Source organism: Tursiops truncatus, chromosome 11 (genome assembly GCF_011762595.2).
Source record: "Tursiops truncatus isolate mTurTru1 chromosome 11, mTurTru1.mat.Y, whole genome shotgun sequence".
NCBI lineage: Eukaryota > Metazoa > Chordata > Mammalia > Artiodactyla > Delphinidae > Tursiops > Tursiops truncatus.
In genome coordinates, this window is record NC_047044.1 from 19,506,802 (window position 1) to 19,710,132 (window position 203,331).

At 40.7% G+C, this 203,331-nt stretch overlaps 2 protein-coding genes and 1 non-coding gene across 6 annotated transcripts; 2 read left to right on the forward strand and 1 right to left on the reverse strand.

Annotated features, from left to right (window-relative positions):
- The first annotated feature begins 8,939 nt into the window (after positions 1-8,939).
- On the forward strand, positions 8,940-146,285 carry WASHC3 (WASH complex subunit 3). Of its 3 annotated transcripts, XR_012324225.1 has the most exons (15): positions 8,940-9,092; positions 9,678-9,776; positions 20,905-20,970; positions 22,899-23,006; positions 26,748-26,858; positions 45,925-45,989; positions 60,352-60,383; positions 62,727-62,834; positions 65,664-65,729; positions 66,382-66,729; positions 88,590-88,699; positions 111,616-111,773; positions 129,769-129,904; positions 130,462-130,643; positions 132,932-146,285. XR_012324225.1 is itself a non-coding variant. In XM_004319055.4 (7 exons), the coding sequence occupies exons 1-7, from the start codon at positions 9,042-9,044 to the stop codon at positions 60,434-60,436; spliced, it is 585 nt and encodes a 194-aa protein (XP_004319103.1). In that variant the 5' UTR covers positions 8,940-9,041; the 3' UTR covers positions 60,437-60,604. The 3 variants fall into 3 exon arrangements, 2 of the variants coding, with proteins under 2 accessions (XP_004319103.1, XP_073644383.1); XM_004319055.4 differs by lacking the exons at positions 62,727-62,834; positions 65,664-65,729; positions 66,382-66,729; ... (3 more) ...; positions 130,462-130,643; positions 132,932-146,285 and having other exon boundaries at positions 60,352-60,604; XM_073788282.1 differs by lacking the exons at positions 60,352-60,383; positions 62,727-62,834; positions 65,664-65,729; ... (4 more) ...; positions 130,462-130,643; positions 132,932-146,285 and adding an exon at positions 50,556-52,596.
- On the reverse strand, positions 88,588-179,130 carry DRAM1 (DNA damage regulated autophagy modulator 1). 2 transcript variants are annotated; one of them, XM_019918286.3, is made up of 7 exons: positions 178,248-179,130; positions 155,410-155,477; positions 149,452-149,594; positions 145,070-145,247; positions 141,032-141,090; positions 136,997-137,089; positions 88,588-91,355 (listed from the first exon to the last, which is right to left on the reverse strand). In XM_019918286.3, the coding sequence occupies exons 1-7, from the start codon at positions 178,376-178,378 to the stop codon at positions 91,338-91,340; spliced, it is 690 nt and encodes a 229-aa protein (XP_019773845.1). In that variant the 5' UTR covers positions 178,379-179,130; the 3' UTR covers positions 88,588-91,337. The 2 variants fall into 2 exon arrangements, with proteins under 2 accessions (XP_019773845.1, XP_019773844.1); XM_019918285.3 differs by lacking the exon at positions 88,588-91,355 and adding an exon at positions 134,125-136,424 and having other exon boundaries at positions 178,248-179,128.
- A 19,210-nt stretch (positions 179,131-198,340) lies between these two features.
- TRNAE-UUC (transfer RNA glutamic acid (anticodon UUC)) lies at positions 198,341-198,413 on the forward strand. Its single transcript has one exon. It is a non-coding gene; the product is annotated as a tRNA-Glu (tRNA).
- The last annotated feature ends 4,918 nt before the right edge of the window (positions 198,414-203,331 follow it).

Consider the following 203,331-nt stretch of genomic DNA (forward strand, 5'->3'; position numbering starts at 1 on the left):
TACTCTGGAAATGGTTGAATGTATATGTGGGGATGAATGTATATGCATTTTTGTTAGCAACCTATGTATGTAGGGGTCTTATTAAAACTTCCTCAGTAATTATAAAGGATTATTATTCGATTTAATATAAGAAATGATTCTCAATTTCTTTAAAATGTGACTCATTATGTAACTCAACCCTATTTATTTACTGTATGCAAATTCCTTTTGACTGGACCTCTCAGCATTCTCAGAACATCTGGTATATGGGATAAAGCTTACCTTGAAAAATAACTTATGATTTAATCCCTTTAACAGCCTCCGCCTTTTATAAATCTTCACCATTCTTACCAAACTTAAACGTTTTTGAGATGGCACCTAGTGGCAGTAGAACTATATTCACCCTCCTCAAGATCATTGAAATAAATTGTGTAAGACAGCCATGTCACATCATGATCTAATCAGAAGAGTATAATAGAGCTAAATAAATTTCTACAAACTGCATTCCTGGAAGTTAATGCCCTCTCTGAAGTTGCATTTCATGCTGTAAAATGGAGATAGGAATCACTGCCTCATGAAGTTACTGTGAGGATTAAGTGAAGGTGAATGAAAATACCTAATATGTCTCCCACAGTTCAGGGATTTGTAGGTATTATTAATTTTTTCAGAGATGGATAGTTCTTGTTTTTGAAGAACTGGAAATTTATTTTCAATAATGCCAATAAATATTTTTTACTCAAGTTTTCTATTCATAAGATGTCTTAAATAAGTATTTTATGAAATCAAAATTATCTTTAAGAGCTACGGAATTGCTGCAGGTAATTTTTTTTTAATTTAGTAAAATTTTGTAATCATGTAGATGTTTGGTATAAACTGTTACGTGTGTTAAATTACAGATGAAATATTGTACAGCATAGCAATTCCCGAGTTAATTATTTAATACAGTAAAATACTATTACCAAATATTAAAAACATTTTCTTTTACCCCTTCATAAGCAGATTTTGAACTTAAGGCAAAGGTGAGGGGCTTTTGACGTGGTTCCCTTTAACAGTCTCTGTGATGGGACAGAGAACCCTAAAAGCATCAAGAAGGGGCAAAGAATTTGTAAGAATTTGTCATTTCAGGGTGTATTTCAAAAGTGACAAATTGGGCCAGTATATTTGAAAAAAAATTTTTTTTTTTGAAAATTGTCTTATACTTAGAAAAGTTGACTTAGGAATTGAGTGGGCTTAGGAATGGAGATTGGAGAAGGGAGTATGTTGGGGCTCGGGTATTTGGGTATCTAGGAAATCCTCTGGAAAAAGGTTTATAAAAGTTGTCTGATGAAATTACCCATTGGAGCTACTGTTAGGGGACAAACGGAGAAAAAAACTGTAAATACAATTATGCCAAAGAGAGGCAGGAAGTGTTACCCTCAAAGAGAGAAAATGGTGGTTACATTTGTAAATTAATGTGACTCTGAGATAAGACAGTCTCAAGAAATGAGAGGAATGTCTTTAGCTCTTAGTTTCAGGAGTGGTATACATTTTATACTGAGTAGGCATTGAGAATTCTAACCTTCCTTTCTTTAGATCTCACATATAGGCTATCTGATGATTTTCCAGCTTCCACTTTGTTGCTAAACTTTAGTGTGTTCAATTATTTTAAATGGTATAATGATATTCTTCTTCCTTAGTAAACTTTGTTCTTAGTTAACTATGTTTAAATTAGACTGAAACAGGAGGAAATGTTTAATGGGGAAGTAATTATTGGTCATCACTTCTAATTCCTGATAAATAATATGAGATCTGATTGTGTGTGTTTGTGTGTTGTAGTTTTTCCTTGTTTGTTTATAAATATGCCTAAGAGGTTTTTCTTCTGTTGAAATTGTTTTCCTCAGGATTGCTTCACTTACATTTTAGAAAGAAAAAAATGTTGTGCTTATGTTCTAAAATTGTGTTATTTAGGACTGTTGAAGCAAAAGTCAGGATATCACAAATCTGCAAGATGTCAGAACTAAATCTACTCTTTCAAAATGATGGGATCGTAAGTCTCATTTTATTTTTATGATTTGGCTTGTATGTTGTGAATATTTCAATGTCTCTCCCATGCCAAAAACACAAAATCGCACACCCATGCTCGCCAATTTGTTTTACTTTGGTAATTTGTGACTACATATTGACACTGACCTAGAAATGTTCCTGTTGCTGTTTTAAATCTCATGTCAGTGGAGAAGAAATTGAAATCTGGTTTGCACATTTGTGTCTGGTTTTTTGTAATTGTCCAAAATCTGACATTATCCCAGAAATGCTGATTGGGAAGTTATGAGACAGTATTGTGCCCAAGACTAATTTCTGAAGAGAGAAAAAGTTATTTGCTCCAGATTATTCCCCATATTTTTCTGTAGCTCAAAAAGTTAAACTCAGTTTAACCCAACTTTAGACCATACCAGTAATACCCTTAGTTCTGGGCCCAAATAAAATATTTTAAAGTAAAAATGACTATTATGATGGTCCATTTCCACATATTCCTGGTAAGAGCCTGGTCAGGTCCTCAGAAGCAGCATTCTGTTCCAGTATATCTTTATTAAGCTGTTGGTATGCGCAACAACAGGGACAGGAGAGAACACCCTGTTTCTTTAACACCTTGCTCATTCAAAAACATTTATTTTTAACAAGGCATTGGAAAAGAATTTCAAAACAGCTAACATTTGTTTCTAATTATACATTTAAAGAAATATGCCATATAAAACATAGGTAGAAGTTTTGTCGTTGTTATTAACGTGGCTTTAATTTATAGCAACCATTTGTTCACTAAGCACAGTAACACAACAAAATAATTAGGATATCAGCTTTGAGAATCTCATTTCACAAAAACAAAATCGAATACACATTTGATGACATATCCATTACTCAAACTCAACCAGTTTCTTTTGCATGCATGGACACAGACTTCATGGGAAATCAAAAGCATTGAATCTTCTTGCTGACCTTTTCAGCTGTTCTTTGAACTACCTTAGTAAAAACAATTGTTGCCCTTATGAGGATCGAGTTACGTTTGCCTGGAAATTTCTTTGGATGAGCTTATTTCTGTATAACTCATGTCTTTGTTATAAAGTTGTTTGCCTTCTCCACTAACTTTTAACACAATACACTACCTTGGGACCTGTAACACTTATATGAGCTTATAAAATCCATATGAACAATGGTAAGTGAAAGGGGAGGCCACCAGTTTTCTCAGCCTTTGCAAACAATTTGAGTAACCCAATAGATTTAAAGATGTATGAAATAAGCATTTCTACCAACTGCATTTTTTAGTGCTATATTGAGTTGAGTGCCTATTTCCTTCCTTTGTAGTAAAAGACAATAAATGCTGCTGGTCTCTTCACTTCTAAATGGTAGTTAAACACAAAACTTTGATCTTTCTTATAAACACAGCTGTTGTCTTATCACTGAGCCAAATCCAGACAAGATTAGACTTTGGCCAAAATTAAGGTTAATCTCTGCAACCATCTCAAGAAGAGCTTTCTAATCCTGTTTTAGGAAATCTCTGTTTTTGAGACAGTGTATAAATGAAATAAGCCCCAGACAACTAACTAACCTCTAAAATAAGCCAGAGGCAACTAATGATAAATTATACTGTGGTGATAAAGCAGGTAGAAACTGTCTAAACAAATTAGTTCATTTTGGTTCATTTTTACTTAAACTATAACTGTAAGAAATGAATTTCTTAGTTGACATTAAGTTTAAACCAGACCAATATAAGTTATTTTTTAAAGAACTTTCTACCATCTTTTCTTCCTTTAATGCTTCTTTGGTTAATTGGTGGTTCTTTCTTCTACTAGTACTAATGAAAACTAGATGTTTACTTATTACAGATAAAATAACTCAGGTATATTTTATCCTAATAATTGTATAATAGCTTAGTTCACTTTGGTTTCCAGCCTACAAAAAAGGGGGTGGGGGTTCCCATTAAGATTTAGACTCTCTGGAATTTTAAATACTTTGCTAAATATTCTGTAGGGCTGATTCTCCTGAGAGTTGGACACAAGTGCCTCAAGCTGTGTTGTGAACAGCTAATGTTGCATTTCTCTCCAAATTGATGTACCATAGAGGACATCTGTGCGAGCATCCCTCACTTGAAATCCATAGAGTTCTAGTAAAATTTCCCTGGCACGTAATTTTGAGCAAGTACGGGATCTGATCTTATATACAGCTACTTCAGAAGTCTCACCCCATCCTGGACCTCCCCACCAAATACATTAAACCCCAAATCCTTGGAGCAGTTCTGGAATTCTGTCAGTGTTTTTGACCTATTCCTTTCCCTATCATTCCACCCATCTACCACAGTAGCTGTGTTTACATGTGTGTATAATCTTTACAAAACCTGGGTCCCAACCTGTTGATGGCAAATAACTGGGAAGACATGAAATTATTGAAAGGGTTTCTCAATAGTTATATTACCACTATCATAATCCTCTTTTTTCCTTTGAAGCCATGAACTCCTGGGGTCCTGAGATAACATAGACTGCCCCCAAATTAAACTGCACACATAATTCTAGCAGACGTTGACTTAAGGTGTCCTGCTGTTCCCCACTTCCTCCCCCAAAACACCCATTAACAGGTAGTAGGAGGAATCAACCTGCCAATGAACCCTTCCCTCCAGTTCAAAGAGAGTGGCTTTTGAAGATCTTGGTCAGAATCTTGAGAGGGTTAAAAAGTTCCTTCATGTCAAGGTGTGCCTGTCATCTCATCTATTTTGTGACCCCAGGTTTGACTCTAGTTCAGATGAAAGCCAGAATACTTTAATTATTCCTGCCTATGTAAAAAGTAAAAGGCAAGATTTTCTAAAGCAATATATTATAGGAAAACTAATAGAACCTGGCCTGGAAAATAAAAAGGAGTGAAATACTATCTTTGAATGAAAATTTGGGATTTTAAGATGAATTTCCCAATATAGTTAACCGATTTCCATTTACTATTCCCATTTCAAATTCTCAACAATGCGTATGTATTTGATCAATGATATTAAATATCGAGCCACAATCGTCTGGGGTTCCTCAAATTTTTTTCTATTAAAAAGGGCTTATCATACTGGAAAATATTGTGAACCACCTTCCTAGACTAATTGGCTCACACCCTCCGGCCCACTCATTTTTAAAAAGGTAATAGCAAAGGTTCTAACATGATCATTTTGAATTCTAGAAACAAGGCTACAGGAAGAAATGTTTATATTGAACCTACAGAGTAGCCTTAAGTGATTTTATGAGGTTGTGATTCAAAATAACCTGACCTCTTTAAGGAGTCCAGGTGCTGAGTCATTTACCGAAACTGCCAGAGGAGGTTAATTGGAAGCAGCTGATAGTGGCATCATTTGCTTTTTTTTTTTTTTTTAATAAATGGAGAAGGTTATTCTATGAAAAGGACAGAGTACTAGAGAAGATGTACAAAGCAAATGACTGAGGCCCACCTCATTAATACCCCCACCAATGGGGAAAAAATCTGACCGTGAATTCAAGATAAAATACCCTGGCTCCATAAAAATAGTAAACGTTAGTTCCAAGAAGAGTGATTATGGGTGACCTTTTTCCTTCCTATGCTTTTTTCTTTATGTTTTCCTTAAATAAATATTTCACTCTTATAATAGATTCTTTTTTTTTTTTTTTTTGGCCACACTGCTAGGCTCGCAGGATCTTAGTTCCCCGACCCTAGGGAATCCAACCTGGGCCCCAGCAGTGAAAGCGGTGAGTCCTAACCACTGGATCACTGGATTGCCAGGGAATTCCCTATAATAAATTCTTAACTTAAAAATAAGCAGATACTTCTATCTATCATGTGCATGGCTCTGTAATAGGTATAAGGGAATATAAAGAAATGGAAATTGGCCTCTGATCTCAAAGAAATTACAAATAGGTTGGCAGTACCACATGGTCACAAGGTACTAGGTATCAAATGAGGGATGAAAGCAAGGAGCTTTATATGGATTAAAAGAAGTGGCTGTTTAGAAGACACTTGGATTTGGGAGGGGCACCAGTTCCCTCTAAAGCAGGACACCATGTTTTAGGGATTATTAAAACAAGAGGTTTGATTGAGAGTCTGGATGAGGAATGATTATGAGGTAGGCGATAGATGGGCCTCTGGGCCAGACAGCTGGTGGTTGTCAAGTGGAGTAAAATTGAAGCTTTGTTCTCACCCAGAAACTCCAAGGACAAAGCTAGTGGCAGAAGCTGAGCTCTGCTAAAGTAAAGAGAAAAGGTGTCCGCTCCTGAGGTCAAGGAAAACTTCCCTGTCTACACATGTGCAGGAAGGCTCCTTGGGGGTCAAAAAGGGAGGGGTGCCACCCCATAATATTTGTGGACATGCACCCACAGGCCTCTGCAGTGGGATCCATCTTAGCAAAAAGTTGTGCAGACATCTTGGAGAGGGTCCTAAGACCAGTCGCGTGTGAAAAAAGAAACACTAACTGGCCAAAGATAAACAAAGACCCGGAAGGACTGTCCTATATAAGTGATTTAAATCACCTCTTTACTGCACTCCTCCTCATTAGGGGGGGACACCCACACTCTTTCTGGGTGCGTATTTCTCCCTTGCTTCTGAGTTAAATAGTTTCTCTGTGTGTTGTGTCTCTAATAATAAACTTTGTACCTGTTTTGCAGTTTTTGCCTCCTTGAAACATTTTTGCTTTCCAAAGGGGTAAGAATAAGGGAACTATGCTTCTAGCCTCTAGCCCCTGGTGGACTGGCGGCTAGGTTCAATCCCTGGACAGGGAAATAAGATCCTTCTTTAAGACTACTGTCCCTCCTAGAACAATTAGCCTCTCCCTCCCAAATACCTTCCCCCCTGGTTTGCATAGCCAGGCAGCTACTCCTTCCCCTCTGATCCCTTCTTGAGAAACTGAATGAGACTCTACACCTAGGAGTGAGGTGCCTTGCTGAAACTGTTACCTGTAAGGTCACATACTGGAGGGTGAGTGTTCTGTGTTTTCTTGGATTCTGTAATTGTCTTTTTAGCATCTGTTCATCACAGGAACAGTTATATTAACTATATTTTCTTAATTTCTGTATCCCTGAAGCTCTGGCATTTGTGGACTTACAGACCCTGGGAAAGACTGCCTCTCCCAGGGCTAGCTAATTCCCAAAGATAGTCAAACAATTTACTTGGAAGCATGTTTTTCTTATGCAAACCAACCAATCCAGCCCATTACCCCCAACCACCTCCTTATCTAAACTCTTCTACATCAAGCCAATATTTCCACTGCCCTAAATCAACCCAGGGCCAGGTACAGACAACAGGGACAACTCCTATGCCCCAAAGCCCACTGGAATCATTCATACCAGCCAATTTTCACCTGTTTCTCCTGCCCCGACTTGCCTTTCCCAAAGAAATTCCAGTAAAGGATCTGGCCTAGGCTTTCCCCTGGTTCCTGCTTCTGTCTGCCTCCTAACCAAAATCTGGTGTTTCCCCTATGGCCTTGTGTGGCATGGTAGGTCCCCTTCTCTTGGGAAATGTGAGTAACACATTCTTTCAATGGCAATTACCTCTCTGTCATCACTCAGTCATCTCCATAAATTAAAGTCCCTGGGTACAACGCAGCAGAAGGACATTTCCCCACCCCACCCTTAAAGAAAGCAGGCTTCCTTAGTCATTAGGTTATATGCTGTTTTATTGGGGACCCTCTAACTGTAGATATCTTCAGATCTCTTGAGGTAGTCCACTTTTTAGGGAGGAATCCTGTCTGCTGCCTAGAGGACATAAGCCTACAACCCAACTTTGAGAGTGAAGTTAGGAAAGGCACAATTAAAAGAAGGAGCCTAAAACAATGGATTTTTAACTAGGCTAGATTATAAATAGCCTAGAATGAATAACTAGGCTAGAATTCCTTTACTTAACCAAGTCCCAATCGATGATTTGTATCACTCCTGAGGGATGGGTGTAGCAGGGATAGGGGACATTTAAATTTATTTTCCCACTATTATGAACCAACACTATACCCCTCTAACTGTTCATCCTGAAGCAGAGCAGGAAAAAACCCATAAGAAGCCAATGATCATCATTCCCCACCCCCCCACCCCCAAGAACTGATTCATGATAAAATTAGTGATTTTCTAGTTATCTGCTATGAAAAGAAAGATAACTATTAAAAAATTCTCAAAACTTTTAAAATTTAATGGATATTTGCAGGTGGCATTTAAAGTCTCTGCCCTTTGAAATCAGTATTCATTACAATTTACTTGTTTTGTCTCCAAAATTCACTATTGTAAGTGAAATCCAATGAGAGAGAGCCTGGAGGAAAGGAGTATATATTTCAGAGGATTTCTGGCAGTTGACCAAGACTTCTAGCTATAGAATTGTTTTTAACAGCCCTGGAAATTCAGTTAAGTTGTGAGTGGCGCTGCTGTCAGGAGCTATGGATGACTGATGAACAGTAATGATCAAGGCTCCTAGGAGGCAGAGAGACACTCCCACTTTTCTATTAACTAGAAATTACATCTTATAGCATTGCATTTGTCTTTTTTTTTTAAGAACCTAAACCACTTAGAAAAAACACTTTTGTCAATTGTCCGACTGAGGATAATGTTTCTGTAGCTCTTTAGATAGATACATATGCTCAATCTGATTCAGTCTATTCACCACAGGGACTAGCAGAGTATCTGGCACTTAATCGGTTAAAATATATATACATATATATATACTTCTTTTGATTAACGAATGAATTAGTTGCGTATATAGTAGAAGAGACTAAGCAGGTATAACTTCAAACAGACGCGATGCCTTACTTTTTTGGGGGGGTGGCAGGGGGAGAGGTTTTTTAAGATATTGCTAGAATTGCACCCTTGCTACACCCGACGCCCCTCGTTCGACGTCACAATCCGGAGCTAGAACTATCAATCCCAGACTGCCGTGCGAAGGGGCGGGCTCCCCGGGAGCCGCCGAGTGATTGGCTGGGGGAGGCGTTTCCTTCCGGCGGGAAGGGCCCGGGAGGCGGGGACTAGGGGAGGCTTTCGGATGCTATTACCGGGTTGGGCGGGCCGGGTCGGGGAGGGGTTTGTGGGTGAGCCCTGGGTCCCCCGCCCGCTGAGGAGATGGATGAGGATGGGCTTCCTCTCATGGGGTCAGGCATAGACCTGACTAAGGTTTGTAAAAGAAGGAGTTGGACTTCGGCGACCTGGGAGGAGGATGGGGAAGGGACGCCGAGTTTCCAGAGAGACACCCCTCACCCCCACGCCGTGTCTCTTTTTGCTCAACCCTGGCCTGGGCCTGTCTTCTACCTCTCTCGGGAGGGAGAATCCCACAGTCCACATTAAAAAGGGTCCCTCCCGAGCTGTCTAAGGGGGGCGGGGGTAATTTGCCTCTCCCAGCCTACGCTTCCCGGGTCACAAGTCCCTATCGTCAAGGGTGAAGCGCTGGCGACACGGGCCGGTTCCGATCTCTAACCCTACCTCTTTTATTCGGCCCTTGAGTTTTTCGTGTGTTTCTGTGTGTTGCCTTTACCTGCGAAAGTTCACACCTGTGAATCCAGAGCCCATTCTCAAACTTTGCAGCCTCTGTCACCTTCGGACACCCCACCCCTGCAGTTTAGGAAAACAAGTTAATGACTCTTGGCAGTACTTTCAGTAACTCATCTCACACAGCAAAACGCCCCGTTATTATTAATATCCAGGGGATAGCACGGTGTACGTTCCTCCTGTATGGATCATGTTTATTTTTACGTGACACAGGTGCCAGCTATTCAACAGAAAAGAACGGTGGCATTTCTAAACCAGTTTGTGGTGCATACTGTACAGTTCCTCAACCGATTTTCTACAGTTTGTGAGGAGGTAGGTCCTGTGATACTCGTTTAATGAGTAGCCCAGATGTCACCTTGCACTTCTGAAGGTAACAAATGAGCAAAACAAGAATTACAGTCTATGTATTCATGTACCATAACCTCTTGTCAACCAGTTATTATGTTAACATTACGTTAAATCCTCTTTGATTCTCTTACCATCATTTCTACAGCCCATCTCTGCTGAATTAATTTTCTAGAAGCTTTGTGAAATAGTTCAGGAAGGTTTATTGTGGTTAAAGCAAAAGGAATTCCAAGATTTCACACTTAAAGACATTTTTTATTTTGAAATTGGTTATGTTTCTCTTACCCCAAAGATTACATTTTAAGTATACATTGTTTCAGTTTATATCAAAATTATTTTACATTGCTTGATCCAAAAGATGATGGGGAGGTAGCCTAGAAACATAACTGAGGCATCAAATATCATTATGAAAATTTTAAAAAAAATACTTTCTGCAAATGACTTGTGAAGTAAGGATTAAGTAACCCAGTTACAGGTGAGGTACAAGATCCAGGGACTCCTGTCTTATAAAAAGCTAAAAAAGAGAGTGAGGAGGAAAATGGGAAGCATGGGTTGAAATTGGGTTTAAGAAAGGAGAAGGGGGACAAGGAAATAGAACAACAGTCGTCTGAAACCAAAAGGTGTTGTTCTTTATCAGTCTTCTTTACCACTTGAGGATCATGTTAAACCTTAGGGCTCCATTTTGTCGTGAACTTCCTGAGTGCTGAAGTTACTGTTTGCCATGTGACTGAGTATCCTCCACAATCAAGTCCTTGAATAGAGACTGTTCATAGAGGGGTGGTTGCTGCCTAAAAAGTGTGGGAGTCAAGATTGTTGTCATTGGGGACATTATTGTGTTCTAGGAACAGGATACATATAAATGCTTGAATACTAAAGAAGACCATTGACTGTGCTCTGTCCATAGACTAAAGAAAAGCCCCACACTGGTATGATAGTGACCACTTAAAGCTAAATACACTTTCAAGGATGCTTTATACAGAAATTAAAATGATTTCACTCAGAAGTCAAGGCCTGCTACAGGAAATACCCAGAGAATACCCAGAGACTTCCCAGTCCTAGCCAGTCTCCTACTTTTTTGTACAATGTATGATGTATCTCCATTCCAGATGCATTTTGATTGGCACAATATAGGAATGTTCCCAAGAAGTTAACTAGTGAATACCAATTTTTGTCAGTTTAATTATTGTTAACTTATGCTTGTTAAAGCTACTATAAAAGTCCTGTGATTAATTTTTTTTATATGTATACCTTTTATTTCCTTTTTTTGTCTTTTTTTTTAAACATCTTTATTGGAGTATAATTGCTTTACAATGGTGTGTTAGTTTCTGCTTTATAACAAAGTGAATTAGTTATACATATACATATGTTCCCATATCTCTTTCCTCTTGCATCTCCCTCCCTCCCACCCTCCCTACCCCACCTCTCTAGGTGGTCACAAAGCACGGAGCTGATCTCCTTGTGCTATGCGGCTGCTTCCCAGTAGCTATCTATTTTATGTTTGGTAGTGTGTATATGTCCATGCCAATCTCTCACTTTGTCCCAGCTTACCCTTCCCCCTCCCCATGTCCTCAAGTCCATTCTCTAGTAGGTCTGTGTCTTTATTCCCATCTTACCCCTAGGTTCTTCATGACCTTTTTTTTTTCCTTAGATTCCATATATATGTCGTAGCATACAGTATTTGTTTTTCTCTTTCTGACTTACTTCACTCTGTATGACAGACTCTAGGTCCATCCACCTCACTACAAATAACTCAGTCTCGTTTCTTTTCATGGCTGAGTAATATTCCATTGTATAGATGTGCCACATCTTCTTTATCCATTCATCTGTTGATGGACACTTATGTTGCTTCCATGTCCTAGCTATTGTAAATAGAGCTGCAATGAACATTTTGGTACGTGACTCTTTTTTTTTTTTTTTTTTTTGTGGTACACGGGCGTCTCACTGTGGTGGCCTCTCCTGTTGCAGAGCACAGGCTCCGGATGCGCAGGCTCAGCGGCCACGGCTCACGGGCCCAGCCACTCCGCGGCATGTGGGATCTTCCCGGACCGGGGCACGAACCCGTGTCCCCTGCATCGGCAGGCGGACTCTCAACCACTGTGCCACCAGGGAAGCCCTGTACGTGACTCTTTTTGAATTATGGTTTTCTCAGGGTATATGCCCAATAGTGGGATTGCTGGGTCGTATGCTAGTTCTATCTTTAGTTTTTTAAGGAACCTCCATACTGTTTTCCATAGTGGCTGTATCAATTTACATTCCCACCAACAGTGCAAGAGTGTTCCCTTTTCTCCACACCCTCTCCAGCATTTATTGTTTCTAGAATTTTAGATGATGGCCTGTGATTAATTTTTTAAAACGAAGCAAATAGGACTTCCCTGGTGGCACAGTGGTTAAGAATCCTGCCAATGCAGGGGACATGGGTTCCATCCCTTGTCCGGGAAGATCCCACATGCTGCGGAGCAGCTAAGCCCGTGCGCCACAACTACTGAGCCTGTGCTCTAAAGCCCGCGAGCCACAACTACTGAAGCCCACGCGCCTAGAGCCTGTGCTCCACAACAAGAGAAGCCACCTCAACGAGAAGCCCGTGCACCGCAACGAAGAGTAGACCCTGCTCGCCACAACTAGAGAAAGCCTGCGCACAGCAACGAAGACCCAGTGCAGCCAAAAGTGAATAAATAAAATAAATTTATAATAAAATAAAATAAAGCAAATAACACACACCCCCCAAAAATAGGGAGAATGGGGGAAAATGAGATAATTCACAATTGAGTCAAACAATATTCAGTTCATTCTGTCTTATAAATAATATGAGGTAGAGCCTTAGCGTATAGTTTTTGTTAGATATATTAATAAAAACTGCATGGAGACAGGAAAACTATTTTAACTTGTATAAGGTTCCAGCTGTTGTTTTTGTTTAGTTATCAAAATAACTTCTGCCTTCTCATTAAGACAAAAGAAATTGAAATGTGATATGATGATTGATAGAGTAAGGGGCTCAAGTCAATATTTTTTATCTAACAGGCTCAGAGTCTAGGTGCTTGCTTCCCTGAGTTTTATCTTGGACTGCTGCCTCTATAAATGGCATAAAGAATTGACTGACTGAAAAGCAGTAAGCCAAGGATTTAGCCCGTCACTTTGTATACCACGGTAGGGTGGAGAAGTATCTGGAGAAAGACTGTTCCAGGATTGTTAGCAGAGAAGGGCGAATACTCCATCCCCATACTTCTCATCTCCAGTTTAAAAAGTAAGCAACAACAAAACAACCAACAAACACATCTGTGAAAGCAGCTTCATAGAGCTGCCCTAAGGTAGGGATAGACCCGCACCTTTGTAGGGCCTAACAGTTTTCAGTGCCTGGGGAGTGAGTGTTATTTGCTGAAGACTAGATCAAATATAATAATTGTCTTTTGTTTATTGATTGCTTATGCATTATCAAAGCCTCATGATTCACTCTTTCCCTCCTTCTATTCCTCTCTCCACTACCCCCCAAAACGGTTGACTGTCTTGACTATATCACTATTTCCTATTTCTTCCTTGAACTCTAGAAAAAAATTTTTTGACCAGAAATTCATGGACTTTAAAGGTAGCTTATGCCTTTTTCTCCTTAATGGTTGATAATCTAGGGTTGACTGTAACTCATTATTTAGAATTCATATTGTAACAGTTTGGATGTTTATGTCAGTTGTAGACTTTTTATCAATACTTGGTGTGATGACAATAACTAATATTTATTGTGTGCTTATTCTGTGCTAGGCATTGTACTAAGTGCTTTACATGTATTTAATCATCACAGACCAGCTCTTTGAGAGAGGTCCAATTATCTCTTTTTTAGAAATACAGAAACTGAGATGTAGAGAGGCTTAAATCATTTGCTTAGTCGTTTATTCATTCACTCACCATGTATTTGAGTGTATAGTATTTATGGTTGCAGTAGCTGCTCTAACTTGCCCACAGTCACACAGCTAGAAATTAAAAGAGCTGGGATTCCAACTCTGATCTATTAACTGGTAAAAACAAAACTGTCTCAGTCTTCTGTTCTATTGCACCGTCTGATCTGAATATGATGCATATTTACATCATTTTCAAGGGAGAGACTGCAGCGTCTTTAAAGCTATTTTAAAATTTAGTTTTTAGATTTGTATTTTCTTCTTTACTATGCCATGTCTATTTGATATAATGTCTTTTTGATATGATAAATTCCAAGGATATAATATAGTTATTCAAGCACGAAGTGTCGTTTTCTCCCTAGTTAAGATCAATGTAGTTTTCCAAAATGGGTTGTTATTTGTTTATAGCACCTGTTAGACCTGTGGGCCTTGTTTAGTTAACGACTTAAACAAGAACCAAAACAACTCTTGTTTCCCTTAGTAAAAAATGAACCTCAGTTATTACTTTTTGAACTGGAAGTGAACTGGAGGAAAAAGAAAACCTGGTAGGTTTTGGTTTGTTTTGGGTGGGTTTGGGTTTTTTTTTGAGGGGGGGGGGGTTGATTTTGGAGGTTTTTGTTTGTTTGTTTGTTTTGGTTTTGTTTTTTTCACATAATCTGGTTTGAACCAAACCCAAACAGTAACTTCAGTCACAGCTAAACTCAAATGGGAATTAAATTTGAAACCAATTGCTAGGGCTCTTCATCACTAATACCGGTTTTAAAGTTCTCTGAGAAAGAGAAAAGTGAAGAACGTAGCTTTTTAAAAACTTTCTGGATACTGAGCCACTTTGTAACTCTTGTAATGACTAGAACCAAGGTAGGAGAAAAGTTAGAAGACGGAGAAAGGAAAGTAGTTGAATCAGACCCAATTGGCAGAGTTACTTAGAGTCATCTCTTCCTCCCTCACAAGTCTCCAGTAAGCATTTCTATTCTGGCCCTTATCAGCAAAATCTTGTGGAAGTCCACAGGGACTGCAAATTTTAAATGGAGGAAGGTGGAGGACGACACAAGGTCTATGCATAGCACAGGTAAGACTGAACAGAAGTTTAACCTTACTGTGAATCTTAAAAGTACTCAGTATCAATAAACAGGGCAGTCAGGTGTGTTACTTTGACTCAGACTTGTAACATGCCTAGAATACTGGGGTTTTAGTCATTTTTTAAATATTCTAAAATGTTTCTTTTTTAAAAAATCTTTAAGTACAGGCAAAAAGTGCTGAGAATTTTCATACGACCTAAAAGAAATCTACATCCAATTTTTTTTTTTCTTTTTTTTGCGGTACGCGGGCCTCTCACTGTGGTGGCCTCTCCCGTTTCGGAGCACAGGCTCCGGACGCACAGGCTCAGCGGCCATGGCTCACAGGCCCAGCGGCCATGGCTCACAGGCCCAGCCACTCCATGGCATGTGGGATCTTCCCGGACCGGGGCACGAACCCGTGTCCCCTGCATCGGCAGGCGGACTCTCAACCACTGCGCCACCAGGGAAGCCCTACATCCAATTTTTAAGCCCACCATCAGACTTAACCTTCAACCAAATAATGTTTTGCTTAAAACCCTATTTTCTGCTACAACTTTTACAACTGCTTTTATAAGTTTTACAACTGCTGGGTTTAAGTGTCAGATGAAGCTTAGTAAAACCGTGGATTGCTTCTCTCTCCGGTTTCCAGGACATATTCAACCGAAAGTGGTATACCAAGAGATCCATTAATTTAAAATAGTTTCTCTTTTAAAGAACTGGATATGCAAATTGGATATTTTACAAACCTGAAATACCACAGTGGTTTTTTGTTTTGTTTTGTTTTGTTTTGTTTTTTGCGGTACGCAGGCCTCCCACTGCCATGGCCTCTCCCGCTGCGGAGCACAGGCTCCGGACGCGCAGGCTCAGCAGCCATGGCTCACGGGCCCAGCCGCTCCACGGCTTGTGGGATCCTCCCGGACCGGGGCACGAACCCGTGTCCCCTGCATCGGCAGGTGGACTCTCAACCACTGTGCCACCGGGGAAGCCCAACAGTGTTTTTTTTTTCCCATGTTCAACTGTTAACTCCATATTTCTTCCTTTGTCTTCTTTTTTTCTCTTCAATAAAATGCACTGCCTTAGGAACAGGCGGGTGATGGATGCATCAAGAAGTTTTCAACTTATCTGACAAACTAGGTACCTTGTATTTTTCCCTCTTGTCCCAAATCAAGGTATTTCAGGTTTGCTTTAAACCCTTATAAAGAGGATGGATGGTTAAATGGATGGGAAAGATTGTTACCTTTCTATTTCTTCTCTGCTGAAACTTTCAGAGGTGGGGACAGTTACTGTTATTGATCATGTTACTTATAATATATCCGTAGTCATCTACACTTCAGAGTAGTAGTTCTCAACCAGGGGACATTTGGCAATGTCTAGAGATGTTTTTACTTGTCACAGTTGGGGAGTTTTTGTGGCATTTAGTGGGTAGAGGTCAGAGATTCTGCCAAACATCCTGTAGTGTACAGGATAGCCCTTCACAACAAAGAATTATCCAGCCCAAAACATCAATAGAGCCAAGGTTGAGAAACCTACCTTATGGTGGCCTAGTGGTTTAGAAGGAAAATGCAGAAAACATAAACATCTTAGAAATGAGCTTCAGCAGCCCATAAATGAAGCCAGGTGTATTTTGTCAAGTGACAGTGGCTTTCTAAAAAGTACATATTTATGTGTGTTATAGCAATAATTACATGGGGACAGACTCAGAAACATTTATTATGCTGAATAATCTTTGAAAAGCAGAGGTTCTTAAATGTGCCATGGATCCTTCGGCAGTCTAGTGAAATGAAATTAATGTTTTTAAATCCATAAAATAAAATGTGTAGATTACAAAAGATACCAATTACATACGTAAAAATTCAAAATCGTGATATAGTAATATATTTTTTATTAAAGTATTAAGTTGTATAACAGGTAGCATATTTAATATTTTAGACTCTCAAAAACCAGCTCTAGAGAAGATAGATAATACCTTTATGGATAATTTAAAAAACATGATTTATCCACAGCAAAGATCTTCCCTAGCCAAGAGGAAAAGCCTTTTGTTGATCTGATTTTCAGAAAATCATTTACATAGTGGTTCTGAATTTGGGGTACATGAACTTGGATGGGGGAAAAAAATCATGTATATATATTTTTTTACCTTTAACTTAAATTTCACATTTTCTTTAAATTTGGTCAACAGAAATCACAATAGTATTAGGACCTATGACTCACCAATAGAAAGCACAGATTTTTTTTTTATTAAATTACAGTTGTTTCAGATTTCTTTAGACTTCACAATTACCGTTGTTTCTAGATTAGATATCAAGAATATTCAGATAAATTATAACTAAAATATATTGATGCTTAGATCAGTGTCTTGCATGAATAAATCATTCATATAATCTTGTTTTATTAAAAAACCAGGTCATTTCATTTTGGTGAGGTTTTGATAATAGTAGATGAAAGTAGGTAAAATGAGTGCCAAAGCAAAAGATTGACATACCAGATGAATTTGCATCCAAAAAAAATTGGGAATTACTGCTCTGGAAAGTATAACTTTTTTCCCAAGCCTCTTTAATCTTCCTTATCAAGAAGTAGTTTTCTGAATAAACATTTTCATCCTTATTCCCTTATTTTCTAAGACTAGTATTTCAATCCTTAGCCTATCTTGTGTGAACATTTGAGTATCCATTTAAAGACAATTTATGATCTAATCCTGAAAAAAATGTTAATACCTATCTTTTTAAATAATTCCAGATAAACAGCATCTATTTTAGGAAATTTGATCAGAAAATTTTGATTCCCAGTATTCAGCACAATAGCATCTTAGTTTTAGTGAGAAGCAGGTTGATCATTTATTAGCTTTGAATAACAAAAATTATATCTATGCAATACTCAGGAATTTTCCATCTTTTTAAAAAAATTAATTAAACTTTATTTTTTAGAGCAATTTTAGGTTCACAGCAAAATTGAGCAGGAAGTATAGAGTTCCCATTTATTCCTTGACTCCCACTCCCAACCCTTGTGCACAACATTCCCCATTATCAGCATGCCCCACCAGCATGGTACATTTATTACACTCAGTTTGTTACAGTCTGCATTGACACATCAACACCCAGAGTCTATGGCATCATGCTTTAACAAGCTGAAACACTCAAAAATATTTAGTATCTGGAGTTCGAGTGTTTGAGTTCAGATTATTTTACTTGTATAAAGACTCAGTTTTCTCATCTTTAAAAGAGAAATGCACATCAGAACTACAATGAGGTATCACCTCATACTGGTCAGAATGGCCATCGTCAAAAAATCTGCAAACAATAAATGCTGGAGAGGGTGTGGAGAAAAGGGAACCCTCCTGCACTGTTGGTGGGAATGTAAATTGATACAGCCACTATGGAGAACAGTATGGAGGTTCCTTAAAAAACAAAATAGAACTACCATACAACCCAGCAATCCCACTACTGGGCATATACCCTGAGAAAACCATGATTCAAAAAGTCACTTGTACCCCAGTGTTCATTGCAGCACTATTTACAATGGCCAGGACATGGAAACAACCTAAATGTCCGTCGACAGATGAATGGATAAATAAAATGGAACATTACTCAGCCATAAAAACGAATGAAACTAGGTTTTTAGAGATGTGGATGGACCTAGAGTCTGTCATACAGAGTGAAGTAAGTCAGAAAGAAAAACAAATATCGTATATTAACACATATATGTGGAATCTAGAAAACTGGTACAGATGAACCTATTTGCAGGGCAGAAATAGAGATGCAGATGTAGAGAACAGATATGTGGACACGGGTGGGGGAAGGGGAGGGTGGGATGAATTGGAAGATTAGTTCTGACAAAAATACACTGCTATGTGTAAAATAGATAGCTAGTGAGAACCTGCTGTGTATTTCAGGGACCTCAGCTTGGTGCTCTGTGATGACCTAGGCAGGTGGGATGAGGGGGAAGGAGGGGATGTATATATATATATACATATAGCTGAGTCACTTTATTGTACAGCAGAAACTAACATAATATTGTAAAGAAATTATACTCCAATAAAAATTAATTAATTAATTAAAAAATAAAATTGGCATCATAGGGACTTCCCTGGAGGTCCAGTGGTTAAGACTTTGCCTTCCAGTGCAGGCGTGCAGGTTCAATCCCTGGTCGGGGGGCTAAGATTCCTAATGCCTCACAGCCAAAAAACAAAACAGAAGCAATATTGTAACAAGTTCAATAAAAGTGGTTCACAGGGACTTCCCTGGTGGCGCAGTGGTTAAGAATCTGCCTGCCAATGCAGGGGAAACGGGTTTGAGCCCCGGTCCGGGAATATCCCACATGCCGCTGAGCAACTAAGCCCATGCGCCACAACTACCGAGGCTGCACTCTAGAGCCCACAAGCCACAACCACTGAGCCTGCATGCTGCAACTACTGAAGCCCGCGTGCCTAGAGTCCGTGCTCTGTAACAAGAAAAGCCACCACAGTGAGAAGCCTAAGCACCGCACCAAAGAGTAGCCCCCGCTCAGCAACAAAGACCCAACGCAGCCAAAAATGAAATAAATAAATAAATTTATTTTTAAAAAATATGGTCCACATCAAAAAAAATTGGCATCATAATAGTTTCTACTTCATAGACTTGGTGTGAGATTTCAAATGATACTTGCATATACAGTGTAGCATACTAAGGTAAATGCTCAGATGTTTACAGTGATGATGATTATTGCTTAAAAGTACATATTTATATAAATATATTAAAACAAAAATGAATTTTTATTTCATTTTTTCTTTTTCTGTGTTCACTTATTTTAATCAAAACAATGTATGCATTTTAAAATAAGTTAGAAATTATTCACTTTACAAATTAACTTGCTGTGGGATTTCTGCAGTTACTAAGCTTCTGCAGTGAATTAAATGACTGATTTGTCAAAATTTAATTTCCGTGATTTTCAGGAAAATGTATAATTTGCAGAGGAATTTATCCATATGATGTTTTATAAGCCTGTGTTTATATTTGTATCAAAGCCTTATGTAAACAAATCCTAGAAATCAAGGTTAAACTTAACTTCAAATGCCATTAAAACTAGATTCTAATGTTTTATTTCTAAATTATATCTTTGTAGATATCAAGAATGCTCATCTAAAAAAATAAGTGTCTTGTGAAGAAGTACTAACTACTCTATGGTTGCTTTCAGTTTTCTCCCCCTCTAAATATGGGCAAAATGATCATTTCTTGGGGTGTTAAAATTCTGCTTATGAGTTAGTCAAGATCTTGATAATATCCCAGAAAGCAATCAGAATGCTGCACATCTGCCAACTAGTAAACTGGCCAACTGCTTGTAGGCTGTGTCACTAATAATGTTTAGGATGAGGGAGTTTTAAATAAATGTTCTTATGGATCATATTTTATGATGTTACTTTTATTTGTGTGGGAGTATATATATGGCTAATTTAATTGTACAGAATAACTAGAGCATGGTAAGTTCTTGGTTCTGGTTTATCTTAGATTTTGATGGTAGGTTGATTCCTTTTGCTTTTTTAGTATTCTTTCTTATTTTTTCTCTTTGTTTTAATTCTTTCCGACATTAACTACTCATCTTACAGTTTCATCCTTTTTTACTTTTCAAACTTGAAAAGTTTGTATTTGGGACTAATTGTATATATTTATGTGTTTAAGTAATTTATAAAGGCAGATACTGTTCCATTCTGTTTTGGACTAATTTTTATTCTTGTGTTCTGTGAAGAATTCCTTCATTCAACAACAAATAATTATTAGGCTTCTGTTAAGTGTCCAGTACTGTTCTGGCACTAGGGGTATAACAGTGAATAAAAACCTTTGTCCTCAGAGGAGTTTACATTCTGGTCCCAGTGATTGATTATGGCTCTGATAATGAGTTTGATAAGGCTGAAAATGTAACTTTTTCTTTTCTGTGAATACAGCTTTATAAAATAACCATGAAGCATGCTAATGAAGTTAATAGAATACTTGAGTTCCCATTCTTACTCATATAAATAAGAGAGTAGTATGTTAGAAAATCACAAATATTTAAACCATAGTTTTTATTATTTTCAAATCTGCTGTTTGTTATCCTTGTTAACAGTTTATTTTTAATCAGACTTTATTCTTTTTTTTTTTCCCTTTGGAGTTCATTCTTTTGTTTCTAATCTTTCTTTTCCAGAAACTGGCAGACCTTTCTCTTCGTATCCAGCAAATTGAAACAACTCTCAATATTTTAGATGCAAAGGTTTGTATTTCTGAATAATTTATAGGATAAACTTTGCTCTACATATACCAGCTTTCTCAGTCACACTTAACTTTAATTGCGTTTAAAGATGAATTCAATTTAGCTCCTGCATCCATGAAATGGTGCAGTGTTTTCTTTTGTTTAATTTATTATAATTGCAAAGGAAATGATCTTCATTATGAACCACTAACCGAGTCTGTTTAAATGTTTCTTTCATTATTTGAATCAAAAGCATAATGAGTAACATGTTAACAAATTGAACTGTTACATAGTTTACTTCATTTGATGGAAAACTCACAATTATCTTAATAGTAATCATTGATAACACAGGAAAAATTATGTAAAACTTTACATGTCTCCAGAGCAAAATTTGGAGAAAATATCACCTATTTTCCATTTGTAAATATATTAAATGCTAAAGAATACCAATTTTGATGTCAGAAATTACAAAAGATAACTTTTTATCTTATAACAGCAAAAATAGAAGCGTTGTTTGACTTGAAGCTTGCAGGTTTTGTGTCCTTTTCTATATAAAATAATGGAGATGCTAGTATATTTTTGTGACTTTGTCCTTTTTTTTCTTTAACATCTTTATTGGAGTATAATTGCTTTACAATGGTGTGTTAGTTTCTGCTTTATAACAGAGTGAATCAGCTATACATATGTGACTTTGTCCTTTTATCCAAAAGTTGATCTGAAAAAATATGTATTGAATGTTTATAAGGAAGTGAAATGACTAATATCTTTTAACATAAGGATCAGAATGTCTAGCTTGTACTTTCTACATCTTCCTGTGGACTTCAGCCACTGTATTTCCCTCAGAACATTTCTGTAGATTGTAATTTAGGATACTTGGCCTTGAACATGTTCAAGATAGTCTCTTAGTAGCCATACCAACTTGAAACTATTTGGGCCATAGCCACTGTGCTAAATACTGTCATCAGTCAACAGTTCTCAATGAATATTGCTTCTTCAGGTCTTATTACCATTGGTTTTTCATTATTCTTTATAATGAATATGTGTATTATTTTAATGTTTGTGGAATTCTTAAGTTAGAGTTCAAGGTCACAAGTTAAGTTGCCATATGGACAGATTAACCTTAATTTTTTCCATGGCCATAGAGTTAATCCTCAGAGTTAGCCAAACATTTGACAAATGTATATCATTGATATCAGGATGAAATCAGAAAAGAGGGTTTGCATGGATCTTGCAAATCCAACCTGAAATGCTTAACCACTGACAACATGCTCATTTTTTGTGTATGAAAAATAATGCATTTTAGTAACATTCAGTGATGTTACTAAAGAAAAAAAAAGGAATAAGCTATATCATACATTAAAATGTGGCAAGAGTTTTCTCATTTCCCAGATTATTCAAACTTAAAATGTGCTACAAAGCACATTTTGAGGGGAGGGGTAACAAAATATGTTTAATAAAAATCTTTTTGCAACTTTGTGAGCTAGATTTTCTTATCCCCACTTTACAGGTAAGAAAATTGAGGCCTAGGACAATTTACACAGCGTCACATATTTTGTGACTTAGACCTAGGCAATATGACTCCAAATCCCATGCTCTCATTCCTTACACTAGGATTCCTTAGATTTTAAAAATAATTCCTGAGAAAGAATGGTGATATGCTAAATTAGATTGGTGAGAAATTCTTCAAAAATATTTTATTTGTGAATGCCTTTCACTTTTAAGTAGTTTATGGCATGGAGAATTTCAACCAAAGATGAGATTTTATAAACCTATTTCTACAGGCTTAAAAACTTAAGACAGCTATTTAAAACACACACACACACACACACACACACACACACACACACACACACACACACACACACACACACACACACACACACTTAGAAACTTAGTGTTTAAGAACCTAATATTATCCTCATATACCAACATTAATTTTCTTTTCTCAGTTGTCATCTATCCCAGGGCTAGATGATGTCACATTTGAAGTATCTCCTGTAAGTGTCACTAGGATCACAAATGAAACACATTCTGAAACCACTTCAGAGCAATCACAGGTAAGTATTTAAGTTCCGGGAAACATGAGCAGATATCTTGGTTGAACCAAATAGACCTAATCAGCAGGTTTGAAGAAAGAAGTTAAATAAAAATGTAATACTTTGAATAGTAATATTTTAAACCTTAAGATAGAAAATGAAGTTTGAAAAAAAGTTATTAGCTTTTCATTTGTTATTTTGAAGGGCTTCCTAAAGTTAATATTTTTCTTGCCTATAAAAAAAAGAAAACCTATACAGAACTAGGAAAAATCTTGAATATAATTGTTTTCTTCAAGTTCACTATGGAAGTTTTTTTCTTAGTTCTTATAAGAAATGTATCTTTTAAATGTTTTATTATAAAAACTTTCAAACGTGAACAAAAATAGAATAGTACAATGAATACCCAAATGCCCATTACCTGGATTCACCAGTTAAGATTTTGTTGCAAATGCTTCATCTTTTTTTGTCACTTACTGAAGTGAATTCCAGGCATCATGTTATTTCACCCCTGTATAATTCCTTGTGAAAAGTTCTGAAATTTTCTTGTGTAACCACAATGCCTTTATCATATACAATATAATTAACAATAATTCCCTGGTAATATCTAACTCCTTGTTGCCTGAAGTCTGCTCCATGGGCCAGCAGCCTCAGAATCACCTGAGGGCCTGTTAGAAATGCGGGATTTCAGGTTCTACCCCACACTTAAGGAATCAGAATCTGCATTTTAACAAGATTCCTATGTGATTTGTAGACTTGAAATTTGAGAGATCCTGATCTAAGAAATACCAGTTTTGGGAGTTGATTTGTTTAAATCAACATCCTAGTAAGACCCATGCTTTGTGTTTGTTTCTTAATGTCTTAATGTTCATTTATGCTCTGTATAAATTTAAATTTTATGTGACTTTTTATTTCAAGAAATAAAAATTCTTTATTGTTTAAGAACAGATAATCTCTAGTGTATCTCAGTGAGGTATTAAAATCCAAAATAAAATAATCACTAAAATGGTGGTCTAACAAGTAGTACCAAGCAAGCAGACTTCCTATCTATATGGAATTCTGCATTTGTACCTGGAGGTACTTTTCACAGGATATTTTTTAGATCATGATGGTGTTGACCATGATGATAATAACTAAACATGTAAAGGTTTTTACTGTGTGAGGCGTGCTAAGTGCTTTTTATAAATCAAATCAATTCTCACAACAGCCCTATGTCTACAGATACGTCAAATGAGGTACACAGAGGTTAAGTAACTTGCTGAAGGTAAACTGTAAGAGCTGGAATTTTAACCCAGGCAATCTGGTGTCAAGAATCCTAGCTCTTATATGCTACACTGCACTGTCTCCAGCACCTGTGTTGAACTTGTTAAACATATTGAGTACATGTGGTACAAGGCCCTGTGGGATGAGCCATATATTTAGAGATATTATGTATTTGGGGAATGAATTAGATGACCATTTACTTAATAATTAGATATTAGAAAATTTAACATCCACTTAGTATAACAAATTCCATTATGATGGCCACTGGACTATATATAATATACAAGAGTAAATCCAGATGTTTAGAGGAGTTTAACTTCACAAGGTTTTTTCAGTTAAAGATGGACCATTCTTTCTCTAGAACAAGGCATGTGTAAAAAATATTAAATGTTTCCACCCTACCTAGTAATTATTCTTTGGAGGATACTAACTGTCATATGTTTCTATAAATTTCTAAAATGGTATCTAACTTTTAATATTAATTTTTCCAGGTGTTATTGTGCATGCCATCTATAATATGTATTTTAAAACTTATGCAGCTGTGTTGGTCTTGCCTATTTAAGGTCTCAAAAAACTGATTATGAGTAATCACAACTGAATTATCTAAAATTCAGAATGACCTGATATTCTGGCAGTTTTATTTAAAAATAGTATATTAATTCATTTGGAGAATTTATGAAGTGTTGTTGGCTTCCTGAGTTTTAAAAATGTCCTAAAATTGTGTCTTGATTGGATTAATAAAATCAGCATGTTCAGCATGTTCTTAATATTGAAATCAACTTTTTAATTTCTTCTCCATTGTTTTTAGTTGGTATATTTTATGTAAAATATTTTGAAATGGACTGAAGTATTGCTTAACACAGAATTTCCATTGACATTACAGTCAGCTCACTTATCAGATAAAGGATAATCGTGAACTTTTTTTTTAATCATCCATTCATTACAATCTCCAATCTATTGATATATATGAGTCAAAGACCCAAGGTTTGCATGCTGATTTTTCTGCAACTTTAATTTCATGGTTCAGATCTTATCATTACTCACAATAGAACATCCAATTGTGCAGATTGAGATTAATTTGAGAATAAAATGAAGGACAGTTGAGAAATATCAGAGAGGATTTGGGTCATTCAAATAGCAAAGGTGTAAGACCTGATATAATTAAACCTTGTTGAGGTCTTAGTTATTAGGCCAAAGTTAAAGGCTGAGTTTTAAAATCCATTGGTCTTATATGTAATTATCATTTGCTCCATTGTGCTACTCTATGAGTTTATTGTTCCTATTTTTTTAAAAGCATACTTGGGTCTTGTTTGAATTTTTTATTTAATTAAATGTTTTGGACAGTTTGTAATTATGTATTTTACAGATGAATGTGTATATATACATATATATACACACACATACACACACACGTGCATGCACACTTTTGTACACTTGACACTGTCATATAACAGGAGTAACCTAAAGAATTTTTGGATGTTTTATTTGCTTCAGCATTTAAAAGAGATTTAATTTATATTTGAATTATCTGAGGAAAAACCTTAACATATAATTCATATTCTAAAAACTATGAATACTTAAAGATTTTTTTGATTTATTTACAATTTAAGCATAGATAGGTAGACATAAAATTGATTTTATTCAGTTAAGGAACTTACTCTTAATGCTAACATACAGATAGTGAGTCAGAATTCACTAACTAGACTTACTCTAAATGTTTAGGTTGATAGAAAAATCAAGAACTGTATATAGACAGTCATAGCTTTGCACTAAAGTGAAGATAGGGTTCCAATATGGACAAGTTTCAGTTAACATTGTACCACGCAAAGTTGAGAACTGCCTATACGATAAAAACATTTTTGTCCATAAAGACCATTCCCCAGTATTCTTCATTATAAGTAGTAGTTTTTATAATGTTAATAATTTCATCAGTAGCTGAAATATATAAAAACATAATTTTGTCTGAGAAATGGGTTTCTCTTCCACAAGTTCTCCAGGCATTGCCTTTAAAGATGTTAGAATAGCCATATCCACTTAGAACAAGATTATTCGATGAATGAGGAATATAACTGTGTAGACGGTATAGATACCCAGAAAATCAATTTTCTGTCCGCTACAGTTGAACAATTGACAAATCAGATAGCATTATTAGCTTTATTAAAAGTTGTATTAAAATAATAGGTCCATCAATAATTCATGTTTTTTATCAGCACTTGGGACAAGTAAAGCAGAATTCTAATTTTTTAATGCCATGAATGTATTTACATCTTTACGGAACAATATAGTGTTGATATTAAGTGTAACTTCCTCTGAAATCATATTTAAGTATTTGTAAATATTTGGAAACATATATCCCATAATTAAATTATTGGTAAATTTAGAAATATGATTTTTTTCTGATATTGATTGCTTTAGAATTATAAAAAGAAACATCCCTTTTAAGTAACATGACAGACCCCTTTTGTGAATTGTCTAAAGTTTTATACGCAATACTCTCTACAGCTGAACAGTTTACAAGACTCTGGACCACAGGAAAGTGAAGTAACACCAGAAAATATCTTAACTGTAGCCAAGGATCCAAGATATGCCAGATATCTCAAAATGGTTCAAGTGGTAAGCTAATTTGGTCTGTCTTCTCTGTCTAGCAGCCTCCTCTGAAGTTCTTAACCCTGGAGGTTTCATTGTTATTTTTTCAATCTGAGAAAACTGCTAAACCGAGTGACCAAGTTTTCTACTCTCTTACTTCTTTTCTATGTTTAATGAATGCCCTGATAAAGAGTAAGCAGAAGTCGAATCTTCTAATTAAAACTGACCTCACACTTCAAATTAACATAGTTTAGTATAGATTTATGTAAATTTTTTGCTTTACGTAATCTTTGCAAATCTTGAATGTATCAGATAGAGGAATGAAAGTGGACTATTCACTTAGTAAATCGTATGGCTTTAGCTTAATTTCCTGTATGCTAACACAAATGGTTTTTTGTGTATTTTTATTCTGAATTTCACCTGTCAATAGTTTCGTTCATAGAAAAGAGCATAAGTCACTTGGCCATGTAAGGTAATGCTTTTCATATTATGACTTGAGAATGTGTATTTTTTCTAAGAAATCATTACATGGTATGCAAAAAAGTACAACACAATATTTGCTCTTCTATAACAGCAGAAGTTCATTTCATTCCTGTAGAAAGTCCTATTACAGTAGTTGAAGGAGCTAGCTGTCCATTTTTCAGTTGATCAGAAAATTAATCCTTCTGTAAAATTCTGTTATCAGGCAAAAGAAGGACTGATATTAAAGAAGAACAGTTTTGCTGTTCTTGGCATTATTTATCACCAAAATAATTTAAAAACTAAGACTGTCTGACAACCAGAAAGAATAGATTGGCTATTTAGAAGCTACATTGGTGACAATGGGGAGAAGAAAGTACATTCACTTTCTCTAGCTGTCAGAAGTAGCTGTGTCACTTTCAAAATTCTTAATTGACAGTCAAAGCTCTGGGCTTTAGGCTTTGGGGAAAAAAACAGACTTTGGGTTGAAAATATAAATTTTTTAAACTAATAAAAATAAAATAGAGCTAGTTTGAGTGTGAATCATGATAAATGAATTTTTAAAACTAAAACCCAGGAAAGCTTAAGCTAAGCTTAAAATATGGACTGTTAAAAAATATGTCTTTGACACTTTCAAACAAAAGATGAAAAGTTTCAGAGTAACTCTGAAAGGCTTTTTATTTAGTCTCTTCTTGCCTAACCTATATAAAATAGGAAATGGGAAAATCTACTTGATATCTATGACTGCCTTGAAATATTTGATAGAAGACCACATCTTAGGATAATTGTTATATTCTTAATACATTGCCTCTGACTTTACAAGAATTTGAAAAATCCTCATTTTTCTTTTCAGTATTAATCCACTGTCCTTTTATTCCACAAATATTAAACACTTACCCTAGGTACCATATTAGATATTGTCTAGATTTATTTAGCCAACTAAGGTTCACAGACACCACTTGACATTTTTATTTTTGTTATTAATTACTTAGACAAATTTCATTGCTTTTCAGAATTTCATATATAATATATATCATATGTTTGCATGTATATATGTAAATGATTCTTTACATATTTATTCTTCTAATCATGTAGCTTACCATCTCACTAGGAATAAAAGCCAAAGTCCTTCAGAGGCCCGTGAGATGCTATACAATTTAGTTCCCTAATTACCTTTCTAATCTCATATCTTCACTCACTCTGCTCCAGCTCTACTGTCCTCCTTGATGTTCCTTGAATAAATATATAGACAGTCGCGTGTCTCGGGGCCTTTGCATCAGTTCTCTCTGCCTGAAACACTTTTCCCAAATATCTTTATGGTTTTGCTCCCTCTCTTCCTTCAAATATTTGCAGAAATATTACCTTCTTTCTAGTCCCATTCCTTTTATTCCTTCCCTACTATATTTTTCTTCATATAACCATCTAATTATATGCAAAACACTACATATTTTATGTACATTGTTTGTGTGTCTACTGCTCCTAGAATATACACCTTTTTGTTTACTGCCCTATTCCCAGTTCCTAGAACCATACCTGGCACATAGTATTTACCTATGAATGAAAATGATGGTATTTTTCTCTATACTGTTTTAACTTTTGATAGGTTTTGGTGATAGATTTCTTTTTTACACTAGCTCAGTGGTTTTTAGAGTAAAAAACTTGTTCAAGATATAGGTTTCTAGTTCCCACCCTACTAAATGAGAATCTTTGCAGTTGGGACTCAGAGCCAGAGCATACATGCTTTGAGAAATGCTCTTCTGATTAAGAACTGTTTAAAAATATTTTACACTGTTTTGTTTTTTTTTTTAATAAATTTATTTACTTTACTTTTGGCTGCGTTGGGTCTCCGTTGCTGTGCGCAGATTTTCTCTAGTTGTGGCGAGCAGGGGCTACTCTTCATTGCGGTGCGCGGGCTTCTCATTGCAGTGGCTTCTCTTGTTGCAGAGCACAGGCTCTAGGCATGTGGGCTTCGGTAGTTGTGGCACGTGAGCTCAATAGTTGTGGCTCGCGGGCTCTAGAGTGCAGGCTCAGTAGTTGTGGTGCACGGACTTAGTTGCTCCGTGGCATGTGAGATCTTCCCAGACCAGGGCTCAAACCCATGTCCCCTGCATTGGCAAGCAGATTCTTAACCACTGCACCACCAGGAAAGCCCCTTTACACTGTTTTATAACACCAAATAATTTTTATCTCAAAACATTTAAAAAGTTGATAGTTTTATTTCTTATATTTTAAACTATCTAATTCTGTAGCAGTATCTGGCACTTAGCTTTAGCCCATCCTTTTTGCTTGGTGTCACCATGAGCAGGGGTTTAATTTTTTCTGCCTCAGACTTTTTGTTTTTAGCCCAATTTCCTTGATTTTAGTCCTTTGCCTCTCTTCTGCCTTTTGTACGGGTGTTTCTAATTCCTGAACATTTCCAGTGTTCTGGAAGTGCTGCTTCTTTGTGGTATCCTCTTCAGGCACATGGACTTGGCCTTCCTTTGCTATGCTAAGTCATCATTCTTTTATCTGCTTTTAATTTCCATGTATTGTGGTTCGTGTATGCCTCTTAGTCATTAAAATTGGAGTTCGTGTTATTTCTTTTTGCCTTATTGTTTGGGGGTAATAATTTTCAAGAAGAAAGCAGGGACCAACATCTTTGCTTTGAAATTATAAGTTCATCCAAGTTAAATTTAATTTTATTGTTTTTAGTTCATCGTGCCAACCTGTATCCCAGAATCTTATTACCCAACTTTTGTTTCGTACTGCTCCCTGTCCTACATTTCATTCTTCAAACAAAACCACAAAACTTTCTCAATATAAGCTCCATGCTTTCCCACCTCTGAATCTAGATTCCCCTTCTCTTGACCACTACATGTCCAAATTCTACTCATCTGACATGTTCCTATGAACACTTTCACTAAATTATCCCAGATTCTGAACCCACCAACACATAAAGCCAGAAGTGATATCTTCCTTCGTCTATCTGTCCAACCACTTTATCTGTATTTTTTCTCACTTCATATCTTGTCCTTTGATAATTTTAAAATATTTTTATCTACTTGTGTTGAAAAGGAAATGAGTGGAAGAACTATATCTTGATCGATCTTCGTATTCACTTTAACACCTTACCTAAAAAGGTGCTCAATCAATATTTGTTTTTTTATTGGTGGTTTTTTGTTTGTTTGTTTGTTTTTTGGTTGTTTGAGGGTTTTTTTGGCCGAGCTGTACGGCATGCAGGGATCTTACTTCCCTGACCAGGGATCAAACCGGTGCCCACTGCACTGGACTGCCAGGGAAGTCCCAATTTTAGAAGCCTACATTCTGGAATTTAGGGAATTGTTTGTATCAACAAAAGGAAAGATAGCATGGTCTCCAGAAAACCTGTCTTTCTGAAAAAATCACTATATACCAACAATATAAAAATCTACTCCTAAGATCCCCCAAATAACCATTCTGTATCCAGAAGGGAATTAACAGTGCCACAAGTTCTCTCCGCTACTAAGGACAGTAATAGGATTTCTTTCATTTTTAATTGCCTTTATATTTTTGTCATTTAAAAATATGAGTTGCTGCTCCATAAGCAGAGTCTTTCTTATACCTGTAATTCCGCATATGCTTAGTTTCTCATCTTTTTCCAAAATATAATATTCTTCCACTCAGCATCTTAATACTTACTAAGTCCTCAACCCTCTTGTAATCTTTTCTCTTCCTTCCTTCCTGAATTGTTATGTAGAACTATGTCATTCTCTCTCATAAGACAGTGAGTGTGTTTCTCAAGCACTTTCAGCTTCTCCACTTGTATAAAAGTTTGAATTTGCTGACTACCCATGTAGTGATCACTCACTTCAGACAGGAAGACATAGAAAGTCCTGTAACTTACAAACCCTGATGTTTAAAAAAAAAAAAAAAACTCGGGCTTTCTGGGTATCAGGATGAACTACAGTCTTTTTTGGCTTTCTTTGTAAGATGCCCTGAAAACTTCCTCTTCCTGGGTCCTAGATATCTCCTGGAATGTATTGCTTTTATATTTGCTTTTCCTCACTTGTCACATACCTGTAAATCTACTTTAGAGACTAGGTAATTAAAACTGCTTAATATAAACTCCTTTAAACAGAAGCCAACAAAATCTTTCAAATGTCACAAGTACCAATGCACAGAGAAATAAGCTGTGCCCTTCTTTTTGGTCTCTGTACCTTTTTCTGTGACCCCTGGATTACTACCTTCTGTGAGGTACAAAATGATTACAGTTCCAGGAAGTAGTTACCTATGAGACAATTTGAATGCCTCAGGGTACACACCAAGATCTTTACTTCGTACTTCTGGGATGCAACATGCTATATAGTTTCTTAGCTTTGTCATGCAATCCTGTGTGACCATATTCAGACCATATTGGCTCTTAAGGTCTCAGTCCCCTCAAACATAAAATGATATCTAAAGTTCTTTACATTTATGATCCATTAATTGATCTCCAAATTTGGATCTCATTATTAATGAATGTTCCTGGAACACCTGCTGGCATTTACTGGTTTTTTTTTTTTTTTTTTGTCCTTTTAAAGCAAGTTTTACAGAAGATTTTTCAGTGAGTAATAATGTTGTGTTCCAAATATGGCAGGTAATTGATTCTGATTTAATGTTTGTTGTCATAATAGTGCAGCACAAGTCTTTACTAAATTATATATTGCATTTATAACTTAACTGGAATTGTGTGCATAGATCACTTTTCCAACAATTCTCCCCTTTTTACTGGCAGAGCTTGGTGAATCCTTTGCCAGTAATAAATTGTGCATTGGGAAAATTCGACTTCCACATTAAGAAGCTAATGACTTGTATTTTTTGAAACCGTATTTGCCAAAACAGTCTCTTTGGACACTTAGTTTTTTTTAAAAGCTCTATTTTCTTTGGCTGCCTTAAAATGTGAATTGAATAATCTTGGTTCTGGTGGTTCTGATGCATCTGTTGCCAGCAATGGATGTTGGCCTGGGGAAATGTGAGTTCCATTACCTAAGGAAAGAATCTTCAACTGATTATTAAAGATGTTCATCAAGAAATTATATACCTTGGACCTGGGGAAACTAATCAAGTATGAAGTAGAGTACTCTTTAGATAGGTATAGTTTTTTAAGAGTAATTAAAGGCTTTAAAACCTTGTTTGGGACATGACCCACATGTGACTTCCCATGGAGTTCCAGGGTAGGTTCCTCATCAGTGATTGGCAGTATAGTCAAAAGGAGGAGCTACTGGTTCATATATAGTCAGAGCTATGGAAAACACTGGTGCAGATTTAGTTTAACAATTATATGCTATTTTTAATTTTTATTTTTAATTCTGTAGGTATTTTAATATGTGTTTTGTTTATAATAGCTAAAGTTTACTAACCAGTATCAAGGTCAGTATTTTTTGATTACATAAAGGTTTGGGGGCAGACAATTTCCTCTGGTATTTTAACATCACACTGTTCATTGAAGGTAAAAGCTAGCATGTACAATGATTGATTTCCCACACATACGAATGTAGATAAAGAAAAGATACAGGCGAACATATGTCTACTTAATTAGTTGTGTAATTTAGCCAGCTTTGAAAATTGAAAAGGGAAAATACTTTATCCTTCTCACTTCCATTTCCATTTGACTATAAAAGAGAGAAGCAAAGCTTAGCAGAATGGTAAACTGCATGAGTAGTAACTTTGAGTTGGCATAAGTGGAGCTCAAGTGACCACAGTTATCCTGCTTCCTCTACATTCTATCTTGCATCAAATGCAAGAAGGATTGGATAGAGATTTTCTGCCCTAAGGCAGAAAACAGTGACAGTTAGCTGCCAATTGAGAGCCCTTGAGGTAACAGCCTATGCTTTGCCATAGCCTGAGTATCTGGAAAACCTAGAAACGGGTACTTTTTGTTGTATCTTTGGCAAAAAACAAACAAAAAAAAAACAAAACAAAAACTACCCAAGTTACTTATTCTCTGCTAAAGTCAGTGTACTAACCTCTAAGGAAACCATGTGTAAAGAATTATTATGCCAGTTTTCCAGATTATGATTTTTCAGTATTATGGCTTCCTTTTGAATCCTTCCCAAGTTCCCTTGAAATTGAAAGTTAGGGAGGCCAGAACCAGTCATACCATGTACACATTTAAGGTTAAGAAGTATTGCTTTATGACGTACTTACCCTTTTGTTTATTCCTTATTTTATTTTTCTCATATATTTTTGTTAGAGAACAGTAAACAATAATATTGCTAAATTCAGGTTTTAAATTTCTTGCTTTCCTGGTGTATTTGTTTTCTTGATTTCTTGTTTTCCTTAGAACACTGAAGGGAAAACACGTAGTGGGCAGACCCTACAAAGTTAGATGGTTGTCAGTATCCATTTGGTAATATGATATGCACCTGCCTTGATGCTTATGTATTCCTTACATTTTCTTCACTAATACCACTTTTGCCATAATCATACAGCTCAGAATATTTTAATGCTTGCATATTTTCCATTATAGCTATCCTTGTGTGGCATTCAATTGCCATGAAAGTAATTTTTTTTGTTTCTTTGCACCTCTTTTATTATTTGGCTGCGTCGGGTCTTTGTTGCGGCGCATGGGCTCTTTGTTGCAGCGTGCAGGCTTCCCTCTAGTTGTGGTGCATGGGCTGTAGAGCACACGGGCTCAGTAGTTGTGGCATACGGGCTGCATGTGGCATGTGGGATCTTGGTTACCCGACCAGGGATCAAACCTGCGTCCCCTGCATTGGAAAGCGGATTCTTAACCACTGGACCGTAAGGGAAGTCCCGCCATGCAAGTATTGATTTGAATAATTTGTTTATAGGAACTAGTTGTTTAACCATAACTGTTTTTATTTATGGTGCTTATAACCTCTGGAAAATATATACATATTTTGAACTGTGAACTTCAGGAGGGTTTAGAATTCTCAGTCATATTTGATGAATGGTCATACATCAACAAGCCAGTGTACACAGATGCCAGTCTCTCTTGAGTTGTAGGGGGATATTTGGTTGCTGTATGAATTCTTTGATATTTAGTAATCTATCAGATCATTTAAATTAATTTAAATAAAACAAAATTTAAAGGAGGAGTAAGTGCAACATAAGAGAATTCAGGCACAAAATAATCTTCTTTTAAAAATAATTCATAAGGTAATAAATTTAGGTTGCTAAATTTGTCAAATCAGTTTTTCTTAAAACTGTGTATGAAGAGATTACATTTCTTTAGGAATTTATTCTCCATATCATATTTTTGAATCATCAGTATCATATATAAAGTAATTTAGATAAGGTGTGGGACAGTTTAACTGAAACAGTCCTTTCAAGCTGAAACATTTAATTATTTATTTCAGTTTATTTATTTTGCTAAGTGCCAAAAAAATTTACTTCATCTGCCTTAAATTCATTATAACATCATAACTCTATGCACTTCTCCCCACAAAAGAAAGAAAAAGGAGTAGAAGTAAGCAATCAAATACAGGGGAGAGAACTTTTAGAGGGCAAGCTTAAGGTAGTTTTGAATTTAATAGGAATTTCATTTAACTGATACATAAAATGGGAACCAATAAAGACCAGGGGATTTAGCAGAAAAATATTTTTATCTTTTGACTTCATATCTTTCATTCCAACTAATTTAAACAACTCCTTAACTCTTATGATAGAAGGTGTGACAAAAGGAACAGTACATCACTATTAAAGTTCATAAGGAAGCTTTTGAAGATTGCTAACAATGACAGTTTTTATACTTGCTGAAACGTGCGGTATAGTTCTTTTACTCTGAAACCGACTATAAAATTTTAGTTACCCAACTTTGATTTTTCAGTGCCCTTCTATTTTTTTTTCCTACTGACCACCTTTGCCAGAAATAAGGGCCCTCACATAAAAGTTTTACAGATTGGTGAGGAGGAATAATAGTAATGTAAATTAAGTAGTTACTTCATTAGATTTACTCTTTTTAGGAATATTGTGATTCTCACCTTAACTATAAATTAGTCTGTCTAAGATTGTGTAAATTAATGGGAGAAAAAGTAAAGACCAGAGAAGCAAATGAGCTATAGTAAGGAAGTGGGCTCACCTCAGGTGGGAGAGAAGTGTCTTAGAGGTTTTAAAGACCATCAACTTGAGGAAGACATTTTAGCACCATATTCTGACAAGGATCTCAGTGAAAGCATTCGTAATGGGGTGGAGGCCTGGTACAGAAGATAATTTGTTTTGAATGGATCACAACATCATTTGTAAGTTAATCTTTTGGTATTATTTTACAGTTTGGAGAAAATGCTAATATGTTAACTGTATGTTTAAAAAAAAGTACATTTCAAAATATTGAATTTTATTGGGAGAAAATGGATGAAAATTATCTATTCCTCTACCAGAGGATATCTACATCTTTTGTATTTATCTTAATACTGCAATTTAAAAAAAAATCTCCAGACGTAAATATATCTTACCAAAGTTTTTCATAATGTACGGCAGCATCCTAACTTTTCTTTTCTTGTTCTTTTCCTAGCCCAAGTTCACAAATGACTTTTATTCAGTTTATTGGTTAGACCATGTGCTGATGACCCATTCATTCATTGCCCTTCATTGTGGTTCTGAACCCACATGTAATGCCCAGTCTTGGTCATCTCTCTTTGAGTAGGTCCCTATGGATCCCTAAGAGCATTTAATGAAAGACTCATAACACACCAGTTCAAACACATTACCACTGTCAGAAGACTACTTCAAAAGTGAATATTCTGTGGTTTTGATCAGTAGAATCATCCTTATAGTTAAATACTAAGAATTCTATTATGTATAGCTTTTATTACCATATTTGCAGATATTTCATTAAGTCCTCTTTAATAGACACATATAATAATAATGTTTTCAAAAACTGAACAAGATTCCATCTGAATTTATTACATTGATACTTTTAATTTAAGTAGCAAATTCCAAAATGATTTGCTATAGAAATTCTTTTAAAGTTTTTATTCCTGGAAAGTAAAAGTATAATTAAATTTAGAAAATTCTGTTAATACATATTTCAGAGAACAAATATCATTTGAGTGAAATGAGGGATAGCAAAGCTATAGTGTAACTGACATGTTTATAATGGAGTTCTAGCATTAATTAACCTATCATAGCAAGACTTTAAATTTTAGATATTATCTTTGCTTTATAATGAAGAGAGGAAAATGGGTCTTCCACAGCACCAAATTACTCTGAAATTAACAAATATTTGAGTAGCTACAAAGAAAACACCATGCACTTTTTTGGTCATTACACCTAATATTTATCATGTTAAAGTAATATCCAGGGGAAAAATGACCACATGGGGAAATTGATACAGCTGTATTTTGAATTGTCTCATGACAATAGATCCCTCACTTATTTTTTTTTTTTTTTTGTGGTACGCGGGCCTCTCACTGTTGTGGCCTCTCCCGTTGCGGAGCACAGGCTCCGGACGCGCAGGCTCAGCGGCCATGGCTCACGGGCCCAGCCACTCTGCGGCATGTGGGATCTTCCCGGACCGGGGCACGAACCCGTGTTCCCTGCATCGGCAGGCGGACTCTCAATCACTGCGCCACCAGGGAAAGCCCGATCCCTCACTTTCTGAAATAATTTCTTTAAGGGTTTTTCTTGATAAGCATTTAGGTTAACTTTAGTTCCCATTTCTAAAAGGCACAGATGGAACTGCTAACATGTATTTATTTTATGAATAAAGTAATAGTAACTGCCTGGGCCCTGACCATCATGGCCAGTGTCATTTTTGTCCATTTTATCATGTGATTTGTTCTTACATCTTTAAAGATATCTGATGGGCAGTCAGTGAGAAATACTTTCTCACTGGGATACTAATCTCTTGAGATAATCATTGAAAAAGGAATAATTTACTATTAGCTCCATAGAAACCACTGTATATAGTGCTAGTCAAGATTTGTGAGCTTCTTTTTTGCCCACATATTTAGGTTCAAATTAATGACCTTGGTGGCAACAGTATCTGATATTGTAATATCAGAGTATAGCATTTTCTAAATCTGTACAAGTCATTAGAAATAAAGCTTCCCTTTTTTTTTAGGTAGCCATCATCCACTTTACAGTGATTAAGAGGTTTATTTAAATTAATTTTGTATCCCTTCATGTAAAGCTTCCAGGAGATAATTGAACATGTGATTGTTTTTGTTATGATTGTTCAGTAAACATTTATTATCTATTATATAGATTATTTCACCTGAAGATTTTATTCTAAATATAACACCTTACTAATATGATTCATAAAATGCAATATAGGTATTTTAAATATAGCACTGTTGAAAATCAGAAGGCAAAGAAATGGTTGAGTCCATGTCACTAAGTTAAAATGTAAACGAAGCCTGATGGGAGGACTGGCTGCTTTTTTCCAGCCCAGAACATCTTTTCAATTCCTACTTATTCTTTCTTCCTTCAAATAAAAAAAGTACTATCCACCTACCAACTCAATAGATCTTTTCTTTATTGTTTACCTAAGTAGGGAAAAAAACTTCATATTTTCCATCTTTCATAACTGTATTGTGATTCAAGCTCATAAACTGAGAGGAAAAAACTTGAACATATAAGGAGTATTATTTTTTTAACATCTTTATTGGAGTATAATTGCTTTACAATGGTGTGTTAGTTTCTGCTTTATAACAGAGTGAATCTGCTGTATGTGTACATATGTCCCCATATCCCCTCCCTCTTGCGCCTCCCTCCCACCCTCCCTATCCACCCCTCTAGGTGGTCACAAAGCCCAGAGCTGATCTCCCTGTGCTATGTGACTGCTTCCCACTAGCTATCTGTTTTACATTTGGTAGCATATATATGTCCATGCCACTCTCTCACTTCGTCCCAGCTTACCCTTCCCCCTCCCCATGTCCTCAAGTCCATTCTCTACATCTGTGTCTTTATTCCTGTCCTGCCCCTAGGTTCTTCAGAACCTTTTTTTTGTTTTTAGATCCATATATATGTGTTAGCATACGCTATTTGTTTTTCTCTTTCTGACTTACTTCACTCTGTATGACAGACTCTAGGTCCATCCACCTCACTACAAACAATTCAATTTCGTTTCTTTTTTTTTTTTAATAAATTTATTTTTTTTATTTTTATCTTTGGCTATGTTGGGTCTTCATTGCTGTGCACGGGCTTTCTCTAGTTGCCGCGAGCAGGGGCTGCTCTTCATTGTGGTGCGCGTGCTTCTCATCGTGGTGGCTTCTCTTGTTGTGGAGCACGGGCTCTAGGTGCGTGGGCTTCAGTAGTTGTGGCACGCAGGCTCAGTAGTTGTGGCTCACAGGCTCTAGAGCTCAGGCTCAGTAGTTGTGGCACACGGGCTTAGTTGCTCCGTGGCATGTGGGATCTTCCTGGACCAGGGCTCGAACCCGTGTCCCCTACATTGGCAGGCGGATTGTTAACCACTGCGCCACCAGGGAATCCCTTGTTTCTTTTTATGGCTGAGTAATATTCCATTGTATATATGTGCCACATCTTTTTTTTTTTAAAACGTCTTTATTGGAGTATAATTGCTTTACCATGGCGTGTTAGTTTCTGCTGTATAACAAAGTGAATCAGCTATACATATACATATGTCCCCATATCTCTTCCCTCTTGCATCTCCCTCCCTCCCACCCTCCCTATCCCACCCCTCTAGGTGGTCTCAAAGCACAGAGCTGATCTCCCTGTGCTATGTGGCTGCTTCCCACCAGCTATCGGTTTTACATTTGGTAGTGTATATATGTCCATGCCACTCTCTCACTTTGTCCCAGCTTACCCTTCCACCTCCTCGTGTCCTCAAGTCCATTCTCTAGTAGGTCTGCATCTTTATTCCCATCCTGCCCCTAGGTTCTTCAGAGCCATTATTTTTTTTTTAGATTCCATACATATGTGTTAAGGTACGGTATTTGTTTTTCTCTTTCTGACTTATTTCACTCTGTATGAGACCCTAGGTCCATCCACCTCACTGCAAGTAACTCAACTTTGTTTCCTTTTATGGCTGAGTAATATTCCATTGTATATATGTGCCACATCTTCTTTATCCATTCATCTGTCAATGGACACTTAGGTTGCTTCCATGTCCTGGCTATTGTAGGTAGAGCTGCAGTGAACATTGTGGTACATGACTCTTTTTGAATTACGGTTTTCTCAGGGTATATGCCCAGTAGTGGGATTGCTGGGTCGTATGGTGGTTCTATATTTAGTTTTTTAAGGAACCTCCGGAGTATTATTATTTTTAAAAAGGGAAGTCATTTCTATTAGATTGAGTAAGAGGGTTTTTTTCCCCTTCTAATCTAAAACTTTAGGAGAATTTCAACATGATTTATAAAGGAATTTAGTATCTTGGCTTTCATTAACATAATAACAAATAAATGTAAATATTGGCAGTCCTATAAGCCTCCAACAGTTTTTGTGATATAAGAAAGTAGTGTTTAACTATTAGTGTTGCCATCGTAATTTCTTTAGTGTGGCTTCTTTACACACTTTCTCCAGTGACGCAAATACAGACATGATTTTTTGGAACATCAGACTTACGGCTGCCTTCTCTCTTCTTCATTACTTATGTTGGACAAACTGCCATTATCACTTGCCAAAAATAATCCCACAGTTCAGTAGACTTCAGTTTTGAGGTCTCTCATGTCCTCCTTAGACCACCAGTAGCTTTGTCTCTTGGAGATCAGAAATTGGACACTTCTTTTTGATGTTTAACAAACCAGACTCCGTTTCTTAACCTCTAAGGAAGAATATAGCAAAACAACAAATTTTCTAAGCAACATCTCTGGAAACATAGCAGCAAATCTCTTTGGAATGTGTCCTTTGGAACATAGGCCAAATTATTTTTGTATTGAGCTTTTAATCAGATTTGTATTAAGGTGATGATAATAGTAAAGTCTTTAATAGGGTAAGATATTATAGTTATATGTATTTTCCTTTATCTGTATTCATATACAGAAATGACTAAAGACTCACCAAACTTTAGTAGTATCTGTATTCTTGTGATGTAACCAGCTTCAAGAAACTAAGGATAAAATATGGAGGTTACAGATTCAGGCTTCTCTTATTCTTATACTGTAACCAATTCCATGAAACTAATGATAAAATAGGAAGCTTATCAAATTTCACCAACTTCCCTGTTCCTCAGTTCTCCCTTCCCACCTACTGCCTCCCCCTCTCCAACCCCATACCACTTTCTCTGCTATATTTTAGGAAACTTTTTTCAATCCTCACTTCTCCTCCCTTCTGTTTTCTCGGCTTCATAACTTATTTATATAACCTTTCCAATGATATCCTGTGGATTATGCTAAAGCATAATAAATAAATCACATAGTTGAGTTTGTCGAAAGACCTTATACCATCAAACCATAGTTAATAAAAACTGAGAGGTCTTTTTTTTAGTGACCTCTCCCGTTGCGGAGCACAGGCTCCGGATGCGCAGGCTCAGTGGCCATGGCTCACGGGCCCAGCCGCTCCGCGGCATGTGGGATCTTCCCGGACCAGGGCACGAACCCGTGTCCCCTGCATTGCCAGGTGGACTCTCAACCACTGCACCACCAGGAAAGCCCTGAGAGGTCTTTTTAAAGTATGACCTTAACTCTGCTCTTTTTCCCATTTCTCCCTAGCACTTCAGAGTTTTTTTAATGAAATGTTTCAAACTCCTAACTTTCCCTGTTATACTAAAGAGTTGAGTGACGTTTAATTATCAAGTAAAAATTTCCAACCTTGTAGTTCAAGTAGTCAGCTTTCTCCTCTACTATTAAAATTAAATAATTTTTATTACAAAGTTATTATTAAGTACATTTTATTTCAAAATCTTTCAAGTCTTAGCTCCAGATAATATATTTTTAAAGTGGTGCAAATTGTGATCTTGTGCTTACTTTATTCCAAATGTAAGAGTCTGTTCATGCTGGATGCCCCAAAACAAGTAATTGCTTTTTTTCTATCTTTCATTTATCCTTACACCTCATAAGCTAACGAAAGATCCAAAGTTTTATCTTCTAGCTTCTCTGTCTTCTTAACCTACCATATTTCACTTTTCAGAATACATTAAAGATTGCCCCATGGAACAGTATTGCTTTCAGAAGTATGGTTTTCAAGAGAATTCTATGATGATGCATTTATTTTCATCCATCTAGTATTTAGGTTGCATTTAAAGTGTCTCTTGTTTGCAGACATAGAGAACGAACTTGAGGACACGGGGAGGGGGAAGGGTAAGCTGGAACAAAGTGAGAGAGTAGCATTGACATATAAACACTACCAAATGTAAAATATATAGCTAGTGGGAAGTAGCCGCATAGCACAGGGAGGGTGGGAGGCAGAAGCAAGAGGGAGGGGATATGGGGATATATGTATACATATAGCTGATTTACTTTCTTATACAGCAGAAACTAACACACCATTGTAAAGCAATTATACTCCAATAAAGATGTTAAAAATATAAAGTGTCTTATTATCGGAGTCTTAACATTATATTTTACCAATTTATAATATAAAACGTAACAGTTATGAAAATGAATGCATAGATGGGCCTGTAAATGACAGCCTTGCCTCTTTCAGGAGAGAGTCTTCCGGGTAACCTGTGAATTTGAAAAACAAAAAAGCCTTTGCTTTCCCAACCTCCTGTAACCTAGCAAGCTGTAGAGAACTTTGACTTTTTCTCCTCCATAGCCAAAATCAGAGATTATGGTTGTAGAAGGCATCTTATGACTTTCTACAACAGTCTTTCTGGGGCTTTTTTTTTGGTGAGGATTAAATTTTTAATACATTTTCTGATTTTTAAAATGAGGATTGTAGTTAATAATCTGAACTTAATTTGGCAAGATCTGTAACATTTCTATGAGAGATACATGGTCATTAATTTTGAAAGCTCTGCATATTGAATTTATAATCCATTTGACTCATATTTTTTACATATACTTGCCTGTATATCAACACAGATTTATTGGATGAAATGTAAGATAAAATCAGCATTTTGGAGGGAAATAGCTGGACAAGTATATATTTGTTCTTTAAAATATTTTTGAAACAAGTTTATGTATGGATAGATTATTTGAAAATTTATATGTATGTTTCTGAGCCTTTGTGGGGTTTGTTTGTTTGTTTTGCGGTACGCGAGCCTCTCACTGTTGTGGCCTCTCCCGTTGTGGAGCACAGGCTCCGGATACACAGGCTCAGCGGCCGTGGCTCACGGGCCCAGCCGCTCCGCGGCATGTGGGATCTTCCCAGACTGGGGCACGAACCCGTGTCCCCTGCATCGGCAGGCGGACTCTCAACCACTGCGCCACCAGGGAAGCCCTGTGGTTTTTATTTTAAATAAGCTCATATCCCCTCTTCAAAACTCACCTCAGCAAATTCTTTGCTGGTCCTCAGCTCAGTCTGCCTTTCCTTGGGTCTAACCTTGCCCATTATGCAGGTCTCTGTTATCAATTTTATGACTGTATTGTGATCATCTTTTTAACAGATCTATTAGACTGTACTCTCTGAGGGCAGGGGCTGATTATGTTGTTATTTTCTCAGCATAAAGCACTGTGCTGCCATTGTGGTGTTAAACATTGAGGTGTGGGATTGTTATGTCAGAATTCTACCGCTAACCCCAGTAAATTTATTTCTAACCCTGTAAGATCCCTGAGACCAGAAAACAGACAATGGACAACTGCAGAAGAAAGCAAGGGAACCTTAGCTGGGTTAGTGCAGAAACTTCATGGTAGGGCTCTGCGAAATTGGATGGGAGCATCAGAGCTCCTAAGGCCTCTTCTGTACCTTAGGTTCAAAACTGAATGTCACACCTGGCTAGTGACAAGGGAGGGCCAAAGAGAAGAGTATGCAACAGCGTAGAGAGGTGATTGAGCTTTTTCCCACGTGGACTCTGGCTCAGCTTACCCTTTCTGCACATGGGATGAAAAGATATGAGGGAGAGGGTCCCAATCATGTATACAGCCTTTTAAAGCATGGTGACCCCACTTACTTCTGAAGGTGGTATAATCAAGGTCCTCAAATTTAACACATCTGATTAGTGTTTCCTCATCTTTGGGGCAAGAGGAGGAGTTGACAGAGAGACTTGATTGCATCTTCTCCCCTTAAAGCTTTATAAGTGAGCTTTCAATAAATGTTTATTTGTACATCAAATTAGTCCCCTTTTCAAGTAAATTTGTATTTATTTCTGACATATCCTCTTCTTACTGTTTTGATGTTCTTATCCTGAACTTTGAAATTCACATGTTCTCAATGTTTTTGTGACTTATACACTTCTAGGATTATCATTACATGGTGTTTGTATTGGTATAGAGAAGATGTGTAATATAATCCCAAGAGAGTTCTTGAATTCTATTTGACCTTTTTGCATAATGTGTCCAAGTGAAATTGGACCATTTACTTATGAAAAGAACATTGACATAGCTATACTTAAGAGTAGAAAGCTCTGAAATCTTTATTTGAAAAGACATTTATTCATATTGTTAAGTATTCATGACACCATCCCAGCCAAGGCCTTAATCATTTGACTTATCAATGTTTTCTTTCTTTTGGTGATATAAGAAGAGTGAGAATATGATATCTGGCTTCTATCCAGCAGAATTAGTAATAGATAAGCTCAAATTATTTAATCTGGGCTTATGTGGTACTAGATAGCACTAATTCCATTAAGTCAGTTAAAATGTATCTTATTAGATTATTCAAGTGCTATGCACATACTAATATAAAAGCAAAATAGAGCTATTTTAAATAATGAACCATCTAAAAGGAGGCTTTTTTTCCTGGCTTCTATTTTTTATTTTTTTCCAGTTTTATTGAGAAATAATTGACATACATCACTGAAAAGTTTAAGGTGTACAGCATGATGGTTTGTTTCACGTATATTGTGAAATGATTACCACAGTAGGTTTAGTTAACATCCATCACCTCATATAGATACAATAAAAAGAAAAGAAAATAAATTCACCTGTGATGAGAACTCTCAGGATCTACTCTGTTAACACTGCCGTATGATATAAGGAAAAGTTATCTATAGTCATCATGTTGTATATTACATCCCCAGTACTTACTTATTTTATAACTAAGTTTGTACCTTTTGACCATCTTCCTCCTGTTCCTCCTACCCCCACCCTCTGCCTCTGGCAACCACAAGTCTGATCTCTTTTTCTATGAGTTTGTTTTGTTTTGTTTTTAGATTCCATATATAAGCGAGATCAAACAGTATTTGTCTTTCTCTGTCTGACTTATTTCACCTAGCATTATGCCTTCAAGATCCACCCATGTTGTCACAAACAGTAGGATTTTCCTGTTTTTTATGGCTGAATAATATTCCATTGTGTATATATACACTCTTTATCCATTCATCCTTCAGTGGACACCTAGGTTATTTCCATGTCTCGGCTATTGTAAATAGTGCTGCTATGAATATGGGAATGCAGACATCTTTTCAAGTTGGTGTTTCTGGGTTTTTTGGGTATACTCCCAGAACTGGAATTGCTGAATCATATGGTAGTTCTATTTTTAATTTTTTGAGAAAACTCCATACCGTTTTCCACAGTGGCTGTACCAATTTACAATCTCACAAACAATGCGCAGGGTTTTCTTTTCTCCACATCCATGCCAGTGTTTGTTATCTCTTGTCTTTTGATCATGGCCATTCTAACAGGCATGAGGTGATATCTCATTGTGATTTTAATTCACGTTTCCCTAGTGACTAGTGATGTTGAGCATCTTTTCATGTATCTCTTGGCCATTCATATATCGTCTTCGGAAAAATGTCTTTTCAGGTTCTTTGCCCATTTTTTAATTGAATTATTTGGTTTTTTGCTCGAGTTGTATGAATTCTTTATATATTTTGGATATTAACCTCTTACCAGATATATGGTTTGCAAATATTTTTTCCCATTTCGTAGGTTGTCTTCCCACTTTTTTTTTAATAAATTTTATTTATTTTTATTTTAATAAATTTTATTTATTTTAGTTTTGGCTGCATTGGGTCTTTGTTGCTGTGCACGGGCTTTCTCTGGTTGCGGCGAGTGGGGGCTACTCTTCGTTGCTGTGTGTGGGCTTCTGATCGCGGTGGCTTCTCTTGTTGCAGAGCACAGGCTCTAGGTGCACAGGCTCAGGAGTTGTGGCACATGGGCTTAGTTGCTCCACGGCATGTGGGATCTTCCATACCAGGGCTCGAACCCATGTCACCTGCACTGGCAGGCGGATTCTTAACCACTGCACCACCAGGGAAGCCCAGTTTTCCCACTCTCTTGATGGTTTCTTTTACTGTGTAGCTTTGTAGCTACATGTAGCTTGATGTAGTCTCACTTGTTTATTTTTTACTTTGTCTCTTATGCTTTAGGTATGATTTCCATAATATCATTACTAGACCCATGTCAAGGAGCTTTTTTTCTATGTTTTCTTCTAGGAGTTTCATAGTTTCAGGTCTTACATTTAAGTCTTTAATCCATTTCAAGTTAATTTTTATGAGTGGTACAAGATATAGGGGTCAAGTTTTACTCTTTTATGTGTGAATATCCAATTTTCCCAGCACCATTTATTGAAGAGACTGTTTTCTCCATTGAGTATTCTTGGCTCCCTTGTCAAATATTTGTTGCTTGGGTTTATTTCTGGGCTTTTGATTCTGTTCCATTGGTTTATTTGTCTGTTTTTATGAAGGAGGTATATTTAATAATTGAATTATTATCTTGTGTTCTTTGCTTAGGGTGTTCCAGTCATGGCAATAAGAAACAAAATGATATCAGAAGGACTAGACCCAGATCTTCTTGAGTAAGTAATTCTTCTAATATAATGATATTACTGCCAAGATGATGAGTTTATCAGTGATAATAAAAATATTTCAAGCTCTATATGTTTTTCCTATACAGTGTTTTATGGTTGAGGAGACCACCTTCATAGACAGTGTCTCTGCTATGTTTAAAAAGTGAAAAATCTATGCTATGCTACTAAAACTAGCCTTAAGACATTTTAGGAGTAGTTTCAATAGATTGATGATGAATCTGTATATGCAAAAGGGATAGAATTTGACGACAGTTTTGTTGCACAGCAGTAGTGTCTTCAAGAAGCAGTGCTCTTTTTCTTCCCATGCTTTTTTCCTCCCTCCCTCCCTCCTTCCCTCCATCTCTCTCTCTCTCTCTCTCTCTCTCTCTTGAATTATCTATAGTTTTTTATTTAAGACCTTAGTGTATAGGAAATTTACTCTACATGATCTAGGTTGAGCCAGATGGGGAAATAAATAGAGTAACTCTAAGTCCACAGTAATGGTTATTAGAAACTAGATATTGTTTTGTGTGAGTTTTATAAAAAAAATTTTGAGAAATGCTGAAAATTTGTGGCTCAGAAATTTGACAGTAATTTACTCCATCCAGACAAACCTGGCTACATAGCTCATCCTGAGTAAAATATATCATAATGGATTATTCAGAACTAGTCTCCTTTGCAAGTATCTAGACACTTATAAAGAGTCTTTCCAGTTTGGGATTTTAGTTCACCCCAATGTATTTAGCTATGGTAGCTATGCAGGCATTCATACTGTACTAGCAGTATACTTCGGAATTTTTCTTGGCTCTCAGCCCTTCAAGAAAATGTATGCAGTTTTCCCCTCATATATACAATCTTTTCCTCATATTTTATCTTTCAAAATATGAAATTTAAGAATTTTTTAGAAGTCTGCAGGAACAGATTTCCCACATGTATCTCCATTTAGTATGTATTTCAGTAGCAAACAGTTCAAGTACAATGGTATAATTGGTAATTTGAACTAAAGCATCTCCAGGATATTTGGCATTTGCTCTGGAAATTGTTTCTGACACACTTTAAAAGCAGATGGATTGTGACATATACTTTAATGTGAATTGAACATATGGGTCTAATCCATTTTGGTACTTATTGGAATATCTTTAACATTGACTGTGACCTCTTTTTTGCTTCTGGAAATACACAGTAGACCTTCTATACTAACAGAGAGCTACAATGACCTTTAAAATCATGATTTTTCTCTTTAGAGAAAATGTAATAAATGGAAAACTAACAGCCCTATAAGCTATAGGGCCTATAAGCAGCCTTATAAGTGCTATAATCCAGTCCCTTTACCCCCTACTGGCTTCACTTCATCCTCTGCCCAGCCTAAACCTACTTCATTATCCTTTACTTCAACCATCTACCCACACTAGCAACTTGAAAGTCACCCTTGATTCAGCCCTTCTCTCTACCCCTTAACATGTCAGTCACTGTGATTTTCTCTTTTTTAATCTCTCACATCTGATCACATGCCTCCATACCATTGCTGTTTAGTTCAAGCCCTCATCGTTTTTCACCTGAATTATTATAATAACTCCTGGTTGGTTTTCCTATTCTCTTTCAACCTGTCACTAAAAACTTAGTGGATCTCTTCATATAGTTCATCTGTTCATACATACAAATCTTTCTGTGATTCTCCACTGCCTTTAACATATAGCCTAACATCTTAGAATTGCAAATAAATGCTTTTATCATCAAGACTCAAGCTTCATTTCTTGCCATTCATCCATACTTCCCTATCTCCTGCAGCTGTAGCAAACTACTGGCATTTCTCTGAATGTATCATTATCCTGGTGTCTTTGAATGTTTGTATTCCTCCCCATGGCACTTCCTTCCCCCATCTTAAATGGCCAGGCTGACTTCATATTCTTAAAGAGTCCATTTAGGTATCGCCATCTTAAGAAGTCCATGGATGGGACTTCCTGGCGATCCAGTGGTTAAGAATCCGACTTCCAATGCAGGGGATGGGGGTTCGATCCCTGGTCAGGGAACTAATATCCCACATGCTGTGGGGCAGCTAAGCCCACATGCCACAACTACTGAGCCCAAGCACCACAACTAGAGAGCCTTGTGCCACAACTACAGAGCCCACATGCTCTGGAGCCTGCCACAACTACTGAGCCCATGCACCTCAACTGCTGAGCCTGCGCGCTCTGGAGCTTGCACGCCACAACTAGAGAGAAGCCTGCATGCTGCAACGAAAGATCCTGCGTGCCACAACTAAGACCCAACACAGCCAAAAATAAATAAATAAATATTAAAAAAGAAAAAAGAAGTCCATGGATGACAACCAAGGGGAGAATCCCCAGGACTCCCAATACTTCCTTGATGTATCTCACTTAGCAAGTTTGAGGGCATGTCATTAAAAATGGTCTGTAAACGTTGAGAAACATTCAGTTGCAAAGTGGTGCCAAGTTTTAGGGTGGAATTCCAGTAACAGTTAACGTTGTCTTAACAGAAAAACTCAGCCTCAACCACAGCCTGGAGCCTGAATTCTGACCCATTACCTCACAAGTACATGCCATTGGTCACAAGGGGCGCTGGTTGGAATAGGGTGACTCACTATAACCTATCACCACTACCACTAGAAAACCAGCTCCCACTACATTTAGCTAGATATAAGTGAAATCAATCACCTTGTTAAGGAGGAATTCTGGCACTTTGGGAATCATGTTCACATAAAAGTTAAGGAGCCTCGCTTTGAGGGGAAAGTCTGAGATGATAAAGGAGAAGAAAATGTGCCATCCAAGGAAAGAGTGTACTTTTATTTAGAATCTTATGTACATATTTAGCTCAGCCAAGAGCTTTCAGTAAAGACTGTTCTTTTGTCTTTTAAGTATAAACATACACTTCTTCTGTTAGCTTTAGGTAGTAAGACAGATTCTTATTACTGTAAGAAGAAATAGTCTAGATCTGTTTGCACTGAGCAAAGAGCAAAACTGAGGTTAATATAGAAATAAATACTGATCAGAAAATACATTGTTATTCAGTTGGCTTGTGTATATAACAGTTTGGAAGCTGACAGTACATAATTTTGCTATGTTGTTTTTGTTTATTTTTTAACATCTTTATTGGAGTATAATTGCTTTACAATGTTGTGTTAGTTTCTGCTTTATAACAAAGTGAATCAGCTATATGTATATATATATCCCCATATTCCCTCCCTCTTGTGTCTCCCTCCCACCCTCTCTATCCCACCCCTCTAGGTGGTCACAAAGCACCAAGCTGATCTCCCTGTGCTATGCAGCTGCTTCCCACTAGCTAGCTATTTTACATTTGGTAGTGTATATGTGTCCATGCCACTCTCTCACTTCGTCCCAGCTTACCCTTCCCCCTCCCCGTGTCCTCAAGTCCATTCTCTACATCTGCGTCTTGATTCCTGAGGTGGATGGACCTAGAGTCTGTCATACAGAGTGAAGTAAGTCAGAAAGAGAAAAACAAATAGCGTATGCTAACACATATATATGGGATTGAAAAAAAAATGGTTCTGATGAACCTAGGGAGAGTACGTAATTTTGAACCAAAACAGTTTACATGATAAGGGAGAAGAAACCCTGGCTATTTTCCTTCAAAAATGACTATCACTGAAATTTAGAAAGTCTATAAACCTGAAGAAAATCCCTGATAATTACCAAATAAATAGTATTTGTTTGCTACTTCTGATTATTTAATATTCTTACAAATCCAAGTTTTTGAAAATAACAGTAGTGCTTATATAACCAAGAATTCGTTCTTTTTAGCTTGTAAAAATTAGTAAAAAAAAAAATGCTGTAAAATCAAAAGATATGTGAAAGAGTCTCTTTTTCACCATCATACTCAAAAGAGTTTAAGGGGAAAGAAAATGGAAAATTTTAAGTTTTATCTGTTTTAGAAATATAGAACAGGTAAATCATGCCTTATAAATATTTTCAATCAATGCCTAGATTTTTCTTACCAGAAAAAAAAAATGTTTCTTCTTATCCTGTTCTATGCTTACATTTATGTCCCATAACTAAGGTTACTATTATTACCTAGTAATTACTACTTTTACTACTCCAACATAGACTAGCCTCTGGACCTGTCCATCAAGAGACGAAATTCATGATGGTTAAGGCTCAGGCTAAGGCAGACTTTAGAAATAGTCTACTTGCTGGGGTCCAGATTCTGCCCTGCCACTTTCTAGCTATATGATCTTGCACTAATTACCTAATCAATCTATTCATCAGTTTCCTCATCAGTAAATGGGAAATAGAAGAGTTCACCCTTTATAGAGTTGTTCAGACTGAGTAAGAGAATGATGTAAGCACTTAGCACAGCTCTGGACAAACAGTAAATGTTAGTTGTGATTTATGAATGTTTTAACGGAGAAATCTGTAGCAAGTTCTAAACAATTGTATTTACCAGGCTTTTGGATCCCAACTTGTTTAGAGTCCTGTTGTTGCCTGTGTACCACTGTGTTCTCCACAAAGACGTATTTAACGTACACAGAGTAATTATCCTTTTGAGTTATACTCTCTGTTTTCCCAAACTGAAAAATCTATATTTTAAACTTTGTAGTAAAGAACAGACTTCTGGGGCTTCCCTGGTGGAGCAGTGGTTAAGATTCCTCCTGCCAATGCAGGGGACACGGGTTCGAGCCCTGGTCCAGGAAGATCCCACATGCCGCGGAGCCACCAAGCCCATGCACCACAACTACTAAGGCTGCACTCTAGAGCCCGCGAGCCACAACTACTGACCCCGTGTGCCACAACTACTGAAGCCTGTGCACCTAGAGCCCGTGCTCTGCAGCAAGAGAAGCCACCACAATGAGAATCCCACGCACTGCAACAGAGTAGACCCCACTCACCGCAACTAGAGAAAGCCTGCACGCAGCAACAAAGACCCAACACAGCCAAAAATAAATAAATTAAATAAATACAAAAAACAAAAAAATAGAAATAAAGAACAAACTTCTGAAATTGAAATTTAACTGGTCACACTCTTAATAGGAGGGTGCAGTTTGTAGCATACTGATATGGCTAAAGAAAGCAAGTTACTTTGCAGGCTTTAAACAGAACCAGCTCAGCTGGCATTTGTCCTGGACTTATCTATTCAAAGTACATTTATACCTTCCTCCCAGCCTGTGGAATGACCATGACTATGGTTGCCAGAAATAGAAGTAACCACCTCAGCCTACTTGTCACTGAGACGAGAGGAGATTCATTAGTGTTAACCAAACAGATACTGGAAAGCAAGAAAACTTTATTTAATTATATTTAAGGCATATCCAGCAGATTTTCCTGCCCTCTAATGGAATACCTTATCTGCCAATGATCTTCGTCTGTCTCCTGCTACAGAACAATATAATGGATTAAAGGTTGGGTTTTGGCTGGTTACGGATAGAATTGATCTCAATTCCCCGACTGAACAATTCCAGAAATAGGGTTTTTTTGTTTTTTTTGTCTTTAATATTTATTTTATTTATTTATTTGGCTGTACCGGGTCTTAGTTGTGGCATGGGGTATGTTCTTTGCAGCGTGCAGGATCTTTAGCTGTGGCATGGAGGATCTTTATTTGCAGCATGCGGGATGTTTTAGTTGCAACATACGGGATCTAGTTCCCTGACCTGGGATTCAACCTGGGCCCCCTGCATTGGGAGTGTGGAGTCTTAACCACTGGACCACCAGGGAAGTCCCCCAAAATAGGTTTTTTTACTTGTTCCATTTTTTTAGTTTTTGCTGAGCTGGGATTCCATTCAGGGTAATTACCTTGACCACTGGCTGGCAGACTGACTAGAAAGTATAGGACAGAAAAAAAACAATGTCAGAAAATTGTGATTAGTCCACTGTTGGAGACCTTGATCACAAGAGTAAGAAATAATAAAAATATCAAAGAGGTGGTGTTAAAAAGCAGTTATGGGTCTTCCCTGGTGGCTCAGTGGTTAAGAACCTGCCTGCCAATGCAGGGGACACGGGTTCGAGCCCTGGTCTGGGAAGATCCCACATGCCACGGAGCAACTAAGCCCATGCACCACAACTACTGAGCCTGTGCTCTAGAGCCCACAAGCCACAACTACTGAGCCCGCGTGCCACAACTACTGAAGCCCACACGCCTAGAGCCCGTGCTCCACAACGAGAAGCCATCGCAATGAGAAGCCCGTGCACCACAACGAAGAGTAGCCCCTGCTTGCTGTAACTAGAGAAAAAGCCCGTGCGCAGCAACAAAAGACCCAACGCAGACAAAACTAAAATAAATAAATATATTTAAAAAAAGCAGTTGTGGTCTTCCAGTGTCTAGCAAGCAAGAGATAGAGAGTTGTTGGAAGTAAAGAACCCCAAGGTAAACAGCAGAAACCCATCTTACCTAGGACGGCTGGCTTTCTTTTTCTTTATGCTATTAGACATTACATTGTTTCTCTGGCTCTGGGAATCTGCCACAGATTCCCACAAAGGGCGGGACATACCTGTCTTGATGGGCATTCAGAAATGGAAAGACCAAAGTATGTGTAGTTTGAGTAAATGTAATGCTGAAGTAAGTCTTACTGGTTACTATGTAACATCAAAGTCAAAATTGTCTTTTTTTTTTTTTTTTAACTACCCCAAATGTCTTTATGTAGTCACTGCAATCTCAGTTCAGGAATTCAGTGTTTTGCTATTTCCTTAAGACCACTTATTGCCATTGCATAAAGCTCTGAGAACAACACTAATTGACAAGTATAATGTGACGTTAAAACTTTGTATGTGCTCTAGTTGATATTGAAAAGTGATTTGAATGATAACTATTGCACCCTCTCCCCACAATCCTCCTACTCAGCAGTAGTTTTACTAACAATGTTTTTGCCACTTAATCTGCTTTACATTCAACTGTTTTAAATTTAAAGAAAATTAAAAATATCTTTAAACTATTTACCTACATAAATAAATGTTTTTCCAAAGAATGTTTATGTTGTTTGGTGTCCTTAAAGTGGCTGTGGTTTTAAACACGAATATAAATATCTCTTTAATGAAAACAAATCAAAGCAATGATATTTGTATTTTAAGACTCAGTTTATGTACAGGATCAGAAAAACTAACTCAAACTAGCTTAAGCAAAAAGGAAAGTTATTGACTCACAAACCTAAGAAGTCTAAGTAGGACAGAATCAGGGGCGCAGCGCCATCAGTACTGGCTGGCTGGTGTTCTTTCTCACCTGGCACCTCTGTCCACCTTTACTCCTTGGCATAATCATCCACTTCTCTCCTACTGCTGATGAGCTTCCTTTCCTCCTGGAAAACAAGGAACTAGCAAATAATATTTGCTTTATATTGTAAATAGCTATAATATTGCTAGTTTTTGCCAACTGAAAGGAAAGAGAACCCCTTTTCCATAATCCAAGGCTCATTTCTGGGGACGCATTCTGATTGTCGTGCTTGGGTTATGAGCACTCCCTTGAATTGATCTCTTTCCAGGTAAAGAGATTCTTCTGACCTGCCAGGCCTGGATTATGTGACTGTAACAAAGAAAGAGTATAAGGAAGGGATGAGGGCAATAGGGATTGTGGTTGATAGTCTTATTTATTCCCATAAATGGGAGAAAGGTGACAAATAAAATGCACACAGCATCTGGTATGCTAAAAATTACTGATTTGTATTGTATATGGTTAGTACTTCCTTCTTTCCTTTCCTTTCTAAATTTTGGCTCACTTTTAGTTCAGGTCAACCTAGTAACTTCTTTGAAAATACTTCTTTTTAAACAAATTAAACTTAGTAAAGAGTTTAAAGTTAAACTTTAAAAAATTTTGCTTTTACTAAGACTTTTATTGATAATCTGGATGCCACAAATTATATAAATATGCTTATTAAAATGTAGCTACCAAGCTAGTGTTTTCTATTGTAACTACTAAAGGTTGAGATTTTAGAAAAATATACATGATAAATCATGAATATACTTATGACTTTATATATTTTTCTGCATTTTGCTGATGTACTCTTTTTTAGTGATTCACTTATATGTTTAAACTATTGAGAGGATTATGCAGTCTTCATTTCAGATTTTAGTAATGAAGTGTAGCCAGTAGTTTAAAGTAGCAACCTTTTTAAACATATCTTTAAAACTTTTCTATGAAGAAATTTACAACAAACATTTCATATATATATATATATATATATATATATATATGGTCAAGCAAGAGCAATTCTGATCATAACATAAAAAGCCAAATTTCTGTTCCCCCTAAGAATATGAATATCCAGTCTGGAAATGATGTTGTGAGTTCTATTATTATATTAACATTTGTAAAGCTTTTTTTTTTTTTTAATGTATTTATTTATGGCCGTGTTGGGTCTTCATTTCTGTGCAAGGGCTTTCTCTAGTTGTGGCAAGCGGGGGTCACTCTTCATCGCGGTGCGCAGGCCTCTCACTATCGCGGCCTCTGTTGTTGCGAATCACAGGCTCCAGACGCGCAGGCTCAGTAATTGTGGCTCACGGGCCCAGCCGCTCCGCGGCATGTGGGATCTTGCCAGACCAGGGCTCGAACCCATGTCCCCTGCATTGGCAGGCGGACTCTCAACCACTGCGCCACCAGGGAAGCCCTGTAAAGCTTTTATAAGTTATAAAATGCTTTCATGTATTACCTCATTTGAGTCTCATGATTTTTGAAGTTTTTCTCTTTTATGTACAAAAGGAACTCTAGTGTGTAGCTTTTCTTTTGTTTTCATAGCAATTCCAATTCAAAATAGCTTTAAATTTCTTTTCTTTTATTTATTTATTTTTGGCTGCTTTGGGTCTTCGTTGCTGTGCACGGGCTTTCTCTAGTTGCAGTGAGTGGGGGCTGCTCTTCGTTGTGGTGCATGGGCTTCTCATTGTGGTGGCTTCTCTTGTTGCAGAGCACGGACTCTAGGTGTGTGGACTTCAGTAGTTGCAGTGCACAGGCTCAGTAGTTGCGGTGCACAGGCTCAGTAGTTGTGGCACACGGGCTTAGTTGCTCCGCAGCATGTGGGATCTTCCCGGACCAGGGGTCGAACCCGTGTTCCCTGCATTGGCAGACGGATTCTTAACCGCTGCATCACCAGGGAAGCCCTAAATTTATTTTAAAATGAATGAGGGCAAACAAAAGTATTGGTGAGAATATGAACCTTGTGCACTGTGGGTGGGAGTGTAAAATGATGTAACTGCTATGGAAAGCAGTATGGCAATTTCTCCAAAAATTAAGCATAGAATTACCATATGATCCAACAATTCCACTTCTGGTTATATACCCAAAAGAAGTGAAAACAGGGACTCAAACAGATACTTGTATACTTGTGTTCATAGCAGCATTTTTCACAATTGCCCAAAGGTGGAAACAACCCAGATGTCCATCCACAAGTGAATGGGTAAACAAAACGTAGTATGTGCATACAATGGAGTATTAGTCATCCTTAAACTGGAAGGAAATTCTGATACATGCTGCAACATGGATGAATCTTAAAGACATGATAAATGAAATAAGCCAGTCACAAAAAGACAAATATTACATGATGCCACTTATATGAGGTACTCAGACAAATTCATAGAGACAGAAAGTAATGGAGTGGTTGTCAGGGGCTGGAAGGAAAGAGAAATGAGGAGTTATCATTTAATTGGTACAGAGTTTCAGTTTTGCAAGATGAAAAGAATTCTGTAGGTGGATAGTGGTCATGACTCACAACACTGTGAGTATACTCAACACTACTGAACTGTACACTTTAAAATGGTTAAGATGGTAAATTTTATGTTATGTCTGTCATACCACAATAAAAGAAAAAAATGAATGAGGACAGAGAATAACAAGTGTTGACAAGGATATGGAGAAATTTTAACCCTCATATTCTGCTGGTGGAAATGTAAAATGGTGCATCCACTGTGGTAAAAAGTTTGACTGTTCCTCCAAAAGTTATACATGGAGCTACCATATGACCCAGCAGTTCCACTCCTAGGTTTATACTTGAGTATTGAAAACATACATTCACACAAAAACTTGTACACAGGGCTTCCCTGGCGGCGCAGTGGTTGAGAGTCCGCCTGCCAATGCAGGAGACACGGATTCGTGCCCCGGTCCGGGAGGATCCCATATGCCATGGAGCGGCTGGGCCTGTGAGCCATGGCCGCTGAGCCTGCGCGTCCAGCACCTGCGCTCTGCAATGGGAGAGGCCACAGCAGTGAGAGGCCCGTGTACCGCCAAAAAAAAAAAAAAACTTGTACACGGATGTTCCTAGCAGCATTATTCATAACATCCAAAAAGTAGAAATAACCTAAATGTTCATCAACTGATGAATGGATAAGCAAAATGTGGTATATCCATGCAATGGAATAATATTCAGCCATAAAAAGGAATGAAGTACTGATAAATGCTACAACATGGGTGAACCTTGAAAACATTATGCTAAGTGAAAGAAGCCAGACACAAAGGCTGAATATCCTTGATCCTATTTATATGAAATGTCCTGAATAGGCAAATCCATAGACACAGAAAAGTTGATTCATGGTTGTCAGAGGATGAGGGTAAAAGGAAATGGAGAGTGTCTGCTAATTGGTTTTGGGTTTCTTTTTGGAGTAATGAAAATGTTCTGGAATTAGATAGTGGTAATGTTTTCACAACCTTGTGAATATACTAAGAAACACTAATTTGTACAGTTTTAAATGGCGAATTTTATGGTATGTGAATTATACCTCAATTAAAAAATAAATGACTACTTAAGTATCCATCAACAGATGAATGGTTAAAGAAGATGTGGTATATATGTCCAATGGAATACTACTAAGCCGTACAAAAGAATGAAATTTTGCCATTTAGATGGACTTGGAGGGTATTATGCTAAGTGAAATAAGTCAGGCAGAGAAAGACAAATACTGTATGATATCACTTATACCTGGAATCTAAAAAACACAACAAACTAGTGAGTATAACAATAAAGAAGCAAACACAGTTATAGAGAACAAACTAGTAGTTACCAGTGGAGAGAGAGAAGGGGAAGGGACAATATAGAGGTAGGGGATTGAAAGGTACAAACTATTACATATAACATAAATAAGCTACAAGGATATATTGTACAGCACAGGGTATATAGCCAATATTTTATAATAGCTATAAATGGAGTATAACCTTTAAAATTGTGCATCACTCCATTGTACACCTGTAACCTACATAATACTGTACATAAACTATACTTCAAAAAAAACGAGGGCTTCCCTGGTGGCGCAGTGGTTGAGAGTCCGCCTGCCGATGCAGGGAACACGGGTTCGTGCCCCGGTCCGGGAAGATCCCACATGCCGCGGAGCGGCTGGGCCCGTGCGCCATGGCCACTGAGCCTGCGCGTCCAGAGCCTGTGCTCCGCAACGGGAGAGGCCACAACAGTGAGAGGCCCACGTACTGCAAAACAAACAAACAAACAAAAAAAAACGAAATGACTACTTAAGATTCCTGAACTTAGTTGTGTAATTTCAGTGAAAGCTTACATTTCATATAACTTTTCCCCACCCTCCACCTATTGCCCCTGCATGACCTAATCTCATCTACTGTTGTACCCCAGTTACTTTACACCCTAGCTACTGAAAAACTTACAGGTCCCAAATGTACTGTGCTGCACCATTCCCATTTTTTTCTTTACTCAGGATACTCTCATCCCCACTTACTCCCACATTTTCTGTTTCTGCCAAATTCACACTCATCCCACACCCCTTCACAAGTGTCTCCACCTCTCTGGAGTCTTCTGTGACCAACCCTAGTAGAGTGAATTACCTTTTCTTTTCAAACAAGTGTAGTTAGTACAACTATATTTTTGTGTGTCACACTGTGTAACAATAATTTGTTTGCATTTCTGTCTCCCCCACTAAATTACCAGCTTCCTCAGAGCAGTAAGTGCTTGTTATTCATCTCTGTACCTCCAGCACCTAACACAGTTCTTGGCAAGTAGTAGGTGCATGATAGATGAGAATAATAATAATAGATAACCTTTATTTAATATACTTACTATGTGCCACATATTACTAGTATACTTTACATTTAATAATTCATCTTAACCATCACAACAATCCCATCAGTGAGTTGGGTACACAGTGTGGTTAAATAGCTTCCCCAAAGTTGCTCAACAAGTACGTAGTAAGGCTAGGATTTAAACCCAAGCAATCTAGCTCCAGAGTCTGGGTTCTTAACCACTATGCTATATAGCATCACATATATTAAAAAATGGTTACACACAAAAATTAATTTTATAATTTCACTCCATTCTAGGCCTAAGCTGCTTTTATCATTTTCTTAAGTAGCATTTATGTTAGGGGAGTTATGTACATTGTTTTATTTGTTTGAGTTGCCATAGATACTAATATAATTTTGAAGTAGTATTCAAATAATTTCCTCTGCTAATGTTTTCCTTTTTAATAAAATGAAAACAGTAAGGAATCATGTATATAGCAAAGAGAAGTTTACTGGGGACTATGTGCCCAGTATTTATGCCCACTACTTTCAGAGTTCTTGCTTCTATGGAGAATGATGAAGACTGTGGTTCTGTGTTAGTATTTTAGGCAGATGGAACATCAGTCAAAACCTATAAATGCTGGGACTTCCCTGGTGGTCCAGTGGGTACAACTCTGTGCTCCCAATGCAGGGGGCCCAGGTTCAATCCCTGGTGGGGGAACTAGATCCCGCATGCATGCTGCAACTAAGAGCCCACATGCCGGGGCTTCCCTGGTGGCGCAGTGGTTAAGAATCTGCCTGCCAATGCAGGGAACATGGGTTCGAGCCCTGGTCCGGGAAGATCCCACATGCCGCGGAGCAGCTAAGCCCGTGCGCCACAACTACTGAGCCTGTGCTCTAGAGCCCGTGAACCACAACTACTGAAGCCTGCGCGCCTAGAGCTGGTGCTCCGTAACAAGAGAAGCACTGAGATAAGAAGCCTGCACACCGCAACGAAGAGTAACCCCCACTCGCCGCAACTGAGAAAGCCCGCATACAGCACTGAAGACCCAACACAGCCAAAAATAAAATAATAAATAAATAAATAAATTTATAAAAAAAAAAAAGAGGAGTCCGCATGCCACAACTGAGAAATCCACGTGCTGCAACTAAGATCCCGTGTGCCACAACTAAGACCTGGTGCAGCCAAAATAAATAAATAAGTAAGTATGTACATACATACATACATACATACACACAAAACCTATAAATGCTGTACCCAGCTTTAAAGTTTTATTGTACTGAGTACATGTGACTTCCTCATAGGCATAATCTAAAATTGTGCAGCAGAGCAAACGGGGTTATGTTTGACCCATTGCTAGAGAGCAATGCCAGCATTTCTTCTGTTTTGTAGCATGACAGATATGATATTAAAAAGTATACATCAAAACTCAGCCATAATTTATAACTAAAGGTAAATAGGAGACTACATTTTCTTATTTTAGTAATAGTAATTATATTTTTGGCAAAGAAGAATTTTATTTGTTGGTATCCTAAATCTTTAATAAGAATCAAGGAGCCTGAGGGAGAAATAAGTCTTGTAGCTTTTTTATTAAAACAGAGCAGGTATATTATTCTTCCTTTCCCTCTTAGTTTCCTCAAGTATACTTTATTGGCTTAATTTACTTCCTTGGTTAGATTGAATAGGGCCTGAGTGTTAGTGCTGCCATACTGATTAAACGATTTACTGACAAACTCCATGGAGCCTATCTAGTTGACTGTTCTAATGACACCATTAAATTTCATGTAGTTTATTATAGCACATCTATGCAAAGCTGGAGTTTATTCTCACATTTTCTTGTTGTGCTTAGGGAACCTTCAAGACATTATTTTTACCAACTCATTCTTATATTCTTTCTCTGATGATAAAACATATAAGTGAAAACATTCAGCAGACATTAAGAACCTTCTTTGACAGGCACTCACTTCCCCTGCAAAATTTCCATATTGCCTGTGTTTCTTAATGGCCATTCTTGAACTCTCTTCCATTTTAAAACTGCTCCCTGCAGCTTTCCTGAACATGAAGATTTTCTTTTTCTTTCCACTTCTAGCTTTCCTTTCTCTGTACCTCGTGGACACTTGGAGCCTGCAAGGATTTAGCGCTGGTCATGCCAGCCTCTTCAGACGCATCTCTGTCTGTAGTTGGGTCTCCATGGTAATGAGAAGCAGAAAGTGCTGAAGTAGCACACTGTGTAAGGACTGGCAGGAGAAAACAGTGCCGTGGCCTGTACAGGAATAGCACTGAATCCCCATGGTGCTGGAGAAGCCAGCAAGAAGCACGCTGTGGCGGAGAGCAGGAGACTCTCAGTTAAGGACGCAGATTTGGCAGATTTATTAGCAGCAGTATTCTAAGATCAACCTAATTTACAGTTAGTGCTCTTTTTCAACTGGAAAAAACATTAAAATTTTTTTCCTTATCTTTTAGGAGGCCGGACGCTCCAGTGCCTGATGGCGAAGGTGAAAAAAATATAGAAGAAAGTTCAGACAGCGAATCTTCTTTTAGTGACTAAGCTTAATGTTGATAACAATTACATATACATGTGTTGGTGCATATTTACATTCTATAAGAAAGAGAACCTGAACTTTAACTCTTAGTCATAAAAGCATCAAATGGCTACATATCTACCACCAAGCTTCCTCTATGTTAAAAAATAAATAAATAAAGCATTTATAATAAGCTGGCAGTATGTCTTGTTACCAAAATAAAGGACCCTGAACTGAAAAGTAGAATAGCCTAAATAAAGTACTCAATATTTGAGGGATGCAGTGAGCATGTAAAATGAAGTCAATGTGAGTTTAGTGATCAAAAATAGACTCAATGCAAAACAAAAAAGTGAATTTGGCTAAATATTCAATTTTTGTGAACATTTTAGCATGAAAAGTATTATGTACATTTGTATCTTAAGAGTTGTTAAAGAAATTTCTGGCAGAAAGTAGTACTGGATTGAAATTTTCTGTGACAGCTGGAAGCTTATATATCATATTTATTGTGGATCTGGAACTTATTGGTAGTATTTATTAGCATGTAAAGCTTTTCACAACTTGGCCATTAGTTCATATACTATCAAAGTCAGATATTCTTATTATGTTTATCGTCAAATAGAAATTGAATTGAAAGTAGTTTCAGTGTGGTTCAGAGTGAGCTGATAGCAGAAGTTGACAAAGGGATGTGATGTGGGGCAAAAGAGGTGTTTGCTGCTGTCTACCCCTTGCCTATTCAGAATTGAGTCCAGTGTTAAGTCTACTCCATTGCCAGATCTTCAAAATGATGACCAGCCACAGTCTGTAGAAGACTGCACAGGAGGATTAGTGAGACAAGCTGTAGTTCCTTGTGCTACAACTGAACTCAAGACCAAAACTCATATCCATCATCTCTTTCCTGCATCACCCATTTGAGACTTTCCTTGCTCTTTTCCAGAAATTCAGCAGGTCTAGTTTGGTTCAGTGACCCAGACCTTCATCCCTTCAGAGATGGGCCTTGGCTACCTTGCCCCTTTTAGGCTGTGATTATCACATTTGTCTGTTTGCTGTTCACACCAGGCATAGAAGCATCAAGAATCACCCCAATGAATCGCCTGAGTTCCAGACACATCCTCCTTGTTTCATTTTGTAATTGTAATCCTAGCTCTCCATGTTAACCAACATATTAACTCCCTTTTCTTGCCTGTTGTCCCACAGACATGAGCAGCCCAACAGAATCAGTTTGGCAGCAGTAGCTTCAGTTCTGTAGAAATCTTACTGTGCTTCTTGATAGAAATGTTGTAGCTTTTTCCTCTTCCCCTGTCTAGGAAACAGGACCTCCAATTCAGCAGAGCCAAAGGTGGTAGGGGGGATGGGAAGCACAATTCTGCAAGTAGGTTACTGAGAATGGTGGTAGGAAGGGCCAGTCGTATTTCTATCCTCTTGGCTCCTAGACCCATAAATTCTAGCAGTTGGGGACATGGAATTACATACTGGCCTTTGGTATAGTGCATGTATCACTTCCTAGAAAATAGCACCCCAGCCCTGCAGGCTGTATCTCTCAGCTGGTGTCTAAGCAGATGCTGTAATAGTCCATTTCATTGTTGTGTTAGATTGACTGCTTCTGGATAATGCTGCATATGATAGGATCATGGATCCAGTAATTCACGTTGCTCTTCATTTACTACAAAATAGTTCCTCAATCTGAGGTAATATAATTCAAGATACCTTATTTGTAATAAGCATTTTTTTTTTTGGCATTCTGTAGACTATCAGATAGTAATGATGACTGAGGTACTGATGGAAGGGAAAACAAGCCTGAATTAAGAATACAGATTAATTACAATAGAAAAGAATTACTTCCTCCTCCAAGGTGGAAGGAAATTAATGTAAACAACTTGCTCCCATGTGGCTAATTTATCTCCTGAAGGAGTGTTACGAGTCATTGGTTTCTGCTGCTGACAGATCACGTGTTCAACAGTGACATAACTCCATCAGCCTTAGACAAAGCTCAAGCCCTCGGGTCTTTGCCTAGCCTCTATCTCTGCCACCATGATTACTTCACTTACGGGTTTGTTGTGTAAGCCTGGAGTGGTAAAGGGCAAGGCTGGTATAAATCTACTGAAGAATCATCCTGTCCACCTAATCTTTGCCTCCTCAGGTTAGTGCTCTTTTATTGACATTCCATGATACAAAAATCTACAAACTTTTCCATAATCAAGACTGTGTTTATCCTTAACTCAGGCCACATCTTTCTCCATCACTCTGAATGACCAAGTGTACTGTTTGAAGTTCTATCAGGAAGATTTTTCATTTTTCCCTTACCACTGATCCTTCCAGGCACCTCTGAGAGGAGACAGTGTGGAAGCCAGCCATTTCTGGCTCACACCGAGATAGCAAGCTGGTCTACCCATGAACAAGACCCACATTTTCCTTCTCTGTCATCTGGTATGTTAATATTGCAGAAATAGCCTTACTTCTTCACTTCTCCCTGTCTCCATGCCATTTCCCATAAGATTTTCACTGCCTTCCCACTCTGCGTGGAGTTATTCTGCCTCACCTTTGGACTCTGAACTTAGCCGTGTGATTTTCTTTGGGTCAATGGAATGTTAGCAAATTTGATCCAAGCAGAAGCTTGAAAAATACTTGGGTAATTGGTCTTGCCTTCTCTTGTGCCTCTGATATAGAAACATGACTGGGATAGTCTGATGGAGAATGAGAGGTGTGTGGAGCAGAGCTAAGCTGTTCTAGTCACATAGCAGCCAAACCCAAGATATGAGCGAGCCCAGCCAAGATCAGAAAATCTGCCTAACCAACTCCCAGCTGGCCCTAGATGCCTGAATAATAAATGCTCACTGTTGAGTCGCAAAGGTTTTTTGGTTATTTATTACATAGCATTATTGTAGCAATAAATACTGATAAAACTGACCATAGGGGATTCCCCGTGGATCATAGGAGTAGGTTGAAGGAGATGCATTAGTCCATGAGAGGTAAATGATATGGGAATCTAGTCTACTTGTCCATGTAACTTACGTGTGCCCTCTGGACTTGCTCAGGCTTGATCTCAAGTGTATCATTTCCATCAAAATAATGGATTGTTACTGTTACTGTCTGGCCCTATGATACGATGAACCTGATAACACCTAGCTCGTGACGGGCAGCTCCAATTAATAACTTGATGTCATATATAAGCAGATTCTCACTTTCTGCCAGGCACAGAGGCATGCCAAGGGTTGCTTTTCAAACAATGATGAGGCAGGCCTTTGTTCCAGAACCTAATGTCTGTACTGTTAATCTTCTGTTGGAGCTTGCCAGAGATGCTATACAATGTTCTACCACAGATATTTGTAGCATCAGTGGATAATCAGTCATATAGTCTGAGCAGGAGGGCAGCTCACATCACAGCCTGAGCCTGCTGCAGAGTCCTCTCTCTTGCCCTGGGCCCCACTTGAAACTAGCAGCCCTCTAACTCTCCCCATAAATGGGTGAGAGCAGCATTTAGCTTCAAAAGTCAAAGTCCCCAACACTGTACCTTTTTCTTAATGGTAGAGGGTGCAAGTTCAATAACTTGTCCTTCACTTGGAGGCATGTCCCAGCATCCTCCAGACCATTGGACCCCTAAAATCCACAGGGGTCCAAATCTTCCATCCTCCCACTTTAACTGAGGGACAGTGATGACATTTTAGATCACTCGATATCAAGTCTATTCAGTGCGCTCTTATCCAACTACCTTTGAAAGGATTGCATTGTACAGTTACTTTAATAAGTGGCTTATGGTACTTTAGAGAAAGAGTGGGCAGATATTTATTCTATATGCTTGTAGTGGCATAAGTAGCATTTTTCAAAGGGCATTGGTCCCCTTTTCAATTGATGAACATGAAATGATAGTTACAGGATAACACTTCTGCATTATAGCAGTTGACATCAACTTTTTGCTCTCTGGTTCTTCCTTTTTTGGATAAAACTGCACCCTAGTCTACTGCCTTCTACCTTGAACATGAGCTACACTGTGCTCCCTGAACACCAAGGAACCTTGGTTGCCACTTCAGCCTTGCTGCTACTTTGCCAGTGATGGTTGGAATACCACTACCTGCCTCGTGCCATTATAGAATTCTATCATCTCAATTAATATAAGAGAGCCCAATTCTGTGGCATCATTTCCTACTGTGAATCCTGGTCTAGATACCACTAATTTTCTCAAATATATTGTTGCCATTCTCATTAGTACGGTCTTTACTGCCTTAGTAAAGAGAGTGTTCTCCGGGCTCTTCCTGGGAAAATAATAGGTTGGTTCTCTTGACACATGACATAAATCCATTCTAACATTCCCACCTCTCTGAGTCACCGACCTCTTCTTCATTACTTCGACAAGGCAATTCCAGCGTCTCCATCTCATTTAGTGTAGGCCATGAAGATTCAAGAAGCCATCCCAACAGCCTATTAACACCAAGAGTCCTTGCCAGGATGTTAAATCTTGAGTCATAAGAGAGTGCTCCCATGTCAATAAACTCTCCTCTATCCAGTCTAATATTCTGCCACTCTGGTCCAGCACATTCAAGATCTATTCCCACACATATTCTTTAAATTCCTGCCAGTAATGATTAGCCAGTTCCTAAAATTCTTTCAGTAAAGCTATCTCTTCCCAGATCAAGAACTATATTTTCTCTCTCAGCTAAACTTGGCATTAGTTATTCTTCTCATGGCAATGGGAGGAAACAAGTTCAATCTTGAGGTAGTAAGTCATCTTACAAAACATCTACTTTAGGTGAACACTGTGTATGGTCTCCAGGTAAGGGGAGGCTGCTTTCCTCTAGAGAGGGAGAAAGAGCTGCTTTGGCTGGTGTGGAAGGTTCAGAGAAAACCAGGAATTCAAGCTCCTCAAGCGTATCCACCCAAATTTTCTCATCGCAAGTCTCCGTCTCTCTCCTCTGATACCAGGGCTGTGACACTAGCAAAGGAGCTTTGTGGAGGCTGCACATTTTATCTCCTTTGCAGCTCTGCCACCCTTACAGTTACACTCTGAGCCTGATTTTCACTACAGAAGTCCTACGGCTAAGGAGATAATGGTCTCTTTAAATACTGCCAAGGTGACCTTTTGGCTTTCAGTGTGCCCTAAGATGATAGTTGGCTGATCTGAGTTTGTTACTTACTTCCTTTTTTCAAGGCTTCCAAGGCAGATAACAAATGCTAACCAATTCCACAATCCTTTGCCCCCCAAACCATTCTAGTGACAGAACTACTGGATAACCCATTTCTTCTTGTCCCATTCCATCACAGGTGAGATTCCTAGGCATTGTGATGCAGACCAGGGATTACCACCATCCTGCTTATCCTAGCAATAAGGTAAGTGATCCCATTGCAGAATCCCATCCTAATGATCTGCTTTCAAGGATCACTCTCATACCAAAGTCATATGTTATATTCCTCCTAAAACAGACCTTGAGACAAACATTTGGGTGCAAGTAGATGATTTGTGAACTAATCCCAGGAAGCAGGAGTAAGAGAGCAGGAAGAATGAGAGAGGGAAGAAAATGTAACACGAGGATATTATCAAGATTGCCATTGTGAATGCTTGGGAGTTGATTCCAGGACCAGCACCTCTTTAGAAATGAGCAGGTGCTTCTCAGAACCGTCCACCAGAAGGACTAGAGGCTAGATCACATGTCCACTATCCCTGGACCCACTGGTTGAGGACATTTCTCGTCTACACTTAGGGGATACATTTGCATTTAGTCCTCGGGGGCTCCCATGGCCTAGAAAAGAACACTTTGTCAGTAAGTGGAGAGATGGGGCACTCATATGAGGTAAGTTATTGTCACTAAAAGGTGAGTCTGAGATTGAGGTGAACTGTCGACTACAGCTGTGGCTGAAATCCAAGATGGTTCTAGGAAAGAGTTGCAGGGCACCACTAGAAGCATCAGCTACAGGTTCCAAAACACCAAACTTACCTGAACTTACCTTTATTTAAAATGTATAATTTTCTTCTTGGATGTAGGGCGCGGTCAGCTAACTGCCACGCAGCAGGAAGCTGAAGTAAGCTGAATCATCCTTCCTGTGGCCACTGCGCTTGCGCTAAGTATACTAATGAGGTTTTAAAGTAGCGACCTATCCGATGCTGGCTCACAAGTCGCACCATCGGCGAAGGCCAATCACAGAGCGACACATGTTCTTAATCCCTATATAAGCAGACTGCTATAGGATTGCGGCGTCTTCCTTCCATCTTTTCTTTAACCAAGCTGTGCTCCAATAAAGTGTGATACGAGAAGAATCTTGCGTGTGGCGACTCGTCATTCTGCTGGTCGGAGGCGGCTCGCCGCACTTGGATATAAAGACAAAGTGGATGGTAAGCCAGACTCAAGATTTCCAGAACATTTTCATCAAAATTTTTAGTTTTAAAAGTCTTCCAAGAATGAGCAAAGGATAAACAATGGCTAAATCTATATCTTTATAGTATGTTGTAATTATAATATGATTTTTAAAGGTTTCCTTTTAAACATACCCCACAGAGTTCCTCTGTGAAACTTTTACATCTGAACTAGCGCATGGCTCCCATTAAAGAATAAATTGTGTCCGTGTGCTGGTGAAGAGTGCCCAGACAACGTAACGTTCAGTAAAACTGCTTTGTTTCTGATCAAGTTCTTCCCCAAAACAAGCTTGATTTCCAGAATTCGTGAAGAGCTTAAATTCCATAATTTAATGCTGTGCTTTAAACAGCTGCTGCAATGATGCCAAGGTGTCTTTTCAAAAACATTCAATTTTACCTTTCTTGTTAGTAAGATTAATAAACAGTAAGAATGATACTAAAGCAAGTGTCACTCTGACTTTGATTTCGGATAGATAGCTTTAAATAAAACATTTATCTTCCTTTGGAGCATGGAGTGTAAAGATTTTATCTGTGACTCCATTTCTTCGCTTCCCCAAACAGTATTATTTTCAATTGGCAGCTTACAAGTAAATAAATTTGGAAAAAACTCATTTTACAATATCTACAAATTATTTACTAGGCATCTGGGTATACTTATGTTTAAATTAATATAATTAGATTAAAGCACCTTAAAAGTAAATACTTTGTTTCACAGTTAACATCGCAAACTTTTTTTTCACAGTAAGTCCTAAGTATTGGAATGATAGCATTCTAGAAGAAATCTTAGCAAAATGTCTAGTCTGATTGCCTCATTTTTACCAGTGAATGAATTGAAGCCCAGAGGAGTCGAATGATTCCCTCAAATGTAAGAAAGAAAAGAGGTTTATTCATATAAACAAAAGTGCTTAATCTATCAGTAATATTCTTATCTTAAATATTAATACTATTAGTTATTCATACAAAAGCAAATTACTTAAAATTTCAGTAATCTTATTAAAATTTCACATTGTAATCTTCAAAATAGAGTTGTGAAACAAATTTTATACTTAAGGATATTCTAACATCAGTATTTCAGTTTTTTCACTTATATTAAAATATGTGACCCTGTGGCAATCAAATAAAGCTACTTCTACATTTTCTTAGGGACATCTTAACCATACTGGTTTATACATTGCTATACTGTCATTCTAGTTTTCCAAATCAAACCTTAGAAAATTCTAAGAACCTGGCAGTATAGTTTTCTTTTTTTTCATAAATTTATTTATTTTTGGCTGCATTGGGTCTTCATTGCTGTGTGCGGGCTTTCTCTAGTTGCGGTGAGCAGGGGCTACTCTTTGTTGCGGTGCACGGGCTTCTCATTGCGGTGGCTTCTCATTGCGGAGCACGGGCTCTAGGTGCACGGGCTTCAGTAATTGTGGCTTGTGGGCTCAGTAGTTGTGGCTCGCAGGCTCTAAAGCACAGGCTCAGTAGTTGTGGCGCATGGGCTTAGTGGCTCCGGGGCATGTGGGATCTTCCCAGACCAGGGATCGAACCCGTGACCCCTGCATTGGCAGGCAGACTCTCAACCACTGTGCCACCAGGGAAGTCCTGGCAGCATAGTTTTTAAATGGCCTATGTAAACACACAGTACCTAGATAGCAAAATTTTTAAAACCCCAAGGGTAAAATCTATAACAAAATTCCATGAAAGATACAAACTATCAAAAATCACTCCAAAAGAAATAAATAATTTGAACAGCCTTATATTTACAGAAGAAATTGAACTTACAGTTAAAAACATTCCCATAAAGAAAACTGGACACCCACATGGATTCATTGGTGAATCCTACCAAACATTTAAGGAAGAAATAATGCCAGTTCTACACAAACTCTTCCAGAACACTGAAAAGGGAAAACTACCTCTATGAGACCAACATTAATAGGATACCAAAAGCAGACAGACATGACAATAAAAGAAAATTATAGACTAATATCCTTCATGAAAACAGAGGTAAATATTCTTTAAAATGTCTTAACAAATTGAATCTGACATCATAGAAGATGTACAGATGTCCAATAAAAATATGAAAATTGCTCATCATCATGTATCATTAGGGAATTGCAAATTAAAACAACAATGTGATTATACCACATACCTATTAGAATGACTAAAATCCAAAATACTGATAATACTAAATTCCGGGAAGGATGCAGATTAACAGTAACCCTCATTCATTGCTGATGAGAATGCAATATAGTACAACCCCTTTGAAAAACAGCTTGGCATTTTCTTACAAAGCTAAACGTAGTTTTATCATACAGCAAGCATGCTCCTAGATATTTACCCATGAATGTTTATAGCAGCTTTATTCATAATTCCCCAAACTGGAAGTAACCAAGGTTTCTTTCAATAGGTAAATGAATAAACAAACTCTAATATATTTGTACAATGGAATATTGTTTGGCAGTAATAAGAAGTGAATTACCAAACCATGGAAAGACACAGAGGAACCTTAAATGTATGTTTCTAAGTGAAAGAAAGCCAGTCTAAAAACACTACATGTTATGTGATTTAAACTATATGACATTTTGGAGAAGGCAAAATTACAAAGATAGTAAAAGATCATTAGTTGTCAGGATATGAGGAGAGGGAAGGTAGGACTGAACAGGTGAAGCACAGGGCATTCTTAGGGTAATTAAACTATTCTGTATGAAACTGTGATGATGGACACATACCATTATTTATTTCTCAAAATCCATAGAACTATATAACATAGAGTGAACTTAATATAAACTATGGACTAGTTAATGATAATATATCAATACTGGTTCATTAATTGTAACAAAAAATTGTTTTGTTAATTATAACAAATTAGTCACTTTAATGCAAGATGTTAATAATAGGGGAAACCGAGAGGGTGGGTTGTGAAGTGGAGTGTGTATCTGAAATTTCTATACTGTTTGCTCAGGTATTCTATAAATGTAAAATTGTACTGAAAAAATATTTTTTAAAAAACAATACATTGGACTTCCCTGGGGGTGCAGTGGTTAAGAATCTGCCTGCCAACGTAGGGGACACAGGTTAGAACCCTGGTCCGGGAAGATCCCACATGCCGCGGAGCAACTAAGCCCGTGCACCACAACTACTGGGCCTGTGCTCTAGAGCCCACGAGCCACAACTGCTGAGCCTGCGTGCCACAACTACTGAAGCCCGTGTGCCTAGAGCCCGTGATCTGCAACAAGAGAAGCCCACGCACCGCAAGGAAGAGTAGCCCCCACTCGCAGCAACTAGAGAAAGCCCACATGCAGCAATGAAGACCCAACACAACCAAAATTAAATAAATTAAAACAAACAAACAAACAAAAACTATACATTATGTCCAAGTGGAATTTATCCCAGGAATGCAAGGTTGGATTAACACTAAAAAATCAATTAATGTAATTTATCATATTAAAAAACTAGAAGAAAAACCATATAATCATCTCAACAGAAAGCACATTTGACAAAATTCAACATCCATTCCTGATAAAAATTCTCAACATAATAAAAATGAACTTCCTCAACCTGATAAAAAGTGTCTACAAAAACCCGACAGCTAACATGACTTAATGGTGAAAGGCTGAATACTTTTCCCCTAAGATTAGAGAACAAGACAACAATGTCTACTCTTACCACCTCTATTCAACATGCCACTGGAGATTCTAATCAATAAGATAAGGCAAGAAAGGAAATAAAAGTCATACAGATTGTAAAGAAGTAAAACTATTTTTACTCACAGATGACATTATTATCTGTGTAGACAATCCATTGGAATATATCAAAACAGCTACCAGAACTAATAAGTGAGTTTAACAAGGTTGAAGGATACAAGATCAATATACAAAAATCAATTGTATTATTATATACTATCAATGAACAATTTTAAATTACCATTTACAATAGCATCAAAAACCATGAAATCCTTAGGGATAAATCTACCCAAATATATGAAATACAGGTATACTGAAAACTACAAAACATTGCTGAGAGAAACTAAAGAAGACCTAAATAAATAAAGTGATTTACTGTGTCCATGGATTGGAAGACTGTGTTGTTAAGATGTCAGGTCTTACCAAACTGATCAATATCTTAAAAGCAATCCCATAAAAAAATCCCCAAAAGCTTTCTTTTAAATAAAAATTGCCCAACTGATTCTAAAATTCATTTGGAAATGCACAAAACCTAGAATATCCAGACCAACTTTAAAGAGAACAAGGTTGAGGCTTCCCTGGTGGCACAGTGGTTGAGAGTCCGCCTGCCGATGCAGGGGACACGGGTTCGTGCCCCGGTCCGGGAAGATCCCACATGCCGCGGAGCAGCTGGGCCCGTGAGCCATGGCCGCTGGGCCTGCGCGTCCAGAGCCTGTGCTCCGCAATGGGAGAGGCCACAACAGTGAGAGGCCCGCATACCCGGAAAAAAAAAAAAAATCCAACTTAAAAAGATGAGCAAAAGATTTGATCAGATACTCCATCAAAAAAAAGGGTACAACAGAGTGAAGTAAGTCAGAAAGAGAAAGACAAATACCGTATGCTAACACATATATATGGAATTTAAGAAAAAATAAATGTCATGAAGAGCCTAGGGGTAAGACAGGAATAAAGACACAGACCTACTAGAGAATGGACTTGAGGACATAGGGAGGGGGAAGGGTAAGCTGTGACAAAGTGAGAGAGTGGCATGGACATATATACACTACCAAACGTAAAATAGATAGCTAGTGGGAAGCAGCCGCATAGCACAGGGCAATCAGCTCGGTGCTTTGTGACCACCTAGAGGGGTGGGATAGGGAGGGTAGGAGGGAGGGAGACGCAAGAGGGAAGAGATATGGGAACATATGTATATGTATAACTGATTCACTTTGTTATAAAGCAGAAACTAACACACCATTGTAAAGCAATTATACTCCAATAAAGATGTAAAAAAAACCCAAAAAACCAGGATACAGATGACGAAAGCACATGAAAAGATACACACAACATAAGTCATTAGGAAAATGCAAATTAAAACCACATCAAGATATTACTATACACCTATTAGAGTGGCTAAAATTTGAAATCCTGACAATACCAAGCATTGGTGAGGATGTGGAGGATTTGAGGGAAAGTTTATACATAAATAAATAAAATCAGTGAAGATTCTACATACATATAATAGGAGTTCAAGAAAGGAAAACCATGCAGTGTGACAAATTACAAAAAGTACAATTCAAGAAAACGTTCCTAAAATAAAAAGGATTGTATATTGAAATTGTATATTGAGAAGGCACACTATATGTATCTGAGAAAGTAGACCCAGAACAGCTAATAAATATCAAGATATATTTCATTAAACCTATTGGACAATAAAAAGAAAGAAGAAAATTCTTTGGGCTTCTAGCCAAAAATGACCAAGTCACTTCTATATGAAATAACATTAGATTGTCATAAACCTTTTTAATAGCAATAGTTTATGCTGAAAAACAATGGCATAATATATTTAAAATACCCAAAGAGGCTTCCTTGGTGCTCATCCACCTGCCGATGCAGGGGACACAGGTTCGAGCTCTGGTCTGGGAAGATCCCACATGCCATAGAGCAACTAAGCCCGTGCACCACAGCTGCTGAGCCTGCACTCTAGAGCCCGCGAGCCACAACTACTGAGCCCATGTGCCGCAACTACTGAAGCCCGCATGCCTAGAGCCCGTGCTCCGCAACAAGAGAAGTCACTGCAATAAGAAGCCCACGCACCACCATGAAGAGTAGTCCCCACCCTCCACAACTAGAGAAAGCCCGCGCACAGCAACGAAGACCCAAGCAGCCAAAAATAAATAAATAAAATAAATAAATGTATTTTAAAAATAAATAAAATACCCAAAGAAAGAAAATGTGAGCTAAAGATTTTACATCCAGGCAAACTGGATATAAATTTTTAAAAAATATTTTATTTTATTTTATTTGCTTCGTTGGGTCTTCATTTCTGTGCACGGACTTTCTCTAGTTGCAGCCAGCGGGGGCTTCTCTTCGTTGCGGTGTGTGGGCTTCTCATTGTGACAGCTTCTCTTGTTGCATAGCATGAGCTCTAGGCATGCGGGCTTCAGTAGTTGTGGCACATGGGCTCAGTAGTTGTGGCTCGTGGGCTCTAGAGCGCAGGCTCAGCAGCTGTGACACACGGGCTTAGTTGCTCTATGGCATGTGGGATCTTCCCAGACCAGGGCTCGGACCCGTGTCTCCTGCATTGACAGGAGGATTCTTAACCACAGCACCACAAGGGAAGTCCCAAACTGGATATAAATTTGAACTTCAAATATAAACATACAGTCAAACTCTTAATCCTGGAACTCAACAAAACAAACAACCCAGTTTTAAAAATTGGCATAGGACTTGAATATGTATCCTCCCCAAAGAAGATATACAAATGGCCAATAAGCACATGAAAAGATGCCCAACATCACTAATCATTAGGGAAATGCAAATAAAAACAACAATGAGGTAACACCTCACACCCATTAGGATGGCTATTATAAAACAAAATAACAGAAATAGCAAGTGTTGGTGAGGATGTGGAGAAATTGGAACCCTTCTATAATGCTGGTGGGAATGTAGAATTGTGCAGTTGCTGTGGAAAGCAGTATAGCAGTTCCTCAAAAAAAAATTAAGCATATAATTACCATATGATCCAGTGGTTCCACTCCTGGGCATATATCCAAAAGAAGTTAAAGCAAGGACTCAAACAGCATTATTCACAATAGCCCAAAGGTGGAAGCACCTCAATTGCCCATCCATAGATGAATGGATGAACAAAATGTAGTATATACATACAATGAAATATTATTCAGCCTTAAAGGAAATTCTGTTACAGACTACAACATTGGCAACCCTTGAAGATACGATAAATGAAACAAGCCAGACACAAGAGGACAAATATTGTATGATTCCATATGTATGAGTTACCTGGAGTAGTCAAACTCACAGAGACAGAAAGTATAATGGTAGTTACCATTGGCTTGAGGGAGAGGGGGAATAGGGAGTTATTGTTTAATGGGTACAGAGTTTCAGTTGAAGATGAAAAAGTTCTGGAGATGGATAGTGGCGATGTTTGCTCAACAGTGTGAATGTACCTAATGCCACTGAACTGTACACTTTAAAATGATTAAATGTTAAATTTTATGTATATTTTATCACAATAAAAAACACTATTATGATCATGCAAGAACCTAGGAACCTAATTAGGAAATATAGTTTCCACGAGACTGTCCTTAAAAATCTCATACCCCTCATAGGGGGCACAGATGAGTAAACAAGGTTGCAGTGGAATGTAACAACCAATACCATGTGCTAGATACTGGCTCTAAGTGCTCAGGGCAAAGATTTATTTGTTTGTATAACAAATGACTACTAAGTACTTTTGTTCTGTGCCAGTACTTTTCTAGGTGTCAAGGATATTGCACTGAATAAAACAGACAAATGTCCCCACCTTCATGTAGCTTACCTTCTTATTGGGGTAGAGAGAAACAAGTAAAATGTACTGTATGACAGATGGTAATAGGTGCTTGAAGAAAAATTAAGCAAGGAAAGAGGTTAGCTAGTAGAGAGTGTGGGGAGGGATTCACAATCTAGTGATGGGAAAGACATAAACAGATACTTCTTAAAAATCAAGATGAATGTTCCACAAAGAATATATATGGGACTTCCCTGGTGGCGTGGTGGTTAAGAATCTGCCTGCCAATGCAGGGGACACAGGTTCAAGCCCTGGTCCAGGAAGATCCCACATGCTGTGGAGCAGCTAAGCCCCTGCACCACAACTACCGAGCCTGTGCTCTAGAGCCCATGTGCCACAACTACTGAAGCCCACGTGCCTAGAGCCCATGCTACGCAGCAAGAGAAGCCACCGCAATGAGAAGCCTCGCACCGCAACAACGAGTAGCCCTCGCTCGCCACAACTAGAGAAAAACCCACATGCAGCAACAAAGACCAAACAACAGCCAAAAATAAACAAATAAAATTAATTTATTTAAAAAAATGAATATATATGGAATATTTTATGGATGGACCAAGGAGGGGCATCTAATCTCACCTTGGAGAAGGGGAATATCAGGGAAGTTGTTTAGATAGAGCAGTGTCTGATATGAGTATTAAAGAATGCCATGAAGAGGCATTAATAGAAAGGAGGGGGCAAGATTAGCAGAAGGAGCATCATGTATAAATACCAGGATGTTTGAGACACACTGTGGGGCATCCAAGGAACTGAGTAATTCAGTGTGAGGAGAGAGAGGAGGTGGGCAGATTGGGGCATTATGGGCCATGATGTGGAGTTTGAATTTTATCTGGAAGTCTATGGAGAACTATCAAAAGATATTAAACATGGGGCTTCCCTGGTGGTGCAGTGGTTGAGAGTCCGCCTGCCGATGCAGGGGACACGGGTTCGTCCCCTGGTCTGGGAAGATCCCACATGCCGCGGAGTGGCTGGGCCCGTGAGCCATGGCCGCTAAGCCTGCGCGTCCAGAGCCTGTGCTCCACAACGGGAGAGGCCACAACAGTGAGAAGCCCACGTATCACAAAAAGAAAAAGATATTAAACATGGAAGTGACACACTTGTGTTCTACTTTGGAAAGGTCACTTTTTGTTGCATGAGCCTGACTGGAAGAAACCAAGACCAGAATCAGGGAGGTATGACTAATGAATCCAAAAAGAAATTATAAGATTTAATTAAGGCACTGGCTGTAGGAATAGAGAGAAGACCCATCCGAGAAATGCCTAGGAGCAAATAAATAGTTTGGTGACCAACTGGATATGAGATTTTGAAGGACAGAGACATCAAGGATGATGCCAAGGTTTAAGGCTATGATGACTAGGTACCATTCACTAAATTAAGGAGTGCAAAGGAGAACAAATTTAGGGTAAATAATAATTCTATTTAAGATTTGTTTATTTTGGACCACTTGTGGACATCCAAGTGAAGCTGTCCAGTAGAGCACATCTGGAACTTAGAAAAAAACTCTGGGCTGAAGATGCAGATTTGGTAGTATCAGCCTATAGTAGATAGATGAAACCATGGACCTGGATGAGATCATGAAGGAAACTTGAGATTCAGAAGAAGAAGAAGACCAAGGAAGGAACCAGAGGGAAAACACCTAACTCATGGGACAGGTGGAGGAAGAGCAACCCAGTACAAAGGCTATTAAGACATAGTCAGAATTAGGAGACGAGGACCCAGAAAGGATGGCATCACAGAAGCCAATATCAAAGAGCTGTTCAAGTGGGAGGGAGCAGCCACCATCAACAAATGCCAGGTAGCACTTATCACACCTTGTTACTTACTTGACTTCCCTGCCAAACTTGAGCTCTGCGAGGGCATCTGTACTTCTTACCTTCATATTTCCAGCTCCGGGTGCACAGCAGATATTTAATAAATATTTTGTTGAATAAACAAAGATCAAAGCTAAAATAATTCATTGGATTTGGTAGCAAATAGGTAACGGGTGACCTTGATGAGAACAATTTTAGGAGAGTGGTGAGGGTGAAGCCATAAAGCAGTGGGTTGAGGTATAAATGGGATATGAGAAAAATAGAAGAATCTTTTCAGAGGTTTGGCTGAGAAGAGGAAAGGATAAAACAACAGCTAGGAGTCAAGTAGGGCAGAAGGGACATGGGAGGGTTTTAGCCATATGAACCTTTTATTTTTTTTTTAGCGGTGGTAGATACCTGAATAGAAAAAGAGGAGAATTGATGGAGGAAGTATGTTCTGAAAGTGGAAAAGACAGAATCTAGACCTTGGGTGGAAGAAAGACATAAACATGTAAATAGTTGAATAAAAGTAAAAGGCTACAAATAGAAACAACTATGCAAGAACTCCTGTTTTTTTGGAGACTGTGGGATTTGAGCTGGGTCTTAAAGTATGTGTTAGGTAGATGGAGAAGCAATGGGAGGGCATTCTACATGAAGGGACTGCCGAGGTAGTGCTTTGTAATAAAAAATAATTTAAAAAGAGCCGCTGGATCTTTTTTAAGCCATGCTTCAAATTTTTCAAACAGGGAAAATTTCAGCCATTGTTTCTTTTAAATATTTTGTCTGTCTCCACCTGCCTCTCCTTACCTTCTGGAACTCCAAGTACACATATGTTAGGCTGCTGGTTGTTGTCCCATAGCTCACTGATGGTCTGTTCATGTACTCCAGTCTTTTAGTCTTTGTGTTTCATTTTGGGTAGCTTCTATTGTGGTCTTCAAATTCACTGATCTTTTCTTCTTGCCATGTCTAATCTGCTGTTAATCTATGCCCCATCCAGTTCACTTTTTTTTTTTTGGTAAGCTTTTTTTTTTTTAATTAATTTATTTATTTTTTGGCTGCATTGGGTCTTCATTTCTGTGTGAGGGCTTTCTCTAGTTGCGGCAAGCAGGGGCCACTCTTCATCGTGGTGCGTGGACCTCTCACTATCGCAGCCTCTCTTGTTGCGGAGCGCAGGCTCAGTAGTTGCGGCTCACGGGCCTAGTTGCTCCGTGGCATGTGGGATCTTCCCAGACCAGGGCTCGAACCCGTGTCCCCTGCATTGACAGGTAGATTCTCAACCACTGTGCCACCAGGGAAGCCCCCAGTTCACTTTTCAACTGTAGAGGTTTTACTTGGGTCTTGTTCATACTCATGCTCATGCTTTCCTCCAACTCCTTGAACATATGGGATATATTTATAGCAGCTGTTTTATGTCTTTGTCTACTAACTCCACTATCTATATCATTTCTAAGTGTGTTTCTATTGATTTTGTCCTCATATTGGATCTTATATTCCTGCTTCTTTGCATGTCTGGTAATTTTTTATTTAATGTCAGACATTGGAAATTTAACTTTTGGAGGGTACTGGATATGTTTGGAATCCTTTAAATATTTTTGTACTTTGCAATAAGATGCAGTTAAATTACTTGGAAACAGTTTGATGTTTTCAAGACTTGCTCTTAAGCTTTGTTTGGTGGGTGCAGAACAGCTTTTAGGGCTAATTTGACCCTTCTATTGAGGCAATATGCTTCTGAAGTCTCCCTCAGTTTCTTATGTGTTTGGAAGCCTTCCTATTCTAGCTAGTGGAAACAAACTATTCCCAGATCTGTGTGTACTCCAAGGATTGATCCACCAGCTCCTTTCCAGTGGTTTCTTCTCCAGTCTTGGTAGTTTCCTAAAATCTATGTGCCAATTATTATTCAACTAAAGACTCAAGGAGAACCTCTGTGTATATCTGGAGCGCTCTCATTGCAGCTGTCTTCTCTCTAGTACTCTGCCCCATGAGGTCTAGCTGCCTTAGCATCCCTGAACTCTGAACTCTGTCGCTCAACTCAGGAAGATCACCAAACCTGCTGGGATCGCTTTCTCTGTGCAGTGGCCTGGGAACTCCTCAGGCAGTAAGCTGAAGCATTCATCAGGCTCATCTTGGGCATTTTTGCTCCTTTTTTCCAGAGATCTCTCTGTCCTGAACTGCCTATTTTCCAGTGTCTGAAAGCGAGTTTCATAGATTTTGACCAATTTTTTAGTTGTTTAAGGAAAAAGGGTACATGTGGTTCCTGTTATTCCACCACGACCATAAGTGGAAGGTCAATGTGTCAACTTTAGGCCCTTAAAGTTAATTATGTTAGCTCCTGGAAATTCAGCTAGCACCTAGAACAGTGCTTAGCACATAGTAGGCATTCAATAAATTTTTTTTAATGAATGAGATCCTGTTTCCTCCCAACATTGTCCTCAATGAACTTTTCCCTTTTAATTCAAACCATTTTCCTAGTATGCCAAAAACATTATTGATTCTCTCCTCCGAAATACAGACTATCCTTTTCTATATTCATCTTGGTATAGCTAACATTCATCCATATCATTTCTAAAATGTTTAGGAAAAAAATAAAAGATCCTAAGAGAGGGCCTACATAAACCATAAGTGCCTCTAGTTAACTTCACCTCCTGGTAACTCCTTGAGCAAAATTTCTAATCAGTTGTGTACCCACCAAATGGTGATCTAATCCAATGGAGTAAATTCTCCTCAGAGGAAATGCTTCATATGCCTCATCTGCCAAAATAATTTAGCCGGGCCCTGGTCTAGCTCTGTAATTTATGGCCCGAAGGGTAGGAAGTGCCAAAAAATGGCTAGTATTGGCACATTGACTCTGTTACTTCGAGGCTACCAGGCTAAGTGCTAAAAACAAATGTCTTGAGTGAAATCTTCTCCTAAACCAGGTCCTCTTTTAGAAGGAGAAAGTAAATTAAGTTCAAAGCTATTAACTGTATTAGTACGTAGTGGGCATTTGGGCTTCTTCCATCATCCCTACAGCTGGGCTTCTTTCATCTCTATTAGCCCATTTGCCCTTTGAAAAGTAGCATGACATGACAAGAGTGGAACTACATATAACATTCCAGCACTAAGAGGAAAAAAATCTTTTTTTCCCCCATTTTTTATAAATCAGATGTGGAATTAAATGGAAATACCTTTTTAAGTGAAAATAATTTTGGGGGGTAAAATATTCTCCCCAAATTAGAATGGAATATGGTGTCAGGTGAGAGTGCCACCTAACAAGCCACAGCGTATGTGACTTATTACTGCTGCTTTTAAAGGGAGCATTTCCCAACTTATTGCCCTTGTTCTACATCTGTTTTTCACTCTGGAATAATGAATATGGATCCTTTAAGTCCTAGAAGAAATTGGCACCACTTAAAGTAATTTTGCTGACAGTCCCAGACTCCTAGGGCTTATCACTAGCAAGATAGATTCATGCCTAGAAGAATGGTAAGTTTGAAAGGGTTTTGGATATTTCTTTTCGGATTTTGATGGAAAGAGCAATGGGTCTGTTTACTTAGGCTCACTGTTGAGTCAAAATTAAGCCACAGGGGCTTCCCTGGTGGCGCAGTGGTTAAGAATCTGCCTGCCAGTGCAGGGGACATGGGTTCGAGCCCTGGGCCAGGAAGATCCCACATGCCATGGAGCAACTAAGCCCGTGTGCCACAACTACTGAGCCTGCGCTCTAGAGCCCGTGAGCCACAGCTGCTGAGCCCTCATGCCACAGCTACTGAGCCCTCGTGCCACAACTACTGAAGCCCACGCACCTAGAGCCCATGCTCCGCAACAAAAGAAGCCACCACGATAAGAAGCCCGCGCACCGCAACAAAGAGTAGCCCCCACTCGCCACAACCAGAGAAAAGCCTGCGCACAGCAATGAAGCCCCAACGCAGCCAAAAATAAAAAAAAAAATTAATTAATTAGTTAAAAAAAAAATTAAGCCACAAATCTATTTCCTGATTTTTCTGGAGGATAATATGTTAATATTTGAAAAATTTCTTCTGTATGAGCTATCAAGTCAAAAAGTATTTCTCATATACACAAGCCTCATAATAGCCATACATTTCTAGAAGTCCATGCCTCTCTTCAAACTACTCCCTTTAGACATTAGAATCTGAATGGGAAAAAAAGTAATTTCATAGAGTTTCTTTCCTTTAAGTAAAAGAATTTAGGGCTTTCCCTGGCGGTCCAGTGGTTAGGACTCAGCACTTTCACTGCCATGGGTCTGGGTTCAATCCCCAGTTGGGGAACTGAGATCCCGAAAGCCATGTGGTGCAGCCAAAAAAAAAAAAAAAAAAAAGAATTATTTTAAAAATTATGGAATACTCTGCCCAAACAGGGCAATAAAGCAATGAAAGTAGTAGCAAAACAAAGCTCTTTAAAAATTAATTATTAGGTGGAAATATAGTTTCATTTTACAGATGAAAAGTTCTGAAACATTTTGACCACAGCTTGTGAGGTGAAGAAGGGGAGGTAACATGAGAATGAGAGGGCTGAGTTTAATTTATTTTCCCCTCATTTTGTTTGCACTAGTAATTTGAGGGAAGAGTTTTTCAATGCTGGCTGTAATTATTAGGCCAAGAGATTTTAGTTGACGTAAGGTTGCAATATTCAGTATGCAGGAAAAACAGAACAAATCAAAGTCAAAATAAGTTTCTCCTCCTGGAGCTATTAGATGAGTGGGAACAGCTTGTACACTAATTGCACAGATGAAGTCATCTTTGTTGTACCAATATTAAAGGCTTGACATAAGAATCTTTCAGTTCCATCTCGCTCTGCTGTGTAATGTTAGTGACAGGTATTTAAGAACTGCCTGTTCTGTCCAAAAGGTCCAGTGACTACTGAGTACTATCCAGAGTGTCTATGTACATAGTTAACACTGCTCCCAACTGCTTTGAAGCACAGCAGAACGTCCATGTGGCAGGCACAACTCAGGTTGTAAGTCTCCCCTTTGGATTTCATAGTCATCATTTAACTTTTGAAAAAAACAATTTTTTCTCACACTTCAAAGGCAGTGAATAAGATTTTGCTTTTTTTTTTTAAGAGGCCACTTTTATTTAAAAACAAACCTACTTGCTTCCTAAATGCAAAGGGACTTACAAAACAAGTAAAATATTTTACATGATGTCTCAGAACCTTAAGTTTATTTTCTTTGTATAATCAGTTCCATTTGGTGGAGATTCCTTGATGTTATTTCACATTCTGTTAAGTGCTAACACACACCAAATTTATAGAATGATAAGGGGTTGTTGGTGTGAAGCAGGAAGGTTCTGCAAAATTAGGCTAAAGTTCAGTATTATGATCAAATGTTTACAATTTCCATTAACCCACAAGGAAAAAAAAAAAATTGGAAGCCCTGCAGTTGAATTCAGGAATGCCCTTTCTGAACAGTTACTTGCTGTTCACCAATGTGAAAGCAAAATGATCCTTCAAGTACTCTGGTTTGAGAATTTGCAATTGTTATTTGGTGTTCTAATAGAAGAGATATTGGCTCCAAGCTTTGCAAGAGAGGGGTATTTTGCAGTAACTTCTTCTTTAGAAAGGTTGAGTCTATTTAAATATGTCAGACTACAACTTGCCATGATATGAAAGATACTAATATGACACCTTCTCTGCTCCTTATCTTTCTTGCTTTTTAATAACCCCAAGTAATGAACCCTTTCAAATTTTTTATATATATAATTTTTATAATATGCAAACTGTACAGAACACCATGGCCATTAAAATAAGCTTACAGGTGCACTAATCTCCCTGGAAACATTGAAAGGCAGATAAACAATTCTGGACAATAGACATGAATACATTAACCTGTTTGAATTTCTTCCTAGCACACATGTTGACAGCTTCCCTACAAGAGAAAGGTTCAGAAAAATCAGAGGAGATAGAAATATTTTATTCTTGCAATAGAAAATAACACTGAACTTTCTATAGTAGTTCTGTCCAATAGAATAATATAAGCTACATAAAATTATTTTAAATTTTCTAGTAGCCTCATTTCAAAAAGTATACTTTAATAATACATTTTATTTAGTCTAATAAATCTAAAAACATTATCAACATATAACCAATACAAAAAGTATTTATGAGATATTTTATGTTATTTTTCTCATACTAAGTCTTTGAAATCTGGTGTGTATTTTATACTCACAGAAAATCTGAATTTGGACCAGTCACATGTCAAATGCTTAATAGCTACACACGCCTAGTGACTACGGTGTTGGACAGAGCAAGCCTATAGCGTAGTACATATTCACTGTATTTAAAACAAGAAATAGAGTCTCTTCAATGGAGATCTCTTGCAGATTTTCCTTGAACTTTTCTGAAGCTCCATTGCCCCCCAAGGACTTGACATATTCCTGTCCAGAATAATTGTGCCTCAGGGTGCTCTGTATGCTATAAGGAACCAGGTCAACCTGAAGCTGGTGGTATTTTGTTGGGTTTCTGTGCGAGGGTTTTCTCTAGTTGCGGCAAGTGGGGGCCACTCTTCATCGCGGTGAGCGGGCCTCTCACTATCGCGGCCTCTCTTGTTGCGGAGCACAGGCTCCAGACGCGCAGGCTCAGTAATTGTGGCTCACGGGCCTAGTTGCTCCGCAGCATGTGGGATCTTCCCAGACTAGGGCTCGAACCCGTGTTCCCGGCATTGGCAGGCAGATTCTCAACCACTGCGCCACCAGGGAAGCCCCAAGTAGAAGTTTTTGTAAAGGTGTACTTGAAAGCTATTTGAAAATAAGGATGAACAGTTTTTAATATAGTCATGTCAAGAAGGGACTAAAAATAAGGTGTTGACCTTTTAACTTCTTTTTGTGAGCTGAGTCCACATAAGCCCTCATTTTGTGAGTATTTGTTATCCCTTTAGTGTTTTTCAGGGCAGTTTCCCATTCATGCTTTTTACAGCAGAGCTATCAACAATTCACTCTCACATCTCAGCATGTCCCAAGTCAAACTCATCACCATCTCTTTAAATCCATTCTTTTGGACTCTTCTAGTTCGTTCTGGAAAGGACATCACTTGGAGTTATACCCAACGTGTCCTTCTCCATTGCTCCTGACAACAAATAAGTTGCCATATCCTCTTATTTACCTCTACAGTGTCTCGGACAATCATTCCCACTCTGCTATTCTCACTGACAACATCCTAGTTCAGGCCCGTGTTGCCTCCCATATACCCTTGGAATCACCTCCAGTCCTGTTTCCCTTTAACTCCTAGATTCCAACATTTATCAAGATTTCTAAAGCCGAGCTCAAAGCATGTCACCTCCCAGCTCAAAAACCCTCAGTTCCTCCCCATTACCTAATAAAGTCCAAATTCTTTAGCCTGACATTCAAAGCCCACCCATGCTCTGACCCCAATATAATGTTATAATGTTGTCTCCTTACTCCCCTACACGTACTACAGCCAAAATATACTAATTGTCCCCCCAATACGCCCTGCCCATCCTAGCATCTGGCCTTTGTCTGTGGTGTTTTTGTCTCTTCTTACTTCCCTGACTGCTTGCTGATTGAAATATGACCCCATCCTTCAAGTCCCAGTCAAAACCACTACCTCTTCCATGAAGTCCTTCTGGATTTTCCAGCAGGAAATAATCTTTTGGTCCTTGTGTATACTTTTTTTGTATTTTTATTCTGGTCCTTACTACAGCTTACATTGTAAACCTGTTTGTGTGTGTATGTGTGTCAATATCTTGTATATTCTCAGATTATAAAGTTCATTTCATTGATGAACAAATATTTATTGAGTACCTACTAGGTGCTAGTGCAATACAGAAAACAGAGAGCAAGCTGGACATAGAGTATCCATTTTGAACGACCATCCTACAGCACCTAGCATGTATGTTGCACTTTGTAAGCACTCAATGATTCCTTGTCGAATACATGACTAAATTCCTAATTTTACTGAAAAATGCATTTCCAGAAAGTTTTATTTTCAGACCAGAAAAGTAAGACTAGGAATTAAATTGAAAAGGCTTCAAAGAGGCTGAACTAGGAGTTCACAACATATATGTGTTTGTCTCTTGCACAGTTTAGCCATGGAGACCCTGGCAAGCCCTCACACAGAGCCCTTTGCTCTCTGTTTACATACATCTTTAACAATAATAATCATGACAACAACCACAGCGAGCTTGAGTATTTGTTTTCCAAGCTTGTTTCAGATGAGAAGCAGCAAATTAGGAGCAGGGAGTAGAAATGGCACAATCAGTCACACTGGCATCAGTGAGACTGACAGTCCAGCAGCAAGGGATGACCCAAAAAGGCTAAAAAACAAAACAACAATTAAAAAAAAAAACCCAGCAATCTGCAGCCATTTAGAATAGGGACAAACAGTTCTGCATACCTCCAAAGGGCCGTAGGGCTTCTCAGTGTTATAGCACAATAGTACTTTTAATGACAGCCTCAAGTCATCAAGCTGGTTATGTTTATAATGCACTATTTTAGAAGGCAGGGAAGATTAATATATTGGAAATGTTTCCATTCAAGATAATTAAAACTCAGCCATCTATTAAACTCACTTATCCAGAACGACTCTCTCCGACCCCCACCCGCAGGCTCTGGAGCCAGGATTTTATTGTACTTCCTCGCATTACTTGATTCATTTGCCTCAGAACATTCGTTGGCTCTTGCATCTAGTTCAATTTTCATTCAATAAGTTTTATTCCCATTCTGTTTGCACACTCTGCAAGGGCCAGTGGAGGACACAAAAGATTTGAAAAGTCTAGACCCTAGGCTTGTCTTGGAGATGCTCAAGGTCTTGTTGAGGAGATAAGACCTACATCCTTGAACCAACATAAGGACACGATAGAGAAATGCAAATAAGTGTATTGTGAAACAAACTTTGCAATGAAGGGTCATTTGGGACTTGATCCTTCTTGACTAGAGCTAATCAAGATTTCTTAGATATGAGACTCTGAGCCAGAAATGGAAGATTTAGGGTAAAGAAAACAGCACAAAGAGGAACGCAGACCAGAGGCAAGAGAGAGTAAATTGTGTGCTGGCGATTGTCAAGAGCCCACCTGGCAGACTGAGGCTGAGGGCCCTGCTTGGGAATAATATGAGATAAGTTTGAAGCATTCCACCGTTTTGTACAAATCCCTGTCATCTTTCTAAAATCACGTCTTAGTCTGCTCAGGCTGCCATAACAAAATACCATAGACTGGGTGGCTTAAACAAAAAAATTTATTCTCACAGTTCTAGAGGCTGGGAAGTCCAAGATCAAGGTAGAAGCCAATTTGGATTCTGGTGAGGGCTGCTTCCTGCCTTGCAGACAGCCACGTTCGGGCTGTGTCCTTACATGGGGCAGAGAGAGAAAGCTCTCTGGTGTCTCTTCCTATAAGGACACTAATCCCATCATGAAGTGCCCACCCTCATGACCTCATCTAACTCTAATTACCTCCCCAAAGCCCCATCTCCAAATACCATCACATTGGAGGTTAGGCCTTAAACATATGAATTTGGCAAGGGTAGGGGGTTGTGGATGGGGACCCAACATTCGGTCCAAAATAGGTCATATGAATGTAAATCCCTGCATCGTTTAATTTTTTTTGGGGGGGGGCTGCATTGGGTCTTCGTTGCTGCGTGCGGGCTTTCTCTAGTTGTGGTGAGTGGGGGCTACTCTTCATTGCAGTGCGCGAGCTTCCATTGTGGTGGCTTCTCTTGTTGCGGAGCATGGACTCTAGGCGTGCAGGCTCAGTAGTTGTGGCTCGTGGGCTCTAGAGCGCAGGCTCAGTAGTTGTGGCCCACGGGGCTTAGTTGCTCCACGGCATGTGGGATCTTCCCAGACCAGGGATCGAACCCGTGTCCCCTGCATTGGCAGGCAGATTCTTAACCACTGCACCACCAGGGAAGTCCCCCTGCATCTTTTGAAAAGGTCAAAAAATGAAGTTTGATATACAGATTGGTATTTGTCTTCACTCATGTCATTTTACTCGAGAGTTTACATAACAGCTAGTTGCAAGCTACAAAACTGACTTGATTTGCTTTCTCTACATTCATTTTCTAAAAAAAAAAAAAGAAGAAAGAAAACCGGAAATGTTAAGTTCTCCTTTGGTTAGAAGCTCTGGAAGTATTCTACTTTTAGAAGACATCATCCAGTGTATCTGAAGCTTTGGATGATGGTTAACAGATTGATGAGTAATTGCATATAAACACAAACAATGGGCTGAAACTTTCTACAGCTTGTTAACTGGTAAAGACTGGAGATTTATCAGCCTGTTAAAACGAGGTTCTGATAACTGTGCTTTTACCTTTCTCACTAGACTATAAACTCTGGGAGGATGGGGTACGTGTTTTCCCCAGCATCTAGACCATCACCTACCACAGAAATGGGACTTAGTGTTAAGTGAAAAACTAAATAAATGATTGGATGCAAGACAAATTAATTTGTTAACATTTGACTAAAGTAAACATATATTTCTCAGAATTAACTTAGCCTGAATTGGCTGAGATGCTTATGACTGGTGGATTATGCCTATTTAACAAATTAAAAGCAAACCACAAAATCAAGGATTTTAAACTAATTTTTTCCCAGACATGTTCGTTGTAAATCCAATACACGTACTCTGTTGAACTGGCTGCTTTGTGTAATTGAGAGCCAATTTCAACGTTCACATGACAATGAAAACCTCAAGCTTAAATTTATTAATACGTTGCTTTGGCAGAACACCAGGCCTCTTAATAGCAAAATATGGAGAGAAAGGATATTAGTCTCCAAAGACTTGAGTTTGATTTTGAAAATAAACTGATGTTGTTCTTTAAAGATCATTCATAAGGAGACATAACTGTGGAGATGTGGACTATAAAGAAATTTAAATGAAAAATAATTCAAAGTACAGAGAATCAGAGTTTCAGCATGGTATTTGGTTGGAAGGCCCAGGGATCAAAATATTTAAGTGTTTTAGGTCCCACCTTAGCAATTCAAATCCTGAATAGTTGCTAATGCATCGATCTGATAACTCCTAATCTAGACATACTTAACAAATAATTTGCCAAACACACTAGGATATGGAACAGAAGAACTACATATTCAACCAGGTGGACCCCAGAAAAGGAGACTTCATCATTTCTAATAACCGTGGTTGCCATTTATTTAGCACATACCAGGTATCTGTCTAGCACTATGTCAAGTGACGTACAGATTTATCTCATCCTTACAAAACCCCCATTGAGCAGATGAGGAAACTAAGGCTTAAAAATATGTTAAATAAATTACCCCTTAATTGATTACTCCGAATCAACAAGCCTGTAAATGGCAAAGGCACGATTTTAGCCTTTGCTATTGACCACTCCGTTTTGTTCCACTGCTCCTCAAAAGATGGTCCGTGAACTGGCAACATGAACATCACCTGGGAACTTGCTGGAAATCAGTCCTGAACTCCACACAGGCTTACTGAATCAGAATCACTGGCTGTGGGACCTAGGAATCTGTTTTAACCAGCTCTCCAGGAGATTCTAATGCACACTGAATTTTGAGAAGTACATCTCTATTCTACTCTATTTCTCCAAACTTTAGCAAATATTTATATTTCACTTTTCCAGTGAAGTTTCTTACAAAACCCAGAAAATTAATATCACATTCCTTTCTTTGTTTGAATTATGTGAACAATAGTCACTAGACTAGAAACCTTAATTCCTACAAATAGAATATATAAAATGAGCCCCAAGGAAAACAACCCAATGGCATTATTATCCATCTAAAATATGAACAAGGGCTACAGTGATTGGAATTCTTTCAAGACCTGACTACACATATTGGTTTAGGATTAAAACAGTAACCACTTAGCTCATTCTAAGCTTTAACAGATAAAACAGATTTTTAATATAAGCTCAGAAAGAGTATCTTGCCAAGAGGGCAAGAGTAACCATCCGGTGTGCTGTGACAAAAGTGAAATATAATATATGTAAAGGGCAATCAGAATTCCAATCTATTGCTATGAATGATTGTCTTGCCAGGTAATGAAATGTATTGACATTACTGCTGAGCTGTCATTGGCATGTTATACAGACATTGAGATTTTCTAAGCAAAGTTACTGGAAGTCATTCAAATATTTATAATGGTGTAATGGGTGAAATGGAGACTTTCTCTTTCAAAAAAAATTTTGTTCCAAATTCCTTGATGAGAAAATATTTGGAATAAAGCACAATAGATTTATATACAGACTTATATGGCTGAAATTGATTTTTGTTTCCCTGGGAATTTAAGAATCTTTTCAATAGTTGAGAGCTGGTGTACAGCTGCAGGAGGTTGGCTTAATACGGAGCCAATATTTATGCTTTCTTGATAGAACAAATGAGAGTTCTCGCTCTGTTTTCTATCTTACTTTTGTTGAAAGCCTGGCAACACTGGGATATAATACTTGCTTCTTCAAAATGTTTCTAAGTTGTTCACTGTTTTGTATTTAATCTTGAAGCTGCTTTATTTATAATATTATTAAACCTCAAAGAAACACATGGTGGAAGAGAATGGAGAAATTCTGTGATTTCACTGTTTTATTCTTCTTTAATAGAATTTATGTGAAACCGAAAATCGTTCATGTTTTTGTTTTTATTTTCAAGGAGTGTGTCCATGCCTTGCAACAGGATGCCTTACACAGATGAGTAAATCACAGTACACAATAAATTTTATGGCTGAAGAAATTATTTCTGTGGAAATCTCCCTCTAACAGGTGAGTGAAGATTTATGTAGATATTTGTTATCTCTATATCTAAATAAAGCAAGCACAGTCTTGAAAAAATACAAACATATTTTTGTCCAAATGCAGATCCAGCACAATTGCAGCAAGTACCCTCTACTTCATAATAATTTCTAGGTTTTCTCTAGCCTTACATATTTATTCCTACTGCTTACCATTTGCCTACTATATTGAGGATCTACTAAAGGCCAGTATTATGCTTGTGTTTTACCTGGATATCATATGTACAGGTGCAGTACTCTGACATATGGTAAGCACTCAAGCAAATATTATTATCTACATACAACTGCTGAAAACAAAATTTGCCGGTAGACAAAGTAATTGATGCTTCTTGGATCCTAGGTCTCACTAGCAGAGTTTTGACATCAGATAATACCATCTTTTAGCATGCATAGCAGGAATCCAACTGGTCAGTGTAATGTAGTGGTTAAAATCATGGACACTGGCACCAGACAACCTTGGTTCCAGTCCGTGTTCTACTGCTTATTACCTACGTGACCTTGAACCAGACGTTCAGCTTCCTATGCCCCTGTTTCTTATCTCGTAGAACTGTTGTACAGATTAACTCAGAGAGTGCTTGGAAAAGTGTTTGGTGTGGGGTAGGTGGACAATATATGGTAGCCATCGTTGTTATTCTCTGGGCCCATTTCATCACCTGTAAATGGATGCAATAAACAAGCAGACCTTATGGAATTTCTGTTATGCGGAAGTCTAGAGGTTCCATAACGTCAAGAACCATGTATGTCTTTTCACTATTGGATCCTAGCACATAGCATAGATTCCTGGCATACAAATAAAAATTTAAGTGAATGAATAAATGAAATAAATAAACATATATAAATATATATATATAAAGCATTCGGCACAGTGCCTGACACATAGCAAGTGTTCAATAAATGAGGGCTGTTTTAAGTATGCTTAACTATCTTGTGGACTCCCTTAATACAGTTTAGTTCAAGCCAGACCTCTGTCCATAATACTGGGAAATTTTCAGTGGGAAGTCTTCACTCCCTGGAACTAAGACCTCCAGGAAGCTCTACCCAGTGGCGTTATGGAATAGCTCCTTATGCCTTGACTAGAAAGGAGTTAGTGGTAACGGCATTGGGCCAGAAATCCAGGTCAAGTCCTGGCTTGACGATTTCATAGTTGTGTGGCCTTCACCAAGTCATTTCACCTATTTGAGTCTGTCCCCTCAATTGTAAGATAAATGGTTTGGATTGAAAGATCCTCTTCTAATTCTGGATCTCTGTAATTTCAGAAATTATATCATAACTCTTTGTTCCTGAATATGTGAACAATTTTTATGACTTATCTCTCACGTATGTAGCATGCCTATTATACACACACATACACACACACACAAATGTGTATATATGAGTCAGCAATGCCTGCTGTGAATTTTTCATCCAGTACAGGAACTCCTCTTCTGGAACAATGAATTCCTCTCTCCATTTGTACCTTTCTTGGTGATGCCTGGTTGTGAATTAGACATTTAGATTTGGCATCCATATTAGATTAGAACTGAGAAATGTTCTAAAAGGAAGCCTTGATTAAGAAAAATTAATGACTTATTTTGTCCATTCCAGCCCAATGTAATTTTCCTCCTCCATACTTATCCAGTTTTTCTTGTTTGTGCCAATTATATGCCAGATTTTGAACCTGAGTCTCTGTCATCAGAGTCAATGAACTCTCTACTCTACACTGTCTTTCAAACAGCTGCTTGCCTTGTCAAATCCCATCAGTCTAAACATCTCCCTGGAAGCAGATCTGTTTATTATGTTTATTTGAATTCCACCCTTCCAAACACACACACACAGTTGTGAACATAATAGGTGCACAGTAAATGTATGTTGAGTAAATGGAAGATAAAAAGGACACACTGGGCCTTCTTCAGTTTTGTGGCCTCATTTCTCTCCTAGAATTCTTTTTTTGGATCAAAACAGGAAGTGGTAAGGTTGTCACATGAATACAAATCACTGAGTTGTGACAAGTGCCAAACTGGCTCTAAGGCATCAAGGAAGTCAAAGCTTAGTCCTCTCTGTTTCTTTCCCAGCGTTCACAGGCCTGAACATCAATCACCCCATCCTATGCAGCCTCTGTAGACAGCCGCCTGGTTAGCCTGGCCCTAACCAGGCCCAGGGATCCCTGAACTTTTCGTATTCTACACCAAAGAGTTTTTGCTGGGCTTATTAAAGTATATTTTGGGAGAGGTTGATTAGCTCTTTGGTTTTGTTACCACTCATGTATATTTCGAAGACTGCAAAAATAAAAGATTGAACAAGCCATTATTTCTGATCATGGAGATGAGAGAGCTCATACTTAAACAAGAATAATAAATGCAATTTTGGAATCTACTGGATACTCTTTTGAAAAGTAGGTAGTCATGATCAATCTAGGAAGGTTGCATTAAACTTAGCACTTGAATTAGGCAAGTTCAAACTGACAACTGTAATAAGCAGTCTTCAACTTCCAGAAGCTTTACATAATAAAAGTTTATTGCTGACTCATGCAATAGTGTAATGCAAGTATTCTTGGTTAGCCAGTGATGCCCCAAATAGTATCTCAGCGATCCAGGTTCTTTCCTTTTTGTAGTGCCACCTCTTCTAGATCTTCAGTCTTCTCCATTAAACTGCAGGAGGAAAAGAGAGAGATTGGAAGAGTGGAATATTAAGCAGAAAGTTTTTGTAGACCAGGCTTAGACACATATCACTTCCTGCCCACATTTTATTGGCCAGAATTCAGTCATATGGTCACACCTAACTGCAGGGAAGGCTAGGAAAAGCAGTCTAGCTGAGTGCCCAGTAAGAAAAGGAACTGGGGTAAAGTGAACTCACAGCAGTCTTTGCCACAGCTCTACATGTGTACTTCCCATCCAACATCATGATGTTAGCAGTGTTCCATGTAAAGGGCCAATAAATGGTTGCTCTTTTTATAACTAGTACATCTGATAAACTCTAATAACCATTATCCGAGAATATATGGAGCAATGCCAAGTGCTAATTGTGGGCTATGATAAATAAGACATGACCTTGGCCCCTAAGAATTTTGTACTGAAATAGAACTTTCAACCAACTCTTTCTTCTTTTTCTTTTTTTTTTTTTGGCTCTGCTGCGTGGCTTGTGGGATCTTAATCCCTGGACCAGGAATCGAATCGGGGGCCCCAACAGTGAGAATGCCGAGTCCCGCCAGGGAATTCCTTTTTTATCTATTTTTTTCTTTTTTTTTTCAACCAACTCTAAAATGGAGAAGAATAAAGTAAGGATAGAGGTGAAAGTCTTTTGTAGCATACATCTTATTATATGTCTGTCTACCATAACTTTAAGCCACTCAAGACAGACCTGATAACACGCCTTTGTGTTTATGGTCTTTATTCATTGCCTGGCATACAGCAGGTATTATAGAAGTGATTTTATTTTTAATACAAATTATTTATTTATTTATTTTTGGCTGCGTTGCGTCTTCGTTGCTGTGCACGGGATTTCTCTAGTTGCAGTGAGCAGGGGCTACTCTTCATTGCGGTGCACGGGCTTCTCATTGTGGTGGCTTCTCTTGTTGCAGAGTACGGGCTCTAGGCACACAGGCTTTAGTAGTTGTGGCTCACAGGCTGAGTAGTTGTGGCTCATGGCCTCTAGAGCACGGGCTCAGTAGTTGTGGCCCACGGGCTTAGTTGCTCCGCGGCATGTGGGACCTTCCTGGACCAGGGCTCGAACCCATGTCCCCTGCATTGACAGGTGAATTCTTAACCACTACACCACCAGGGAAGTCCTAGGGCAATAGTTCTTAACAGGGTTGTGTGTATGCTTGGGAAGAGGGAGATTTGGCTGATTTACCTCTTATTGAGTAACAACTACCCCCAAACTTAATGGTTTAACACAATCATTTATTTTGCTGATGATTTTGTAGGTCAGGAATCTGGGAAGGACTAGGCTAGATAGTTTTGTTCCACATGGTTTTAGCTGTAGTGGCTGGGCCTAGAGGATCCACTTTCAAGATGGTTCCTTATTTACACAGAGTGCCTCAGTGTTCTACACATGGGGTCTTATACTTTGAGCTGCTCCATATGGCTTGGGTTTCTCCTGTCATGGTGGTCTCAGGATATCTAATCACATTTTTTACAAGAGGCAGGAGTTAAGGCTACCAGGTCAGTAAAGGGCCATGCCCAGAACTGGCAGTGTCACTTCTATTACATTTTACAGGACCTAACCACATTCAAGAGGTTGAGAAATAGATTCTACCTCCTGATGGGGAAAATAGCACAGTCACACTGTGGAAGGGCATGTCGGATGGGAAATATTGGGGATTATCTTTGAAAAATACTAACTGCTACAGGAATGTCCACCCAAGTCACCTGAGGAACATTTTCAAATTATGGCCGTTATGCTTCCAAGTTTTAAATAGGTTCCATGGGGAATTCTGATACCTATCCCCAGCTCAGACCCAGTAGTGTAGAACAGAAAGAAAAAGTGGCTCAGGACCGAAATGTAAAAAGAACAACTCTGAATAGGGAGTTCCTGCTGATAGACCAGAGATGAAATAAATGAGCTAGAGGCATGATGGGAGCCAAAGGAGGAGATGATTTCAAGGAGGGTGTGGTCAGAAGCACCAAATGCTGTAGAGACGGTGAGAATGAGGAGAAATAGGCAGAGGCTGACAAATATGGCTTTGAAGTCTCTCCAAGCGTCTCTGAACTCTGTTTCAGTTGGGATCGGAATCCAGAATCAGAAGCTTACAAACTGAGTCTGCAACCAGAATAGGTTCCATTTTGTCCCCCAGTAGTTTGGCTATCCTCATGAAACCCTATTTGTAAGGACTGAAATAGCAGTTATCTGACAGCAGTACACAATCTGCAAATGAGAAAAATTGTGACAGACTTTACAGGTAGTTAAAGTGTGAACTTCAAGAAAATGGAGACATTTCCCTTCTGCTCCTCCCTTTTATCTTTGCAAGTAAGTTCTTTGGCAGTTAGTTTGGTGCTTTTCTTTGTTTGGGATATCAAGTCAGAATCAGTGTATCAGCTAGCTCTTGCTGTATAACAAATCATCCCAAAGTCAGTGGCTTATAATCAGGGGTCTGCAAACTACAACCTGTGGGCCAGATGCCTGTCTTTGTAAATGTAGTTTTATTTAGACATGGCTGTGTCTGTTCATTTACATATTATCTGCCTTATGTGTTTATCTGTTTTTTGTACTACAGTAAACAGAGGGGAGGTACCACAGAGCATATGCCTCATTAACTTATAATATTCACTATCTAGCTCTTTTAAAAAAAAAGGTTTGCTCGATTCTGCTTAAAAAATAAGTATGTATTATTGCTAATGAGTCAGCTGGGTAGTTTTTCTGGTCTCAGCTAGGCTCATTCATGATCACCTGTGAGCTCTGATGCTTAGGCTATGTTCTGTCATATGTCCTGGTTGACTGGTTGTTGGCTAGTCTGACTTTAGCTGGAGTATCTGGGACCTTCCCCTGTGACTTTTCATTCTCTAACAGGCTAGTCTAGGCTTGTCCTTATGGTGATAATAAGATTCCAATAGAATAAGTGGAAACACGTAAGAACTCTTGAGACCAAGGCTCCAAAGTGGCACACCATCACTTCCACCACATCCTACCATTGCACTACATGTGATATTGACCAAAGCAAGTAACAAGGGCAGCCCAGATTCCAGAGGCGATGAGACAACCTGCTAAGTTATAATTGCAAAGATGTTGATACAGGGAGGCATGAAGTATCTGGGCCATCTTTGCAACCAATCTACCGCATAGAGTATAGAAAGCACACCAGGCTGGACTTGAGAGGACTGAGGTCAGATCCTGACTTGGCTGTAAACTCACTCTGTGACCTTACACAAGTCACTGAGTCTCTCTGGGCCTTAGACTCCTTAGCTCTGAATTCTACATTCATATTAAAAAATGCCATATCCTCTTCTTGTTTGCATTCAACAAATGTTTATTTTCTTGAAATATTTTTTAACGAGACTCGAAAATACTCTCTGTTTTCTAATGTGCTATTACTTGGGGCCAGCGTAAGCGAAAAACATCTGCTTTTATTTCATTCCTTTGACAGGGATTCTAAATATTTGTAATTTACATGAAAAAAATTACAAAGGTCATACTGGGTTTCTTTCAAATATGAAGAAGGAGAAAAGGTTTTGCAAATGAAAGTGATAGAAGCCACCTTAGCAGGAAAATAATGTGAAGATGGTGTTTGCTCAGAATGACTCAAAATCCCCAAGTCCTTGCCTTTACCAGGAAGTCCTGATAGATAGGTAATATAAGAGAGATTTAGGTTAATAAACTCTCTGGAAAGTGCTATAAGAAGGGTTATGATGTCTGGGTTTGCTTTATGCTTGTCAATCCCTTTCCAAATGAAGCTAGTAAGAGTGGTGTAAGCCCGGATATTCCCGGATCAGCCATTAGGAAGATCCTCAAGCAGTATCCTTCCTACCCAGCCCCCAACAGGGCTCTCCAGGCATCTGCCTTCAGCAAGGCCAAGGCTAAAACAGAGTTTACACAGCTGGACCTGGGTTTCATGTAGATCTTCATTCTTTGTAATCTGGTTCTCAGTGCTACTTCGGGATACTTCTGAAGATGGGGAGCCAATTTAGCTCCAGTCATCAAGCAGATTACTAATCAGCCCTCCCATTTCCAAATCCAGACCCTTTTACTTCAGCCTGGTCCCTTCCTCCATCTCCCTAGCTACTACTCGCTGTCCATTCCCAGCTTCATGTCTTGTTCATATTTTCCCTTCCTCTTCTTTCTCCTTCTGTTCCTCTTATTCAGATCCTAATCACCGGACTTTCCTGGTGGCACAGTGGTTAAGAATCCACCTGCCAGTGCAGGGGACTCGGGTTCGATCCCTGGTCTGGGAAGATCCCACATGCCACGGAGCAACTAAGCCTGGGCTCCAAAACTACTGAGCCTGTGCTCTACAGCCCGCATGCCACAACTACTGAAGCCCATGTGCCACAACTACTGAGCGTGCGCTCTAGAGCCCGTGATCTACAACTACTGAGCCTGTGCTCTAGAGCCCGTGCTCCACAACAAGAGAAGCCACCGCAATGAGAAGCCCGTGCACCACAACGAAGAGTAGCCCCTGCTCACCACAACTAGAAAAAGGTCGCGTGCAGCAACGAAGACGCTACGCAGCCAAAAAAAGTCCTAATCAGAGTTCAGAGCCAGGCCAAATTCTGCTTCTCCCTGGAGCTTCCCCTGCCAACTTGAGGCCTCTGTGACCTCTCCCACAAAGGCATGAGTTACCCAACAGGCAGGCTGAGTATGTGCACAGAGCAGTTGTAAGTCAGGGTTCTCACCCCCCACCTTAACACACACACACACACACACACACACACACACACACACACACAGAAAACCTCAGATTCAGTGAATGTATCCAGAATTTTGAAATGGAAAATCTAGAAAGAATTTATTTTAGCATATGCAACCTTTGTGACATTTCAAGAAATAACATTTATTCTGCATTACGTGGGGAGGAGGGGCACAAAAAGGGGTACTTTTTTCAGTTTAGGGTCTTTAGAGTTCTTAATTTTGTACTGATCTCTCCTCTGAGATTATATTGCACTTACTGTGTTTTCCACAGACTTTGGCATTTAATCGTATGTGTATGACCTAGTGGTTGAGTATGTGGAATGTTAACTCTATCACCCACTAGCTCTGTGACTTTGGGCAAACTATTTGTGGCAGATAGTCTCCAATCAAGGCTGTCATCAACCTCTTCCCTCCCTGCCACACTCCTCCATTGAGAGGTGAAACTTGTTTCCCCTTCTCTTAAATCTTGCTGGGCCTGTAACTGCTTTGACCAACAGATCATAGCAGAAGTAACATTCTGAGACTTCTGAGGCCAGGCCTTAAGCAAACTGGAAGGTTCAATTTTTTTCCTCTTGCAGTGCTCCTTCTTGGAGTCCAGCTGCCATCCCAGGAGAGGCAATGGAGGAGCATGGATGTACTCTGGTGAGCAGTCCCAGCTCTGCTCCCAGCTGACATCCAGCACCAATTGCCAGCCCTGTGAGCAAACCATTTGGATGTTCTAGCCTAGTCGAGCCTCCAGATAAATGCATATGGACATAGGCAGACAACGTCACATGGAGCAGAAGAACTGCCCAGCTGAGCCCAATCAACTCAGAATCATGAGATATAATAAAATAGTTGTTGCTTCAAGCCACTAAGTTTTGGGGTAGTTTGTTATATAGCAGTAGATCATTGAAATAGTATCTAACCCAAACCTAGATTTGGTTTCTTCCCCTATGAAATGGAGTCAATAATAGTACCTATTTCATAGGATTGGTTTAAGAATCAAACAAGATGAAATGTATGGTAAAGTGCTTAGTGATGTTATGCTATCTATTTATGTTATGTTCTAATTACTACATTATTTTATTTATTTATTTGCTGCACCACATGGCTTGCAGGATCTTAGTTCCCTGACCAGGGATGAGTCCTAACCACTGGAATGCCAGGGAATTCCCTGTTCTTAAACATGCAAGGAGAGGCTCTGTCACTGGTTAAAAGATTTCAAGAATCAGAGTGCAGGAGGTGGTGGGGCAGGAGAGAAAAGGAAGATATAGAAAATAAATGGTACTAATATTTATTGGTAACCTACTATGTGCCAGGCTGCACACTAGGTTTTTACATATATGATCGCACTGGCTCGTCACAGAAACCTTGTTAGGCACATGTTTTTACCCTTTATACCATTCAGTGGAGGTTCAGAGAGGTTAAGTAATTTACCCAAGGTCCCACAGCTGGGAGTGACCAAAGAGGAGTACAACTGGGCTTCAAAGTGTACTGTCTGACTGCAAAGCCCATTCTTTTTTTTTTTTTTTTAACCCTCCTACAGATCTTGGACAGAGGGACTTCCTGAGATCTTTCAAAATATAATTATTTTTTTCAATGAGAAATTAAACATTCAGTCAGACTCTATTCAATACAACCAATATTCTGCTTCTGGTAGGAATATTGATGAAAATTTAAAAACAACCCCCAAAGTCCTGTACTTCCGGTAATAAATTATTACAAACCTACCATCAAGAAATCTAGATAAATCTTTCATGATACTAGTTATTTTTACCTTATGTCATATCTCTGAGAAACAACTTCCAGGCATGTAAAATTGTACTTCCTTTTATTTTTTTTCTAAAATATCACCTTTAACCCTCTAGGAAGGGCTGCCCCATTATGCCTGTATACATTAATGCTTAATTTTTTAAACATCTTTATTGGAGTATAATTGCTTTAAAATGTTAGGTTAGTTTCTGCTGTATAACAAAGTGAATCAGCTATATGTATACATATATCCCCATATCCCCTCCCTCTTGCGTCTCCCTCACACCCTCCCTATGCCACGCTGCTAGGTGGTCACAAAGCACCGAGCTGATCTCCCTGAGCTATGCAGCTGCTTCCTACTACCTATCTGTTTTACATTTCATAGTGTATATATGTACATGCCTCTCTCTCGTTTTGTCCCAGCTTACCCTTCCTGCTCCCCACGTCTTCTAATCCATTCTCTACATCTGCGTATTTATTCCTGTCCTGCGCCTAAGTTCATTAGAACCATTTTTTTTTAGATTCCATATATATGTGTTAGCATACAGTATTTTTCTCTTTCTGACTTACTTCACTCTGTATGACAGCCTCTATGTCCATCCACCTCACTACAAATAACTCAATTTGGTTTCTTTTTATGGCTGAGTAATATTCCATTGTGTATATGTGCCACATCTTCTTTATCCATTCATCTGTCGATGGACACTTAGGTTGTTTCCATGTCCTGGCTATTGTAAATAGTGCTGCAATGAACATTGTGGTACATGACTCTTTTTGAATTATGGTTTTCTCAGGGTATATGCCCAGTAATGGGATTCCTGGCTCATATGGTAGTTCTATTTTTAGTTTTTTAAGGAACGTCCATACTGTTCTCCATAGTGGCTGCATCAATTTACATTCCCACCAACACTGCAAGAGGGTTCCCTTTTCTCCACACCGTCTCCAGCATTTATTGTCTGTAGGTTTTTTGATGATGGCCATTCTGACTGGTATGAGGTGATACCTCACTGTAGTTTTGATTTGCATTTCTCTAATGATTAGTGATATTGAGCATTCTTTCATGTGTTTGTTGGCAATCTGTATGTCTTCTTTGGAGAAATGTCTATTTAGGTCTTCTGCCCATTTTTGGATTGGGTTGTTTGTTTTTTTGATATTGAGCTTCATAAGCTGCTTGTATATTTTAGAGATTAATCCTTTGTCAGTTGCTTCGTGTACAAATATTTTCTCCCATTCTGAGGGTTGTCTTTTCGTCTTGTTTATGGTTTCCTTTGCTGTGCAAAAGCTTTTAAGTTTCATTAGCTCCCATTTGTTTATTTTTGTTTTTATTCCCATTTTTCCAGGAGGTGGGTCAAAAAGGATCTTGCTGTGATTTCTGTCATAGAGTGTTCTGCCTATGTTTTCCTCTAAGAGTTTTATAGTGTCTGGCCTTACGTTTAGGTCTTTAATCCATTTTGAGTTTATTTTTGTGTATGGTGTTAGGGACTGTTCTAATTTCATTCTTTTACACGTAGCTGTCCAGTTTTCCCAGCACCACTTATTGAAGAGGCTGTCTTTTCTCCATTGTATATTCCTGCCTCCTTTATCAAAGATGAGGTGACCATATGTGTGTGGGTTTATCTCTGGGATTTCTATCGTGTTCCATTGATCTATAATTCTATTTTTTGCCAGTACCATACTGTCTCGATTACTGTACCTTTGTAGTATAGCCTGAAGTGAGGGAGCCTGATTCCTCCAGCTCTGTTTTTCTTTCTCAAGATTGCTTTGGCTATTCGGGGTCTTTTGTGGTTCCATACCAATTGTGAAATTTTTTGTTCTAGTTCTGTGAAAAATGCCATTGGTACTTTGATAGGGATTGCATTGGATCTGTAGATTGCTTTGGATAGTAAAGTCATTTTCACACTGTTGATTCTTCCAATCCAATAACATGGTATATCTCTCCATCTGTTGGTATCATCTTTAATTTCTTTCATCAGTGTCTTATAGTTTTCTGCATACAGGTCTTTTGTCTCCCTAGGTAGGCTTAATCCTAGGTATTTTATTCTTTTTGTTGCAGTGGTAAGTGGGCGTGTTTCCTTAATTTCTCTTTCAGATTTTTCATCATTAGTGTATAGGAATGCAGGAGAGTTCTGTGCATTAATTTTGTATCCTGCTACTTTACCGAACTCATTGATTAGCTCTAGTAGTTTTCTGGTAGCGTCTTTAGGATTCTCTATGTATAGATAGTATCATGTCATCTGCAGACAGTGACAGTTTTACTTCTTTTTTGATTTGGATTCCTTTTATTTTTTTTTTTTTTTGTTCTCTGGTTGCTGTGGCTAAAACTTCCAGAACTATGTTGAATAATAGTGGTGAGAGTGGGCAAACTTATTTTGTGCCTGATCTTAGAGGAAATGGTTTCAGTTTTTCACCATTGAGAATGATGTTGGCTGTGGGTTTGTCATATATGGCCTTTATTATGTTGAGGTAGGTTCCCTCTATGCCTACTTTCTGGAGAATTTTTATCATAAATTGGTGTTGAATTTTGTTTAAAGGGTTTTCTGCATCTATTGAGATGATCATATGGTTTTTATCCTTCAATTTTGTTAATATGGTGTATCACATTGATTGATTTGCGTATATTGAAGAATCTTTGCATTCCTGGGATAAACCCTACTTGATCATGGTGTATGATCCTTTTAATGTGCTGCTGGATTCTGTTTGCTAGTATTTTGTTGAGGATTTTTGCATGTATGTTCATCAGTGATATTGGGCTGTAGTTTTCTTTTTTTGTGTCATCTTTGTCTGGTTTTGGTATCAGGGTGATGGTGGCCTCAGAATGAGTTTGGGAGTGTTGCTCCCTCTGCTATATTTTGGAAGAGTTTGAGAAGGATAAGTGTTAGCTGTTTTCTAAATGTTTGATAGAATTCGCCTGTGAAGCCATCTAGTGCTGGACTTTTTTTTGGTGGAAGATTTTTAATCACAGTTTCAATTTCAGTGCTTGTGATTGGTCTGTTTATATTTTCTATTTCTTCCTGGTTCAGTCTCAGAACATTGTGCTTTTCTAAGAATTTGTCCATTTCTTCCAGGTTGTCCATTTTATTGGCATAGAGTTGATTGTAGTAATCTCTCATGATCCTTTGTATTTCTGCAGTGTCACTTGTTACTTCTTTTTTTTTTTTTCACTTGTTACTTCTTTATCATTTCTAATTCTGTTGATTTGAGTCTTCTTTTTTTTTTTGATGAGTCTGACTAATGGTTTATCAATTTTGTTTATCTTCTCAAAGAACCAGCTTTTAGTTTTATTGATCTTTACTATTATTTCCTTTATTTCTTTTTCATTTATTTCTGATCTGATCTTTGTGATTTCTTTCCTTCTGCTAACTTTGGGGTTTTTTTGTTCTTCTTTCTCTAATTGCTTTAGGTGTAAGGTTAGGTTGTTTATTTGAGATGTTTCTTGTTTCTTGAGGTAGAATTGTATTGCTATAAACTTCCCTCTTAAACTGCTTTTGCTGCATCCCATAGGTTTTCGGTCATCGTGTTTTCATTGTCATTTGTTTCTAGGTATTTTTTGATTTCCTCATTGATTTCTTCAGTAATCTCTTGGTTATTGTTTAGCCTCCATGTGTTCGTATTTTTTACAGTTTTTTTTCCTGTAATTGATGCTAGTTGATCCTGAAATGCTAGTCTCATAGCATTGTAGTCAGAAAACATACTTGATATGATTTCATTTTTCTTAAATTTACCAAGGCTTGGTTGGTGACCCAAGATATGATCTATGCTGGAGAATGTTCCATGAGCACTTGAGAAGAAAGTGTATTCTGTTGTTTTTGGATGGAATGTCCTATAAATATCAATTAAGTCCATCTTGCTTAATGTATCATTTAAAGCTTGTGTTTCCTTATTTATTTTCATTTTGAATGATCTGTCCATTAGTGAAAGTGGGGTGTTAAAGTCCCCTACTATGATTGTGTTACTGTCGATTTCCCCTTTTATGACTGTTAGCATTCACCTTATGTATTGAGGTGCTCCTATGTTGGGTGCATAAATATTTACAATTGTTATATCTTCTTGGATTGATCCCTTGATTATTATGTAGTGTCCTTCTTTGTGTCTTGTTATAGTCTTTATTTTAAAGTCTACTTTGTCTGATATGAGAATTGCTACTCCAGCTTTCTTCTGACTTCCATATGCATGGAATATCTTTTTCCATCCCCTCACTTTCAGTCTGTATGTGTCCCTAGGTCTGAAGTGGGTCTCTTGTATACAACACATATATGGGTCTTGTTTTTGTATCCATTTAGCCAGTCTGTGTCTTTTGGTTGGAGCATTTAATCCATTTACATTTAAGGTAATTGTCAATATGTATGTTCCTATTACCATTTTCTTGTTTGGAGTTTGTTTTTGTAGGTCTTTTCCTCCTCCTGTGTTTCCTGCCTAGAGAAGTTCCTTTAGTATTTATTGTAAAGCTGGTTTGGTGGGGCTGAATTCTCTTAACTTCTGCTTGTCTGTAAAGGTTTTAATTTCTCCATCGAATCTGAATGAGATCCTTGCAGGGCAGAATAATCTTGGTTGTAGGTTTTTCCCTTTCATCACTTTAAATATGTCCTGCCACTCCCTTTTGGCTTGTAAAGTTTCTGCTGAAAGATCAGCTGTTAACCTTATAGGGCTTTCCTTGTATGTTATTTGTTGCTTTTCCCTTGCTGCTTTTAATATTTTTTCTTTGTATTTGATTTTTGATAGTTTGATTAATATATGTCTTGGTGTGTTTCTCCTTGGATTTATCCTGTATGGGACTCTCTGTGCTTCCTGGACTTGATTGACTATTTCCTTTCCCATGTTAGGGAAGTTTTCAAGTATAATCTCTTCAAATGTTTCCTCAAACCCTTTCTTTTTCTCTTCTTCTCTGGGACCCCTATAATTCGAATGTTGCTGCATTTAATGTTGTCCCAGAAGCCTCTGAGACTGTCCTCAATTCTTTTCATTCTTTTCTCTTTATTCTGCTCTGTGGTAGTTATTTCCACTATTTTATCTTCCAGGTCACTTATCCATTCTTCTTCCTCAGTTATTCTGCTATTGTTTCCTTCTAGAGAATTTTTAATTTCATTTTTTGTGTTGTTCATCATTGTTTGTTTGCTCTTTAGTTCTTCTAAGTCCTTGTTAAATGTTTCTTGTATTTTCCCCATTCTATTTCCAAGATATTGGATCATCTTTACTACCATTACTCTGAAGTCTTTTTCAGGTAGGCTGCCTATTTCCTCTTCACTTGTTTGGTCTGGTGGTTTTTACCTTGCTCCTTCATCTGCTGTGTTTTTCTCTGTCTTCTCATTTTTTTTAACTTACTTCGTTTGTGGTAGGCTGCAGGTTCGTAGTTCCCGTTGTTTTTGGTGTCTGCCCCCAGTGGATGAGGTTGGTTCAGTGGCTTGTGTAGGCTTCCTGGTGGAGGGGACTGGTGCCTATATTCTAGTGGGTGGGACTGGATCTTGTCTTTCTGGTGGGCAGGGCTGCATCCGGTGGTGTGTTTGGGGGTGTCTGTGAACTTAGTATGATTTTAGGCAGCCTCTCCGCTAATGGGTGGGATTGTGTTCCTGTCTTGTTAGTTGTTTGGCATGGGGCGTCCAGCACTGGAGCTTGCTGGCTGTTGGGTGGAGCTGGGTCTTTGCATTGAGACGGAGATCTCTGGGAGAGCTCTCGCTGATTGATATTACGTGGGGCCAGGAGGTCTCTGGTGGTCCAATGTCCTGAACTCGGCTCTCCCACCTCAGAGGCTCAGGCCTGACACCCGGCTGGAGCACCAAGACCTGTCAGCCACACGGATGTGTTACAGCGCCTTTCTCCTCCTAGGGACTCAGCCAGGATTTCAGGCAATGGGTTCTGAGTCCAAAAATTGCCTCTATTTGGGAACTTGCCAAACACGACACAGGAGAGGCTTCAGTATTTTCTTGGAGTTGGGTTTGCTCTCTTGTACTTCTCCCATTGCCACAAAAAATCTTTCCCTGAGTAGCGGCTGCTCCTTTCGCTGCTTAATTTTTAAATGAGAAGTTAACTTGTCTTTTCTCACAGAGACAGTTTACTTGGTGAGGTCAGCAAAATGCTGATAAGAAAACCTATATGAGGCCCCTCAGACCGGGCCTCTGAGATCCTGGCTAAAAGCTCACCACAGATCTGTGTCCAATAATAAAATCCTCCTCGAATCTGGGAGCACTCAGCTCATTCCTGCCTGTTCAGTCTTTTAAGTGCCTCCTTCCCATGCTCCTTCTTTTCCTTCCCCCAGTCTCTCACAAAATCTTGTTCCAAAATGTCAGTCAACCATCAGCTAATGGGATCAGAAGTTGCCTCACAGTCAGAAAACCTCCTGGTCCCCGGCCCAAGTGCCCCCCATTACATCCAGTGTCCCAAGATGACCTCCCAGTCCCCATGACGTAAGGAAACATTTCAGAGCAGCTTTACAAAATGAGAAATTCATTCGCTATTTTTTTCAAGGGACCAAGAAAAGAAAATGTTATGAACAAGGAAATTGCTGGTGGGTCACTGGCCAGGACACTGAAATGTGAACATCGAACAATTAATTTAAGGATAATATAAACAGGTTTCATTATACAGAGTTTAAGAATATGATTGGAATAGTCTGTTGTTTTGAATTCTAGAATGTTCCTCTCCCTACTGCACCCCTGCCCCCACCCCGGGCCTTCTTACTATGAGTTGGCATTCTCCCTCCCCCTGGTTGTTTTCTCCATCTCCATCCACTGTTATAGCACAGATGAACTCACTCTGTGTTTGGCTTCATGTGGTTGCCTTGCCTACATTTATTCTGGTTTCCTATTGTGTCGCCGACGCACATTTTTAAGAGTTCCATTATGTGGAATGGTTTTTTTTCCTACTCTCTTCAGAAAAATTGACTTTTCAAAGGAATATTAAAAATTTTTTTTTGTTTAAAGAAATAAGGTTATTTCTAGTTCTTTGTCCTCTTTCACAATTACAGCCATGTACTCCATAAGGAATCCATTAATGTGTAAGATGCTTTGAAGCTGCTGGATGTGTGCGTGTGTGTGTGTGTGTGTGTGTGTGTCTGCGCGCACACGCACGCGTGCACTGTTCTTTTTCTTTTTCTCTCAGAATCTTGCCACTGCCAACCACTGATTTAGGAATGTTTAGGGGTACATGCCAACTCAATAATCAAAATCATTTTGGTACTGGGAACCCAACCACAGTCTCTGTAGACCAGTGGAATTTATTGCTTGCTCCAGTTTATTAAGTAATAGTACCAACAACATTTTGAATAAAGAAGAGTCTGATAAGATATGATAGAATGTCAGGATAATTCATTTTGACCATAAAACAATGCTTTTTTTGAATCTGAAATACTAAAAGCATTAATAGCCTGATGGTCCACGGCTTCCTTCCCTTGACCTGATATAGGAATATGATTCCTAGCTCACTTTAGGAAAGAGTCTCAGGACAGACTGCTGGTTTCCTGCTACATCCATATCCCTGTTTTCATTCCACAAATACATATCTAGTACTGACTGTGGGCCAAGCACTGGCCTAGGCATTGGGACCACAGTGATGAACAGGATAAATGCAACTCCTGCCACATGGCACTTTCTGAAGGAAGATATCTTGGCTGCATAGATTACTGTCTGTTGAGACATTTGAGGCACATGCAAAACAGACTAATGGTGAAGCTTATGGTCTGTGTTCGGATCCAGGCTATACCACCCAAGCTGTTTTATTTTGAACAATTTTTGTGGCCTTACTAAGCTTCAGAGTCCTAAATTGCAGTGGTACTTACCTCACAGAGTTATTTTGAGGGTCAAGTGGAAAAGTCCTTGTACAGCTTTTACATAGTGCCTGGCTAAGAACCATGAGTAGCGGTGGTGGTAGTATAAGTTTATTTATTTTATGTTATTTTTCTATTTTTGGCTGTGTTGGTTCTTCGCTGCTCCACGCAGGCTTTCCCTAGTTGCGGTGAGCGAGGGCTACTCTTCGTTGCAGTGCATGGGCTTCTTATTGCAGCGTCTTCTCTTGTCACGGCGCAGTAGTTGTGGCACATGGGCTCAGTAGCTGCGGCACGTGGGCTCTAGGGCGCAGGCTCAGTAGTTGTGGCGCATGGGCTTAGTTGCTCCATGGCATGTGGGATCTTCCCAGACCAGGGCTCAAACCTCTGTCCCCTGCATTGGCAGGTGGATTCTTAACCACTGCGCCACCAGGGAAGTCCCAGTGGTGGTAGTAGTAGCCGTAAGTGGACCATATTGTCCCTCAGCAGAGAAGGTTGTGGCAAGTCCATGGGTCCAACCATCACTGGGGGGGAGGGGGGGTCACAGATCCATCCCACCCTAGGAGTCTCTTAAGTTTAAGGGAGAAAAAAAAGGCTTGCCCAATGCTTAGAACCACATCATCTTCCTTCTCAAGCTGCAGTGCCTCCTGCTGCTCATGGAAGAAAATGCAGCTCCTTCCTCCCCAGGAGTGTGTTTGCCAGCCTGCTGCGGCAAGAATCCCTCACACTGAACCCTGCCATCTCTGACCTCAAAAGATGCAACCCCTCCCGTCACCCCTGAGGCCTGCCAGCAGTCACTGCAGCTGTGGGAGCCTGCCATTCTGTGGTGTGGGCTCTTCCCACGCACTGCCCCCCTCAGAGCCCCTTCCTGCTCCATGTTGAGCCCAGAGTAGCAGGTCTGGAACTTCTGGGGATGCTGGGGCCTTAGGGCTCATAAGAAACTCATCTTTCTGATGGATCCTGGTGGGTTTTCCCCCTTCATTTATCTCCAAAGGAGCACTGAACAGTTTCCATATGGCTGCCACGTGCCCCGATGTTTTGGTCGAGACAACGTTATTGCCGTACCTCACTAGACCTCTCCCAGAATGGTCACAAGGTTCTCCTGGGCATAGTAGGGGCTGCTCTGCCCAAGCTATGACGCAGAGCAGAAAACTGTGCCACCTAGTTGCTCTGCACCTGTGTCTCTCCAGAGGCTGTCTTCTACCCAGCAAGAAAAAGACGTTAATTTGTTTTTCATTCTAGGGATCTAGGTGCAGAAATAACCCACTGTAGCTAATTGGCCCACTCCCTTCCCTGTGAAGTGGGCAGGCACAGAAAATCCCCAACCCTGCCCAGCTCACCATCTACCCCTAAGGGGCCTTGCCATAGCTAGCATGTGGGAGGAGAGCAAATTTAGATGAAATCAACACGAGTTTCCTCCTAACAATAATAGTTCTATTCATTCAACGCTTACTGAGTGCCCAATTACCTACTTGGTGCCAGGAGAGACAACCCCAGCCTCGCTTGCGGTAGTTTGGCAAGAGGCTGGCTGACAGGGTCTGTGTTCACTTGAGGGAAGAACAGCCTTATGCCAGGGGCTGAGCTCTGGAGGCTCTGCCTTTGAACAAGACTGCTTCCTCAACCAGGAAATGCCCAATATTACATACTACACCAGATCTTCTCTGCCATGCTTTTCCTATAAATCCGTCGAGCAGTACAGAGTGGGCTGCTTCCCCTGAAGCCCTTTCCAGTGTGCACTCAGCTTTGGTCGATCAAGCACACTTCTCTCTGTCGGATGGTGGCAGCCCAGGGTACCAATGCATTCTCCTGCCTCTCTTCATGGAGGCTTCCTCAGGAAACCATGCTTTGCTTCTTGCTGCGTGTCACCAGTAAAATGTGTGTCTGTGCCACTTTGGCACGACAGCATGCAGGTGTGAGGAACACACAAGGAGCTCACAGCATTGTGAAAAAGAAATCAAAGGTGATAACAGATGCAAATACACTTACAGACACATAAGGCAAGAGGGGACTCTGACAGGCCGTAATTGCACCCCCGCTCCAGGCAGCAGATTACAGTCTTAGTGAAAATGTGTACTTCTGCCTGATTATCAAAGTCCTGGAGGGCTGCGTGTAGAGGGGGACCCTTATTTTCACTCTCCAGGGGAAAAAAGAGTGTATCTGACAAAAACTTCCCCTAGGAACAAACCCCAAAGGAGGAGATGTTTGTGGAGAATGAACTAATTTTTGTGAAGAATGAACCACACACTCTTTACTTACATTGACTCATTTAAGAAAATTAACAAAAAAATTAAGTTTTTGCTGCACACACAAGGAATGTTTCAACATAAGCAAGTGGGTAGAAACATAGCTGTCAGCCCTTTGAAGTGAGATGGCAGATACTCAGGCGGGGGCCGCTGCGTTCAGGTGAGGCCTTACACACGAGTGCAGGGCTGAGGGGAAGGATGGTGGTGAAATCTAGCCTTTACTCCTCATTCAGTCTGTGTGGGTGCAAGTACCCGAGGGCGGGATGCCATACTTTGGTTCCTCACACAGACACTGTCTACCTACAAAGCCTAGAGGAGACCACTTTTCCTAATTCATCTACCTGAAAGGGCTCCTTTTTATAATAGGTATAATTTGTATGTGCTCAACTCAAAGCCCTTCAGGACTTGACAGGTCTGAGGGCAAGTGGGGTACAGGGCACCTGACTACTAAATAGTTTGTAGCATCCATCCCCCATTTGGAAATGGCAACTTCATAAAGCCCTTGGACTTCCTTCAGACTGATCTTCTCCCAGGGGTAACTAGGGAGCTTTAGAGAATAACTGGCCCTGTTCATTAAGGTTTGGGTTGTTTTGTTTTGTTTTTGAGATAATTGTAGATTCACATGCAGTTGTAAGAAATACAGAGAGATACAGTGTCTTCTTTACTAAAGGTTTAATTTTTATTTTTTAAAATGTATTTATTTATCTGTTTGTTTGTTTTGGCTGCATTGGGTCTTTGTTGCTGCACGTGGGCTTTCTCTAGTTGTGGTGAGCGGGGGCTACTTTTCGTTGCAGTGCGCGGGCTTCTTGTGGCGGTGGCTTATCTTGTTGAGGAGCACAGGCTCTAGGGCATGCGCGCTTCAGTAGTTGTGGCTCACGGGCTCTAGAGCACAGGCTCAGTAGTTGTGGTGCAGGGGCTTAGTTGCGCCACGGCATGTGAGATCTTCCCAGACCAGGGATCGAACCCGTGTCCCTTGCATTGGCAGGTGGATTGTTAACCACTGTGCGACCAGGGAAGCCCAAAGCTTAATTTTTAAACCAACATTTACTGAACATTTTTTCTGTGCCTCAGGAAAATAAAGATGCCTCAGATGAGACGTCATCCCCTCAGCACCTTAGATTCTTGTGATAAAGACACACACAACAGATCTCTTTGAAAAAGTTCATCGTGCACATTGCCAAGGGGCAAGTGAGCATCTTGGACGAAAAGTCCTGTGCAGTGTCTTGGGGACTGAGTAAAAGTGGGTGTTGGAAGGGCAATCTGGGCAGAGAACACAGCACGGGCAAAGGCTCAGAAGTATGAAATAGCATGGTGTGTGCTGGGAGCCATTCAAGTAATTCGGCATGGATGGGAACAAAAAATTCAAGGAAGGGAGTTTAGCGGCATCCCGGGAATGAGAAGGGAATGTTGTGTGATCCTGGCCTCCCACATTCTATGCTGGGGGAATGAAAAACAGATGGGAAATACGCTCCCAAACATGGCCCAAGCATGGCTCTTGGAGAAGCAGAAGCGAATCTTGCTTCAGTTCGAGGAGCCCGCTGAACCCTCACTTCCAATCCTTGGGCTGTGGCCCACTTCCTTCCATGACCTTCACGCAAGGCCAAGGGCGGAAGTCTAGCTCACATCCTTCTCTTCTGCATAAGGCCAGCAATTGGAATGAAACAGAGTCCCCCCTCTACCAATCTGGGCTGCCACATGGGACATGGCTAAGCCCAGCTGTCCCCAGTTCCCATCTGGCATGGAGATTATCAAGAAGTACCCCCCAGGGTCCAGTGAAAGGCACAGAAGGTAGTCGATGGTGCTGCTGGCAAGCTCAGCAGAGGGTGACCAAAGTGTGGGGACTGCAGGGCAGACCACCTGAGCTGGCAATCAAATGGAAATCCCAGCCATTCTTCAAAGAGACACACAACCCCAGAGAGCCGAGATGAGGCAAATTAACTAGGAGGACTCCAGGCCCTGACGAATGGAGAAACAGCAGACCTGGAGTATTCTATCCCCAGCTGTCTGCAGAAGGTGCTAGCAGAGGGAGGAATGACTAGGTACATAGGGAAATCATTCTTCAAAGACAGTGAAGATGCAAGGAGCAGCATGGGATCCGAGTTTTCACCTGCCCACCTCCACAGCGACACAATAAGCAAACGCTTGTTACTTCCAGGCATTCTGGAGAAGACAGGGAGGGGATGCTGAGATACTTAAACATGAGTTTTCTTGTGACTCAGCAGGCTGGGCTCATAAGGAAGATTATATCATTTATAGAAAGCTGAGAAAGCCACACTTTCTTTGAATAAATGAGTATATTGTGTGTAAATGATCAACCCCTCTATATGTGGCTTACGGACATCCCCGGGCAGGTTTTGGATGAAACAATTCTATTTTAATTTGGAATGATGAGGATTCAGTGCTGGTTGGTGATTTGTGAATCATGCCATACTCTCTACCAGGGCTAAAGTATTTCTTACTGAGGAAGAGATGAACTCCCTTTTTACCTGTTCTCGGGTCCAAAGATATGACAAGCCTAGTTACATCCCCCGAAAATGGATATAGCCGTCATAAGAGGACTGGGGTAGCCTTTGAATCTGTGAACTAGTTTACTTCGGGACAACCTGCTTTTGTAATATTCCACCTTGTAATTGAAAGGGAGGGAGGAAGAAAGTCTGGTGTGGGAATAAGACAGCAGTATCCTTTATGGGCAGGACTTAGAATTGGGTGACTTAAGAGTCCCAGGTGGCCATATTTTTAGGTATGTCTTTTAAAGTAAAACAAGGAATTTTCTTGTAAGGTTTGCTCTGTTAACAAACCCTGCACCTCAGTCTCAGTGACTTATTACAACAGTGGTTTATTTCTTCCTCATGCTATCTGGAGGCTGAGGTGGGCTGTGGCTTTCACCAGGCCCTGTAGGAAAAGCTCACTCTTCCTCTTGTGTGTCTCCCCTTTACTATCATACCACAGCCACACTCACAACACTTTTGACACCAGATGTGAGGGTCGGGGTGTTCCTGCACCACTGGTTCTACAACACCAGCTGGATGTCCCACAGTTCAACTCAATTCTGACACTGTCTTCCTGGAAATAGTGTCAGATCCTATAGGTTAAGGGCTCAGTCCCGCAAAACAACCCCTTCCCCCCGCCACTTCGGATGCCAGTCAGAAGTCCGGGTTGTCGCCTGTGCTGCTGACCAGTCATCCATAGATCAGGTATTCCCTCCACCCCTGCTCGGGCTCAATTAATGTGCTAGAGCAACGCACAGAACTCAGGAAAGCAGCTCCCGTACTGTTTACCAGTTTATTCTAAAAGGATATGATAAAGGATGCATAGGAACATCCAGATGGAAGAGATGCATAGGGCAAGGTATGGGAAGGGGCTCGGAGCTTCACCGCCCTCTCTGCCACTGTCCCAGCACCTCCACGTGTTCACCAACCCAGAAGCTCTCCAAACCCTGTACTTTTAGGATTATTATGGAGGCTTCATCCCATAGGTATAATCAATGATTAACTCCATTTCCAGCTCCTCTCGCTTCTCTGGAGAGTGGAGGGGAGGGTTGAAAATCCCAAGCTTCTAATCATGACTTGGTCTTTCTGGTGATCAGCCCCCCCACCAAGAGTCACCTCATTAGAGCAAAATACATTGCTATTACCCAGGAAATTCCAAGGAATTTAGGAGCTCAGTGTCAGGAACCTGGGTCAAAGACCAAATATTAGAACAAAAGATACTCCTAGTGCTTTTATCACTAAGGGAATTACAAGGGTTTTAGGAGCTCTGGGATAGGAGCTGGGAGCAGAGAAGATATATATTTTCTATTACCTTATACCCTGGGCTTGTTCTGTCTTCTGATTTCAGGACCCAGCCTCTACATAGGACATGTCTGGGAAAGAGCAAGAGAACTGGCCAAAACTCAAGATGAGTCATAGACCTTCTGCTGCAACATGGCAAATGCCATATTTACTCACATTTCATTGGCCAAAGCATGTCACATGACCAAAACCAAATCAAATGAGGTAAGGACATAAAATCCTCCCATAGGAGGCACAGTGGATCACCTGACAATGGACAGGGAGGGGTGGGTAGTGATTGGAAAGAATAATATGTTCCACCATGATAATATAAACTCATTATAGATAATTTAGAAAATGTAGAGAGGAAAGAAGAAAATCAAAATTACCTGTAATCTCACTGTTAACATTCTGATATATTTCCTTCCAGGATATATGTCTGTGTGCTTGCTTGTTTTGACAAATTTAGGATTACAGAATATATACCAGCTTTATAGTCTACTGGTTTATATAGAATTATAATATATAATGAACTCTTTCCCATATAAATAATCATTCTTTTAAAATGTCACTTTAATGCCTGCCCAATTTTCATATTAGTTTGGATAGACCAGATTTTGTAGCAATAAAAAAACCCTCAACTTTGTTGCCTGGCTTCGAATCACAAAAGTTTATTTCTTATTCAAGCCACATGTCCAATGCAGGTTGACATGGAGACTCTGCTCATCTTGATCTCTCTGGAACAGAGGCAGACAGAGCAGCTACCATCTCAAATGTATCTGGCTATTGTATAGGAAGGAAAGGAGAATAGAGGGGAACATGCAATGGCTCGTAAAGCTTCTGCTCCCAAGGCTTTCACATTTTGTTAGCCAAAGCAAGTCTCATGGTGTGATATTTTTTTTTTTAAATGGCCACAATATTTTGCAGATCCTCCAATCAAGAATTGAGTCTGTTTCTCCACCCCTTGACTCTGGGCTTAGCCATGTGACTTACTTTAGCAAATGTAACATGAGCAGAGGCTTAAAATATGCTTGTGCGTTAGGGCTTGATCTCTCCTAGTGCTTTTAGAACAGCCCAAGATTGACCTAGAGGGTGACAGACCATGTGGAGAGAGAGACCATGCTGTCCCAGCTATTACAGCCATCCCAGATATGTAAGCAAGGCCATTCTCAACCATCCAGCTCCAGCCAGCCCAGACCAGAACTGTTTAGCCAATCCACAGATTTCGAGTGTTGTCTTAAGCCACTAAATTTTGGGGCAGTTTGATATGCAGCAAGAGCTGGCTTATACACACATCTACATCTAATTTCATCTGGGAGGGAGCCATGATATTTTTTTTTAAGTCTAAATGACTACCTCGATATTAAATCATAAGGATGTGCCGTCATTTATTTAACCATTTTCTTTTTTTTTTTTTTTTTTTTTTTTGCGGTACACGGGCCTCTCACTGTTGTGGCCTCTCCCGTTGCGGAGCACAGGCTCCGGACGCGCAGGCTCAGCGGCCATGGGTCACGGGCCCAGCCGCTCCGCGGCATGTGGGATCTTCCCGGACCGGGGCACGAACCCGTGTCCCCTGCATCGGCAGGCAGACTCTCAACCACTGCGCCACCAGGGAAGCCCTTATTTAACCATTTTCTTATTGTTAGAATCGCACTGCTACCCAATGTGTTACATCACATTTACTACAACTATAAACAACACTACCATGAATATCTTTGTGTATAAATATTTATCCACGTTTCTGATTATTTAATTATAATCAATTGGTGGAAGAAGAATTACTGGGTCAAAATTTAAACCTCTTAATAATTACCAAATTATGAGACAAAAGGATTGCACCAATTTATATATCTAATGAAAGTATGTAAGTGTTCTCATTTCACTGCACCCTTACTCACCATCGAGTGTGAGCTTTTAAAAGCATCTTTACTAATCTAACAGGGGAAAAAAATCTCATTTAAATTTTAATTTCTTTGCAAATTGAGGTTGACTTTTTCTTTCAAGTATTGTTAACAGTTAAAAATTCTTACATAACACTCAGAGTGTATATGATAGTATTTCCTTATTTTTCTATATTGAATTAAATCCAGCCTGAGTGCCCCACAGGACTAAATTGGCCGGAAGCTCGATACCAGATATCTTTCCCAGTTTCCTTTCCCTCTCTTAGATAAGTCCATCTGGGTTCCCACGGCCTTGAAGTAGTGTCCAGTTCTCACACTTAGACATGTCTTATTCAGGTCCATCTACCTCGAGGGCATTAGAGTCGGTGCAGGGCCCCTCCTGCTCAAATTTTTAACCACCTGTTGTTTGCCCAATATCATGTTCTGTCAGCACCACAGGAAGGCAAGATGCAGACCTCTAGTTCCCTTGATTTGGCAAAGTTATCATTTGAGAAAGCTTAAATGTGGCATGTGGGGGATGGGAGGGGAAGGGAGGTGGCTGGGATGACCAGAGGTTACATGTACTGCAAAATGCTTTTCCCAGTGGAATGAGCAGATGTCTCAGAAGACAAGCAGTGTAACTATTCGGAGCGTGATATAAATGTCAAGAGTCTAAGAAATCACACATGGAATTATTGAACCATAAGTCATCATATTTCTTCTGTAACCAAGAAAAAAATCACATTTTTATTGAGTTAGAAAAGAAATACAAAATCAGACTATGAATACTGCTTCATGAACAGACTTACTACCAAGACCCTCTGTATTCACACCTCCCAGCTCCACTGTTTTTTCATACGCTGCTCTTTGAAAAAGCTGCACTTTCTACCAAATGTCAGGGGATATAGCTTCAGTCAGTCAACTGTTCTCATCACTTGGGGTGGTGGGGTGGATCCCAAACCCAGTCACATTGCTTGCCTCTAAGGAGCGTATAGTCCTGTCTTCCAACCTTCTTTTAGGTAAGGCAGCTGAGTGAAAAAGCCAAGTCCCTATAAAACCCACTAACGGACTACCCATCAGCCTATGTGCCCGTGTTATAGGGGTCAGTATAAGGGCCAGCTGCCCTGCATCTAAGACAAATGGAGAACTTGCAAGAAAACACACGAAGGCTGCTAATGCCAAACACGTTACAAGGCAACATTTGCCTGTGCAATCTGTGTGTTATGTCTTCTATAAAGGAATGCCAGTGAAGGAAGGAAATGAAAACCATTCCCAATATGGGCAACCTCCCCTCCCCCACACATGCTAGAGCTGAGGCAGTGGATACAAAAGTTGGCAAAGGAGCAGTGAGGGGGAAGGGACCCTGAGAAGGCAGATCAGAAAGGTCAGCTCCTGTGCTTTGAATTCGTTGCTGGAAAAGAGAGGAGTTTTTAGATGGGACCCCCACAGAGCCGTTTTACTGTTCCAAGTCTGCTTGGGGTCCTTTTGATGTAGTTACTCTACAAAATCTCACATCTCCTTTAAGATTCAACTTCAGCTAAGGGCCCTGAAGAAACAAGGCCTCTTTTGAAAGAACAGAAGAGTCCAGAAGCTTCTGGGTTCAACAGGCCACTGTCTAAACTGACAACCTGCTCTCTAGCCTGAGGGATGATAAAACTTCACAGACTGGGAGAGAATTCCACTCAAGAATGTCTGCTTCTGAGAGCTCACTCTGATTGCCCTCATCCCCGTTAACAAAAACAGATGTGTGTTCATGAGTAAAGTAAACATTCAAGGTCAATATACATTCCTCTCCAGCAATCTAGTTTGGCACTTCAGTATGAGCAAATAGGCTATGGAGCTGAGTGGAACTTTTCTATAACATTGGTGTCGAGTGACAGGACGCACATCTGTGTATTAGGTTAACTGTTACATTAAATATCTACAGAATAGACTTTTTCTGTTTCGTGGGAAATGGTCTGAGCTACGGTAAATCTACTGACATGGAATAGTTATTCTCTATGAGAGAAACAAGAGAGTATGATATGTACGAGCCTGAGTCTGAATGCTGGTTCTAGTACTTACTATCTGTGTAACCTTGGGCAAGTCATTTAACTTCGGTTACTGTCTCTAAATGGAGGTTTCAATAGTATGTATTTCCTGCCTTGTCAGCACTAAGCATGTAAAAATGTGAGCTTATTCTAGGATTACTCCAGGACACTGGGGGGAAGTAGTAGGCAAGAAGTCTCCATACCTAACCTTGTCTTCATTCATCCTTTCATCAAATATTTATTGAGTACCTACAATGTGCCAGCTAAAGATGCAGCAGTAATGATGAAAGACACACCTGAAAGTAATCGTGGAGTTTATGGTCTCCTGATGCATCTGCCACCCTCCCGAGACGTGACCCTCCAGTATCACTCAGCACCCTGAGTGTGATGTTTCTCAGAGTTACTTGAACCTAAGAATCACCTGGCACTCTTGTGAAAAAAACAGATTCTAAGATCTCACCTCATCCTACTGAATATCGCAGGGAGACTCTGACTTCCTTTCCTCATTGGCAAAATAAGGAGCAGACACACCCTACCACCGTCTCATTATGTGTTCCCAGAGAAACAGCATATGGGAAATGTCTTCAGAAACCATGAAGTCACTTTCCAGCTTGTGGCATCTAGGTTCTCTCTGGAGGATCAGAGAAGCCAGCCAAAGGCCACTCAGTGCCTATAGTCTGTGCTGGTGTCCTCCCACCCCACCTCCTCCTTCTGGACTCTTTGGAGACATGAATCAGAAGCCACCTATCCCCGTTTTAACCTAATGAGTTAATGGGTCTCATACAGGAACCAGCCTCAAGTCCACCACCAAGGTGAACACTTGCATTGTATTCTGGGAATGCCTATTACAAGGCTTCAGAGGTCCAGTCAATGGCCATAACTGGTGGTTTTCAAGGGACATCCTTGCCTTCCCTTGGCACCTGCTAAAATGGGAGATGAACCCAAAGATTAGAGGGGTGAATTGTAGGGTCTTGGTAAGTTCTCATCACCCAGCCCCTGCCCACCTCTCCAGCTCCGTCTCCCACTCCTCTTCCATACATCCACTAGCCCTTGACTGCCTCTCCCCTTCTTTCAGTAATCAAACACTCCAGTTTCAACGGGTCACAAAACCACCCAGAATAATGATGATATTTCCTAGCCCTCTTGCTATTGTGATCAATGGGTTGTAAGCAGAAATGTCATATGGCCACACCCAGGAACAGTCCACAATAAACAACTGGCATGTGTTTTATCCCTGTTCTATCCTACGCCTTCCTCCATCCTGCTGCTTGGAAAGCAGAGGTAGCAACTGAAGCTCTAGCATCTGTTTTAGATGTTGGGAATGAGACAACATGTTAGGAGTTCTGGGACCCTGAGCACTGTATGGCACAGAGCCTCTGCTTCAGTCCTGAACTACCAACCTCGGTGCTTTTACATAAAAAGGAAGTACACCTCTATTTAATTTAAATCAGTGTTATTTTGAGTTTCTATTACATACTCCAAAGTGAGTCTTTACTGATACGGTGCTCAGGAGGATGGATTCTGGAAATGCACTGCCTAAGTTCAATCACTTATTAGCTGATAGCCACAGGTATATTGCTTCACTTTTTGGCCTCAACTATAGAAGGTAGATGCTAAAGACAGCATCTACCTTCTTGGATTGTTGTTAGGAATGAGCTAATAATATATGTGAAGCTTAAAACATGTAAGGCCTGACATAGAGTAAACACCCAGAATAAAAGTGTGCCCTAAGGGAGTAAGATTGAAGGTTGTTCTCTCAAATCAGAGGTAGGCTTTTTTAGTGCAGCAGCAATACCAATAGTGTTAATAATAATATCTTTTAAAATTTTATGGATTACTTTGCAGGAATCTTTTCAACAGTTATGTATGAAGTGTGCATTATGTATGTATGAGTTATGTATAATTACTTTCATTCCACAGAGAAGAGAATGCAAGGTTAGAGAGGTTAGGTTAACATGCCCCAAATCACATAGTTAGTAAGGGTCTGTGATAGGATTCACATGCAGGTTTTTCACTTCCAAATTCCATACATTTTCTGAAAACCTTCACTTGCTCCTAAATGCAAGTTGTTGTACTGCTATGCATTCTCTTTTTTAGATGCCTGATGCACATACATTTTTTGCAAAGGGATTCCCAGGCTAGATTTTTCTGTTTGCAAAGAATCAAAAAGGGTGCCCAAATTCCCCATGTAAGAAATTTTGTTTTCTGGTCGCCGACAGCTCAAATGTGAATAGGCCGTGTATTTGATCCCATAAAATGTTAGCCCTAGACTATACTTTGAAAAAAGGGGTCCGATCAGGGCTCGCCTCAGGAATGGGGGTGGAAGAAAAGCCTTGATCCATCCCCATCCTGGTTGCAGTCTGGACAAAAAGCCCTGATTCTGAGTGATGTTTCAGGCTCACCCTAAAAGGGGCCCAGAGTTGAGCGTCTGGGATGGGAGTGAGGCTTTATGACAGTGCATGTGTTTTGAATTGACAATTCTTTTAACAGAAGCAACTTGGAACCAGGACTGGGGGAGCTGCTGCTCACTGGAATGTTGTAGCCATTTTCCATGTTCCCTGAGGGCAGGGCAGGTGGCTCCCATTGCATCTGGGGGCGGGGTTAAGTTAGATGCTAGGAAAAGCTTGCTTCCTATAATGACTGTGAAAGGCAGGCACAAATGTGGTTGTGGAATATAGTTATCTGTGCAAATTTGAAGCAAGTATAGGAAAAAATCTTTCACACGTAGAGGATATGGATTGAATGTCGTTGTAGCAGAAAACAGGAATTGAGAACAGAAAGTAATGGTATAGGGCTTCCCTGGTGGCTCAGTGGTTAAGAATCCGCCTGCCAATGCAGGTGACATGGGTTCGAGCCCTGGTCCGGGAAGATCCCACATGCCGCGGAGCAACTAAGCCCATGCGCCACAACTACTGAGCCTGCGCTCTAGAGCCCACGTGCCGCAGCTACTGAGCCCGCGTGCCACAACTACTGAAGCCCGTGTGCCTAGAGCCCGTGCTCTGCAACGAGAAGCCACCACAATGAGAAGACTGCACGCCGCAACGAAAGAGTAGCCCCCGCTCGCCGCAACTAGAGAAAGCCCGTGCACAGCAACGAAGAGCCAACGCAGCCAAAAATAAATAAATAAATTTATATTAAAAAAAGAACGGGATGGTCAAAAATAAGATGCTCCACGCAGTGTGTAGAATCAGGGAGGGGTGTGGCTTTTGCTTGTGCACCTTGCCTGGAACCTAAGGGCTTGGGGTCCAGCACAAGGGAATGGGAGGAAGCTCAGGCAGCGGCCAGGCTGGCACACCTCCCTGCAGGGCCTGGGCATTCTGGTCCCCTCGTGCACACAACCAAAGGATGAAATCAGGTGAAGGCTGAGGACTCTCCAAGCTCCGAGTTCCTCTGAGCCAGAATGTAGAGAATTTCTATCGATGGAAAGTGATTTCTCTATCCTCTGTTAGTTTCTGTGGGCTACACTCCTGAATCTTATTTACACTTTCTCTTGAGGAAAAAATTGTGTAAGCCTATGGAAAGTTTCTTTCCTAAGCGGCGGGTTCTGTGTAGGGGCAGCGTGGGCACGAGGGTGTAGTTAACAATGAGGGAAGTTGTAGGGAAACGTGACAATATCAACTTAGAAACTCCAATCCCTTGTGTTTGACCTGGACAGGGAGGCCTGCCTGCTTTGTCCTACTTCACAGGAAAATGACAAAGAGGGGATAAGTGAGAAAAAGTTAAAAGTTATGTACAACCCTTTTGCCTCCAAGCCTCTTACAGCCTGCCACATCGTTAAAAAGGCTTACTGTGTAAGTCTTACACCCAAAGTTTAGAGAAAAAGAAATATTAATTGAAAAAAACTTGTTATATCCTAATGAAGTTTGTTCTTTTCTTCACCTGTACAATTTTTTTAACTTATGTAAAATGAGAGAATTGGTGAAGGAAAGAAGAATTACTTTTTCAACTCACAGACTCTACATTTACTCCAATAAGAAATTCCACTGTCAAATGTAGTTGCCCCAAAGTGAACACAACCAACCACAAGCAGTTGAAAAGAGTTGGTCTATATGCTTTTCTATGTATAAAGGTAAAGGGCAAACGTACAGTGTTAGCTATCCTAATTCGTTCCCAATTTTTTCTCCAAAGGAAAGAGAGGGAGAGAGACCCAAAAGGGAGAAGAGTTGGCTCTCAGTAGCTTTCCATTCGGCTGGAAAAGGAACAGCTCTGGTTGCTACAACTATGGTTGCTCCTTCTTGCTATTTATGGATGGGGTGGCTGTTACTGCAGTCCACTAGTGCCCCCTATTGTCCCCTTCAGGAAACTCACAGGGCAGCATGAACGGCTAAACCTGGGTAAGTCATCTTAACACCCTCGAAACTTTTCTGACAAAGAAATCTCAAAATTTTGAAACTATGCTTCCACATTTAATTCACTGAAAGACAGTTTATAGTCAAGTTACATTATTATTTCTGAGACTTAGAGAATGTTAGGAAGGATCTTTAGAAAGTATGTAGCCAATTGTTTTTTAACCTAAGTGTGGGTATTAGCTCTGAGAGATATTAGCAGTTATTATGTGAAACCAAAATGGGTTAGGAGACACTGGGTTAAATAAACATTAATTAAATATTAGATAAGCAGGATCTTTCCTGCTGGTCTTCTCAGATCCTTTAATATGGATTGTGTGCCTCCCAAGGGGAAATGCAATTCCCGATAACATTTGACAAGAACCACGTTGTATATGAATTTCTTGTAGGGCTAATATTTCAGGGAACACTTTGCGAAAGTGCTAATTGAGTCCAAATGAATCATTCTACAGATTTGGAAATAGTCCCAGGGAGGTGCCAGTGGCTTGGTGGTAGTTAGTAGGGCCGCCGTGAGGATCTGTCAGGAGGCTCCCAGCTCCCAGAGCTGCTTCTTCACCAGAGAGCCTACCTCCTCCCCAGAGTCAATTCTTAGTATTCCTATTTCCACAAAGCGTGTTTACCTGTGGAATGGGAAATGGCATTGCCTTCAGCCAAGGATATTGGGAAAGTGAAGTAGACCCCTTTCAAGTATGCTCCAACTCTTTGGGGAGGAGAATTTGCTTCTGGTATTTTCGATTCAATTTTGCTGTCTCTTGTGAAGAACCTCATTTTTTTATAAAAAATGTATATTCAGCAAATACGATGCACACGGTTTTCTGGTACTTGGAAGATTCAACATGATATAGCACATTGGGTAAGAGCAAAGGTTTGGAGGTCAGGTTCTGGTTCTGCCACATTCTGGCTGTGTACATTTGGACAAGTTACTTATCATCTTTAAACTCAAGATATGGAAACAACTTAAGTGTCCATTGACAGATAAGCAGATTAAAAAATTGTGGTGTGTATGTATGTGTATGTATATATATGTATATACACATATATATATACACACAATGAAATTTTATTCAGCTTTAAAAAAAAAAGAAGGAGATCTTGCCATGTGAAACAACATAGATGAGCCTGGAAGACATTATGCTAACTGAAATAAGCCAGGCACAGAAAAAAAACTGCATGATCTCACTTATATGTGGAATCTAAGAAAGTTGAATATATAGAAGTAAAGAATAGAATGATGGTTACCAGGGGTGGGAAGGTGGGGGAAATGGGGTGATGTTGGTCAAAGGATACAAAGTTGCACTTATGGAGGATGAATAAGTCTGGAGATCTAATGTACAGCATGATGTGGTTAAGAATACCATAGTGATTACTGGAAATCTGCTAAGAGTAATTTCAGTGCTCTCACCAAAACAATAACTAAAAAAGTTAACTATGGGAGAAGATATGTTAATTCGCTTAATTGCAGTGTATGATTACTGCATACACTACGTATATGTGTATCAAATCATCTTGTCGTGGGACTTCCCCTAGCAACCAGTGGTCAAGACTCTGCACTTCTACTGCAGGGGGCACGGGTTCGATCCCTGGTCAGGGAACTAAGATCCCACATGCCTCGTGGTGCGGCCAAAACAAAAAAAATCATCATGTCGTACACCTAAAATATATACAATTTTTATTTTAAAAACTCAATTTGTAAAATAAATAAAAGACTCAGAATCCCTATCTATAAAACCTGACTGGGCTTTCCTGGTGGCGCAGTGGTTGAGAGTCCGCCTGCCGATGCAGGGGACACGGGTTCGTACCCCGGTCTGGGAAGGTCCCACATGCCGCGGAGCGGCTGGGCCCGTGAGCCATGGCCACTGAGCCTGCGCATCCGGAGCCTGTGCTCCGCAATGGGAGAGACCACAACAGTGAGAGGCCCGCGTACCGCAAAAAAAAAAAAAAACCTGACTAATCCCTTCTCCACAGGATTGTGTTGAGGACTAAATTAGAAAACACAGTTGCCCCTTGGTATCCACGTGGGATTGGTTCCACCACCCACCCATCCCCAACGGATACCAAAATCTGCAGATGCTCAAGTACCTTATATAAAATAAATACTCCATACCCAGGGTTCCACATCTGTGCAGATTTCAGCCAACCAGATTGAAATCTGTGGTTGGTTGAATCTGCGAATGTGGAACCCGGATACAGAGGGCCAACTGTACATGTAAAATGGTTAGTACAGTGCCAGCACATGTGTTTAATAAATATTTGCTGCTGCTGCTATCATTATTGTTTTCCTTATTATGATTATTGATATTATTATGATGCTATTATTGTTACTTTTATTGTCCCTGCCCTCAAGGACTTAATGGCCCAGTTGGTGATAGAAGACAAGCACACTCAGAAACTTCAAATAACAATATAAGGGAATGGAACAGAGATAGCAACTAGGTCTCACGTCACTTGCCGTGAGCCTTCAGTGGCTGCCTCAAGTGCTATGTGGAGAAGAATTCTGAAGTTCTTGCCAGCCTTGGAGAGAAAGAGCACCAATATCAATTAGTGATGTTTTTCATGGGAATGAGGAGTATGAATGAGTTATACCACACATACTTAACATTCTTAAAATGAATGATGAAATTCCAGATGTGACAGATTAGATAGAACAGTCATTTCTGGAGAAGATAAGATAGCTGGACCTTGGAGGATGAGTTTGATGTGAATAGAAGGAGATGAAGTAAGGGAGGGAGAGGTATCTGGCACCAGGGATTTTGTGGGCAAGTGTGCCAAATATAAAATCCATATGGCCTATTTGTGTGGCAGTGAGTAGACCAGTCTGTCTAACGAAGGGTTTGATGCTAAAGATTAGCTCTACAAATACGGTAACCAGAGATGTGGAGCTGGTGACGCAACATCCAATAAGTTCTCCCACTGTTCCCACAAATTCCCTCTTATGCATTGGGCCATGTGCCTGGATTTGAAGTTCAGAAAATGTGGATACCAGTAAGTCTCTAGCACCATCTTGTCTATCATGGAGCTGTTCAAAGGCTCTTTTCCGGGACCTCCCTGGTGGCGCAGTGGTTAAGAATCCACCTGCCAATGCAGGGGACACGGGTTTGATCCCTGGTCTGGGAAGATCCCACATGCCGCAGAGCAACTAAGCCCGTGTGCCACAACTACTGAGCCTGTGCTCTAGAGCCTGTGAGCCACAACTACTGAGCCTGCAATCCACAACTACTGAAGCCCGCACGCCTAGAGTCTGTGCTCCGCAACAAGAGAAGCCACTGCAATGAGAAGCCCAGGTACTGCAAGGAAGAGTAGCCCCCGCTTGCCACAACTAGAGAAAGCTGCGCACAGCAACGAAGACCCCTCGCAGCCAAAAAAAAGCTCTTTTCCATCATCCTTGCTCATGAAGACCATATCCTTTCATGTTTTCATATTTAGTCCCCAACTGCTGTTCAGAGCCCATTACTCTACGTGCACTTTAAAAAGTCCTTACAAATGTCTTCCATCACGTACAGATGGCATTGCAGCCCCAAGCATCTGATTCTCGGCAAATGCACACACAGATAAAAAGTCACTGAAAATGAAAAATGAAGAATCAACCTACCAGAAATTGCAGCTTGCATGTATACCATGTGCCTTCCCTCTATTCAGAACTGTGCTAGCTCTGGGAGGGATATCAAAGATGGGTTTATTAAAACCACAAATAAGGATGGGAAGTTTTGAAATACCCCATTTGCAAAACTTCATAACGTGACATAATGAGATTTTATTCATCCATTCTTTTTTATGGAGTATCTACCAAGAAGCAGGCACTTCTGTATTAGTTGAGACTTGTATGGTTACAAGTGACAGAGACCTAACTCAAGCTCGTTTAAGCAAAAGAAGGGACTATAGTAAGGGATAATGTGACATCTGTGAAACCAAAAGACAGGAATGTGCCTGGGGCACAGGAACCACTGAAACAACTCCAAGACCATCAGCTTTCTCTTTTATTCTTCTTGTCTCTGTGCCTTCATTCACTCGCTTCCTTAGTTTCATTCTTCCTTCTAGCTAGCCATCACCTTTCTCCACGTGGTGAAAAACAGGGAGGCCAACAGCTCTCAGATGTACCAGTATATCTACATAGCTTTGGGCACTAGAAAGAAATTATCTTAACATTCTCTCTGGTTCCAAGTTGAAAAATCCCCCGGAAGGACTCATTCAAGTAGTTCAAGTCAGATAACTCCAAAGAGTCATGAAACAACATGGCAGCTCCTGTGGGAACCGTAAAGATGGGGCGAAGAAAGAGGAAACTTATGGAAGAGAGGGGGTGAAGTGCTGGGCCAACAACACAAGAGGTGCCTGTTCCACCTTCCCTTATTTGTTTTTTCATGCCAGTTCAGCTACGCTATCAACAAACAATTCCATTCATTTAATAAGCACTTATTCATTTACTGAGTGTCTGCTATGTGCCAGGTACTATGCTGGATTCTAAGGATGAAACGATGACCACGATGCCTCTTAGAGTGCTAGGCATTCAGAGATACAAAGAAATATAAACTAGACTTGGTTTAGGACCTCTGGAAACTTACCACACAACTGAAGGCAGAAGACTGTATTTGGAGAATCATCAAGGGGCAAGCTGCGTGCTATGGATAATGAAGGTAAAGGAAAGTGAGTGGGGTCAGTGAGGCCTGGAACCTTCCAGGGAAGCATCTTGGAGAGGGTGGTACTTCTGCAGGGTCTTTAAAGGGTGAGGAAGTTTTCGTTTATGAATACATGTGTTTTTGGGGTTTTTTTTAAAGAGTATATGATTTCATTTATAAATTTATTTATTTATTTATTTTTGGCTGTGCTGGGTCTTCGTTGTTGCGCACGGGCTTTCTCTAGTAGCGGCGAGCGGGGGCTACTCTTCATTGCAGTGCGTGGGCTTCTCATTGCGGTGGCTTCTCTTGTTGCGGAGCATGGGCTCTAGGCACGCGGGCTTCAGTAGTTGTGGCCCGCGGGCTCAGTAGTTGTGGCTCACGGGCTCTAGAGCACAGGCTCAGTAGTTGTGGCACACGGGCTTAGTTGCTCCGTGGCATGTGGGATCTTCCCGGACCAGGGATCAAACCCATGTCCCCTGCATTGGCAGGCAGATTCTTAACCACTGCGCCACCAGGGAAGTCCCACTACACGTGTTTAAAGTGCAGGATTTTCACAACATCACACTAAGTGAGGCCTCTGCTCCTGGCTGTCTGCATCTGGAATGCAGCCGGGGGCCAGTGGCCCTGTTCCCTTCTCAGAGACAGGACTACCACCCACAGCTCTTCTGATAGCCTTGCGTTTTATTGCCATGGCCTGTTGGATCAAAGCCTCTGAGTTTGATGCAAGTTCAGAATAATTTCCTTCAAGGATTAACTCATCTTTCTGGGCTTGGGGAGCTACACAAGCAACATCTGGTACAGCCTGCAGAGGCATTCTTCACCCAAGGAGTTTCAAATTTCAACATGTGAGCCGTCCTGCTGAATAACATCATCAACGGGAAACAGCACTCAGAGACCTCATCTGGTGGTAACAAGAGCTCTGTGTAATGCCCCGAATCATGTTTTGCACACGACAGTAATAAATGGTGCAAACTGTAACAGGTCCTTTATCACTTTGTTTCTTGCCAAAGGGACTGAATTCCACACTGCTGGGGTTGAAATCCCCTTGTGGGCGTCCTCTGGGGCCATTTCATAGCTCGTGATAGCACTATTAACAACCCCCATCCTGTGCATGGACCAGCCCATAGGCTCACATTTTAATGTAGTCACAGGGAATCTCATGGTCAGTTCCTTTTCTAAGATCCCATCTCTCACCTCTCTGTCTGCCCAGGCGTTCCTGGAAAATCCTTGGTTGGGCCCATTTCCTTGCCCCTTGGTAAATCCTGGCTTTATTCTTCCACACTGTGTTTTTGATATCCCTGGCTCTGCCCTCTGCATCCTATGGGTTAGTCCCACCACTCCTGGAGTTCTCTTCAAGGTCAAGATTTTACCATGTTCTTAAAGGCGAAACCCTATAATAGTTGGGTGTTATGTGTCAGGGATGTATTATTTACAGGGGCACTATTATCATCACCAGTAAGGAAAATGAGGCTCAGAGTTTGAGTAAATTGTCCAGGTACAAGATATGAACCCATGTCTGTCTCACTTCTAAGACTGTGATCTTTTTAAGGGATAAATAAAGGAATTCCAGAATATGGTCATGGGAGTCCCACATGGGAATCCGTACTTCCAAGTGGGGGAGGGAGAAGGAAAGAGAAATAAGGAAAACATGACCCAGAGTAGTGGCCCTGAATTCAAAGGAGGAGAATTTTGAGACATGGTGAATTGTGTCTAAGGCCACAGTTGGAGAATATGGAGAGCATTGGCATGAAGAAGACTATTGGCAAGTGTTTTCAAGAAAAAGTTCAGTTGAGTAATGGGTCTGGAAGAGGTTAAATAGTGGGTAGACTGCAAACAAAAAGAAAGGGCCACCACATAGATGATGGAATAAAGTGAAAGGCTGTTCTGTATCTACTAAACTTGAAACTCGGGGTGGAGGGGGATGGGGCGGGGACCCAAGAATTGTTTTGACAAGCCCTCCAGGTGATTCTGATACACACTAACGCTTGTGGACCACTGCTATAGTACAGTTCTCAGCCTTGGCCACACATTGGAATCACCTGGAATAATGATGCTTCTGCTCTATTCCTGAAATTCATTTAGTTGCTCCAGGCAAAAGGCTGTTTACAAAACTCTACAGGTGATTCTAATGTGCAGCTAAGAGTTGAAAACCACTGCTACCTCAAAGAGGAAGTGGAAGGGGTAAAAATAACTGTGATGCCAAGGGCTAGCTGTGCCAGACATTGTGCTAAGGATAAGAACATGCTTTTAAATATTTAATGGGCATAAGGAAAACCCAGCGAGCTCCCAGGTGCTTTACGGGCATTGCTCCAGTGAATCTTCATGACAAGACTATGAGGCAGGTATGATGGTTATTCCCATTTTACAGATGAAGACACTGAGGTTCCATGAAGTTACCTGACTTGCTGGGGCATCAAAGCTGGAACTTGAAAACCAAGTCTTTGACTCCAAAGTCAAAGATTCCTTTTTTTAGAATTGTGATAAAATATATATAACATAAGAATTTGCCACTTTCACCATTTTGAAGCATACGGTTTTAGCGGCATTAAGCACATTCACAATGTTGTGTAACCACCACCACTATCCATTTCCGGAACTTTTTCATCATCTCAAAACATATACTCTGTACCCATTAAACAGTAACTCCCCATTCTCCCCTCCCTCCAGCTCCTGGTCACTCCTATTCTACTGTCTGTCTCTATGAATTAAAGTATTCGTTCTAAATCATCATTTCCAGATGGGCTCAAAGAAGAAATGAAGGTGCCCAGGTTGATCATTTTTTCCCCTTGAATAAGGTATCTCTGAGTTAGGTGAGGCTCCCACCTGAAACCCATGTCCCCAGATACTGAAAAACTTGTAATTCCCACCAAACAGCATAAGCTCTCTTGCCTCTGTTCCACAGCACAGGTGAATCCCTTTTCCCACCTTGCCTTCATTTAGCAAACTCTATCTCCTCCTCCAAGTCTCCCTCCAGGCATGACCATCCCTAGGGAACTGAACCAAGCTCTTCAACTAGCACGGTCCCACAGACCAGGCTTTGCAAACTAATGTTAACTCGAACCACCTAAGCGTCTTACTAAAATGCAGATTTGGATTTAGTGAGTCTGGGTTGGGGCCCTAAGATTCTGAGTTTCTATCAAGCTTCCAGGTCCCTGGAACACACTTTGAGCCATGAGGTCAGAGAGGGCAGTGCTTCACCATAGCATGTTATTTGTTTTTTTTTTTTTTAACTCTAGTGTTTCCTTGGCTGTTTCTCCACTCCACTATAAATACCTTGAGGGCAGAAACCCATCTTATTTATGGTTATATTCCAGAGACTAGCACGGTGCCAACCCAGAGTAACTCTCAATAAATGTTGAATGAATGAATAAATAAATGAGCTCACAGGCTGGAAGGATAAAAAGGAACAGATCTGTGAAGAGCCTGGTAAGCCATACTAAGGAATTTGAAATTTATCCTGAAGTTATGGGGAGCCACTGAAGGATTTTAAGAGGCTGTTATATCAAATGTGTATGTGCAGTGTGTAAGATGTGTTGGAAAGGACCAAGAATGAAATTAAGGAAACGATAGTGAGCTACTGCACTAGTCCAAGCAAATAATTATGAAGGCAAATAATTATGAATAAATAAGGTAGTGATGGTGGGAATGGGGAGGAGGAAGAGGTTTCAAGGCCATGTAGATGGTTAACCACATATCCCCGTTTGCTTCCGACAAACCCAGTTTCCTTCTGGTTCACTTATTAATAATGTCCCTTTCATTCCCCAGAATGCCCTGGTTTGGATGATAATTATCTTTTAACCCAGTACATAGGAGATAAAGTTAATAGAACATGAGGTGGGGTTGGGGAGCAGAGTGTTTCTGCCCTGGGTGACCCAGGGAATGGTAACACCATTCACCAAACCAGGCAGTCCAGGAGGAGAAGCAACGGGAGAAGTTTCTTTTTAAAATAAAAATAGTTACAAAGTGAGTCAGTGAAAAATATTCAGTAAATTGCAGTAAGAGGATGACAAAAATTGCAAAGGAGACACACAAATGGTTGAAGTCTGGGGAGTATTGAAGGAAGTTATCATCCTCCCTCCCTGAACCTCTGAACTGAGTTAGTCTCAGAGCCATTTATTAGGAAACCTGCCCTCATCTGCCATTCACACCAGCTGCAGATGGGAAGTCGAAATGGCCAATTAATTCCGGGTTTTTTCCCTCACTTCTCACTTTCTTTTTTTGGCTGCATTGGGTCTTCCTTGCTGCGTGTGGGCTTTCTCTAGTTGTGGCAAGCGAGGGCTACTCTTTGTTGAGGTGCGTGGGCTTCTCATTGCGGTGGCTTCTCTTGTTGCGGATCACAGGCTCTAGGCACGTGGGCTTCAGTAGTTGCAGCATGCAGGCTCAGTAGTTGTGGCACACGGGCCCTAGAACACATGGCATCGACTCAGTAGTTGCGGTGCGAGGGCTCTAGGGCACACGGGCTTCAGTAGTTGTGGCACGTGGGCTCAGTAGTTGTGGCTTGCGGGCTCTAGAGCACAGGCTCAGTAATTGTGGCACAAGGGCTTAGTTGCTGCGTGGCAAGTGGGATCTTCCCGGACCAGGGCTCGAATCCGTGTCACCTGCATTGGCAGGTGGATCCTTAACCACTGTGCCACCAGGGAAGCCCCACTTCTCATTTTCTTCTCTTCAAGTCACTGCTGCATCTGCTCCCAACAGCCAACGACTTTTGAGTATCTTCAGCATTAATTGGATCACAGCTGACTGTGGTCTTTCAGACAGTCAAAACAACGACAGAGCACACCAAGGCCTAGTTAACTGAGTCTTCTCAAAAGAACACATCCTCCGGTTTGAGCCAAAGGTCAGGGAACACCAAAATGTTCTACCTCATTTATAAGCCCCATGACACAAGATCCTCACTAATGTCTATTCATACTTGCCAGCACCTTGGCGCTTCCCTCCCCTACAACATGTCAGCAACTGGGTAATTATTTAATAAACCTCAGAGCATACCTTTGCTTCTCTCGGCCAGAGAGACCAGGGATTTTCCTGGTTTCAGTTTCAAGGTGGTTCTGACTTCAGAGTTCCAAGTGTGGTCAAGCGGAAGAATAAATTCACCCGCTAGAGCCTTTTGAGGGAACTTTCAAACAAAACTCTGGCTTTTCAAGTATTAAGAGGAAATGACAGACTGAACTAAGCTCAGTATTCATTTTAATACACGTGTTAAAGGTTATGTTAGCAGCTGTCAAATTGCTGGCCAGCTCTAACTACATCACTCTTCACCCTAAATCAGATATCTTGGGTGGCACCCGGAATGTGCTTCTCTGGGCTGACCCTAAGCAACAGGATTGTTCAAGAAGGTGAATTTTGTCTTCCAGGCATTCCTATCACTTGTGCTAACATTAGCCTGATGAGCAAGAGAGCTGGAACCTGGGACCCCGAGCCCGGAGACCCTTCTGCTTCCGCTGGAGGCTCAGAGAACTCTACATCCTCCAACCACATCACCTGCTGGAGGTAGGATGCCAAGCCCATCCGTCTGACAAGTGTGAGCACCGAGGACTTCTGTTACTCAGCCTGGGGGAAGCCTAAGTGGTCTCTGCACCCCACCATGATTGCCTCCTTGGCAAGTAGAGAGCAGATGTTTCTAACCCCAAGTCCATCTTACTGCACCAATCAGAAGCAAAAGATACTAAGAGTTCAGAGTCCTAAGAAACCACACCTCACAGCTACCAGGGCCTTAATCATACTGAAAGGCCCCCAGCCCCCAGCCTCACTGCCCCATGGCATCCTTAGCCATTTCGGTGCTCCCCTTCAAGGGTCATGCATAGCTGTGGGAGAGCTAATCTCAAACTCCCACCAAAGATTGGTGTGGCACAGGAGCCCTCTCTCTATCATGTTCCCACTACCTACTCCCTGCCCCCTTCTCACAGTATCTTCGTTGTGGTTGGATGCTCAGTCAATATTAACAGGAACTGAGTCATAATGCAAGCAAGTAAAGAAATGTTCTTGGTGGTTAAACAAAAGTCCCTGAATAGCTGGTACTGAGAAAACTTTATGCTGTCTCTCCACAGGTAGTCCCAACTTTGTCTTTTTCAAAATGACAAAAGGATTTTGTGGACAGTGAAACTATTCTGTATGATACTACAATAGCAGCTACATGCCATGCTACATTTGTCAAAACTCATGGAATGTGCACCACACCAAGAGTGAACCCTAATGGATACTACAGACTATGGTGTAATGATGTATCAAGGTAGGTCCATCAATTAAAGCCTATTATTTCTAAGTAAGTTAAATTTCTCAAAGCTGGAGAATCAATCCCTCTCTCCCTCTCTCTCTCTCTCTCTCTCTCTCTCTCTCTCTCTCTCTCTCTCTCTCTCGCCCCTGCATCGCTGGTGTTCCCCACTCATTGGGTCATTCCACACTGACCACCAAGCTACAAGGTCAGGGAGGACCAAAAGGCTTGTGGATTCTCCCTGGTTCTGTAATGGTTCAGTTTGCCAGAAAGAGGAAAGGGAATATTGTGGTTGATGATTGATGTCTATAAAAGCAAAATGTTCTCAGAAGATAAGGAAGTATAAGTGAAGTGGCAGCCCTTCAAAGAGATCCCAAAAGAGAAAGTGGATAGAAAAGGGATGAGATTAGAAGAGGCAGAGACAAAAGTGCAAGATCACAATGAAAAACCCAAGTGAGATGGAGACACTCTTGACCATGAAAAGGAGAGTGGGCATCAGTTGGGAGGAGGTAAAAGACAGTGGCGTTCTGCTGTCCGCAGAGAGGGGAGCAAACAGCCTCACCCTCCCTGCCCTAGGGGCTTAAATAAAAGAGTGAAGAGGGCTTTGTAGAACAGGGACACCATCAGCTGGCTTCTGTCCCACACCATGTACTGCAGAATCCACATGATGAATGCATGAGTTGCCAAGAAAAGGTGAACTTACAATCAGCATCCCCAGTTTAGATGGAAGGGTGAAATAGCTGGAAAGATTTTCCAACAAAAAACACTCATGTGATAAGGTTCCAAAGGCAAGAAGATAGTATTTGTCACATCACAGATTGCAGTTCCCGTTGGTCCCAGCATTCCCACTTACGGGAATTTCTCCCACAGATTTCCTTGCACCCGTGTGAAATGCTGTATGTACTAGGTCACTCACTTATAATTGCAAAGCTTGGAAGCCACATGATTGGTCATCAAACAGGGGACTTGTTAAATAAAGGATGGCACATAGAATACTGTACAAGTGTAAAACAGAACAAAAAAACCCAAAGAAGCTCTCTGTGTGTTGATAAGGAAACATCTCTGAGATACATTGCTTAGTCAGAAAAGGCAGGCTCAAAACTGTTTGCAAGATATGCTACATTTGGGATAGAAATTAAAAGGGAAACGTTCTTAAATGTGTGTTTCTGCTTGTATTTTCATTAAAAGGGGCTATCTGCCAGAAGAGCGGTGAATTAAGTGTGGGTAGAGGAAAGTACAAAGGCTTTTCACAGAGTACCTTTTTATATCGTTTTGATTTTTGAATCACATCAATATATTACTGATTCGAGATTTGAAAAAAAAGAAAACATGGTTCAGAGAGTAAGGGCTGTGAGTGGGAACAGTTGAATCACCTGTTATCTAGAAATTATCTTTCCACCCCAGCAGAGTGAGTCCAGATAACAGCAGTTTGCTATATTTGCATATTAGGAGAACTCTTGGGTATTTGTATTAAGTCAGGGCTCTTATAGGAATAAGCATGGGAAATCCAGCTCAAGTTTACCGAAGTTAAAAAGAGATTCATGTAACCGAAGAGTCCAGAGGTAGAGCCGGCTCTGGGGATGGAGGGCTTTGCTCATCACTGAGGGACTACCTAGGCTGCAGGCTCACTAGGCATCATCTATCTCATGGCACCCTGACCCAAACCACAGTGCAGATGGCTGGTAGCCCCTTCAGCATTTTCCAAGCATTGATTTTGGAGGTCACCCCCCCCGCCCAGTGTGAGTTTGGCATACCGCTGCCCTTCGTTTCAGAAGATGAATCTGCTGGGGGTGACCCAGGAGCGTCAGAAGCTTCTCCTCCAGGGCTTGAGGCTGTGGTTGCTCTCTTGTGCAACAGACAAGATGCAGATGCATGACATTCTGGCCTTGAGAATGCAGGGTATTCAGAGCCAGACCAAGAGTATGTGTGTGGGGAGACGGCTGGGCCTCCAGGCTTGCCAGAATCAAGGAATGGGAGAGAATGGAGACCACTTATCTTCCTCCCACTCCCCCTTCCTCATTCCAGGCCCAAATACCAGACCAGTGTGTCTCCAAATGAGTAAAAACTGGGAACATGGGACCATGCCACATGTAAGGGATGTTAGGAAACCCAAACACAGCACAACACTGATGTACTTAATTTGGTTTATGAAATACAATTTCTGTGGAATCCTCTGTTAATGTTTGGGGAGAAAAAAAAAAAAAAAGATGCACTGGATTAGAAAACAAGAGTCCCAGACAGGAATCTGTTGCCATCCGGTGGTAGAACCACTTACAGGTCACTGAACCTCTTTTTCTTTGCCTTAGTTTCCTCATTTGAAGCATGTGACAGTTAACTGCCTGACCAATCTCACAGAGGTTAAATAAGAACACGAGAAGCTTGGAGAAGTATAAACATAACTTTGAAGTTAACTGAAGGTACATTATTACCTACCTGGCTTACATTTACTTATCTTTTTTTTTTACCTGAAAAGATTGGCAGCAGGTAAAATTTGGTTTGCTCTGAATCAAGTTGGGTTGGCTTTTCTGACCTGTGGGGTCAGGGAAGACTTTAATTTCATAGTGGAATCTGCAGCTTTTTGTCTGTGCAAGATCCATTTATCATCCCTTTCTTCTGAGAAACAACTTTCCCGCACCATCAGCCCAGTAGTTTGGGCAGTGTGGACCCCTCAATGCTCCAGAGGTGGACATGTGATGCTGGTCTGACCAATCAGAGCATCATCACGCCTCCCTGGGCTACAGGATGGGCATGTGACCCAAGGCAGCCAATCAGAGACAGTGAGTTTGAATTGGAGAGCTTTGGTTGGAACTTTTAGGAAGCCCTCTCATTCCACTGGACAGTTTGTAGCCTGGGTCTTCTAGAAGCCATCTCACTCCCACCAGGGGAAAGCCTGCCTGAGAATGATGCCAACAGAGAGAAAAGCAGAGCTGAGAGAAGAAGAGAACAGATGGAGTCCTGGTGGCACTTGTGGATCCAGCCATCCCTATAGCCAGCTCTACCCCCAGACTTCTCATTACTTGAAGCAATAGATGCCCCTTTTTCCTTCAACAAATTTGAGTTGGATTTCTGGTGCAAACTTCTGATACTACTATTCAAGAATCTCTACAAAGATGAGCCATCCTGCCCACATGCAAATCTACATGAATTAAGAATACATAAGGTGGGCTTCCCTGGTGGCGCACTGGTTGAGAGTCCGCTTGGCGATGCAGGGGACATGGGTTCGTGCCCCGGTCCGGGAAGATCCCACATGCCGCGGAGCGGCTGGGCCCGTGAGCCATGGCCGCTGAGCCTGCGCGTCCGGAGCCTGTGCTCCACAACGAGAGAGGCCACAACAGTGAGAGGCCCACGTACCGCAAAAAAAAAAAAAAAAGAACACATAAGGTTTAAACTCTACCTTTATAGAGTCCAAGTGGAGCTAGAATCCTTTCCCGGATAAATATACTTCATAGTAGCACCCAGTCGACATATTGTAATTTAACAGAGACACAAACTACTAAAATAAAGAAATATTTCATTTTATTTTACTCCTTTAGCCATGAGGTCCAAGGAAATGCAAGTTCATGGAAATTAGAAGTAATACCAGAATATGGATAAGATCAGCTTTAGAGATTTCATGGAATCAGCAGAACGTGATTGTCTGGAGTGATTTTTGGCCTTCTCAGTTTGCCAAGCCAGGTGTACCATTTTGTCTAGCCCATTTAACAATTTCTGTGGTAACTGTCCAGGATGAAGAGAGTCATCATAGAATGGAGAAGCCCAAACAACTGAAACGTTTACAGCACACAGAGCAGAACAGTCAATATTACAAGGTGACACAGACTATTTAAGCACTTAATTAGTAAACCAGAGTAAATCTCATTATGCAGCACTACAAATATCCCTAGCCATGCCTTCATTTGCTCATTCCTTCATTCATGCATTCAGTGAGTATTTATTAAGCACCTACTGTGTACCAGGAGGCAGCCTGGTAAATGCTGGAGTTACAAAGACAAAGATTAAGGCGCAGACCCTGCCCTCAAGGAGCTCCCAATCTAAATCTTGCAGAGAGATATAGAAATGAATGACAATGCATCCAGAAGGGCTGATAACAAAAGTCTGTTCCAAGGGAGACCCAGCTCTGGATTCATTCTACTGCAGGTTCCACGGTAAAGGCCAGTGGCATTCCTCCCCCTCTGCAGAACATAGCTTTAACCAGTATTTCAGTTCCAGTGTTACACAGAGAGCCACAGCATTATAACAAGTTACCACTAACCCAGCAGCGGGTCTGAGGCTCTCACCACTGAACCTTTAGGGGAAATAGAGTGTGACCTTGCAGAAGTGGCTGACCACCCCTGAGTCTCACTCCTTCCTCCACAGCTATCCAGGCGGGCTGCTCTGCCCTTGGCATATGCCCTCAAGGTCTGGACCCACTTGGCCAGACATGGGTTTATGGTCTGGAGGGTCCCTGAAGAAGAGTTCCTTCTCTTCAACTTCTAAACCTAAGCCTTCCTATTTCAAGACCCACTTCTTCCTCTGGAATGACCTGCTTTTCATTTGTCATTTTTGATTTGGGTGAAAAGTGGCACCATGTGCAGGTCTTGCTGAGCAAAGGACCTGCTTCACATTTTGTAAAGTGTGCAGACATCCAGCCATAGGCATTAAGAAGAGGAGCAAACAAACTCCATCACACACCCTGCTCCCCTTTCTCCTCTCTCAGACCTGCGCTCCCATCAGCACGTTGACCGGCGTAAAATGAATGCCAGGTGTTAGTTGCAGCTTCTGAGTCAGACTGTATGTCAAGTTATGCCAGTAACAATAAAGGGTAGTTTTATAAGTGGAATCTGCAATGCTGTTTGCAGACTGGCTTTTGCAGAGGTTTAGTATTAAGCAAAAGTCTCCTTCCCATAATCCTGCCTTACTTGGATATTCCCTGAGACACACTCCCCTCTCCCTGCTCATCTGGTAAAGACAACAGTCCGGAATCCAGTGAGTTTTTCCTGTTAGTTGTTCACCTGCATTTCACTCTGTTGTTAGAAGGCTTTTGATTTCTAAGCTGCCTTGCTAAATCAATCCTACCTGGAGTTACATCACTACGGACTGCCAGTTAGCAGCAAGGGTAGAAGCTTGGTCTCTGTGAGCAGGGAGGCCTGTGGGGGGGACAGAATTTCAAAACCGTGGTCTTCCGTGGTCACTGAGTTAATGTGCATAGTGGTATTAAGGCCTTTCAACAGAAGCATTTTGCTTGGTTCATCTAAAAATCATAGTCTCTTAGTGTTAGTTTATTAACGAAATCTTAATGATCATTATAAATTGAATTTTATAGATGCTCTTGAGATATAAAATTATACAGTGCATTCTCTAAAAATGAAATTTTAAAATGAATATTCCCTGATTTTACTTTTTAATGAATTCCTCCTTTAGTGTATTTCCATAAATCTCTTACAGACAAAGAAACAAAACAGAATCTGTACAAAAAATAAGAGGTCTCCATTTTCTGGAACACCTTATCTTTTCTGTAATGAATTTGTTAATATAAAAAAGTGTCTACTTAGAAAATTATAAAAACATTGCTACAATGTCATAAATGCTCTACATTCTCTAGGAAAACATACCTTTGGAAATAGTACAACTATTGGGAATTCTTAAAGAAATTCAAGTCCTGGATGTGCTGCAGATGAATTCCACGCAGGGCAGCGTTAAAACCCTGTCTATCCTCTGTACCACTTCTAGAAATTGTCTGCCACTTTCCTTGAGTGAGATTGAATTCTCCTTCCTTCAAACATCACCACTGATTTCTGTGGATATCCTTAGGGTGACACTCTATTTTTAAAAAAATAAAAAAGGTTTAAAAGAAGGTAAACAATTCCAGTGCCAGCTCTGAAACTCCCAACAGCTTTGCACCCCCTCAGAGATGATCTCACTACGGTTTGTACTGAGCTCGAGTTGGGTCCTCAAGAGTTTTCTTGGCCTTCTCTCTAACCTTTTAGCTAGTAATTCACTTGTTTCAAAATGTAAGATTTTCCCTGTTGCCAAATCTGACAAGGTCCCATCTTCTCTCTGCCTTGAGAACATTTTTCAAAAACACACTTTTATTTTTAAGAAAAGACATATTTCCTGTTATTTGGAACTTGTGAGACCTCTTTGAAAAAAAAATAACCAGGATCTATGACTATAAGCATCAAATGGCAGAGGACAGATGAACGTTTCCTTGTTTAGGAGAGCTATTCAAGATGCTTTCCTTTGGGAATACACTAAATTGCACAATACTTACATATTTTTTCAAACACATAAGGGTAAAAAGATAGTGCTCTTATGTTAAATGCAAGAAATGTTCTATGGATTTCTACTAATCCGCATCATAACTTATAACATTTGTATTGATAAATACCTACCTGGAAATCGTAGATGAATGTTAGAAAGTAGAAAATAAAACCAAAGGCCACTGTCCATTCACAGATCGCACTCACTACGTGATATACATAATCCTAAGAGCAACAACAAAAAAAGAAACAGAATTTAGCCTAAATGCATTCACTTTAGTGGACATACTGAAATAATAATGAGCAGGTCAGGCCAAAGGAAAAAGCTGTCCAGTGAGCATAAATCAACCCCCGGAGGAAACACGGTAAGCAAGGCCATGTGGATGCACATCAGGGCAACTGCCCGATAAGAATGTGAATACAGTGACCCCAAAAGTTCTCTCTGGTTCTCACACACTCTGGCTTTAAGACTTGTCTGTGGAACCTCAACAGGCAGAAGAAGGATCACAAAACGGCTGAGAGTGGAAAGCAAATTTGGACTCAACAGAAGAAAGAACTTTCCATACAAGGCATGACTTGCTCTCCCACAGCTGGGAATCCCAAAGTTGAAAGGCAGGCTTGAAAAGCACCTACCCAGTGTCCATGTGGTTATTCCAGACTTCAAGTATGCATCTAAAGGAAACTGGCTATCACCCCTGGGTTTTGTGTTTCTCTGTTACTATAGAAAACGTCAGTTCAGAAAACAGGTCTGCTTGATGTTGTAAGGTAAGCACAGCTACAAAGCAAATGCTAATTATGAGACTGTTTTCTTGGGGGCAGGAATGAGAGAATGGAGGACAAGAAAGAGAATGGCTTTAATTCGGGGTTCCAAAGTCAGCTGCCTCTGGAGGCCAGGAAACTAATAAAAAGAAATGAAACTGACGGTTGCAAAAAGAGGGACAATGGGGAGCCCACGCCCCATCAGCTCAATCCCATTCTCGCCAGGTAGGAAAGTATGACCCCAGTGTTCCTTTGAGATTAAAAAGAGAGAGAGAGAGAGAGAGAGAGAGAGAGACTTCCTTGTTGGTCCAGTGGTTAAGACTCTGTGCTTCCAATGCAGGGGGCTCAGGTTTGATCCCTAGTCAGGGAACTAAGATCCCACATGCCATGCGGCGGGGCCGAAAAAAGGCCCACGGAGAGTGTGTGTGTGTGTGTGTGTGTGTGTGTGTGTGTGTGTGTGTGTGATAGCTCCCCTGATTTTTAAATACTGGAAACCATTTTTAAAAAGCATTTTTAAACACCATGTAAGTAAAAAATGCTTGTCTAAACTCTGACTTTAGCCCACATGCCCAATTAGCCTGTGGACTGTCATCAGTCCCATCCCTCTGATTTCAAATCATAACCTACATTTTCTTCCTATTTCACTGTCTGCTCTGCCGTAGGTTACAAGTGTGAACAAACAAGTGTGCTACATTACAGGTCAGTTCTTTTCTTTGATCCACCACAAAGATCTAATTGAGGCACATCAAACTCTCAGACACCACCGCTCACCCTCCCCACGGAGGATCACATCCACCCACTGTTCTCATCCAGGCCACTCCGGGGAGAATCTGACCGGCCTACGTTACAGGGTCGAGAATGGGGGCCAGTTCCTTTTCAAAGGTGACAGCACTAGGGGATCCACCCCATCTCCTATCATCTCTAGACAATGAAGATGGCTTAATCAAATAGCAGCAGAATTTGGGGGTGGGAGAGGATTTCTGTAGCATGATATTAATAACAGTGCACTGAAGGAGGGGTCCAGACTCTTCCACTACACATATATGAACGCAGGCAAAGCTCTAATCTCCTTGCTACGTAAAATGGGACAAGGACATCATAATTCTTATCCTCCCTACCACGTTAAGTCAATGCACAGGAATGTGCTGTGAAACCTCTGAAGCACTCCACAGTTTGGGGCAGGACCTAAACGATTATTCTGTTCCGTGAACTTATGTAAAGAGTTTTCTTTGCATTCGTGGATATTGGGGAACAGAAGGGGAGTGAATAGAAAACCAGGTACTTTTCACATTTTTAAGATAGAAAATGAAATGAAAAAAGGTTTTTCAACTGGGGAATATGCTTTGATGAATCCTTCCCAGCTGCTGATTTGTGGTGGAAGGCCTCCCCCCAGTGGTTAAGAAGTAAAATACACCTAGGGCTACTCTTCTGTGAGCTCTCCTTATCAGGAAGCACTTTTTTTTCTAACTTCTGCCTGGCTCGTCCTCACCGTCTTCAGTCTCTCACTTGCTTCTTGCAGGCTTCCATCACCTGCCAGAATCCCCTCTGGTGGAAAATGCTTCCTCTGACCCTGCCATTACCCCGACCAGGGATCGAACCCATGCTCCCTGCAGTGGAAGCACGGAGTCAACCAATGGACCACCAGGGAAGCCCCTGAAACTGCTTTTTTTTTTTTTTTTAAACAAAGGGATTGAGCTTTTTTTTTTTTTTTTGGCTGCATTGGGTCTTCGTTGCTACATGCGGGCTTTCTCTAGTTACGGCGAGCGGGGGCTGCTCTTCATTGCGGGGTGCAGGATTCTCATTGTGGTGGCTTCTCTTGTTGCAGAGCACGAGCTCTAGCCGCGCGGGCTTCAGTAGTTGTAGCAAGGTGGGCTCAGTAGTTGTGGCTCACGGGCTGTAGAGCACAGGCTCAGTAGTTGTGGCTCACGGGCTTAGTTGCTCTGCGGCATCTTCCTGGACCGGGGCTCGAACCCGTGTCCCCTGCATTGGCAGGCAGATCCTTAACCACTGCGCCACCAGGGAAGCCTCTGAAACTGCTCTTTGAAAAACATCAGTAACTCCACCTGCCCCTTGGGAAAAACTGCTGCTTCTCACTAACTCCCTTCTCTCTGTAGGTAACTAACGACATGAGTTGATCTTAATTCGAAACATCTGATTCCTTGTGTTCTGATGTTTGGTCTGGAAACTACCCGTCACTCTACCCTATGCTCTGATGGCTCTTGATCCTACCCCAGGTCTAGTCCCCCATGTCTAACTGGACATTTCTCCTCGGCGTTTCACTATAGCTTCAGATTCAACGATTCTGAAACCAAACCCATCCATTTCTCCCCATGAAATCATTTATTCCTGTTAAGGACCCAATCTTTTCTTCTTCTTTTTTAAAAATATTTATTTGGCTGCGCTGGGTCTTAGTTGCAGCACGCAGGATGTTTTAGTTGTGGCACATGGAATCTTTAGTTGCGGCATGCAAACTCTTAGTTGCAGCATGTGGGATCTAGTTCCGTGACCAGGGATCAAATCTGGGCCCCCTGCATTGGGAGTGCTGAGTCTTAGCCACTGGACCACCAGGGAAGTCCCAAGGGACCCAATCTTATCTGTTCATGAGAACAGGTTCTTTGGTTCACCCAAGACAAAAACTTGGAAGTCATCTTCACTTCATCACGTCCTTTCATTCTTATGCTATTTCTTCCAGTCTAGGGGAATCTTGATTTAAAATCTAAACTAGTGGAACTGCCTTCTCTCTGCCATCCTAACTCCGGTCTCTCTCCTCTTCAGTACATCCCAGGTGTCTCTTCTAATTTTCTTCCAATAATATTCTTTTTTTTTTTTTGCGGTACGCGGGCCTCTCACTGTTGTGGCCTCTCCCATTGCAGAGCACAGGCTCCGGACGCGCAGGCCCAGCGGCCATGGCTCACAGGCCCAGCCGCTCCGCGGCATGTGGGATGATGCCGAATCCCACACGAACCCGTGTCCCCTGCATCGGCAGGCGGACTCTCAACCACTGTGCCACCTGGGAAGCCCTCAAATAATATTCTTTTAATTTACTTTCCTGTTCAAAAGCCTGCGGCCGATCACCTACATCAAGCATGAACCTCTCTGCCCACCTCTTAAAGCCTTGCACAAACTATGCCCCCACAACCTTATCCCCGACCACATTTATTTCTCACCCTATGCTGATACAAACTATCTTCTACTCTGTTTTCATCACCTCTGCTTAACATGTGGTGCTTCGTCTGACCTCCATACACCTTCATTCGCATTGTTTCCCTACCCTTAAATCTCACCTCTTTTACTAAGCCTCGATGGTTGAAGGGTTTAAAATTTTAATTTCAAATTTTAAAAAATAATTTTGAAAATAATTCAAGGAACCAGGTTTGACAATCATATTGAAAACAGCTTATAGTTTACCTTCTCTTTTGGATTCCACTCCAGCTTGGTTATAGAAATTAATGAAGCACAGGCAATCACTAAAAAACGAAATTGTTAAGGAAACTACAGGAGAAAATAGGTCCTTTATTAGAAGAATAAAGAATAGGTTATTCTTCTAATAATATAACCATTACACAATGTTCACATGTTAGTGCCAACATTTCTGCTATCAAACAAGTTATATCAGCTTCTTATCATCTCAAACCTTAAGTTCGATCATGGCAGCAGTTAAAATACAACACAGAAGTAGTCATTCCTTAGCAATACTTTGTCAGTTATGTATAGAAGACTTTTAATCTGTGGCTACATTTTGCTTGACCCTGTTGTTTAAGTTTGGTCAAAATGACACAGCAGTCTAATATGGGTACTTTTGCAGTAGTTTTCCCCTAAAATACTATTGTCCCTAAATAATAATATTGATTAAAATTCTTTTTCCTAAAATACTATGTTCAAGGCAACAGCTTCAAGGAAAAAATTAACATTTCAAAGCATCACAAAGTACCAAGGCTCATATACAAAAACAAGCTACAGAAATTTAATGTATTATCTTTATAAAAATTTAAAAAAACAGATTTTTCCATTGAGTAACTGGGTGTAAGCGGAGCCCTTCCTCCCTGGCCCAAAGGGTTCACAAATCAGAAAGATACATCCTACATCTGACCTTGGGGACGAAGGACAAATCCTGAGAGGCCAGCCTAACAAGGCCAGGGACTGAGGCTACTGCCCAACGTGGACAAGACTGTCTGCACAAAGGTGGTGACAACCATTTTGATTGAACGTAGAAGGCCAAAGAGAAAGCTAGAGAGAAATGGGATGCTCTTTAAAAGTTTTTGCAAAATGTTAATTCCAAGTGTTGCGTCAATCAATGCCAAGTTTAGCGCCTCCTCTGAATTTGGAGTCAGCACCCTCTCTCCCTGCCCTCCGCCACCTCCCATATTTTGCAATGCTTAACACCTCTCAGTTTCTCAAAGTAAAAGAAGTAGAGAATGGGACTTCCCTGGCAGTCCAGTGGTTAAGACTCCACGCTTCCAGAGCAGGGGGCGCGGGTTCAATCCCTGGTCAGGGAACTAAGATCCCGCATGCCGCTGGCCAAAAAGTAAAAAGAAGTAGAGAACATTAAAGGTTCTCTAATCATGTCATGACCGTATGTCTGTTTCTAATAGTTTTAAAAGCCTCTTAATTCTTTCACTTAATTCTTTATCTCATCTTTAGTCCCATCAGGTCCCATGCTGGGGAGGAGTGGGTTGGGGGGAGAGGCAGACAAAACTCTGGCAAAAAAGACCTGGTCTCAGCTCCCAGAAATATTACAGCCTTGTTGGACCCAAGGGAATGTGCCGCGTTAGAGAGAAAAGAACAGGGTGCAGTCATGACTCGGAGGGAAGATTATTAATTTGGAGCGAAATGGGGTTTGAGGTGTCAGGGAAGCTACACTGAGTTGAGTTTAATCTAAGCTGTGAGGTTTGAGGAGCTCTCTAGGACAGCATCATCCCACAGAAATTCAGGCATATGTGTAACAATATTTTCTACTATAGTCACCACATTGACAGAAACGAAAAAGAGCCTAATGAAATTAATATTAACATATCTTATTTAACCCAATATATCAAACATGTTGTCATTTCAACGTGTAATAATATAAACAATTATTAATGAGATATTTTACATTTTTTTTCTCATTAAGTCTTTGAAATCCTGTGTTTTACACTTACGGCCCTTCTCTACACAGACTACCCACGTTTCAATGCTCAACAGCCTCGTGTGGCCAGTGGCTACTGCGTTGGATAGACAGTTCAGTTCTAGAAAGACAAAGTGGTGAAGTTTATCCAGGCAAGAAGAAGAGCATGGGCAAAAGCAGAGAACAGGAAACAGCCACAGTCAGGGAAGAAAGTGTAAAACGGAGGTCGGAGAAATAGGCAGCCTCAGACTGCGTCTCACGCAAAGGAACCGGCCTTTGCATTGTTAGTGATTTTGTGAAGCCTTTTGAAAGCTGCAGAAGCTGAATGCAAGATGGATAGTTTAGTAGGAAGGGCTCAGAAGCATGATTCCAGGCCTCAGTTTCTTCAGGAGTCAAATAAGGTTTCACGGAACTAATACAGGAAAGAGAAACAAGGACATTTTCAAGATACTTTAAAATCTTTCTAAGGAAATATAAATCCATGCTAATGTTTAAGACAAAAGACTTTTTCCTATGGATGAATTATTTCAAGTTAATTGGATAAAAACATATAACCTGTTTCTGTTCAGGGATCCTACCCGTCAGCATGGCTCATACGAACTTCCTAGAAATGGGAACTATTAGTATGTGAAACTCTGGCTTGAAAAAGTAATTCTGCTAAACCTCTCTCATTTTAGTATCTAGAGATCTGTCTCCAAAGTTGGAAGCAAGGAAAGTTTTCCTATACCAAAAAACTTTGTTTTTGACTTTACAAATGGTTCTATAAATCTTACAACTAAAACGAGCTAAAAGGTTTGAGGAGATCGGTCTCAAGAGAAAGCATGAATGTCTTCAATCCATAAATAGGACAAGGAAACAGAGAAGGAACTATCTTAGGAACCAGGGTGTATAGTTTGTTGTTAAATTTCTCAATACTAGAATTTGGTTCCTCTGTGCTTAGAAATTTTGTAATTAAAATTTTTCTTCCCTAAGTGACAAAAACAAAAACCATCCTTAGACTTCACATTTTTTATAGCTCCAATATTTTTTTAAGAAATTTTTTAAATTAATTTATTTATTTTTGGTTGCATTGGGTCTTCTTTGCTGCGCCCAGGCTTTGTCTAGTTGCAGCGAGCAGGAGCTACTCTTTATTGCAGTGCGCGGGCTTCTCATTGCGGTGGCTTCTCTTGTGGTGGAGCACGGGCTCTAGGCACGTGGGCTTCAGTAGTTGTGGCACGCAGGCTCAGTAGTTGTGGCTCATGGGCTCTAGAGCACAGACTCAGTAGTTGTGGTGCATGGGCTTAGTTGCTCTGCAGCATGTGGGATCTTCCCGGACCAGGGCTCGAACCCATGTCCCCTGCATTGGCAGGTGGATCCTTCACCACTGCGCCACCAGGAAGTCCCTATAGCTCCAATTTTAAAAGAAAAATGCAAGGCTTAATACTTAGAAGCACATGATGACAAAATATCTTTTTACTCAAGCTTGCCCACTTTGTACCACAACCCAACTTGGATGAACAAGACCACCGCTAATAAAATAGTTCCATTTTCCTACAGTCTGAAAATAATCACCAATTTTTAATGACTCTTTAGCATTTGCTATGACTGCAGATGGTATTTTGAAAGATGGGGAATTTTCCACCCTTGAAAGACCACAGCTTTTTTTTTCTTTGTTAAATACCTCTTGGGGGGAAGAAAAGGAAAATAAAGAATGAAAAAGGAAAAAAAAAGGAAGGAAGGGTTGTTTTTCATTTCTTCTAAATCAGAATATACAAGTATGATAAATTTATATTTTCTTTTCACATTGTTGAATTAGAAAAAATAAAATTTCATTTTGAAAATGAAATCAGTGATAAAAAGAAAAGGCTAAATGTATTTAAATGACTTAGAAATAAATAGTATAGAGCTTTTTAAAACCTCTTAATATGGACGAATAAATCAAACCATCTAACCACCTATGTGTGGGGAGAAGGGAAAGTCGGGCCTCTTGGGAATCCACAGGGCTATTACTTTAAGTACAATATCAATATTTGATGTCTTTAGCCAAGCACTACAGAGAAAAATAAATATTTTCACATGGCTCATGAAACCGACCCTGTGGAAGGAAAGTAAATAGAGACTGAAGTGTTCTGACATTGTTTTTCATTTTCCTTTCACACCATTCTTTTCCCCAAAGATTCTTTTGATTTAACCAGACAACGTTGAGATATTTTCCTTATGATTTACCCGTTTCTCCCAATCGTTCTTCTGAAGCCTGTTGACACTTGGCTGTTAACCTTTGCTTTCTCCATTTTTTTTGGAGGGGAGTGGGGCGGCAAGGGTGTCAAGCTTGCAAGGACACTGACAAATGTAAGAAAGGATACTGGGGATGATGGCTGCAGAGGAAACGGCAGAGATGGCCATCCGTATGCGGCATGTGGAAAGGCTGTTCCACTGGGGACACGATTTGTAAGAGATGATGGATTGCAGGAGCGTGTACACAACACCGCAGACAAACGCCAAAAGGGCACCGCCATCGTGTATCACGGGGACAGTTAACTCCTAGAGAGAAAGTCACACATGTGCTGTTACTCAGCGTGAGTCTGTGCACATCAAGAGCCGAACACTCACTCACTTGCTTTGGGCTCCTCCAAGCCACCAGGCATCACAGGTGCACACACCCCATCTTTGGAAAATACAGCTGCTTGCAGAAGATGACCAAGAGAAAAGCCTTCCCGGCACTGGAGTAAATGCCAGGAACTTGCTTGTTCCATAGCAAACGTTTGGCTTGCTGCGAGTTGGGCAGATGGGCCTGGTTCAGTAATAATATCTCAATAAAACTGGGGGGGAAACCCATATTAAACCAAAAAAATTATAAAAGAATTAAGAAAAACAAATCGTTTTCACCCCTTGAATGTTAGGCACATTTGAGCAAGGGAAAATAAACAAAAGGCAAAGCATCTAATGCTAATGAGCTGGGGTTGTTTTAGGAATAACGTGATAGTCCTGGTACTTTCCACTCTCCATTTTCTTTCTATGCTAATAAGTAAATCAAATCCTGAATTTACATACTTTGTTTCCACCCCCCACTAGCACTGTCAGGAAACTTGCTTCCTCAACCCTGGCCAATTCAATACATCAGATCTTAATCTGCAAGCTTCATGACACCCACATTAGCCCTGATGAAATCAGATCAAAAGGCCCTTGAATTAGCAGGAGGTGTATTTCCAGTGTGCCCTTTTCACTGTGGAATACATATTCGCTCATCAAAGATGTCTTTTAGCAGGGAAACGACTCAGACCAGACGTGAATTTTGGATAGAGGTTAAGATGAAAACCTAGTAGCTCTTTTTGAAACTCTTGTTAATTTAAAAGATAATAGGGCTTCCCTGGTGGCGCAGTGGTTGAGAGTCCGCCTGCCGATGCAGGGAACACGGGTTCGTGCCCCGGTCCGGGAAGATCCCACATGCCGCGGAGCGGCTGGGCCCGTGAACCATGGCCGCTGAGCCTGCACGTCCGGAGCCTGTGCTCCGCAATGGGAGAGGCCACAACAGTGAGAGGCCTGCGTACCGGTAAAAAAAAAAAAAAAAAGATAATAAAAGTAGAGAAAACTAGACTATTGAGAGGATCCAACCTCAGGAAACTTGACTTTTCCAAAAAGGAGACTTCTTGAGGGACAGGAAAGCATTGACGGAGACTGCTTGGTGAGGAGACACCAAAAAGTAGCCATCTTATCCACCAGTGCAGGAAAGAGTGCTAGCTGTGAACACCTGGTAAATGCAGTTTACTCCCCCTCAAGAAAAAGCACCAGCCAATGCTGTCTCCCACCCTCACATCTCTAATTCTTCTTGAGGCAACTGCTCACATAGGTTTGCTTATGGCACGCCCGAAAGTGAATTGCAGGATATCAAAAAAGGAAGTTGTAAAGATACATTTACGGGAACAATGACAAGGCAAACAGTTTGCTCTCAGGAAAGTTAGAAATTCTATTTCTGGTCCTTGTGAAGATGTAATCACTTCACAGAAACCTTAAAAGGAAACAAAAGTGTAATTATCTAACCACCTAAGCCTTCTTCCTGAAGTCTGCCCTTTATGGTTTAAACACTGATGGCCGTTATCACTTGTGATGTTGAGTTATTCCGAGAATAATGTGATGGGATATCATACAGTGCATACTATCCCCCCCACAGGACAAGTCATACCCACACTCCACTAGACAACTTATATCCTTCCAAGTTGCCACCTTCCCTTTGAAAATAATTTTTCCATCGTGCTTTCTGATGCTAGAACTGTGAACTGTGAATTTTTTTGCCCTAATTTTATGAAAAAAAATTTATCATTCTTCTTTTTTAAGTTTATTTTATTTTTGGCTGCACTGGGTCTTCGTTGCTGCGCGCAGGTTTTTGTCTAGTTGCGGCAAGCGGGAGCTACTCCTCGTTGCGGTGTGCGGGCTTCTCATTGTGGTGGCTTCTCTTTGTTGCGGAGTGTGGGCTCTAGGTATGTGGGCTTCAGTAGCGGCGGCACGCGGGCTCAGTAGTTGTGGTGCATGGGCTTAGTTGCTCCGTACCATGTGGGATCTTTGTGGACCAGGGCTAGAACCTGTGTCCCCTGCATTGGCAGGCGGATTCTTTAAGCACTGCGCCACCTGGGAAGCCCTAGAACTGTGAATTGTGTACATGCTTTTTTCTCACAGAGATTTTCTCATTCTGGCCTAGAGGTTAACTCTTCCCCACAGGTTCTGGGCAGACTGCTTCAATCAAAGGTGACTTTTCATGACTCACAGGATTTGGGGAGAGTATTAACCTCTCTGGGTCTCCATTTCTCCATTGATAAATGAGGAAAATAATACTACCTATCTTCTAAGGTCATTATTAGAATTATACGAGTTAAAGCATGAAATGTTTTCATAAATGTCTGTCACCTAGAAAACTTCAATAAGAATTCCCAGGTGGTCCAGCGGTTAGGACTCCATGCTCTCACTGCCGGGGCCAGGGTTCAATCCCTGGTCGGGGAACTAAGATCCCACAAGCCGTGCAGCCCGGCCAAATAAGAAAAAGAAAGAAGAAAAAAAGAAAACTTTAATAAATGTTGTTATGGAACCCAAAACACACACAATCATAAAACGTAAGGAAATGTCATCAAGAGTCTCTACCACGTGACAAATGTCATAGGCAACTAGTGATGTTTATTTCCTAACACAGAGACAATAGAGTAGGAAAGTTAAACGAAGCCGGAAGCAAAGTGAGTTCACAAGATGCCCTCCTGGAAGCCCTATAGGCTTGCTTCAGGGAGGCTACAAATTTGGCTCTCAGCTTTCACCAGTGTTAACAAGGAAACACTGTTAGTTGTGGATTTGTAACATCCCAAAACGAAAACTTGTTGGCCACCAGACCTGGAAGAATATTCCTGCCCTAGGTTGTCCTGAGGTTCTGTGTCATACAAGGAAGGATGCCTCACCCCTCACAACACAGCACTGAGTTTCCCAGAGCACTTTATTATACTGTCCCCCCCACCAATGACAGATGGCTTCCTGCATGTGCAGGGCAGAAAAGGTGATTCTCTGAGGCCCACATGATGCAGGTGAGGCAGAGGGCCCTCTGACAATGGTCTGACTCATGCAGGAGCAGACACTAGAGAACAGGTGGACAGCAGACGGTACAGGTGGTGTCCTGAGGTTATCAGCCTCCCAGGTACACACCAGGAGGCAGTGCCCCTCTGCTGCAGCTTCAGTGTGCAGATGTGGACTTGAACAGCCAGCTAGCACTGAAGGCTGACACGTTTTTATAAAGTAAGCGTCACAGAAGATCAACCCACTTCTGGTGGGAAAAAAGTTAAAGGAGTACCCCCAGGCAGAACCAAAAGTCCTCCAGGAGTAACCTCCTTTCTACGGTCACAAAGGGACAATGGTGATGACAGAGCAGGCCCTCCAGGGTGTTGGCCTATAGTGATGAACCGATGACCGTGAAGACGGCTAAGTACAGACTGCTGGGCACTGTACATTATCTCATCGAATCCCAGCAATAACCCTGTAAGGCGAGTGCTCATATTAGTACTCATTTGAAATACAACACATACTTGTAAAATATAAAATATTGCCTCCATAGACAAATACCATGCCTTCCTGAAAGAGACTTCGGAATGAAAGGAATCCAAAAATTAGAATAAAACATGTAGGATTTTTTCCAACACTTGACACAGTAAGAATATGTCAAGTGGACTCTGCAGTAGTTGTTATATAAGTTAATTTGCTCAGTAAGGCCATATTTTGGCCCTGCAACTGATTAGCTGAGTAACCCTGACCAAATTATTTCACCTCCATGTGCCTAGATCCTCATCTGTGAAAGGAAGAGATCAGATGCCTCTCTTTGAATTGAACACCAGAGGCCCAAACAGCAGAATCAGTAAACATACACACGCTCATACACAGAAACGTTTTCACGATGTTAATGAAATCATTACAATGACTGAAGTAGCTCTCCCAGCACATTAAACCACATCAACAAGAACACAGAGCAACCCAGAGCCCACAGCATGGTCTGAAGCACGCTCTCTCTCACACACGCACCCCATCTCTCCCAAGTACTAGGCTGGGCTGACTTGCAAATGACGAAGATTTGTTTCTAAGAAGCAAACTATCCCAATATTCATACGCTCATCAACTATTTGAGAGCTGTGCTGGCACAAGCGCGCCTCTGGTGCTCTTGCTTCTCTCCTCCAGATACATATACTCCATCACCCCCAATAACCAAAAAAACTTCAGGTCATACCTGGAAATTGGCTACAATGCCCAACCCGATGCATCCCACCAATCCTAGAACTAACGACACCAAGTTAAAAACAGGAGTGCTGAAATAGCTGGTTTGGTTTTGCTTCTCTACTATTTTATATCTTGTGTACATCGTGGCTGCACCTGAAAAAGAAAGGGACTCTGATGAATTTTTATTTTTTGACTTTTTAGAAGGAAAAACACATGAACAGTTTTTATGGCTTTTAAAATAATTTGTATTTTCAGTTTCCTGATTGCAATAGTCTCCCCACTCGTTCACACCTGCCCTTCCTCACCCCATCTTACTCTCCCCCGCCATGTGACGCATACACACACACACGCATACACACACACACACACACACACACACACACACACACACTGTCTTGGCTGTTATCCTTTTCACATAAATGCTATTGTGCACGTATTTTTCTGGGACTTGCTTTTTTATTTATTTAAAAACGTTCCATGGTTGGGACTTCCCTGGTGGCACAGTGGTTAAGAATCCGCCTGCCAATGCAGGGGACGCGGGTTTGAGCCCTGGTCTGGGAAGATCCCACATGCCGCGGAGCAACTAAGCCCGTGCACCACAACTACTGAGCCTGAGCTCTAGAGCACACGAACCACAACTACTGAGCCCACGTGCCGCAACTACTGAAGCCCGTGTGCCTAGAGGCCATGCTCCACAACAAGAGAAGCCACTGCAATGAGAAGCCTGTGCACTGCAACAAAGAGTAGACCCCGCTCGCCGCAACTAGAGAAAGCCTGCGCACAGCAACGAAGACCCAACGCAGCCATAAATAAATAAATTTAAGGGGCTTCCCTGGTGGCACAGTGGTTGAGAGTCCGCCTGCCGATGCAGGGGACACGGGTTCGTGCCCAGGACCGGGAAGATCCCACATGCCGCGGAGAGGCTGGGCCCGTGAGCCATGGCCACTGAGCCTGCGCGTCCGGAGCCTGTGCTCCGCAACAGGAGAGGCCACAACAGGGAGAGGCCCGCGTGCCGCAAAAAAAAAAAAAAAAAAAAATTAAAATAAATAACTAAATAAATTTTTAAAATAAAAGTGTTCTGTGGCGATCTTGCCAATGTCAGTACACGTAGGTCTCCCTCATCATGGTATACAGTGAGATGCCATATTTATTTCATCATTCTCCTAATGATAGATTTCTACATTATATGTTTTTCCTATTACAAACAATGCTCAGTGAACATCCTTATATAGAAGGCTTTGGCGCACTTTCAGTGTTTCTGAAAGATGAATTCCTAGAAGTAGTATTACTGCGTTAAAAAACTATGCTCAATTAAAATGCCAAAAAGTAGCTCCAAACTGCTCCAAGACTGAGGCAATTCATACTCCCACAGCAGAGTTTGAAAGCAATTCTGTATGCCCTGTCCTTTTAATTGTTGCCAATCTAACAAATGAAAAATGGCAATCTGTTTGTTTAATTTGCATCTCTCTGATAGTCAGTGAGACTGAGCAACTTTCAGTATGTCACTACTCATTTGCATTTCTCTTCTGAAAATTGTATGTTTATCATTTTTTAAATTTTTCTCTTGAGTTTGTTCATTTTCAATTTGTAGTTGCTCTTTATACATTATGTACATTAGTCTATTGTCTGCTATAAATATTACAAATGTTCTTCTGGTCTGTTGTTTGTCTTTAACTTCGTGAATCTTTCATCACTTAGAAGTTTCCATTTTCATCTACCCAAATCTGTCAGTTCTTCTATTTAGCTTCGGGGTTTTGTGTGTGCAAGTTTAGATAAGCTTTTCCATCCTAAGGTTTTAAAAATATTTTCCTATACTTAAATCCAAATCCTCTTTTTTTTTTTTTTTTAAGATTTAATTTTATTTATTTTTGGCTGTGTTGAGTCTTCATTCTTGCGCACGGGCTTTCTCTAGTTGCAGCAAGCGGGGCTACTCTTCTTTGCAGTCGGGCTTCTCCTTGCGGTGGCTTCTCTTGTTGCAGAGCATGGGCTCTAGGCGTGCGGGCTTCAGTAGGTGTGGAGCGTGGGCTCAGTAGTTGTGGCGCATGGGCTTAGTTGTTCCATGGCATGTGGGATCTTCCCGGACCAGGGCTCGAACCCATGTCCCCTGCACTGGCAGGCGGATTCTTATCCACTGCACCACCATAAGAAAAAGTCCCTCCTCTTATGGTTTTGTTCTTCATGTTTACTTCTTTAATTGCCATTGGCTTTTGTGAATAGTGTGAGAGCAAATTTAACTCAGCAAATTTAGCTTATAGAAAAAGTCACATAGATATGCAGAGATATGTTTAAAAGATATTCACTTTAGCGTTGTATATTACAAAATGAAAAATAGCCTAAATGTTTAACAATAGGGGACTGAATTATAAATTATTATATGTCCATGAGATGGGTATCATGCATGTGTTGGGATAAAGTAGATTTCTGTGTGTTCAATAGTGTTATGATGGCCATAATATTTTTTGCTGAATTTTTAAAACCAGTCTAAAGGCTAATCATTTATCATAGAGCATTTTAAACAGAAATATTCATGTCAGATTCTCCCTTGCCTAGAAGCAAAAAGCTACATTTATCACTTGCTAGTGATAAAATAATCTGTCTTCTAAATCTGGACTCTGGGCAAGGATGGTGTAAGAGGGCACTGGGATTGACTGACTCCTATTTCTACTTCCCCTTGCTCACCTCCAAAACCTTGGGAGGAGAAGACAACAAATGAGTGATGGGGTGAAACTCCCTCTACCAAGGAGGGTGAACAAATTCTGAAGATGTCAAGTCACTAGGTAGGGTTTCCAGCACCTCTGCCCCTTCCACCCTGCATCAGTAGAGAGGGCCAGAAACTGCTGGTTATATGATGGGTCCCTGGCAAACACCTGATTGTTCTGCAGGGTTAAGGGTTTATGGAATACCCTCATCATCCCATAGGACTGAGTTTTTTAGTCTTTACATTAATTGGTTCATGAGAGAGCGTTGTAGCCTCTCAACTGCATCTCAGGTGCATTTGAGGAACTGAAAAATCATAGCTGAGTTGGAGACAAACTATTCCATGCTTCACCTTTCCCTTCCTCTAACAGGTGAGCTAACACCTTTGTCATTGGTTCAGAAGCTTTTGTGAGTATCCAAGTCCCTTAGAGTGCTGGTTCACAGCACATATGCTTGGGCCCCACTTCCAGAAGTTCTGATCCAGTATATCTGCAGTGTGGCCCTGGAACAGGCCTTGGAACCAGCACCCAAGAGGATTTTCTTGTAAGTTACCTTCAGAACACACTCTGAGAAACACTAGCTTCTAAATTTTAGGTGTCTTTGGCTTAACGCAAATGCATTGGATATAAATCACAATTTTAGAAATTACATTTAAAATCCATTTCAAATTCCTGTGGCAAATTACCAGATAAAGTGAATAGTTCTATAATGAGGCCAAAAATAACTATGGATTTCTAGTCACTTGAGTTTCTTAAAGCAGAGCAAAACTGTAGTTGCAAAGGTTATACTTTTTAAAAAATCACGTATACCAAGCATAAACCCTAATGTAAACTATTGACTTTGGGTGATAATGATGTGGCAATGTAGGTTCATCAGCTGTAACTAATATATTACTCTGGTGGGGGGATGTTGATAATGGAGAAGGCTGTGGGGGGCTGCGGGGGAGCAGGGCATATATGGGAAATCTCTACCTTTTCCTCCAGTTTTCTGTGAATCTGAAAATGTTCTAAAAAATAATGTTTGTTAAAAAATAACAATAAAAGAGGGCAGAAGCAAGAAGAACTACAATCATGCAGCCTGTGGAACCAAAACCACATTCACAGAAAGAGACAAGATGAAAAGGCAGAGGGCTATGTACCAGATGAAGGAACAAGGTAAAACCCCAAAAAAGCAACTGAATGAAGTGGAGATAGGAAACCTTCCAGAAAAAGAATCCAGAAAAATGATAGTGAAGATGATCCAGGACCTCAGAAAAAGAATGGAGGCAAGGATTGAGAAGATGCCAGAAATGTTTAACAAAGACCTAGAAGAATTAAAGAACAAACAAACAGAGATGAACAATACAATAACTGAAATGAAAAATACACTAGAAGGAAGCAAGCAGAATAACTGAGGCAGAAGAACAGATAAGTGACCTGGAAGACAGAAGGGTGGAATTCACTGCCGTGGAACAGAATAAAGAAAAAAGAATGAAAAGAAATGAAGACAGCCTAAGGGACCTCTGGGAAAACATTAAAGGCAACAACATTCGCACTATAGGGGTCCCAGAAGGAGAAGAGAGAGAGAAAGGACCCGAGAAAATACTTGAAGAGATTATAGATGAAAACTTCCCTAACATGGGAGAGGAAATAGCCACCCAAGTCCAGGAAACACAGAGTCCCAGGCAGGAGAAACCCAAGGAGAAACACATCGAGTAATCAGACTGAATAATTAAATTAAATTAAATTAATTAATGTAATCAAATTAAAGACAAAGAAAAATTATTGGAAGCAACGAGGGAAAAATGGCAAATAACATACAAGGTAACTCCCATAAGGTTAACAGCTGATTTCTCAGCAGAAACTCTACAAGCCAGAAGGGAGTGGCACAGTATATTTAAAGTGATGAAAGGGAAAAACCTACAACCAAGGTTACTCTACCCAGCAAGGATCTCATTCAGATTCGATGGAGAAATCAAAAGCTTTACAGACAAGCAAAAGCTAAGAGAATTCAGCACCAACCAAACCGGCTCTACAACAAATGCTAAAGGAACTCTCTAAGTGAGAAACACAAGAGAAGAAAAGGACCTACAAAAACAAACCCATAACAATTAAGAAAATGGTAATAGGAACATACATATCAATAATTACCTTAAACGTGACTGGAATAAATGCTCTAACCATAAGACACAGGCTTGCTGAATGGATACGAAAACAAGACCCATATATATGCTGTCTACAAGAGACCCACTTCAGACCTAGGGACACATACAGACTGAAAGTGAGGGGATGGAAAAAGATATTCCATGCAAATGGAAATCCAAAGGAAGCTGGAGTAGCAATATTCATATCAGATAAAACAGACTTTAAAATAAAGAATGTTACAAGAGACAAGGAAGGACACTACCTTGGATGATCAAGGGATCAATCCAAGAAGACATAACAATTATAAATATATATGCACCCAACACATAGGAGCACCTCAATACATAAGGCAACTGCTAACAGCTATAAAAGAGGAAATCGACAGTGACACAATAATAGTGGGGGACTTTAACACCTCACTTACACCAATGGACAGATCATCCAGACAGAAAATTAATAAGGAAACACAAGCTTTAAATGACAAAATAGACCAGATAGATTTAAATGATATTTATGGGACATTCTATCCAAAAACAGCAGATTACACTTTCTTCTCAAGTGCGCAAGGAACATTCTCCAGGATAGATCACATCTTGGGTCACAAATCAAGCCTCCGTAAATTTAAGAAAATTGATATCATATCAAGCACCTTTTCCGACCACAACGCTATGAGATTAGAAATCAACTACAGGGAAAAAAATGTAAAAAACACAAACACATGGAGGCTAAACAATACGTTACTAAATAACCAAGAGATCACTGAAGAAATCAAAGAGGAAATCAAAAAATACCTAGAGACAAATTACAATGAAAACACAATGATCCAAAACCTATGGGATGCAGCAAAAGCAGTTCTAAGAGGGAAGTTTATAGCAATACAAGCCTACCTCAAGAAACAAGAAAAATCTCAAATAAACAATCTAAACTTACACCTAAAGGAGCTAGAGAAAGAAGAGCAAACAAAACCCAAAGTTAGTAGAAGGAAAGAAATCATAAAGATCAGAGCAAAAATAAATGAAATAGAAACAAAGAAAACAATAACAAAGATCAAAGACCAATCAATAAAAAATGATACATAAACTGTAACATTTTACTTCACATGAGATTGGTAATTTTTAATTTATTTATAATAATTATTGTGTACTTACTAAGAAATGCAGAGAAGTTTATCATAAATCCAAAAATACCACTCTCTGGAGGTGTTGTTCCTGTATCACTGAGAAAGAGAAGACATGTCCAAATTAGTAAAAAGGAATTCAGTTCAGGCATATAATTGGCAGGTATTATATTGTATCCCCTCTGGGTGTTCGGCCACTTAGAATTCCAAAGATTTGACCTGATTTTGTTCTAAAGTATTTTCAAGTTGGGCTCTGAAAAATTAAAAACTATTTTTTATTTTTTTCCCCAGTTTTACTGATATATAATTAACAAACAGCACTGTATAAGTTTAAGGTGTACAGCATAATGATCTGACTTAGAGACATCATGAAATGATCACCACAGTAAGTTTCGTGAACATCCATCATCTCATATAGATATAAATTTTTTTGAGAACTTTTTTTGTTATGCTGAGAACTCTTAGGATTTACTTTCTTAACAACGTTCATATATAACATACAGCAGTGTTAATTATAGTACCCATGTTGTACATTACCTCCCTAGTACTTATTTATATTCTAACTGGAAGTTTGTGCTATTTGACCACCATCATCCAATCCCCCTCTTCCTCACCCCTGGCCTCTGAGAACCACAAGTCTGGTCTCTTTTCCTATGAGTTTGTTTGTATGTTTGTTTGTTTTGAAGTATAACTGACAACACTATGTGAGGAAATATTTAAAGTGAATGGTGGTGGTGTTTTTCAGATGATCCCACCTGAAAAATCTGAAGTGTGTGTTCATTCTTGATGAGGAATTGAGTGAGACTATTTTTGGGGGAAAAAAAAAAAAAACCTGGTCTAAAATCACGTTTGAAAAGTCTACTATTTGAATATTAAATATACATAAACACATCATTTTAATTTTTAACAATATGATTTATGCATAAGAATTTACACTGCTGAAAATATGATAGAAGGCTGAGCAATAAATATTATTGATGCCTGTCAGTACTTTATGGAAATAGGGTATCAAGGGTATTACTCATGGTGATAAATTATTTTAACAAAAAAATAGCTTCTATGAGACATATTTCAGATGCAGTCTATCAATTAATTAATTCAATGAGCTGGAATGTAGCATTTGACATGTGCTAGCTTCTATTCATTAATGCCAAGGTTTACATTTTTATACTCTCAAGCTGCTTGCATAAAGCACAGTTTCAAACTGATGGCAAAGGCACTCCCAACATGAAAGAACTCGTACTTGTCTTGAGTGTTTCCACGTTTTAAAACAGCTCTGAAATTTAAGTACTGAAAAATGGATCAAGTTGAAAAGATGCACTTCAAAGTGTTTGAAAAATTCCACAGGAAGCCTGTGTGTGCAGGAAACAGGAGTCTTTAAGCTTTGTGAACACTTAATATTTGAAGAGTATGAAGAGGTTAATGTTCGCCCTTCCCACAAATTCCTCTAGTCCCAATTACTTCAATCTCAGTGTCACTTGTACCTGTAAGAATCTGAAGGGTTTAGAATTTAACATTACCATTTTTCCTACAAATAATCTTCTTTCTCACTAAAGGGATGTTGAGGTGAAGGCTGCCCGACGTTTGGGATGCCCTTCTGAGCACAACATCGTCCTGAATGGGCGAGGAGGGGATGAGAACCAGTGATGGAAACAGCTGGTGGAAACAGCTCATGTGTGCCCTTGGGCAGCACTTTTTTTTTTTTTTTTTTTTTTTTTTTTTTTTTTTTTTTGCGGTACGCAGGCCTCTCACTGCTGTGGCCTCTCCCGTTGCGGGGCACAGGCTCCAGACGCGCAGGCACAGCGGCCATGGCTCACGGGCCCAGCCGCTCCACGGCATGTGGGATCTTCCCGGACCAGGGCACGAACCCGTGTCCCCTGCATCAGCAGGCGCCATCAGCAGCAACCACTGCGCCACCAGGGAGGCCCTGGGCAGCACTTTTGCCAGAAAATTCTCACAGGGAAAGGAAGCCTTCTATTCTTGACCTTAGGGTATAAAAAAGCAGCTACCCGATGACTCATGCAAGAGTACTTGTTGGCACAGGTCTGTGAGGAATCTGCCACGTGCCAGGAAGATTGCTGGTTGTGGAGAAGTGACGAGGCTATTGAGGGGGGTAGGTAGGTGGGGGGACAAAGGTGCTCTAACAGGAGACGAGAAGATGCCCATACTTGGGAATGATCTGTCCAGGGAGAGCAAATCAGGACATATTTCAAGGGCCCAGGTATGCAGTCCACATGACATCGAACATCGATTCGAAAGCTCAGAATTTCAGAGTGATATTTTATTCTTGCTTATCTTTACATTTAAAACCATACAGGCAGAATCTGGGAATTCCCTGGCAGTCCAGTGGTTAGGACTCCATGCTTTCACTGCCATGAGCCTGGATTAGATCCCTGGTCAGGGAACAAAACAAAGATCCCACAAGCCACACAGCGAGGTCAAAAACAAAAACAAACACACAAAAAAACCCATACAGGCAGAATCAAAAGTGCTTTGCAAACAGCCTTTCCATATGCATTTGTTGAATGAATGACTATCAGTACTGGCAGTAGACACTACTTTTTGAACACTTACCATGCACCAGCCACTGCTAGGTGCTCACCATACATCATTTCATTTCATCCTCTCAACCCTGAGGTGGGCCTATTACCAACCCCACTTTATTAAGGAGGAAACGGGGTATTGGAGAGGTTATATAACTTGTTCCAGGTCCCAGTGCTATCAGATGGAGGGAATCTACATTCCATCTATGTGTCTGACTCTGCTTTCCTGCCTCCTCTGTGCTCTAACAGCAGGCAAGGAACAAAGCAATTAGAAGAATGACTGGGGGAGGAGAGCGAGCACAGATGTGCTGGTAAATGCTTAACAAACAGCTCTAGAGGGAACCTGATTTGTAACACAGGCCAATTTCCATGCTATAAATATTCCCAATATGTCAAAATTCAAGCTACCAAAATGCTGGTCACTGAACAAGGAGTTGGGAAAAAATGCACACAGTTGGCTCATCATGCCTTAGTTCTATACCAGGAAGGTGTAAAGTAGGTTAAGACCTCATAGCTTCTCAGATGCCATAATTTAATAATAAAACACCTTTAAAAAATGGTTCTGAAGAACCTAGGGGCAGGACAGGAATAAAGACGCAGACATAGAGAATGGACTTGAGGAAATGGGGAGGTGGAAGGGTAAGCTGGGACGAAGTGAGAGAGTGGTATGGACATATATACACTACCAAATGTAAAACCGATAGCTAGTGGGAAGCAGCCGCATAGCACAGGGAGATCAGCTCGGTGCTTTGGGACCACCTAGAGCGGTGGGATAGGGAAGGTGGGAGGGAGACGCAAGAGGGAGGAGATATGGGGATATATGTATACGTATAGCTGATTCACTTTGTTATAAAGCAGAAACTAACACACCATTGTAAAGCAATTATACTCCAATGAAGATGTTAAAAGAAAAAAAAGAATAAACTGGAAACTAATACTACATTGTAAATCAACTATATTTCAATAAAATTTTTTTTTAATTAAAAAAATAATAAGAAAACACCTTTGGGCTTCCCTGGTGGCACAGTGGTTAAGAATCCGCCTGCTAATGCAGGGGACATGGGTTTGAGCCCTGGTCCGGGAAGATCCCACATGCCGCGGAGCAACTGGGCCCGTGTGCCACAACTACTGAGCCTGCCCTCTAGAGCCCGCGAGCCACAGCTACTGAAGCCCACATGCCTAGAGCCTGTGCTCCGCAACAAGAGAGGCCACCGCAATGAGAAGCCCAACCACCGCAAGGAAGAGTAGCCCCCACTCACCGCAATTAGAGAAAGCCCGCGCGCAACAACAAAGAGCCAACGCAGCCAAAAATAAATAAATTAAATAAAGAAAATTTAAAAAAAAAACAAAAAAAAAACACCTTTGACAATTATTCACCACCATGGTCTGATTTTCTTTCAGGATTACTCAGTCTATAACACCCACCATCAATGCATGAGTACCAATGGGCCTACATTCCTACGCTTGGCACTACAGCATAGGAAACATCAATACTACAAACATAGGGGAAAATATGAATGCACTGTATTCATAACCAGTTGTTTGATTCAATGAAATCATCTTTTAAAAAGTTTTTATTTGGCTGCAAAAATAACCATAAACTTTATCCACTCATCAACAAAATATTTATGGGACACCTACCATGTGTTAGTACAATCTGAGTCACAAATTTCCCTATTTATCAGGTAAGAGTGGTCAGTGTGTGATTTATTTCCATTAAGTGACAAAGTGGTACCTAAACTACATTTGGTGATTTTTAAAATTTTATTTATTTATTTATTTGGCTGCGCCGGGTCTCAGTTGCAGCATGCAGGATCCAATTCCCTCACCGGTGATCGAACCCAGGCCCCCTGCATTGGGAGCATGGAGTCGTTACCACTGGACACCAGGGAAGTCCCCCATTTGGTGAAATTTTGCTTAAGAATATTTCAAGAGGGGGGCTTCCCTGGTGGCGCAGTGGTTAAGAATCCGCCTGCCGATGCAGGGGACACAGGTTCGAGCCCTGGTCCAGGAAGATCCCACATGCCACAGAGCAACGAAGCCCATGCGGCCAACTACTGAGCCTGCGCTCTAGAGCCCTGCGAGCCACAACTACGGAAGCCCGCGTGCCTAGAGCCCATGCTCTGCAACAAGAGAAGCCACCGCAATGAGAAGCCCACGCACCACGACGAAGAGTAGCCCCCGCTCACCACAACTAGAGAAAGCCTGCGCGCAGCAAAGAAGACCCAACACAGCCAAAAATAAATAAAATTAATTAATTAAAAAACAATTTAAGATATAAACAACAAAGTCCTACCATATAGCATAGGGAACTATATTCAATATCCTGTGATAAACCATACTGGAAAAGAATATGAAAAAGAATGTGTGTATATATATATATATATATATATATATATATATATGTATAACTGAATCACTTTGCTGTACAGTTGAAATTAACACAACATTGTAAATCAACTATATGTCAATAAAATTTTGTATAAAATTTAAAAAGAAAAAGAGTATTTCAAGAAAGTTTCCAGGGAATTCCCTGGTGGTCCGGTGGTTAGGACTTTGTGCTTTCACTGCTGAGGGCATGGGTTCAGTCCCTGGTCAGGGAACTATGAACCTGCAAGCCATGCAGCTTGCAGCGGCCAAAAAAAAAAAAAAAAGAAAAGAAAAGAAAAAAGAAAGAAAACTTTCCAAGCAGAAAATGAAACTGTGGCCACTTCTAAGAACTTTTAAGGATAGTAGTGGTTGCCTACTATCGTTAATACAAACAGAAGGCTCCCTCTTTCATCTCAGCCACTGACATGCCATGCTGACTAAGGAAGACCCAGAAACTTAGGGGCCGCGTGCCACGCAGTCATGCCATGGCTGCATCATCAAACGTCGGAAGCACCCAGAGGCCTGGGTAACGCGGATGGCATCCATCACCACAGGATCAGCTTTGACAAATATCACCGAGGTTACTTTGTGAAAGTTGGAATGAGGCATCACCACTTAAAAGAGGAATCGGAGCTTCTGCCCCACTGTCAACAATGATAAACTGTGGACCTTGATCAGTGAGCAGACACGGGGGAAATGCTACCAAAAACAAGACTGGAGGTGCTCCGATCATTGATGTGGTGTGATCAGGCAGTTCTGGAGAAGAGAAAGTTCCCAAAGCAGCCTGTCATTGTAAGCAGGTAGGGTAGGGGGGCCCTGGAGGAAAAGAACCAGATATAGCTTTTTGACATTAGAGAAGCCATTTAGCCCTAAACCATTTTGTGATCTAAGCCTGGCTGCAATGCTTGCCCTTGAACAGGTCTCAGCAGTAATGATCTTAAGGGAACAAAGGAACAAACAACTGTTACCAGGCAAGGTGAGTAACAATAGCAAAGATAATAAGTCAGTTGTAAAGACTCCCAGTTCTGTTTCAATGGTAAAGATTAGCCTGAAGCACTTTCTGGAACTGTTTCACAGAATTTAAACCCCTCTGGAGGGCTCATCCACCAGATCCACTGGAACCTGAGGGATGAGAATGTCGACCTTTTCTGATCCTCCTGACATCAACTGACTAAAGCTTGGACATTGTCGACCTTTGCCCCAATTCTATGCTGAATTCTCCTCTGTTCAAGCCCCTTCATGAGTACTCAGGTAACCTAGCTTAAAGCTTCCCCAGTGTTGCTGTTTGGGGAGACTCTGCTTTGGGAAAGATCCCTGGTGTTCTCCTTACTTGCTGCAAGTAATAAATCCTTCCTTCTTCCATTGTTTGGCTTGGCTGTGTCTACTGGCTTGACACCTACCAAGAGGTGAACCCACTTTTTGGGGTAACATTGTCATGAAGGTTAAATTCTTCAGCAGAAGAGGTGAGGAGAATATTAAGGGTGTGTGTGCGTGTGTGTGTGTGTGTGTGTGTGTGTGTGTGTGTGTGTTGGGGGACGGCGTGGGGGAGTGGCTCTGTCCTGGTAGCTTGAAGTCACATGGAGGGAGATTTTTAAATGTTAACAAGTGGGCTTCCCTGGTGGCGCAGTGGTTGAGAGTCTGCCTGCTGATGCAGGGGACACGGGTTTGTGCCCTGGTCTGGGAAGATCCCACATGCCGCGGAGCAGCTAGGCCCGTGAGCCATGGCCGCTGAGCCTGCACGTCCGGAGCCTGTGCTCCGCAATGGGAGAGGCCACAGCAGTGAGAGGCCCGCGTACCGCAAAAAAAATAAAAAAATAAAAAATAAATGTTAACAAGTGATTTTCTTTAAAAATAATATATGTATATATTTTTTCATATATATATATATATATACACATATATACATATATATATATATATATATATGAAAACCTCTCTTACCTTAAAATGTTCTTTTCAGTCTTTCTTTTGGTCTCCAAGCTATTATTTTACATCATAAGTAAATACTGTATCACACCTTCCACCTGACACTGGAATCCAGATGAACATAACACCAAGGGGGTGCCAAGAGAACCTGTTGGTAGCCTCTTTTTCTTTTACATTTTTTATGCTCACAGTAAATGATCATATTGTGCAAAGGCAGAGGTAGTAGGATTTGGTTGGCACAGCTGTACTTGGGCACCTGATTCAGGAAAATGGAGAATGAATGCCATGCCAAAGCAGTTGCCTCCCAATGTGGCAGAAGTAGTCCCCTTACCCAACTCCCACGACATCATTCTGTATCACATGGCTTAAAGACCTGGCCCAGATCCATCCACGTCCTCACTTGCCTCCTAGTAAATGAGGCACTTCCTGGAAACTGTACAGGGGGATAGGAACTAATTGTTCATTTGCATGTGGCTTAGAAGCTGTTGAGGCTGTTATGTGTACACACTTGTGCCTAGGAAATCAATTTACAACTATATTTACTGTGTTTAGATTTCTACAAGTTTTGTTCATCACGGAAAATTCCAAGCGGTTTATCTAACACCTTTCTCCGAACTAATTTATGATGTTAAGCCACTTCATAATCACTTGGTGCTCAAAGGGATAAAAACAATACAAATAAGACGTGCATAGGTTCAAGATGGCGGAGTAGAAGGACGTGTGCTCACTCCCTCTTGCGAGAGCACCAGAATCACAGCTAACTGCTGAGGAATCATCAACAGGAAGACACTGGAACTCACCAAAAAAGATACCCCACATCCGAAAACAAAGGAGACACTGCAATGAGACAGTAGGAGGGGCGCAATCACAATAAAATCAAATCCCATAGCTGCTGGGTGGGTGACTCACAGACTGGAGAACAATTTTACCACAGAAGTCCACCCAATGGAGTGAAGGTTCTGAGCCCCACGTCAGGCTTCCCAACCTGGGGGTCTAGCAACGGGAGGAGGAATTCCGAGAGAATCAGACTTTGAAGGCCAGCGGAATTTGATTGCAGGACTTCAACAGGACTGAGGGAAACAGAGTCTCCACTCTTGGAGGGCACACACAAAGTAGTGTGTGCATCAGCACCCAGGGGAAGGAGCAGTGACCCCATAGGAGACTGAACCAGACCTACCTGCTAGTGTTGGAGGGTATCCTGCAGAGGTGGGGGGTGGCTGTGTCTCACCGTGAGGACAAGGACACTGGCAGCGGAAGTTCTGGGAAGTACTCCTAGGTGAGAGCCCTCCCAGAGTCTACCATTAGCTCCACCAAGAGCTGAGTAGGCTCCAGTGCTGGTTTGTCTCAGGCCAAACCAACAGGGAGGGAACCCAGCCCCATCCATCAGCAGACAAGCATACTAAAGTTTTACTGAGCTCTGCCCACCAGAGCAACACCCAGCTCTACCCATCACCAATCCCTCCCATCAGGAAGCTTGCACAAGCCTCCTACATAGCCTCATCCACCAGAGGACAGACAGCAGAAGCAAAAAGAACTACAATCCTGCAGCCTGTGGAAGGAAAACCACATTCACAGAAAGACAGACAGGATAAAAAGTCAGAGGGCTATGTACCAGATGAAGGAACAAGATAAAACCCCAGAAAAACAACTGAATGAAGTGGAGATAGGCAACCTTCCAGAAAAAGAATTCAGAAAAATGATACTGAAGATGATAAGGACCTCGGAAAAAGAATGGAGGCAAGATTGAGAGGAAGCAAGAAATGTTTCATAAAGACCCAGAAGAATTAAAGAACAAACAGAGATCAACAATACAATAACTGAAATGAAAAATACACTACAAGGAGTCAATAGCAGAATAACTGAGGCAAAAGAACGAATAAGTGACCTGAAAAACAGAATGGTGGAATTCACTACTAAGGAACAGAATAAAGAAAAAAGAATAAAAAGGAATGAAGACAGCCTAAGAGACCTCTGGGACAACATTGAACACAACAACATTCGAATTATAGGGGTCCCAGGAGAAGAGAGAGAGAAAGGACCTGAGAAAATATTTGAAGAGATTATAGTCAAAAACTTCCCTAACATGGGAAAGGAAATAGCCACCCAAGTCCAGGAAGCACAGAGTCCCAGGCAGGATAAACCCAAGGAGAAACACACCAAGACACATAGTAATCAAATTGCCAACAATTAAAGACAAAGAAAAATTATTGGAAGCAACGAGGGGAAAATGGCAAATAACATACAAGGGAACTCCCATAAGGTTAACAGCTGATTTCTCAGCAGAAACTCTACAAGCCAGAAGGGAGTGGCATGATATACTTAAAGTGATGAAAGGGAAGAAACTACAACCAAGATTACTCTACCCAGCAAGGATCTCATTCAGATTCGATGGAGAAATCAAAAGCTTTACAGACAAGCAAAAGCTAAGAGAATTCAGCACCAACCAAACCAGCTCTACAACAAATGTTAAAGGAACTTCTCTAAGTGGGAAACACAAGAGAAGTAAAGGACCTACAAAAACAAACCCATAACAGTTAAGACAACGGTAATAGGAACATACATATCAATAATTACCTTAAACGTGACTGGAATAAATGCTCTAACCATAAGACACAGGCTTGCTGAATGGATACGAAAACAAGACCCATATATATGCTGTCTACAAGAGACCCACTTCAGACCTAGGGACACATACAGACTGAAAGTGAGGGGATGGAAAAATATATTCCATGCAAATGGAAATCCAAAGGAAGCTGGAGTAGCAATACTCATATCAGATAAAACAGACTTTAAAATAAAGAATGTTACAAGAGACAAGGAAGGACACTACCTTGGATGATCAAGGGATCAATCCAAGAAGAAGACATAACAATTATAAATATATATGCACCCAACACATAGGAGCACCTCAATACATAAGGCAACTGCTAACAGCTATAAAAGAGGAAATCGACAGTAACACAAAAATAGTGGGGGACTTTAACACCTCACTTACACCAATGGACAGATCATCCAGACAGAAAATTAATAAGGAAACACAAGCTTTAAATGACAAAATAGACCAGATAGATTTAATTGATATTTATAGGACATTCTATCCAAAAACAGCAGATTACACTTTCTTCTCAAGTGCACAAGAAACATTCTCCAGGATAGATCACATCTTGGGTCACAAATCAAGCTTCGGTAAATTTAAGAATATTGAAATCATATCAAGCATCTTTTCCAACCACAATGCTATGAGATTAGAAATCAACTACATGGGAAAAAATGTAAAAAACACAAACACATGGAGGCTAAACAATACGTTACTAAATAACCAAGAGGTCACTGAAGAAATCAAAGAAGAAATCAAAAAATACCTAGAGACAAATGACAATGAAAACACGGCAATCCAAAACCTATGGGATGCAGCAAAAGCAGTTCTAAGAGGGAAGTTTATAGCAATACAAGCCTACCTCAAGAAACAAGAAAAATCTCAAATTTTGAAATCTCAAAATCAAAATATCTCAAAACTTACACCTAAAGGAACTAGAGAAAGAAGAACAAACAAAACCCAAAGTTAGCAGAAGGAAAGAAATCATAAAGATCTGAGCAGAAATAAATGAAATAGAAACAAAGAAAGCAATAGCAAACATCAATAAAACTAAAAGCTGGTTCTTTGAGAAGTTAAACAAAACTGATAAACTATTAGCCAGACTCATCAGAAAAAGAGGGAGAGGACTCAAATCAATAAAACCAGAGGGCTTCCCTGGTGGTGCAGTGGTTGAGAGTCCGCCTGCCAATGCAGGGGACACGGGTTCGTGCCCTGGTCCAGGAAGGTCCCACATGCCGCGGAGCGGCTGGGCCCGTGAGCCATGGCCGCTGAGCCTGCAAATCCAGAGCCTGTGCTCCACAATGGGAGAGGCCACAACAGTGAGGCCCACGTACCACAAAAAAACAAACAAACAAAAAAACTAGAAATGAAAAAGGAGAAGTTACAATGGACATCGCAAAAATACAAAGCATCCTAGGAGACTACTACAAGCAACTCTATGCCAATAAAATGGACAACCTGGAAGAAATGGACAAATTCTTAGAAAGGTATAAACTTCCAAGACTGAACCAGGAAGAAATAGAAAATATGAAAAGTCGAATCACAAGTAATGAAATTGAAACTGTGATTAAAAATCTTTCAACAAACAAAAGTCCAGGACCAGATGTCTTCACGGGTGAATTCTATGAAACATTTAGAGAAGAGCTAACACCCAACCTTCTCAAACTCTTCCAAAAAATTGCAGAGGAAGGAACACTTCCAAACTCATTCTATGAGGCCACCGTCACCCTGATACCAACACCAGACAAAGATACTACAAGAAAAGAAAATTACAGACCAATATCACTGATGAATATAGATGCAAAAATCCTCAACAAAATACTAGCAAACAGAATCCAACAACACATTAAAAGGATCAAACACCATGATCAAGTGGGATTTACCCCAGGAATGCAAGGATTCTTCAATATATGCAAATCAATCAATGTGATACACCATATTAACAAATTGAAGAATAAAAACCATATGATCATCTCAATAGATGCAGAAAAAGCTTGTGACAAAATTCAACACCCATTTATGATAAAAACTCTCCAGAAAGTGGGCATAGAGGGAACCTACCTCAACATAATAAAGGCCATATATGACAAACCCACAGCAAACATCATTCTCAATGGTGAAAAACTGAAAGCATTTCCTCTAAGATCAGGAACGAGACAAGGATGTCCACTCTCACCACTATTATTCAACATAGTTTTGAAGTTCTAGCCACGGCAATCAGAGAAGAAAAAGTAATCCAAACTGGAAAAGAGGACGTAAAACTGTCACTGTTTGCAGATGACATGATACTACACATAGAGAATCCTAAAGATGCCACCAGAAAACTACTAGAGCTAATCAATGAATCTGATAAAGTTACAGGATGAAAAATTAATGCACAGAAATCTCTTGCATTCCTATACGTTAACAACGAAAGATCAGAAAGAAAAATTAAGGATACAATCCCATTCACCATTGCAACAAAAAGAATAAAATACCTAGGAATAAACCTACCTAAGGAGGTAAAAGACCTGTACTCAGAAAACTATGAGACACTGATGAAAGAAATCAAAGATGACACAAACAGATGGAGAGATATACCATGCTCTTCGATTGGAAGAATCAATATTGTGAAAATGACTATACTACCCAAAGCAATCTACAGATTCAATGCAATTCCTATCAAATTACCAATGGCATTTCTTACAGAACTAGAACAAAAAATCTTAAAATTTGTATGGAGTCACAAAAGACCCCAAATAGCCAAAGCACTTTTTTATTTTTAACTTTCTTTTTTTAAAAAATAAATTTATTTATTTATTGGCTGCGCTGGGTCTTCGTTGCTGTGCGCGGGCTTTCTCTAGTTGCAGTGAGTGGGGACTACTCTTTGTTGTGGTGTGCGGGCTTCTCTTGTTCTGGAGCACAGGCTCTAGGCACGTGGGCTGCAATAGTTGTGGGGCGCAGGCTCAGTAGTTGTGGCTCATGGGCTCTAGAGCACAGGCTCAGTAGTTGTGGCACACAGGCTTATTGATCCATGGCATGTGGGATCTTCCTGGACCAGGGCTTGAACCCATGTCCCCTACACTGGCAGGCGAATTCTTAACCACTGCATCACCAGGGAAGTCTCACCAAAGCAGTCCTGAAGGAAAAAAATGTAGCTGGAGGAATCAGACTCCCTGACTTCAGACTATACTACAAAGCTACAGTAATCAAGAAAATATGGTACTGGTACAAAAACAGAAATATAGATCAATGGAACAGGATAGAAAGCCCAGAGATAAATCCACGCACCTATGGTCAACTAATCTATGACAAAGGAGGCAAAAATATACAATGGAGAAAAGACAGCCTCTTCAGTAAGTGGTGCCTGGAAAACTGGACAGCTACATGTAAAAGAGTGAATTTAGAACACTCCCTAAAACCATACACAAAAATAAATTCAAAATGGATTCATGACCTAAATGTAAGACCGGACACTATAACTCTTAGAGGAAAGCATAGGAAGAACACTCTTTGACATAAATCGCAGCAAGATCTTTTTTGCTCCACCTCCTAGAGTAATGGAAGTAAACACAAAAATAAACAAATGGGACCTAATGAAACTTAAAATCTTTTGCAAAGCAAAGGAAACTACGAACAAGACAAAAAGACAACCCTCAGAATGGGAAAAAATATTTGCTAACGAATCAACTGACAAAGAATTTATCTCCAAAATATATAAACCGCTCATGCAGCTCAATATTAAAGAAACAAACAACCCAATGCAAAAATGGGCAGAAGACCTAAATAGACACCTCTCCAAAGAAGACATTCAGATGGCCAAGAAGCACATGAAAAGCTGCTCAACATCACTAAGTATTAGAGAAATATAAATCAAAACTACAATGAGGTATCACCTCACACTGGTTAGAATGGGCATCATCAGAAACACATGAAAAGCTGCTCAACATCACTAATTATTAGAGAAATGCAAATCAAAACTACAATGAGGTATCATCTCACACCAGTTAGAATGCGCATCATCAGAAAATCTACAAACAACAAATGCTGGAGAGGGTGTGGAGAAAAGGGAACCCTCTTGCACTGTTCGTGGGAATGTAAATTGATATGGCCACTATGGAGAAGAGTATGGAGGTTCCTTAAAAAAGGAAAAACAGAACTACCATACGACCCAGCAATCCCACTCCTGGGCATATACCGAGAGAAAACCATAATTCAAAAAGACACATGCACCCCAATGTTCATTGCAGCACTATTTACAATATCCAGGTCATGGAAGCAACCTAAATGCCCATTGACAGACGAATGGATAAAGAAGATGTGGCACATATATACAATGGAATATTACTCAGCCATAAAAAGGAACGAAAGTGGGTTATTTGTAGAGATGTGGATGGACCTAGAGACTGTCATACAGAGTGAAGTAAGTCAGAAAGAGAAAAACAAAAATCGTATATTAACGCATATATGTGGAACCTAGAAAAATGGTATAGATGTACTGGTTTGCAGGGCAGAAATAGAGACACAGATGCAGAGAACAAACGTATGGACACCAAGGGGGGAAAGCGGTGGTGATGGTGGTGGTGGTGTGATGAATTGGGAGATTGGGATTGATATGTACATACTGATGTGTATAAAATGGATAACTAATAAGAACCTGCTGTATAAAAAAAAAATTAAATTAAAAAATTAAAAAAAAAACACGCATGATAATATAAGCTTGGTCGAATACTGTTCTTTAAATCATTGGATACACGTGATTCCATTACTCTGAAGCCTGGGGTCATGGTTTACTGTGGGGACTGAGATGCTGGCAGTATGCAAAATTATCTGCATGCCCAAACAGTTTTATTAGACTGTCCTAAAATCCTAGGCCCATTGCTTGGAAGATTAGTCAGGACCTAGAACCAAAAGCACTTAATGCACCCGTATAAGGAGACCATTACTTCCTTTGTCTTCATATTTAAATATATTATTTAAAAAAAATAAGTATGATAATAAAAAGTCATTCCAGGGAATTCCCTGGTTGTCCAGTGGTTAGGACTCGGTGCCTTCACTGCCATGGCCAGGGTTCAATTCCTGGCTGGGGAACTAAGATCCCACAAGCCACATGGCCAAAAAAAAAAAAAAAGTCATTCCATTTTATTACTTTAAATTATTAGGGCTAACTTTTTGGCAGCTTCACTCAGTGATTATTCTAGAGTGGGAGGTACCCTATAGCTATATCAACTATTTTTTTTGAGGTGTGGTTGATCGACAATATTATATTCAACTAGTTTTAAATTTAAAAAGAATATCCTGATCATAAATGCAAAAAACTTGCTCTTTTCTCACTCTATTCACATGCAGTTGCCCTCTATCAACCCAAGTTCCCTCTTTGTTCACTCATACAACATTTTTAAAATACTGTTAAACAACATTGTAAAACAGCTATACTCCAATAAAAATTAATTTAAAAAATTTAAAAAAGGAAGTTTAGTGAGAAACAAGCTGGTCTGCCATCGCTAGGTCAAACTACTTCCATGTAGTTTTAACATTTTAAGAAAATTTAACTAAAGATTTTTGTAATCAAATTTGATTGTTTAGAGGAAATTAATTTCTTAAATACCTATATTAATTTATTAATCAGAAAATCAAATTATTGTTATCTTGAAACAGCTATTAGTTTCAGGAATAGAATAACAAGATTAAGTTGTCCTTAAAGACTTGTGGAAAAAAGTTTCAATGTTCGTATTCAATGTTCGTTTACACTAAATTTTAAATTCAGTGTAAAAAAAATTTTTTTAAATACTGTTAAGCATCTCCTATGTGTTGGGAACTGTGTCGGGTGATGAGGATACAAAGATGAAAAGGTAATTCACTACCTTCGAGAACCTTAGTATCTAACAAAAAAATTCAAAGATTCATTGATTCAACGTTTAGTTACTGATTGCCTTCTATGTAACAGGCAATTTTGTAGCAGGGGGAATGCAGTGGTAAGTAAAACAGAAAAAGCCCCTTCTTTGTGGAATTACATTCTGTGGGGGGCAATAAAAATCGTCTAGGAGTGGGACTTCCCTGGTGGCACAGTGGTTAAGAATCCGCCTGCCCGTGCAGGGGACACGGGTTCTGAACCCTGGTCTAGGAAGATCCCACCTGCCGCGGAGTAACTAAGCCCGTGTGCCACAACTACTGAAGCCCGCGCGCCTACAGCCCATGCTCTGCAACAAGAGAAGCCACCACAATGAGAAGCCCTCGTACAGCAACAAAGACCCAATGCAGTCAAAAACAAATAAATTAAAAAAAAATTTTTTAATCGTCTAGGAGTGATGAATGCTGTGAAGAAGAGGCAAGCTGGATAAGAGGACAGAGAGAGACAGATGAGCCACCCACTCGAGACAGGGTAATCTGGGGAGGGTCCTTGAACAGAGATCTGAATGAATATTTGGGCCAGGAAAATTACAAGCAGAGGGAAGAGCCAAGTCAGAGGCCAGAAGGTGGCAATATATTAGAGCAACTGCAAGGAAGGAGGCGTGGCTGGAGGGGAGTAAGCAAGGACCTGTGTGCACATGGGCGAGGGGGTCATGGAGAGCCCCGTGGGTCATGGTAAGGACTCTGAATGTTACTCTAAACATGATGGGAAGCCACTGAAGGCTGAGAGCAGGGAAGTGATATGAAGTTGATTGACGTTTTTAAAGGATGTTGCAAAAAGACTATGGATGGGCAGGCATGGACCAGGGAGACTTAGGAAGTGATTTCAGTAGTTTATCAAGAGAGGACAGTGGCTTGGACCAGAATGGTAATGAAGAGGGAGGCATAAGCGGTCAGATTCTGAAATTTTTTCTGAGGAGAGTCTCTAAAAAAAATAATCCCTGCTTGGACTATCGCTGCTAATATTACAAAAGGAAAAAAACATTTCCTCAGCACTTACACTTGCCTTCATCTTATTTGGTCTTCAGAATATTATAAGGAAAGTACTTATCATCATCTTAAAGATGAAGAAACTGAGTCTTAGAAAAGAAACTGCCCAAGGTCACAGAGGGGGAAGCCAAGCCATGTATCTAAATGGGGAAGCCAAGCCATGTATCTAGAGCTGTCTAATTTCAACGGACACAGTTCAGAACTCTCCTCTGCTGTGCTATATTCTTTCCTTTTATGATAAAATATCATTTCCATGTGAGTTTACAGAACTGTTTATCTTACAAGCGGGTTCACACCAGTGATCCCTCCTGCAGCCATTACCTTAGTAAGTTGTCCTTGGCATGCTATGCCTCTACAATGCATGTTCTTGATGGACTGAAATGCAATTACTGTCAGGGAAAGAGGACTGTTCAGTGGACCACTCTTTTTTAAGTTGAAATTGAGCACTTAGGTTTAAAAATTGTCATCAAGACTTCTGAGCGATACTCTACTGCCTTTTAAAAAGTAGAACTAGCAGAAGAAAAACATTCACAAGTTTAAGTCAGTGAGAAAAATAAGTATTTTATGTAATTAAATGACAATGAAAACTTTAAATGGAGGAGAACTTATATATATATTTACAGTTGACTCAGAAGCCAAACAATGCTACAAGCTGCAAAAGTTTAGGATCTTCAATGTTCTTACTGTGTTTTTCATAGAATTAACTAATTTGGGCAATGCTTTTTGATAAAAATATTAAGCTATAAATTATCCTTTCTAAGCTATAAATTATCATTTCAAGGATGACACTTTTCTAGCTCAAAGTTTTAAATGGCATGCCTGCCTTTTCGTCTTATGATACTGTGGCTTAGATACTGTGAGGTAATAATCACTGCACTATAAAGACTGAAATGTCATTAACATCATGTGAGAATATGTGACTCTGTACCCAGAGACCTCATTATCCTGCTATTTATTATCCTGAATCCCATTGTTGCAGCTGAACAGGGAAGCAGAAGTCACCATTGCCTGAAATTCAGTGTAGTTAGTGATCAAAAGAGTTGGTTTAAGCAGGAAGCCATCAAAAATTATACGGATTTGGGGGGCGAGGGATAAATTAGGAGTTTGGGATGAACAGATACACACTAATATATATAAAATAGATAAATAACAAGGACCTACTGTATAGCACAAGGAACTATATTTAATATCTTATAATAATAACCTATAATGGAAAAGAATATGAAAAATAGAGATATAGGCATATGTATAACTGAATCCCTTTCACACAACATTGTAAATCAACTACACTTCAACTAAAAAATAATAATAAAAAAATTATACGGATATGTACACACCACAAATATACAAATGTACAAACATTCATTTGCCTACGTGTTGATGTGGGCCAAGGCTGTTACATAAGTACGAGTCCACCGTATGTCCTCCTGGCATAAAAACCACATCTACTCTGAATCATCTCATTTCCAGTTTTGGTGTCTTTAAAGTGGATAGAGGGCTTCCCTGGTGGCGCAGTGGTTAAGAATCTGCCTGCCAATGCAGGGGACACAGGTTCGAGCCCTGGTCTGGGAAGATCCCACATGCAGCGGAACAACTAAGCCCGTGGGCCACAACTGCTGAGCCTGTGCTCTAGAGCCTGTGAGCCACAACTACTGAGCCTGTGCTCTAGAGCCCACAAGCCACAACTACTGAGTCCACATGCTGCAACTACTGAAGCCCACACGCCTAGAGCCCATGCTCCACAACAAGAGAAGCCACTGCACTGAGAAGCCTGCACACCGCAACAAAGAGTAGTCTCTGCTTGCCACAACTAGAGAAAGCCTGTGCACAGCAACGAAGACCCAATGCAGCCAAAAATAAATAACCAAAAAAAAAAAAAAAAATATGAGTGTCCCCCTGTAAAAATCTAAACTAATGCTTTGAGGTTGATTTTTATTTGTCCTTGGTTTTCACATCCTTGCATTAATGGTTTCATAATACAGAAACATCACACTATGTTATTCCAACTTGCTAAATTTGGTGGCTGTTTGAATCCCCATGCTTCTAATTTAATTTTCTGATAGGAAACATCCATTTGCCTAAAAAATAAATTCATATAAAAAGTTAATGCCAAGTTTAGAGATATTACCTTTGGGAGAAACTGGGTAAAAAAATACATGGGATCTTTCTGTATTTTTTTTTATAACTGCATGTAAATCTATAATTATCTTAAAATTAAAAGATTAATTTTTTTAAAGTGTGGCAGGAGAAGTCTTATTTCCACCCTTTTTTTCCATCAGCTAGGGTCTTGCTGACCATGGCCACCTCCCTCCATCATACACAGATAAACCATTTTTATTAGTTTCTTCATGCAAGCAAATACAGATACACATTATTCCCCTCCCCAATGGTAGTATATTTTGTTTGCATCTTGCTTTTTTCCATGTAACAATGTAATGAAATTCTAAAGAGAGTATTCTATGTAAAAAGAGCTTTCGTTTGAGATATTCTTGGGTAAATCATTTATTAAGCCAGTCCTCTACTGATGGACATTTGTATTGTTTCCAGCCTTTTGTTATTAAAAGCCGTGCTATGAATATACTTTAGATATTGTATTTGTGTCATTTTGATAAATAATGCCCAAGTCCCTCCATAGAGATTGAATCACTTTACATTCCCACCAGCAGTGTACAGGAGCCTGTTGCCCCAAAGTCTCACCAATAGAATGTGCTATCAAACATTTGGGTTTCCGCCAATCCAGTAGATGAAAAGTGAGTTTTTTTGTTTTGTTTTGTTTTGTTTTCAGCCGGGCTGGCAGCTTATGGGATTTCGGTTCCCCAACCAGGGATCGAACCCAGGCCCTCGGCAGTGAGCGCCTGGAGTCCTAACCACTGGACCACCAGGGAATTCCCAAAAGTGAGTTTTAATTTGAATTTTTATTCCATTCATGAGATTGAGCATATTTTCATGTGTCTAAGAGCTATAGGCCCACTTGTCCCAAATACTGAGGAATAACAATGTTATCAGAAAATATCTGATAAGAAAGCTGAATTTGGTTGTCCTACTGCAAAGGGGTTCTTCCACAGTTCTGGATCTTATTTAAAATGCAATGGCTAGTGGTGATCATTTTTTAGTGTACAAAGATACCGAATCACTATGTTGTATACCAGGAACTAACAAAGTGTTGTAGGTCAATTATACTTCCAGAACAAACAGAAAAAGATCAGATTTGTGGTTACCAGAGGTGGGGGTGGGGAGAGGGGACGTTACATGAAGGTATCCAAAAGGTACCAACTTCCAGCTGCAAGACAAGGAAGTGCTAGGGATGTCACGTACAACATGAGTAACGTAATGAACACTGCCGTATGTTAAGAGAGTGATTCTTAAGAGTTCTCATCACAAGGAAAAACTAGTTTCTTTTGCATTTATTTAGTTATTTCATTTTATTTTATTTTATTTTATTTTATTTTTTTGCGGTACGCGGGCCTCTCGCTGTTGTGGCCTCTCCCGTTGCGGAGCACAGGCTCCGGACGCGCAGGCTCAGCGGCCATGCTCACAGGCCCAGCCGCTCCGCGGCATGTGGGATCTTCCCGGACCGGGGCACGAACCCGTGTCCCCTGCATCGGCAGGCGGACCCTCAACCACTGCGCCACCAGGGAAGCCCTACATTTATTTTGTATCTATATGAGATGATGGGTAGTCACTAAACTTATTGTGATGATCATTTCATGATGTGTGTAAGTCAATCCGTGATGCTGTACACCTTTAACGTATACAGTGCTGTATGTCAATTATAGCTCAATAAAACTGGAAGATAAATAAATAAACAAAATTGTAAAATGCAATGGCTCTTACTTAAAGTGTTCAGCGTTGTTAAAAAACATCAGAACATCAGATTGGCTGAACAATGCCTTCGCGTTAAAGGGTGCTCACCCTAAATATGTCCAGATCACTGACCAACCACCAGTGACTTTACCGAGCCTTCCCTAAAGGGCTCTGCCCTACCCTGGAGGGAAGAATAGCAATACTCACAGTTGAGCACCCAAGACATATTAATTCAACAAATATCGAGAGCCTTCATGGATGTTACATTCCAGCAAACGAAGACAGATGATCAGCATAATAAATAAGTAAATCATACAGTTTGTTAGAAGGTAATAGGTGCTATGGAGAACAAGACTGGATGGGGGTGTCAGGAGCACTAAGGTGCAGTGTTAAATAGGGCCATCAGAGCAGGCCTCACAGAGATAATTGAACAAAGAAGGAGGTAAGGAAGAACATTCTGGCATAGTAATAGCCAGTGCAGAGGCCAGGAGGAAGAGGTGTGCCTGACATGCTCAAGACCCAGGAAGGAGGCCAAGGAGTCTGGAGGGAAGTGGAGGGGGGGGGCGGGTAAGGAAGAAGAGGAGGCATCAGAGCAGAGATGAGTTAGAGAAGTACGGTCTGGGCCAAACGGATAAATCTGGAGTTAATCCCATCACGTCCAGAAACTTGCCCTTCTAATCTTGCCCTTGCCCTGGCCTCAATGACTTAGTTTTCTAGGAGGCAGCAGAGGCAATCCAGTGCTCCAGCCAGAGCAGACAACCTAAAGGCCCCAGGCACACTTAGGCAAGCAATCATGTGTTTGTAGGCTGAAGGCTCCCGGCAGCAAGGGAACAATCTCGTGCCTTTTTCTCCTGTTATTCCACTTTTTCCTGAAAGTTTCCTTTCCTTGCTAAATTTAAAACCTCTTCCTTGGAATGTCTGTGATTTGAGCATCTTACAAGTAGTTGGTCCTGTCAGCTCATTTCCCCATTTCTGAATGTCTGGTAGCTCACCTGGAGGTGGTATTAATCACAACTACATCAGACACCTCTACAAAGACTCAAACCCTGCCTCTGATCGCCTAGCCAATGTGTACCAAATACTACCTGCCCCTGACCTTCAAACTGGCAACAAACACAGCTGCTATTTACTCAATAAAAAGCATTACCAGGAGTGAACTCTTGCTTTTAACATCAGTCTAAGAGGATCTATCCCACTTCAGATACAAGAGAAGCAAGACAATGGCACTTGGGACAGAGACGAGCCATGAGAAACCAAGCCGAGGTTTCTGCAGGGGCACCACGCCTGATGGGAAAGTTTCCTCGATGCATGGGACGCCTCATCTTGCGTGGGCAAAACCACCACCATTACTACAGATTTGGTTCTGTGTACTATTCTGCATATCACTTGCTTCCTTGCATCTTTAAACTGTAGTCCCCTCTTGCTTCACTTCGTTTCCCCTTTCTCGCCTACAAAAGAGATTATAGAGCATTGCTCACCAGGCGGAATGGCTGCAAAAAGAAGAGGCCCTACAACCTCTATAATCTCTACAATCCCTACAATAATTAAGCAGTAACCTTGGGTGTCACCAACTTTATAATGCCCTCACCAATCAATACAGACCCAGAGCGGTCACACCACTTGGATAAGGATGGATTCTTCAAATGTTTAAGGAACGCCATTACCACAGTCAAGGCGCAGAGCTGGGAGCCACACGAAGAGGATCCAGACGCATGTCCTGGGCACTGATAAAGTGACTCTCAAGAAAGGTAGAGGCCAGACGTCCCTGGTGGCACAGTGGTTAAGAATCCCCCTGCCAATTCAGGAGACACGGGTTCGAGCCCTGGTTCGGGAAGATCCCACATGCCATGGAGCAACTAAGCCTGTGCGCCACAACTACCGAGCCTGCGCTCTAGAGCTTGTGAGCCACAACTACTGAGCCCGCACACCACAACAAAGAAGAGCCTCCGCTCGCCACGACTAGAGAAAGCCCATGCGCAGCCACGAAGACCCAATGCAGCCATAAATAAATAAATTTATTTTAAAAAAATTAAAGAAAGGTAGAGGCCAAAACTCATGAAAGACGAAATGGTATAATGACAACACAAGAGATGTCACCAACTGTTGACAATTTGAAGGCCCAGTACCCAGAGGGATCTTGGGAAGCTCCATCCAAGAGAGCTTAAAGCATCTTCCAAACACCACTACCAAAGGTAGCATGGTGTTGCTTCTGGCATGGGAATCAATCTGGGTGTGAGTTCTGCTTCCACCATTTCTTAGCTGTGACATCAGTGTCACACTGATGAATTTCAACATCAGCTTAAACTTAGTTTCCTTGCAAGAAAAATGAGCCAGACAGCCACTTCACGAGGACGTTGGGAAGCAGGAGTGAAATACGTGAGCTGTTCTAGCATACACCTGGATCTGCCTCTTACACATTCAATGAGTGGCATCCAAAAGGATCCATCCTTGTTTCAATACCGCCAAAGCGTCTTCCAGAGATTCTGTCCCATACCCAGTCTCAAGGTTCTCCTGTGCATCCTCGATGGCTCCTGACGCCACTCTGCTCAGTGTTCGGGGTAAAATCAGAACTGCTCGGCTCCTACCCCCTGCCTCCCTGTACCTCCCAGGAGCGCCCCCTCCTGGTCGTCAGTGCTCCATCTTTCTGCAAGACGCCCCAGCTGGGTCTGGACCCCTTCCCTCGGCATCAGCAGTGCTCTCCCGCGGTGCCTCTGCCCCGTCCCGCGTCCTGCCTCCCACCCGGCTCCTCACCTGATGTAGGGGAGGAAGGGGTTGACGTGCCCGGAGAGCACGGCGACCACGTAGGAGATGATGAAGGCGGCGGACGACCAGGTCACCAGGAGGAAGGGGATGAGGGCCATTCCCCTCAAGAAGCACAGCATCGCGCCGCCACCAGGAGGGCGCTGCGCTCTGCGGGCCCGGAACGGGGGGCTGCTCTGCGCTGCTGGGAGGCGGGGGCCGCGCACGTGCCGACCCGCGGCGCGGCGGCCACGGCGCGAACAGCCACGGGCGGCCGGGAGGGAGGCTCCGCGACGGCTGGGCAGGCCCGGCCCCGGAGGTAGGGGAAGCGCGGAGAGCGGAGAGAGGCGGCGGGCTGCGAGGAGGCGGCGCGGGGGTGGGTGGGGCGCGGGCGGCCCGGGCTTGTTGCGAAACGAGTGAAGTCACAAAGCGGCGGCCCCGCCGACCGCGAACGCTACGCCGGGGCTGCGGGACCGCGGGGCGGGGGGCGGAGGGGGGGGACCGGCTCCTTTCGCTTTTGGTTCGGCCTCCGGGCGGGGGCAGCGGCGGGAATGCCCGCCCAGACGGTCCCAGCCCGCCCGCCGCCCTTGCCCTTGCGCAACTCCGGGGAAACGCATCAACGCCTCCCGGCCCCTCTTTCCCTCGGGGTTTCCGGGGTGCCGGGCCTCGAACCTCGACGGCTTCCTCTCCGTGGTCCCGCCGCCCGCGCGTGGTGACATCCACCCCATCCCGCCGCACTGCGACGGCTGCTGCTGCCCCTGCTGCAGGGGTCCGGGCAGAAGTGTTCGGTGACGTTCGCCAGGACACGGGGCACGGATGCGGCACCCACGTGGATGGTGTCCACCTGAAAACCGAGGGGAGTGTATAGGCGGGTGTTTGCGAGGGCCGGGGGCCGAGCCTGGACGGCCCCGGTGCTGCCCACAGTGCTGCTTCCCCCCTACCCCGCCCCAATCCCCCTTCCACCCCGCACAGCGGACTCTTCTTTCCTAGAAGTTAGGTTTCTCTTTCTCTCATGGATCAGGGTTAGCCCAGGCTTGGAGCCTGGTGAGTAATGGGGACTTGATACATTTCAAACCCTGTGAAAGGGATTCGTGTTCTGAAGGCGCTGGCGGGCACAGTGATTTTGAGATACAGGTGAGGGATTCTGAGCCCAAGGTATGTGAGGTCACTGGTGATTGGTAACCAAACGTGGGTTTGTTTTAGCCACCTTAACATTTCTTGAGTGTCCTGTCCTCCTGCTGGAGGACAGGATACAAAGATTAAATAGTTTCATGGGGTCTAGGAGACTGACATGTCAAAATAAAATACATTGTATGGAATATTAAATAAATATGAGATTTAAAAAAAAATAGAGCTGAGAGGCTGGGGCCAGTGCTCGCATGAAGAGCCAGGTACGTGTTCCTGACAGATAGTAGAGGTTTTTAAAGTAAATCATTGCTCTTCAGGCAAAGAAAGGTGAGACTACCATTCCAGTCCAAGGAAACAGCAGGAGAAAATGCACAGATGGTGAATTGCCTGTTTTTCTGGACCTAGAGAAGTACCCTAGGGGACTTCCATGGCGGTCCAGTGGTTAGGACTCCAGGCTTCCACTGCACGGGGCACGGGTTCCATCCCTGGCCCGGGAGGATCCCACATGGCCGGTGGCCGAACTGAATAAATAAACCATTAAAAAAAAAAAAAAAAAAGAAGCGCGCTAGTGTAAGGCAGGGAATGGAGAGGTGGGCAAAGAGGCCACATCACCTGAGCCCTGCTAAGAATCTTATTTGTTTGAACATATGGACACCAAGGGGGAAAGTGGCGGGTGTGTGGTGGTGGTGGTGGGATGAACTGGGAGACTGGGATTAACATATATACACTAATATGTATAAAATGGATAACTAATAAGAACCTGCTGTATAAAAAGATAAATAAAATAAAAAATCTTTTAAAAGACTAAAAATGTACAAAAAAAAAGAACCTTATTTGTTTGGTTTTGGTTTTGGTAGTGAGGAAACAGGAACATGGACAGACTTGTATTTCAGGAAATCACTGAGCCTGTGGGGAAGTGACCACCATATCCAATAACACAGAAGCTTTTAATTAAGCTTTTAAAAAAAATCACAAAAGTTGCCATCCTTAGTTATCCACTGTAGGTCTCTACTTAGGTTTCTGCATTCTGAAAACCCACCAACTTCCCTTGCTTGCTTTTCCCTGTCCCCTCCTGCTTCCCCTTTCCTACTCTACAACTGATCTGATTTAAAAAACCCTCCCTGAGGCAGAGGAATTACGACATCAAATGGAATTCACCTGATCATTTTATCTTTCTGTTGCTTATGTAAGTCCCTTAATCCAACTGGCTAATCACTTTTAACACAAACATACAGGAGTTGTCTGACTATAAAGGCAGAAAGAATAAAATAAGTATGGATACATATATATATATTTAATATAGGTATATAAGTGTAACTACCTGCATACACATACATATGGTGTCAAGCAGCCCTAAGGAGCACAGCGCTGCTTTCCTTTCAAAAAGCTTCTGATACCGTAGATCTTTTTTTTTTTTCAAGCAAGGGATACTTTATTTTATTTATTTTATTTTTGTCTGCGTTGGGTCTTTGTTGCTGCACAGGCTTCTTATTGCGGTGGCTTCTCTTGTTGTGGAGCACAGGCTCTAGGCACGCGGGCTTCAGTACTTGTGGCACACGGGCTCAGTACTTATGGCTCGTGGGCTCTAGAGAGCAGGTTCAGTAGTTGCACACGGGCTTAGTTGCTCCACAGCATGTGGGATCTTCCCGGACCAGGGCTCGAACCCGTGTCCCCTGCATTGGCAGGGGGATTCTTAACCACTGTGCCACAAGGGAAGCCCCTTTTTTTTTTCTTTTAAATATTTATTTGGCTGCGCCGGGTCTTAGTCTTTAGTAATGGCATGCAAACTCTTAGTTGTGGCACGTGGGATCTAGTTCCCTGACCAGGGATTGAGCCCAGGCTCATTGGGAGCCCGGAGCCTTAGCCACAGAACCACCAGGGAAGTCCCAATACTGTAGATCTTATGACACCCACTGCTTGGAACGGTAAAGTTTGTATGGTAAGAAATGCAAAAATCCCGAAAAACAACCTTACTGGTGAAGGAAACCAGATTATGTCACCCCCAAATATGCCTCTTTGACATACTGTTTTGAGCCGAAGGCAATTAGGAGCAGCGAAAACAGGAAAAGCTCTCTCTACCCTCCTCCTTTCTGCCTAAAGACAAAATATAAATTGCCTTTGCTGGAGGTTCTAGACTGTTAGCCCAGAGATGACACCAAACAAACCTCACTGTTAGTTTCCCCCAATATATTACATTCCCACAGTTTCCCGCCCTTGGAAGCCTTAAAACGCTTTCCTTTGTCCCGTCATTTCTATACAAATTTATTTTTTCTTTGTTAAAATGCTATATACACCCAAGTTCTAGCCATCTAGAACATCTAGCCCTTTGAGTTACTCATCCCTGAGTTTCTCCCGTGCATTTGAGATATACATATTAATAAACTTCTGTTCATTTTTCTGTTTTTTGTTGACAGAGACCCAAGCTGAGGACCCAGAAGAGTAGAAGAAAAGAAATTTTTTTTCTTTCTCTACACTGGGTAACTTTAAGATGTATAATATAATAAATATTGTGCATCTCCCTTTGAAATGATTCTGACTTTCTGTCAAAGGAAGTCACACTGTCTCAAAGTAAGGGTCTCAGTGGACTGTCCTTTTGAGGATGAAGTCATTCTTCCTTGATGATCATCATTTATTGAAAGGTAGTGATGGGCTTCCCTGGTGGCGCAGTAGTTGAGAGTCCGCCTGCCGATGCAGGGGACGCGGGTTCGTGCCCCGGTCCGGGAGGGTCCCACATGCCGCAGAGCGGCTGGGCCCATGAGCCATGGCCGCTGAGCCTGTGCATCCGGAGCCTGTGCTCCGCAGCGGGAGGGACCACAACAGTGAGAGGCCCGCGTACCGCAAAAAACAAAAAAAAGAAAGAAAGAAAGGTAGTGTTGTTCTGATCTAAATAATCCTCACACCAAAGCTCAGTTATCATCCCCTTCTCATGGATGAGGAGACTGAAGCTCAAGGTCATGCAGCTAATGAACAGAGGTGCAGAATTTGAATCCAGGTCTATCTGACTCAAAAGCCTGTAACCCTAATAACCATTGTAAGGACTGTCTCACTCTTCTAATTCCTCAAACTCCAGAATTACAGAAGGAAACTCCTTAAAATATATAGTTATCTAGGACTTCCCTGGTGGCATAGTGGTTAAGAATCCGCCTGCCAATGCCGGGGACATGGGTTCAAGCCCTGGTCCAGGAAGATCCCACATGCCGTGGAGCAACTAAGCCAGTGCGCCACAACTACTGAGCCTGCGCTCTAGAGCCTGTGAGCCACAACTACTGAGCCCACATGCCACAACTACTGAAGCCCGTGCACCTAGAGCCTGCACTCTGCAACAAGAGAAGCCACCGCAATGAGAAGCCCACGCACCGCAACGAAGAGTAGCCCCCGCCCACCGCAACTAGACTGTACACAGCAATGAAGACCCAACACAGCCAAAAATAAAATAAATAAATAAAAACAAATAAATAATATATATAGTTATTATTAAATTTTTGTATATGTATATTTATGCATGGATATATTATGCATTTTGAAAAACTTACCCAATATATAATAACAACTGAGAAGCATCCATAATTCCCTGACAATAAGTCAACTTTCTCAATTTTCTAATTTCTGTTTGGCTTTTTCTCATAGGAATATTCAAAATCAAATCGTAGTTGCAAATTTGTAGCTTTTTTTTTTTTTTTTTTTTTTTTTCTTTTTTTTTTGCGGTACGCGGGCCTCTCACTGTCGTGGCCTCTCCCATTGCGGAGCACAGGCTCCGGAGGCGCAGGCTCAGCGGCCATGGCTCACGGGCCCAGACACTACGTGGCATGTGGGATCTTCCCGGACGGGGGCACGAACCCGTGTCCCCTGCATCGGCAGGCGGACTCCCAACCACTGCGCCACCAGGGGAGCCCATAGCTTGATTATTTTTATGTATCAAATATCTATTCCATGTTGTTACAATCTTCGAGTTACCACTTTTACTCTGTATTCATCCATTGAATTAATGAACTATAATTTGTTTCACTGCCCCCAATGTTAAACACTTATGCTCATCCAGATAGTTCTCTATTTTAAATAACATTCTACAAACACTTCAATTTTTTCTGCTTTTCTTTTTCCTGTCCTTTTCACACATAGGATTGCTCTGTCAAAGGACAATACAAATATTTTAAAATCCCTGTTAACATTCTAAATTATATAAAAGTACTGTACCAATTTCATTGCTTCGATAACCTCACTGTTGCAGTTTCATCATATATCACCTCCATTTCTGTATTCTTAGTGTTATCTACTACAGTAGCTATAAAACACTGCTTGCGGTATTAACTTATACTTGCTTTCAGAGCTATAGCTCCTTTATTTCATTGTTGTGATAGATCACAAGTTACCCAGTGCAGCACCCATTTTCCCTTCCTCCTTAGTAGTAAATTCCCAATTTAGAGTGGACACATTCTGCCCCATACAAAAGGATCAGATTTCTCACCTTCCCTTGCAGCTAGGGGCAGCCATGTGATGGTTCAGACCTACAGCATGTAATAAGAATCCTTGGGCTTCCCTGGTGGCGCAGTGGTTGAGAGTCCGCCTGCCAATGCAGGGGACATGGGTCCATGCCCTGATCCGGGAAGATCCCACATGCCACGGAGCGGCTGGGCCCGTGAGCCATGGCCGCTGAGCCTGCGTGTCCGGAGCCTGTGCTCCGCAACGGGAGAGGCCACAACAGTGAGAGGCCCATGTACTGCAAAAAAAAAAAAAAAAAAAGAATCCTTATGTGATATAAGAAGGCTGCTTAAGGGAAAATGACTTGCAACATAATGGGATGGCAGGACTCCAGCAGCCATATTGGAGTATGAAGTCACAAATTTGAGGAGAAAGGCTCTAAGTGAGGACGGTGGAACAAAAAGGTGGTGGCCTAGTCCCTACTGATCATGGAGCTGCTGGGGCAGCCCTGGATCACCTAGCTCTGGGCTTCCTTTATGTGAAAGAGAAATAAACTTCCATCTTACTTAAACACTATTATTTGGGTAGTTTTCAATACAGTTGACCCTTACGCCATCCCCCACCCCCAGTGGAAAATCTTATAACTTTATTAGTTGGTCCTCTGTATTCGTGGTTCTTCATCAGCAGATTCAACCAATCTTGGATCATGTAGTACTGCATCACATATATATTGAAAAAAAAAATCCGTGTATATGTGGACTGGTACAGTTTAAACTCATGTTTGTTCAAGGGTCAACCGTACTTCCTACATTAGTTTTTTTATTGCATCCCTTTCATGATGTCTCTAAATCCCAGGTACCCAGTTGTTCAATGGGCCATATTCCTAGAAAATTGAGTATAAAGTCATTTTCCTAAATACCATCTTTAAAATACTATAATGAATGCTCTTGTAAATTATGCCATCATGTATCCCATCTGTAAATCTGGACGTGCATATGCTGAACTTGCTTAAGAGCCTTGCTTATTTCTTCTACCAGCTCATGATAATTTTACAAACTCAACCTGCCATCGTTTTGTTACCCTCTTAAAGTGTGTTTTTACATCCCTGGAGTTCCCACTTTAATACACCACATTGTTATCCTGTATTGATTATTAGACATTGTACTTGAAGAATTACTTTTAGAAATAATTTGAGGTGTTGATGATATTTCTCCAGAGAGTATTTTGTTTACTTCATGTTGGCACTGGGGACGTTTGCTATTCACCATCATGCAGACCTTATTTTATGGCTCGAGGTTTTCTATGCCACGTCCCCCCTGCCCTGCATACGCCCCACTCCAGATACCTTGAAGCCAGACCTGCAGTGTGTATGAGAGCTGGTTATTTCTTGCTCACCCTTACTTTGGACCCACAGCCCTGGTCTCCAAGGCTTAAATCCCTTACTTAGAAGATGGTTGAAAGCGCTTTTCAGTGGCCTTTCCTCACGGGCCGATGCCCCTGACCAAATACAGTCCCAGAGCTGGGCTCACTCCTCTGGATTCTATTCTTTTTGGAGATCTTGGCCCAATAACTCCTCATCCTTTGGTTAAATCTGATGCTTTTAAGATGTTTCTATATTTCCCCAGATTTTTCAGTTGCCTGAATTTCCTAGTCCAACGTTGTTAGAAGCAGAAGCTGGGGCACTGCATTAGGTCCATTTCTTTTATGAGGATAAGTTGTCATGTTCTTGCGAAAGCAACTTTTTAAAATTCACAGTTCAGGAGCTTGGTCACTTGTCATTACTCAGCTCTTTAATTACCAGATAAGAGTACAAAAATTAGCACTGCTAATTCCATTTCCTTTACCATTCTTTACTTATTCTATGTATTTTGATTCACAGGCAATAAAAACCTCAATTATTTCTCTCTTCTAAAAGCTGCAGTATCCCCTCTCCGTGAATGTGGACTGAACTTAGTGACTTCTGAGGACTAGAGTATGGAAAGAGAAAAAAGGTATCTTTACAGAGGAGAAATCTGGCAGACAACACCTTAACCAGATCATCAAAGTTAACATCGCCCGTAATAAACTGCTACTGTATATATTGATATAACAGGATATCATAATATGATGTGATGAGAAAGTACTTCACCTCTGTAGTATTTTCTCCAAAGCCATACCCCCCAGTCTAATTGTGAGAAAACAAGACAAACCCACATTGAAGGTCATTCTATAAAATACCTGATTGGTACTTTCAAAAGTTTCAAGGTCATGAAAGACAGAAACTCTCACAGACTAGAGGGACAAAGGTAACATGATATCTAAACGCAGTAGGGTGTCCCAGATTGGATCCTGGAACAGAAAAGGGACCTTAATGGAAAAACTAGTGAAACCTAAATTAAGCCTATAGCTTAGTTAATGGTAATATGCCAATGTTAATTTCTTAGTTTTGACAAATGTACCATGGTTACATGGTACATGTTAATATTAGCGGAAACTGGGTCAAGGTTATATGGGAATTCTCTGCTCTACCTTTGCAACTTTTCTATAAATCTAAAATTAGTCCAAAATATTTATTAAAGTTGCAGTAATATATTTACCAAAACTCAATGAGATCTCATATTTAAAATCGCATACTTCATTAGTCTCCTTTTGACAACCATATTACTTTTCTCAGTTATATTGTAGAAGCAGAGAACATACAGTATGCCTAGATGTTCCCCTAGAATGAAAGATTCCTGCTTCTTTTCCATTGTCTAGTTCTCGCTGGGAAGTGGTTCCTCAGGCAAGGACTTCCCTTCCTCCTGGCCGCATCAGGACTAGCTCTTGCCAATGGAGGTGGTGAGCCATTTCCCAGTATGGGCAGTGGGTATGCCTTCTTCACTTTCTTCTCCCATCAGCTGGCAGTATGCCAGCACCCACGATGCCCTTGGAAGCCACTTGTTATGGATAGAGACTATCAACCTGGGTCCCTGAACAACTTTGTGAAGCAAAGAACTGCACCCAAACCCCAATCCCCAGCCATTGAAAAACACTGGTTTGGGTCTTTACAGAAATGAGATACTAAAGCCTTTGAGATTTCTGGGTTTATCTGCTACAGCAGCTCACGTTTCTCAACATATACATACACTTAACTTGCCTCTCCCACCTTGTTTAACTCATCTGAACGGGGTTGACTTCACATGGTAACTCTAGATTCCCAGAGAAGGTCAGGCAGAGGTTAATAAACATTGCTATGAACAGCAAACACAGGAGAGCTAAAGTGAATAAAGACGATTGTAATTCAGTACATTTATTTATTTATTTATTTTAATGTGTGGGGTTTTTTCTTTTTTGCAAATTTATTTATTTTATTTTATTTTTGGCTGCGTTGGGTCTTCGTTGCTGCACACGGGCTTTCTCTAGTTGCAGCGAGCCGGTGCTACTCTTTGTTGCAGTGCGTGGGCTTCTCATTGCAGTGGCTTCTCTTGTTGTGGAGCACGGGCTCTAGGCACGCGGGCTTCAGTAGTTGTGGCACGTGGGCTCAGTAGTTGCGGCTCGCAGGCTCTACAGCACAGGCTCAGTAGCTGTGGCTCATGGGCTTAGTTGCTCTGCGGCATGTGGGATCTTCCCGGACCAGGACTCGAACCTGTGTCCCCTGCGTTGGCAGGCGGATTCTTAACCACTGCGCCACCAGGGAAGTCCCGTAATTCAGTACATTTAAAATCAAATCAAAATAGTATATTTTTCAATGAATGGCAGGGCCTCAGGACTCATCCCACCAAAGAGGATGTCACCATGCTTCTCCTTCCAAGAGTCTCTGGAACAGTCAAGGAAATTTATGTGAACGAATGTGTGTAACCATTGCTCTGAAAAGAAAAGGGCTCACGTACTAAAGTGTACCATCTCTTTAAAAAGCACCATCTGGGACTTCACTGGTGGTCCAGTGGGTAAGACTCTGCGCTCCCAGTGCAGGGGGCCGGGGTTTGATCCCTGGTCGGGGAACTAGATCCCACATGCATGCCATAACTCAGAGTTCGCATGCCACAGCTAAGAAATCCGTATGCTGCAACGAAGATCCTGCGTGCTGCAACTACGACCCAGTGCAGCCAAAATAAATAAATAAAATTTAAAAAGCACCATGTATAATTTCTACTCTCCCTTTTACGATTCAGAAGAAACTTAAAATATGCTCGTAGGGGTAGGGGTTAAGTAGAATCTCTTTTCTATATTCCTGCTCTGGCAAAGGGGCGTTGTCATAATAGGGGTGTCACAACTCCTGGTGTCAGTCACCTTTTGAGTGACCCAACCCGTGTGTGTGTGTGTGTGTGTGTGTGTGTGTGTGTGTGTGTGTTTATTACAGGGCAGGGATCCCTGAGCTGTGAATGGATTCTGGGCCCTGTTCCCAGGTATGGAGAGAAGTCACCTCTGTACACAAAGGCAGGAAATGTTACACAGTGAGCCAGATTTTTCTGGTGCCTAAGCTATACTCACTTGTACATAATTAACCTTTAAAGATATACTGTTTGTTTTCTTTAAATTGTTCATCTGGCACCCTTTCTTCAGGGTACTCTCCTAGAATACCTAGAAAGGGGATTCTTTCTGCTTCACTCACTGATCTATTCCCAGAGCTTGGAGCAGTGCTTTGACATAGGTGCTTAATAAATACTTGGTGAATGTATTCACCTCAGCAATGACCTTCTTCAGGAAGTCTTCCCTCTGTGCCACTCCCCTGTATCAGGAGGCATCCTGGGCTACTTCCGTTACATACTTCACAATGTAACTTTTCAGTCTACCCACTAAACTCAAAACTTTGTGAGCAGGAACTAAACCTCCTACATTTGTATCTCCAGTGCCAAGCACTATGTTTTGTGCTGGTCTCAGCCTATCAATAACCAATGTGGTTGGACCGGCCCTTGTGGTTATTATGATTGCAAGATGCCCTTCAGCAATAACCATCAGGAAACTTTGAAAAGATAAAGTGTTATTACTTATAAGACCTGGAAATCATATAGCACACCTGTGAGGTCTAAGGGAAAAGAGAGAGAGAGAAAGAGCATGCATGGGACTGGGTTCTCCTTTTACTGGGGTGGAATAGATTACTGCAATTTAATAAATATTTTGGAGTAATTATAGATTTATACAAAAGTTGCAAAGATAGCACAGAGCAGGAATATAAATTGAAGGAAGAGAAAAAGATGAATAGTCCAAACGGTCAGTTATTAAAATCAATCAAGATCTCAAAAACAAAGGAGCTTGGCTCTTTATTTAGTCTGTGGCTGGTAGTATGCTTATTTGAGATGGCCATCTTCGGATGCCTTGGTGATCAAAGCTTAAGGCAGGGGACTTCCCTGGACGTCCAGTGGTTAAGACTCCGCACTTCCACTGCAGGGGGCGAGGGTTCAATCCCTGGCTGGGGAACTAAGATCCCGCATGCTTCATGGCATGGCCAAAAAAAAAAAGCCTGAGTCAGGCTGTTGCATTACAAAAAAGAAAAAAAAAACGGTCAGGGCTTATACTACACACTAGCACAAAATAAATGTTTATTGAAAAAATATGTACCAATGAATGCTTAATACTGATTTAATACTATTGCCTAGAGAATCTGGTCTTTATACAATCGTACATACCATCAGCACATTAGCATCTCCTAAGAGGCACTGTTAACCCCATATCACTGAGTACAGAAATCAGAAAGGCTCAGCAAAGGTTTAGAAATTCTGGCTACTCAAAGGGAGAGAAACCAGAGCACTTTGTGGGAGTGATACCTGTTCATTACAAGTTACTACAGGTTTGGGCAATGGTACCAGAAACTTCCTCAGTATCATCATATTTTCTGGCAGATGTTTTTAGGCTCCCAGGGTTAAGGAAGAAAGAACATATTTGAGAAATTTGGGGATTTCCATGATGACAATGAGAGTGAGAATTTCTTAAAAATTTTAAGAGTTCAGTTTTTCTTTCCTTCCCCTTATGAATAGTTTCGAAATTAACTTGCAAATATAGCAACTCATATGATCTGACTTTCTCAGTTTAGCTAATCTTAAATCTCTACATATATAGGGTTTTCTTAGGAGGTGCAGTTCATGCTTTAGTTGTCGTTATCTATGGAAAACTGAGGTATATGCTCATGTTGACCATGATCTCGTGAATTTATTTCTGTAGATAAAGATATTACAGGGAAGGGGGAAGAGGTTTCGTCAGCTGTTCTGATGTAAATTGAACAAGATTTGAAATTGGCTAGGAAAATGACAAAAATACCAGGTCAGCAGAAAATTGTTTGCCTCCCACCCACCTGAAAAAAAAAGTAATTTTTTTTTAGCCATACCACATGTCTTGCAGGATCTTAGCTCCCTGACCTGGGATTGAACCCTGGACCCACCGCAGTGAAAAGCACCGAGTCCTAACAACTGGACGGCCAGGGAATTCCCAAGAAGTAATTTTTTTGAAGGAGGCATTCCTTTCATAATTCTTTTACTTACTTACTAAGTTAATTAATAATTAATGTTTTATTGAAGAACCAATCACCCAGGATTTGTAGTTAATTCATTCAACAAACACTGAAGATGTACAAGTTGTCAGATGTTGTGTTTTGTGTTTAAGGATACATAAAGCAAACAGTGCCTGAAATTAATGACTCCGTGTTCAAATGAACTTGGTTTGCTTGGGGGATGAAAAGTGGTCCTGGGTGACTGGAACACATGAAGATAAGGCTGGGAGATGCTGGGATGACATTGTGAAGGGATTTACATCCATATGATAGAGAGATTGGGTATAACCTGGAAGAAACCTTCAAGAAAAAGGCAAAAGTTCTGTGAGTAGGGTGGTGTCATTATCAGATTTATTCTCTGCAGGTGAAGGCTGCTGCAGGCGTTGGGTGGACGGACTAGAGATAGCAGTGGGGATTAAGGATAGGTGGGTCCTTTTAAGAAATGCTAATGACCTAATCTAAGGCATTGGACTGTGGATGGAGAAAAAATGTGGTGGCCAATTGAATGAGTGGAATAAGAGAAGAGTTGAAATGCAGTTGGTTTCCTGCTTGAGAGGCTCACTGCCTATATTAATCATGAACTGAGCCCGGGAACAGAAGTATGATTATGAGTTTGGTTTTAGATATAACAACGGTTTAATGACTAGTTTAAGATGCTTCTAGGAAACCTAGGTGAAGCCAACTGACAGGTAGATGGAAACTGACTTAGGTGGCATCAGTGGACCAGGGCAGGGGGGTACATTATTAAAATAGGTGAGACCACCAAGGGAGTAAGTGCTGCTGTGACATCAAGCACAAGAAGGAAAAAGATTGGTTTGGGCAGATAAGCAGTCAGTGAACATCGCTACATGAAAAATGTCAGTAGCATGGTACAAACAGAAGTTAGGTTGCACTGGACTGAGGACTGAAGGCACTAGGTTTAGACTTCCGATTCTAAGAGGACAGGTAGAGAAGTACATGATTACAAAATGGGAAGATGCTCACACTGATGGGTTTGTTGCGGGAAGGAGGACCCCTTCCAGGGCCCGAGAGCAGGCTCTTGCCTAATGCTCGGAAATGAATTGTCCGAGGAGACACATGTGCTGACAAAGCAAGAGACTTTACTGGAAAGGGACGCCCAGGCGGAGAACCGCAGGGTAAGGGAACCCAGGAGGACTGCTCTGCCACGTGGCTCGAAGTCTTGGGTTTTATGGTGATGGGGTTAGTTTCTGGGTTGTCTCTGGCCAATCAATCTGACTCAGGGTCCTTACTGGTGGTGCTCGTATCACTCAGCCAAGATGGATTCCAGCGAGAAGGATTCTGAGAGGTTGGTGGGACATATGGACTGTTTCTCCTTTTGACCTTTACCGAATTCTTCCAGCTGGTAGTGGCTTGTTAGTTCTGTGTTCCTTACCAGGACCTCCTGTGGTAAAACAACTCATGCAAATGGTCACCTGGCCAGGGTGGGCGGTTTCGGCCAGTGGTTGCCCTAACAGGTTAGGACAGAGTCCAATCTGAGGACTGATTAGCAGAGGAAGTAAGTGATGAAACAAGGTCATGGAGGAGCAGGAGGAGGGAATGAACAGGAGCAAAAGTGTGTTTCATTTCCAGGAACTTTTTGAGTTTCTCAGTCTCAGTCATGTAATTTCAGTGCCTGTGCTTAGATTGGGCATAATGACACCGCACACCTCATCTCAGATGGGATTGGATCTCATCCAAAACTCAGACTGGGACTTGAACCCAAGGGCTGGGACTCCAGCCCGCTGTCTTTTTTTTTTAATTTTTAAAAAATATTTATTTATTTGGTTGCACCAGGTCTTAGTTGCAGCAGGCGGGCTCCTTAGTTGTGGCATGAGAACTCTTAGTTGCGAACTCTAGTTCCCCGGTCAGGGATCAAACCCAGGCCCCCTGCATTGGGAGTGAGGAATCCTAACCACTGGGCCACCAGGGAAGTCCCTTGAACCCATTGTCTTAATTGAAATCCTCACACATGGTCTCGGGACTTAATGAAGCTCAGGTTCTTTATGTCTCCTCACAGAAGGAACTCAGGGAGAGGCAAAGTAATAGGAAAGAAGTAGATTTATTGAGAGAGATACTCCATAGACAGAGTAGGGGCCATCTCAGAAGGTGAGAGGCCCTGAAATATGGGGGTGGTTAGTTTTTATGGGCTGGGTAATTTTATAGGCTAACGGGTGTGAGGTTTATTCCAACTATTTTCGGGAAGGGGTGGGGATTTCCAGGAATTGGGCCACGCCCACTTCTTTTTTTTTTTTTTTTTTTTTTTTTTTGCGGTACTTGGGCCTCTCAGTGCTGCGGCCTCTCCCGCTGTGGAGCACAGACTCCGGATGCGCAGGCTCAGTGGCCATGGCTCCGCGGCATGTGGGATCCTCCCGGACCAGGACACGAACCCTTGTCCCCTGCATCGGCAGGTGGACTCCCTACCACTGCGCCACCAGGGAAGCCCTACCGCCCACTTTTTGGCCTTTTATGGTCGGGACTGTCGTGGTGCCCATGGGTGTGTCATTTAGCACATGCTAATGCGTTACAATCATGAGGCTCAAGGTCTACTGGAAGTTGAAGCTTCCACCTCTTGGGCCTTATTGGTTCTAAGCAGTTTTTGTTGTGTCCTCAACAGCTATGTCATTCTTTTAAATGTTGTGCCTTCGTGCCTCCCCTGTCTCAATATCATTCAGGGGTTCTTTCTGTTGCCCAGCGCAAGTTCACATGCCCGATGCACAGTGAGGCCAAACAAACTGAAACTTTGGAGTTTGGAGCAGAGAAAGGCTTATTGCAGGGCCCTGCATGGAGACACGTGGCTCATGTTCAAGAACCTCAAACTCCTGGATGGTTTTCATGGAGAAGTTTTTATAGGTAAAATTTGAGGTTAGGGCTGCAAAGTGACTTACTTTTGATTGGTTGATGGTGAGGTAACAGAGCGGTGCTCCAGGGATCATGTGCTCACCTGAAGTTACCATCCTCCACCTGGGTGGGGGTTTTAGTTCTGCAGAAGAGCTCAAAGATATTGTGACGTGTATCCCTTCAGGAGGAAACAAGACCCTGCCCCAAGGCTGCACTATTGTTTCATGACTGCTCCTCCTTTGTTTCTGCAATCCCTTACTTCCCTGATTAGCAACTGCTGTTTGAATCTGCCCTTTGGTACTCAGGGAAGGTCTAGGAGGCTGAGACTTTTTTTCCTAAGAACAAGAAACAGGGGACAAGGACTTCCCTGGTGGCGCAGTGGTTAAGAATCTGCCTGCCAAGGCTTCTCTGGTGGCGCAGTGGTTGAGAGTCCGCCTGCCGATGCAGGGGACACGGGTTCGTGCCCCGGCCCAGGATGATCCCACATGCCGCGGAGCGGCTGGGCTCGTGAGCCATGGCCGCTGAGCCTGCGCGTCCGGAGCCTGTGCTCCGCAACAGGAGAGGCCAAGACAGTGAGAGGCCCGCATACCCCAAAAAAAAAAAAAAAAAAAAAAGAATCTGCCTGCCAATGCAGGGGACACGGGTTTGAGCCCTGGTCCGGAAGATCCCATATGCCGTGGAGCAACTAAGCCCATGAGCCACAACTACTGAGCCGGTGCACCCTAGAGCCCATGCTCCACAACAAGAGAAGCCACCAGAAGGAGAAGCCCGCGCACCGTAACGAAGAGTAGCCCCCACTCTCAGCAACTAGAGAAAGCCCGCGAGACCCGGCGCAGCCAAAAATAAATAATAAATAAATAAATAAAAGAAACAGGGGACATGAAAAGGATTTGTACACTGCTCAGTTTCATCACCATTTCCAAATCGAACATTACAATTGTTCTTACTCTATAGGGTTAAATTAGTTAATATATTTAAAATACTTAGAACAGTGTTAGGGATATAGTTAGACACACAAGAAATACTAGACTTTATTATATTATATTATTATAATAATTATTATTTTGTTATAATATTGTCATACTACTACTAATTATTATTACTATCTTTGTTATTATCATTACTGTAAACAGATAGGTTAGGGGGTCCCTAGAGAAAGAGAACCGGGAATGGCTTTCTTGATGTTAGAGAAGCCATTTTGGCCTAAGCCTTTTTTTTTGGCCGTGCCACGTGGCGTGCGGGATCTCAGTTCCTCAATCAGGGATGGAATCTGTGCCTCCTGCAGTGGAAGCACAGAGCCTTAATCACTGGACCACCAGGGAAGTCCTGGCCTAAGCCATTTTGTGATTTAACCCTGGCCACAATGCTTGCATGATCAGGTCTCAGTAATCAATTATCTTAGGGAACAAAGGAACGGAGGAACGGTAAAAGGCAGTCAAACAATAGTGCGGCGATAAAGCAGAGTCCTAGTTCCTCCTCAAGGGATATACGCAATAATATATCTTTGAGTTCTGCAGGAACTAAGGCCCCCACTCAGGTGGAGGAGGGAATGGTGATGTTCACCCTTCTGAATTCAATCAACTAAAGCTTGGACTCTGTCAACCTTTGCCCCAGTTCTATGCTGAACTCTCCTCTGCTCAAGCCGCCTCATGAATATGCAGGTACCCTAGCTTAAAGCTTCCTCAATATTGCTGTTCGGGGAGACTCTGCTTCGGGAAAGATCCCTGCTGTTCTCCTTACTTTGCTGCAAGTAATAAATCCTTCCTTCTCCTGATCTTTGGCTTGGTTGTGTCTATTGTCTTGATACCTACCAAGAGGTGAACCCAGTTTTGGGGTAACATTATTACTGTGGAAAGAGTTTCAAAGTCACCTTTAGAGTAAGCTCCATGATTCAGGAATGGCGTTTCTTTCCCTTGTAAATATAATCCTAAGGCCTAGCAAAGTACCTGGCACATAGTAAACCCTTGATAAAAAATATTGACTTGTTGAATCTATATGTGAGGGGAACCACTGACCGAAACTACCCACCCTGGCCAGGCCCAATAGTAACAACTTTCATGAGTTATCTTACAAAAGGAGGTCCTGGTAAGGAACGCAGAAAGAACAAGCTACCACCAACCCGAAGAATTTGGGAAAGGTCAAAAGGAGAGAGGAGACACCAGTCCATACGTCCTACCAACCTCCCAGAATCCTTCTCACTAGAATCCATCTTGGCTGAGTGATGCGTGCGCCACCAGGATGGGCTCTGAGTCAAAATGATTGGCCAGAGACAACCTGGAAACTAACCCCATTACCATAAAACCCGAGACTGCGAGCCGCGTGGCAGAGCATTTCTCCTGGATTTCCTTACCACCTGGTGCCTCTTCCCAATAAAGTCTCTTGCTTTGTCAGCACGTGTGTCTCCCCAGACAATTCATTTCTGAGTACTAGACAAGAGCCCACTCTTGGGCCCTGGAAGGGGTCCCCCTTCTTGCAACATATATATAGAGCAAGTTGTGGATCAATATATATGAGATGATATTTTAAATGCAATTTAATGGTGAAGTGTTTAGGGATGATGTGTACTGATCTCTGCAACTTATTTTGAAATCTGAAAAAATGGACTGATGAATGGGAATTGGCATAGCTGTTTGAATAGATATGTGAAAAAGCAAATAAGGCAATGTGCTAATAGTAGAATCTAGGTAGTAGATGAGAAGGTTCAGGGTGGGTATTGTACTTTCAATAAAAAATGCTTCAACTTTTAAAAAAAATAAATCTGCAAAAACAATTGTCTGGAAGAATATGCATCCTGTTGTTAACAATGGTTACCCCTTGGGATTGGCAACAGGGCCTTGGAGGGAAGGAGTCATTAACTTTTTACCTTATATGCTTTTATTGTTTTTATTTTTATGAGTGTGAATTGTTTTGGAACAATAAAATTTAAAGGTCAATTTGTGGGAATTCCCTGGTGGTCCAGTGGTTAGGACTCTGTGCTCTCACTGCCAAGGACCCGGGTTTGATCCCTGGTCAGGGAACTAAGATCCCACAAGCTGTGTGGCATGGCCAAAAAATAAAAATAAAATAAAATAAAGGTCAATATGCAAAAGAAAAGGCAAGAGGAAACATTCAGAGAAAAGAAACAGGATGAGAGCTATAGGAGATGTTGTCTTCTTTGACCTACTAAGTGTAATACTTTCATAATAAGAAAACCAAACTAAGATTTAGTTAAAAACAAAAAGATATTAAAATTCATAGAAATAATGCACAAAAGTAAATATTTGCTAAGCAGACATTTTTGATTCTTACCCACATTTATTAGAAATTATTTGCACGGAAAGTAATTCATTGGTAAATTTCACCAAAAAGAGAATAGTTTGACTAACGGGTTCTGTTCTTATTACACTCTTGTTACTATGATCTTTGAAGCCTCAAGGATGTGCTTGCTGGAATTGGACCTTCTTTGGAAATTATCATTGTGGGTCCTGCCACTTAGAGGTGAAATTGAAACCAAGCAAGACCCTGAAGGCCCTTCCCAGGTACAAGTCTCTCCGTGTCTCTAGCTTCTTGTCTGTAGAAAAAGCTTTAGACTTCTAGGCCTTCCCTGAGTTCCAAAGGGCAGACTCAGTTAATGATTGAGAAAATGAAGGAAAAAAGGAAAAGCAGTCAAGCAAGAAAAGTACTAATAACTTGAACAATAGAGTCACAGGACTACTAGTTCCTCCTGGAAGGATATAGATAACAATCAGATGCATATCCTTGAGTTGTTTCATAGAAACCAGGACCCCTGCTGGATAGAAACTGCTAATCAGACTTGTTGGAACCAGAAGGTTGAGGATTGAGATTTCTGAAATAATCACCTTGTTACCTCACCACCAACCAATCAGATGAATGTCCACAAGCTGATCACACACCCTGCAACCCTCACCCCTAATGTTGCCTTTAAAAACCCATGCCATCAGGGAGTTCAGGTCTTTTTAGCATTAGCTGCCTGTTCTTCTTGCTTGGTGCCCTGCAAATAAACGCTGTAATTTCCTTCACTACAACCCAGTGTCAGTAGATTGGCTTTGCTGCCTGTTGAGTGAGTGAAACTGAGTTCTATTAGGTAACAAAATGTGTTGAGTATTTGTTGTCAGAATCTGTAATTTGGACAAAGGATTTAAGCAAGTTTTAGGCCCATGATTAAATCATTCATTTATTCATTTTACAAACATTTTCTGAGTCCCTTCCCTAACAGAAACCTGATGGGCATGAAGAAGGTTTGAAGACGTATGAGGAGTAGACCCTGCCCTAAAAAAGGCTTACAGTCTTGTTCAAAATACAAGTACGCACTTGAGAATTTCAATAAAAGCATGATGCAGTGTTGCATACCATAAAACCATGGCATCTCACATTTATGGAGGATCTTTTTTTATTTTTTAAATAAAAAAATTTTTTTATACAGTAGGTTCTTATATAGAGGATCTTAACCATTATTTGGTTCAACCTCATGAGATGGTTAATGTCAAATAAGGGATAGAGAATTTACAAGCAGAAGAGATCACTGACTGAGGGTCAGAGTGATTTCTGAGGTTCCAGCCTAAGAGTCTGTGAGAGTAATGGTACCATTGACAGAGGCACAGGAGGTAAAACAGGGAGGTGATTTAGGCACAAAGATGATGAGATCTGTTTTAGACACTGAATTTGAAGGAATAGGACGTTATATTGACTAGTCTCCATTTGCTCCCAGATTCATTCCCAAACCCTTTGCTGACCCCATAAATGGCTTTTCCCAGCCTCTTGCAGCTTCTGCGTGGCTGGCTTCATCCCTTCTGATAATGCCTGCATTTCTAATCCACGACTGCAACTCCTGTTGGGCAGCTCCTTTTCCACAGCTCCAGCTCTCACCAGATTCTGATAACACCATTTCCTTGAAGATATTGTTAAATATACCATTTCCTTTTAGACATTTCCTTAGAGATATTATAATTTTGCCATGGAATGAAATGGAAAAGGAGAAGAGCAGAGGGCAGAGGTCTTGTCCATGTAGTCCGGACCACCTAGAGAGGACAGGAGGACACAACCCAAAAAAGGAATTTATCAAAGATACTTAAGGGGAATTCCCTGGTGGTCCAGTTAGGACTCTATGCTTCCACTGCAGGGGGCCCGGGTTTGATCCCTGGTCAGGGAACTAGGATCCCACATGCCTCAGGGGCTGCCAAAATAAAAATTAAAAAAGATACTTGAGAAGAATCAGGGAAGTATTCTGTTCTGAATACCAAAGTAAGACAACATTTCAAGAAGGGGGTTGTTTGGGACTTCCCTGGTGGTCCAGTGGTTAGGACTCAGTGCTTTCACTGCTGAGGGCCCGGGTTCAATCCCTGGTCAGGGAACTGAGATACCCCATGCTGCATGGCACGGCCAAAGAAGGGGGTTATTGAAAATATTACCAAACAGTGTAGGATTCATTATTTCAGTGGTGTTTTATTATTTCAGAGGGCAGGGTTTTTTTTTTTTTTTTAGCACTTGGTTTAGAGTTGAGGGTAGTTGGCTCATCAGAGAGGGCAGTTTTAATAGCAGCAAGGGTAGAAATCAGGTTGTCAGAGGTTAAGGAGGGAACTCAATTTAAGATTTGCCAAGGGATTTGAATTGACATTTCATCCAAGAAGACATACAAATGACTAATAAGCATCTGAAAAGATGCTAACATCATTAGTCATTAGGGAAAGGCAAGGAAGTACAAATCAAAACTCTACTGAGTGACTATAAATAAAATGAGAGGTCAGGGGTGGTGGTGGTGGTGGGATGAATTGGGAGATTGGGATTGACATGTATGCACTAATATGTATAAAATGGATAACTACTAAGAACTTGCTGTATAAAAAAATAAATAAAATAAAATTCAAAAATTCAAAAAAAAAAAGAGAGACGGTGCCGAGTGTTGGAGAGAATGAGAGAAAACTGGAATCCTCTTGCTTTGCTCCTGAAAAGGTAAAATTGTGTAGCCACTTTGGAAAATGGTTTGGCAGTTTTTTCAAGTGTTAATGTAAACTTACCACAGAACTCAGCAATTCCGTTCCTTCATTATTTACCCAAGAGAAATGAAAACGAAAACATAAGTCCACCTGAAGATATGTGATTGTTCACAGCAGCATGACACATAATGGACCCAATCTGGAAATGATTCAAATGTCCAGTGACTGGATAAACAAAACATGGTAGGAATACAATGGAATGCTGCTCAGAATAGCAAACAAGTCCAAGAGAACTTTTTTTTTTTTTGGCCGCTCTTTGTGGCTTGCGGGATCTTAGTTCCCTGACCATGCCCTCGGCAGTGAAAGCACAGAGTCCTAACCAGTGGACTGCCAGGGAATTCCAAAGAGAGCTTTTAGGGTTATGAAAATATTCTAAATTCTAAGTCTGGATCACGGTGATGGTTGAACAACTATAAATTTACTAAGAACATTGTTGACCTAAAATGTCTCAATTTTATGGTATGTAAATTATCTCTCGATAATGTTGGTTTTTAAAAAAATGTTAACTAGATAATATTCTAGGAAATTGAGGTAAAAGAATTAGGGCGGTAAATGGATACAGAAGCCAAAATATTGTTTCATGATTGCTCAACAGACACTGAGGTTTTGACCCATAACTTTTTATTTAATATTATTAGAGAGGAACTTATCTCAATATAAAAGAATGTTTCAGTTTTTTAAAAAAAGGAATATTTCTAGCTTATCTAGAGGAACTTCTCAGAATTAATTAGCAGTAAATCTGCACATTGTGAAGTGAAAATAAAGCCAAGAAGAATGACTTTACCCATTGACTCTAGACAAGTATGAAGTGGGTTGGGAAACATGAGCAAAACTAGTTCTGTCTCATCTCAATTGCAGTTTTAATGCAATTAAACCTGCTTTAAATTGAGGACTCAAAAAAAAAAAAAACAAAAACAATTGAGGACTCAAAGAGGATATCAGCCCCCTAGGAAGGAATAGAACTGTCCACATTGCAAGGGAGAGAACTTAGAATGTAGCTTTTAGAGTTTTGTTTGTCTCACATGCACCTCACAATGGGGCAATAGAGAGAAACCGGCAGCTAGTCTGTACTTGATGATAGAAGAAAAGACAAAAGAAAATAGACTTTTCTTTTTCATGAGCTTCCCTCTCTATTCACACTTAATGCTAATCATTATTAACCCTTTCCCTTGGTACCCCCTAGAGATTCTTACCATAATCATTTCCTAACCCTTTTGGCCTGAAATGTCAGAGGCATCAGTTATATTGCCTTCTACTGTGATATCTGCACTTCAGATAAACTAACTCTGGAATTTGGTGCCCTTAACTATATAGCTGGCATCACTTGGATTTATACTGTTTCCTTAAGATTGGTAACAGTCACTATAATAAATTTAGATCATTGCCAAAGCATTGTAGCAAAATATCGGAGTAACCCCTGCCAATCTTCTAGAAGGCAGACTGTGTAAGATACAAAAGTCTTCCTATTTAATTATGCACTTAACATTGCAATGAGTTAGATAATCAGTGTTTACGGATAATCAAATACCTATGTTGAGGGACTTCCCTGGTGGCACAGTTGTTAAGAATCGCCTGCCAATGCAGGGGACACAGGTTGGATCCCTGGTCCAGGAAGATCCCACATGCCGCAGAGCAACTAAGCCCGTGCGCCACAACTACTGAGCACGCATGCCACAACTACTGAAGCCCGCATCCTAGAGCCCATGCTCCGCAACAAGAGAAGCCACTGCAAAGAGAAGCCCGATCACCACAACGAAGAGTAGCCCCCGCTCACTGCAACTAGAGAAAGCCCGCGCGCAGCAACGAAGACCCAGTGCAGCCAAAAATAAATAAATAAACAAATAAATATGTATGTTGAGTGCCCATTACTTTGGCTCTAAGGAGCAGAAAACTAAAAACCAATAAAAAAAATCATGGAGATCAGAAAGCTCCAAAGGTGTGAGGATCAGGAAATTGATACAACTTTCAAACAGAAGGGTAGGAGTTAGCTTTTGCAGGTAGGTAGATTTTGCAAAGTATATCATGGTGGGCTTGATATTGATCCTGGGAAATAGTTGGAACCTGTAGTTAAATAGATAGCTCATGAGAACTTAAATGGGGAAGTATAGGAGCTGGAGCGGGGTGGGCAGAGGGAGAGAGAGAATATATATTCTTTTTGAGCAAACCTGAAACTTTCACAAAAATTGACCATGTACTAGACAACAAAGGAAGCCTCTATGAATTCCAAAGTGTCAATATCATATGAAATACATTCTTTTACCTTGTTTTGGTCAGATCGTTATTTGTAGACTAGAACATCTACTCATTGATTTAAACATAAAAAGATTCAGTTGGTTCATCCATGAACCATTAGGAGGGATGAACAAAGATTTTAGGTTGAATATGTAGGAAGTGCTCCCCAAACCTCAGCTGAACTGAGCTCCAAGGGAGCTGTGGACTCTGCCACGGTCGGAGAAGAGCAGACCAGGACATCTGCTACAGAGGCAGGAAGCCACTTCCAGCAGTGCTGGCTTCAGAACAAAATCACACCTGCACTTACTCACTGGCAAAAAACAGGTGCCCTTTGCCCAGCTTCTCACCCCATGTCACTCCCGGATTAAAATCTTCTGTGAATTCATCTTATTAGGAGAATCTAAATTACACCTGGAACCCTAGTTTCAGGGATGTGCCAGTTATCAGTTGTTGCCTCTCAGCTCCGACTTCAACCGTTCAGAACTGGCTCCGTAATACTGGACTTGGACTTGGAGTATTTCTCCTTGGCCAGTAGAGGGCGCTAGAGGCATACTGCAGGAGGAAGGGGGCGCTTCCTGATTCCAGAGGGTTGTTTTCGGTTTTTCTTTCACGTGCTGCCTGGTGGGTTATTGTACCAGTGTGTGGGGACATAGTGGTGCTCTGCCCCATCCATGAACATCCAGAGAGCCCAAGTTACCACCTTAGCCTAGGTCTGGAACCATCTTGCCTCGGTCCCCCTGATGTGGACACTGTGCGCCCCAGGCAGGGCACATGCAGTGGAGCCCCACCTCCCAGAGTGCACCTGCATTCCATATTGACATTCATGCGATGCAATAAAGTTAGTACTTAGAGGGAAGCTTATAGTTTTGGAACATTTATGAAAAACAATAAACACTGAAACAACTAGCTCAAGAGCAACAGGGAAGGGAATTCCCTGGCGGTCCAGTGGTTAGGACTCCTTCCTTTCACTGCTGAAGTTCCTGGTCCGGGCGCAAAAATGCCCGCCTTGGGTGCGGACAAAAAAAAAAAAAAAAAGGAAAAAATTGAGACAGACGAAAAAGTAATATACAAAATGAAACAGAGTAAATAAACATAACAGAAATTTAAAAACCTAGATGACTTGAGTACATTTCTGGAAATCCCCCAGCCAAAATGATCTAGGTCCAGATAGTTTTCAAAGTGAGTCCTACCTCAAAATTTTGGTGTGTTCTTCATAATATTATTATTATTATTATTATTATTTTTTGCGGTACGCGGGGCTCTCACTGTTGTGGCCTTTCGCGTAGCGGAGCACAGGCTCCGGACGTGCAGGCTCAGCGGCCATGGCTCACGGGCCCAGCCGCTCCGCGGCACGTGGGATCTTCCCGGACTGGGACACGAACCCATGTCCCGTGCATCGGCAGGCAGACTCTCAACCACTGCACCACCAGGGAAGCCCCATAATATTCTTGTTTCCATTAACAACATATTGAAATTCAACTCACCAAAACTTCAATAATTCCAACTGTGTACTTGATACTTTTATCAGTTCAAAATATATACATTCATCCAATAATTTTTATCAATTGGCTACTATAGGCAAGGCACAATACTAAGGGTAGGGATATATTATGAATAAGATGGGCAAGTCTCTTGCCTTTATGATGCCTGTATGGCATCGATGAAACCTACCAAAAAAACCCACAAGTAAAAATCAAGTAAATAGAATAATGTATGGTCACACTAATGAGAAAAACATGTATATTTGTTTATGTGTACATGATATATTTGCATTCACAAAAATAAACAGTGGGCCATGTTATGTTTTGGCTCTTGGAATTCTATCAGAAGCAATAAAATTTCTTAATAATTTTGTTTTATTTGATATTTTGCAAAAAAAATTAAAAGCCTCCCTGGCTTTCTTTTTTAGGATAAAAAAAGAAAGGCATGCGGTCACTTACAACTGACCTGTGTTTTATGAACACACACTGTATACCCTGAAAGGAGGCAGGGGACAAAATTAAAGTAGGTTGTCTGACAACAAGCAAGTATTTCAAACCTAAAG

What these genes read in the sequence shown, in the direction of transcription:
- WASHC3 (XM_073788282.1), top strand. Translation starts at nt 9,042, where the DNA reads ATGGATGAGGATGGGCTTCCTCTCATGGGGTCAGGCATAGACCTGACT. An exon ending in CAGGCATAGACCTGACTAAG is followed by an intron (nt 9,093 to 9,677) that starts GTTTGTAAAAGA and finishes TACGTGACACAG; the next exon opens with GTGCCAGCTATTCAACAGAA. An exon ending in ATCTCAAAATGGTTCAAGTG is followed by an intron (nt 26,859 to 45,924) that starts GTAAGCTAATTT and finishes TTCTTTGCTTAG; the next exon opens with GGTGTTCCAGTCATGGCAAT.
- DRAM1 (XM_019918285.3), bottom strand. Translation starts at nt 178,378, where the DNA reads ATGCTGTGCTTCTTGAGGGGAATGGCCCTCATCCCCTTCCTCCTGGTG. An exon ending in GCATTGTAGCCAATTTCCAG is followed by an intron (nt 145,248 to 149,451) that starts GTATGACCTGAA and finishes CTTTCTCTCTAG; the next exon opens with GAGTTAACTGTCCCCGTGAT. An exon ending in CATTCATCTACGATTTCCAG is followed by an intron (nt 136,425 to 136,996) that starts GTAGGTATTTAT and finishes TTTTAAAAATAG; the next exon opens with AGTGTCACCCTAAGGATATC.